The 288,358-nt window shown below is 43.7% G+C and overlaps 2 protein-coding genes across 10 annotated transcripts in view; one reads left to right on the forward strand and one right to left on the reverse strand.

Annotated features, from left to right (window-relative positions):
* The first annotated feature begins 1,677 nt into the window (after positions 1-1,677).
* rock2a (rho-associated, coiled-coil containing protein kinase 2a) lies at positions 1,678-222,540 on the forward strand. 7 transcript variants are annotated; one of them, XM_085996305.1, is made up of 34 exons: positions 1,683-2,163; positions 89,778-89,859; positions 90,692-90,792; positions 92,952-93,089; positions 98,511-98,771; positions 101,076-101,220; positions 108,457-108,595; positions 123,356-123,447; positions 127,861-128,020; positions 133,586-133,649; positions 135,842-135,930; positions 138,074-138,122; positions 143,541-143,676; positions 150,106-150,197; positions 153,443-153,689; positions 157,026-157,132; positions 157,527-157,686; positions 161,932-162,092; positions 162,408-162,592; positions 171,777-171,846; positions 172,821-172,924; positions 173,364-173,550; positions 175,402-175,495; positions 181,917-182,011; positions 187,314-187,505; positions 191,747-191,915; positions 195,144-195,365; positions 196,315-196,385; positions 199,916-200,004; positions 201,669-201,747; positions 201,890-202,157; positions 210,866-211,082; positions 215,588-215,645; positions 220,882-222,540. In XM_085996305.1, exons 1-33 carry the CDS (start codon positions 2,071-2,073, stop codon positions 215,625-215,627), a joined length of 4,398 nt encoding a protein of 1,465 aa, XP_085852431.1. In that variant the 5' UTR covers positions 1,683-2,070; the 3' UTR covers positions 215,628-215,645; positions 220,882-222,540. The 7 variants fall into 7 exon arrangements, with proteins under 7 accessions (XP_085852436.1, XP_085852434.1, XP_085852431.1 ...); XM_085996304.1 differs by lacking the exon at positions 215,588-215,645 and adding an exon at positions 216,194-216,304; XM_085996303.1 differs by lacking the exon at positions 215,588-215,645 and adding an exon at positions 216,194-216,289.
* A 34,467-nt stretch (positions 222,541-257,007) lies between these two features.
* Positions 257,008-288,358, reverse strand: part of slc66a3 (solute carrier family 66 member 3) — a 50,262-nt gene continuing 18,911 nt past the window's right edge. For 2 of the 3 annotated variants that reach the window (XM_085996311.1, XM_085996312.1), the window contains exons 2-7: positions 281,104-281,186; positions 278,580-278,649; positions 272,340-272,397; positions 261,574-261,694; positions 261,038-261,079; positions 257,008-257,797 (exon numbers count right to left, since the gene is read on the reverse strand). In XM_085996311.1, coding sequence (XP_085852437.1) covers positions 257,706-257,797; positions 261,038-261,079; positions 261,574-261,694; positions 272,340-272,397; positions 278,580-278,649; positions 281,104-281,186 — 466 coding nt within the window. In that variant the 3' untranslated portion in view covers positions 257,008-257,705. Of the gene's footprint in view, positions 257,798-261,037; positions 261,080-261,573; positions 261,695-262,261; positions 264,170-272,339; positions 272,398-278,579; positions 278,650-281,103; positions 281,187-288,358 lie in introns of those variants that run through there. The other variant, XR_015079466.1, reaches the window with a different exon arrangement.

Genomic DNA, 288,358 nt, shown 5'->3' on the forward strand with positions numbered 1-288,358 from the left:
AATTTGGCAGATGGAGTATAATGTGGGAAAAGGTGAGGTTATCCACTTTGGTAAGAATAGAAAAGCAAAATATTATTTAAATGGAGAGGGACTACAGAATGCTGCGGTACAGAAGGATCTGGGTGTCCTCGTACCGTGGCTGCAGTGTGTACCATCTACAAGATGCACTGCAGCAACTCGCCAAGGCTTCTTCGGCAGCACCTCCCAAACCCGCGACCCCTTCCACCTAGAAGGACAAGGGCAGCAGGCGCATGGGAACACCGCCACCTCCAGTTTCCCTCCGAGTCACTGACCATCCTGACTTGGAAATATATCGGCCATTCCTTCATCGCCGCTGGGTCAAAATCCTGGAACTCCCTCCCTAGTAGCACTGCGGGAGTACCTTCACCACACGGACTGCAACGGTTCAAGAAGGCAGCTCACCACCACCTTCTCGAGGACGATTAGGGATAGGCAATAAAAATGCCGGCCTTGCCAGCGATACCCACATCCCGTGAACTAATTAAAAAAAAAATCTTCTAAACTCTAGAGAATATAGGCCTAGCCTAGCAGGCTCGAGGGGCCAAATGGTCTACTCCTGCTCCTATTTCTTATGTTCTTGTGTGGACGCAAATTAGATTTCATCCTCAAATATATCACCAGCTGGGGGAAACATCCTCCCAACATCTACCCTGTAAAGAATTTTGTATGTTTCAGTGAGATCACCTCTCATTCTTCTAAACTCTAGGGAATATAGGCCTAGACTAGCAGGCTTGAAGGGTGGGGGGCGGCCCAAATGGCTGCTGATGTACCCAGCCCCGTGGAGACGTGCGCGCAAGCGCACACACACACACAGGCGTGAGCACGAGCACCAGCATGCACACGGACACACGCACACATGTATGAGCATGCACACATACACGAGCATGTGCACACAGACACGCGTGCGCGAGCACGCACACACATACACACATGAACACGTGCAGATGCACTTGCACGCACATGCATGCACACGCACATGAGCACGCACACCCGCACCAGCATGCACACACAGACACAGGCGTACGAGGACGAACACAGAGAGACACACACGCAGACGCGAGCACGAGCATGCACCTACACACACACAGATGGTGACATGCAGACGCGAGTACCGACGCACACAGATGGTGACACGCAGGCACGAGCACGCACATACACACAGAGACACGCGAGCACGTGCACACACGCAGATGCATGCACACACAGACACACGCATGAGCACGCACACCCGCATCAGCATGCACACACAGAGACACAGGCGCGCGAGCACGAGGACGAACACAGAGCGAGAGACACACGCAGACGCGAGCACGCACACAGAGACAGAGACACGCAGTCGCGAGCACGCACATACAGACAGAGACATGCGAGCACGAGCACGCACATACACAGAGACACGCAAGCGCGAGCAGATGCATGCACACACAGACACACGCATGAGCATGCACACACAGGCGCACGAGGACGAACACAGAGAGACACACACGCAGGCACGAGCACAGAGACAGACAGACACGCAGACGCGAGCACGAGCACGCACACAAAGACAGACAGAGACACGCAGGCACGAGCACGCAGGCACACACTCAGACAGAGACACGCGGGCGCGAGCACGCAGACACCCGCGCGATTCTCAAACTCTGGCCCGCTGCTCCCGTCAGCCTTCGGCGCGGCGAGGCGAATTCCGATGACGTAAAGCGGGTCCGGTGCGGAGTGGGAGCGGAGAGGCGGCGCGGGCTCGGGGCTGTGCGAGTGTTGTCGGTGCGGCCGGAGGGCGGGAGTAGGCGGCTGGAACCGGCGGGAGAGGCGAGGCGGCCGTTACCCGGGATAGGCGCGGCCGGGCCGGGGCGGGCGGAGTGAGGGCCATCCCGCTCCATCCTATGTCTCTGGTCAAGTTTCCCCTTCGCCCCTGTCTCCCCCAAGGCAGCTGTTGTAGGCCCAGGCTGCCGCGGCCTCTGAGGAGACGGCGATAGTCTCCCCGAGCCCCCACACAACTCGGCCCGCACCATTGCGGCGGGCGGACAGAAAGGATCGCGTTCACCCCCCGAGATGTCGGCGGCGGATAACCTGAAGACGCGGCTGAAGAAGCTGGAGGCGATGATCAGGGACCCCAAGTCGCCCATCAACGCGGAAAGTTTGTTGGTGAGTCCGAAGATGGGAAATGTTTTTCCTGCAGAACTTTTTTCCTTTCTCCCTCCCCTCACACAGCCCAGGCCTCCCTCCACACACAGGCCGTGTTTGTACAACTTACACAAAAAGCTGCAAGTTCTGGTGCTTTTTTTTTGTTGCAACGGCGCTAAGTGAACTTTTTGAGTTCATGATCTGAATGCTAAAAGCATCTTGAGATTGAATTCGTGCAGAATCTTGTGTTTTTTTTTACACTAAATGCTCGGATTGCACATCTGTCCATTGAAGTGGCAAAGCTTTCTTTGCTTTTGTTGTATTGTGGTCAACAGTTTTACTCTTTTTTCCCCATATAAGCGATGGCCCTTTTTGGCTAGCCCATGGCAGCATCATTCAGTTTTGGCTGATAAAATCTGTCACGGACAGTTGGTTTCGTCTTGTTGAATAGAAAAATCGGAACACTGCAATGAGATCATTTCATTTTTTTTAATACTTTGGCATACTTCATACTTTGGTAGATTCTGGTGGGTGCAGTAAACGTTTTCTGAAATTAAGCTTGGCACAGAATGGAAGTGTGACTCGTAGTTATGGAAATAAAGCATGGTGCCTGACATGTAGATTTTAAAGTACGTTTCAACATATTTAAGTAAGAGATCTAGTAGGAGTGGATAATTTCAAAAGAAAATTGTCCTGGTGAATTTTAATTTGGAGGTGACAACCATTAGTCAGTATTCTATAGGTCTGCATTTAAAGGCAGTAATCATATGGACGGGTTCAGGTGATGTAAATTGTAAGAACAAAGCTTCAGCGGTTTGTTGTCTAACCTTAAGTTTTATATCATTTTGTCCATACTAATCTACATAACTTTCATACATGTATCTTTTGCTATTACTTTTGGTGATCTAGGTTGGGGCCTTGACAGATGACAAGCTGCCATGTGAATGGAACTGCAGTGATACTGAGTTTAGATTTTGTTGCATGTTACAAGGGCATACCAGATATAAATACATATTTTAGAATTTTAATATCAACCTTTTGAAGTTTTTTTTACTCTATCCTTCGCAATACACTTTCTATACATCTGCAAAAGGTCCTTATTTAGTTGCACCCATGTGCACACTACCATTTTCACCTGTTTTGACTGCAGATCTGCAGCACTGACTATTAGAGTTCTAAATTGTTGCATTACTTCTGACCAAATGGATGCACTCAAGACACAAGTCTCAACTTCTTGTTGATTCAGATGAGCAGAATTTTATCTTGAATTTCATCCCTTGGCTCCTACACATGCTGTGGAACGGCTTGCCTGTTGCGCTGTGGTTCTGTAGATGCAAGAAAGTTTAAACTGCGCTCTTCAGCCTGAAAGGACTCCATTCTGATAACTTGTGTCAGAGAAGTTTAGAAAAAGTTTTTGTTTTACGCAAAGATGAATGTAAAAGATTTCAAAGGACTGTCTTTATTATTTGGATTTAATTATTTCAGTACTTCAAAGTTGTCCTCGCATAAAAGTACTTGAAAGTACTGGGGACTTGCAATGTTAACTCTGAAAGCTAGAAGAAAGCTGCTTGGCTAATATAGAGTGATGTAGATTATTATCTTTCCAAGTTGGGAGTATCAGCAATTTTTAAGTTGCGTATCAGTGGGACATAGCTTTGAAAGTGGCGTACTGTATATTGATTTTTGTTCAACTAAAAGTTCTCCTGGTCGGTCATAATAGGCCTTTTCTAAGTAAATTAGTAAGGAAGGGATTCAGAATACATTTACTGATCCCCATGGCCACCCTCTTTGGTCAAGGGAAATTCTAAACATGAAATTGTCAGGTTCTTTGCCATATGTTTCATTTTTTTTAATGTAGTGTACACTGGTGTAATGGGTTAGATGTTAAATAAGTATTATAAAAGCAACCGTTTGAGTGTTGGAGAGACTGCCTTTAACAATAGTTATAACATTTACAAAACACTGGCTTTAAAATTGCCACTATATCTAATAGTGAAAATCTTACTGTTGATAAGTCACAACATTTGAGCAAGTTTACAAGAAACTGTATTTTGGGAAACACAATCACAAAAGCTTTCTTCACTGGTTTACATTGGAGTGTTGATGTGCAGAAACTTGGGGAAATACGTGCAGGCTGATTTGTTTTCTGAATATATTAAAGTGTGGAGATTTTATAAAAGGTACATTGATTTATCTCCACAAGTGAGTTATGGTTCTACTTTTGAGATTGACCATAATGCAGAGATAGTTATCATATCTCGCTGTTGGCCATGACTTGTTCTATTTATATATCCGATTCAATATCTTCTTGCGCATGTAAGTGTGCCATAAGCAATATTGAAGTTATCAAAGAGGGGAGTTGAACAGTTCCTGATGAAATTTCACTTAATGAAAACTAATATTGCCCTGTTAATATTTGACTTAATTTAATTTGTCATCAAATAAAAATGTTCTGTTACAAATCGTAGCCTGATTTGAGATTTCAATGTTGTTTTCGCGCACACTTGCACTCTTTGTGTAGGATTAATTGTTTTCTGTGTTCGAGAATATATATTTAAATTTTGTACTTCATCACCTTGAATGGAATATTATAAGGATAAGTTGTTCTACTCCATTTGGCTATATGTAGTGCTTGTTGACTCTTTTGATAGGGGTCACCTATCTTGAAAGTGCCCGTAAACTCTAATTGAAGCTAAAATTGATGGCCATTACAGCCCCTGAAAGATAATATTTCAATCAATTGTCAGTTTAAAATTTATGTGCAAGTACTTATTCCGAGTCCATCTATAATAATTTTGTAATTCACAGTTCTATCAGCTGTGCATTTTTATCTTACTATAAAGTATTGATCACTTTTCTCTCACTTTGTGGACTCCTTGTCCTGTTCCATTTCTACCTGATTGGGGAAATTACCTATTTCCCAGCCTTTGTACTTCAGAGATACAGTGGAGAGACAAAGTTAAACTATCCCTCCTCGTTCTTCTCGACTTGTCTGCAGCCTTTGACACGGTTGACCACTCCATCCTTCTCCAACGCCTCTCCACCATCATCCAGCTGGGTGGGACTGCAGGCCTGGTTCCATTCTTATCTATCTAATCATAGCCAGAAAATCACCTGGATGGCTTCTCTTCCCACTCCCGCATCATTACCTCTGGGGTCGCCCAAGGATATATCCTTAGCCCCTTCCTATTTCTCATCTATATGCTGCCCCTTGGTAACATCATCCGAAAACACGGCGCCAGTTTCCACATGTATGATGACGACACCCAGCTCTACCTCCGCACCACTTCTCTCGACCCCTCCACGGTCTCTTAAATTGTCAGACTGCTTGTCCAACATCAGTTCTGAATGAGCAGAAATTTTCTCCAATTGAATATTGGTAAGACCGAAGTCATTGTCTTCGGTCCCCGCCACTAACTCCATTCCCTAGGCACCGACTCCATCCCTCTCCCTAGCATCTGTCTGAGGCTGAACCACACTGTTCGCAAACTTGGTGTCGTATTTGACCCTGAAATGAGCTTCTGATCTCACATCCGTGGCACAACTAAGACCGCCTACTTCCACCTCTGTAACATTGCCCGTCTCCGCCCCTGCCTGAGCTCATTTGCTGCTGGAACCCTCATCCATGCTTTTATTACCTCTAGACTTGACTATTCCAACGCACTCCTGGCTGGCCTCCCACATTCTACCCTACGTAAACTTGAGATCATCCAAATCTCGGCTGCCCATGTCCTAACTCGCACCAAGTCCCATTCACCCATCATCCCCTGTGCTCGCTGACCTACATTGGCTCCCGGTTAAGTAACACCTCGATTTCAAAATTCTCATCCTTGTTTTCAAATCCCTCCATGGCCTCACCCCTTCCTATCTCTGTAATCTCCTCCAGCCCCACAAACCAACCCCCCCTAGAGATATCTCTGTTCCTCTAATTCTGCCCGCTTGAGCATCCCTGATTATAATCGCTCAACCTTTGGTGGCCGTGCCTTCTGTTGCCGAGGCCCTAAGCTCTGGAATTCCCTGCCTAAACCTCTCTGCCTCGCTACCTCTCTCTCCTCCTTTAAGACGCTCCTTAAAACCCACCTCTTTGACCAAGCTTTTGGTCATCTGCCCTAATTTCTTATGTGGCTCGGTGTCAATTTTTTTGTCTTATAATACTCCTGTGAAGCGCCTTGTGATGTTTCACTATGTTAAAGGCGCTATATAAATACTAGTTGTTGTTGTCGTTGAGATGTGAGAGTAAGGATTGGGAAACCCTAACTTCCTGCGAGGAATCACCTCGACTCTGCCTAGCATTTACCCATGGTGGCATGACTAAGATCACTAACTGATATGGCAGTTACTGATGCATGAATCTTGACCGACCACTTCATGACGCAGTGCTTTGGAGACCCTGTGGTACCTTGCCACTGTTACTACTTTTATACTTTTCATAAATATTTTGCTGGGTAAATGTGCTAAGCTGCCTTGCAGAACTTTGAGGTAAAAGTGGGGAGTGTTTATCTGTGTGGCTCAGTCAGTATTAGTGGAACAGATTGGATGTTAATTCCATTCCCAGTGATGTTTCCAGTCATCAAATCTATGAAATAATTTTAGTTTGAAAAATGTGAAATTTGTAAGTCCTCAGTACTGTTTCATTGGGCTCCACGTTAAAGGAAGCATATTGAGGCTTTAGAGAGTGTACAACCAGATTCGCTAGGATGCTGCCTAGTATGAGGCAATACAAATAAGAAGAAAGATTTGGTCTTTTTTTGTTGGAACAATGCAGATTATGGAACGATATGATAGAAGTATTTAAAATTATGAAAGGATGGGACAGGGTTGTTAGAAGTGTCGGGTAGTTGAGAGGTCAAGAACGAGGGGCCATAACCACAAGATTAACAGTAACAGATTTTGTAAAAAATGCAGGAGCAGCTTCTTAACTCAAAGTTGTGAGGATATGGTATTCACTTCCAGGGTTAGTGGTTCAGGAAAAACTATGTCAACATTCAAGATTAGATTGGACAGCTGGATGAAGGCAATTAGAACTGTTTGCTTGTGTGGAGGGTAAACGCTGACACGGACTAGTCAAGCCGAATGGCCCGTTCCTGTGTTATCACTTCTGTATATGTAAAATTCTATCTATTTGTGTGTGTTTGTGTATATGTACACCATCATTTCAGGTGTAAGATACCTTTCCTGAGCTATTTTTACATATTTTAATTATGTTGGTTAACTTTACAGAAATGATTGTCAAAAATAAAGCTAAACCATTTTATGCAAATCAAGTCCATACCTACATGTTGAGTTCCAAAGACACACTACACAATATGCTTAATTGTCTTTACAACATGAATTTCCCGCAGTATCACTAGGAATATGTCAAACCTAGAGATTGCTTTAGCACACTCACTTTATCTGTGGGACCAATGTTTAAAAGACTGGTAGGATCCAACTCCTCTATTTGAGTTGTAAGGGCCTGGGGAAAATCAGCTTTATTGGTCAGTAAAGTGTCTCATAATAGGTTAGTGAGAAATAAAATCAGGCATACAGTATAAGTGGAAATGTAGCAGTACTGTTAGAAAGTTTGTTGATGGAAATGTTGGCTAGGCTCAGTGGTAGCACTCCCGAGACTTGAGCAGATTACTGTACCTAGATTGACACTTCAGTAAACTACTGAGGGAGTGCTACACTGTCGGAGGTGCCATCTTTTAGATAAGATGTTAAACCGAGGCCCTGTCTGTCGATGTGAAAGATCCCATGGCGTGAAAGAAGAGTAGGGGCGTTCTCCCCAGTGTCCTGGCCAAGTTATTCTTCAGAAATGTCACTAAAACATAATCTGGTCATTAATCACATTGCTATTTATGGCACCTTACTGTGTGCGATTTGGCTGCAATGTTTCCTACATTACACTGGTGACTACACTTCAAAAGTACTTTATTGGCTGTGAACCAATTTGGGATATTCTGAGGTTGGGAATGGCATATATAATTTTTTTTCTTCTTTCATAGGAAAGGGAGTTGGGGTGAATGGTTAGGCGAAGGGTTGGAAGTGGTGCCTCCCAGGTGGTCAGTGCTTTTGCTCTGTGTGTGTATTTTTCAATGATTTAGACTTGAATATAGGGAACACAACCTCTACATTTTCTAATGACACAAAAGTAGTAGGTTTGGCAAACAGTGCAGAGGACTGGAAAAACCTTCAGGAAGACACAGGCAAGTTAGCAGAATGGGCACACAGGTGGAAGATACAATTAGATTTGGACTATTTTTTGGTAATGCATATTGGGAGTAAAAACAAGGAATGGGCTTGGACACTCAGATGTTGAAGGGTTCAGATGAACAGAGAAGCTCAGGGTTGGAATACATAATTCCTTGAATGTATGAATGCAAGTAGATAAAACCATAAAGGACACTAACATTTGGGTTTTGCAAAAAGGGGCATAGAGTGCAAGCACAATGGTAAATTTGTACACTGGTTAGGCCACATTGTCGAAAGTACATTAAAGCCACAGAGAGCTTGCAGCACAGCTTTACCAGGGATAGGAAACTATACTTACAAAGAAAGACTTGATACTAGAGCAGAGAAGGCTAAGAGGAGATTTAAGGGAAGTTTTTAAAATGAAGAATTTTGACCGTGAACAGGGAAAGACTATTTCCTCTGGTTGGGAGTAAGTAACAACGGGTTATCAAATTAAAATTGTCACAGTGGCGAGAGATTAGGAGAAATTCCTTTACATAGAGGGTTGGAGTATGAAAAGCTTTATTCAAAGGGAGTAATTGATACAGAGACCATTGCATCTTTTAAGGAAAGATCAGATAAAAATATTTGAAGCAGATGATGATACAGGGCTATGGGGAGATAAAAGGATTAGTTTTGAATTCCTCTTCTATATACCCAGTGCAGACGTGATGGGTCGAATGGCCTCCTGTGCTGTAAACGTCTATGGTTATTTGGTCACGGTGATGCAAAAGTTGCACATGTGACTAATGCCAGCTAATTGGAAAAAGTATCATTTTATACATCAATAAAACTCACTAATGAACTCCCAGCTTTGCAAATCAACAAAATCTGTGTAAGTTGTGACTTGTGTACTAACTTATATATGGGGAGTAAAATGCGTTCAAGCTGTCTAATTCTATAGCGAATGCAAGTCTACATTACAAAACTGCCTATGATTTTATACTATTCTATACTAACCACTTAACCTTGTTTGCACTGCTAAATTGGAGCCTAACAAAGAAAAAAGGGCAGCACGGTGGCATAGTGGTTAGCACTGTTGCCTCACAGCGCCAGGGACCCGGGTTCGAATCCGGCCTCGGGCGACTGTCTGTGTGGAGTTTGCACATTCTCCCCGTGTTTGCGTGGGTTTTCTCTGGGTGCTCCGGTTTCCTCCCACAGTCCAAAGATGTGCAGGTTAGGTTGATTGGCCATGATAAAAAAAATGACCCTTAGTGTTAGGGGGGATTAAATACATGGGGTTATGGGGATAGGGCTTGGGTGGGATGGCTGTCGGTGTAGGGACTGGGTGCTAGGGTTTGGATGATCAGCCATGATCTCGTTGAATGGCGGAGCAGGCTCGAAGGGCCGAATGGCCTAATCCTGCTCCTATCTTCTATGTTTTTATGTTTCAGATGAATTGGCTCCCAATTGTGACTTATGAATGTTGCAATGTAGAGAGTTAATGAAATCCACTGTTTTGGGAGGGTTTGAATAGTTTGGGCTAGAAGAAGTGAAGTTGACTTTGCTTTCCTGTCGCTATAATTGTGATAGATGTAAAAGTAGAGTTTGATACCCAATAAAGGCTCGGCACTAGTCAAAAAGCAATTGATGCCATTTTCAGGGGACTTGCCTGCTCTGTGGCTTCTTCTTTATATTAGTATTTTTAAAAAGTTAAGGGACTGCTCCAGGTGGCACTGAGCCATAACAGCCCAGGTTTGATTCCTAGTTTTAGCTGTGTTATTTGAACTGGGTGATCGTAGAATTACAGCATCATAGAATGGTTGCAGCATTTGGCCTGTCGAGCCCGTGTGGGCTCTCTGCAGGAGCACCTCAGCTAGTCCCACTCCCCCACCCTTTCCCCGCAGCCCTGCAAATGTTTTACCTTCAGGTACTTATCAAATTCCCTTTTGAAAGCCATGATTGAATCTGCCTCCACCACCCTTTCAGGCAGTGCATTCCAGATCATAACCACTCGCTGTGTAAAAACGTTTTTCCTCATGTCGCCTTTGGTTCTTCTGCCAATCACCTTAAATCTGTGTCCTTTGGTTCTTGACCCTTCCACCAATGGGAACAGTTTCTCTCTATCTACTCTGTCTAGACCCCTCATGATTTTGAACACCTCTATCAGATCTCCTCTCAACCATCTCTGCTCTAAGGAGAACAACCCCAGCTTCTCCAGTCTATCCACGCAACTGAAGTCCCTCAGTTGGCACAGTTAACCTTGATGCACCTGGGTCACAGGAAAAAGTAGCAAGGATTCCTGCTTCTAATTGCTCAACGGTGATCGTTTTAGAAAATACAGTTCTATACATGTTTTTTGACCACAGAACTGGGCTTTGTTGTGGTGATCTACATGGTCAAATAATCTGGTGATGCTCATTGTCTAAGCGTGCATGAAGACTAGCTATTTAGGGAAGGCACAGAGGGTGATTGGTACCCGTAAAACTGTACCCCTGATTCAGGAGAGAACTGGAGAAAATTGAATGGAAAAAAAAAAGTTGAGGAAATAGTTGACAGAACAAATTAATGCATCTGTTCATTTACATGACCTGGGTTCTGATTATGCCTGAACTAATGGCATGAAAGTCTCTATAAGGGCCCTTAATGAAGTTAGTTTAGGCAGTTTCAATCCTGTTCCTAGTGGGTGCCTGCACAAAACACAGCATTGACATACACAGTTGTTTTTTAAAAGATGATTGCTTTATGCAGGTACTAAGATGACAAGGCAGTTATTTTTCTCACTCCTGTTTTAAAACCATCTTTTATACTTTGGGATGGTTTCCCAGCAACATGTGGTGGTGGTGGTGAAAAAACATGGCAACTGTCTGCATTCTGGCCACAATACAAAGGGTTCCAAAGGATGTGGCTTCTTTTGACATGGCTTTTCACACGTTTTTTCATGTGTTCACATACTCTGCCTACATGCTACATGTTGCTGTGTGCACTTTTCCCCTCTAACTTTTCCTTTTCTTCCCTCCACTCCCGAGGACACTGACTTGCACTGGGATTTGATTTCCCAGGTTGCAGCCTTTGGTACTGTACCCACCCCTCAAATGATCATTCTTCATGTATTGAACATATAGTGAGTCCTGCCTGGCAGGTAGCATCCTGATTTCAGCGATTGTCCCCACACACAAGTTTCCAGCAGATGTTGGTAGATAACATTTAATAGTGGGAATCATGACTGACTTTTTTTTCTCTAGATCAGGTCAGAGAAGTTAATTTCAGCGCCCCATTACTATCCCAGCTGAGAGAAGTTAATTTAGAACATTTAAAACACAGATGGAACCTAGCTCACTCCTAGTTTGTATGGCGAAGTTAGTGCATCAAGTCACTGGAGCTACAGTTTAATTTTTTTTGCTCACCCCTTCTATCAGCCTCATTAACAGTTATCACTGAAACGACTTGAAGGATAAGTTAGCTTATGCCGATGTTAATTTTTTTGCCATAAGTTTCAACTTGGAGCTTGATGATGTATATTTTTAGTGACAAATTAGCTGAATTTCCTTTTTTATTTAACGGTTCAGCTCCACAACTATATGAGTGAGTTATTTGGACCTTCTTGAGAATTTTATATCAATATCAATACAGCCCTTGCTGTGAACCAGGACCACCATGCTAAACTCTACAAATATGTGGGTCCTACAAAATCTGGTTAGATTTTTTAAAAACTTTACAATAACTCCAAAAAAGTAAAAGAAATTGAAGTCATCTTATTTTCTGAATCAGAACCTTACATTACAACATGGATTACAATTCAAAAGTACTTAATTGGCTGTGAAGCGCTTTAGGCATCTTGAGGTCGTGAAAGGTGCTGCATTAATGCAAGTTCTGTGTTTGTTGACTGTGTACTGTATATGCTCCTGAATAAGATCAGAAATTTCTGAGCTGAAGTATTAACTGGTTAGTTATATCCACAGCTGTCTGACCTGCTGAGTAGCATTTTCTGTTTTTGTTTCAGATTTCCAGCATCTGTAGGTTTTTACTTTTGTGAGAAATATATTTCATTATTTCGGGGTTCAAGTGGGGGTAGTTTAAAGTGAAGCAGGAGACCTACATTAGGTAAAAAGAGGAACAGGAGACTGGTGCTGCATAGAGTGGAAGTTGATTCCTGTACTTGTGATGCTGTGGGACACAACCACAGCACTGAACATAATCTGACCATCTTCCACTTTATTCGGTGCTGGTCTTCTGCTCCATCTTTTTATGGTTGTATATGGGTTACCTTATTGGTGACTATGGGCCTGAATTTGCTGAAAAGTTGCACCATAGTAATGGCACATCTGTGGCATACTCCATTATTATGCTGCAGAAATTCCTGGAAATTATGGTGTAAGTGACTTATACTATTACTTACGCCATGCCATAATTTGCTGGGACTTCTGCGGTGCCCCACAGAGACCTTCGCTGAAAAGGTTGAACAGCTAATTATTATAGCGCACCCCCCCCCCCCCCAACGTTAAAATCAGTGGCGGTTACGAATGTGCTGCATTTAAGTCTGTGCTCACGCCGCTTCCACTTACTGAAAGATAATGGTGCTCGAGACCTGGCAGCAATAAGATTTGTGTGTTTATTCAAAATGGTTGTTTCTGATGCCTCATAATCCACACTTAGTGCACACAAGATCAATCCGAATAGAATTCCCAGACCCATTCTCAGAAAATTCAAAGCACTAAGAGATGTTTGTGAGACTCCATAAGGCGCTACAGGAAACTGTGTGTTATCCGGAGGCTAAATGTCCGGCAAGCTCGAGCCACCGGCAAAAATCAGGAGCCGTTTTGTTAGGTTTATTTTCTTCTCGTGGCTTTTTTTTCAACAGTCAGGCTCTGCAAAGTCTCTCTGAAGCTATTGCTAAGCGACAGACGCTTCCAAGGTACAGCTGACTGTTTAGAAGCTGTTAGCAACAGGGTTTGTTGCCAGATACGGAGCTGCAAAGCTCCGTATGCTTCAACATTAGCGCTGGTGTGTCCGGCAGTTTTGAGGGAACGGCAACAGCTCGGTCCCGTCGGTGCCGGATAGCACAACGTTTCCTGTAAATAATTGTAAGTCTTTGGAGTTATACATTTTATAATCGACAGCCCCACATGTGTTTAAAATAGATAAGTAATAATGCAGGCTGTACATCCGGAGAACATAAAAACATACCTTTGGGGGAAAAAAAGCACATTGGATGCAATTAGAAACTGAAGTTGGCTCTTGCCCTTGTCCAATATGGAATGTGTTTGGAGCTTTCAGAATTGTGATTAAACATTGGCAATATATGGGAATTGGAAATCAGCTTTTGTCACTCGTCAGAAGCAACTGGCCGCTGTTGCGCTTGCTGTCAAACAGTTGAGCATTTTCTAGTTAAAATTTAAGTGGATTTTATGGCATCAGAATGTCATGTTATTTCAGCAAAAAGGTGCCCCGTGGATAACAATTCAAATATTTTATAACATGAACATTTTCTTGGTGCCATGTAAAATATTTACAGGTGAGAACGATAGCAATTCATGCATTTATACTACTGTTTCCTTTTGTAAAAAAAATTGATAAATAAATATATACATATATAGATTTGGCATGTGCGTGTGTAGCTAGGGGAAAAACTTCTTGGATATTCCTAAATGCCAGTCTCCTTAAGTGACTACAAAAGCGGACACAATTGGATCTGTATCGGACATTTGCTGCACCACTTCTGACATTCTCACTGTGGTGTATTTTAATCAGTTCTCCAGCAAATTGTGCTGTTAATTTGTCACTGGAGGATAGGGGAGTACAACCGCCTAACTTGTGGGGTTTGTCATCAGTATTGCGTTGCAGAGAATTCCGGGCCGTTGTATGCTATCACTGTTGTTTAAACAGTGTCAGCTTGACTTAGTTGATAACCATCTTGCCTGTGAGTCACATGGTGATGGGTTCAAGCTCCATATTGGACTTGAGCACGCTAGACCAACACTTCAGTACAGTACTGAGGGAATGCTACATTGTTGGAGGTGCTAGCTTTTGAATGAGATGTTAAATAGAGGCCCCATCTGCCATTCTGATTTTGTAGTATGCTCAGCAGAAGCGCGTGTATTGAGAAGTGGAGTTTCGGCTGAGGAAGCAAATGTTTCTACAATCGCAAAATACTGCGGATGCTGGAAATGTGAAATAACAACAGAGAATGCTGGAAACACCCAGCAGGCCGGGCAGCATCTGTGGAGAGAGAAACCGAGTCAACGTTTCAGGTCTGTGATGAAGGGTCACAATGCTGAGTGTTTCCAGCATTTTCTGTTGTTAAAGCAAATGTTCCCGTTCCACAATTTAAAAAAACAGGATTTGCATCTCTAGGTGTCTCTGTGGTACGCACTATTGTTTTGGTTAGGCTGGCAGTTGACTGGCTCCCAGACTTCAGCAAACGCTGCTTTTAACCAGCTTCTGGAATGCACGTTTTGTTTTTGAATCCTTTCTACCTCTTTTCACCCATCCCCACATTTCAAATGGAAGCAAGTGAAATTTGGTTTCTAGTTGTGTCTCATCTTCAACCTGGCTAATAATATTTTGAGGCATATGGCCTGTGTCTGTAAACATTTTTGGCAGTTGTTGGCGATCTTAATTATGCTTTATCTAATTTTCCCCCCATTTGCCTCAAAGTGCTGACTTGTGATCGGTTATACTTTCATGATGCTGGGATCCCTCTGGTAGTTTACCCAACCAGTTATTCTTGATGTGTAAACCTGGATTGTCAGTAGGCAATTTGACTGTCGGGATAGTATAACTGCGCTTGATCTTGCTACCCCCTGATGTCCACACAGGTTGGTATTTCACCAGATGTCACTACATACCAATCAGGAGCCTGCTTCTTGGACTCGATGTCTTTATGCCATTTGTAGTGCCCTCATCACCGTCACCGCTGGAATCGGCTAACTGAGCACGGATTAGGGTTCGAACTTTGGATCTTTCTGATCGATGTGGCTTAGTACCGCAGTCCATTTACCCACTGAGGTTCTTTTTTGTAAATGCTTCAATTTTTATTGGACAGTAGTAATGGTTGGGGATTCTCTGTACACGACCAGTGGTAGTAATGGCTGTAGAATAGTAGCACCAGGCTTGGAGAGCAAGTGCTATCGTAGGGGTGTAAGCAAATGTTTCATCTAATGGAGGAAAAAGTAGATTTTTAATAAATTATATATTTAGACAAAATCTACACTTAACAAGTTCACAATTTTCATCAGTAGTTACTTGCAAGTGACTGTTCTTTGAAGATACTGTCATAGAGTTTGAATTCAACGTTAAGGAAATATCGTCTAGTGTTTTTCTTTTTGCAACCTGCATTATCACTGGAGTTATTCATGTTACTGAAAAGATTTATGCACTACAGTAGTGAAGGCACATGTACACTACAGTGTTGTAGCAGATGACAGACACACAGGTCTCGCTCTCAGTTGCAGTAAGTGCCCTGACATTCAGAGAGTCAATGGCATCAGACTCTGGACAAATATGGCTCTGTGAATGTGCTGTCTGGTAAAGGCAGATGGTTTTATTAGAGTAAAACATGGAGAACAAACTTGCGTTGATGAGCTATTGCATGTGTTCAACCGAGGTTCTTGAGTCACTAACTGTGGTTGGAAACACATTGCATTTATTTGCACGGATATCATTTTTAGTAAGCTGTACTTGACGAGTATCAATGAGATGGAAAACATGCCAGTTGCATTCCAAGATGTAGAAATTGATTATACAAAGTATTTTCAACAGAGATGATTTCACAGCCATAACGTGTAATAACTGTAATTGCTAACATAGTGGCCCAACATTTGCGATCGGAGGCTTCTTGCGGGTGGACGCCGCCGACCTGTAACAATTCTACGCATTTACCTGGTGGCCCAGGAGATACGGAGCCTTGCGATCCTGGGCCTCTCCGGGTACGCGTGGGCAGAGCCCCACGTACCCCGGGGGCGCAGGCGGTTCGCAAGCGCCCCTGGAATCACGTGGGCTGGCCCAACCAATAAAAGAAGAGAATCCCCATTCATACTTATGGGGATTCTGTACGTACGGAACTCCCATAAGTATGAATGGGGATCACTTAAAAAATACACTAACACATGAAATAAATGTTTTTAAAAATTACATATTTAAAATGAATTAAAATGCCATTTAATTAAATATTTTAAACAAAAATTTAATTTTTAGAATTAAAAAAAATGTTTTAACGGAGCTAAAAATAAACTTAGCTTATTGGATAGGGTTTTTAGTGTATAAATGAGTGATAACATTCTATATTTCTATTTTTTAAAACTCTTATGCTGGTAAAAACAGGCCCTACGCAAAATACGGCCCAGTTTCTCAACCTCTGGTTCAAAATCAATTCAGTCAGTTTGTGCTGCTGAGACGGTCTGTTGTGCAGTGCAATGCAGCAGCGCTACAGAAACAAGGTCCTGACATAGTGTAAAAAGAAGTACATGGAGGTCACCGTCCCGAAATAGGATTTAAAAAAAACATGACAACCAGCTGTTTTTATTGCTCATAGCTGTTCTTGCAAGTTACTGTTGTGGGCTTCGATTTAATGCTGGGCAAACTGTCAGGTCCAGTTTCATCCTGTTGAACTTTACCCTCCGTCAGCTGATTAGCATGGCAGTGGAGAAATCTGCACCCAGATTACTTTGTCCTCTTTTGATTGCAAGAGCAATCAAGCACATTTCCTATTTCCTGGATCCCATGGGTAGTTCAAATGGTATTAGTAGGCAGAACAAAAGTTGTAACAGCAGTGGGAATCATGTATGCTATTGCAGGTGTTAACTCTGACCATAGTTCTTGGGTTGAGATGTTGAATGGAGATCCTGTCTGTCCATTCAGGTGAATGCACAAACTGGACCAAAGGGACTTATTTTCAAAACCTGTCTTGTGACCCTATTCACCTTACTGCATCTGCGGTATTTTGCTTTTGTATCCTATTCATCATCTCCTCGTCTGTCAAGGCATATGTACAAACTAATGCTCGTTAAAACAATTGCTTTACATTCAGTACCTCCTGTAACATGTATCCAGATATGCTATGTAATATTTGGAAGCTCTGCTTTAGTGAATTTACCAAAAGTTTAGTAGTTGGGCCAGACTAATGGCATAATTTAGGGACAGTTCTGTGGAGTGAGCGTTCTTTATATAGAAGATCTTTGTGGTTGTAGAATCAGGGTGAATGAATGAAGAAATAGTGCAAATTTAGTATCAATGACAACAATATTTTTGTGTAGGTGGAAATTGGTAGGAAACATAAAAATGAGAAAGCTGAGAGGTGCTGTTGGATTCTATCTCACAGCTGATTTGAATATCGTGCAATACTACACAAAAGCAAAATACTGCACATGCTGGAAATCTGCAACAAAAACAGAAAATGCTGCAAATACTCAGCAGGTCAGGCAGCATCTGTGGAGAGAGCGAGAGAAACAGAGTTAATGTTTCAGATCAATGACATTTCGTCAGAACAGCATTGTCTGTTTTAAATATCAGGCAAGTTCTGTTCTGGGTTAGCTTCTGTAAAATTGTAAGATCCGCTTTGTGCGAGTCTGGGTAGTTTAATGTTTTTCAGATACAGTAGTGCACAATGCAGGGCGGTCAAGTATGTGCTTGGTCAGACAACACTACAGTGGTCTGTTATGTGAACTTGTTCCTACTCCCTTTAAGATGTGATTTAACTAGTATGCTGGTGTTTTGAGATTACCCTCGACTTGACATTTAACTGGGTGGGCAGAATAGTGGTAGATGCTCATCATCATTTCACAGTTTCCTCGCATGAGTGGAAGATCCACGTGGTGGCAGTTCAGGACGCATTTAGCAGCTGAAGGTCTCCAGAGGTGCACTTGTTTGTCTCCCAGTCTCCAGACAACAATCAGCTCCTGTATTTCTGTTCAAGGACCTATAGGCAGTGTCAGCTTGGCAGTTGGATGGTTTCTCCTTGTCCTGGATATGGGGGTTTGCTGCAATTCCTCCATTTCTCAATATCTGACAGTTCAAAAGAGCAGTTTGCAAAAATTATACTGGTAATCCCTTGTTGGCCCTGGAACGAATCATTCTTGGACATCATGGCAATCTCCTGAAGCAGGTTTTCACTCCTGCGCAGGAGTGATGTCTTGCAGTTGGATAGCTTGAATCTTGTATCTAAACGCGGAGCGATCTAATAACAGCTTGCATTTATATAATGCCGTTAATGTTTCAAAATAGTGGGAGGGAGTAAGAAGTCATTGTTGAAGATGTTGGTTTTAACAATAATAACTTGCATTTACATAGAGCTTTTAATGAAAAGAACATCCTAAGGCACTTCACAAATACATCATAAAATCATAGAATGATACAGCATAGAAGGAGCTGTCCAATTAGTCCCACTTCCCTGCTTTTTCCCCATAGCCTTGCAAATTTTTTTCCCTTCGCGTATTAATCCAATTCCCTTTTGAAAGTTATTTTTGAATCTGCTTCCACCACTCTTTCAGGCAGTGCATTGCAGATCTTAAGAACTCGGTGCGTAAAAAAATGTTTTCCTCATGTCGCTGGTACCGGGTCAGGCAGGGACTGATTAGGATTGGTGGCCAATGGGTTGGTTCAAAAGATGGGTTTTTAGAACATTTTTAAAGGTGGAGAGGCAGAGACGGTTAGGGGTGGGATTCTAGAGACTAGTACTGAAGTGGCTGAAGCCTCTATTGCTAATGGTGGGTTGAAGGTTAGGGAAATGCAGTATTTGGTTGGTAAAGGGAGGCTGCAAAGGTAGTGTGGGACAAGGCCATATAGAGATTTAAAGATGAGGATTTAAAATTTAACATCTTGGGGGAACAGGGAGCAGGGGCAAGTAGCACTTAGTGCAGGACAGGAAATGTGTAGCAGAGCTTTGCACAAGATGGACTTAAACGAGGATGTTGGAGTAACTGAGTCGTGAGATGGTGAAGGCATGTATGAAGCTTTCCGAGGTGGGGTGGAGGTGAACACTTGTGGAGAGGGTAGTAAGCGGATTTTGACATGCAGATGATTTTGGGGTTGCAACTAAGCTTGTGGCTCAACAGGGTAGCTAACGGTTTGGTTGGGACTGAAACCGTGGTTGGGTGAATTGCAAGGAAGTAGAGTTTGTAATAGGGTTGAAGACGATGACCTTTATTTTTCTGATACTGAACTGGAGGAAGTTGTGAATGATGCAAGGCTCTTTTGAAGGAGGCTGGAGATGGAGCAAAACAGAAGTTTAGGGAGTGAATTCAAGTATGAAAGCTCTATCGTTTTGAGTGGCAGGAGGGAAAGCTCACATTAATCCAGGGATTTTAAGATCAGAGAGCGCAACAGGGCCATTGGACCGGAGGAGGTTGCAACAATACGGAGGAGTAAGCCGGACAGGGATTTGAAGATGGGGGTTTTAAAATCAGTGGGTGTCATCAAGGATTCTGGTGGGCGTATGGGATGGGATTTGGGTGATGGAACTCTGGATGAGTTGGAGTTTATGTGAAGCCCAGTGAAGAGGGTGTTGGAAATTGGTGACTGAAGGTGACAAAATACATTCTGTTTGAAGGACTGATAATTGAAATATGACTGGTTAGATCAGGATTCCCCCTTCCTTGGTGGTAGATATCTTGATTAGTTCTTCAGGGCATTCACTAATGGAGCTTACATCAGAACAACTAAAAGGTTTGTGCAGTGGTGTTCTACCAAGGCAGTTAGAACTACAGTATCTCACATTCCATGCATTCTGGAATATTCATCGGTTTTTGAAAATCGTGCTCCATTAAAACTCGTGGTGGCCATTTCAATCTCTCACTATCAATTTGGATCAATAGGAGATCATCTATTGGTGTTCTGTTTTATGCAAGTTGTTTGGAGATGGTGCCCAGTTAACCTTTTTTATTAGTTCTCAATTGGGACCCTAGATTTTCAGAAGCTAATATAAGTTTCCTTATGGCAAGTTGCATTATTAATAATGTTGACTTGCAGAGTAATTCCTTATTGTAGATATTTGTCTTGGTACTCTGACAAGGAAGTCTTCAGGACTCCTCTGGAGTTCTGAAAACGTGTTTTTATAGTTCACTTTTTAAAGAGAGAAACAAAGTACTCTTCCAGAACATTCCTTTCCCTATTAAATATCCTCATGCAAGGCCAAGGATGTACTGTATGTCCGTTTGTGAATTGCAGCAAGATTGTTTAATGACCTCAACACGAAAAGAAGCACCGTGACAATAGAATTTAGCAAAAAAAGCAGTGAGATTGGAATTTAGCTAAAGTAATTAATGTTTTGCATAGCCTGAATTTATCTAAAATCAACAGATTTAAACCATATTTGTGGATGTTCATAGCAATACAGCACTAATGTCTTCAACTTTGGCTTCTTTCAATTTGAAAAGCTTTTAAGTTATATTTGTTTCTTTCAAGATTCCGTATGCGCACCCAGACTAAAAATGACGATTAAACCTCTTTAAAGAAGGGGTATATATTGAAGGCTGTGCACATAAAATAAATGTAAAAAGGTTTGTGGAGATTTAGATGGGTTTTAGTGCTATGGGCCAGTGGGATTTCTTGTGATGAAAGCTAGTAAGAGCTCTGAAGATAAAATATCATGGAAGGTGGATGACTGAGAGAAGATTGGGAATAAACATACAAATATACTGAGAGACTGGCCTTAATATCGGAGATGGGAAGCATCAATAGCAAATTTAGCAGACAGAAATAAGCAAAATCTGAAAAGAAATAGAAAACACTAACGAGAGTGACAATGTCATTTTTACAGTTCACATTGGGGTGGTTTTTAAGTTTAAAAAAAAAAGTACTTTGTACATTTGTAATTCTGTTGATGACTGAGTGACCCATTGGGCAAGGATTGTTTGTTGAATAGTTAATGTTGCACATGAACTGTTTATGCTTTATAACTACTTTAGCAGATTTTGTATTTTTGATTTGAACAAGACCAATTGTGTTTTTCCCCTTTCTAGTTTTAGCTTGACCCATTTACTAATGCAGTTTAACGTGCAGCGATAAATACTAAACTGGGAGATTGTGTGCCGTTGTACTTAATCTTAATGAGTGCATAGGGCAGTCTGACTGTTAAAACCTATTGGACATAAGCTTATTCCCATTTTAAAAAAAAAACAATACATTTTCATGCTTTCCACAAATTGTTTGTTTATGTACACTGAAATCCTCTAATTATCACTTAATGGTTAGTTGTTTTGTGGGATGCCAGATCAATAATGAAGTAATCGTATCATTTTAGCTAGTTACACCCAGTTGATGTGATGCCTGATTAACAGGTGTGCGAATGAGTGACGCTTATGTCTGTTTAATATTTAGTGGTTGGTGAGCAAGAGCTCCAGCATTCAGAGAATTTTCTGGTCTCTCAATTTTAATTTTGGGCATTGATGTATCTTGGGTTAAACAGCAAAGGATTAATTAACTATTTTATAAACTCAATTTCTTAAAGCATTTATACAGTGTTGCAGAAAGGATTTTCCCTCTTCAAGGAGTTTTTTGGAAAATAAAGTCACTTGGGAATTTTGCTAAAATGTGAACCCATATTGTGTAGTTGAGCCGTAGTCGGGCTTAACAATAAACAACAGTTCAAGCATGATTAAAATATTTATTAGACATCTGAAATCAGTCCCAAAATGGCCAGTTTGAGGTAGGTTTTGTTTAAGCTTGCATCAGTTTCTTCATAATATTAGGAATAGTGTATTCAGTGAGCGCTTGGCATTGTAGCTAGGTTTTTGATTGAGTTAATGTTTTCTGCAGTATTAAAATGGAGCATTATAACACTTGCATGAGAGATGTGTTTAATATGAAATAAGTCCGATAATTAGGAAGCATTTTAGTGCTCGATTACAAGTACAAAAATCCCGTGACTATTTGAATTTTTGCCAATTGAATGTTCAGTGCTGTTTTATTGCCACTGAGCGTCGGAGAAAAGGCACAGGCGGAGGATGGTGTGGTCTACTGGATCAATAGCTGGAGCGTGGATGAGGAGGGATAATGCACCATGGTCATAATCACAGAGGATGCCATTTGTGACTTTGGTTTGGGCTGTTTCAGTGCTGTGGCAGGGATGGAAACCTGATATGGAAAATTTCAAACATGGGAGATGTGGGAAAGGTGGGCACAGATTTGAGAAAGAAAGAGCTTGCATTTATATAGCACCTTTTATGACTTTTGAGTGTCCCAAAATGCTTTCCAGCCAATTAAGTACTTTTTTTTGAAGTGCAGTCACTTGTAATGTAAGGAAACACAACAGCCAATTTGTGCACAGCAAGGTCCCACAAACAGGGCTGAGATCATTGCCAGGTAATCTGTTTGTGGTGTTGGTTGAGGGGTAACTATTGGCCACTGCACTGGGAGATCTCCCCTGATCATCTTCAGTGCCATGGGATCTTTAATGTTCACCTGAGATGGTAGACGGGGCTTCGGTTTAATGCTTCATCCGAAACCGCATCTCTGACAGTACAGTGTTCCCTCAGTAGTGCGCTGAAGTCTTCGCCTAGATTATGTGCTCAAGCCTCTGGAATGGGACTTTGACTCGCAACCTCCTGACTCAAGATGCGAGAGTGCAATCATTGACCCAAGCCTGACACAAGAAGCGAAGGCATTTTCAAGAACTTTGGAGATGAAAGGAAGGTTGGAGATGGGGTGGCAGTTTGCAAGGACAGAGGGGTCAAGGGTGTTTCTTTTTTGACTGTCTGGCATTACTGTCTACCTTGGTTTGGAAAACTGGGCTGGAGGCTGAGCAGGTTTCACAACAATGGGATGCTTCTGGCTTCCTGTTTTATTCAGCGGGGAGAGTGAATTATAAAAAGTATTCACAGTTGCACATTCATTTCAATAGGGCTTCATAAAGTATCCATTAAACATAAAAATTGGTGTTGATAACTAGGTCACATTTACTTAATTTGCACGAAATGTTTACCTGCAATTAGAGACTTTCTGTACTGATGCATACATTATACTTTCAAGATGATCATTTGATTAAAAGTACTCTAAAGATTCTTTCACTATAAATAACTTCAGTGGTGGGGTTTGACTCCTATTATTGCCCAATAAATGGCAGGTGGACAATTGCTGTCTTTTGGTATTAAATTGGCAACCTCACTCTGGCTGTTATGGAGTGGTGAGCGGAAATAATCGCACTGGAGCATCTGAAGTTGCTTTGAGGTGAGAGTTGAACTTCACTGGTAAGACAAAATCGAGGGAGGATTTGATGGTGTTATAGCTGCGTGGTAATTTGTGCTGAGTGACAAAATGGGATGAAAGAAAGAAAATGCATTTCAGTAACATCTTTCACATTCTCTGGGTGTCCCAAAGCACTTCCCAGTCAACTAATTACCTTTTTGAAGTGTATTCCGTTATGTCGGCAAATTTGCACACAGCAAGGTCCTACCAATAGCAACAAAATAAGCGACCAGCTGTTTTGGTGGTTATAGTTTGAAGAATAAATGTTGGCCGAACTACCCTGCCCCTCTCTGAGTTGTGCCATGGGATCTTTTACATTAACATGAACAGGCGTTAGTTTAATGTCTCATCTGAAAGACTGCACTTCCAGTAGTGCAGCACTCCCTCAGTACTGCACTGAAGTGTCAGTTTTGATTATGCTCAAATTCTGGCGTTGAGCTTGAACTCCTGAACTCCTGACCTTCTGACACCGTGACAGAAGTCTTACCACAGAGCCAAAAAGTATTATTCCCTGGTACTGACATCCCTTTCTTTGATGACCAAAAAAATTCACCAAAAAAGACTTTTTTTTTTTACATCCAGAATGAACAAAGAAGCTCACTTGGAGTCAGTGCATCAAAACAGAATTCCAAAGAAGGACCTTGAATAATCTTGTTGCTTTCCTAAAAGATTGTGATTTTCATTGTTAGTTTTTGTTGTCAAAATGACATCTCTATTCTAATTGAAACCAGGTTAATTGGTTGGCAGTAGTTATAGTTGCAGGTAAAATGTGTTTTAGTTCTTTGGTTAATTTATAAGGTATGGATGATGATGTGCTTTGCAGAATGGAACGCCTTCATAGTTTGTCATTACTTAGTCCCATCCAAGAAATCTGAAGCGTTCCCTCCCAGTTCTTAACATGTCTTGAAAGACTAATTGGTGCCTGCAGTAGTTTCTTAGTGGGGAAACCTCTAGTATTTATTATGTTCCAGAAATACATTTTGCTTTAATTTTAGGAGAATGCCATTTTATTAGCATCTGTTTTAATTCCTCTTAAATGGTGCCCAAGGCAGCGAAGGAATCCATGCTATAAAGCAATGCACCAGGCCACTGCTTAAGCAAAATATTGTAAATTTTCATGCCATCTATTTATGGTTGTTGCTACATGAGGTTTCTGAGGCAAATGCCCCAAAAATGCTTACGTAATTTAAGTTGAATTTTAAGAGAAAATACTTAAAGCATTTTTGTCAGTGTTGGCAAAGTTTCAGCTAAAGGGACTCTGGCAGTAGAAATAAATCTTAGGCTTCCAAAAATGGATGCTGTTGTCTTTGACCATAACTTGTTTTAGCTTGTGGAAAGCAGACACTGTAATATCTTGAAAGTTGATGTCAGCCCCAGAGCATATTGTCTATATGGAGTTATAATAATCAAAAGGAGAAGCGGTTCTGGCACTTTTTTCTTAAATTTCTACAAACGAATGTGAAAAACAATGAGTGGCACAAGCTGAAAATATTTCAAAAATGTCTGCTCCAGTTTTCTTGTAATTTATCAGCATAAAATCAGAATGAGGCACCAGCTGCATAACCTCAGCTTCATGGACGAAAAGTTATTTTGAAAGCTTGTGTATGACGAGGTTCTGAGAATAGCAACTTTATGGATCACGAACAGAATTTTTAACATACCGTCCTAAAATAAGGTTCAGCAGACTTGATGAAAAAAGATCTGTGGATATTGAGAGAGAATATTGAATTAATTTTCAGCTTGAAAAATATTTGGTTAAAACTTATTTTGGAATCACATTTTCATCTTTAATGAGAAATTAATGGCTGTACTATGTAGTTGTGAACACATTCTTACAGATCAAACATCTTAATCTACTCATACCTGGTGGGTGTGTGTATATAAGTAAATTTGTATTGATATTAAAATGTTTTTTAGGCTCTTAAGTAATTGCTATTTTCACAGAAGTAAAGAATATGTTGGCGAAGAGAATGTTCTATTTATATTGTGTATGTGATCAATTGGCATCATAATTTTGGGGAAAGGTAGACAAAAGAGTACTGTTGTAAAATAGATGGTTATTATGAATAACTGTCAAAGAAACAAAATTGATTGCCTCTTGTCCCTCCCCTTCCTCAGGCAGTGCCTCATAAATACAGCATTGTCCCCGCCCCCCCCCCCACAAACCACCCCTTGGCATCTCCACCCTGGTTCATTTTCTCAAGGCACATTAACAATACTACTAACTGGACTACGAAAGCACCTCTTTAGCAACATGCAGCATGGCACATAGCAATTAAAAATGTCATATCAGTAAGTCTGAATGTCAGAAACTTATTTTTCTGCTTTTATTTTTGGTCTTCCACACCATGTATTATTTTCTGGAAACCTGTTCCTGTATATCTGCTGTTTTTTGAGTCAGCACTATATGGAGTTGCAGTGTTGCTAATGGTGTAAACGTTCCTTTTACCTACAATTTCTTACAATTTTTTTGAATGTAATGATTTTAACTGACAAAAATAAATATTTCAATATTAAAAATAAATGGCCAAAACTTTTTTTTAGAAAGGTACATGACCGGAGAGCACTTGGGTTCAGATACACAAACCTTTACCAGTCAAAGGATAAAGTTGATAGAGTTCTTAAAAAAAAAAATAGGATCCTATATTTTTTTTTTTAGGACTCCAGAGTACAAAAGCAAAGAGATAATGCTAAACCTGTACCAATTATTGGCTAGGCCACAATTAGAATATTTCATCCAGATTTGGATGCTTTAGGAAAGAAATCTAGGCCATGCAGAGGCGCAGAAAAGATTTGCTCAGTATGATACCAGGGTGGGGGACTTTATTGAGTGAAATTGGAACTCTTTTCATCAGAACAAAGTTGATTTAAGATCTAAAATTATAATAGGCTTTAATAAAATAAAGCAGGACAACTGCTTCTGCTGGTCGGTGAGGAGGTAATCAGAGGGCGTAAATTTAAGATGATAACCTAAAGAACAAGAGAGAGATGGTAGGAGAAATTATATATATTTTTTTAAACGGAGGGTTGTTGGAATATAGACTGTCCTACCAGAAACAGTGGAAGCAAAATCCATAATAACTTTAAAAAAGGAAATTGCTAAATATTTGGATAAGAAAAAAATTCAGCGTATGTGGAAAGGGTAGGAGGGACAGGACGAAGTGGATAGATCTTTCAGAGAGCTGATACAGGCACAATGGGTCAAATGGCTGCCTTCTGTGCTATAAATTTCTGAAAACGATGGTTTTTGACTTGGAGGTAATGGTGCTCTTGGTGACAGAGTTTGCAGCGGAGGGAGCTGCTGTTGAAGTAACCTTGGTGAGTTGTTGCATTGCATCCTGTAGATCACATTGGGCCAGAGATTTGTGGTGTGTAATAACGGAGAACTAACCGCTTTTTTGTTATTACCCCTTTGAAACTGACCACAATTTAAGGATGTAGTGCATGTGCATCTAAATACGGAAATCCTGAAGTTGCAGTCAGTTGTTCACTGCTCTGAACACTAGCTGCACCTTGCCCCCCCCCCCCACCCAGCAATCAGTGAAACTGACAAAAACTCCGGTTTCTCCGCAGAAATATCGCTGTTAAGTACCCTATTAAATGTTAGGTCTTGTTGAATCAGGTGTAACTGGGGTTTGAACAGCGTATTGACTGCTAAACAAACGTTATGGCCCTGAAAAACGAACTTTAATTTTGTGGAGTGCCAAATTTCTCCATTATGATAATTACATTTTTTAAGAAACTTTAAAAAAAAGTTTTATATTTTTTAAAGTTTATTCATGATTATTTTGGGTTCTACCTTATTCCCCATGTCATGCTCGCTGTAACATTTTGAAAGTTGGGATAAAAGCAGGTTTTCATTTCCTGCTTCCCTGTCTGAGATTTCTGCAATGTGATTGGCTGCTTAGGCAGCTTGTTGACGTCACAGCAGATCGCGTTAGGGATTCCCCATTATACGGCACTGAAATCTCTTGCATGCTGAAAAAGGCAAACTTCTTGCCACAGATGTGGGCAGCTTTCTTCAGGGCCAGTGGTGAACACCTTTGCTTTGCCGCTGACTGTAAATTCCGGGCCATTGTGCCAGTGATGGAGCGGGTGGATATAACTCCAGTGGCAGAAGCACTGATAAAATGAATTGCTCTATACTGGATGGTGTCAAGTTTCTTGATTGTTGTTTTGCATGCAGCCATTCAGACGAGTTGTGAGTATTCTAATCACACTTCTGATTTTAGCCTTGTAGATAGTGGAGAGACTGAGGGATCGGAAGGTGAACAAGCCGTTGCACAGTACCCAGCCTTTCTCATGCTCTTGTAATTACGGTGTTGATATGGCTGATCCAGTTCAGCTTCTGGTCAATGGTGACCCCCTAAGATGTTGATGGTGGGAGATTTGGCAATGCTGATGCCTATGGAGAACCAGAAGATATAACTGAGCTTTCTCTTGTTGGAGATGGTCATTACCTGGGATTTACAAGGTGTGAATGTTACATGCTGCTTCTGAGCCTAAGTCTGGATGTTATCCAAGTCCTATTGTAGACTGCCATAGGCTGCTTCATCATCAGAGGAGTTGTGAATGGAGCTGAACACTTTGGAATCATCAGCAAACAGCTCCACTCCTGACCTTATGACAGAGGGAAGATCGTTGATGAAGTGGCTGGGCCTGAGGGGCTCCTGTGTGATGTCCTGGGACTGTGATGACTGGCTTCCAACAGCCACAGCCATCTTCATTGGCGTCCGGCATGACTCCAACCACTGGAATGTATTCCCTTTCATCCCCATTGACTTCAGTTTTGCTGGGGTTCCTTGGTGCCATGCTTTGTTGAATGCAGCCTTGATGTTGAGGGTAACTACTGAAATGGCTGGTGCTTGAAAATGAATGCTCTTTGATGACATGGAAATCCTTACCGCTCCGTCCTTCAGAATGAAGACGGTGGGAGAAGATTTGGAAATCTAAAAGGAAACAAAAAACAAAGTAGATAAAGAAAATCTGGAAAAAGTAGAGTAGGACAAACAAATGGAGAAGCTACTACAGTACTAGGAGAAAAACAAGGCTGTATGTCATGTGGGAGTTTAACCTCATTTTGTATTTTTTTTCTTGCATTTTCTTATGGGTGCAAACAAAGTGATGAGTGTTTTTCAGCTTTTATAATTTTACACCCTCCATGACTGAAGGTTTGAAAATTCTAATTGTTTACTTATTCTGATCTCTAAGCTTAAAGTAGCTGCACTGAGAGGCTAGGGCTGTGTTTGTGGGAGTGAAGCTGCAGATAACGTGTAATATTGTCATTGCAGCGTCTTGCTTGAATTGGCAAGTGGGAAGGAGGAGAAGCATATTTGTGCATACATTCCCAAAGTGCTTCGAAACAACTGTTTGTCAGAATATTAAGAGTGAGAACCCAAGAGAAAGCCCCAAGGCACACACTATGCAATCTGCTAAAGCAGTTAAGCAAACTTCTTGCTGATAATTCCCAAAACAACAAGTGTGTTTTTGGTGGTGTTTAAAAAGCCATCGCGAAGCTTTGTTGGTAGACAGCTGGTTAAGTGTATGTCATACAGGCGGTTATTTGAATTTCATACCCTGGATCGTTTTGTTCATTTTCTTGTGAGCAATATTTGTGCAACAGTTCAGGTTAGTTTGCTGCACTGAGGCTGTCGTATTTCCCATGAGTAGAAAATAATCATTCTAAAAGCATTAGCCTAACGAATAAACAAACCAAAAATGTTGCATTCTTTGGCCTGATGTTTCAAAATCAAATGCATAATACCCAGCTGTGTTTCAATATGATAAAGCAATAAATATATTTTATCGACACTATATCAGAGAAAATTGCCTATTTGTAAGATTTTCAACTACTCCTGGCAAGTCAAAATGACTGTTTTCTGAAGTGGTCATGTTTTCTTTGAATAACTTGATAATATATGTACAGAAAGGTAACAAAAAACAATCTGGCCAATCCATTAGATCAGAGGTTTTAAAATTGGGGGGGGGGGCCGGGCGGGGCGCCAAGCCAAGATAATCGGGAGGACAAGGAGGATGGGCTAGCTAAGAACAAGGGCCACGGATACAGCATGGCACAGCCAGAGGAGGTGTATTCTGGGGCGATTTCAGCACAATGCAGATGTTCGAATCCCTGCGGATTTCTGGAAGTGAACATTGTCCAAAGTCCACTTCTAGACTTAGTCGAGGATTTGGACGGTGGCTGATGGGTCTCATTGTGTGAGTATGACTATGTCAGGCCGTTTCTTCACCAGTCTGTGGGACAGCTCTTCCAACTTTGGCACAAGTCCCCAGATGTTAGTGAGGTGGACTTTGCAGGGTCGACTGGGCTGAGTGTGTCTTTGTCACGGCCTAATCTGGTTCCTAGGTTGCAACCGAGTGCTGTGTCTGGTTTTATTTTTTTCTGGCAGTTTGATGCAGCTGAGTGGCTTGCTAGGCCATGTCATAGAGCAGTTAAAAATCAACCACGTTCGTCTGGGATTGGAGCCACATATAGGCCAGACTGGGTAAGGACGGCGGATTTCCTTCCATAAAGGACATTAGTGAACCAGTAGGGTTTTTTTCGGCAATCAGACGGCTTCATGGTCACAAATGCTCAAACTGGCAAGGTGGGATTTGAACTGGTGTTTCCCGGATTCTTAGTCCAGGCCTTTGTATTAATCCTGTAATACAACCCCTAAGCTACCATACACGCTTTAGATTAAAAAACCTACTTTCGCTGCCTCCGGGATAGGCAAGTCCATGTTAATCACTGCGTGAAGGCATTATATTGTAACTATTCACTTTTGCTCGTTTAACTCTGAATCCATATCCCCTTGTCCGAGAGCTTGTGTTAATATTGAACATCTTTCTGGGATCTAGTTATTCTATTTCCTTGAAAGTGTTTACTGCTTCAATAAGGCCACCTTTTAAAATGCTTTTTTTCTGATGTATTTTTTCTATTACTCTGAGCACCTGACCCGTAAGAAAAGGCAATCACATTTATCAATGGTTGCCCTTTGTACTCTTTCCACGTACTACTTGAAATTCTAAGACTAAGAATTGAATTATGCAAGACAAAAATTCATCGTTGAATTCTAGTTATTTGGACAATAGACCGTGTTTAATTGCTTTCTTATTCAGAAGGTAACGTGTACTTGTTTTAGAAGCTATTGTAACTGCATCATTATTTACAATTTTAATTTTAAACCACAATTGTAATTTACAGTTAAATTATGGAATACCGTGATGTTGCGCTTGATTATAAAATGGTGGAGGGGGATAATTTAGAAGTGCGTTTAATTGCAGAAATCAAACCCAATATCTGCGGATTGAATCTGGTCTCAGCAAATTGGCTTGTGTCACAGTTTGTTATTCATGGGGGACAAAATAACCCCTGAATAGGACCCAGGTGAGCTGTCTTAATTTGTGTTTTGGGAAAAAGTTGCCTAATGGTTAATAGCTTCCCAGACAACCTATGTTGGGTTGGCGAGCCATTTCAATGTGGACAAAAAGCAAAATATTGCAGCTGTTGGAAACATGAAACAAAATGAGAAAACGCTGGAAACATTCAGCATGTCAGCCAGCATCTGTGGGGAGGATAAGAGTTGACATTTTGGGTACAAACGCTGAGGAAGGGTTTATACCCGAAACATTGACTCTTGTTCTCTCCGCAGATGCTGCCTGACCTGCTGAATGCTTCCAGTGTTTAGTGTTTTCTGATTGAGATGTGGGCTGGGTAGTTGTTTTGAACAAATCCCAATTGATGGTCAATTTGTTAGCAACTTCTGGCATTCAGGAAGACATCTAGCACCTTCGTGTTGACATACTCTTTTGTTCTTTGTGGACCAGCGAATAGAGGCTTATTAAGAAACGAACAGTCAGCTAGGAAGTGTCCTTTTAAAAGGGAGTTTGTATTCTTAAGTTCAGTGAAAAACCCACCAAAGTAGGCTGTCAAACAGAAGTTCAACTGATTGTAGCAAGTGACTTGCATCATACTTTGCATGTTTTACCTAGTGTGGAATAAAGCAGTTTACAAACCAACCCAAACAATGCCTCACCTGGTGTTAACTTAGTGCGCTTTTGTAGAGATTAAAGGAGTGCACTTATCGGGAGATTTTAGCAGGGATTACTTTCTGTGGAAAGTGCTTTCCTATTTTCCCTCTGGAGGTGGGGGGGGGGGGTGGGTGGTGGTGGTTGGGAGGCAGGACTGTTGACATTTTAACAAAAGTCACTAAATATATAATTTTCCTAATAATAGATACTAGACATAATTGGAACAAAATACCCTTCCCTTTTCTTCTGTTTCCACCGCCCCTCCCCCCATCCAGAATCTTTACTACTTCAGTTTAAGTGAGCACTATTCTCAAATATCCATAAGGGTTTCAAAAATATACTTAAAAAAAAACTATTGTTTCCCCTTCTCTTCTAAAGACATTGCCCTATGTTGGTGAACTGTTCCATAAGTGTCACCAGCCTTCCTGTACCTTTCTCAGGTGGGCATTCTTCAAACGTGAGTGTTGAAGGGCTTCAATCACATCCAACTTTGATTCTGTCCTCATTTGTGCATGTTTTCTGGTAGGGATCTCTGCTAAGTTTTTTTTTCCGCTCACGGGATCTGTGTGTCACTGGCAAGGCCAGCAATTATTGCCCATCCCCAGTTGCCCTTGAGAAGGTGGTGGTGAGCTGCCTTCTTGAGTCGCTGCAGTCCGTGTGGTGAAGGTGCTCCCACAGTGCTGTTAGGGAGGGAGTTCCAGGATTTTGACCCAGCGACGATGAAGGATCGGCGATATACTTCTAAGTCAGGATGGTGTGTGACTTGGAGGGGAACTGGGAGGAGGTGGTGTTCCCATGCGCCTGCTGCCCTTGTCCTTCTAGGTGGAAGAGGTCGCGGGTTTGGGAGGTGCTGTACTTGGGTGAAGTGTGTCGGTGAGTGTGGTGCAATGTGTTTGGGTGATGTGCCAGATATGGTTAAATAGCTGGCAGTGTATGCAATGCGTAGGATGTGGGTGTGAGGCTTGCAGCAGTGGTAAGTGTGTGAGGGTGAGGTGAAGCTATGAATCTGAGGTTTTAGTCGTGATTGACCAAGATTGTGTTGGTCGGTGAGTGATGGGGTGTGGTGCATTGAGCGGTGTGTGAGGCTATTGGTGCAGTTGGTGGTAGACAGCTTTTGAAGATGCATTCACTGACGTTGACCATTCGTGTGAGGCCATTGAACTTCTTTCAGCACTGGATCCAGGTCCTCTGGACAAGACTGCTGGCAGTGACCATTTTGGCTATCTGCTCCCACTGCCTTCTCTCTGTGTGTCGAGGGGGCCCCCTGCCCCCCTGGGAGTAGGGGGGGGGGAGTGGAGGACCTGTGCCCTCCTTTTTACCCCCTGCACTAAGGTTCTACTATTGCGCCCAAGAACCTTGGTGCCCTTGAAGAATACATCTAACCTTTTAAGAGGTGCAGGCTGCGTTTAAGATGTGGAGGCTAGCTTTAAATCGAGCTAGCCTTGCGCAAACTTGAGCCCCCTGCTGAGTGCTCAGCCACTCCGCAGCGAGCATAGCACTGGGCTGATCACCACAATCATGGTAATTAGCAGGTAGCACGAAGGTCGCATGCTGCCTGCATTACCTTGACCTGGCGCAGGCTAATCGTGCATTGCGATCCCCGTGCTCATTTTCGTGCCTAATCGAATTTTTAGCCCATAGTATTCAACCCTTGCCACAAACTCTCTGGACAGTGCCCAGTGACACCACTGTGTCAGCCAGTGACTTGGAGGTAGGCAGAACATAGGAACAGGAGTAGGCCATTGAGCCCCTCGAGCCTGTTCCGCCATTCAATGAGTTCATGGCTGATCTGTGACCTAACTTCATATACCCGCCTTTGGCCCATATCCTTTAATACCTTTGGCCCATATCCTTTAATACCTTTGGTAAACAAAGTTATCAATCTCTGATTTAAAGTTAACAATTGATTTAGCATCAATTGTTGTTTGCGGAAGAGTGTTCCAAACTTCTACCACATAGAAACATAGAAGATAGGAGCAGGAGTAGGCCATTCGGCCCCTCGAGCCTGCTCCGCCGTTCAATGAGATCATGGCTGATCATCCAAACTCAGTACCCTGTCCCTGCCTTCTCCCCATATCCCTTGATCCCTTTAGCCTTAAGAAATATATCTAACTCCTTTCATCGGGAACATCCTTCCTGCATCTGGTCTGTCTAGTCCTGTTAGAATTTTATAAGTTTCAATGAGATCCCCTCTCATTCTTCTAAACTCCGGCGAGTACAAGCCCAATCGACCCAATCTCTCTTCATACATCATTCCTGCCATCCCAAGTATCAGTCTGGTGAATCTTCGCGGCACTCCCTCCATGGCAAGAACATCCTTTCTCAGATAAGGCGACCAAAACTGCACACAATACTCAAAGGTGTGGTCTCACCAAGGCCCTGTACAACTGCAGCAAGACATCCTTGTTCCTGTACTCTAACCCTCTCGCTACGAAGGCCAACATACCATTTGCCGCCTTAACCACCTGCTGCACCTGCATGTTAATCTTCAGCGACTGGTGCTCAAGGACACCCAGGTCTCGTTGCACTTCCCCTTCTCCCAATCTATTGCTGTTCAGATAATAATCTGCCTTTCTGTTTTTGCCACCAAAGTGGATAACTTCACATTTATCCAAATTATACTACATGTGCCATGCATCTGCCCAATCACCCAACCTGTCCAAATCATACTGGAGTTTCTTGGCATCCTCCTCACAGCACACACGCCCACCCAGCTTTGTGTCGTCTGCAAACTTGGAGATATTACATCTAGTTCCCTGTCTAGATCATTAATATATATTGTGAATAGCTGGGGTCCTAGGACCGATCCCTGCGGTACCCCACTCGTCACTGCCTGCCACTCGGAAAAAGACCCATTTATTCCAACTCTTTGCTTCCTGCCTGCCAACCAGTTCTCTATCCAAGTCTGTACCTTGCCCCCAATCCCATGTGCCTTAACTTTACACGCTAATCTCTTATGCGGGACCTTATCGAAAGCCTTCTGAAAGTCCAAATACGCCACATCCACTGGTTCTCCCTTATCTATTCTACCAGTTACATCCTCAAAAAATTCCAGTGGATTAGTCGAGCACGATTTACCTTTTGTAAATCCATGTTGACTTTGTCCGATCCTGTCACTGTTTTCCAAGTGCTCTGCCATTGCATCTTTTATAATGGACATTTTCCCCACTACCGATGTCAGACTTACCGGTCTATCATTCCCCGTTTTCTCTCTGCCACCTTTTTTGAACAGTGGGGTTACATTAGCTACCCTCCAATCCATGGGGACTGTTCCAGAGTCTATAGCATTTTGGAAGATGACCAGCAATGCATCTACTATTTCTAGGGCCACTTCCTTAAGTACCCTAGGATGTAGATTATCGGGCCCTGGGGATTTATCGGCCTTCAATCCCGTCAATTTCCCTAACACCATTTCCCTACCAATATCGATTTCATTCAGTTCCTCCCTCTCATTAGACCCTATGTTCCCTGACATCTCTGGGAGGTTATTTGTGTCCTCCTTTGTGAAGACAGAACCAAAGTATGTATTTAATTGGTCAGCCATTTCTTTGTTCCCCATTATAAATTCCCCATTTGTGTGTCGAAGTGTTTCCTAATTACACTCTGGGACTTGCAGCAAACAAAGTCTGTTTACTCAGCAGAGTCTATTTAAAGAGTCTCTACGAACTACAGCAAACGGAATTCATGCCCGATACTACAATGATGTCTCCTGATTTTAAAAACAGGGTTATTCCGCAAAATGCATTGAGTGGAGGATAGTTACAAAATACAAATTATGTGCATAAAATCAATCCCAGTCACTTGCAGCTGTGTGATTGATCGGGGCAATTCCCCAATCTTCATTCTGACCAGGAATAATGGTGTCACTACAGTAGCCAACTCTGGACACTCGCCACCGACTCTGTCTCCCTGCCCAGCTATTATCTCAGGCTGAAGTACTTTTAGCAGTCTTTGTGTCCTGTTCAACTCTGAGCTGAGCTCTGACCCTATGTGCTTTCCATTATGAAGATTGCCTGTTTCTGCATAACATTGCCTTCTCGTCCTGATCTCTGCCCATCTGCCACTGAAACCCTCAGACTCGACTATCCCAAAGCTGTCCTGGCTGGCATCTCATCCTCAACCCTCTAAACTTAAGTTTATCCAAAAATCAGCTGCCCTCTCCTATTCCGCACTAGGTCCCCCTCACCTATCACCACTGTCCTTGCTGATCCAAGTTGTATTCCATTCCCCTAGCACCTTCAAATTAAAATTCTCATCCTCCTGTTTAAATTGCTTTGTGGCCTCGCCCCTCTCTCTAACTCCTTCCAGCCTTACATACCCCCCCTCCCCAGGGAATTTCTGTTTCTCAGATTCTGGAATTCCCTCCATAAACCCCTCCGCCTCTCCACGTCCCTCTTTTTAAGACCCTCCTCCAAACACTTTTTTTGGTCATGCCTCCTAATATCTCCATTTTTGTTTGATTACACCCCTGAGAAGTGCCTTGGGGCATTTTTCTACATTAAAGATGCTATATAAATGCAAGTTGTTGTGTATTTAGATTAGGTATTTGACAAAATAGCAAATGAAATAATTTAAACTTTGACGTCTTCGATGCAAAATCTGTGTTTAGGATTTTTTCCTTTGAATTAGTAATAGCACAAGACAGATTTTATGTAAGTAAGCATGAAGGTTTTGAAAATGTTATGGTGGACAGACTAACGTGAAATGAGAGATCCCATAAAAGTTAGAGAAGGAAATGACAGAAACGGGGTATTGTGGCTGTTAATTTGCATGATGCAAATCTTCGATCATGTTAAAGCCAGTTCTATGCTTCTCAACAATGGGGCTTAACATGCCATATTTTAATTTTCCTCATAATTTAATTGCCCATTGGAACACATCCAGGATTAGTCCATCCTATTATTGAAATGTGCCCAGAGATCTTCCTCCAGCCACCTTTGCCTGACTGTAACAGTGGATGTTTTGTTTAAAGATTGGGGAAAACTGAGCTCCTCTAAATACCTTTAATGTCACATAGTTGCTGCAGCACTTAAAAATAAGGCTGTGGAGTTGCAGGATATTGGATCCAGTAACTGGAATGTACATTGGGCCATGCTATGAACTGCTGGTCCAACAATATATACTAAAGGCCAATGACTTTCATTTTTAGATTCAAAGGCAATTAAGGCAGGTCGTATAAGAGGCTTTCTATATGTGGAAGCGTAATACATTGAGCATATATTTTTGGCTTTGGAATGCATTTCTTGTTCATTGGACCAGTTGCACTTCCCTACCACTATCGGTAAACATAGATTTTTGTCTTGCGTTCTATTAAATTTGAACAATTCTGTGGACTGTATGGAGCAAGATGAAGTGTTTTTCTTCCTTTTCTGTCTTCCCTCAAGATGTATATATTTCCAATATTAACTGACAACTGATGTAACTTAGAGTGACTGCATTTGAAATATTTTGAGATGTTGACAGATGGGGCTGGATTTTCATTCAGAAGTCGGGACTACAACTTTTGGGTTGTAGTCCTGCCTCCATCGAGATGCAGCCAATCCACGTGATTTTCACTGGATTGACCTTGTTGAGCCCGCCCAGCGGGCTCAGCAGGCCAATTAAGGGCCACCCGGCAACAGGTGACGTCACAGACTGAAATTTCATCTGTCAAGACGTGTTGACAGATGAGATATCAGTGTTTCACAGCTGTTTGAAGCTGTCAAACACTGACAGTCTTACTTCTAACCTGAGTCCTTCTACACAGACTCAGTTAGAAATCTCACTGGCACTGAAAGCTGCAGGCTGTCACTTTTGACAACTCGCGGCCATTCTGCTTCCTGTGCCGGCTGAATGATGGACTCCCGAAATCCAGAGGAAGGAAGACTGAAAAGGTAAGTACAGGTAATTTAAACTTCTTTACACACTTTAGACACACTTACCTTTGGACTCATGCACCCATCACTCACTTGAACACTGACATGTCGACCCCTCCAAGTCCTTCAACCCGACGGCCCGCCTCCTCTAACTTGGCGTGGTTTGGCGCCGTCGGGAATCCCACACGACAACCTTCAAAATAGGGATTAGGCTAAAAACTGCCTGTTAACTACCTGTTAACAGGCAGTTAATTGGCACTAATCCCTTCCCGCCTCGGGTCGGCGGGTCCCAGTGCGGGGCGGGTACCCGCCTCCTTTGAAACTTACATGGAGGCGGGTTTTGGACGGGATGGTGTCGGGACCCCCGAATTCGGGATTTTAGCCCCCAGCACGCCTAAAAACCCGCCTCACGGCACACTGAAAATCGACCCCATGATCTTTACAGAAAGTAAAGATCAAAGTTGGTTTAAGCCCAACTTGTTCTCTGTGACATATAATATGGGGAGCCTCCTGCAGTGTTTTCTGCCTTGGCTTTTTTAACATTTTGTGGCACATTACTTTTAAATGTCAAAATAGATAAGGGAGAACCAGTGGATGTGGTATATTTGGACTTTCAGAAGGCTTTCGATAAGGTCCCGCATAAGAGATTAGCGTGTAAAGTTAAGGCACATGGGATTGGGGACAAGGTATTGACTTGGATAGAAAACTGGTTGGCAGACAGAAAGCAAAGAGTTGGAATAAACGGGTCTTTTTCCGAGTGGCAGGCACTGACTAGTGGGGTACCGCAGGGATCAGTCCTTGGACCCCAGCTATTCACAATATATATTAATGATCTAGACGAGGGAACTAGATGTAATATCTCCAAATTTGCAGACGACACAAAGCTTGGTGGGCGTGTGTGCTGTGAGGAGGATGTCGAGAAACTCCAAGATGATTTGGACAGGTTGGGTGATTGGGCAGAAGCATGGCAGATGCAATATAACGTGGATAAATGTGAGGTTATCCACTTTGGTGGCAAAAACAGGAAGGCTGATTATCTGAATGGCAATAGATTGGGAGAAGGGGAAGTGCAACGAGACCTGGGTGTCCTTGTGCACCAGTCACTGAAGGTAAGCATGCAGGTGCAGCAGGCGGTTAAGAAGGCAAATGGTATGTTGGCCTTCGTAGCGAGAGGGTTTGAGTACAGGAGCAGGGATGTCTTGCTGCAGTTGTACAGGGCCTTGGTGAGATCACATCTTGAGTATTGTGTGCAGTTTTGGTCACCTTATCTGAGGAAGGATGTTCTTGCCATGGAAGGAGTTCAGCGAAGATTCACCAGGCTGATACCTGGGATGGCAGGAATGAAGTATGGGGAGAGATTGGGTCGATTGGGCTTATACTCACTGGAGTTTAGAAGAATGAGAGGGGATCTCATTGAAACTTATAAAATTCTGACAGGACTGGACAGACTAGATGCAGGAAGGATGTTCCCGATGGCCGGGGAGTCCAGAACCAGGGGTCACAGTCTAAGGATAAGGGGTAAGCCATTTAGGACAGAAATGAGGAGGAATTTCTTCACCCAGAGAGTGGTGAACCTGTGGAATTCTCTACCACACTAGGCTGTAGAGGCCAATTCATTAAATATACTCAAGAAGGAGTTGGATATATTTCTTGAGGCTAAAGGGATCAAGGGGTATGGGGAGAAAGCAGGGACAGGGTACTGAGTTTGGATGATCAGCCATGATCTCATTGAATGGCGGAGCAGGCTCGAGGGGCCGAATGGCCGACTCCTGCTCCTATCTTCTATGTTTCTATGAATGGCGGAGCAGGCTCGAGGGGCCGAATGGCCCACTCCTGCTCCTATCTTCTATGTTTCTGTGGTTTGACATTTTTTGTCTCCTGGGGAAGAAATTATGAATTGGAGTTCATATAACATTGCAAAGGAAGACTTATTATGAAATACTATTTTACTATCTGCTTTCACATAGACGTTTCACGGTAGTTTTAGCAAAAAATACTCCTTCTAGTCTTAACCGTCAGAAGAAATCTACACAATGACATGTAAATGTACTGGCGACGTACACTTGTACTGTTGCAGTGTAAATACCCCTCAGTAATGCTTCCTTCTTTCCTCCCATGCCCCATCTGTTTTAAAAATGGAAGTCCAGTGTTATCTGGTGATTGAGGCCGTTTTTAACTTTCCCTCTCCGTCTCACAATCACTCTTGAACTTTTTTTTCCCTCTCCAGCATGACCCATTTGCTTCTCAGCTCTACATCCAGTTATTTTACCGTGCTGCTCTTCCCTGTTTACCCAATCACAGTTTGACATGTTAGCGGGGCTATTCCTATTGGAGAATACTGTGCGTAAACATGGCTTTACATTGCAGCCACCTGATTGTTAGTGGCATCACTCCATTAATCATTCTTTGCTCAATTGTCCTATTGGCAGGTCAAAATCCTCGGTGCACTGCCAGTTTGACTGGATGTCTACAGTGGGAATAGTCCCCTAGCTTTTCTCCAGAAACATCATGAATAATATGCAACACAACCTGAAGGCTGTTTATTTGAAGACTTCAAGTCTCTTTTGCAGTTAATCTTGTATATAAATATTTTGCTCTGTCCGTCCAGCAACACAGCTGTAGGCTATGTGATGAATTGATTCTTTTGGTTTTTTATCTGCCATTCGATAGTATCAAATCTGCAGGGCACCTCGAGTTATTATGATGGCTTAACACTTCAAGAGCAGTTATCAGTGACTGCAGCCCATGTGGTATTTGGCACTGTTTTAGGGGTATCACAAGGTTGCCATTCAAGTGCTCTAGGAAAATGCTAACAGACCAGTGTTGAAGTATTGGTGTTTACTTTTTGTTTTGTATGTTGGTGTCACATGGTGCCACTTATTTTGATCGTGGTAGGCGCAAACAAATGTATAAAAATTAAGTACTTTGTTTCAGGACTTTTAGGTGTGCCGATACATTACAATTCAATTTTATTTGTCATATATGCAGCAGACGTGTGTACTGCACAATGAAATGTTGATTTTTACGAGTTGGAATAAATATGGCATAACAATGATAAAATACTAATAGAAATACAGTAATAATAAATAAAACAACAGTAATAAATAATAAATTATACGTTCATGAGTCTTATGGCCTGGGGGTAGAAGCTGTTTCAAAACCTGTTGGTACGAGACTGTATGCTTCGGTATCTCTTACCGGACGGGAGCAGGGCGAAGAGGTTGTGGCTGGGGTGGCTCGCGTCTTTAATGATTCTCAGGGCCTTCCCCCGGCACCTCTCAGGGTAGATATCCTGGACAGCAGGTAGTTTAATTCCATGATTGCATACTTGAAAGTGTGTTCTTTGTAATATTAAAAAAAACTTGCAGATAACTAACCATTGTTAGCAATTGTCATATAGTTGAGGTGTCAAGGTAGGTGGCATTCTGTTGAAAGTCTTCTGAAACTGAAATGTGTGCTTTACGGAGCAGTGATGCTGTACAAAGCTGTGATACTGGGATTTAACTGAATAATATAAGACAATATCCTAGTGTGCATGTAAGTTTGTGTATCTGTCTAGATCCTACCTATCACTCCGTCTATCACTGTGATCATATATCCAATCTATCACTCCATCTATCTCCAGTTTCTCTCCGATTTCCCCTCATGACCTCTCTCCTGCTCCCTCGACCTTATTCCCACCAAACTGCTGACCACCCAACTTCCTTTTCTGGCTCCCATGTTAGCTGATATTGTTAACAGTTCTCTCTCCTCGGGTACTGTCCCCCTCTCCCTCAAATTTGCCATCATCACCGCTCTACTCAAAAAAAACCAAACCTTGATCCCTCCGTCCTTGCAAATTACCGCCCCATCTCCAACCTCCCTTTCCTCTCCAGTCCTTGAACGTGTTATCGCTTCCCAAATCCGTGCTCATCTTTCCCGCAATTCCATGGTTGAATCCCTCCGATCAGGTTTCCGCCCCGCCACAGTACTGAAACGGCTCTCATCAAAGTCACAAATGACATCCTTTGTGACTGTGACAAAAATAAACTATCCCTCCTCGTCCTTCTTGACTTGTCTGCAGCCTTTGACACGGTTGACCATTCCATCCTTCACCAACGCCTCTCCACCATCGTCCAGCTAAGTGGGATTGCACTCGCCTGGTTCCATTCTTATCTATCTAATCATAACCAGAGAATCACCTGCAACGGCTTCTCTTCCAGCTCCCGCATCGTTACCTCTGGTGTCCCCCAAGGATATTTCCTTGGCCCCCTCTTATTTCTCATCTACATGTCGCCGAGGGGCAACATCATCTGAAAACACAGCGTCAGTTTCCACATATACGCTGTCGACACCCAGCTCTGCCTCACCACCACGTCTCTCGACCCCTCCACGGTCTCTAAATTGTCAGACTGCCTGTCTGACATACAGTTCTGGATGAGCAAAAATTTTCTCCAATTAAATATTGGGAAGACCGAAGCCATTGTTTTTGGTCGCTGTCACAAACCCCGTTCCCCCTCCCTAACATCCATTTGAGGCTGAACCACACTGTTCGCAACCTTGGTGTCATATTTGACCCTGAGATGAGCTTCCGACCACACATCCGCAGCATAACAAAGACCGCCTATTTCCACCTCCGTAACATCGCCTGTCTCCGCCCTTGCCTCAGCTCATCCGCTGCTGAAACCCTCATTGATGCCTTTGTTACCTCTAGACTTGACTATCCCAACGCACTCCTGGCTGGCCTTGCGTTTACGTAGGGTGGAATGTGGGAGGTCATCCAAAACTCGGCTGCCCGTGTCCTAACTCGCACCAAGTCCCGTTCGCCCATCACCCCTGTGCTCGCTGACCTACATTGACTCCCGGTTAAGCAACGCCTCGATTTCAAAATTCTCATCCTTGTTTTCAAATCTCTCCATGGCCTCGCCCCTCCCTATCTCTGTAATCTCCTTCAGCCCCACAACCCCCCGAGATATCTGCGCTCTAATTCTGCCCTCTTGAGCATCCCGGATTATAATCGCTCCACCATTGGTGGCCGTGCCTTCTGTTGCCTGGGCCCTAAGCTCTGGAATTCCCTGTCTAAACCTCTCCGCCTCGCTACCTCTCTTTCCTCCTTTAAGACGCTCCTTAAAACCTACCTCCTGCTCTAATTTATCCTTACGTGGATCGGTGTCAATTTTTTTTTCTTAAAATACTCGTGTGCAGCGCCTTGGGACGTTTTACTACGTTAAAGGCGCTATATAAATACAAGTTGTTGTGATATGGATGCCATTTTTGGAGTTTTTGGGTTGAATAGACTGATTAATAGTAAAAATAAGCAAGTGGAGTTTCTTTGATACTCGGAATTTTTCTGTTAGTCAGATAAATCTAACTTTTGCACCATGGCATTTTAATCCTAATGCGCAGTGAGCAATGATCCTAAGCATGCAATGAGGATAAAAATAAACCGAAAAGTTACTCTGGAAGCTGTCAGTACCAGAGTACACATTATCAAGAACATGTTGACATAACAAAATCGCCAAAGTGGGGCTCAGCAAAAAAAAATTGTTTGGGAACATTTGTTCTGAAGCATATGTACACTTTAATTTCCCCCCAAAAATCCAAACTAATCTAAAATGGATTTAATGCACTGATCAGAATACCTGTACCAACATTTCAACTGTACCTTCACAGAAAAAGTTGTTCTTCGAAAAAATATTTTTACCTGCCCTTTATTCAGAATGGAATGACTTTAGATAGTTGCTTAAAAAATATTCGGGTGCTGGGGAGCAAGCAGTAGAGTGGAATTAAAGTTAGTGGGCTCTTGTGAAGAAAAACATTGGTATAGATGTTGAGCCAAATACAGTACCCTGTTTCTCTGCTTATCTAAAGCTGTAAAATTTATTTGTGTATAAGATGGAAAGTATTATACGTATATTTTGACTGTGCGAATTGTTATGACCTGAAAGTGTGGTGGAAGCGGATTCAATAACTTTCAAAAGGGAATTGTATAAATACCATGGGGAAAACTTTGCAGGGCTATTGGGGAAAAGGCAGGGAGTGGGACTAATTGGATAGCTCTTTCAAAGGCACAGGCACGAGGGGCCAAATGGCCTCCTGTGCTGCAACAGTCTGTGATTCGATATTTTCAAAGTACGTGATCTTTCCAATCTGTTGGAAATGAACATTATGTTGATTGAAAACAGATAACACATTTTCAATGACAAAACATGTAATCTATGCTTAAAAAAGTGTGTTGTGTAATAATTATAGTCAAAAACTAAACAAACAAAACAAATTTGAAACTAATTCACCTTAAGTGAGCAGTAATTCAGCCTGTCCTCCTCGCACCCCCAGTTTGAGAACCTCCGCTCTAGAGGACAAATACTGAAAATAGCTGCTCAACTGATTAAATGTGGAGGCCAGAGAGCTTACAGATCATTTTATTGGAAAGACCACTAATGACAAACAAATATTGTCATTTTGTGTTTTTATGTATTGTAAACAGATTGTTGAAATATCAAATCTAATTGATATGGACATATCGATGTACTGGTCGCCATAGTGACGAATTCACCAGTCCAACCTGGAGTGATCGAAAATTACTATAGATATCAAAGTGGCAAAAGCTCGCAATTAATACAAAGATCAATACTCACTAACATTTTCCAGTAACCTTAAATACTTGCTGAACTTTGTCAGGTCTAGCTTTAACCGCAGCAGTGAGAAATCAAATATTTGTGTGATGTTTTTGTATCTGATGTGCTGCTGTTCAGCCTGCAAATCACTTGACCATGTTGAAATCAAGCCACACGGTACAATAACCAAGCACTGAATAACATTCCCATGAACGACTCTCCATTTCAGTGCTGAAGATATAAAGTCCTCACTTATGTGCCTTCTGAAGGAACAGTTGAGTTTACACTTTTTTTAAACTTCAGCGATGTTTTGTTTTTTGGGATGGCAATTTGCATAACCCGCCAGATAATCCTAATACTGACGACTGCATGCTTGTGCTAGCTTAACTGCTGTGTCTGCATTTTTATTAGTGTATTAAAGTGCAGCATTTTTTAAAATCCCTTTCCAGTTTTACCATTCTTTTCCTGAAAGTGTTAACTTCTGCTAGGATGTGGCTTCTTGTGGCCCTCGCATCCTGAATCATCGTGCCCAATTGACCATTATTCAACTGTGAACCTTGATAGTGAATGTGGGCTGGTTGTTGACTAAGGCTTCATAGCCGAGCATAATCTTATATTCTCTCGATGTCACTAAAATACTGGCAGTTCCACTGAAGGTTGCTGCATAGTGATCAGGAGCTGCAACTTTGGTTGTGTTTTCTCCCTGTCCTCCTCCCAACCCAGGAGTGCTGAAGCTATTGGGAGCAATCCTACTGCTACCCCAGCTAATTAGCAGTCAGAATCAGGAGAATTTATAATGGGGAACAAAGAAATGGCAGACCAATTAAATACATACGTTGGTTCTGTCTTCACAAAGGAGGACACAAATAACCTCCCAGAGATGTCAGGGAACATAGGGTCTGATGAGAGGGAGGAACTGAATGAAATCAGTATTTGTAGGGAAATGGTGTTAGGGAAATTGACGAGATTGAAGGCCGATAAACCCCCAGGGCCTGATAATCTATATCCTAAGGTACTTAAGGAAGTGGCCCGAGAAAAAGTAGATGCATTGTTGGTCATCTTCCAAAATTCTATAGACTCGAACAGTTCCCATGGATTGGAGGGTCGTTAATGTAACCCCACTATTTAAAAAAGGTGGTAGAGAGTAAGCCTGACATCGGTAGTGGGGAAGATGCTAAAGTCCATTATAAAAGATGTAATAGCAGAGCACTTGGAAAACAGTGACAGGATTGGACAAAGTCAACATGGATTTACAAAAGGTAAATCATGCTTGACTAATCTACTGGAACTTTTTGAGGATGTCACTGGTAGAATAGATAAGGGAGAACCAGTGGATGTGGTGTATTTGGACTTTCAGAGGCTTTCGATAAGGCCCAGCATAAGAGATTAGCGTGCAAAGTTAAAGCACACAGGATTGGGGGTAAAGTACTGACTTGGATAGAGAACTGGTTGGCAGACAGGATCTTTTTCCGAGTGGCAGGCAGTGACTAGTGGGGTACCACAGGGATCGGTGCTAGGACCCCAGTTATTCACAATATATATTAATGATCTAGACGAGGGAACTAGATGTAATATCTCCAAGTTTGCAGACGACACAAAGCTGGATGGGTGTGTGCTGTGAGGAGGATGCGGAAAAAATCCAGTATGATTTGGACAGGTTGGGTGATTGGGCAGATGCAGTATAATGTGGATAAATGTGAGGTTATCCACTTTGGTGACAAAAACAGGAAGACAGATTATTATCTGAATGGCAATAGATTGGGAGAAGGGGAAGTGCAACGAGACCTGGGTGTCCTTGTGCACCAGTCGCTGAAGGTAAGCATGCAGGTGCAGCAGGCGGTTAAGAAGGTGAATGGTATGTTGGCCTTCATAGCGAGAGGATTCGAGTACAGGAGCAAGGATGTCTTACTGCAGTTGTACAGAGCCTTGGTGAGACCACACCTTGAGTATTGTGTGCAGTTTTGGTTGCCTTATCTGAGGAAGGATGTTCTTGCCATGGAGAGAGTGCAGCAAAGATTCACCAGACTGATACCTGGGATGGCAGGAATGTTGTATGAAGAGAGATTGGGTCAATTGGGCTTGCATTTGCTGGAGTTTAGAAGAATGAGAGGGGATCTCATTGAAACTTATAAAATTCTAACAGGACTAGACAGACCAGATGCAGGAAGGATGTTCCCAAAGGCGGGGGAGTCCAGAACCAGGGGTCACAGTCTTAAGGATAAGGGGTAAGCCATTTTAAGACTGAGATGAGGAGGAATTTCTTCACCCAGAGAGTGGTGAACCTGTGGAATTCTCTACCACAGAAGGCAGTTGAGACCAATTAATTAGATATATTGAAGGAGTTAGATATATTTCTTAAGGCTAAAGGGATATGGGGAGAAAGCTGAATTTGGATGATCAGCCATGATCTCATTAAATGGCGGAACAGGCTCGAGGGGCCGAATGGCCTACTCCTGCTCCTATCTTCTATGTTTCTATGAGGCAGTCTGGAGATTGAACCTTCTTGGTTTATCTACCTCAGTTACTTACTAGACACACATGCTGAACTATTGAGAGGATTTTGTCGATATATTATGTTTGCTGCATGAACTAAATCTTGTATTTAAAAATAGCCTGTAAGTCTAAAAAGGAACGTTAAAGTACAATGCTGTACAGTTGCTGCAGTTTGTATTTAGAACAGATATTCATGGATGTAATAAAGCCTACTTGTTCAAACACTTTCATCTAGATCCATCTATTGTCAAGATATTCTGAGATTTACATAGCGCCTTTAACGTAGCAAAACATCCCAAGGTACTTAACGAGCTTTATCAATAAAAATGTTTTGCCACCGAGCCGCAGAAGGAGCTATCTGGACAGATGACCAAAAGCTTGGTCAAAGAGGTAGGTTTTGAGGAGCATCTTAAAGGAGGAGAGCGAGGTAGAGAGGCGGAGAGGTTTAGGGAGGGAATTCCAGAGCTTAGGGCCCAGGCAACTGCAGACGTGGCCGCTAGTGATGAAGCGATTAAAATCGGGGAATCGTAAGATGCCAGAATTGGAGGAGCGCAGAGATCTTGAAGGCTTGTAGGGTTGGAGGAGGCTACAGAGATGGGGAGGGGCGAGGGCATGGAGGGTTTTCAAAACAAGGATGAGGATTTTAAAATTGAGCTGTTGTTGGAACGGGAGCCAGCGTGGGTCAGCAAGCATGGGTGATGGGTAAGCGGGACTCAGTGAGAGGTAAGATTCAGGCAGATAAGAGTTTTGGATGAGCACAAGATTATATAGGGTGGAGGTTGGGAGGTCGGCCAGGAAAACATCGGAATAGTCAAGTCCAGAGATAACAAAAACATGGATGAGGGTTTCAGCAGCAGATGAGCTGAGGCTAGGTCTGAGTTGGGCGATGTTACCGAGGTGGAAGTAGGCAGTCTTCATTTAAGAAATCTGAGAGTTCTTTATTATTACTATGTAATAAAGTGCCTGGGTTAATGTTACATGCAGAATCAAGTATATGGTAGAAAAATTGATCAGTGTTGTGAGTTCTTAACAAAAGCAAGCTTGCAGTGCTAATCTTGATCCCTTCCTTTCTTCCCCACTCCAAGTTTCCCATTTAATTTGTTGTACAATTCCATTCTCCTTTGGCTATTTCAGGATGGATTTAAGTCATGCCAGCCTAAAGGCCTATTTACCTGCTGAAGATATTAACTGGATTGGGTGAAGTGTCTTATGTTTCAAGATTAGATAGGGGCGAGAGAGAGACACCAGGTGGCCTCTACATTGTGCAACCAAATATGGAGCGTGATTGTTTTTGTAGAACCAGCAGTGAGCAAGCTTGTGAAGTAAGGAATCTCCCTCCCTCCTTTACTGAGGATGGAGAAAAAGGATGGTGATTCATTTTCCATTGCTTGTTCAGAGCCAGACATCTCTGATAAAAGTCAGACCGTAGCATTTCAAAAATTAAAACTGCAAAAGTGTAAGATAGTTTAAGTTGTTAAGTCAGCAGAGCAGAAACAGAAATGAACTTGACGTTCTGGTGGGTCAACCAATTAATTGCTAATGCACTCCATCACAATGAAATGTAGATTTAATATTACAGTTATGGGTTATTGACCTGGTCAAAGCCTTCAACATTGTCAAACCACGACAACTATGGACTTGTGACTGGGCCTCTGAACAACTACTAAATACTCCCCAACACCCCAGCAGGCTTGAGGGAAGCAAATAAAATCCAAAGATGAAATACTTCTGAATTAATATTAACTTTGGCTTAGTGATGGCACTCTATACTTTGAATCAGAAGGTTGTTGGTTTAAGCACTTGAGCACATAATTCAGGCTGACAATTCAGTGCAGTACTGAGGGGGTACTGCACTGTTGGAGGTGCCATCTTTCAGATGAGACATTAAACTGAGGCCCTGTTTGTGTTCTCAGGTGGATGAAATGATCCCAAGCTTTATTTGAAGAAGAACAGGGGAGTTCTCTGTGTCCTAGCCAATAATTATCCCTCAACTAATGTCACTAAAAACAGGTTATCTGGCCATTTATCTCATTGCTGTTTGTGAGAACTTGCTGTGCTGGCTGACACGCTGCCCTACATTAGAACAGTGACTACACTTCAAAACTACTCATTGGTGAAGTGCTTTGGGACATCCGATGGTTGTGAAAGGCACTTTACAAATGCAAGTTTCTTTCTTTCTTGTGCAGTCTGTCTTAAGTTGATTGATCTCGTGCACGGCAGCAGTTCGGGTGTTAGTTAGCTTCAGCAGACCTTGGCTAAGGAGGGAAAAATCAGGCAAGGTTCCCATTCCTAATCATTATTCAATAACCCTTGTTTCAAAGTACTTGTATGAATATCAGATGAAAACATAATTTAGAATCACTTATTGCTTTGATGTCCTGTAGCTTGCTACTGCTCACTGTCTAGCTCACGCATGAAGAACAGCCATTTGGTTGAGTTGCCAGTGTACATTATGGGCTGTCTCCGAACACTCCTTAAGCATGCTCAGTGCAAAAGGCAGCTTTTCAACTCCATTTGCTTCTAAAAACAGGTCGGTTCCTCTTAACGAACCATTCAGGAGAGAAATTAGGAAACACTTCCTCCTGCAAAGGGTGGTAGAAGTGTGGAAAACCCCCACAAAAAGCAGTCGATGCAAGCTCAATTAATCATTTTAAATGTGAGATGAACAGATTTTTTTGCCATACTAGGGTATCAAAGGATCTGGAGCCAAGGCGGGTGGATGGAGTTGAGATACAGGTCGGCCACGATCTCATTGAATGGTGGAACGGGCTCGAGGGGCTGATTGGCTTCCTCCTGTTCCTATGTTCTAAAACTTAACCGTGTGAGTACGGTGATTGGGAAGTAGTGTGCCTCAGAGCTAACAATGTACTGTACCCTTTTACTCCTGACTTATACCAAAAACATTGTGGGATGTCCACTGCATGCTTCCAAGATCTCTGGGTGGGAAGACACCGTGCTGGCAGACCACATATATCGAGTTAAGTTACAAATTAGGAATACATTACTGAACTCGGATACTTTTTATGAGACCAAAATAATACCATATTTCAAGATTTTTATCATCCTTTTGAGCTCTTTTACCTGAGGCCTTTATGCAACTGCACATCTTGGTATTGATGGGTTTTGTCTTGCTACAGTGATCTAGATACCTGGCTGACCTGAGTTAACTGAAGAGCCTAGATTTAACTCCGATTACTCACATTTAACTGGTCAGCTAGCTTCTCACACCTCTGAACAGTGTTTTCTTCACTAAGCAAGTTTGCCCAGATCCTTTCCTAACAAGCAAGTAGGGAAATGTTGTGTTATATCTTCCAGGCAGATAGTGTAAACTACCATTTTCCTCTTTTCTCACCACCCACTGTGGTTTACTTCACTACTCAATTGAAAGCCCTGTCCTGTTTTTGTAAAACAAAGGTTCACCTCTTGATGGCTCAGGCATTGGGGATAATGACTGCATTAGAAAATGTTCATCCTTTGACACTAGTTTGCAGGAACCTACAAAATAAATTATCCCTTTTTTGCTCGATAAAGGAATGGCAACTTGGCTAGCCGAGTTCCAAGGTTTCTGAGTCCCAAAGATGTGTATTTCTCCCTCACTCCCCACCCCACCAACCTGCAGCCCATACTTGCCGCACATCAGTTTAAGTTTATGATTAATATGAAATGCTTCCAGATGGAGGTGTATACTCATCTTGCCTGCAGGCTCTCAAACTAAAATACAAAAGAAAACTTGGCAGAAATAGCAGCCTTTGGCCTTGCTACAGTTTGGGTGCAAGGATACAGGGGAGAGGCTATTTTTGTCGTGGCTATCGTTCCTGGAATCCAGGAACTGGTGCCTTCGGGAGAGGAGGAGAAGGGGGGGAAGTTGAGGTGGGGGGTAGAATTGTTCAGGTACTATCATGCACTGTTGTGCTTCACCAAAATTGTTATAATCCTACAGTGTCCTACCCTAAAGTTTTGAATGCACAATGAGAAATAAAATGTTGACAACTGCTTGATTTGTTGCCGAATGCTTTGGCAGCCTGATGGTGCCAAGACGTTGAACAAAATGATCAGGTCATAACAAGGTTGTATTTTATAGCTGTTAATATTAGTTCCATTGAACAGAAATGTGAATTAATCAAATAGCCATGAAATTGAAAGTAATTAACCTAATTTAAGATTTAGAATTTATGACCATTTCAAACTCAACACATGAAAATTGAAGCACATTATTCCTAGGATACAATCTTCTGTCCATTAAAGCTTTTTCTTAACAGTCACAGCTTAGGTCTCACATAAATGTGTTGGTTGGTTATGATCACAAAGAATATACCACAGGTATTTCCGTTCCCATTGAATATCAGCAGACATCAGAACAATTCGGAATAGGATTTTTTCTAAAATTGTGCTATACAAAACTAGTTTTGTGGAGTCTAAACTTTTTAATGCTTTCTTGTAAATTTAAAGGATTATTATTATTTATTATTATTGTTTTGCTTGCATAACTGAACTGTCATGATTAGTTTCTTTTAGCTAGGAACCACACTCCATTCTGATGAAGGTTTCAGCTCGGGTTGATATTGTAAGATGCTAAGATTTCTTTAAAAACACATTCACCTGTTGGATAGCAAAACCTTAATAAAATGCCTAACAAAATCCACCCTTTAGTAAAGAGAGATTTTTATTGAGTGCTCTAATATAGCTTTCAGATCTTTTATTTTCTGCTGTTACTACAGATGTGTCTTAGCTGTATTGATGTACTGATAAAAGGCATACAAGCAACGTGTGTAAAATGATGCAGGTTTTGAGAGAGTGAATTTATGTGGCAAGTCTCCGAACTATTGAATGGGCCTTCTCTCTGTCCTTCTGCGCTCTCTGGCCCTCTGGTTCCCCCCTCGCTATCCCTGTCCCCCCTGCCCCCCTCTCACCCATAGGGGATGGGGAATACAGCTACTCGGAGAGTTCCTGTGAATATGAAAAGCAGTGCAGGAAGTTACTATTTAAAAAGTCAAATGGTGGAGTAGGGATAGACTCCGATGTAACTACAGCCAGTGGGTGTGTTTGGAAGTGAATGGCATCAGTGGGGAGTAGGGGCTGGATTTTCGCTGGGAGTGGGGGGGAGGGTGTTCAGAGCTTAGGACTTGCTCAGTGGGGGAATAGATGGAATCAAATGTTGGTGTTGAGAGGGCGTGGACTAAACAAACTTATAGAGTGGGGAATGAGATTTGAAGGCCAGAAAATGACTCAGTGGGTTGGGCTACAATATATTGATCCGTGTCGGTTCTCCCATCTCGTTGGAAATATGTAGGTGAAGACCCATTAGCCTAAGTACTGCCAGGACAACAACTTAGGATGATTTTCCCTCAAAAATAATCTTTTGGATGGCTACTGCATATGCAAGGACATGGCCCAATATCGCTTCAGTTTTGTATTGGATTTACGTGCGAAAATAAATAAGATCTAAGCACCTCGAAGGAAAATCAAAGTCCGATCACGGGCTCCGTATTCCGCTGTTGTTGCTGTCATTTTTACACTACATTTCTGCCTTCTATCACTTCACATAATGTGGTTATTCACCATGCTGGAACATGTCCTGGTCCAATTCCATCAATATTTGCAGCAGAAGAACATCAACCACCTAGTGCTTGGATCTGACCACTGTTATTGGTCAGCGGACCTGTAAATAGACTGTTAGCTCTATGGGTATGTTTCGTTTTGGGGATGGGTGGGCAGTGGGGGGGGGGGAGCGGCATGAATCTACCCTCTCTTTCTGCCCTGCACTCCAAATTTGTTATATATCAAAGGAGATGCTTGGCTTCTTCCTGCATCAGCACTCCTACTGTTGGTTGATTAGCTTCCAGACAAAACAAAGGAGCAGCTCTGTGAAGGCTGTCCTGCCCTTCTCCAGAGCAGAGATCAAGAATTCAGTGAAGTGAGAGACTGACCCTGCATTCTACCACTCCACAGCACTGTGTTGGTGCTCGAATGCGTCGTATGCCTGTCACTCCTCCGATATCGTCACTGCAGATGCAGCCACCCCACTAATGTATGCACTGTGCAAAATGTTTTTTATATATGAATGGATCAAGATAATGGAGACATGCTAAGGAATGGTGGGGAAATTTACTGCCTCATGCACAAATGCAAGGAAAATAAAAATATTTATACGCCAATGGACAGCTGCTGTTGTTTTTTAAAAAAAAAGCTGTTCACAGATTGCAATACACCTTAACTATGTTATATAACCAAAACCTTTTCTCGGACAACTTCTGCGCAGTCACTTCTAGTAGAGGTCAGGATAGCGATAATGATACCAGTTATATCACCCCGTATGTTAAATGAACGTTCAGGAAAACCTTATTTTGAAGCTATGGTGTTTAGCAGAATTTATTCACTCCTTTCTCACCTCCACCCCTCAATAGATGAATATCCTGGTGTGTCCTAGAATTATAATTTGCATTAATATTAAATCCTCCCCCCCCTCCCTCCCCAAGCAGCTACACTCCACAAGCTACACTTCCATTGTGTGAAATGGACTACAAATAGAGGCCGCGATTTTGCCGGCGCTCAGAGGGCGGGTTTGGAGGTGGGTCAGAGGTTAAATTCATTTTGATTGACAGCGGGTTCCGATCCCGCCGTCAACCCACCTCCAAACTGCTTTCCCAAGTGTCGGATCCCCGATTTGCGACTGGACCCGACACCTAGCAGCGGGAAGTGGATTAAAGGCAATTACCTGCCTATTAACAGGTACTTGCCAGTTTTTAGCCTGTTTTTGGATTTTCCTGCTTCTGGGTTGGCTTTCCCGACGTCCGGACACCACGCCAGGTAAGTGTGGCGTGTTATGAGTCTGGTGGAATGATGACAGCTGCAGAAGTGGTGAGAAGGATCCAGTGTTGCACATGGTGAGTTTCAGAGCAAAGAAAATGTTGGTTACTGCATTTTTAATACATTTACAGGTTTCTTTAGCTTACAAGTTTTAAAATCCATTTCCCGTGCCACCTCATTGGGAGAACCTCTCTCACCAGTGACAGATTGCTTCTGTCACCTCACACGCAGCTGCCATCTATTCCAGCCTATGGAGGGAGTCACTGGAGAGCCTGGGTGCAAGAATTCACCTTTGTGCAGTGATTGTCAGTGTTTGCAGCACCTCAATGCTGTCAACCGCTGAGAAATCAACTGTCAAAATAAAATTGTGCGTGGTCCCTTTAAGGAAACCGACAGATAACGCGTCATCAAATGACGTCATCAGACCAGCTTCCTGTTATTTGGCCGGCAAGCCCGCAAGGCGGGCTAAACAAGGTCAATCAAGGGAAAGTCACGTCTGTGGAGCGGAAGCGGCTGGGGGCAGGACTGGAAGCCGGAAACCAGCTGACTCGCACTCAACCCGCCTCCATTAATAAAATCGCGGCCATAGTGCTTCATAGAATATTTGCTCATTGAGTCTTTATCCCTATAATCTTGTATCACATAATTAGATATACCCCAGTTCTCTTTAGATGAATGGAAGAGAAGTCCACTGCATATATTTAGCACCCTGAGGGAACATTCTCATCTTGCTCACCATATATGGCCAATTCCTAATGTCACCGTTTTATTGAAATAATCTATTCACTTCCACATCATCCTTCCCCCATTTTAAAGCTGGATGATTTTGCATCTACCTGAGCTCCAATCATCATTCTGTTATGGGAATATATAGTCTTCCCAGCAATTAATCTTAACACTTTTCATGAGAAGGCCTTTTTGGCTACCAATGTTGTGCAAAGAATGTCCAGGTCAGTAGACTAATGCAGAAGGATATACTGTAAATGCTTTCATGTTTCCAGTCATCGAGAGAATACCATCAGACCCGGAGACATTTGGCTGCTTCACTCATTACCTTGTCATTGCCAAAAGATGGGGTAATTTTGGCCCCTCGGGCAACAACTGAAACCTGTTACTCAAGTTGCATATAAATGTATTCTGTCATGTTGAAAGACTGCACATTTCAATATGTCTATTAGAAACAGCAACTTTTCATTCAAGCAGAGGGCAGTATGGTGAGGGACAGCTAAGTTGTGGGATAATGCCAAATTTCTTTTAAAGGGTCAGTTGTCTTAAAAAAAAATACCATGTATTTTTTGCTGGAGTTGATTTACTATGCATTTCGAGTGCATGTTGAAATTCATTGAAGAATTGACTCCTAATAATACACATATGAGTATTCAAATTTTCCCCACACAATGCAATTAAAGATCTTGCAATTGTACCATGATTTTTAAAATACCTCATTCCGCTTACTTTGTTTTCACTGCTCTATGTCTACCTTTAAGTTCCTTTCTTTTCCTTTTCTTCTCACCGTCCCATTTTATTCCCTGCCGTAGCTCCGTAATTGCATTTTTTCTGGCAGTTCTTTTGTGTTTTATCTCTTTCATTCTTGATTGCTTTCTCTGCTGTAAATGGTGCACATCACTGCAGGTCAACAGGCAACTGAGTTTATTTGACGATGTTCAGTTTTGAGGCAGCACTTTGGATCTTGAGGTTTAACAATAGCTGTTTAGCAGTCTGATGCACTTGGTAAAGAAACTGAAGGTTACCTCGATAGTACTTTCTGTCGATTGCAGAGATCTTCTCTTCAACCACGTGGAAAATAATTCCAACTGATCAGACAGAGTTCTGACACTTGACTAGATACGTAATGGCTAATGCATTTAATGAGGAGCACAGTCTACATAGTTGGTCACACTATTGGGGTGAGATGCTAGTGATTGGGCAAGAAACCACCTTTCAGCACCATAGGTTTGTGGAAAAATGTTTTGAAAAGGTTCACTTTTTTCGTGGAGTGAGGTGAACCGAGATTTCCATATTTTCTTTAGCTTCCAGAAAGCAGTTCAAGCAAGAGACCAAAAGTTCAACATCGCTTACAGAGGATGCCATTCTTAAGCCAAGATTTTTGAATTCCATCATGTCTTCAATGAATTGCCCATGAAGTACAAGGTTGGTATCTGTCTCTTCCAATCTATGGTTGCTCTCTGAATATAGCGGCATAATTTCAATCTCTCTCTCTCTCTCCCCTCTCTCTTTCTCTTTACCCTCTCTCTCTCTACCAGCTTTCTCTCTTGCTCTACTCTTTCTCAACCCCCTCTCTCTCTCTCTCTCTCTCTCTCTCTCTCTCTCTCTCTCTCTCTCTCATTTCCCCCCCCCCCCCCCCCCCCCCACCTCGCCTCTGCTTTACTTTCTCCCACCCTCACCAATCTGTTAATTGAAGTAGTCAAGGGGAGGAAGTGACTGGGAGAGAGTTTGCTGACGGGCAATTGTTCTCGTAACCAGTTGCAAACTTCATTCACTCTTGGATGGGCCAAGACAGGCAGAAAAGCAGCAGTTAAAAAGACTGCTCAATGAGGTTGTAAAGAAGCTGACCGGGAAAACTATAGTGTGGAGTGAAAAATCACAGGACTTATTGTTGCCGAGTTTATATCCCCTATCCACTAGGAACAGGAGTAGGCCATTCAGCCCCTGGAGTCGGCTCCATCTTTCAATTAGATCATGGCTGATCTGCACCTCAAGGGAATACAAGTCAAGTTTATGCAACCTGTCCTCATAATGTTACCCTCTAAGCCCCGGTGCCATTCTGGCGAATCTGTGCTACCCCACACCCCACCTCCAAGGCCAATACAGGAAACTCTCGATTTACCGGCACCTAAATAACCGGAAATCTCTGTTAACCGGCAAAATTCAGGAATAGGTTCAGGTAAGTTTTACTTCATATTAGTGGCCGTTCCTGGATCTGTGGCTGTGTAACCGGGGTTCCTGCACAACAGGGACGCTTGGTCTGTGGCTGGGGTTCCTGCACCTGTTGCTAAGCAACAGGGAAGCCTGGATTTGTTGCTGTGTACGGGGCTCTCGTACCTTTTACTATACCTCTCTGTAATCTGGACTTTTTGATAAACCGGCACCACGCCGGTCCCGTCAGTGCCGGATAATAAAGAGTTTCTTGTATATCATTTGAAGTGCAGTGTCCAACACTGAATGCAGTGCTCCGGATGGGGTCTGACCAAGGGTCTATACATCCAATCCAGAACTGCCTCCCCTTTGGATTCCAGCCCCCTTGAGGTAAAGGTCGACGTGCCGTTAGCCTTTTTGATTGCTTTTTGTACCTGTACCGGCTTTTAATGATTTGTGTATCTGGAGACTCAAATCTCTTCGGTCCTCTACAGTTTCTAGTTTCTCACCATTTAGAAAATACTCCGATTTATATTTCTTGGGCCCAAAGTGGATGACTTCGCACTTGCCCACATTGAACTCCATTTACTGTCGTTTTGCCCACTCGCCTAATCTGTTTATGTTCCTTTGCAACTTCCTGCTCCTATCTGCACTACTTCCTGTCTCTCCTAACTTAGTGCCATCTGCAAACTTGGATATACAACTCTATTCCTTCATCCAAGTCATTATTGAATATGGGCAGCACGGTGGCATAGTGGTTAGCACTGTTGCCTCACAGCGCCAGGGACCTGGGTTCGAATCCGGTCTCGGGTGACTGTCTGTGTGGAGTTTGCACATTCTCCCCGTGTTTGCGTGGGTTTCCTCCGGGTGCTCCGGTTTCCTCCCACAGTCCAAAGATGTGCGGGTTAGGTTGATTAGCTATGATAAATTGACCCTTAGTGTCAGGGGGATTAAATACGTGGGGTTACGGGGATAGGGTGGGATATGTGTTGGTGTAGGGGTTACGAGGATCGGGTGGGATATGTGTCGGTGCAGGCTCGATGGGCCGAAATGGCCTCTATCTGCACTGTGGGGTTTCTGTGATTTCTGTGAAAAGTTGAGGACCCAGAACCGATCCCCGGGGAACATTACTTGTCATATCCCACCAATCTGAGTACCTGCCCTTTACCCCCACTCTCTATCCCCTACCTCCCAACCAATTTCCAACCCAAGTCAAAAGGCTCCCTCCATTCCCGTGCACTGTCATTTTTGATCATTTCTTGTGTGGAACCGTATCAAATTCCTCCTGGATAACATCCATAGACAGTCCCTTATCTACCTTATTGGTGATCTCCTCAAAAAATTCAACGAGACAAAGTCAGCCTAGTACATTATAGTACAAGCCAAACTGTACTAAAAACCCAGTGGAAGTTTATTAGAATTAATTTAATGGCATTTGTGTTATTTTCAGTGAAGTGCACCTTTTTCAAAGGAAACAGTCTAGTTAAGTAACTTTTCAAGATTTATCTACTCTGAGCAGGGTACATAATAATGAAAATATATCCATTAATTTCATCTCGTTCCTGCACATGGCTGGGTATCCAACCATCATTTTGTTTTGTGTAAATTTTCTGTGTGAATTTGCAGCTTTGGAAAATGTAAGAATGTGATATTGGCCTCTGCTTTTTAAGCTCAGTTGATGTCAAGCCAAGATCATGCAGGTCTCACGGGAGCAACAAGAGTGCAAGACTTCGGATTGGGCCTTATTTCAGAAAAGCCCCGGATTAAGTTTATTAGCACTTACTTTTAGCTCCCCCTGGTTTTACATATTTGAATTACATTGCCTGGAGCTTGTAAAAGATTTTGCTGCTTTTTGTGGGTTAAATCCTAAATCCACCAATAACAGCATTGCAAACCAAACTTTGCAAAACTCCAGACGTGCAAAATTCGAACAAGAACCGTTGGAGCCAGCATAGGAGCAACCGGCATCGCAGGGAGAGTAGTGGGCCTGGGGCACTTGGAACTAGCACTACAAAGCAGAACATTGGCCCTCAGCACTCTGAACCAGTACAGTACCACAAGGTAGAGCTTGCGGTCTGAAGCACTATGAAGGAGTGTGGTGGGCCTGAAGACTGCACAATAGAGAGCATCCTGACAAACTGTATCACAGTATGGTATGGCAGCTGTAGCTACTATGACCGGAAAGCCCTGCAGCGGGTAGTCAAAACTGCCCAACGCATTACCGGCACCCGACTACCGACCATAGAGCACATATACCAGAAACGCTGTTTACGGAGGTCACGGCCTACCCACCCCAGCCACAGTCTGTTCGCCCTCCTGCCATCTGGGAGACGCTACAGATGCATTCGCAACCGTACGACCAGATTTAGGAACAGCTTCTTTCCCAGGCTGTCATCCTACTGAACTCCACAAATAAACTCTAAAGCCTGCACATCTGCCAATGCACTTTATTATGGTTATGTTTATGTTAATGTATTACAAGCCAAATGTATGTTGAATGTTTAAATGTCTTAATCTAAATGTACACTCTCGGGAGCCGCAAGCCTACATTTCGTTGTACTGCACTTGTGCACTAACAATGACAAAAGTTGATTTGATTTGATTTTGATTTGACTAGTTGAAGCTGGCACTGTGGGGGAGCGCAGCAGGCCTGGGCAGGAGGGAGGACGGGGGAAAGTATTCATGTAGAAGTAATAAGCCTTTAGTTTTTTTTAAAACACTATTACTTGTTGGTAAGTGTGGGTTTATCTGTTAAACTGATTTAGTGCAGGGGAAGACACCAGTCAGATCTATTTTCCTATTTGAAATCAAATTTACATTATTATTCCATAAATCAAAACTTGAAATTAAAGATTTTCTGCCCCCTTCTCTTGCGCCCCCCCCTCCAACCAGCAGTATATTTGCCTTTTCTAAACTGGGTATTATTTTGCTATTGACCAAGTTAGTTTTGATGCTGTATTCCCTAAACTGAATCTTGTACTTCCATAGCTAAATATATTATGCTATATTAACTTATGAATGCCGCAGAAAGTTTGTAAATATAATCATGTTTTTTACAGAACATTTTATGTGTATGTTACAGTGTGCATCACTTCTCATGTTCATTGTAGTGATTTTGTGTGGAAGAACCAGTTCTTGTTGGAATTTTATTGATTAGCTTTTATTCAGTGAATAAAATAGTGTGAAGCAGTGTGTGAGGCCATTGCAATCAACAACAACTTGTATTTATATAGTGCCCTTAAAACGTCCTGTATAGCACCTTGGGATGTTTTATCAGACAAAATTTGACACCGAGCCACATCAGGAGATATTTAGGACAGGTGACCAAAAGCCTGGTCAAAGAAGTAGATTTTAAGGAGTGTCTTGAAGGAGGAAAGATTGGTCGAGGTTTAGGCAGGGATGTAGGCGGGGTTTTAAATGAATTTTTTGCATCTGTGTTCACTATGGAGAAAGACGATGCAGACATAGAAATCGGGCAAGGGGACTGTGACATACTTGAACATATTAGCATCGAGAGGGAGGAGGTGCTAGCGGTTTTAGCGGGCCAAAAAGTGGATAAATCCCCAGGCCCGGACGAGATGTATCCCAGGCTGCTGTGGGAGGCAAGGGAGGAGATTGCAGGGGCTCTGACACTAATTTTCAGAACCTCTCTGGCCACAGGGGATGTACCAGAGGACTGGAGAACAGCTAACGTAGTACCATTATTCAAGAAGGGTAGCAGGGATAAACCAGGGAATTACAGGCCAGTGAGTCTAACATCTGTGGTGGGGAAATTATTGGAAAAAATTCTGAGGGACAAAGTTAATCTCCACTTGGAGAGGCAAGGATTAATCGGGGATAGTCAGCATAGCTTTGTCAAGGGTAAATCATGTCTAACAAATCTGATCGAATTTTTCGAGGGGGTGACTAGTGGGGTGGATGAGGGAAATGCTGTGGATGTGGTTTACATGGACTTCAGTAAAGCTTTTGACAAAGTCCCGCATAGGAGACTGGTCAAGAAGGTAAGAGCCCATGGGATCCAGGGTGCCTTGGCGCGTTGGATCCTAAACTGGCTGAGTGGCAGGAGGCAGAGGGTGATGGTCGAAGGTTGCTTTTGTGACTGGAAGCCTGTGTCCAGTGGGGTACCTCAGGGATCGGTGCTGGGTCCCTTATTGTTTGTGATCTACATAAATGATTTGGATGAGAATGTAAAAGGTATGATCAGTAAGTTCGCAGATGACACGAAAATTGGTGGGGTGGTAAATTGCGAGGAGGAAAGCCTCCGGCTACAGGACGATATAAACGGGTTGGTCAGATGGGCGGAAAAGTGGCAAATGGAATTTAACCCTGAAAAGTGCGAGGTGATGCATTTTGGACGGACAAATAAGGCAAGGGAATACACAATGAGTGGTAGGACCCTAGGAAGTACAGAGGGTCAGAGGGACCTTGGTGTACATGTACATAGATCCCTGAAGGCAGCGGAGCAGGTAGATAAGGTGGTTAAAAAGGCATATGGGATACTTGCCTTCATTAGCCGAGGCATAGAATATAAGAGCAGGGAGGTTATGATGGAGCTGTACAAAACGCTGGTGAGGCCACAGCTGGAGTACTGTGCAGTTCTGGTCGCCTCACTATAGGAAGGATGTGATTGCTTTGGAGAGGCTGCAGAGAAGATTCACCAGGATGTTACCTGGGATGGAGCGCCTCAGCTATGAAGAGAGGCTGGACAGGCTGGAGTTGTTTTCCTTGGAGCAGAGAAGGCTGAGGGGGGACCTGATTGAGGTGTACAAAATAATGAGGGGCATAGATAGGGTAGATAAAGAGGAACTTTTCCCCTTAGTGGGGGGGTCAATAACAAGGGGGCATAGATTCAGGGTAAGGGGCAGGAGGTTTAGAGGGGATTTGAGGAGGAACTTTTTCACCCAGAGGGTGGTTGGAATGTGGAACTCAATGCCTGAAAGGGTGGTGGAGGCAGGAACCCTCACAACATTCAAGAAGCATTTGGATGAGCACTTGAAATGCCATTGCATACAAGGCTACGGACCAAATGCTGGAAAATGGGATTAGACTGGACAGGGATGGATGGGCGGCGCAGACACGATGGGCCGAAGGGCCTCTTTCTGTGCTGTAAAACTCTATGACTCTATGACTCTAATTCTAGAGCTTAGGGCCTAGATGGCTAAAGGCACCTGAAGAGTTGAAATTTGTCAACTAACTGATGGAAGGACATCGTTTGACCATTGTGGAGGAGCCAACGCAGTCTGGTGATTCCTTTTTCATGTCCGGCTCTGTACGCAAGTTGAGTCTTTTCGAGGCCTTACAAGGCTGGAGGAGGTTGCCGAGGTAAGTCAGTTGAGGCCATGGAAGGATTTGAAGACAAGCAACCACTAAAACCCAACAGTTCTTTGCAGTCTTCAGCGCAAGACCATTTCCCAACAACTTTTTCTCAACTTGCTCCATAGCACTTGGATGAGGTACCAAAGGGATCCTGGTGACTATGGAACATGACACCCCAGCAGCAGTGCCTCAAGGGCTGAAGATGTTGTGGGGGCAGGAAGTTGATCATTTTTTTCTGGCCCTAAGCCTCATTTTTAACATCTCTAAGTTGACCACATGTCAAAATGTGGCAACTCTGTGATCATTAAATTTCCATGATACAGGAAACTCTCTTAACTGGCACCTAAAAAAAAAATAACCGGAAATCTCTGTTAACCGGCAAAATTCAGGAGTAGGTTCAGGTAAGTTTTACTTCATATTAGTAGCAGTTCCTGGATCGCTGGCTGTGTAACTGGGGTTCGTGCACTTGTTGCTAAGCAACAGGGATGCTTGATCTGTGGCCGGAGTTCCTGCACCTGTTGCTAAACAACAGGGAAGCCTGGATTTGTTGCTGTGTACGGGGCTCTCGTACCTTTTAACTATACCTCTCTGTAATCCGGACTTTTTGATAAACCGGCACCACGCCGGTCCCATTGGTGCTGGATAAAAAAGAGTTTCCTGTACTCTACCAGTTCAGAACTTAAGGTACTGCAAAGCTTTATATTCCAGTGGTTGCCTCTTTGAGCACTCTGTTGTTTATAATATAGACAAATTTAACAGCTCTTACCATTGTTTGTAATTTTCTGTCTTTGTTGCAGTGAGTGCTGTGGTGGACATTGGCTTTTGATAGCTGAATAATCAAATCAAATCAACTTTTTATTGTCATTGTTAGTGCACAAGTGCAGTACAACGAAATGTAGGCTTGCGGCTCCCGAGAGTGTACAATTTGGATTAGGACACTTAAACATTTCAACATACATTTGTACATATATATTAGCATAAATATGACCATAATAAAGTGCATCGGCAGATGTGCAGGCTTTAATTTAGAACTTAATTCTAAATAATATTGTTCCACAGGATTTGAGAAGCAAGATTTATGTGCATTAGGATTTATATTACCGGATATTATAGGGAATATGTCTTCTATTTTACATCTGTTGACTTTACAAGACTGACAGATATCCAAACAACAGTGTTTGCTTTTATGATTTATCAGTATTCCACAACCTCAGCAGATTTGTTTGTGGAACTCCGGATAGTCTATATAGTTTGCACAGCAAAGCTGTGTACTTTATTCCATGCCAGTGAGTATTCCAGTGGACAGCTCCTGTGATTGAATTATGTGATAAGATATGACACTGTAGTTGGTGCATGTTATTGCTGATTAAGGATAGGATGTGCTGCAATGGAGGGATTCAAATGTCCCAAATAATGAAAATGAAGCTTGAACCGTCTGAAGCAGCTATCTGAACTTGAGAAATTAGACTACAGTGTTGAACTCGCAGTTTAATCTGTTTTTCCTTCTAGTTTATATCGTTACATTTGTTTGAATAGTTTTCTGTTTTGAGCAGTGTTTTTGGCAGTATTGGACTTGTGTTCTTGATATGTATATAATAGATCCACAAATGGCAATTGATGCCTCCTTGTCTACTTGAAAGAAAGCTCACAAAGTTACCCTTCAGAAGTAGTTCGGAAAGGAATTTGATGGTTCCTTATCCAAAGAGAAATATTGAAATTCACATCGTATTACATAGTATTTACAGCACTGAAACAGGCCATTCTGCCCAACAGGTCCGTGCCGGTGTTTCTGCTCCACATGAGCCTCCTCCCACCCCTCTTCATCTAACCCCATCAACACATCTTTCTGTTTCTTTCTCTATCATGTACTTATCCAGCTTCCCCTTAAATACATCTATGCTATTTGCTTCAACTACTCCCTGTGGTAGCGAGTTCCACATTCTAACCACTCACTGGGTAAAGAAGTTTCTCCTGAATTCCCTATTGGATTTATTGGTGACTTTCTTACATTTATGACCCCTAGTTCTGGTCTCCTCTGCAAGTGGAAACATTTTCTCTACGACTACCCTATCAAGCGCTTCCATTATCTTAAAGACCTCTATCAGGTCACCTGTCCGCTTTCTCCTTTCTAGAGAAAAGAGCCCCCGCCTGTTCAATCTTTCTCGATGGGAGTAACTGCTTGGTTCTGAAGAGTGAGTAGCTGAGTGGAATTAGACTAAGGGGCTCATCTGGAGGAAAACACCAATGCACACCCGATGTTCCAAATGGCCTATTTCTGTGCCTGAGCTGTCTGATTTTAGAATAAAAGGTAAAACGGCGTAGCGGGTAAATGCACCGTGTGAGATACTGAAGTGCACAGTCCAGGAAAGTCTTGGGTCCTCTAAAGGAATCAAATCTAAATTTACGGCACCAAGGGATGTAACTGCATTCCGGTGTTAATTTTGTATGGAGGCATGTTCAAACAACGTATTTGGATGAGCATCGCAATATGTAGCTATAACTGTAATTGTAGTTGAACAGGATTGCTAATAATTTATGTGCGACATCTTGTGCCCCTTTTGTACCAACAAGTATGTCTCAGGATTTGCCTTCAGGAATATTTATGCAATCTGTGGTAAAATTCACGATGTCGAAACATGTTTTAAAATCCTTTGGTGAGTAATTGCTCTGTTAATCATTTTGGTATTGATGTATAACAGAAACACATTGCCCGATTTTCTGAAATTCGGGCATTTTTTTCTTGGTCTCGTTTTCTCCCTTTAGTGTCTTTGCCATCTAGTATCCTCCCCCTCCAGACTTGGTGGTTTGACTGCATTTCTCGATATCTACTGTCCAACCGATTCTATGATTAACAGTGCACGGCTTTCCCAAACTTGATTCTTCCCCCTGCCTTTTGCTGGTTCTTTCCAGTTCAAAGGTTTACTTCAGTTTGGTGCTTCATCTCAGAAATGCCTGTCTGTGAACTTGTACAACCAAGGCAGGCAAGCCTGAGCGTTGCAGCACTTGAAACTCTGTCTTAAATAATTAATTAGAAGCTTCTAACTATTTTGACAATTCCAGTGTTGAACGTGTCAAATGATGGGAAGGGAATATAAGCTCAATAGGTACAGTCGATAATGACTACTCATCTTGGGGTGGAGTTTGATACATCTGTGGGGGTAGCATTGTACAAATGACGCCAATTTAGTTTTTTGTCTTCAATCTTAATAAATTTGTAAAAGTGTCTTTTCTTAACTTGCCTGCCATAAAAAAAAAAATGGCCTTGTGTTATTGAATAAACCGTCTGTCATGGATAGAATAAGCGTGGCTCCTTGTCGTATGAATTTCAGTTTAAGTTTTGTCCCTAATCCTCATGGGCTGATTAGCCTGAATGTTTCTGGTTGAAAATATCTGAAGATAACAGTATAACTGGTAGCCTGCAAGCACGGAAAAGTGTAGGACCTCTGATGGGATGAAGCAGTCCACCATTAAAAGCACCTGAAGTGAAATTTTGCCCTGTGTGATTTGTTTGGAGATACCAATGGAGTGTGAAATACAATTTGAAGATGAGGCAATACTATGTCTGTGAGTAATAACATTTTACATTGTTACTTTATGTATATAGTGCTGCATTTTCTTTGTGTGCTTTTCTACTTTCAAATTGGTTCTTTTCTTTATTTTTCTGTTTCATCAATCACTTTCTACAAAACAAAAATCAGAAACATGGAAAATAAACTGATCCAGTGGGGTACGTGGGTGGAGTACAAATGACCACCAGCTTGGAAACTAGCAGTAGGGCATCTTGATCAATCTGCCCTGCCACCTTCACCGATTTGTGCACCTATACCCCCCAGGTCGCTCTGTTCATGTGTACCCTTTAGTTTATATTCCCTCTCCTCGTTCTTCCAACCAAAATGTATCACTCCGCACTTTCTGCATTAAATTTCATCTGCCACGTGTCCGCCCATTCCACCAGCCTGTCTATGTCTTCCTGAAGTCTGTCACTCTCCTCCTTCCTGTTCACTATACTTCCAAATTCTGTGTCATCTGCAAATTTTGAAATTGTGCCCTGTACACCCAACTCCAAGTCATCGAGGTGTTCTAAATCATGAAGGGTTTTTATAGAGTCAATAAAGAGAAACTGTTTGCAGTGGCTGAAGGACCAGTAACCAAAGGACACAGATTTAATGTCATTGGCAAAAGAACCAGAGTCGACAGGAGGAAAACATTTTTTACGCAGTGAGTCGTTATGATTTGGAATGCACTGTCTGAAAGGCTGGTGGGAGCAGATTTACTCGTAACTTTCAAAAGGGAATTGGATTAATACTTGAAAGGGAAACATTTCCAGGGCTCTGGGGACAGATCAGGAGAGTGGGACTAATTTGATAGCTCTTTCACAGAGCTGGCATAAGCACGATGGGCCGAATGGTCCCCTTCTGTGCTGTATGATTCTGTGTGTCCAGGCATACAGCCTCTTCTATAGCTTGACCTCTACCGTGGCTCCATAAGTGATACTGTGAGAGAGCCACAAGTATATTTTTAAAAGAAAGCATTTGATCAGTATTTTAGTCCTATAAACATTCGCACCTGCTTAGCCTTAATTATGTTAGGTGAGCCTTTTTAATGAAAACCTTGAATTTAATTTTGCAAGACAACCGTTCCATCCTTTTTTGATGAGAAATTTTCACATTACATTTCAGGTAATTTGGGCATTAAGTGTACGGAGATTACTTCAGAACGTCTGAAAAATTACACTTCACTACTTTGTTGCATTGTAACCAGGCATCATAGTGTATTGAGAGCAATATGCCACAGGTAAAAGGAAATGCAAGGCACTATGTTTTAATGTGCCTGTATGCTTTTTGTGATGCTGTTAATTCATCTCTTCAAATTGCTCCACTGCCACTACCTGTAGACCTGTAACTGACAGTAGTTCACCCAAGTGTAACATAGCTTGCTTAAAATGCTCTCTTGGCACACAAGTTTGCAATCATAAAATCTAGAATGATTCTGCTGGATGCTTTCAATTCAACTGGATGTAGCACAACATTTCACACATCTGCCAACAGTTTGCATTTATCTAGCACTGTTATTAATTTGGGACTTTCACAGGTCTTTACTTGGGTTCAGTGATGTCAATGTGGTTGGTGATTCTCACTGCAGTGATCCACTAGTGAGGCAGCAGGACCCAGGAATGTACAGGAAACTTTTTTTTATCCAGGACCGACGTGGTGCCGGTTCATCAAAAATTCCGGATAACCGAAAGCTATAGTGAAAGATACGGAGAGCTGAGAGCTCCGTATAAAGCAACAAACCCTGTTGCTTAGCAACAGGTTCAGAACAATGGCCACAAGTTCCAAGCGTCTCTGTAGCTTAGCAACAGCTGCAGCCACACCCTTGCACAGCAATAGATCGAGGAAGGCAAGTAATAAAAGTTACCTGAACTTACTCCTGAATTTTGCCGGTTAACCGAGATTTCCGATTATTTAGGTGCCGGTAAATCGAAAGTTTCCTGTAACAATGAAACTCCCTTGTGATTTGCACCAATCTCTGTGTTGTAAGCATGTGTACTCCTTTAATCTCTGAGTTGACACTCGGCGAGACATCAAAAAGAACCCAGAATACCGAATATGATATTCACTTGGTACATTCAGCCCAATTTCTGTTTGGTAACTGTTAGAAAATAATAAAGAGTGTGCATTCCAGTTACCCACTTCAGGGAATCTTGTGATAAATATAACTTCTCTTTCTGCTACCTGCCCTAACAAGTAAGTAAGAGGTTGCTCTAATGTCATAAGACCAGACATTACTAATGAATGGGCTGTTGTTTGAGAACTCTTAAACAATGGCCCTTCCTGCATTTAAAATACCACTCGACTGCCACTGGATTTAGATCTCAGCATGGGACTATCTGGAGCAGCTAAATACACTAGCCAAGCTTCTGCTTCATGGCTGCATATAGTGACATTCACACAAGTCCCAGCCAGAATTGAGACGTTTGGGGTAATTCCCCATTCCATCACGCCTAGAGACCTGCACAGTTGTAAATAACTGGAATAACAACAGGAAATGCTGGAAAAACTCAGCAGGCCAGGCAACATCCGTGGAGAGAAATTAGAGTTGACGTTTCGGGTCTAACCCTTCTTCAAAACCGGAAAGGAAATGAAATAGATCGAAAGGTAGGGCTGCGAGAGAACAAAAGAAGTGAATAGACATTAAGAGGTATTCAAAACGAGACGAGATGGTGATCGGACTAGTGGAGACAAAAGACGGCTCCGATTAGGTGTGAAATGCGCTGGCAGAATGGGAGACAGCTGCCATGTGGGAGAGAGAAAAAAAAGGAAAAGGTGTGGATAAAAAATATAAGTAAGAATGTAATAGTGGCCGAGGTTATGATCTGAAATTGTTGAACTCGATATTGAGTCCGGAAGGCTGTAAAGTGCCTAATCGGAAGATGAGGTGCTGTTCCTCGAGTTTACTTTGAGCTTCCGTGGAACAATACAAGAGGCCAAGGACGGTGAGGTCCAAGTGGGAATGGAGCGGTGAATTAAAATGAAAGGCGACCGGAAGCTCGGGGTCACCCGTACGGACTGAATGGAGGTGTTCCACAAAGCGGTCACCCAATCTGCGTTTGGTCTCCCCAATGTAGAGGAGACCGCATCGTGAGCAGCGAATACAGTATACTAGATTGCAAGAAGTACAAGTAAATCGCTGTTTCACCTGGAAGGGGTGTTTGGGGCCCTGGACAATGGGAAGGGGGGAGGTATAGGGGCAGGTGTTACATCTCCTGCGCTTGCACGGGAAGGTGCCAGGGGAAGGGGTGCTGGGGTGATAGAGGAGTGGACTAGGGTATCTCGGAGGGAGCGGTCCCTATGGAATGCTGGGAGGGGAGGGGAAGATGTGTTTGGTGGTGGGATCACTTTGGAGGTAGTGGAAATGGCGGAGGATGATCCGTTGAATGTGGAGGCTGGTGGGGTGAAAGGTGAGGACAAGGGGAACCCTATCATGGTTCCGGGAGGGAGGGGCAAGGGTGAGAGCAGAAGTGCGGGAGATAGAACGGACACGGTCGAGGGCCGTGTCAACCACGGTAGAGGGGAATCCTTGGTTGAGGAAAAAGGAAGACATGTCGGAAGCACTGGTGTGGAAGGTGGCGTCGTCGGAGCAGATGCGGCGGAGACAGAGAAACTGGGAGAATGGAGTAGAGTCCTTAAAGGAGGCGGGGTGGGAGGAAGTGTAGTCCAGGTAGCTGTGGGAGTCAGTGGGCTTGTAGTGAATATTGGTCAATAACCTATCCCCAGAGATGGAGACGGAGAAGTCGAGGAAGGGAAGGGAAGAGTCAGAGATGGACCATGTGAAGGTGAGGGAAGGGTGGAAATTGGAGGCAAAGTGAATGAAATTGTCAAGTTCAGGGCGAGAGCAGGAAACTGCACCGATACAGTCATCAATGTATCGGAAAAAGAGGTGAGGGAGGGGACCTGAGTAGGACTGGAACAAAGAGTGTTCCGCATATCCCACGAAAAGGCAGGCATAGCTAGGACCCATGCGGGTACCCAAAGCAACACCTTTGATTTGGAGGAAATGAGTGGAGTCAAAGGAGAAGTTGTTCAAGGTGAGAACAAGTTCAGCCAGGCGGAGGAGGGTGATGGTGGATGGAGACTGGTCGGGCCTCTGTTGAAGGAAGAAGCGGAGCGCCCTCAGGCCATCCTGGTGGGGGATGGAGGTTTAGAGGGATTGTACGTCCATGGTGAAAAGGAAGCGGTTGGGGCCAGGAAACTGGAAACTGTTAAAGTGGCGGAGGGCGTCCGAAGAGTCGCGGATGTAGGTGGGAAGAGACTGGACAAGGGGAGAAAAGATGGAGTCAAGATAGGAAGAGATAAGTTCTGTGGGGCAAGAACAGGCTGAAATGATGGGTCTACCAGGGCAGTCCTGTTTGTGGATCTTGGGAAGGAGGTAGAAGCGGGCTGTGCGGGGAACTATGAGGTTGGTGGCCGCGGGGGCGGGGGGAAGATCTCCAGAGGAGATGAGGTCAGTGACAGTCTTGGAAACGGTGGTTTGATGTTCGGTAGTGGGGTCATGGTCCAGGTGGAGGTAGGAGGAGGTGTCGGAGAGTTGGCGTTCAGCTTCCGTTAGGTAGAGGTCAGTTTGCCAAACAACAACAGCACTACCCTTAGCAGGTTTAATGACAATGTCAGGGTTGGATCTAAGAGAATGGAGTGCTGCAAGTTCAGTGGGAGGTAGGTTGGAGTGAGTGAGGGGAGCAGAGAAATGGAGACGGCCGATGTCACGGCGGCAGTTAGCGATGAAAAGATCTAGAGAGGGTAAGAGGCCGGGGGGAGGGGTCCAGGTAGAACGGGAATTCTGAAAGCGGGAGAAAGGGTCAGTCGTGTGGGGGGAAGACGCCTGGCCAGAGAAGTGGGCACGGAGACGAAGGCGGCGGAAAAAGAGCTCAACATCGTGCCGAGCTTGAAATTCATTGAGGTGGGGGCGTAAGGGGATGAAGCTCAGGCCTTTGCTGAGGTACTGGTATTGATTTTATGCACATAATTTGTATTATGTAACAATCATCCACTCGCTGCATCTTGCTGGAGATATAATCCTACTGTACTCGGGAGACTCTGTTGTAGTTTCGGTCATAAGTTCGGAGACTTTGTTTGCAAGTTCCGTCCCGCCTCCAACTCATTGGCTGACATAGTGGTGTCAATATTCACTCCGTTGCTTAAAACTCATTTTAAGAGCTTGTGACTGGATTAAATTCATGGACAAATTAGCCACAGAATGACGACTGCTCGTAATATAGAAAAATGTTTTTATTAACTTAGCACCATAATGTACTGAAATCCCATTGACATTATCGTAGTTCATTTTGAAATTAGAATGTTGATGGATTTCAGAATGCTGCTTTGGACCTCCCGTGGCTTTGCGCAGGACAAGTCACCTAAGATGTTGATATCATAAATGAGTCTTGTGATGCCTGGGCTGAGATTTGTGGCTGTTTTCTGCACTGTATTCAGAGTTTAAAAGCCATTGCCAAACTTCGTACCTTGCCATTAATTCCATCCCCTCCTTCGCCATTACCTCCAGTTTAATCAGACTATTCACAACCTCAACATCCTGTTCGGCCTTGAGCTGAGCTTCGACCCCAGACCCTCTTCAGAATAAAGACCGTCTACTTTCACCTCCAGTATCCTCATCCTCCGATCCTGCCTCCTCCTATCTGCTGCTGAAAGTCTCATCCATGTCGTTGTCACCTCCAGACTGGACTATTCCAATCCTCTCCTGGCCGGCCTCCCAGTCTCCACTGTCTGTAAACTTCAGCTCATCCAAAACTCTGTTGGCCAAATGCTATCCTGTACCAAATTCCGCTCACTCCTGCCTTTGCTAACATACATTGGTTTCCAGTCCACCAAAGCCTCGAATTTAAAATTCTCATCCTGGTATTCATGGCTTTGCCCTTCACTTAGTTTCTCCCGAAACCATTCCGGCTCTCTCCCTCCCTCTCTTTACCACCCTGCTTAAAACCCACTTCTTTGACCAACCTTTTGGTCACACCTCCTGATATCTCCTCCTTTAGCTCAGCGTCCATTTTTATCTAATTACACCTCTGTGAAGTGCTTTGTGATGTTTTTTTCTTGTTAAAGGCGCTATATAAATGCAAGTTGTTTGTGTATACTAATTTATCACCGTGATACTTGTACATTCTTTGTCACCCAGCTAAGCATCACTAATTGTGATTTTTGATGGGGTAAGTATCCTGAGTGTTGTGGGACTAAACTGTATCACTTCACCCTCTCTTTTTGCTCCCCTTCCCCCCCAAAAAAATGCAATATGGGATGGATTCTAATATTCCTCCTCATTTTCTCCCTTTCTCCCTTTCTCCTCTTCGCTCCTGCAGGGGTACAGTTCCACAGATAACAGGTACTCTTCGGTACCTGGCGCAAATGACCATTATTAATTTGTGAGATTATCAATTAAATGGTGCTTGCCTGCAGGTTGTTCTATTACAGGGGTATCAGAGGATCGCAATCTTGTGCTCGCCCAACATACAGGCACAGACGTACTTCGAATAGGGGGGGTCACTGAATAGCAATCAGGAGTGAGAATCCTGGCTAAAATTTTGCCTTCTGTGCCCCTGCCCCCGCTTTACTATCTCTGTCCATTTCCCCATTTGAACCAGGGAGGCAAGTTGTCGTTTCTCACCACTTTCCCAGTTGAGATTGGCTAACTCAGCGTGCACTATGGATCAAACATGGGATCTTGTTGGTTTTATATGGTAGCAGATTTCAGCATCCCAGTAACTATGACTTGAACGCATGTGAAGCAGGATGCTAAGATCAATGCACCAGAAATGCTTGTTGACCTGAAAATGGATGAACAGCTGGAGTGAATCATTACTGTTTTGTTGAATCTGATATTGTAATGAAGTGGAGGGGGTGGGGGCTACCTTTGGAAAAGAACACATTTGCTTTGTGTTCTAAAGCAAAGCTAGGTAAGAGAGACAATGGGCCAGAAATTAGGATTGGGGGCTTGCCGCGCGTGCAAGCCCCCGATGTGCACTCACCCGGCGCGCCGACAGCTGAAGCCCGGGCCTGCTTGGAATTCCTGTCACTGGCCCGGTTCAGATGTCGGCGCGATGTGCTTACCTGATCCAGCGGTGTAGTTAGTGCGATGTGCCGGCTGGGATCAGGTGAGCACTGTGCAGCCAATCAGGGGAGGGGAAACTTCATTCATGAGTTTGATAGTAAGAACTGTCAAACTCATGAAAAGTACGGGCGCCCAAAAGACTAGTTTAACTTTAATTAAAATTTAAAAAAACATCCCAATAATTAAATAAACTATAAATAACTTTAAAAAACTATTTTAAACAATTAATCAAATTTTTGAAAAAAATAATTTTTTAAGAAATCGGGTCTAAAAATAAACTTACCTTGCTGTAAAGTCCTTAAAAACAATAACGCTGTGGAAAAAATGTTATTTTAAATAATAGACCACTTACCTTCAAGAATCAAGTCCTTACGCCTCCTTTTTATATGTCTAAAAAGTTCAGGCCCTTACACACGGGCAAACCTGTCAAAAAGAAGGAAGTTCAACGTGTGCACGCAGAGTCCTGCGCGCACGCGTTGGACCTCTGAACCCCTTGGAGGAAATGCCGGTTTCCCGCGCATGCGCTGTGCATGCTGAAATCCGGCACTTCCAACGTGTGAGTACACTGTTGGGACCGGAATTACTGGCCCTATAAAATAACTGAAGAATGACTGTTTTAAGGGAGATAGAGTAGAAGTGTACTCCTACAACAAAAAGAAACAATGTACAGTAATGAGACGAACAATGGTAGCAGGTGTAACGCATCAAAAAGTAGTTGAGAATGCGAGTCATTGAAAAGTCGCATGAAGAAAATTGAAGACTATGAAAGTAGATTCTTGATAGCAGCACGAGGTAACAAATTGATTTTTTTAAGCGCCGTATGAAATAGTAAAGGCAGCATAGGTTCTTCAAGGGACATTTTATCCAGAAATATCTTTAAGGAACAAGAAGTGTTAAAGGAATGATTCACTGGACAGATTTGTGATCCAGTCAATCTTGCTTGGGATCCTGCAATAGCAGTCAGTGAAATACATTGTGAAGGAACTCAAAAGGAATAAATATGTCAGGATACACCTCAAGGAGATGGAGAATGAAAAGTTCATATTGTATATGGTCTGGAAGGACCAGAAGTGATGGATCAAGTGGCTTTTTCATTTTCTACATGTTTTGTTTTGTCTGATTCTTCTCCACGTGTTCCGTTTGCCTTCCAGATTTAGTGAAAGTAGTATGGTGACATGCTGATTCTTTGTTTGATTATTCAGAGAGCCACATTTCTGGGGCTACAGTATGTCTGTTAGTGAGACAGGTTTCTTCTGTTTGCCTTTACTTGTTTAGTCACTGCATATTTTTAGACAGCAAGATCATTTTCACTCAACAGTCAGTGCTATGCAAGATCTTTGCCAAGCAAAACTTTAAAAAGGTTACAGCCAGAAACAGCATTAAACTGTTACTTATGTCATCAATGTTGGCCACAAAACAGTCACAGTACTGTATGTAGAAATGAGATGATAAATGGCTTCCTTCTTTGGGCAAAAGTGAAATGATGCAAGAATTATTGATACTTTCCCTTCATCAAACAGTGGTTCTGATCCATTTGATAGGTTTTTTTTAATGTCCTCTCTGGACTCCGGACTCTTTCCAACCAAGGAAGGGAGTATCTTCCCGTCTCGATTAATGCTGCTGTGCTACACGCTGCTGTGGTACTGCTCCCAGAAAAGGGAAAAGAACAGTTCATTGAGTTGACTTCTGATTTTTCTTTTTTTTTTTCTCTTCTGCTTGCAAAGCAGTTGATGTGTGCCGTAAGAGCTAGATTAGATCAAGTACTTACTGTGCAACATAATGCAGACCAATGGCCTTTTTGTGGTGTAGCCTGTTGGCACATGCAACATGCTAGATCACCTTTCTTTTCTTTTTAAGCTTTTAAAATTTAATTTCCACTTTTATATTTCTGTTTGCTTTTGTTTGAATCCAGCCTTTTACTAATTGTAAAACAAAATATTTTGAACATAACAAAATGTTAGAAATACATAGATCCATCAGTGTTTTAAAGAAAAAAAACACTATATTGGACTGAGATCTTTTGTTAGAACCAAAAAAGGAAGACAGGAATACTAAGTCCAGGATTGCTGTTCTGCTAACTACTATTATATAACGTGTCAGCTGTGGCTCTGTGGGTAACACTCTCGCCTCTGAGTCAGTAGGTGTGGTTTCATGTCCCACTCCAAAGCCTTGAGCACATAAAGCTAGGCTGACGCTCCAGTGCAGTGCTGAGGAAGTGCTGCACTGTCGGAGGTGCCGTCTTTCGGATGAGACGTTAAACCGAGGCCCCATCTGCCCTCAGGTAGATGTAAAAGATCCCGCGGCACTATTTTGAAGAAGAGCAGGGGAGTTATCCCCGGTGTCCTGGGGCCAATATTTATCCCTCAAGCAACGTAACAAAATCATTATCACATTGCTGTTTGTGGGAGCTTGCTGTGTGCCATTGGCTGCAGCGTCTCCTACATTACAACAGTGACTACCTTCGAAAGTGGCTGTAAAGCGCTTTGGGACGTCCTGAGGTCGTGCAAGGCACTATATAAATGCAAGTCTGTCTTTCTTTTAGAGGTAGCTAATAGCCCAGAACCAGATTTTTTTTTTTTAAACTGGAAGAGGTGAAAATAGGAAATGATAATCCAAGTATACTACAGCAACTTGAATTTACATGGAGTGATTCACTACGTTAAGGGAACTAAGGCGCTACACAGTAACGTAATCGGACAAATATTGACACCAAGCCGAAGGAGATATTGGGACATGTGACCAAAAGCTTGATCAAAGAGTTAAGTTTTAAGGAGGGGCTTAAAGGAGGAGAGAGAGGCGGAGGTTTACGGAGAGAATTCCAGAGCTTGGGGCCTAGCTGGCTGAAGGCACAGCCGCCAGTGGTGGGGCAAAGGAAGTGGGGATGCACAAGATGCCAGAGTCAGAGGAACTCCGAGTTCTCAGCCGGTTGTAGGGCTGGAGGAGGTTCCACAAATAGGGAGGGATGAGGCCGTGGAAGGATTTGAACATGAGGATGAGAATTTTTAAATGGAGGTGTTGGTGGATCGGAAGTCAGTGTAGGTCAGTGAGCACAGGGGTAATGGGTAAACGATACTTGGTGCGAGTTAGGATAAGAGCAGTCGAGTTTAGCATGAGCTTAAGTTTATTTTGGTTGGAATATGGGAGAAGATCATTAGACTAGAAATACCCAGCAGTGTCCCACTGATGGCTTGTCTGAAATGGCAAATTTGCTGTTTGGCAAATCACAGACCGAAGCCCATCACTCTCCCCCCCCCTCTCCCCCACAATGAACAATGATTGCGCTCCATTTGAGCATACACTGCTCTCATGAGACAGGAACTGTAGTGTATGTATCTTGAAGAAGGAACTATATTCTGCAGCCCCTGTATACTGCAGTACCAGTAGTGACCACCCCGGTATATAAGCCTGTGTAGTAACTTTGTATAGTAGTTCCAGTTTTGTCTCCATTCAGTAAACCCCTGTTATAACCAACTCCTGCAGTCCGTGTCTCAATTACACACGGACGTTACAGGAACAGTCTGGTATCTGCCAAGATATAGTTGGAGATTTAGGGTTCTTCATTCACTGTCGTGCTCCAGAGTTTGAGCTGATTTGGTGGGCTATATTAACATTTTGGAGAGACTGGATCAAGCAAGTTGTGTAGATGAGGTGAAGCCTGAGTCTAATTGCAGTGGGGAGTGGTTGGAGTAAAAGAGGAAATGTCATTTTCTGGAGTCCATCAGTAATGGTGGAAGATTCCATTTGAAGCCAGATTGATTGCTTGCTGGGCCAAGTTTTAGTTAATTTTACTGAGTCTGTATAAATAGGGTATAATTTGGGTTAACACAGCAATAATATGGAGCTTTTGGATGAGTTTAATGATACTGAGATTGGTGTAATAAAGCTTGCATGATGTAGAGAAGCTATTGAAATCCCATTGGTGAAGATTGAGAAAAAATGTTAAACATTACATCCTTTAAACTACTGTTTGACAAATCTTTGAAAATGTTGTGGAAATAGAGATGGTGATGAAGTATTACATTGTTTATGTAGCCTGTCAAATAATTTTGTCTGGTACTATTTTTGGTTACGGAATGGACGTAGAGAGAACAAGTAGCAATAGAGAAAGGAAATGAGTAGTGAAAGCATTTAAATAGCATTTCCTGACCAAAATTTTAAAAAAATGCCAACCCAAGACACAGGATGAGTCATTTCCTGGATTACTGACCTATAACTTAAATTGCTTGATGCTTTCACAGCTCTTGTCTTGAAATCATAAGGGTCAAGTTAAAAATATTTCACTATTAGCAATGAATTTTGAGATGGGAGTATATTTGCAAATTGTGAGTAATTAAGCACTTTCTTCTCCTGCTTTACTCCCGGAGGCTTTCAGAGTCATTATTATTGGACTATTCAGAAATCTGATTGGAGAGATTTTAAATGGGGAGTTGCACGAAAGACAGAACAGATTTGGGAGGTGACAATGCATTCAAGAACTTTGAAGAGGAAAAGGAATTTGGCGATGCGGTGGTAGTTTGCAATAACGGGTTAAGGGTGGGATTTTTGAGGATGGGGCTGAGGACAGCACTTTTTGATTAAGAAGGGGAACAGTACCTCGAGAGGGAATCATTTATAACGTCGGCTAGCATGGGGCCAGGGAGGGAAGTTGGGTGGTCAACAGCTTCATAAGAATGGTATCAAGCGTGCAGAAAGTGTGTCTTGTGAACAGGATCGACTTGGTGAGAGCATCAGGGGTGATGGGAGAGAAACTAGACCGAGAAGTGGGTCCAAGGCTAAGGGTGGGCAGAGCCGGGGGAAGGTGAGAAAAGGGATGGAGGCGAAGCAGCAGAGGCAGCTGAAAAGATGTTCAGTCTTGTGACACAAGTTCATGAGCTTTTTGTTGGAGGTGAGGGCGGAGGGGACAGAAGAGGGGGGTTGAAGGAGGCCATTTGTAATGGAGAAAATAAGCTGGAGTTATCTTTGCTCTCTGAGTTGATCGGATCAGTGGATGATTTTGACAGAGGACTGAGAGACCCGATAGCACTTGAATTGGTCCAGTCAGATCTGTTGTTGATGCACAACTGGTTTAGTCATCCAAGTCTCCGCACTTGGATTTAAGGAAGCAAGGATAGCAGGGGAAGAGAGCATAAAGGTTTTACTGGGGACACAGGCATCAAGAATGGAATTGAGGGAGTGGTTGAGCAAATCAACAGCAGCAGACATATCATGGTGAATGGTAGGCCAAAGGGTAGGCAGTTGGGTGTTTGAAAGCGTAGTTGTAAATGACCTTGGAGAGTTTTGTGCCCCAAGAATGGATGCAGAAGCAAGTGTGGTTGAAAGAGGGTGGTGAGGAATAGAAGGAAGTTGTCCGAGATGGCATTGTCGGTGATCTGGACCCTGGGAATAGGTAAGTCCTGGGAGATGGCAAGATTGCGTGGTGGCCTTGAATATGGGTAGGAGCGTTTATATGGAGGGAGAGGTTTAGAGAGGACGGGAAAGCATTAAAATCACAGGAGAGAGTGACTGAAGAGTTGGAATGGAATGCCAATAAAACTGGAGGAATACATTCAGTATCAACATTGTTTTGGACTTGAGTTGAACCTCAGACAGACCTGACATGCCACTTGTAACTTTTTTTTATTTGTTTGGTTTCTTTGTCTATTAATGGTAGTTTTTAAACATGCTTTGGTAAAACCGAGTTATAATGCTGAAAACATTTCACTTGCACTGAGTTTTATTGCTTATCTGCTTAAAGATGTGTTGAACAGGTGGTTCTCGTTCAATTATATTACATTTCAGGCATATGTTTCCTCACAGAATTGGATGTGAATCACTGTTCCTTCATTGTTGCTGGGTCAATTTGCTGAAATTCCCTACTTCTCATCACAGTAGTGCCATCACAGGCAGCTGCAGTTCAAGAAGGTGGCCCATCCCCAGTGTTTCAAGGCAACTAGGGATGGGTGAAAATGTGACCTCGCCATCATTGCCCACATCCCAAGAACAAATCATTTTTTAAACATTCACGGTGCTCGCTGGATGGTGGAATGAGTGCAGAAAAAAGAGCACCGTTGAGAAAGACAACAGGATAGTGATACACTTCAAGAAGACATAGACAAGCTGGTGCAATGGGCGGACACGTGGCAGATGAAACTTAACACAGAAAAGTGCAAAATGATACATTTTGGTAGGAAGAACGAGGAGAGGCAATATAAACTAAAGGGTACAATTCTAAAGGGGGTGCAGGAACAGAGAGACCTGGGGGTATATGTGCACAAATTGTTGAAGGTGACAGGGCAGATTGAGAAAGTGGTTAAAAAAGCTTACGGGATCCTGGGCTTCATACATAGAGGCATAGAGTACAAAAGCAAGGAAGTTATGATGAACCTTTTATATAACACTAGTTTGTCCTCAACTGGAGTATTGTGTCCAATTCTGGGCACCTCGCCTTAGGAAGGATGGGAAGGCCTTAGAGAGGGTGCAGAAAAGATTTATGAGAATGATTCCAGGGATGAGGGACTTGCTACGTGGAAAGACTGGAGAAGCTGGGGTTATTCTCCTTGGAGCAGAGATGGTTGAGAGGAGATCTGATAGAGGTGTTCAAAATCATGAGGGGCCTAGACAGAGTAGATAGGGAGAAACTGTTCCTGTTGGCGGAAGGGTCGAGAACCCGAGGATTTAAGGTGATTGGCAGAAGAACCAAAGGCGACATGAGGAAAGACTATTTTACGCAGCGAGTGATTATGATCTGGAATGCACTGCCAGAAGGGGTGGTGGAGGCAGAATCAATCGTGGCTTTCAAAAGGGAGTTGGATAAGTACCTGAAGGAAGAGAAAAATTTTCAGGGGGAAAGGGCAGGGGAGTGGGACTCGCTGAAGTGCTCTTGCAGAGAGCTGGCATGGGCTCAACGGGCCAAACAGCCGCCTGCTTGTGCTACAACCATTCGATGATTCTGGAAGAAAGAGAGAGAAAGAGGGGACCATAAGAACAGGCGTGGGCTATTCAACCTCTCGAACCTCTTCAGCCAATCAATTCCATCATGGCTGATCTGTACCTCGTCCTTTGATCAATATCCCTCGATACCCTTACCTAACAAATCCATCGCTCTCGGTCTTGAACATTTCACTTGACCCAGCACCCACAGCCTTTTGGAGGAGAGTGCTAGCTTTCCACTATCCTTTGTGTGGGAAAGTGCTTCCTGATTTCAGTCCGAAATGGCCCCGCTGTAATTTGAAACTTATGCCCTCTTGTTCTAGATACCCCCACAAGACAAAATAGCTTCTCTGTATTTATTCTATCAAATTCTTTTATTATTTCAAACACAGATCCGAAATTAAATACTATAGTCATTGACTGAAGCCATATTTGTGTACCTCCTGGTAAATTGCCAATGGTAGAGGCATGAGGAAAAAGCATGTCAAATCTTTCCTATTTCGTACAAATTGCAACCTGTGAAGTCAGTACAGGGAAATAGTATAATTTCAAAACATAACATTGCTTTGCAATACAAACCCAAACAAAAATTGGCAATTACAGCTTATAAAGTCTTTAAAGATCTATTTATGTATGTTGTTGTGGCTGAAAATGTTCATGGAATTTTGTACAACTTCATTATTCCTGGGCTGCTGGTGTGGTTGTTGCCAATATCTATGAATGTAGACTTCCAAATTGTCCTCTGATGGATGCATACAATGTTGTTTGTTGAAGTTTTTACCTGCTTTAGGAAAACGATGCAGTTGTACATGTGCTAAATATATGGGACCCCAAATTCCTGGGCCATTCAGGGCACCTTTACATTGAGTGGAGTGAGAGGCTGAATTTGGGAATGGACACGATTTGAACGGGTCTCCAACCCTTTCACCAGAATAAAACCATCCGACGCCAGTGTGCTGCATGTTCCATGCCACTGTCGGAAGAGGAGGTGGGATGCTGGGATGACATCCCCTGCCAGAAATCTTGCCATGCCTCCTTCCTTCGGCTCACACGCCAAGTAAGCCCGCATGACGCAAGTGAACCGAACCTGCCAGGGTGACATCCTGACAGAATTGGGGCTACTATGCTGCTTTCTTCACAAAAATTGATCGCCGAGCGATGGATTGCCATTAGGCAAGTAGATATCACAAAATAGGTATTTTTTAAAAAACGACCCATCCTTCCTGGCCCCCTGTAAAGCAGGGACCGCTGTACGTGGTGTGTATAGACTCGAGGCTGAAGCAGACAGTCCAATAAGTTCTCACTGCTGCACTTAGAGCAGTGGAGTGAGCCTCTAGGAGTTTGAGGCCCACGGTGCTTTATAAAGATATTGCTAGCAAACCATACCAGAAAATGCTATTATCTTATCCATTTTTACTTCTACGTTTGTAATAAAGTTTGTGCTTCAGCAGACAATAGTTTTATTAAGGCTTCATGTCCAACTGAGTGCCAATAAACAATGCAAACTCAGATTCTTGGCATTCTAAAAAACTACAGTTTGAAATATATCTTGGCAAACCTGTTTTATGCTAGTGAAACCTGAATATATAGCAATTCATGCAGTTATTGTAAGCTTTTTTTGCATTTCCTTCAAATATTTCTGTTAACGGTGATGCTAGTTCCTGCCAGTAATTCCTACTTAGGCAAGAACTCTGGGAATCCAGTTAACTTCCTGTCCGTTTCTAAATTTGAGCCTGAACGATATCCTCCCCCTCAAAGTACTTTTCAGTTTAAAGGAATCTTGCTGCCCAGCATTATTTGAGCTGAAGAAGTCTGGCTGTAACAGTACTTTAGCTGTGATTTTCTTTTGAGGTCGCTGAAGAGTCAAACTTGAGATGTATACTGTTCAGACTGGAACAGTAGTGTCCTGTGTCTCTTAGTATAACAAGTTCTGTTTGAGAATGAAATTCTTTGCTGAATAACACTTCTGTTATATAGAATACTTCAGTTTAAACTTGGAAAATTAGAAATAGCAGTTCTTGTTTAACTTTTTACTACCAGAGTGCCAATTTAGGCAAAAAAATGACATTTGCTGTTTATAAAATCTCCAAAGTTAGTGCAACTGAATGTGATCAGTTGGTGAGCATGGTAGTGCAGCATGTCTGACCCCAATACACCATCCAAAAAGTTCTGAGATACCTCTGGGGAAGGGGCAAGTAGAGGCAGGGTTCTTGCTCCCTCTGCCCTTATGGGAAAATTAGAGGGAGGGTCAACTCTACCTGATTGAGTGTGTGCTTTAAAAAAAAAAAAATCCCTGATTTTCTCTCCTGAAGATGGGATACTGTTCCACACGCACCAATAGCTCTGCAATACCTCAGCCGAAAGACAATTCTTCATATGTTAGCATTAACGGTTCATGTCATCTCCAGCACACTTTCCAGCAATGGCCACTGGACAGTAGTTAGGAGCAGGAACACTAGCTGATTTGGTTTCTTTTCCCACCCCTCCCCAGCTCTGGGGTACTCAACACAATTGTAACCTCTTTACTGCCTGTCTGGCGAAGCTCAGCTAACTCGGGACATTTAACTTGGGATGATCTGGATCTGTATGACTCAGTACCACTCCAGGCAGTACCTTTTCTAACTGAGCCCACGGAAATGTTTCCAGTTTGTTTGACATTCTAAAGTTTCCAAACACTTTCATATTGTGGTTATGAGCAACACATCAAACTACTCATTCCTATGGACACCTAAAAATGGGCACATCACTATCTGTTAATATATTATGGCTCTGTGTTATATGTGTGGCTGTACTTTTTTTTTCCAGAAAATGCTGGGAATATTCAGCAGGTCAGGCAGCATCTGTGGAGAGAGAGAAAACAAGTTAACGTTTCAGGTTGATGACCCTTCGTCTGAACTGGAAAAAGTTAGAGATTTAACAGATTTTTAAGCAAGTGCAAGGGGCAGGGAAAGGGGGGCGGGCAGGAAAGAACAAAAGGAAAGGTCTGTGATAGGATGGAAGGCAGGAGAGATTAAAAGACAAAAGGGATGATGGTGCGGGGCAAAAGGAGATGGTAATAGGACAGGCTAAGAAACAAAAGATGTGTCTCGATGAAGTGTAAATGGGAATGGCAGAATCATCAACAGCTGTCGTGTGTGAAAAAAAAAAATCGGGGCCGAGGTTATGATGTGAAATTGTTGAACTCGATGTTGAGTCCAGAAGCCTGTAAAGTGCCTAATCGAAAGATGAGGTGCTGTTCCTCGAGCTTCGTTGGAACAATGCAAGAGGCCGAGGACGGTGAGATCAGAGTGGGAGTGGAGTGGGGAATTAAACTGATGGGTGACCGGAAGCTCGGGGTCACCCTTACGGACTGAATGGAGGTGTTCCGCAAAGCGGTCACCCAATCTGCGTTTGGTCTCCCCAGTGTAGAGGAGACCACATCGTGAGCAGCGAATACAGTATACTAAATTGCAAGAAGTACAAGTAAATCGCTGTTTCACCTGGAAGAGGTGTTTGGGGCCCTGGACAGTGGGAAAGGAGAAGGTAAAAGGGCAGGTGTTGCATCTCCTGTGCTTGCACAGGAAGGTGCTGTGGGAAGGGGTGTTGGAGGTGATTGAGGAGTGGACCAGGGTGTCGCGGAGGGAGCGGTCCTTTCGGAATGCTGAAAGGGGAGGGGACCATGTGTTTGGTTTGGTGGTGGGATCACGCTGGAGGTGGCGGAAATGGTGAAGGATAATACGTTGAATGTAGAGGCTGGTTGGGTGAAAGGTGAGGACGGGAAACCCTATTGTGGTTCTGGGAGGGAGGGGAAGGGGTGAGAGCAGAAGTGTGGGAAATAGAACGGACACAGTCATGGGCCGTGTCAACCACAATAGAGGGGAATCCTCGGTTGAGGAAAAAAGGACACGTTGGAAGTAGTAGTATGGAAGGTGGCATCATCCGAACAGACGTGGCGGAGACTGGGAGAATGGACTAGCGTCCTGACAGGAAGTGGGGTGGGAGGAAGTGTAGTCCAGGAGCTGTGGGAGTCAGTGGGCTTATAGTGAATGTTTGTCAATAGCCTATCCCCAGAAATGGAGACCGAAGTCGAGGAAGGGAAGAGTTGGAGATAGACCATGTGAAGGTGAGGGAAAGGTGGAAATTGGAAGCAAAGTGAATGACATTTTCTAGTTCAGGGCGAGAGCAGGAAACTGCACCGATACAGTCATCAATGTACCGGGAAAAAGAGGTGAGGGAGGACTGGAACAAAGAATGTTCCCCATACCCCACGAAAAGGCAGGCATAGCTAGGAACCATGCAGGTTCCCAGAGGAGATGAGGTCAGTGATAGTCTTGGAAATGGTGGCTTGATGTTCAGTAGTGGGGTCATGGTCCAGGGGGAGGTAGGAGGCATCAGAGTTGGCGTTCGCCCTCCACAAGGTTGAGTTCGGTTCGGTAAACAACAACAGCACCACCCTTGTCGGCAGGTTTAATGACGATGTTGGGGTTGGATCTGAGAGAACGGAGTGCTGCAAGTTCAGAGGGAGGTAGGTTTGTCGGAGTGAGGGAGGGGAGCAGAGAAATTGAGACGGCCGATGTCACACCGGCAGTTCGCAATGAAAAGACCTAGCGAGGGCAAGAGGCCAGAAGGAGGGGTCCAGGTAGAATGAGAATTCTGAAAATGGGAGAAAGGGTCAGCTGTGTCGGGGGGGGGGGGGAAGTCTCCTGGCCAAAGAAGCGGGCACGGAGACGAAGGCGATGGAAAAAGAGCCCTGTCGTGCAGAGCTCGAAATTTATTGAGGTGGGGGCGTAAGGGGGTGAAGCTCAGGACTTTGCTGAGGTTTGATCGTTCAAGGTCAGAGGGGATAGTGAAAACACGGCAGGGGGTGAGATTGGAACAAGGGATGAGGTCAGAGGAAAGTGAAGGGGAAGAAGGTTCCGCAGGGGCATTGGTGTCCAAGAGTTGTTGAAGCTTACAATCCTCGACACCTGAAAGGAAGAAAAAAAGTTTTTTGTTAAAGCGGCGGATGAGGCGAAGGATGAAATGGAATTGCGGACCAGGACAGCTTAGAGATAGTGAGTTGGTGCTGCTGAAGAGAGAGGTCAAGAGCGTGCCTATGGCGGCGAATAGCATTGAGCGTGGACCTCGGATGCGGTGAGAGCAGTGGTTCGAGGAATGCTGAATATCTCGGAGATATCTGTAATCCTGGGTGGGGAAGTAGGGAAGTTTTGATGCAACTTTACAGGGCGCTGGTGAGACCGTACCTGGAGTACTGCATACAGTTTTCATCTCCATATTTAAGGAAGGATATACTTGCATTGGAGGCAGTGCAGAGAAGGTTCACTAGGTTGATTCCTGGGATGAAGGGTTGAGCAGGTTGGGCCGATACTCATTGGAGTTTAGTAGAATGAGAGGTGATATTATTGAAACATACAAGATGCTGAGAGGATGTTTCCCCTCGTGGGGGAATCTAGAACGAGGGGGCACAGTCTCAGAATAAGGGGTCGCCCATTTAAGATGGAGATGAGGAGGAATTTCTTCTCTGAGGGTCGTGAATCTTTGGAATTCTCTAACCCGGAGAGCTGTGGAGGCGGAGTCATTGAATATATTCAAGGCGGAGATTGACAGACATTTGAACTACAGGGGAGTCGAGGGGTATGGGGAGAGAGCGGGAAAGTGGTGTTGCGGCCAAGATTGGATCAGCCATGATCTTATTGAATGGCGGAGCAGGCTCGCGGGGCCGATTGGCCGACTCCTGCTCCTGTTTCTTATATTCTTGGGTGAATCCAAAACAAGAAGGGTGGAATTTCAGTTGGAATCCACGTGGAATAAGTTGGAGCTGGAGACCGTTGCTGAGGAAAGATGTGGTTGTGAAAGTGAGTTTTGGTAGACACCTGATCCAAACACGAGAAGGGAAACAGAAAGCAATGAAGATGAACAAGGTAAAAGAGACAAAGGGAAATCTCGTCGGAGAGAAGAGCAGAACTTCTTCAAGGTGGGCATTCCTAGAAGAAAAGTGGCAGTGAATTAAACACTAATACAAAAGCAAAATACTGCGGACGCTGGAAATCTGAAATAAACAGAAAATGCTGGAAATACTCAGCAGGTCAGGCAGCATCTGTGGAGCGAGAAACAGAGTTTCCAGCATTTTCTGCTTTTATTTCAGATTTCCAGCATCTGCAGTACTGTATTTTGCTTTTGTACTTTTTTCCAGTTCTTCCACTCTGCCCTTTCCCTCCCCCTCCTGAAGGCGGTAACTCATTGGGATACAAGTGCAGACAATCATTCTGGACTTCCAGGCAATGTGTCACGTGGCTCTTTGACCACATGGGGCAGCTTAGCCAAGCCTGATCCTGTTTATACACACAAGGACATTTGTAAGGGAAATGGGAGCTCTACCTGCGGCCTAGCATGTGTGGCTCAGTGCACATGCTTGAGTAATTAGGAAAACACTATCCTATCTAATGTTACGTGGCATATGCCTGCTTGTCCACTGTATTAACTGGCATCTAAGCAACTCACATTCGTTGCTATTCAACCATCAACATTTTGTCATCTTCCCATAAACCTCAACATTCCTAAGGCAGTTCTGAGGTTGCATGATATATCAAGCTAAGAATTTAGTAATTTACTATTCCTGTCATCCTCTCCTGACTTGGTAAAAAATATGCTACGTTGTCCATAATAATGTAATTTAAGATGGTCAACAGCTAATTATAACTAAAGCACTATTGTGGGGCAAGATCAAGTATCAAAAAAAAATTGGAAGATGTATATATTTGCTAAGTTTTGATTTAATTTCAAATTACAAGTTTAATTTATCCATCACACAGGATAGCACAATATAGTCTGACAGTGCAGAGTTTTATAACTGGATCTATCTGCCTTTGTTTCAAAGTACAAAGCACTGCATGGAAACAGTGCTACGTGAAGCAGAAATTTACAAGACCACAAAGTAACTTTGTGTGTGTATTATAAAAGGAGGCAGGGAGTGAGTTCATTACTGTAATCTGATTAAGGGTTTCCAACCATTTTTATGAACTTTTATAGTTTGATATCATCTGAGGCTCTCTTTTAGATGGTAACTTACTATCTGACCTATGTTGTTCTCTATATGTGCAGTGTTTTGCTGCAACGAGCATCTTATTTTTTGAACCACGTGCAGTGGGATCTTCTGATGAGTTCCTGCAAATCCCAAAGCACTCTGCAGTGTGTCTTTTTATAATGGTGCCTAGCTTGCTTTTTACACTGGGGAAAAACTTCTCTTGCAACTTACAAATAAATCTAAACTTAGCAAGTTTCAGCATTTGGTGTTGTACGACAATAGAATGTTAGTTGTATTCAGTTAGTTGCCTTTTATACAGATATCTTATTTGTTTCATTGTTCACATTTTGTATTTTAATGCTGTTATAGTTTCTTTTCATTGTAAGCTGTAGAAGCATACAGCAGATGTAATGTTACTGCCTGTGTGAGCGCATGAACTTGGAGATGTTTTAGACATAATATAGTAATTCATGAAGTCTCCATTAATTTGCAGTTCAACAGATAATGTTTTGATTACTGCAGAGTTTTGTAATCTCCAGTTTTATGAAACAAGATTGGGAGATTGTGTTTCAGTGAAATCTACTGCATTGCTGAAGGTGTCACCTTTCAGATTAGATGTGTGGCCCTGTCTACTCGTTCAAGTGGATGTAAAAGATCCATGGCAGTATGTGGGGGGGGAAAGAGCAGGGGTTATCCCAGTGGCCAACATTCCTCTAAACCAACAGCAGCAAAAAGAGAGCAGCTGGTTATTCAATGTATTTGCTATTTGTATGACCTTGTGTGCAAATAGCAGCCGCATTTGCCTAGATAATGATATCAACACTTCATAAACTAATTCTTTGGCTAGGAAGTGCTTTATAATTATTCGCATCGTTACCTCTGGTGTCTCCCCCCCCCCCCCCAAAGGATCTATCCTTGGCCCCTCCTATTTCTCATCTACATGTTGCCTCTTGGTGACATCATCCGAAAACAGTGTCAGTTTCCACATGTACGCTGACGACACCCAGCTCTACCTCACCACCACTTCTCTCGACCCCTCCACGGTCTCTAAATTGTCAGACTGCTTGTCCGACATCCAGTTCTAGATGAGTAGAAATTTTCTCCAATTAAATATTGGGAAGACTGAAGCCATTGTTTTCGGTCCCTGCCACAAACTCCGTTCCCTAGCCACTGACTCCATCCCTCTCCCTAACATCTGTCTGAGGCTGAACCACACTGTTCACAACCTTGGTCTCATATTTGACCCTGAACTGAGATTCTGACCACATATCCGCAGCATAACTAAGACCGCCTCTTTCCACCTCCGTAACATCGCCCGTCTCCACCCTTGCCTCAGCTCATCCACTGCTGAAACCCTCAACCATGCCTTAGTTACCTCGAGACTTGACTATTCCAACACACTCCTGGCTGGCCTCCCACATTCCACCCTACGTAAACTTGAGGTCATCCAAAACTCGCCTGCCCGTGTCCTAACTCGCACCAAGTCCCGTTCGCCCATCACCCCTGTGCTCGCTGACCTACATTGGCTCCTGGTTAAGCAACACCTTGATTTCAAAAATCTCATCCTTGTTTTCAAATCCCTTCATGGCCTTACCGCTCCCTTCAGCCCCACAACCCCCTCTCTCTCTCTTTTCCCCCCCCCCCGACCCCGATAACTCTAATTCTGCCCTCTTGAACACCCCGATCATAATCGCGCCACCATTGTGGCCGTGCTTTTTGTTGCCTAGGCCCTAAGCTCTGGAATTCGGAATTCCCTGCCTAAACCTCTCCGCCTCGCTACCTCCCTTTCCTCCTTTAAGATGCTCCTTAAAACCTACCTTTTTGACCAAGCTTTTGGTCACCTGCCCTAATTTATCCTTATGTGGCTCGGTGTCAAATTTTTTGTCTTAAAATATTCCTGTGCAGCGCCGTGGGACGTTTTACGACGTTAAAGGTGCTATATCAATACAAGTTGTTTTGTTATTTATTATTTTATTATGATGATGCTGTCCTGATAAGGCACTATATAAATGCAAGCTCTTTCTGTTTTGTGGAAAGCTGCTCTCTGGCAGAATTTGACCATCCAAGGAGCAGCCTTTACCAGTCCTTCAGGCCCAATAATTTTCAAGAATTGAAATTGCCACGTTTCTAGGCTTTGGGGGGAAAAGGGGAAGAAGTTTAAGGAACAAAGGAAATGAGAGTGAAGGGAGGGCAAGAGTATATTTCTCCCTTTTTTACATCTCATTCTCCCTCTCCCTCTGCCTCTGTCTCTGTCTATCTCTCTCTCTCTGTCTCTCTCTCTCTCTCTCTCTCTGTCTATCTCTCTCTCTCTCTCTCTCTCTCTCTCTCTCTCTCTCTCTCTCTGTCTCTCTCTGTCTCTCTTTGTCTCTCTCTGTCTCTGTCTCTGTCTCTCTCTGTCTCTGTCTCTGTCTCTGTCTCTGTCTCTCTCTCTCTCTCTCTCTCTGTCTCTCTCTGTCTCTCTCTGTCTCTGTCTCTGTCTCTCTCTGTCTCTGTCTCTGTCTCTCTGTCTCTGTCTCTCTCTGTCTCTGTCTCTGTCTCTCTCTCTCTCTCTCTCTGTCTCTGTCTCTCTGTCTCTCTGTCTCTCTGTCTCTCTGTCTCTGTCTCTCTCTGTCTCTGTCTCTGTCTCTCTCTGTCTCTGTCTCTCTCTGTCTCTGTCTCTCTCTGTCTCTGTCTCTCTCTGTCTCTGTCTCTGTCTCTGTCTCTCTCTGTCTCTGTCTCTCTCTGTCTCTGTCTCTCTCTGTCTCTGTCTCTCTCTGTCTCTCTCTCTGTCTCTCTCTGTCTCTGTCTCTGTCTCTCTCTGTCTCTGTCTCTCTCTGTCTCTCTCTGTCTCTGTCTCTCTCTGTCTCTCTCTGTCTCTGTCTGTCTCTGTCTCTCTCTCTCTCTGTCTGTCTCTCCCTCCCCCCTCTTTACTTCCCTCCTTGCCCATCTTTGCGGGGGAGGTCAGTTGCTCTTCCTTTATCATCAGCTAACTCTGTATAGACTGGGGATCAAACCTGGAAACCTCATGGCCGGTAATGCTTTGCTGCTAACCGGACAAACACACTCAAGTATTGGAACATAGTTGAAATGGTTTTAGATATTGATGTGAACATGCTGCAAGACTACAATTTTATCCTATCTTTGAAAGTGCATCTGATAAATGTTCAAACTTCACAGAAGATAAATTGGTCGACATTTTGATCGATGTATTTCACTAATCTAACTGTCTCTCACCCCTTTTTGCTGTTCCCACCCTTTCCCATCGGCATTCACTTTATATGAACTGGTATGTGCAGAAATAAAATACTTAACCATGTCACATTTTCTCACAACAGCTTGTTGCTTTATATATGCTGTTACTTGTGTGGTTTATATTATTCATAGTACCTCGTTTGAAATGAAGGGATGTTATGGTAACATGTGCAAGAATTGTGAGTAAAATGTGCATCTAGAAACTTCACAGTTCTTCAGAATGGGCAGACCAAATTTGAGGATTGGTATTTCTGATTATGGGGCAAATTCAGTGATGCTATGCTCCAAGTGTGGTGCTCAAAGTGGGTGTAGATTAAAGACTGGTGTGCAGGCCAGCACACCTGATTTGCAGTATTCTGGATTTTTGGTCTGCACCAGCCTCAATGCTTCTGTTGAGTGGGGCCATCACTGGGAGCCTTACCTTGCTGAATTTACCTGTATGGGTCACGCAGTTGAAATTTACTATTTTATGTTTCCTTTCTTTTGAAATGGTTATTTCCCTTGTAATGTTACTTTTCACTTGTCCACATTGCCTGAGTAACACATTCAACGTTCTTTTTTCAGGATGGTCTCAATGCCCTGGTCCAGGATTTGGACTTCCCTGCTCTAAGGAAGAACAAAAACATTGAAAATTTCCTAAATAGGTGTAAGTTTAAAATCTTTTGCATATCTTCTTGACTAGGCTTTATCTCCATCGGCTGTTACTGTAAATGCAGTGCTGTCTAATTCAGTCATTTTGATGCAAAGCTTAATAAACTTTGTGGTAATTTGTTTTAAAAGTGCATAAATAAAGCCGTCTGCTGAAAATATAGGAGGGAGAGAGTATTTTTTAAAGAGAAAGTGATTAGCTGAACTATCCTATTGATGCATCGTATTTATAAATATGAGGTGGATACTGGCAGTGATTCAGAGGAAGGTGGTTTTGAGGAACATTGTGGCACTGTGGAGCAAGGGACTACCCAGGGGAGTGAGAGGCGGGTATAGTGCAAGAATAGGAATCTGGTAGTACTGTAATAGGAGATTATATGATCGGGGGAATATATGGTCTTTTGTGCATTTAACTAGGAGTCCCAAATAGAATGTGTCTCCTTGGTGCTTGGGTAAAAAAAAGTCACCAAATGGGTGGTGAAGCTTCTGGGAAGGGAAGGAGAGGAGCTAAAAGTCCTGATCCATATTGAAATCAATGCTGTAGATACCAGTATTTTTGAGGTCTTGTGGAGAGAGTTTAACAAGTTGGGCACTAGACTGAGAAACAGTATTTTAAGGGCCATCTCTGAATTGCTTCATGTGCCACTCTGCACTTCACTCGAACTGTCCTGTGCTTGTGCCAGCATGTTGTCCCAAATAGTTAACATGTTCTTAAATTGGCGCCCGTCAAGGTTTTACATTTGTAAGATCACCTGCAGATTTAAAATAACTTTTAATTGTGTTTTTCTCCCTCGCACCCCTCCCCCCCCCCCCCCCCCCCCCCAACCCAGATGACAAAATACTGGGGAAGGTTCGAGAAATGCAAATGAAAGCAGAGGACTACGAGGTTGTAAAAGTGATAGGACGAGGTGCATTCGGTGAAGTTCAACTGGTAAGGAATCTGCAGTTCTTTAGAGCAAATGAACCAAAGTAAACATTGTTTTCAGTATAAGTATCAGGGCAATAATCCTATATTTGAATTTGTTTTGTGCAATCCTCTTGGATATATGAGAATGCACTAAGTAATTTGCAAACCTTTCAAAACAAAACTAGAAAATTAGGTTTTTGTTCTATTTTTAGTACTCTTAAATCCATGGTTATTTATGTTCTAAAATGGTTTAGAAACTGCTCTGTTAAGTCCCAAGTTATTTCTTGTTTCATGAAGATTGCCGTCAGTATTTAGAAATGGATTGTTGTTGCACTCCCATTCACTTCGCTATCTCTTAAAGTCTGCATTCAATTTCAGATGATTGTGACCTCTCTATCTTCAAATGCAAAAATAACAAGATGCATATTGATTTTTGCCTTTATGACTCTGACCAGAATTAATAAGGAAGTGGTTGCATGAAGCTACAAATTGCAAAGAGTCTCTTTGGTGACAATTATGTGAAAAATTCACGGTAGAATAGTCTTGCATGAGCTGTAGATAGATTTGATCTTAATCTCCAGTTTACAGCTCTTAATCTCCAGTTTACAGCATATTTGTCTGCCTTCATATACTTCGCTCACTCATTGGGACAAGCCTTGACTGCTTAATGCTTTCTCTTCAAACTTTTCTGAGATTCATACGGTCAACGCTGTATTTTAGTGAATTGGGAAAGTAACAAATTATAAACTGCTGCACAGAAAGTGACAGTGTAATTTAGGATTGACTTGTAACCTGCATTTGGATGTTTACTTTTCAGTATAGAAACATTAGGCACACCTATTCTGATCACCAAATATTATGACTTGACAGTGCTTCTCTTGTGTGAGTCCATCATGATTGTAGTGCCTGCCTGTTGTTCTGTTTCCTCATAATAAAAGCATTTGCCTCTTTAAGACAGAGGGTAACAACTGAAATTTAGGTGGTTAGTGAATATAGTAGTTATGGAAAGAAAATGTTTACGATTTCAATTTTGTTTCTACAAAAGGGTTTCTGTGGATTTAAATAGAGTTGACCGCTGATGTGTAGATCAAAAAACATTTACAAACCACTTTGTTTATTTCCACAATATTGCTATAATGTATTCAAAGCAAAAGTAAGAAAACATCACTATCTAGAAACATGCACTGAATAAATTGATATTTGAGTATCACCATTTTAGATGAGACTTTTTCCATTGTGCAATTGCAGTTTATTTTGCAGAACGAATTTGGTATTCCAGGAATAATCCCTGGCACACTAGTGAGGTCAGGAGGTTGAACATGAAGTTGCTCGCTTACAACAACAATGTGTATTTCTATAGCACCTTGAACGTAGTAAAACATCCCGCGGTGTTTCACAGGAGCGATTATCAAACAACATTTGACACCGAGCCACATGAGATATTAGGGCAGGTGACCAAAAGCTTGGTCAAAGAGGTGGATTGTAAGGAGCGTATAGGAGAAAAGAGAGGTAGAGAGATTTAGGGAAGGAATTCCAGAGCTTAGGGCCTCAAAGTTGAAGGCACGGCCGCCAGTGGTTGAGCGATTAAAATCGGGGACACGCAAGAGGCCAGAATTGGAGAAGTGCAGATATCTCAGAGTTGTAGGGCTGGAGGAAGTTACAGAGATAGGGAGGGGCGAGGCCATGGAAGGATTTGAAAACAAGGAAGAGAATTTTAAAATCCAGGCGTTGCTTAACCTGGTGCTAGTGTAGATCAGCAAGCACAGGGGTGATGGGTGAACGGGACTTAGTGCGAGTTAGGACACGGGCAGCGGAGTTTAGAGACGGTGGAGAGGTCGGGAGAGGTCGAGAGAGGTGATGGTGAGGTAGAGCTGGGTGTCGTCAGCGTACATGTGGAACCTGATGCTGTGTTTTCGGTTGAGAAAAATGAGGGGGCCAAGGATAGATCCTTGGGGGACCCCCAGAGGTAACGGTGCGGGAGTGGGACGCGAAACCATTGCAGGTGATTCTCTGGCTATGACTGGATAGATAAGAATGGAACCAGGTGAGTGTAGTCCCAGCCAGCTGGATGATGAAAAGTTAAAATGCTCCAAAATAACACACTGCTGCAAAGGAGCCCACGTGTTTTGCATTTTATTGAAATATCAATCTAGAATAATAAATTAGCATTTATTTCCTAATAGGTTCGACACAAGGCCTCTCAAAAAGTATATGCAATGAAACTTTTAAGTAAGTTTGAAATGATCAAGCGATCTGATTCAGCTTTTTTCTGGGAGGAAAGAGATATCATGGCCTTTGCAAACAGTTCCTGGGTTGTCCAGGTAAGGATATTGTGAAATATTTATAAATTGCTCATTTAATAAAATAATTTCAGGTAATTTTTGACTGACTTTCTATCAATTAATCGCAGTATTAAAGAAACTATGAGGCTGAAACTTAATTTCCAGCACAATTGAGGTTTTGTGCTGCATTGCTGGTGCAAACTGGCAGCAGAGCAGTGCGTTCAGAATTTTCACCTAGTTTATTTGAATAAGGCTGGGGTGGGTCAGGGCCGTAAGTAGCGGGCATAAATGAAAGGAAACCCAATCTGGAGACTCGGAACAAAAATTTGTCTTTCTGTTCCTCTTGACTCTAGCTCTTGTGTGTCCCATTTTCACTTCACCCCATCATTGGTGGCTGTGCTTTCAGCCACCCAGATCACATGGTCTGGAATTCCATTCCTAAATCCCTATGCCTCTACCTCCTTCTCTTCCTTTAAGACCCTCTCTAAAACACACCTCCGTGTTGTCCAATAAAAATTGCTGACTCGTCACAGGTGTGGCGATGGCAATACCCTTTAAGCCACATGCACTCACTTTAGCAGAAGATACAGGTAAACTTACTTAACGTGTACATTTACTTAACAAATACCTTGCCACCATTCAGTGACCAAGGAAGTAGAGCACTCGCAATGATTAAAAAAAACACTCTGCTTTTTGGCTTCATGTTTTACCAATAAATGTGTTTGAGTGTTGAGATCATATGCCCAACATCAGTTTCTATTACTCCTCTTCATTTATTAATCAGAAATGCAATTAGCCGCACTTAGATTCCCAATTAGCCACATGTGGCTTGCATATTGGACAACACTGCTTTAGCAAAGAGCTGGCATAGCCACTCCTTATGCGATTTAAACTTCTATAGTATTAAAATACGTACATTTCGAAAGTGCCTTGTCTCAATATGCTTCATACAATTAGTTACAGAAAAGCTTTTTTATTTCCAAGTGCATTTAGAATTTCTATTTACACGAACTGAGCACAGACCTGATAGGTTATCATTAACTGATGAGGCATTGCTTAACATTTATATTGTTGTGTTTTGTATAATGCAACATCCTTTTGCTTTTCCTTTCTTTACTGGCAATAATGTACTTTACACTATCTCGAGTGTTACTTTTGAGTCGGCTGAATGATCTGTGGGATATGAAATAAACAAAGATCAAACTATGAGTACTGTATGGCTTCATTAATTTTCCTAAGAAAGGCCTTCAAGTGTTACTGTAAAGATATAGGCTGCAAAATTCGATGTTGTAGTGTCGGCCGTTCAGGCTGGTTTTGTTGAAAAAGTGACGGCTGCCTCGCTTCCGCCCGCTTCTGGCGCAGAACACTTTCTGGCCGGGATATCCGGGATCAAGTCATCCACCTGCAGTACCAGTGACCACAGCCCCAATTCCCCTTTCAACATTTGTCCCACACCTTACCTTACCTCTGTTCCAGACAATCACCGCGTCCTCTTGGCCACAATGCTGAAATAAAAGCGGCCACTAAGCAAACTTTTGAATCCAACTTTATCCATATATACGTCCAATGTTACATCAAAAAATCAACTAATCACCCTTGTGCACTCCCTTAGTGATTGTCTTGTGTGTACCTTTGCCTATCCTAGTGATGTCATGCAGTGCTACCCCAGTGGCTGCAGCATGGCTGGTGGAAGGCTTCTGACTTTCAGTGGGGGACACTGCTAATGGCCTTGCTGGTGGCTGGGAGTGTGAAATCAAGTGACGGTGTTTCTTCTTCTTCACTCTCCCATCCCTCTTCTTGGTCAACCACTGGCTGGGCAGACTAAATTTCTTGGGTGTCTGAAATGAGGAAGGTACAAGGGTAGGATTGTGGTGAGGGGAGGGCAGGAAAGCAAAGGGTGCATGCCTCGTGTTTGGTCGAGTTTGTTGGTAGGTGAGTGATTGATTGGGGGTGGAGTGGGGGGCAGAGGTCGTGCATTGAGCAGTATGTGAGGCTAGTGGTGCAGATCATAGATGATTTTGAAGATGTGTTCACTGACCTTGACCACTTGTCTGAGGTCATGAAACTTCTTTGGGCACTGGAGCCAGGCCCTTGGGCGGGGGGCGACACTGCTGGCAGTGACGGACTCGGCAATCTGGCCCCACATCCTCCTTTCTGGAGGTCAGCTGCGCAGCAGGTCCAGAGACCACGCAGCTTAAAGGGAACATTGGCGTCACTACAGCAACGCGACATTGGGCTTCCTGCTGAGCACACAGCCTGAAGCAGCATGTTTGTCGCTGGCTGTGTGTTAAATCATTAAATTAGCGGGCAGCACCAAATTAACACGCTGCCTGCGCTTTCTAAACGGGCGCGGGCAAATTTCGCCCCGCAGTGCTGCTGCTCGTTTTCAGGCCTTACCGAATTTTACCCCCAGACGCTCCCCGCCGCTTGTGCTCATGCGATTTGCTCCCTTTACATATTGGGCGATTTTATATGAAATTTAGTTAATGTTCCACATTTTTGTCTTTCCCAAACTATTAAATGCAATAAAATTCCATTGTGATTGCAAATTCACTTTCATATTTCAAGGCAAGCTTCAGTGCTTCAATAAGTCCCATTCCACTGAGAGTGGATTAAGTATACACGATAATTGCACTGAACATCTATTTCTGCTAGAAATAGCCAAAATGGTGTAAGTGGCAACTTTGTAGTTGACAATAATGGTAATGGAATATTGTTTGTGCTATTTGCCTGATTTAAATGGTTGCATGATTTAAATGTCGGCTGGTTTAAGTGGTGTGGACTGCAAATAAAACCAAAATGTAGTTACAAAGGACAGTTGTTTCAATCTAGAAAAATCCTCATTTTGAATTAATTTCCAGATCTCTAAAAGCTGTATTATAGGATGTAGCTTACCAGAAGTTATTCCTTTCAATGCCTTCCGTTATGACACCACACCACAGCATCATCCTATCAGATATGTGGTATTCTGGATACTATAATGAGCTGAGAGGAAGAAAGTATTTTGAAACAGTTTCCCCTTACAGATAATGGTGATGGTAATGGTTCAGATTAAGTTGCATTTGGGAATGTTGTACTTTTTAAAATTGCCTCAAAATGAATGTATACTTCACAGAATTGATGGCAAGTAATTTTTTGGTAACACTGAAGGAAAAGTACAAAATAATATACTGGTTTGTTAGACTGACTATGAAATTTCTGTCGCCAATTTCTTTGCTTGGTTGAACAAAGTCTAATTGTTAGTGACCAACAAACTTGTTCTTTCAAAGAATTGGAAATTCTGTACTTTAAATGGAGTTCCGCTTGTTCAAGTGATATGTTGAGATAAATTTTCTTTGGTGTGAGGTAACAAAGGGTTTAAGTTTAACCAGTATAGTTGTGCTGTCACTGGACTTTTCTGGTGCATCTAATTACAAATTGTGACCAAAAAATCCAGTAATAAATAGGTATCGTATCCCCTGATGTGGACTATAATTTCATGAGTCCCAATACTTGGGAGTTTTTTTTCCTCCACACACTCCTTTGCCCCTCTCAACCCAGTTTATTTAACTAAGTGAATCTAATGGATGCTGTGCAAAATTATTTGTCAGTGAGATTTTTTTTTTAATGTGTGGTTTCTTTTTCCCCCTTTCCAAAATTGCTTTCCCCCCCTTTCCTTCCTCTTTTGATTGGAGTGACTTATTCCATAGAAATTAACAGAACCCAAGGAGGCTATTTGGTCCCTTCTGTATGTGCTGGCCCTTTTCTAGACCACTCTAAAACTAATCCCACTGTCTCAGTTTCTCTCTCTCTCTATTTCAAATCTTTAGCTACTTTTCCCTTAAAAGATGGACTGGCCTCTGCTTCAACCACTCCCTGTAGTAAAGCATTCCGCGCTCTAACAGCCTTGTTCGTCTTCTAACCCCTCTTCACTCTCCTAAGTGTCGATTTTAAATTGATGAACCTGCTTCACTGCCCAACCAGCGGAAGCATTTCCCTTTCACTCAATCAGAACCATGGCTTCACAGGTGCCGGCAGTACTACAGCACCTTGTCCAAGTGGCTATTCTTCACGTTAACTCTAGACTCTAGCAAGTATCAACAGGCTATTCAACCATGGGGAACATTACAACTGCACCAAATCCTGTACTGGCCTGACAAAGAGCGCATTTGAACTGCTAGCAGTCCTGGTTGACCTCAGCTTAAATCACCTCAGTCATAGAGTCATAGAATTATACAGCACAGAAAGAGGCCCTTCGGCCCATCGTGTCTGCGCCGTCCATCCATCCCTGTCCAATCTAATCCCATTTTCCAGCATTTGGTCCATAGCCTTGTATGCAATGGCATTTCAAGTGCTCATCCAAATGCTTCTTGAATGTTGTGAGGGTTCCTGCCTCTACCACCCTTTCAGGCAGTGATTTCCAGACTCCAACCACCCTCTGGGTGAAAAAGTTCCTCCTCAAATCCCCTCTAAACCTCCTGCCCCTTACCCTGAATCTATGCCCCCTTGTTATTGACCCCCCTACTAAGGGGAAAAGTTCCTCTTTGTCTACCCTATCTATGCCCCTCATCATTTTGTACACCTCAATCAGGTCCCCCCACAGCCTTCTTTGCTCCAAGGAAAACAACCCCAGCCTGTTTAGTCTTTCTTCATAGCTGAGGCGCTCCATCCCAGGTAACATCCTGGTGAATCTTCTCTGCACCCTCTCCAAAGCAATCACATCCTTCCTATAGTGAGGCGACCAGAACTGCACACAATACTCCAGCTGTGGCCTTACCAGCGTTTTGTACAGCTCCATCATAACCTCCCTGCTCTTATATTCTATGCCTCGGCTAATGAAGGCAAGTATCCCATATGCCTTTTTAACCACCTTATCTACCTGTTCTGCTGCCTTCAGGGATCTATGTACATGTACACCAAGGTCCCTCTGACCCTCTGTACTTCCTAGGGTCCTACCACTCATTGTGTATTCCCTTGCCTTATTTGTCCGTCCAAAATGCATCACCTCGCACTTTTCAGGGTTAAATTCCATTTGCCACTTTTCCGCCCATCTGACCAACCCGTTTATATCGTCTTGTAGCCTGAGGCTTTCCTCCTCGCAATTTACCACCCCACCAATTTTCGTGTCATCTGCGAACTTACTGATCATACCTTTTACATTCTCATCCATGGATTGAACCAAACACTTTCTTGGCCTGTGTTATTAAACCACTTGCAGGACATGTATTTACTCACTGGCATCAGGGAGCTAATTTTACAGTTTCTAAATAGAAGTTTGAGGTATTAAATACAATTGAAAAATGATATCCAATTTCCTCATGGGAATAGGGTGTGGGTATGTATGATGGAGTATTTCAGGCCAAATGCTAAAAATAGTTCATACAGTTTTGTTTAGTAGCACTGCTGGTGAACAGAGTGTGCACAAATAATTTCCTATTAATAAAAAAAACATTGTTACAACTTTTGCTATTTTTCTTGCAGCTATTTTATGCCTTTCAAGATGACCGATACCTCTATATGGTAATGGAGTATATGCCTGGTGGTGACCTTGTAAACCTCATGAGTAATTACGATGTGCCTGAAAGATGGGCCAAGTTCTACACTGCTGAAGTAGTGCTCGCCTTGGATGGCATTCATTCAATGGGTTTTATACACAGAGACGTTAAGCCTGATAATATGCTGTTAGACAAATTTGGACACTTAAAGTTGGCAGATTTTGGCACCTGTATGAAAATGGATTCGGTAAGTTAACTACAATGAAAAGATATAAAGAGTGTTTTAACATAGTTTCTGGAAATACGCATTTTCTAACATAAACATGCTTTAAATTTTTTGCCATTGTGCACAGAAGATTTTTGTTTGTTGTACTACAGTCTTATTTTTGCCAGTGTATAATTTACTAATCAGCATGGTTTTCTAAAAATGTCCATATTTGAATAATTGTATGTAAAGCAGCATTCCTTTGTCTTGCTATTGGTTTGCAAAGAATATAAACTGTTTCATCTTTTGCTGATTTCAAAATGTAACTTCATTACTTTTCTTTAATTCCCATCTGCTAATTTCCACTTTTTCTTGAAGTTTCTATTTAATGTTGCTGGTTTCTGCTGTTAGGTTGTTGTCATGTATGGTGACATTTTATATTTGTACTTGACCTGTCATTCATGTTTCCATGTCCCTCAAAATTGGCAGGGTAACCAAAATTTCCATGCAGTAGCAGTCATTATGGAGAAACAACTGACTTATTTTGTAGTGCTTTTATTGCATAATTGTTCATTTGTCTTAACTTTGAGGGTTGTTGTATTATCATGGAATTAAACCCTGATGTTACCTTGGTGAGATGGCATCTTGAGTATTGTGTGCAGTTTTGGTCGCCTTATCTGAGGAAGGATGTTCTTGCCATGGAAGGAGTGCAGCGAAGATTCACCAGGCTGATACCTGGGATGGCAGGAATGACGTATGAGGAGAGATTGGGTCAATTGGGCTTGTACTCGCTGGAGTTTAGAAGAATGAGAGGGGATCTCATTGAAACTTATAAAATTCTGACAGGGCTGGACAGACTAGATGCAGGAAGGATGTTCCCGATGGCCAGGGAGTCCAGAACCAGGGGTCACAGTCTAAGGATAAGGGGTAGGCCATTTAGGACAGAGATGAGGAGGAATTTCTTCACCCAGAGAGTGGTGAACCTGTGGAATTCTCTACCACAGAAGGCAGTTGAGGCCAATACATTAAATATATTCAAGAAGGAGTTGGATATATTTCTTAAGGCTAAGGGGATCAAGGGGCATGGGGAGAAAGCAGGGACCGGGTACTGAATTTGGATGATCAGCCATGATCGCATTAAATGGCGGAGCAGGCTCGAGGGGCTGAATGGCCTACTCCTGCTCCTATCTTCTATGTTTCTATGTTATGCTTGGCTTTCAACAATACCAAAGCAAGAACTGTATTGTATATCATCTAATTCTGCATGAACGGTTAATTGGTTTTGTGGAAATCTAGACATCCAGTTATAGCTAACTTTTTGTTTAAATCTGGAGTTCTGATTTATTGATGCATGCTTTCGTTCCAGTCTTTGAATGTAGACGCAAATGATTGAATTGTGAGTTCTTTTTCTGAATATCTAATCAGCTCTTCTGGCGCCCTCTTTCTTCTGCGAAGTAAAAGACAATGCCCTTTGGCAATTGTATGTAGATAATTTCTCATTGCAAGTCATCGAAGTCATACATTTTGCTGGGGGGAAAAATGATTTCAAACAAATGTGGATAAACCATGTGACACAAGTTTGTTCATAAGTTATTCATAATTTGATAAATTGGCAACACAGTTTATTACACAGAAACACAGAAGATAGGAGCAGGAGTAGGCCATTTGGCCCCTCGAGCCTGATCTGCCATTTAATGAGATCCTGGCTGATCATCCAAATTCAGTACCCTGTCCCTGCTTTCTCCCCATATCCCTTGATCCCTTTAGCCTTAAGAAATATATCCAACTCCTTCTTGAATATATTTAATGAATTGGCCTCAACTGCCTTCTGTGGTAGAGAATTTCACAGGTTCACCACTCTCTGGGTGAAGAAATTCCTCCTCATCTCTGTCCTAAATGGCTTACCCCTTATCCTTAGACTGTGACCCCTGGTTCTGGACTCCCCGACCATCAGGAACATCCTTCCTGCATCTAGTCTGTCCAGTCCTGTCAGAATTTTATAAGTTTCAATGAGATCCCCTCTCATTCTTCTAACTCCAGCGAATATAAGCCCAATCGGCCCAATTGGTTGGTAAGTTATTGTAAACTTATGTCTTTTATTAGACAATTGCCGTATATCGGCTTCCAATTCTGTCAGACTACATTTTGCACTAAATCAAGAATGTTCATTAAATTGCAGATCTTCCAGAAAATGCAAAATGTTTGGGTCCCACGGACTGTATTGTAACGGTGACAGTGCATTAAAAAACTTACTTCAAAACATGATGTTACGGCTGCAGTGTTTGGATTAGCATTTTATTTTGTAAAGCATTTTCTTTTTCTTATTGCCATCTTCTAAATACACAGACTGGAATGGTTCGATGTGATACAGCAGTTGGGACTCCTGATTACATCTCTCCTGAGGTACTAAAATCGCAGGGAGGGGATGGTTATTATGGCCGGGAGTGCGATTGGTGGTCTGTGGGAGTTTTCCTGTATGAAATGCTGGTTGGTAAGTTTAGAAGCTTATATTAAATTTGTTAAATCTGCAATGAATGTAAACAGAAGGTGACAGTGGCTGAATATAGTGTTTTTTTTTTCTTCCTTTGCTTTTAATTTCTCATGGGTGGCAGATTTTAGTTAGTAGCAGTTAAATCAATCTCGCCTATTGATAAGCCAGTGGACAATGAATCAGTTGCAGCCACGAACATGGTGCATTGCTTCAATTAAATAACTGGAGAAAGGTTGCAGATTATCATTGACCTGATGCACCGGTGTTGTGCTATGGGTTTGCAGAATGCAGCGACTATGCCTGCAATTTTTCATCATGTAGTCAATCTCAAGTGGGCACTGTAGACCGAGATCTGTAAATATTATTGCTTAATAATCCTGGGGGAGTAGCATAACATCAGAGACCAAGCAACAAGTGATAAAATGCTGCATTCATTCCATAGAATCTACAGCATGGAAACAGGCCGTTCAGCTCCACGGGTCTATACTGGTTTATACTCCACACAAGCCTCCTCATACTTGAATTATCCCTTCCCATCCTGCCCCTGTATCCCTCTATTCTTTTCTTCTTGAATGCATCAAGCCTTCCCTTAAATGTGTGGATGCCATCTGCTTCGACCATTCCATGTGGCAGCAAGTTGGGTATTCTTACCACTGTCTTGTCTCAAGGAATTCCTGCTAACCTGCTGTATTTGATCTGTTGGAGGCTAGCTTATATTTATGCCTCCTTGCTCTGGATTTATCCACAAGTGTAAACAGTTTCTCTATGTCCATCCTACCATAAAAATAGGAGTAGGCCATTCACTCCTTGAGCCTGTTCCACCATTAAATTAGATTATGGCTGACCTCTACCTCAATTCCATTTATCTGCCATTGCTCCATATCCTCAGCTAATAAAAATCTATCGATCTCAGTCTTGAAAATTTCAATTGACCCAGCTTCCACAGCCTTTTGGGGCGAGAGTTCCCGATTTCTACTACCCTTTTATGTGAAAAAAGTGCTTCCTGACCTCGCTCCTAAATGGCCCAACTCTCATGCTAAGGCCTCCTGAGCAAATTGTTTCTCTGTATCTACCCTATCGAATGTCTTTATTTGAACACCTCAATTAGATCACCTCTCAACCTTCAAAGGGAATACAAATCAAGTTTATGCAACCTGTCCTCATAACTTAACCCTTTAAGGCCCCCCCCCCTCCCTGGAATCAAACCATTCTGGTGAATCTACGCTGTAGAACCGAAGCATCACTTCCTCACTTTTGTATTTCAACCCCCTTGCGATAAAGACCAACATTAGCCTTTTTAAACAAAATGTTTGTACCTGTGCACTAGCTTTCAGTGATTTGCATACCTGAACATCTAAATCAAGCCCCTTCATCATTTTAAAGACCTTTATTAGGTTTCCTCTTCCAGACAAAAAAGCTCCAGGCTGCTCAATCTTTCCCGATATTTGAATTTTCTCAATTCTGCTAACATCCTTGTCAATATTCTCTACACTTTTCCGTGCTTCAGTGTCATTTTTGTGGTATGGAGACCAGGATTGTGGTCTGTGGGCCGACCAATGTTCCATATAAATTTAACAGTACCTCGCAGCTTCCATGTTCTGTTCATCCAGAAATGAAGCCCATTTGCACTCTTTACGTCTTTATAAACTTGTGTTGCTACTTTCAGTGATTGATGTATCTGCAGTCCCAGATCTCTCTGCCCCCCCCCCCCAACCCACTTAGGCCACTTATTCCCTGGAAAATAAGAAACGATGTATTCCTCCTCCCCAAATGAACCACATCACACTTCGCCAGATTGAATTTCATTTGCCATTGATCCACCTACTCTGCAAGCCTGTATTTTGTTGCAGTCCTTCATATTAGCTATTCCTTCTCTTTCTCCCCTCTTCTCCCCCCCCCCCCCCCCCCCCAATCCCAATTTGGTATCATCTGCAAATGTCAACACCATATCTCTAATTCCTGAGTCCAAATCATTTATGTATAAGGTAATCAACAGTGGTCCCAGCAAGGATTGCTGAAAGTGGGGAAGGGCACCACGTCCCACTTTCAGCCAGTCTGAGTGACCCCCCTTAACTCCTACCCTTGTTTTGTCGACATCTTTCAATCTATTCTACCAGCTTGTCGCTGACTCCACTTTCCCTCACCTTTGTCCTGAGGCTCTTATGTGGCACCTTATTGAAGGCCTTCTGAAAGTCCACGTATACCACATCCACTGCAATGTCCTTGCCTACTCTTTCAGTTACTTCAAATAATTTAGTAAGGTTGGTTAAACACGATCTTCCTTTTAGAAATCCATGCTGACAATTTTTTATAATGCACCCCATCTCTAGATTCAGCATCTTTACTACCACTGCTCCGTAGTTCCCTGGATTTGTTCTATCTCTCTCTTTGAAGATGGGAATTACATTTGCTGTTTGTCAGTCCTCTGCCACTATTCCTTAATCTTTGGAGTTATAGGGATACTAGTGCCTGATATCTCCTCCTTGGTTTCTTTGAGTATCCACAGATGCAATCCATCTGGACCCTGGGTTTTGTCCTCAAGTTTGTCTAGTTTATCTTGTACTCCTTTCTTTCTGTCTTAACTGTTGTAATACCCCGCTTGACGACTTCTTCCCTTGTCATTTCCTCTTTGTTAGCCTCTTCAGTGAAAACTGAGGCAAGTATCTACTCAGTATCCCAGTCATTTCATTATTATCTCCTGTGAGTTTATCCTGCTCATTCCCTTTGTTGTTCTATCCCGATATGAATTCTCTTTTTGTTACTTATGTGGCTATAGAATACTTCAGTATTCCTTTTTCTATTCTTTCATGTTTCTTCTTTGCCTTCCTATTGACTCCTCTTCCCTTCTTTCCAAAGCTGCTCATATTCCCTTTGTCATCCTTTCCTTTATTGTTTAGGTACTTTACATAAGAACATAAAAAATAGGAGCAGGAGTCGGCCACTTGGCCCCTCGAGCCTGCTCCGCCATTCAATAAGATCATGGCTGATCTTGGGCTCAAAGCCACTTCCCCGCCCGCTCCCCATAACCCTTCACTCCCTTATCTTGCAAAAATCTGTCTTATCTCCACTTTAAATGTATTTAATGACCCAGCCTCCACGGCTCTCTGGGGCAGAGAATTCCACAAATTTACAACCCTTTGAGAAGAAATTCCTCCTCATCTCAGTTCTAAAAGGGCGACCCTTTATTCTGAAACTGCCCCCGAGTTCTAGATTTCCCCACGAGGGGAAACATCCTCTCTGCATCTACCTTGTTGAGCCCCCTCAGTATCTTATGTTTCAATAAGATCACCTCTCATTCTTCTAAACTCCAATGAGTATAGGCCCGACCTGCTCAACCTTTCCTCATAAGTCAACCCCCTCATCTCTGGAATTAACCTAGTGAATCGTCTCTGAACTGCCTCCAATGCAAGTATATCCTTCCTTAAGTAAGGAGACCAAAACTGTACACAGTACTCCAGGTGTGGTCTCACCAACACCCTGTACAGTTGTAGCAGGACTTCCCTGCTTTTATACTCCAACCCCCTTGAAATAAAGGCCAACATTCCATTTGTCTTTTTGATTACTTGCTGTACCTGCAGGCTAACTTTTTGTGTTCTGTGCACCAGGACCCCTAGGTCCCTCTGAACTGTAGCATTTTGTAATCTCTCTCCATTTAAATAATTTGTTTTTTTATTTTTCCTGCCAAAGTGGATAACCTTGCACTTTCCCCACATTATACTCCATCTGCCAAATGTTTGCCCACTCACCTAGCCTGTCTATATCCCTTTGCAGATTCTTTGAGTCCTCTGCACAACTTGCTTTCTCACCTATCTTTGTATCATCTGCAAACTTGGCTACATTACACTCGGTCCCTTCATCCAAGTCATTAATGTAGATTGTAAATAGTTGGGGCCCCAGCACTGATCCTTGTGGCACCCCACTAGTTACCGTTTGCCAACCAGAAAATAACCCATTTATCCCGACTCTCTGCTTTCTGTTAGTTAGCCAATTCTCTATCCATGCTAATATATTACCAGCGAACATCCCCACTTCTGACCTTATGATGGAGGAAAGGTCATTGACGATGCAGCTGAAGATGGTTGAGCCTCAGATGCTGCCCTGAGGAACTCCTGCAGCGATGTTCTAGGGCTCAGATGATTGACCTTCAACAACCAGAGCCATCTTCCTTTGTGCTAGGTATGACTCCAGCCACTGGAGAGTTTCTCCCCTGATCATCATTGGCTTTAGCTTTACTCGTGCTCCTTGGTGCCACACTGTGAAATGCTGCCTTGATATCGAGGGCAGTCGCTCCTCACCTCGGTAATTCAGATCTTTTGTCCATGTTTGGATCAAGGCTGTAATGAGGTCTGCGGTGGAGTGGTCCTGACAGGACCCAAACTGAGCATTGGTGAGCAGGTTACTGGTGAATAAGTGCCACTTAGTAGCACTGTTGATGACTCGCTCCATCGCTTTACTGATGATTGAGAGTACACTGACAGGACAGTAATTGGCCAGGTTGGATTTGTGGACAGGACATACCTGGGCAATTTTCCACATTGCTGGGTAGTTGCCAGTGTTGTCGCTTGCTGGAGCAGCTTGGGTCGTGGCGCAGCTACGTCTGGAACCTAGGCTTTCAGCAGTACAGCCGAGATGTTGTCGGGACCCATAGCCTTTGCTGTACCCAGTGCGCTCAGCCGTTTCTTGATGTAAGAGAAAGACTTACATTTCTATAGCGCCTTTCACGACCACCGGACGTCCCAAAGCGCTTTACAGCAAATGAAGTACTTTTTTTTTTTTAAAGTTAGTTGTTGTAATGTAGGATACGGGGCAGCCAATTTGCGCACAGCGAGCTCCCACAAACAGCATTGTGATAATGACCAGATAATCTGTTTTTGTTATGTTGGGTGAGGGATAAATACTGGCCAGGACACTGGGGATAACTCCCCTGCTCTTCTTCGAAATAATACCATGGGATCTTTTACGTCCACCTGAGCCTCGGTTTAGCGTCTCATCGAAAAGACGGCACCTCCGACAGTGCAGCACTCCCTCAGCACTGCACTGGATTGTCAGCCTAGACTTCTGTGCTCAAGTCTCGAGTGGGACTTGAACCCACAACCTTCTGACTCTGAGACGCAGGATATCACATGAAATGAATCAAATTGGCTGTAAGCTGCTATCTGTGATGGTGGAAACCCCGGGAGGAGGCGGTACTTCTGGCTGTAGATGGTTGGGAAAATTTCAGCCTTGTCTTTTGCATGCACGTGCATTGAGGATGGGGATGTTCATGGAGCTTCCTCCACCTGTTAGTTGCTTAATTGTCTAGCACCATTTGCAACTGGATGTGGCACGACTGCAGAGTTTTGACCTAATCTGTTGGTTGTGCAGTGGCTTAGTTCTGTTTTAGAGCATGCTGTTTAGCATGCATGTAGTCCTGTGTAATAGGTTGTTAAGTCATTTTCAGGTACGCTCCTGGCCTGCTCTTCTGCACTCCTCATTGTACCAGGGTTGGTCATCTGGCCTGATGGTGATGGAGGCGTGAGGGATATGCCGGGCCATGAGGTTACAGATTGTGGTGGAATACAGCGCCTTGTCGATGCCCAGTTTAGAGATGCTAGACCTGTTGTGAATCTATCCTGTAGCTGTCTAGTTTCCTCTCCGATCACTCTCTCTATACTGTGGTTGATGTCTCCTCTTGCATTGTTTTCATTAAATAATTCTCGTGACCCACTGTCATACTTCTTCACATCAATAATGTTTACTCATCACCCACCCCAGCCACTCTTGCTAATGATTGCAGTCCACATTCATCAGTTTCCTTCAGATTGCAAACCTTCAGTGCTCCCAGTATCCATCGTTCTCTTGGAAAAACGATGAATACTGGAATTCTGAAATCAAAACTAAAAATGCTGGCGATACACGGTAGGTCAGTCAGCGTCTGTCAAAAGAAAAGACAAGTTCTGGCATTTCAGGTGTGCCCTTCATTTTCAGCATTTTCTGTTTTTATTTCTCCATTTTTCTCGCAAGCCAAGGGCTGAATCACTAAATCTTGATCGCCATGGCCTTTAATGAAATAGTGAAAATCTTACTTACTTCAGAAACAGTTTCTTAATATCTCCGAAGTCTAACCAGCAGCTACAATCTCTTCCTTCTGAAAACCTTCGTCCTTCTTCACCTATGGACGTTTTTGGCCTCTATTTCTTCAGACCTGAATTGGAATTCCCAGAACTCTTCCATTTAAAAAGTTGACTCCAAGAAGCTGTTTCCTCTTTCATGTCAGATTTCTTTTTTCCAACAATTCTTCACTCTCTATGAAATACAATTCTAACCAAGACTGAAGTACTGCTTTCATATCTGGGAAGTCTCTTTCAGCACGCCTCTTTGCATTCCTGGTCAGAATGCAAGAAAAGGCGTGGTTGGTGATTTGTATCTTAACCCTAGCTGCCAGTCTTAATTAGTTAATTAATTAATCAATCAATCCGTTTCCATCTTGTCATAACAAACTTGTCATTCCCTATTTTATAACTGCTGCTATGATCAGATATATAATTTCCAAGTGATTAAAAAATGCATAAACTGAGAAATGTAGCATGATGATGTGCAACTGCACGATGAACATAACGTAAGAAATAGGAGCAGGAGTAGGCCAATCGGCCCCTCGAGCCTGCTCCGCCATTCAATAAGATCATGGCTGATCTGATCCTAACCGCCAATCTACTATCACAGAACCATCTCCTGAATCTAACAGAATTAGACACACGAAATAGGAGCAGGATCAGGCTACACGGCCCCTGGGCCCGCTCCGCTACCCACAGGGCCATGACCGATCCGAACCTAGACTCATGTCCAAATTCCTGCCCGCTCCCCGTAACCCTTTATTCCCTTTACTTCTAGGAAACTGTCTATTTCTGTTTTAAATTTATGTAATGATGTAGCTTCTACAGCTTTTTGGGGCAGCATATTCCATGGACCTACCACCCTCTGAGTGAAGTAGTTCCTCCTCACCTCACTTTTGAAAGAGCAGCCCCTTATTCTAAGACTATGCCCCCTAGTTCTAGTTTCGCCCATCATCGGGAACATCCTCCCCGCATCCACCCGATCCAACCCCTTCACAATCTTATGTTTCAATAATATGAGGGATTCAACATATTGCTATTACGCTTGAATTTTTTGCAGAGAGAAAGTTGCTATTGCACGAATATACAAAAAAGTCAAATTCCATTTATGTCGCATGAATTCCTCCTGTTCTTTCTTTACCAGGCGATACTCCATTTTATGCGGATTCCCTTGTGGGAACATACAGTAAAATCATGGATCACAAAAATTCGCTCAACTTTCCAGATGATGTTGAAATCTCCAAGCATGCCAAAGACCTTATCTGTGCCTTCTTGACTGACCGGTATTGTTCCTAAAATTTTAATAACATTTGTATGAGCAAATATTAGCAAGTTTAGAAGTGCAATCCTTAGTAAAAGGTACCATTTATTTCTGGGTTGAAGTATATATGATATATAAACTTGAGGCCTCTTGTCATAATGATTGATATTTTTCAGTTTAAAACAAATAATTAAAACAAAAACACCTGTCGTTGTAGATCGTGAACCCCCATTCATTTCCCTATGACATGTATAACTAAGTTTCTCTTCAGAATCTTTCCTCTGTTCATTGACCATCATTGCTCAAAGCTGAGGTGGTGGACTTTTCCATGATTCCTGCCAATGGTATGAATGCAATTGGTCAGCATGAGAAAAGCTTTTTGGTAGAGCTGGATAGACTAAATTAATGATCAGTTTAGCATGTTGGAAGACCATGACAAAGTAACAGATTGTCGTTGTCCATGTGAAGCTTCTGGAGATTTCAGTAAGTCTTTGAGATGCCTTCAATCTTTGGATTGCACTACCCCTGTAAGTTATAAACCATTTGTGATGTTTTGGTGAAATTATAATAGTGTTTTCAATTTAATTTAATGTCAAATTTGGGTTTAAATGCATCTATTTGCAAGTTACTGCGAATGTTTATCTGCAGTGAAAATGTTTACTTTAAATTTGGGAATTTCATTTTGGGTCCGCTTCAAGTCAGGAAGCTCATTGCATTATCAGCAGTCAAAGCAAAAGTATTGAGCTGGTCGTTGAGTACTGTGGAGGAAGGTCATTTTGGGAAAATACCCATGTGCCAGTTGCACATAAGCATAGACAAATTCTTGGATTTTTATCCTAAAAAAATCTTCACAACTAACAAATTTCCAGTGGTATTTATAGCTTAATTGCAAAATTTAATATATTTGATTTTCTTAACAACAACAACTTGTATTTGTACAGCGCCTTTTAATGTAGTAAAACATCCCAAGGTGCTTCACAGGAATATTATCAAACAAAATTTGACACCGAGCCACATAAGGAGATATTAGGGCAGATAGGTCAAAGATCTGTGTTTTAAGGAGCATCTTAAAGGAGGAAAGAGAGATAGAGGGGTTTAGGGAGGGAATTCCAGAGCTTCGGGCCATGGCAGCTGAAGGCACGGCTGGCAATGGTGGAGTGATTAAAATCGGGGATGCGCAAGAGGCCAGAATTGGAGGAGCGCAGAGATCTCTGAGGGTTGTAGAGCTGGAGGAGATTACAGAGATAGGGAGGGGCGAGGCCATGGAGGGATTCGAAAACAAGGATAAGAATTTTTAAATCTTGGCGTTGCTCAACCAGGGGTCAATGTAGGTCAGCGAGCACAGGGGTGATGGGTGAACAGGACTTGGTGCGAGGTAGGATATGGGCAGCAGAGTTTTTGGATGAGCTTAAGTATATGGAGGGTGGTATGTGGGAGGCTGGCCAGGAGTGCGTTGGAATAGTCAAGTCCAGAGGTAACAAATGCATGTATGAGAGTTTCGGCAGCGGATGAGTTGAGACGGGGCGGAGTCGGGCGATGTAACGGAGGTGGAAGTAGGCGGTCTTAGTGATGGTACGGATATGTGGTTGGAAGTTCATCTCGGGGTCAAATATGACACCGAAGTCTGGTTCAGCCTCAGACAGTTGCCCGGGAGAGGGATGAAGTCAGTGGCTAGGGAACGAAGTTTGTGGTGAGGCCCGAAGATAATGGCTTTAGTGTTCCCAATATTTAATTGGAGGAAATTTCTACTATGTCGGACAAGCAATCTGACAATTTAGAGACAATGGCGGGGTCGACAGAGGTGGTGGTGAGGTAGACTGGGTATCGTCAGCATACGTGTGGAACTTGACGTGTATTACTTTAAATAAACAGTAATTTTTAGCAATTCTTACTCAAAGCATTTAAATATTCGAAGTCTAAGCAAACTTTTAAAGGAACAGTATTTTGTCAAATCCTTTTAAGTATGTCCAGATCTGATGGGATAGTATTTTATAGACCTTCATTTTAAAATAAAATTTCAGCACTTAAAACCCAAAATGCATTGCTAAATGTTACAACTGTGACTTTTTGTATTAAAGAGGGGTTGAAGATCATATTGGGGCACAGCCCTTTCATAACCTTGTGGTTGCTTAGTGTTGACCTAAGTCTACACTGTAAACCGTACTTAACTTTCTTTTATTGTTCAAATATTTTTGCATATAGTAATGGTAAATGTTTATAGTCGTCACAGTAAATAGAGAAAGTATATTTATGAACTTTGTTTCTGCTCTGTTGCTTTACTTCAAATAATCAGCAGCAGTCTTTTAAAAAATAAAACTCTCAGTAAAGACTCATTACATTTCTGTTTTAAATTGAAAGCAAATGGAGAGTCTCGCTTTCCCTGCTTTCTTTTCAGAGGTCTGCTGTGAGGCCTCTGCCTGGGATGGAGGGCTGATAGTTTTCTCCTCTTCTGCTGCAGAAGTGAAACTGCTCTACAACCTGCAGCAGCCAGTAGTTTTATCTGCACTGAGGAGAGTGATCAATCTCTCTCAATGGGATTCACTGAATTGATTTCAGGGAGCAATGCTAATAGTACGCATGTTGTTGGGAGAAGTTTGATTCTTCTGCAAGTTCTTGCATAATTATCTTCAAACATAACTGTTGAGGCAGTGTACAGAGAGTTGCATCCTGCAAATAATTTAAACTGTACCTGGCCATTGGTGTACTTGTTGCTGATTTTGGGTATGGAAAACTAATTTTGTGCATCGGTTCTTTGCTTTGATGGGCACCAGAAACTAAGTCAACCTTTCCCCTTGAAAAGAATGCAGGTAAAGAAGAACTAATATGTGAACAGTTCTGGTAGGTCTAATTGTAGTTACAATTCATAAACTCCATAATGCTGATGATTCTTGTGTAAAATATTCTGCCAGTGTAATATTAGAACATTTAAATTATTAACAAGTCATCAGTACAGATCCTACATGACTTAAATGACTATTTATGATCATTTTTAAAGTAAGATTTCCTTATTTTCAGTTTTTGTATGTTCTCTGTTGAGCTGTGCTGATGATAACTATACTAAGGTTGGGTGGGGGGGTGGTGGGGAAGTATTTGAACATTCTTGACATAGTTATGTAAAAATGGGCCATTTGTTTGCACAGGCACATACAGGAAAGTGTTACAAGCCTGCAAGAGACATTATGAACAGTTAACGTTTGAGAACTCGGCTCTGGTCGAAAAGTGCATTTAGAAACTTGGGGGGAGAGGCTGGGCTCTGTAGCGCCCATTTTTTGAGCGCTGAGGCCTCCTAAAGTTTGAAAATGGCGTCCGCAATGTGCGCACACAATTCCGACATGAAGTGCACCGGACGCCATATTTGTAAAGGGCTTTGCACGCGCGCGCCTAACGACCGCCAGCAGCATGCAGAGCAGGCAGATCATGATGTCAATCAGTGTGCAACACGCCAGCGCTGCCATTTTCGAGCTCCACGCTCTAGCCTATGCCCTCTCTTAACCTCGCACAGCTGAACACAATGTTAAATGATATGAATGTCTCCCCACCAGTGCTACTTAAAGGGATCATGAACTATTTACAGGTTAGTTGCTGGACTATTTCTTCTGGCTGTTTGTGCAATTCTATGCATTTTGGGAGGTTTTCCATACTTGTCTAAAGTTTCAATAGTTTACAGGGAGTGGTCTGGCTGGTGCTGAAGTACTTTTTTTGGTGGTTTAAAGGTTTGTGCAGAAACCAGTTGCTTCCAGACTTGGATGGTCTAGTAGGCCTTCCTCTTGGAATTGAGCATGACTGGGAGAATGCAGAACAGGACAAGCTGCTAGAAGAGGGAGGGGGGAGAAGGGGTCTCAGCAGGAGGCCATATCCGCAGAGGGTTTTTTGGAGGGAATTCTCTTAGCTGAACTTAAGCGACAACCAATGCTTGAGATGTCTACGCTTCACTAAAGAGATCACGACTGAAGTTTGCCACTGCTGCATCCACAACTCCAACCTCAGAGCAGGGCCTGGACAGCATTGCCCAGTGGTTGTCAAGGTGACTGTGACTCTGAACGTTTGTTTGTCTGGCTCCTTCCAGGCTGCTTCTGGAGATATAAGCAACATCTCGCAGTTTGCAGTGCACTGCTGCATAAGGGAGGTCATTAAGGCTCTCTGTACAAAGAGAGACAGCTTCACCTCATTCCCTCTTGCCAGAGACAAGCAGGTGGGGCGAGCACAAGGGTTTGCTTGGATTCCAGGCTTCCCCATGGTGCAAGGTGTCATTGACTGCACGCTCGTTGCTTTGTGTGCGACTTATGTCAACTCTACCATTTTCTTGAACTGAAAAGGATTCCACTCGCTCACTATGCAGCCGGCGTGCGACCAAAGGCAGCGCATCATGCAGGTCAATCCATAGTTCTCCTGGAAGTAGTCACGATTCGTTCATTCTGTGGCAGTCCTCCGTGCCAGCTGTATATTAACCGCCACGGCAAATCAAAGGGTGGCTACTGGGCGACGAGGGTTATCCACTCATGACTTGGCTCATGACTTCAGTCTGGAACCCACTCACATGTGTACAGCAGACATATAATGAGAGCCAGGCTGCCACAAGGAATATTATAGAGCTTAAAATCAGTGGCCTCAAGCAACGCTTCTGCTGTCTGGACCGCTCTGGAGGAGCCCTGCAGTACTCAGCTGAGCGGGTCTCAAGATTTCTGGTGGTATGCTGCGTGCTGCACAACCTTGCCATTATGAAGGAACAGCACTTGCCACCACCTTTCAGGCATGGAGGAAGAGGAAGCGAGGCTGCACTGCAGACAGCCCCTTGTTGCCCGCTGAGCTCGCATGGCAACAGTCTGAGCTTGCATGGCAGCAGTCTGAGCTTGCACTACAGCACTCAGACTTTTGGTGGAAGCTGCTTGTGCTGCAATGGAAGCTGAGACATTAGCCATCAGATGCTGCATCATAGTTGGTTCCATATGTGTGCTGATGGGGGTGACCACCTGTTCCATGTTGGAAAGGATGGGCTCCAAGCTCTGCGCAAACCCTGTGCCAAGTTGGTGCCTACTCCTCCATGCTCCTTCACATTGAGTGCAGACTTCCTAATGCACCAAGCATTTGGCTGTGTACACCCATCAGCCTTCTTGTGTAGCCTGGCCCATCGACGTGCTCATCTGAGTCCTCTAGCAGAACTCGTGTGTGTGATCTCGCCCTCCGGTGAGCTGGCACTTGCGCTATCCTTTCCCCCGCCCTGGATCTTGCGCACTTGTGCCCAGTGTCTCACCACGTGCAGATCTCTCCTCTATCCTATCCTCTTAAAATACACGCAGTGTTGGTATCTGAGCTGGTGGCTGCGAGTGTGATCAAGTGACTGTCTCTGTTATTCTTTACTTTCTTCTTCCTCTTCCTCCATTGCCTGGGCAGGTCCCAGTTCTTGAGTATCTGAAATGAAAAAGGGACAAGGGTTGGATTGTGGTGATGGGAGAGGAGAAAGTAAGAAGTGCATGCTTGCACACTCTGCAGCTTCTCAGTCAGAAGAGATTGAGGGATGAGGGAAAAGGAGAATCGGGTATGTGGATGCCCTCATCAGTTGCTTCAGCCCCGCGACCTCAGTGATGCCTCTTCCCATGATGGACAGCACAGTCTCCTCCATGGGGATTAAAACATGCAGGCACGTTTGTCCCCCTCCAGTTAATTGCTGCTGCCTCCTGTTAAGTGTCAACTTCTCCTGCAAGAAATAGGGAAGTGTGTCAGTGAATGCCATGCAGTATGTTTGGGTAATGTGGCTGTCATGGTTGCATGGCTGCAAGTGTGTGTGAGCTGTGAGATGTGTGCGTGTGGCTTGCAACAGTGTTAACTGTGTGAGATTGAGGTAAAGCATAGGATTGGTAAGGTTGAGCCTGCTTGATGAATATTGTTGGTAGATGGTGTGGTAAACCACTGTTATTGTTGTTCACTGTTGTACCAATGCATGCCTCAGCATGTCTCTGCTGGCTCCGCCCCTGGCTCCACCCACAGGCCCAGGTATAAAGGTGATTGCCCTGCAGCCACCTGCCTTCTTGGAACCCAGTCAACCACGAGAGGCATGCTCTGTTCTTTGCTAATAAAAGCCTTTAGTTACTCTCCTAACTCTCCGTCTTTTATGAGTAATTGATAGCGCATCAATTTTATTAGCAAAAAACAAAATGTCGACAACAAATGCTGAGCAGCAGGAGCTGCTGCGAGCCCTCAGACCAACATGCCTGGACCTAGACCCCCCCAAGAATCGGGTTCGGCTACCAAATTCGCGCATTGGCTACGTTGCTTCGAGGCCTACCTGCAAGCCTCAACTGTGACCCTGGACGAAAACAAGCTGGAAATCCTGGCCTCAAAGGTGAGCCACCAAGTTTATACAATATTCCAGGACGCGACGACCTACGCGGCGGCTATCGATCTGCTAAAAGGGCAATACGCACGCCCGGTAAATACGGTCTATGCCAGGCACCTCTTAAGATCCCGCAGACAGCAGCCCGGGGAATCGGTGGAGGCCTTCCTACGGGCACTACGGATACTCGGCCGAGGCTGCGATTGCAAAGAAGTATCAGCCGCAGCACACACGGAGGGACTGATCCGAGATGCTTTCGTTGCGGGCCTAAGGTCCGACTACTCCCGGCAGAGACTGTTGGAAAAGGGAGAAATGGACCTGAGAGAGGCAGTGCCCCTCGCGCTCTCGCTCGACGCGGCCCACAGGAATATGGACGCCTTCTCCCCTAACCGCTCCGCAACGTGGACGCCACAACCTTGGGTCATGGGACCGCCACCTTCAACTGCTGCTGCAAAGTCCAAGGCACAGAAATGTTATTTTTGTGGCCAGGCAAAACACCCCAGAGCACGCTGCCCGGCGAGAAATGCTACCTGCTCCGGCTGCGGGAAGAAAGGACACCATGTCAGCGCCTGCAAAGGTAAAACCGCTAACGCCAGCAGCGCCGCGTGTGAACCGTGGGGGCAGCCATCTTGTCCGCCGTCTTGGGCTCCCCCAGCCGCGTGGGGATCGGGATCATGGGCGCCGCCATTTTGTCCGCCATCTTGGACGTCTCCAACTTCAACCACGGGGGACCCGGACTCAACCACCGCCTCATCTGACGACCACATCGACTCGCTCGACCATACGCTGGCCTCCGTGACGCTGGACCAATCTCTCCCTCATCAACTGTCCAGGTCCATGATGGACATTACGGTAAACGGCCGCGCCACTACCTGCCTTTTTGACAGCGGGAGCACGGAGAGCTTTATCCACCCCGACACGGTGCGCAGTTACTCTCTCCCGGTCCTGCCGACGCGCCATCGGATCTCTTTGGCTTCCAAAGCCCAGTCAGCGGACGTCGGTGGCTACTGTGTAGTGACCCTTTCAGTAAGGGGCACAGAATACAAAAATTTTAAACTCCTGGTCCTGCCCCACCTCTGTGCTGCCGTTCTACTGGGGTTGGATTTTCAGTGCCACCTTAAGAGTGTCACATTAGCGTATGACGGACCCCTCCCCCCACTCACAGTCTGCAGCCAGCAGCTTTTAAATCGCCCGCCGCGCACCATTTGCAGCCTCTCCACCCTTAAAGTCCTCCCCCCCCCCCCCCTCCTTGTTCGCTAACCTCACCCGCGACTGTAAGCCCATCGCTACCAAAAGCAGGCGTTACAGTGCCGGGGATAGGAGCTTCATTAAATCCGAGGTAGCGAGACTCCTGAAGGAAGGGATTATTGAAAGTAGCACCAGCCCGTGGCGAGCACAAGTGGTGGTAGTGAAGACTGGCGAAAAACAGCGCCTAGTTATTGACTACAGCCAGACGATCAATCGCTACACCCAGCTAGATGCATACCCACTCCCCCGCATATCTGACATGGTCAATCAGATAGCACAATACCGGGTGTTCTCGACGATTGATCTGAAGTCGGCATACCACCAGCTCCCCATCAGGGCTGAGGACCGCCAGTACACAGCTTTTGAAGCTGACGGTCGTCTCTACCACTTCCTCAGAGTTCCCTTCGGCGTCACCAACGGGGTTTCAGTCTTCCAACGGGAGATGGACCGGATGGTCGACCAGAACGCGCTCCAGGCCACTTTCCCCTATCTAGACAACGTCACCATCTGCGGCCGCGACCAGCAGGACCATGATGTTAATCTAGAGAAATTCCTCCGTACGGCCCAGCGGCTGAACCTAACATACAACAAGGACAAATGTATGTTTCGTACCAAGAGCCTTGCCATTCTTGGCTGTGTAGTGGAGAACGGAGTCATCGGCCCCGACCCCGACAGGATGCGCCCCCTTATGGAGCTCCCCCTCCCCCACTGCCAAAAAGCACTGAAGAGATGCCTAGGGTTTTTCTCGTACTATGCTCAGTGGGTGCCCAACTATGCGGACAAAGCCAGACCCCTCATCAAGTCCTCCTCCTTCCCCCTGGCAGCAGAGGCCTGTGCAGCCTTCACTCTCATAAAAAGAGATATTGCGAGGGCCACGATGCACGCAGTGGATGAGTCCATCACTTTCCAAGTGGAGAGCGATGCATCCGACTTTGCCCTAGCTGCAACCCTTAACCAGGCGGGGAGACCCGTGGCCTTTTTCTCAAGGACCCTCCAGGGCCCCGAGATTCGACACTCCTCTGTCGAAAAGGAGGCCCAGGCCATTGTGGAAGCTGTGCGACATTGGAGGCATTACCTGGCCGGAAAACGATTTACCCTGCTCACTGACCAGCGTTCAGTAGCTTTTATGTTTAATAATAAGCAGAGGGGCAAAATCAAGAACGACAAGATCTTGAGGTGGAGAATCAAACTCTCCACCTACAATTACGATATCTTGTACTGGCCCGGGAAACTCAATGAGCCCCCAGATGCCCTATCATGTGGTACATGCGCCAACGCGCAGGTCGATAGACTGAAGACCCTCCACAATGACCTCTGCCACCCGGGGGTCACCAGGTTTTTTCACCATCAAATCCCGTAACCTGCCCTACTCCATCGAGGAGGTCAGGACCATGACCAGGAACTGCCAAATCTGTGCCGAGTGCAAACCGCATTTTTATAGGCCAGACAGAGCAAGCCTGATCAAAGCCACGCGCCTCTTTGAACGGCCGAGCGTTGATTTTAAAGGGCCCCTCCCCTCCTCCGACCGCAATGTGTACTTCCTCAACATAATTGACGAGTACTCCCGTTTCCCGTTTGCCATCCCTTGCTCAGACGTGACCAGTACCACGGTCATTAAATGTCTGAATGACCTCTTCGCCTTGTTCGGTTCCCCTAGCTATATTCATAGCGACAGGGGCTCATCCTTTATGAGCGACGAACTTCGGCAGTACCTGCTCTCGAGAGGTATTGCTACAAGCAGGACCACCAGCTGCAACCCCCGGGGGAATGGCCAGGTGGAAAGGGAGAATGCGACGGTCTGGAAGGCAGTCCTTTTAAACTTGAAATCTAAGGGCCTTCCGACCTCTCGCTGGCAGGAAGTCCTCCCTGCGGCGCTCCATTCCATTCGGTCACTGCTCTGTACAGCCACCAATGCTACCCCTCACGAGAGAATGTTCTCCTTCCCCAGGAAGTCCACATCGGGGATCTCGTTACCGACATGGCTGACTTCTCCAGGACCCGTCCTACTGCGGAAGCACGTGAGGTCCCATAAGATGGACCCCCTGGTCGAGAGGGTGAGCCTCCTCCATGCCAATCCTCAGTATGCTTACGTGGTGTACCCGGACGGGCGGGAGAACACAGTCTCCATACGAGACCTCGCACCTTCGGGTGCTCCCGAAACACCTCCCTCGCCACCCACCACTACCCACGCCTACCCCCAGTACGCTTACGTAGCGTACCCGGACGGGCGGGAGGACACAGCCCCCACACGAGATCTCGCACCTTCGGGTGCCCCTGAAACACTACCATTGCCATCCACCACTACCCACAACCCAACCCCGCTAGACGGCATGCCGCAGCCCCAGGACCCGTCATTGACCACCCAACCACTCAATGAGACGCCAGATTCAACGTTGGATGCTGCACCATCACCGCCGCCACCACGACGATCAGGACGGCATACAAGGCCACCTGATAGACTTACTTACACGAACCTTTAGTACACTTCACCCCGCCGGACTCAATTTTAAACAAGGGGTGAATGTGGTAAACCACTGTTATTGTTGTTCACCGTTGTTGTTGTTGCACACTGTTGTACCTATGCATGCCTCTGCATGTCTCTGCTGGCTCCGCCCCTGGCTCCACCCACAGGCCCAGGTATAAAGGTGATTGCCCTGCAGCCCCCTGCCTTCTTGGAACCCAGTCAACCACGAGAGGCATGCTCTGTTCTTTGCTAATAAAAGCCTTTAGTTACTCTCCTAACTCTCCGTCTTTTATGAGTAATTGATAGCGCATCAGATGGGTGATGGGGGTGCAGTGAATTGAGCAGTGGTTACATGAGCAGTGGTGAATTGAGCCCCACGGCAAGAGAGCCCCAGGTGGGCAGAGGAAACGTTTCAAGGACACCCTCAAAACCTCCTTGGAAAAAGTGTAACATCCCCACTGACACCTGGGAATCCCTGGCCCAAGACTGCACAAACTGGAGGAGAAGCATCCAGGAAGGCGCCGAACACCTCGAGTCTCTTCGCCGGGAGCAAGCGGAAGCCAAGCACAGGCAGTGCAAGGAGCGCACGTCAACCCAAGTACCCCACCCACCGTCTGCCCCACCTGTGACAGAGACTGTAGGTCCCGCATTGGACTCATCAGTCACCTGCAAAATCATTTTTAATGTGGAAACAAGTCATCCTTGGTTCCGAGGGGCTGCTTAAGAAGAAGAAGGGTTAACGCTAGTGGTGTAGTTGGTAGGATATGGCATTTGAAGATAAACTCATTGACCTTGACAATTCGTGTGAGATCATTAAACTTCTTCCTGCACTGCATACAGGTTCGTGCAGCTATACCCCTGGCACTGGCACTACTTCTTCCAACTGCTTCCTGAACATGTGTCTGGAGGGCTTCAAGCCCCCCTGAGGATACAAGACATCTTGCCTCAGTTCCACCTCTTCCACCAAGATCTCCCGTGCAGTGTCTGGAAACCTTGGTACACGCGCTCTCCCATGGTCAGCCATTGCTGACTCTTCCACAGCACACTCCCAGCACCTATTCCAGCCACAATGTACCTCCCCTTCAAGAGGAGCAGGCTGGCTTTAAGTAGCGCTAAACACTCGTGATATCGGTGCCCCCTGCTGATGCATGCTGCCAATGAACAGCGTAGGGAGCGCTGGCTGTACGCCGCAATCATTCAGAACAGTAGGCAGCACAACTTTGAGGTCCTGCCTGCAGGGGGCGGGTTAATTGCGCATCGCGATCCCTGCATCCGTTTTCAGGGATTATCTAATTTAACCCCCTTTTATCTCGGGGTTTATAATTCTTAAACCGAATTTCAAACAATGTACAAAATATATGCCATTTTATCCTCTATACTATTCAGAATATTATGTGGTTTTAATTTTTACTTGATTTAAGAGAATAAATTAGGGTCATTGTCTCTCTTCCCACTCTGGTAAATTGATTGTGTATCAACACAACCTATTATGAACTTAAGATTGTAATTGTAATCAATCCGTGTGAAATGAGATACATGATCCAGGACTTAATGGAATATTGAAATACTGAGTTGAGTTACAATTAACGTTTGTTTTAAAGTTCCAGTAGTGGAATACTAACTGAATAATTCATATGAAAGTGCAATCAAAAATGTTGGACAAATTTTGATGGAGTAATTACTATAAATTGCCATAGTGTACACCAATACATTTGCCATTTTTCAATATTTCATGACTCCATTAAGTTTAATAGGGTAAACTCGTTTTTAATGTGGAAGCAAGTCATCCTCGGTTCCGAGGAACTGCCTAAGAAGAAGAATAGGGTAAAGGGACATATAGGTATGTTTTACTGACGTGAGCAGCTGGCATGGAACAAATCCATTTATAAAAAAAAAAAAAAAAAAAATTAGTTCAATTTATGATCAGCCTTTTATCTCCAATAATCTAACCGTCAGATTTTGGAATTGCACTGGGTCAATTTTGTAACCTGATTACATCAAAAAGGAATGGTAGATGTTATAAATGTACATCAGATTATTTTTGGGGTGTTTAAGCAGTAAAATTAATTTGGGGTGCTGGTGATTCATGTATATGTAAGTTTGCAAATTACAGGAAATGATAGTCAGCTGGTTGCCACGGTGCCCCCTTTACAATATAAAAATACCTGCAGCTCCATGCTCGATCTGAGAGCAGTCTCTTTTTTGGTTTATTTGCATGGCACACTAAAGGGACAAATTGCTGCTCAGGCACAATGACTTAACCATTCGAAGCAGAATCATTTAATGGCCCAAAATTTGCGGTCGGAGTCTTCCCGCAGGCGGATGCCTCCGACCTGTAAAAAATCTACAAATTTACCTGGTGGTCCGGGAGGTACGGAGACTCGTGCTCCTGGGCCTCTCCGGGCACCCGCGTATCCCAGGGGCGCAGGTGGTTCGCGAGAGCCCCCAGGACCACGTGGGCCGGGCCAACTAATGAAAGGGAATCCCCATTCATACTTATGGGAGTTTAGTACGATCACTTAAAAAATGCACGAACACATGAAATTTTTAAAAATGGAGACCAAATGTAGATGGGGTGATTGCTGGAACACCTCCGTTCAGTCCGCAAGTGTGACCCTGTGCTTCCGGTCGCCTGTCACTTTAATTCTCCTTCCCACTCCCGCTGTGACCTCTCTGCCCTCGGCCTCCTACACTGTTCCAATGAAGCTCAGTGGAAACTCGAGCAACAGCATCTCGTCTTTTGATTAGGCACTTTACAACCTTCCGGACTCATCATTCATTGAGTTGAACAATTTCAGACCATAACCACTGCTGCCATTTTTTTGGACAGTAGCTGCTGGTAATGATTCTACGATTGCCTTTTACACCTCCTCTGGACCCATCTTTTGTTTCTTTTCTCGTCCCATTCCCATCCCCTGTTGCCTTGCACCATCCTTTTTGTCAATTAATCACTCCTGTCTTCCACCCTATCACAGATCACCCTTTTCTCCTTCCCTGCCTCTGTACTCGCTTAAAATCAGTTACATCTGTAACATTTTCCAGTTCTGACGAAAAGTCATCAATTGAAGCGTTAACTGTGTTTCTTTCTTCACAGATGCTACCTGACCTGAGTATTTCCAACATGTTCTGTTTTTATTTCTTTCCCTCTCTATTTCTCTTTCTATACCTGATTTGACATTGAATTCACCCACTCTAATTCACCCTCCTTCTCAGTCCTTCCTGTGTTTATTTCACAATCCCGAAATAGCATTGGTTAAGGAGATGTGCTGTTGGTCCCAGCCTCCACCAAGTTCCCAGATGTCCTGTTATCAGCTCGCACTTCCAGCAACTCTAGGCAAAAGTTGTTTGAGCTGAAGGATGCAGGAAGAAGTCTAACTAACCGGGCAAGCTGTGCGATGCCCTGCTCCAGCAAAGTCTGGTCTGTTGGCATTAACGTTGTGGAAAGGCATCCTACTTCCCTCAGTGAGTTGAATAATTGTGGCCTATTACTGAACCAAATGTACCAAGTTTGATTCCTGGCTTGTGCTGAGTCGGTAGATCTGAGCCTGGCTCAAGATAAGGGAACTGTAATTGGCTTCAGCAGGGGAGGAGAAAACTTACCTGGGAGTCCTGTCGCTGATTCGTGTCCAATGACTCGTATCAAAGTGTTTGTGTGAAGATATTAGACAAGGACATGGTCATTTTAACTGTGATCTGTTTTCCACTAGCCTCCCCATGATACAGTAGTTGGATAATCTGTATTTAAGCTTGCAGATGAAAGTAGCTGCTTGAACCAAGCATTGCTAGGGTCCATGATACTCGAATACACCGAGGAAAAATAAACTTTTGAAGTGTTACTGCAAAATGCATTTTCTATATGTTAAGCAGGTACTGTATTACTGTTGATTGCATACAACTGGAAACCAAAAAGTTAAAAGTAATAGCATCTACAGAATGTTAACGAGATAACTTGCAGTCAAATGCATAAATTTGAGAGGTCGTGTGCAATTCAGATATCGTTTATAAAAAATTAAAAAAAATACTCGGGAGCACTTTCACCACGTGCAGATAGTTTCCTGTTTATACTGAATTTAGGACTGTGGAAATATTTGAAACAGCTGCTCACGTTACATCTACAAGTTGGCAATTCAGATTTTAAACCCATGGGACTGAATAAATTCCAGCAGACTTTTATGTAATTCTACATTCTAAAAAGGAATGCAGCCTTTTTTTAATGAGTATTTTGTAGCTAATTATCTAAGACTGGAACTGGTTTGATAATTAGCTACACAAATTTCTAAAAAGTGAGGTTTTTATTTTGCATGTAACTGCTTTGCAATGTAGAATGTCATGTTAAGTGTAGAAAGTAAATAATTAGAAGTGCAGAATTAAAGTGTTGTATCGTTTCCCATATGATACTGGTTTATATTTAATTCTCAATTTAAATATCTTCTCAGTAGTTGATGGTAATCCAAGATACTGCGATAGTTTGGCACCTTCTGCGGTTCTGGTAGCTTTTTTTTTGGCTGCGTTCAGCATCCCTCCCCCAATAAGGTTTTCAGTGTTTAAATGGGTCTGCTCCACACGTGGCAGAATGCAGCATTACGGCCATGTTGATACTTAACCAAAAAGCAGAAGCATTTAGCACGGACCAAAAAGCAATAAACCCCATTCACCAATGAGGATTTTTTTATTGAGTGGCAGCAACAACTTGATTTGTCTTGGTTTCTCTCATTACTCCAATTTATTGCAATGTTCAGGGAGGTGCGGTTGGGGAGAAATGGAGTGGAAGAAATCAAACGTCACCCTTTCTTCAAAAATGATCAATGGACATGGGACAACATTCGTGAGGGTAAGTACCTTATTGGTGTTGTTTATGATGTGGTTTATTTGAGGATATATTTGATGTTTAAATTGCAGAAATATAACTGAGTCAAAATATAGTCAAAATTGTCTTGAATAAATATCTTTTACTTTCCCCTTGAAAGCCTTTAATAGAAATTGAGAGCCATTGTAGGCAAGGTATTCATGAACTAAGGGTAGCAATTTGTTCAACACCACAATTTCTCGCTTCAGTGCAGTGATTTTCAAACCTCTGTGTTGAAGACCCCTACAAATATTGACACGCTCACAGACAGTCCTTGTCCTAATTTCTGAATGGCAGCAACAAGTATCCAAAGGAATACAGTAATATTATTGCAGAGAATTTTTTTATTTTTATACACCAACAGAAATAACATGCTGCGTAGTAAGACAACAAATACAGAACTACATAGAAATCGGATGAGACTGACAGAAGCCTGCTGGATTCCCTGGGAACACCTCAGAGATTACCGAGGTTTATTGATCCCGCTTTGAGGGTCCATGCTTTAATTAAAAAATGTTTTACTGCCTTTTAGCAATTCTGATAAAAATTGCATTTTGTACTTTATGCATCACAATCATAAACTATATTTTTATTACTTTATAACTTAAAAGTCCCAGAAAATTCAGACAATTGAACAAGAAGCAGACATTTTAGAGGAGCTGTTTTGCTCTTTGAAGTATTATATTTGATGAAATGCTGTTAGTATTTAGAAATAATTGCAATTTGTTATTTTCAGACTGCTTTGGAATATTATGTTGCTTGAAACTGCTTTCCTTAGTGAGAAATGTTCATTTAACTGGATCAAACTTGTCAGAAATCTGTTTCTAATTAAGTGTTAAAGCACTCAATGGTTGAGATTACAGCATAAATGTAGAAACACCAATACAAGACAGATGCATAAATGGACAACATGAGAATGCTAGTTATTGATGAGGCTTTGAGTGAAACAGCTGGAAATCAACTCCGTGCTGCAGGTTGCCAATAGTTTTTGCTTCAGTATTAATTTAAAATGCCAATGCTTCAGTACAATGCAGCTGGAGGAAAAGTTGACCTTATATATAATTAAAATAAATAAACTTGTGGTATAAAAGGTTTGGCATATCTGTCTTCTCCACATTGCTTTAGCTAAGAAGTTTATTGGCCTTTCACAGATCGAACAATCTGTCACTTGACTTTCGTATGAAGTTCAACACTAGCCTCCTGAATTATGAGAGGCAGGGAATAAATTAAATTGGGTGTGGAATAAGTAAAAGATTTTTTTATGTCACCTTATTTGTCAGCACTAACTTGCTCTTGTTCAGTGTGAAGTGATATGTGTTACAAATATTACTACAAAAGTGTCATCTATTGAATCGAGCACTTTCTGCTTTCTTCTGGATTCACATGTTATGCTGAGATTCGAAAACCTGTGCGTGTAGTGATTAAACCTACACCTGTTCTGAATAGAAGTACCACTTGGTGAGCATCTTTAGTGCAAAAAATAGTACACTTTCTTCAAATATAATTGCACATTCGCACCTGATAACAGTAGATGCTTGTGAGCAACAGTTTGGGGAATGAGTTGGTTGCTATTTGGGGAGGGGAAGCGAGGAAGATTTTATTTCAGTCTATTGTCAGTTTATATGGAAGATGTATGTATATGTGTTGGGTGTACCCTTGAAGTAGGTCATTTTTATTGTAGTGTTGACACAAATCTCTGAGTTGGATGGTTTATAGTGGAAAATGAATGATAGATTTCTGAATAAGTGTAATCTCAATTGCTGCTGCAAGTAGGCTTGATCAATTGAAGAGGCACTTAGCTCCACTATACAAGCAGTTTGCTTTGCGCTGAGCCTGGTTTGCACCAAATGGTTTAGTGGTCCAAGCATGTAATAATTGATGGTTAACATTTGAAGCCATTATTTACTTCAAGAGAAAGGGAAGCCCAGGGCGATGTACTTTATTAGAATCATAGAAATTACACCACTGCATTTGTGCTTCTTCAAAGTACACCTGTTTTTATCGAAGGAAGTGTTTGTGTCGGAAGAATTCTGATTAATCTAAAAAATATATATTTTTATTTAACTGGCATAAGGACTCTTTAAATAGGACATTCACCCTTAGTGAAGTAGCTATGAGTCCTGGAGCAGCTCCGCAGTAAGCAGTGAGGGTTCCAACTTCAAATCCACTTGAACTTCTCCAGAAGTGCAGGGCTTTGGGAAACCGCATTACAAGCTGCGGATGCAGATGATTATCAGCCCATAGGATAGCTTTGAGGATAGAGCAGCTCCCAGGCTGCTCTGAAGTCACAGCTTGCATTGTTTCCTATGAAGTCGCACCAGGACGATCCCTATAGGCAGCGTCCTCGGAGTGGCTGTACGTGGAGGGAGACCTGGCTCACCTGACTCGAGTGCTTTCACTTTCAGCAAAAACTACTCGCCACTAGATGTTTCTTCCCCATTAAACAAGGAATGAAACTTCATTAGGTGCCAAAGCCTGAAAATGTTAGCATTATGTAAAACAATGAAGGGGGAAAGATGTAACCATTAATGCACTTGTTGAATTCCAATCTGCAAAGAAACACGTCAAATTTTAAAGTGCTTAAACATAATTTTCAAACATTCAATGTGCACTGGAAGTAGATTCTGAGACAGAGGTGAATCAGAAACTGTTAAAAGGGTATCTGAGGGAAGACTCAGAAAAATGATATTTGCTAGCCTTTTATGAAATTTGAGGATAATGAAAAGTTCTTTCAAGTGTGCTTTTCTGTAAGTTATTTTAGTATTCCATTGGCTGTCCCGCACACCATCTGACCTATAGCAAATTTTTCAAAGTCTATAAGTGCTGTCTGTTCAGGAGCAGTATAAGGCTAGAATGTCATTGGCTGCCAAAAAATCAGTATGGGATTTGGCTGTGGCTATCCTGATGTGTAGGACAAGCGTTAGAACACTAAATGTAAAATAGCTTATAGCAGCTATGTTCAGATTGAGTTTTGCATTATTTTCCAGGTAGTAAAAGAGGATCCACAATTTTTTGTGAACTTCCCTTTAATAATAATGAGGAGAAAGTCTCAAACTGTCTGTTTCTGTCAGTTTTTGTTGGTCACCCATTCCTCCTCCAGACAGACTTGCAGGCAGTGGAGATGTAATGAAACAAATGGAGATGGTAATGTTAATGCTCTTTCCTCTGTCCTCATTGTATAAAATATAATAAATCAATAAATTCTGCTACTTCATGCGTGGTAGGAGCTTCTGACTTTTTTTGATTTTTGGATTGGGCTTCTGATTATTTCATGGATCTGTCCTATCTCACTCATTTTAGTTTCAGCCTACTTTAAATGGATGTGCAATTTCTCATTGCTTGATTATACAAATCTCCTTTATGAACACTTTGCCATTGTTGACAGCTCTCACGACTGTTATCAGTCAAGATATACTCCAGTTTTCATTGATGAATTTTGAAAGTTCTTAAGCGAATTGCACACTCGGCACTTCCTGGTGAATAATCACACCTAAATATTTGACAGTCTGTGGCCTAGATCAGATCTATGTGCCCCCAACTAATTGGGCGTGCAGTACTCAGGCTCAAGGAGCTTGAGAATCACTGAACCAGCAAATTAGAGTGAAGTTGTTTGATCAAACACCTCTTTTGGTTACATGGAACAGATCAATTTCACAAAATGTAGAACTCCTCCTGGACAAATAGTACACCTGTCTTTTTCAGAAGGATCTCCTTGGTTACTTCGGAAGACACCGACACACATTCCAAATTTAGTTCGCTTTTGGCTTCTTGCTTCATCCTGGCCAGCACATGACCACAATCCCTTTGGGTGTTCTTTAACTCTCACTTGCCATTGATTCCTGCCTCCTCCCAAAAACTACTCTCTGACCAGAAATGATTCACTTTTGCCTACATGTGATTTTGACATTTGATGTGATGTGATTGGGTAAAATTCTGATGACTTTATAATGTACTGTTATACACTGAATTGTATTAATGGGAAAAATGAAGAACTCCAATAAAAATTAAATATTTGCAAATCAGAGGAGAGGTGATTATTAAATTTGCTTACCTAAGGATTGTTTGATTAATTTCAGGTTTGGCAGAGTAAAAGAGAATTTAAAAATAAAAATGAAACTAGCTCCACAAATAAAATTTGAAGTGTGCAGCAGTTACATTTTTAAATGATCAAAGTGCTACGCCAATTAGCAGATTCCATTGTAGCACTAAAACAGGGCAATAATGTCCTATGTTTTACATTTAACAGATGTTGGACATTGCACTGCAATAACTGCCTTTAATTTATACGCAAGGCCTATAGCTTGTGAGTAGTATATGGTTCCTGAATCTGATTTAATGGAAAAGAAAAGAAGCGATAGCTAACGGCTCTGATTTTTCTCCTTCTGGTATGTGACACAGCTGCTGCCCCTGTCGTGCCTGAACTGAGCAGTGACATAGATACAAGTAACTTTGATGATATTGAAGATGATAAAGGAGAAGTGGAAACATTTCCAACCCCAAAAGCCTTTGCTGGGAACCAATTACCTTTCGTAGGATTCACTTATTTCAGAGACAGCCAGTAAGTATTTTGTTTTACACTTGTACCTTAAATGTAGTAGAGGTTTTATTTGATTGTGTGGATCCATTTAACTGTTTCGTTTTTGTTTTTAATTACATGGCTTCTCTAGCTTCAGTGGGTCCATTTAACATTTAGAAATTCTGGTAAAATTATTGTTAGGAATTTAAAATTCCATCTGTACTTGAGTTTGTGTTGCTGAAAGTTGCATGAAAACTTGGGTACCACGTTGCCTTGTACTTGCACAATGCAGCTCACTTAATCACCGACATCACAGGACTATCCGCGATATAGCACGAAAGGCAAGATTGAGTGGGTGTTTCTTTTACAATTGCACTTGGACATATTCCATAAATAGTGCCTGTGAAAGAGGATTAATACTGAAATTCAGACCGAGAAATTCAACTTAAGCCCGAAAATAGGCGGTGCCACCGCAGGCCATGGTTAACGGCCGCCCACAAACCAAGCGCAGGCAGCCTGGTATTTTGGTGCTGACTGCTGATTTAAATGAGCGGACTGCAGAAGCTCCCGTGCAACACGCTCTTTCTGGCGGTAACATCAGCAGGAGGCCAAAGGTCGCGTCTAAAGGCTCGGTGAGGCGTTCTCGGGCTGTCACCTATTAACAGTGAAAGACTGTGACATAGATGATAAATTGTTGCAGGAGAAATCAATTGAAATTTTTAAAAAAATTAAAAGGGAAACCGGAGCCTTTTGGTCACGAGTTTACTGGTGTAAATCGTGCAGGAGAGCTCAATTAAAATTTTAACAACAGACTTTTGAAGAACTCTTGGTGAGAATATGGTATTAAATTTTCCCTAATTCTTGGCCTTTTAAAAACAGGCTTCAAAAGTTTGTGTATTATTGTCAGTTCCTAAACTAGAAAACCCAAATTTGTAAAATTTAAGGAAATGCAACTTTGATTTTTCTCCTGAGATTCTTACAACTGTAATACAGTGTAGTTTATTGTAAAAGTATTTACCACTTGTAATGTTTGACTGACTGGGGGGAGATTTGATGCATCTCATTGGAAGCAGTTTTCACTCCAATTGCACAGTCTGAGCTCTCCATAGTTACCAGTTATCTCAGCAGCTGTTTACTGTCGAGTTTATAGCTCACCACCGCTTTCTCCCAGCTCTACGCGCTGCCAACGGCTGTACGCATGGGCGTGCTTTGGAGAGGGAGGTAAGAGGAGCGGCGACATCCAAAATCGACGAGCGTGCGTCAATTCGTCATTGCACGCCGATTGACGTCACGCTCCTGGTAATTAGAATACTTGCGGCGAGAGCAAGCAATGGCAGCACTGCCAGCCCGCCCAATATGGCGGCTGCTGCGTTCCGCACCGGAAGAGAGGCGGCTGCCATTTTTGCTTCAGATCTCTGGGCCTCAATCTCTAGCTTCACATAAGCTTTGCTCTTGTGGTTTATGACACTATCTGAACCTTTCAACCAAATTGTCGGGTTACAATCCTCCCAAGCATTCAGTACACCGTATATTTAATTTAACATGTTCAGTTAACCAGTGGGTATTTAAAGCTGCACTACAGCTAAAGTTGCAGTACAGCTACCAACATTTCTGTAGTACTCATAATCATAATAATCAACTTTATTGTCATTGTTAGTGCACAAGTGCAGTACAACGAAATGTAGGCTTGCGGCTCCCGAGAGTGTACATTTAGATTAAGACATTTAAACATTCAACATACATTTGGCTTGTAATACATTAACATAAACATAATAAAGTGCATTGGCAGATGTGCAGGCTTTAGAGTTTATTTGTGGAGTTCAGTAGGATGACAGCCCTGGGAAAGAAGCTGTTCCTAAATCTGGCCGTTCGGGTGCGAATGCATCTGTAGCGTCTCCCAGATGGCAGGGGGGCGAACAGACTGTGGCTGGGGTGGGTAGGGTCTTTGATGATGGTCCGTGACCTCCGTAAACAGCGTTTCTGGTATATGTTCTCTATGGTTGGTAGCCGGGTGCCGGTAATGCGTTGGGCAGTTTTGACTACCCGCTGCAGGGCTTTCCGGTCATTGGAGCTACAGCTGCCATACCATACTGTGATACAGTTCGTCAGGATGCTCTCTATTGTGCAGCGGTAAAAGTTAGAGAGGATCAGGGGTGACAGGTTACATCCCTTCAGCCTCCTTAGGAAGTATTGGCGCTGCTGGGCCTTCTTCACCAGAGAGGAGGTATTGAGGGACCAGGAGAGGTCTTCCGTGATGTGGACTCCGAGGAACTTAAAGCTGTCCACCCTTTCCACCACAGCCCCATGGATGTGGATGGGGGTGTGACTTCCGCCTTTAGACTTCCTGAAGTCCACAATGATTTCCTTGGTTTTCTTGATGTTCAGGGCCAGGTTGTTATCGGCGCACCACTTCACGAGATGCTGGACCTCCTCCCTTTAGGCTGACTCATCGTTGTTGGCGATCTGACCTACCACCATGTCGAGAGCAAAAATACACATTAATAGAAATGTCGATACCAAGTGGGTTAGGACAGGGAACAAAGGCGCAGTCAAAAAGGAGGCTTTCGAGGAGACCTCTGAACATCGGGAGTGAGTGGGCAAAGTGGACGGATTTTGGGAGGGAGTTCCAGAGGATGCGAGGAAAGTGTCTGAATGAACAGCCACAAATGGTGGAACAGTGGGTGTACGGATGAGAAGTGGACCGGTGTCCAAAGAACCGAGGGTGCTTGCACGGGCGTAGGGCTGGAGGAGGTTACAGAAATCGGGTGGGGCAAGGCCATGGTGGGATTTGAAGATGGGGACTAGGATCTTGTAGTCAGTCCATTGAGATACTGCAAGCCAGTGGAGCTTGGTACAGATGGCGGTGCGGGGCTTTGTGCAGGAAAGGATGAGGACTATGTTGCAGTTTGTGGAGGTTTCAACCAGTTTTGAAATGCTAAACATAAGATCACAATGATATTATTAACTAGTGCACTATTGACTGCTCTTAACAGCGTGGTGAGCGGGAGGCTTGGTTACACAACCCATTGATGTCACTAGTACCATAGCAAAATACTGCAGATGATGGAAATCCGAAATAACAACAGAAAATGCTGGAAAAACTCAGCCTCTTGCATTGTTCCACGGAAGCTCAACATAAACTCGAGGAACAGCACCTCATCTTCCGATTAGGCACTTTACAGCCTTCCGGACTCAATATCGAGTTTAACAATTTCAGATCATAACCTCGGCCCCCATTACATTTTTACTTATTATTTTTTATCCACACCTTTGTTTCGGCCCTTTTCCCCCCCCCCCCCTTTTTTTTCTCTCTCCCACATGGCAGCTGTCTCCCATTCTGCCAGCGCATTTCACACCTAATCTAGAGCCGTCTTTTGTCTCCACTAGTCCGATCACCATCTCGTCTGGTTTTGAATACCTCTTAATGTCTCTTCACTTCTTTTGTTCTCTCGCAGCCCTGCCTTTTGATCTATTTCATTTCCTTTCCAGTTTTGAAAAAGGGTTTTGACCCGAAACGTCGACTCTAATCTCTCTCCACGGATGTTGCCGGGCCTGCTGAGTTTTTCCAGCATTTTCTGTTGTTATTTCCATTGCTGTCACTGTTGATTTGAGGGGGATGGGGGGAAATAGTGGAAAGTAGACTTGGGTATGAACACACAGGCGTCTAGTGTTGATTACATTTCTATTGCTTTCATGAGATTATCTGCTTTTTTCAGTTATTAGAAGTTGAATCTGAGTGCTGGGGCTGTTTTATTTCAAATAAAATGTTTAAAAAGTAAACCTCTAACTGGGCTATGCACAGTACGGGCAGTGCTGGGCCACCTCTTCTAGGTGGCAAAACTTGCATTGTTGCAAGATAACCAGAATTATACTGCATGTCTTGTTTTAGTGTGACATGAAAAATAACACCATGAGTGACAACATTCATCAGTTAACATGGGCTGCTAGTTTTTTTTTCCCCAGAAGAAACGGAATTGTTTGTACATTGTGGTAATATTGATTGAGGTATGTTATACAGTCAGCAATTCTGTCGCTCACTCTGTTTCCCCTCTTTTTTTTGCCTGACTCTTTCTCCAATTCACCAACCAATGGGAAGTTTCTAAGAATTTTGAGCGCCTTGATTAGATTCCCCCTTCACCTTTCCTATGCCAGTGGAAGAGCCCGAAACTTTCGACCCTTTTTCCACAGCTGTAACATCTCCTTCATGGTAGAATTCTAATTGCTTTTACAAAAAAAATTAAATCAAAAATGTTATTGATGTCTTTATTTAAAGTGAATAGAAATCATAAACTAACTAAATTCCATTGCTCGTGGTATACGCGTTGTAACAAATCTAGTTGCATCATTCTAGAGTCTTGTTCTTTGGTATGGTAATTCTAGAGTGTACTGTTGAGGGGCGGGGGTGGGTGCGGTCCGTTGTATGTGCCTATTGCCGGCAGCACTCTAAATCAAAAGCTTCATTTATTGATAATTACAGGCTCCCCTTCAGACAAACTTTCTTTTTGTCCTCAAATTCCTCCCCTCCTTGCTAAGATATAGAATCATACAGCACAGAGGGAGTCCATTCTTTTTGAAAGAGCTCTCCAATTCGTCCCACTCCCCCGCTCTTACCCCGTGGCCCTGCAAATTTTTCCTTTTCATGTAATATATCCAATTCCCTTTTGAAAGTTATGATTGAATCTGCTTCCACCATCTTTTCAGGCGCCAGGCACCAGAACTCTCCAACCATTCACGAGTGAACTTTGACAGTGAATGTCAGCAGGTTATTTTGCCTGCAGTGACCATACACTTCCATCAAGCACCAATGGATAGCAGTTTTGATTGGATAATTGTCTCCCCCTCCCCCACCCATTATCCCAGGTTTGCTAAGACCAATTTTAACCTCCTTGTCATGGAGGGAGTGCAGCGAAGATTCACCAGACTGATACCTGGGATGGCAGGAATGACGTATGAGGAGAGATTGGGTCGATTGGGCTTGTACTCGCTGGAGTTTAGAAGAATGAGAGGGGATCTCATTGAAACTTATAAAATTCTAACGGGACTAGACAGACTAGATGCAGGAAGGATGTTCCCGATGGTCGGGGAGTCCAGAACCAGGGGTCACAGTCTAAGGATAAGGGGTAAGCCATTTAGGACAGAGATGAGGAGGAATTTCTTCACCCAGAGAGTGGTGAACCTGTGGAATTCTCTACCACACAAGGCAGTTGAGGCCAATTCATTAAATATATTCAAGAAGGAGTTAGATATATTTCTTAAGGCTAAAGGGATCAAGGGATATGGGGAGAAGGCAGGGACAGGGTACTGAATTTGGATGATCAGCCATGATCTTATTGAATGGCGGAGCAGGCTCGAGGGGCCGAATGGCCGACTCCTGCTCCTATCTTCTATGTTTCTACGTTAACGCATTTACCACTGCCCCAGCTGAGATCCTCTCACTCAACCCAGATTGAATCTGGAACATTCCTGCTCTGTATGACTCAGCTAATCACTGAATAAACTTGCTAAGCCAAGGCAGATCAAGAGAGCTTTAATTAAAAACATGAGTGCATTGGCATGACTGCAGAAGTTGTCAAATCTTGAATAGAAAAGTTGTGTTTTTCCCCCTAGGTTGCTAAGTGACTCGCCTGCGTCCTACAAAGAGAATGAGCCCAACTTACCCAGTAAAATTGAGGTGGGTGTAAACGTGGTTTACAGTTAACATGTAAAGCAGTGCTAAATGGTTTTTTGTTCAAATATTGATAGAATTTAATAGGCTTCCTATTTAAACCTAGTTTATTTTATACAACTTAAGTTGCATGTAGTAATTGCTTTTATTCAATGGTTTTTATTTTTTAAATTATGTTTAGTACTTCTGCTTGGCAGCAATTAGTAATAACGCTGCAAAGTATTTTAAATGAACACTACGGAGGGCTTTGTGAATGGTTAAGTAACTAGCTATGAAGAAAAGTGTTATTTGAACTATAAAGGCGAAGTGACGTCAGTGAAAATCTGCCTTCTCTAATATGTTAATTAATACTGTTGTTGAGTTCTCATTGAATTGAAATTAAATAGCAGAAGGCAAAGGCAATACAATATGGTTGATGCATCTTTAGGCTTGCATGAATACCCATTGATAGTACTGAAAACATCTTGTAAGTGGTAGAGGGAGCCAACACCCACCAGAACCCTTGTAAGAACCAATGAAAAAATGATGAGCATTAATGGCTTTTTGGGTAGGGTGGGGGAAGGGGGCGTGCAGGAGTATCTGTCTTTTTCTGTTAGATTATTGATTGTGTAAACATTGATGCCTACCTCCTTTTGCAGAAACTGGCTGGCAGGCGCTACAGTGTCATGCATTTACTAACCCAGCCTTTAACAGATTTGTAATGTTCAACTTCTTCATACTAATGGCTAGTAACTCCTCCAAGCCAGTTGCTCTGTTGATGCCTGGGGGAAGGGTGGGGGAAGAAATTTTAAAATCAGCAAAAATCGAAAATTGATTTAATTATTGGGTTTTTTTTCTTGCCAAATTTCTCCCCTCCTTTTCTGAAAGCGTTGGCTTGTGGGAATATAGTTCCATAAGCACCAGGCAACCTCCAGTACATCACTAAGTGGCCGTTGTTCCTTTGTCAGTCTTAACATTGAATATTGGTAGGGTTCCGACAGCAAGCGGTGGGGAGCGGGGTGCATGCATGTGGATCACCACTCAGCCCTATCCTTTCATCTGACACTCGTGTGCACTTTCATTGAGGGTCCCTGGACAGTGATTTTGAGGGGGAACCATGACACAATTTCCCTCCCTAACCCAGGAGCACGGAGATCAATTGTCGTGCCTCTACTGCCCTAGCAAGGATGAACTAACTCGGTACACTCCGGGGCTCAAGCCTGGATCCTGCTTCGTGAATCTTGACTCTTCACCAGTTGTTTAGGGAGGTAGTCTAAATTGAATCTATGTACTTTTAAAAAGTATATTTGGAAATGTTAGAAATTTTTCTTTTCAGTTAGAAATGAATGATCGCCTTGCATCTAATTTGTGGGGTAAGCATCAGGATTAAGTATGGTTTGCTGAAGGTCAGGGTTTTTTCTTGCTTTGTTTGAATATTAATCAGACCTTTTTATAAAAAATAAAAAAAAAAATTATTTCTAATCTAGATATTTAAATGAATATGTACCATCCAAAAAATGTAAACTGGCATTGGTCACATTGAAAATAAATGAATTGAGTTGATTTTGGTGTGTTCAAAGTTGTTATGTTGCACCAACTGAACACAATTCTTTTGTTTTAATAGACCAATAAATGACAGAACTTGATTTACTGAAACAGCTGATGCTAGGGTGAAAAATTACAAGTGATGGATTATGTCGGCCCAATATACTGGTGTTTTAAATTTTCTACAAACCATCTAGCTCTATTGTGTATCTTATTTATATCACACATATAGCAATTTTAAGTTCAGCAAAATTCAGAGAACACAATTGTTTTATTCTTCCTCATTCATCCAGCCTTACACGTACGATATAGGGGGGAAAAACCTGCAGCATTACTCTGTGTAGAGTAGTATGCTGCAGGTAAATGATGTATAATTGGTATGATAGATGATGGCTTAAAGTGTTGCCATTAAAAATTACAATGCAGTACAGGAGTGGATAATGTGATTTTTGAGATTCAACAAAAGAAGTGTCCTCTTAAGAAATACTCCACTGCAAATGAAGCAGTAATATTTAATCCTTGGTGTGGCATAAAGAAAACACTGGGAGCATTTAAAAAGTTTGCACTTACAGTATGTCCCTTTTTCCCATTATATACAGCTTGTGTGCAAGCTCATTGGAATGTTGTATATATGTTCATATTCTTGCTGATATTTCTTACATTTTTCATTGTAGTCTGCAAAACTACAGAAGAAGCTACACCAGCTTGAAGAACAATTGAACAATGAAATGCAAGCCAAAGATGAAATGGAACAAAAATATAGGTACGCAGCAACAAGGACAGAGTTTGATAACACTGTCTCATCCCCTTTTGGACTTGGCTTTGAAACCAGCTTACACCGATGGATTGAACGTCTCCTCTGTTTTTTGGCTGTTAAGGATAGTATGTAAAATGAATTTTGGTTGCTTTTAAGCATAACCACCCTTACTTGTCTAAAGGGTGATTGGTATGGAAGCTCGGAACATTTCACACTAGTGCAGTCAGTGTTGCTGTTCTGAGGCTGCGGTTAAAGCACATCATTGGGGCAGTGGAGAGAAAACTTTACTCTGAATCTAACCCATGCTGTGTGTGACTGGAGCATGCTTGCCACTGATAGCAGATTCCCCAAATTGTAAATGATTTAATGTCCCAGTGCTGGTGGTCATCACCTTGTTGAGCACGATTCACACACAAAATGTCCGGAATTATTTACTATTTCATTTTGCAAGAATTTTTTGTGTATGGGTTAGTTGCATATTGAAGAAATCCTGTCACTTTAAGAAAATCTATTATGATAAACCCTACCATGTATTGGATAGGATTTTTTTTTAAATTACATGTGTGAAATAGTGTTCCTGTAGTTGATGTGATTTCTATAGCCATGGCTGCGAATAATAGAGGAAGCGTTTGCATTTATAAAGCACCTCATCATGTCTTCAAGATATCCCAAAATGTTTCACGGCCAATGAATAACTGAATTACATAGTTATTTATATAGGTAAATGCGGCAGCCGCTTTGCACACAGCAAACGTGATGTCTGTCTAGTTCATCTTTTTTTTTTGGTGATGGCGAGCGAGCAATGCTGACCCAAACACTGGGAGATCTCGCTGCTCCTCTTCAAATAGTGCCATGGGATCTCTTGCACCTAACTGAACAAGCAAAGGGGTCTTTGGTTTAATGTCTCTTCTAAATGACGTTGCCTCTGACAATATAGCATCCCCTCAGTACGACACTGAAGTGGCCAGCCGAGTTTAAGTGCTCAGGTCCTAGATTTGGGTTTGAACCCAAATCCTTCTTACTTGCGTGAGTGTTCTTAACGGAGCCAAACTGCGTCTTAAGTTGAATGTTCTACTGTAGCAGATTAAATCAACATTGCATATGCACTTTTTAAACAAAAACAAAACTGACCACAGCATAACATTGACGAAATACAGAAATGTTTGGCTGGAACTACAACTAAGTCCAAATCACAACTGTTTAAGTTTGGTCTTGGCTCTATATTTTTTGGTGAAGGAACTAACAGCAGAGACTATTTGATCCAAATCCAAGCCCCGTTTTAGTTTTTAATCTTTCCTCCACTCCTCTTTCATTGGTTTTATCTTAAAATTCCCTTCTGCCTGTACAACCATATGGAAAATTTCCCAACCAAGAGCATGCACTTGAAAGTTTTGAAAGAAATTTCAAAATAAGAAAGGGCTCCTCTAACACTCAACTCAAATGCTCTTGATGGCACCGAGGCTTCTGCTCTTGAATCTTGGAGGTGCACAACAGCATTGTTGGTGGGAAGAGGGAATTGATCTCAAACAAACCTTCGCCACAAACTGTCTTTGAGGATTTTGTCTTGGTGTAAAGAGACCCGATGCCAGAATGATTCGGACTGAGACTGCCTTGATATAGTCGTCTTGTGCTAGTTTGGCTTGATGCCACATGGAGTGTAAATACAGCGTAGCGTCAAATGTGGTTTATGAAGTGCTGAAGGGCCCTTTTGGACTTCCTGGGCATTAGTTGAACCTAACTGACTTCAATTTAAACATTTAGACACCAGGGATTCTACCCTTTCTATTGTCTCAATATTTAAATCCCTAACTATTGGGAGAGAGCTCCACCATATATGCTTGCATCCAGGCAAGTATATGCAGAGCTCACTCTTCAACAGAAGAATTGAAGTTTCAGCCAGGCAAAGCAAACAATGTTCTGCTTATTATGATCTGAACTGCAGCTACTGGTCTGAGAGTGATAGCTGAAGTGTAAATGTACCCTTGGGTGCACTGGTATGGTATGTGCCCATTAAAATTAAAAACCTATTGATTCTAAAAGAAATTTCCCAGTGAAGGTAACCAGAAAAATGGAGTTGCCATTTTGTATTTCTATTTTGTTAAGCATTCTGCTTCAGGACTTGATATTTACCTGTTCTTTTCATTTGTAGAACAACGAGCAGTCGCCTGGAAAAGATATCCAAAGATTTGGAAGATGAGGTACAGCTCGTTTTTTTTGTATTCTGGTCCAGGTGCATTTTAATTTTAGTCTTAATTTAGATGAATTAGATTCAGTTATACAAACAGTGTTGGCTAATTTTTAAATTGTGCATTCTGCCTCTTCCATTTCTAATATTTTGTTTGGCAGGAAGGCCAGAGTAAAGTGCAAATATAGTAATTAAATATAGTAATCAACTCTCAAAGGAAGTGGATGATGTGAAGGTTACACTAAAAGAGGAGAGTGAAGTTATGGATAGGATCGTAATAGATAGCGAAAACGTACTAAAAAAAATCAGCATTACTGAAAGTTGGTAAGCCACCTGGTCCAGATGGAATGCATCCTAGGTTACTGAAAGAAGCAAAGGTAGAAATAGCAGAGGCATTGGTCACAATCTTTCAGTCCTCTTTGGATACAGGAGTAGTGTCGAAGGACTGGAGGGTTACTAATGTTATACCACTTTTCAAGAAAGGTGAGAGGGATAAACTAAAACTAGGCCAGTTAGCTGAACATCGGTGGTGGGGAAGTTATTGGAAACCATTATCAGGGACAAAATAAACTTTCATTTGGAAAGCCATGGGTTGATCAAGGATTTGTTAAAGGCAAATCGTGTCTGACTAACTTGATTGAAATATTTGATGAGGTAACCGAGAAGGTTGATCAAGGTAGTGCGGTAGATGTTTTATATGGACTTTCGGAAGGCATTTGACAAAGTGCCACACAGGTGGCTTATTAAGAAGATGGAAGCCCATGGAATTATGGGGAAAGTGACAATATGGATACAAAATTGTCTCAGTGACAGGAATCAAAGGGTGGTGTTGGATGAATGCTTTTCAGACTAGGAGGTGGTTTGCAGTGGTGTTGGTGTATTTGGACTTTCAGAAGACTTTCGATAAGGTCCCGCATAAGAGATTAGCGTGTAAAGTTAAGGCACATGGGATTGGGGGCAAGGTACTGACTTGGATAGAGAGCTGGTTGGCAGACAGAAAGCGAAGAGTTGGAATAAATGGATCTTTTTCCGAATGGCAGGCAGTGACTAGTGGGGTACTGCAGGGATCGTTCCTTGGACCCCAGCTATTCACAATATATATTAATGATCTAGACAAGGGAACTAGATGTAATATCTCCAAATTTGCAGACGACACAAAGCTGGGTGGGCGTGTGTGCTGTGAGGAGGATGCCGAATACCTCCAGGATGATTTGGACAGGTTGGGTGATTGGGCAGAAGCATGCCAGATGCACTATAATGTGGATAAATGTGAGGTTATCCACTTTGGTGGCAAAAACAGGAAGGCAGATTATTATCTGAATGGCAATAGATTGGGAGAAGTGGAAGTGCAACGAGACCTGGGTGTCCTTGTGCACCAGTCGCTGAAGGTAAGCATGCAGGTGCAGCAGGCGGTTAAGAAGGCAAATGGCATGTTGGCCTTCGTAGCAAGAGGGTTTGAGTACAGGAACAAGGATGTCTTGCTGCAGTTATACAGGGCCTTGGTGAGACCACACCTTGAGTATTGTGTGTAGTTTTGGTCGCCTTATCTGAGGAAGGATGTTCTTGCCATGGAAGGAGTTCAGCGAAGATTCACCAGGCTGATACCTGGGATGGCAGGAATGACGTATGAGGAGAGATTGGATCGATTGGGCTTGTACTCGCTGGAGTTTAGAGGAATGAGAGGGGATCTCATTGAAACTTATAAAATTCTAACAGGACTAGACAGACTAGATGCTGGAAGGATGTTCCCGATGGTCGGGGAGTCCAGAACCAGGGGTCACAGTCTAAGGATAAGGGGTAGGCCATTTAGGACAGAGATGAGGAGGAATTTCTTCACCCAGAGAGTGGTGAACCTGTGGAATTCTCTACCACAGAAGGCAGTAGAGGCCAATTCATTAAATATATTCAAGAAGGAGTTGGATATATTTCTCAAGGCTAAAGGGATCAAGGGATATGGGGAGAAGGCAGGGACAGGGTACTGAATTTGGATGATCAGCCATGATCTCATTGAATGGCGGAGCAGGCTCGAGGGGCCGAATGGCCTACTCCTGCTCCTATCTTCTATGTTTCCTCAAGGGGTCAGTTTTGGTTCCATTACAGTCCAATTTTTATAAACGACCTAGACTCGGGTGTAGGGAGCAGCATTATAAAGTTTGCAGATGATAGGAAACTTGGCAAAGTTGTAGACTTCAGGATGACATAGACCGGATGGTGAAATGGGCAGGAGCGTGGCAGATGGAGTTCAGTGCAGAGAAGTGTGAAGTGATGCACTTTGGGAGGATTAATGTGGAAAGACAGTATGTTATCAATGGCATGGTTTTGAAAAGTACAAATGAGCAGAGAGACCTTGGTGTCCATATACACAAATCCTTAAAGGTGGCAGGGCGAGTTGATAAGGTGGCTAAAAAAAATATGGGTTATTGGGTTTGTAAATAGACGCATACAATATCAAAGCGAAGCGAACATGCTCGAACTTTATAAATCACTGGTTAGGTCTGAGCTGGAGTATTGTGGACAATTCTGGGCCCCACCCTTCAGGAAAGAAGTAAAACCCTAGGAAAGGGGACAGAGGAGCTTTACCAGGGACAAGGAACATCAGTTCTGAGGAGAGGTTGGAAAAGTTCGGACTGTTCTCCTTGGAACAGGGCAGATTAAGAGGTGAGCTAATCGAGGTTTTCAAGTTGATCAGAGGTTTTGATAGGGTAGTAGAGAGAGAAAAGCTATTGCCTTTGGCGAGTGGGTCAGTAACCAGAGGCCATAGATTTAAAATCATTGGCTGAAGATCGAGAGGGGAGATGAGGAGAATTTTTTTCACGGTGTTGTCGGGATCTGGAACGCTGCACCTGAAAAGGTGAGGGAAGCTGATTCCATAAATAATTTTAAAAAGGGAGTTAGACAGATCCTTGAGGACGAGGAACTTGCAGCATTACGGACAAAAAGCGAGGATGTGCGACGAAGCATGACTGCCCTTTCGAAGAGCCAGCACGGACACGACGGGCCGAATGGCGGCCTCCTGTGCTGTACGTTTCTATGATTTCTGACTATGCAGTTTGGGAGATAAAGAATGCTAGAAATAAAAATTGGAACAATTAAATTTAATCCACGATTTGTGAAGCTACTCCAACATCCGCATAGACATTAGTAATGTTTGACAGAAATGTAAGTCTAATTTATCTAATTAAATAGATAGAAATTGCAAGAAATATTAAGTTTAGGGGAATATTTAATGGCAACAGGTTTGAATTAGGTCGCAAGAATTCATTATAATGGATAATTCAGTATACAACATTACCTATCAAGGGAAATGGGAGGTATATAAGACTTTTATTTGACTTGCCTTTGGTAGAAGGAAGAAAAAAGAAACCCACTCTTGCGTATAGTCTTTTGAATGTGTCCAAGTTTAACATTTCTAACGTACAAAACTCCGGAAGTTTTGCACACTTGGGATGAAGTATTAAAGCTCTAATCTGCAATGCCAGTGTGTGGCAGGGCTTAAGTTTACACGTGACTCCCTGCATCAACCTTTTGTAAAGGTTCTGGAAACACGACACCACTGAGTGATGGGACATGACTATACCTGTAATTCCCCATGCTGTGAGCTTTGTTTTTAATTATGCCGCTCCAGGCAATTACCAGTAGAGGCCAAGCACTGCACAACAGGAAAAGAGGGAATAAATAAACAATCTACAGCAAGCGGGTCAGCCTGAGCCAGTGGCCGGTGAGGCGGATGGAGTTGGTGGCGAGGTTATAGAGTTTGGGCGAGGGCTAAAAACAATAACTTTGATCTTCCCCGTGTTTAGTTGAAGGAAGTTGTGGCTCATCTAAGAGTGAATGTCAGACAAGTAGTAACAGCACAGCAGCTGTGGAGAGTTGTACACGTGGAAACCGACCCCATGTATGCAGATACCACCAAGGAGTAATATGTAAATGAGGAAGAGGGAACCATGATCCTTGGGGAACTCTGGAGATAATAGCGTCTCTTCCCACCCTGCACCATTCGCAGTGATGCTCTGGCTACTCTCAGACAGGTGAGAGTGCAACTGAACAAAGGCAGTCCCACTGAGCTGAGCACTGGAGGCGAGGTGTTGGGGCGGATGATATGGTCAACCATGTTGAAAGCTGCTGCGAAGATTGGGAGGGATAATGCAGTCACCATCGCAGGGAATGTCGTTCAGAACTTTGATTTGGCCTGTTGCCGTGCTGTGGGAAGAGAAGAAACCGGATTCGATTGATTCAGGAGAGAATTGTAGGAGAAGTAGGCATGGATCTGGAAGGCAACAATGCAAGGGCCTTGGAAGGAAAAGGAAGGTTATACAGTAGATGGGGCTGTAGTTAATGAGGACCGAATTGGTGAGGCGGGGGGGTTTTGAAGGTGGGGGGTGCTGACTTCAGTGCATGAGGAGAGGGATCCTGGAATAGCTTGTATGGGAGTCAAGAGGAGAAGGTTTAGTAGGAGGCCACAACTAGGAGAAGAACACGGGGCCAGTCCTGCTCCGGCACTCTTCCCAGTGCTGTGGCATTGGCAAAGGCATGGAAGTGGACTCGAGCCACTCTCCTATTCAGGAAAAATAAATGGTGGGGGGGAAATAAAAATGTGAGAAAATAGGTTAATGTTATATAAAGAAAAACTTAAATGCAGTTCACTGCTTATACTTTTAGATTCCGAGGTACTTCCTTTTAATTTAAGATTTTTTTTCTACAGTAACTCAAATAATTGGAATACGTTGTAGTTCTGGACCAGAAGTTTAAAGTAGAACCATCTTGTGCATACCAACCAAACTTGTAAAAGGAACAATTCTAAAGAAATAATTACAGTCTGCAGAGTAGCAACTATTACAGCATATATTTGCATTCTCTCAATACTTATTCCGGTTCATGGATGAGCCATGGGCGTCTAGGTCTTTATAGAGGTTTGCATGCCAGGAGCACATCATGGGGATTCGAGAGTTCATTTTAATGGATGGAAAATCGTGGGGTGCAAGTCTGACATCCCAATATGGGCTCCAGGCACTGGGAGTGCTGCGGATGAGTATTTAATCCCTAATTCCTGCAGTGAGTTTCCTTTCCATGTCCTTGTTTTGTGCTGCTCTGCTATATGCAGAGGGCAGTGCCACAGATTTTCTTTTTAAAATTATAAATAAATAAAATGCTGCAGTTTGGGAAGGAGAGAATTGTGGTTGAGATTTCACTGGATTTATCAACTTGTTCACTTTGTTACATGTTGTAGTGATTGTTTTTTCTACATTTTAAGTGATTATTACTAGAAAATTTAAATAAAATCAAAAATATAAATAACACGATAAATAATTCAGAAGTAAAATTGTTTTAAAATCGTGCCCTTTTAAAATTATATTTCCAATTTTAGAAAAGGGATGTACACTTGGCATATACACAAAAGATCCTGTTTACTAATTAAGCCTCTGAATTTTAGATAACTTGCAGGAAAGATGTAGAATCAGCATTAAGGCAGTTGGAACGAGAAAAAGCACTTCTTCAGCACAAGAATGCAGACTATCACCGTAAAGCTGAAATGGAAGCAGATAAAAAACGTGGCCTAGAAAATGAGGGTAAGGACCAATTATATTCATCTTGTATTTTAGATTGAACCGGACATTGCATCAGGAAAAACATTTAACAGAATAGAAACCAGCTGGTATCCAGCCCAACAGGTGTAACAAAAGCAAAATACTACAGATGCTGGAAATCTTTTATAAAAAAAATAATAATAATCAGAAAATGGTGGAAATGCTCAGCCGGTCAGGCAGCATCTGTGGAGCGAGAAACAGAGTTAACGTTTCAGGTCGACGGACCCTTCATCCGAACTAGAAAAAGTTCGAGATGTAACCGGTTTTTAGCAAGTACCAAGGTGGGGGTGGGAGTGGAGGGAAGGAAATAACAAAAGGAAAAGTCTGTGATAGGGTGGAAGGCAGGAGAAATGAAACAACAAAAGGGATGATGGTGCAAGGCAAAAAGGGGAGCTAATGGGACAATAAAAGAAAAAGAAAATGGGACTAGAGTAGATGAAAATGACAAAAGCAGAATCATTACCAGCACCTGCTGACCGAAGAATTGGGAGCAGTAGTTATGATCCGAAGTTGTTGAACTTGATGTTGTCGGCTGTAAAGTGCCGAATCGCAAGATGAGGTGCTGTTCCTCGAGCAGGTGATTTACTTGTACAACCTTCAATTTGGTATATTGTATTCGCTGCTGACGATGCGATCTCTTTACACTGGGGAGACCAAACCCAGATTTGGTGATCGCTTTGCCGAACACCTCTGTTCAGTCCGCAAGCATGACCCCGAGCTTCCGGTCATTTTATTTCTCCGCCCCACTCCCACTCTGACCTCGGCCCCCTGCACTGTTCTAAAGAAGCTCAATGGAAGCTCGAGGAACTTAAGAATTAGGAGCAGGAGTAGGCCATACGGACCCTCGAGCCTGCTCCACCATTCAATAAGAGCGTGGTTGGTCTTCGACCTCAACTCCACTTTCACGACCAATCCCCATTTCACTTGATTCCCCATGAGTCCCAAAATCTGTCGACCTCCGCCTTAAATACACTCAACGATTCAGCAGCCACAGCCCCCGGGGGCAGAGAATTCCAAAGATTCACAACCCTCTGAGTGAAGAAATTCCTCCTCATCGCAGTCTTAAATGGCCGACCCCTTATCCTGAGACTATGGCCCCTAGTTCTAGACACTCCAGCCAGGGGAAACAACCTCTCAGCATCTACCCTGTCAATCCCCCTCAGAATCTTGTATGTTTCAATGAGATCACCTCTCATTCTTCTAAACTCCAGAGAGTATAGGCCCATTCTACACAATCTCTCATCATAGGACAACCCATTCATCCCAGGAATCAATCTACTGAACCTTTGTTGCACCGCCTCTAAGGAGATAGGTCCTTCCTCGGATAAGGAGAGCAAAACTGCACCTCATCTTTCAATATATGCTAGAATGAGTTACGAGTTCAGATCTAGAGTCAAAGGGGGATTGGGGGAAGGGTTGGCCTGGTACAGAAAGAAGGAAAACAGTCGAGGTAGTTGATGGATTGTCCTTTACCTTGGTGACTAAGAAATCCATGTGCTCCTCAGTTATTGTTCATGAAGGTGGGAGGGACAAGGGAGGGGGGTTTAAGGAGACAGTTTGCCATCCAGGATGATCCTTGAGTAGTGGGTGGTTTTGGCAGAAGGGAGTGAGACCCAGTGGAGCTTAATGTGGTTAAGCCAGATCTCCATCTCTAGACTCCCCTTTCCAAAAGGGAGACCATAACAAATCAGAGGAGGGGGGAATGAACATAAGAATTAGGAATAGGTCATACGGCCCCTCAAGCCTGCACTGCTATTCAATAAGATCATGGCTAATCATCAACCTCAACTCCATTTTCCCGCCTGATCCCCATATCCCTTGATTCCTCTAGAGTCCAAAAATCTATCTGTCTCAGCCTTGCATATACTCAACGACTCAGCCTCCACAGCCCTCTGGGGCAGAGAATTCCAAAGATTCACAACCCTCTGAGTGAAGAAATTCCTCCTCATCTCAGTCTTAAATGGCCAACCCCTTATCCTGAGACTATGCCCCCTAGTTCCAGACTCTCCAGCCAGGGGAAATAATCTCTCAGCATCTACAGGAAACTTTGTGATATCCGGCACTGACGGGACTGGCGTGTTGCCGATCTATCAAAACTGTCGGACATACAAAGTTAATGTTGAAGCAGACGGAGGTTTTCATCTCCGTATCTGACAACAAACACTGTTGCTTAGCAACAGCTTCTAAAGAGTCGGCTGCAGCTGCAAGCGTCTGTAGCTGAAGCTGTTGCTATAGCTACAGACCTTGCAGTGGCTGACTGGGGAAAAAAAAAGAACGAGATCTAAAAAAACTTATAGAAAACGGCTCCTGATTTTTGCCGTTCGATCGAGTATTCCGGACATACAACCTCCGGATAAACCAAGGTTTCCTGTACTTTGTCAATTCTCCTCAGAATCTTGTATGTTTCAATGAGATCACCTCTCATTCTTCTAAACCCCAGAGAGTATCGGCCCAATCTACTCAATCTCTCCTCATAGGACAGTCCTCTCATCCCAGGAATCAATCTAGTGAACCTTCATTGCTCTGCCTCTGAGGCAAGTATATCCTTCCTTTGATAAGGAGACCAAAACTGTGTACAGTACTCCAGGTGTGGTCTCACCAAGGCCCTGCACAATTGTAGTGAGACTTCCTTACTCTTATACTCTAACCCCCTTGCAATAAAGACTAACATGCCATTTGCCTTCCTAATTGCTTGCTGTACCTACATCCTAACTCTTTGTGTTTCCTGCACGAGGACACCTAAATCTCTCCGAACACCAACATTTAATAGTTTCTCACCATTTAAAAAGTACTCTTTCTATTCTTCCTACCAAAGTGAACAACCTCACATTTCCCCACATTATACTCCATCTGCCACCTTATTGCCCACTCACTTAACCTCTCTATATCCCTTTGCAGGCTCTTTGTGTTCTCCTCACAACTTATTTTCCCACCTAGCTTTGTATCATCAGCAAACTTGGATACATTACACTCGGTCCCTTCATCTAAGCCAATAATATAGATTGTAAATAGCTGAGGCCCAACACTGATCCTTGCGACACCCCACTAGTTACAGCCTGCCAACCAGAAAATTACCTATTTATCCTGACTCTGTTTTGGAAGATCACAACCAATGCACCCACTATCTCTGCAGTCAGGGGCATAACATAGAACCTACAGCACAGAGAAAGTCCATTCGGCCGAATTGTCTATCCGGTGTATATAACACAGGTGCTCTGTTCCATCCGTAGCCCCCCTAAGTTCTGTGACCTAGGAGGAGGGTTGGCTCCTAAACAGCTCACAGACAGCTATCTGTCTCTTTCCTCCCCCCCCCCCCCCCCCCCCCCCGCCCCCTCCACAGTGTAACAGAGGTGAGAATAGCTACCCTTGACATCAGCAGTTGATTGTATGGCACTAAGAAGCCCTCGTAAAATCTAGTTCAGTGAGGGTCGGGGGAAAACCCTTCAGTGGCTAGAGCCATAGCTGAGACAAAAGAAGATGGCAGTGTCTGTTGGAAACCAGTCACTACAACCCAAGAATATTGCTACAGGAGTTGTTCAGGGAATTGTTCTTGGCCCAATCATCTTCAGTTGCTTCATCAATGACCTCGCTGCCATTATAATGCCACATGCAAGGCTTCTCGCTGACTATTCCATTTTTAAGCCCTCTGATATTGGGCTGACAAGTGGCAGGTAACATTCAGGTCACATAGTGTTAGGTAGTGGCCACCTCCAACAAAGAAAAGGCCCAACCACCTGCCCCTAGCCTTCAATGGCAGCATGATCGCTGAGCCCCACCTAACATTAACACCATTGACCAGTAGCAGAACTGGACCGGCCACATCAACATCATGGCTACTAAAACAGTGTAGAGGCTGGGTTCTCTGCAAAGTGGCTCACCTCCTGACCCCTCAAAGGTTCCCCACCATCTATGGAATGCTCACCATTTGCCTGGATGAGTCAGATACAAGTTTGCTCAGGAATATTGATACCATCCAGAACAGAGCAGTCCACTTGATTTTCACTCCTGCCACAGGATTCAGTATCAACCCCTCTGTCACTGGCGCACCATGGCTACAGTATATACTGCAGAATACACGATAGCAAATCACCAAGCTTACTTTGACAGCAGCTGTCAGCCCTGTGACCTCTACCACCAAGTGCAGCAAAATAATTGAAATACAGTCATCCACAAGATCCCTTCGAAGTCTCACACCATCCTGACTTGGATGTATACTGCCGTTTCTTCATCGTCGCTGTGTCAACATGCTGGAATTGCCTACCTAACACCATTGTGGGAGCAACATAACAATAAGGATTACCTTAACCACCACCTCAGAGCAAAATAATACCGCCATGCCATTGTCATCTACATCTCGAAAACAAATTTTAAAAAAAAACCTCTGCACCTCAGCTTTGTCCTCCCAAGAAAGAAAGACCTTGCATTTATAGAGAAAATAAGAACATGAGAATTAGGAGCAGGAATAGGCCATATGACCCCTCGAGCCTGCACTGCCGTTCAATAAGATCCACTTTCCTGCCTGATCCCCATATCCCATGATTCCCTTAGAGTACAAAAATCCATCAATCTCAGCCTTGAATATACTCAGCGCCTGAGCATCCACAGCCCTCTAGGGTGGAGAATTCCAAAGATCCAAGGCTTAAAGGGTTAAATTATGAGGACAGGTTGCATAAACTTGGCTTGTATTCCCTTGATGATTAGAAGGTTGAGGAGTGATCTAATCACGGTGTTGAAAATGATAAAAAAATTCAGTAGGTTAGATACAGAGAAACGATTTCCTCTGATGGTCATCACTTTAAAATTAGAGCCGAGCCATTGAGGAGTAAAATCAGGAAGCAGTGGAAATCTGGAGCTTGTTCCCCAAAAGGCTGTGGGTGCTGGGTCAATTAAAATTTTCAGAACTGAAATCGATAGATTTTTGATGGGTAAGGGTATTAAGGAAATGGAACAAAGGCGGGTAAATGGAGTTGTGATACAGATCAGTCATTATCTAATTGAATGGCGGAAGAGGCTCAAGGGGATGAATGGCCTGCTTCTGATCCTATATCCCTTGCTCGTCCTTGAATAGAGTCATGGGATCTTTTACATCCACCTGAGGAGGCAGTTGGGCCCTCAATTTAACGTCTCATTCGCAAGACAGCACCTTTGACAGTGCAGTTTTCCCTCAGTACTGAACTGAAATGTCAATTTAAACTTTGCTTAAGTATCTGGAGTGATACCTTCTGACTCAAAGGCAAGAGTGCTGTCATTGAGCCAAGCTCTTGATGGTAGAGTCTTGCTCTGTAGAACACTAGGCTTTCCGTATTCATGTTATTTGAGACTGGATTCATGAATAGGAGCATATAGGTGGCTGTTTTTGATTGTCAGCAACATTAGTAGCATGGTATGGCAATCATTTTGTGAACACTAGAGCTTTAACTTCCAACAATCTCAATAAACATATTTTAGAATCACAATTAATGTCTACCCTATCAGCCTTTGGTAAGGTGCACACTACCACATCCCAGCGAGGGAGATTTTCGGACAGTGCCACAGTACGTACAAGAGAGTACAGGAAACTTTGTTATATCCGGCACCGACGGGACCGAGCTGTTGCCGATCTATCAAAACTGCCGGACATACAAAGTTAATGTTGAAGCATACGGAGGTTTTCATCTCCGTATCTGACAACAAACACTGTTGCTTAGCAACAGCTTGTAAACAGTCAGCCCATACCTTGGAAGCGTCTCTCTAGCTTAGCAACAGCTTCAGAGACTTTCCAGAGCCCGATTGTGGAAAACAAAGCCACGAGAAGAAAAAAAACCTAACCAAACGGCTCCTGATTTCTGCCGGTAGATCGAGGTTTCCGGACATACAACCTCCGGATAAACCAAAGTTTCCTGTACCACCTTTGGCTTCTCAGTGCCAATACTCAGTTTAGCTATTGGAGTGTAATCGAATCTGTGGAAGATCTTCAGTTGAATTAACCCCATCTGTGCACTGCTCGCTGAAAATTCCCAAATTGTTGACCAGTTAAAGAGCATGAATTGATGTCCAGATTCCTTTCCTGAAGCTTTTGTTTACTGTCTTTTACCTTGTTGACTATCTTGTAAAGTGAGGTTTGTTAGTTTCTTGGGGTGTGAGGAGGGACATTCTCAAATTCTGAGGAATCCGGAAACACTCTACCGTAGAATGCAAGACCATACAGAATAGTTTGTAGAACAGCTTGAATTGCTGAAATTTCTGTTGGAACAATACAAAAAGCCCTCTTTCTATATTGGCACTTAAAATTAATGTATATTCGAAAGTTACATACTGGTGTTATACAGAAGAGCAAAATGTTTGTGTGTCCATCACTTGCTTTTCAGATGATTGTGTAGCTGGAATATATGTAATTTTATTAGGTACTTATAACAAAATTGTGCTTCACAGTTAATAGCCTGAAGGACCAACTTGAAGATCTGAAGAAAAGGAATCAGAACTCTCAAATCTCAAATGAGAAAATGGCTCAATTACAGAGACAGGTTAGTTGTACTACTTTTTTTGAAGTAATTTTGTGAAAGACAATGGAACTGAAGTACTTACACTGACTATTTGCAATACCTGTCTGAAGATGCATTGTTTGACCTATTTATGACTTAGTAAGGTTTCTGAACATCAGGAATTGGCAGCTAGACAGTTTCCATTTTTGTCCCCACTGGCACTTCTGGTGAATTATAACAAAATCTTATTGACTTACTTGAAGCAGAATTGTTTTTTTTGTTTCATTTCAATAAAGAAAATGGAACTTTAAAGGTTCTCATTGCCTATTTATTACTTCCCTGGGCTAAAATGCTCCTGCCAGCCTGTTCAGCTTTATTTATGCCACAACCAACGGATCAGGTCAAAGCTCTGCAGTTCTGCCACATCCAGTCATGAATGGTGGTGACAATGAAACAACTAACGGAAGGAGGAGGCTTCATGAACATCCTCAATGATGGCAGAGTCTAGCATGTGAGTGCATAAGACAAAGTTGAAGTGTTCGTAACCATCTTCAGCCAGAAGTGCTGCGTGGATGATCCTTCTCGGCCTCCTCCTGAGGTCCCCACCATCACAGAAGCCAGTCTTCAGCCATTTGATTCACTCCACATGACGGCAAGCAACAGCTGAGTGCACTGGACACAGCAAAGGCTACAGTCCCTGACAACATCCCGGCTATAGTGAAGAAGATCTGTGCTCCAGAACTAGCTAAGCTGTTCCAGTACAGCTACAACACTGGCATCTACTTGGCTGTGGAAAAATGCCCAGGTATGTCCTGTCCACAAAAAGCAGGATAAATCCAACCTGGCCAATTACTGCCCCACCAGCCTACTCCCAATCATCAGCACATTTGTCATCTGCAATCCTTTCAAGCAGCACTTACTCATCAATAACCTGCTAACCAATGCTCAGTTTGGGTTCCACCAGAACACCTTGGCTTCAATGTTCCCTCTAAGCTGCGCGCGGCCGCACAGCAATCGGGAAGATACCGCGCAAGCCACTCACAAGCTGTTCCCTCTAAAGTACTGTGCGTGCACAGCCACACAACAAATTTAAAGGTACCGTGCTCAAAAATCTTTTTTGTTAGAGGGACATTGCTTGGCTCCAGACCTAATTACAGCCTGAGTCCAAACAGGAGATGAATTCCAGAGGTGAGATGAGAGTGATTGTCCTTGAAATCAAGGTATGTGACCGCGTGTGGCACCAAGGAACCCTAGTAAAACTGAAGTCAACTGGGATCAGGGAGGAAACTCTTCAGTGGCTGGAGTCATACCTGGCAAAAAGGAAGATGGTTGTGGTCATTGGAGACCAATCATTTCAGCCCCAGGACATTGCTGCAAGAGTTCCTCAGGGCAACGTGTCAGGCTAAACTATCTTCAGTTGTTTGATCAGTGACCCTTGCTCCATCATTGCTGAGGATTGTATAGTGCTCGACTCCATTCGCAGTTCCTCAGATAATGAAGCAGCCCATGCTTGCTAGCAGCAAAAACTGGACAATATCTGCAGCATTAATTTTCATGAACAGATTTCCACTTGCTTGGCAAATTCCTCATTTTTTTAATGAGGAAATACCAACACAGTGTGGACTGTGCTGGCTAATTAAAATGTCAACTTCAAACATTACATTGACTTATTTATAAAAAATAAAAAAAATATGGCAGCTTTGAAGTTTGACATTTTACTTAACTAACAAAATCAACATGCCAGCAATCAGATGTCGTCTTGTTAAAAATGCTGAAAATAAAAATTCGCAGCGAGGTGTTTGGCAGCTACGTGCACAGGGCAAATTTGAATCTTGGTTTTTAGGATCAAGATTGTTCAATGGTGTTAGTTTCTTTTAAGTTTGGTCTCCCAAGTCATCTTTATTATTCTCTTTGCAACCTGTGCTATAATTTTTTTTGGTAGCAAATTTTCTCCTGTCCTCCTGAGGTGGTTGACTTCTTGCTAATGTGCAGTTTCTGATGCTGATTTCCCTCTGGTACCTTGTCCAAGTGATCATCTTTCACATATGAGCCTTGACAGTGAATGTTGGCACGTTATTTGAACTGAGTCAGCCGTTTTATGTTGTCTGAACACTCACATTGCAGTTTTAATTTGTGCATTTGGGGAAGGCTGACAAGGCGAGGGAATACACAATAAATGGTAGGACACTGCAGAGGATCAGAGGGACCTGGGAATGTATGTCCACCGATCCCTGAAGGTAGCAGGACAGGTAGGTAAGGTGGTTAAGAAGGCATACAGGATACTTGCCTTTATTAGCTGAGGCATAGAATACAAGAGCAGGAAGATTATGCTTGAACTGTATAAAACACTAGTTAGGCCGCAGCTAGAATACTGCGTGCAGTTCTGGTCACCACATTACAGGAAAGATGTGATTGCACGAGAGGGGGTACAGAGGAGATTTACGAGGATGTTGCTTGGGCTGGGGAATTTTAGCTACGAGAAAAGATTGGACAGTCTGGAGTTTTCTTTGGAACAGAGGAGGCTGAGGGGAGACATAATAGAGGTGTATAAAATTATGAGGGGCCTAGATAGAGTGGATAGGAAGGACCTATTTCCCTTAGTAGAGAGGTCAATAACCAGGGGGCATAGATTTAAAGTAATTGGTTGGAGGTTTAGGGGGGATTTGAGGAGAAATGTTTTTCACCCAGAGGGTGGTGGGGGTCTGGAACTCTCTGCCTGAAAGGGTGGTAGAGGCAGAAACCCTCATCACATTTAAAAAGTACTTGGATATGCACTTGAAGTGCCGTAACCTACAGGGCTACGGACCAAGTGCTGGAAATTAGGATTAGGGTGGAGAGCTCTTTGTCGGCCGACGTGGACACGATGGGCCGAATGGCCTCCTTCTGTGCTGTAAATTTCTATGATTGGGAAAATTTTGTTTGATTTGCAGATCAGTGTCTAAAAGCGAGCTCCATTTAATTTCACTTAACAACTATACCAATCTTCCACACCCTTGTAGATGGGAAAATCCATCGTAGAGCACCCTCTAGTGTCATCCTTTATTAAGCACTGTTGTACAATCCAACTCCTGAGTTTTACTTTAAAACTTTTCCTTTATAAATTTATGTATTCTCTGTGTATAATAAATATGTATAGCCAGATGAACTGTGACAACTGTTTTTACACAAGATATTTGGTATCCATTTCACCCCCACCCCAAACCAAGGTAGTGAGGTATGGAAGATGTATTCAGTTACAGGCTATATTTGATCATTTACTATGTATATTTTTTATCTATGAAAACTAGTTGGATGAAGCGAACGCCTTACTGAGGACTGAATCTGAGACGGCAGCGAGATTACGAAAGAACCAAACAGAATTATCAAAGCAATTAGGACAGCTGGAGACTAACAACAGAGAATTGCAAGACAAAAATGCTGCACTGGATAATGCCAAGCTCAAACTTGAAAAGGACTACATAAGTTTACAGTTAGCACTAGAAGCTGAACGAAGAGATCGCTCTCATGGTTCTGAGATTATCAGTGATTTACAAGGTATGATAAAAAAGTCAAAAAGCCAGCTTCAGTTACTATCTCTAATTCTTCTTCTTAAAAAATAACTTGGGAGAACTCTTACCAAATGAATCCTTTACCCCATAGATGACTGAGACAGGTGTGACTGTTACTTTTCTTTGGTTGTACAATGTGGCTGAAACTTGAAATTTCTTGTAGGGCACTTGGGACTTTCAACCGCGCATGTGGTAACCAAGATACAGGAAACTTTGCGCTATCCGGAGGTGAGCTATCCGGCAATCTGGAGCCACCGGCAAAAATCAGCAGCCGTTTTTTATTCGTTTTTTTTGTTTTTTTTGCTTTGTTTGAACAGTCAAGCTGTGCAAGGTCTGTAGCTATAGCAACAGCTTCAGCTACAGAGGCTTGCAGGCCACACCCGAGTGTTTAGAAGCTGTTGCTAAGCAGCAGTGTTTGTTGTCAAATACGGAGATAAGAATCTCCGTATCTCTCAACATTAACTCTGGAGAGTACGGCAGTTTTGAGGCAACGGCAGCAGCTCGGTCCCGTGGGTGCCGGATAGCACAAAGTTTCCTGTATCATCATGCTTAAAGTTAGAATTACATCACTATTCTGAAAGTACTGGACTTTAGCTTCCAGAATTTTGTTACATACATTTTGAATTATTACAAGGCATTCAATATAGAATGTTTGGTTTTCTTCCTCCCCAACTCTCTCTCTCCTCTCAAATCTACTCTTGTGGGGAAACAGTTTCACAGTTGCTAGCAGACTTCCAGGACATTTCCCAAGCATCCATTCTTCTGTGAAGCCAAGACAGTTGGTGAAGTTATTCTATAACTATTTCCATTCAAATAAATTAAATTTCTTAAAATTCTTGAGTCAAGTTAGAATCAGTGTCCCTTGAACACAAAACTGTTCAGAAATTCACAGCTCATATCACTTTGCATCTTCAAACTATGATAGAATATAATGTTTGATAGATGCCCTATCTGCCTTAAAGTTGGGTCACAATTCTTGTAGGGCTTTTTTCTACACCAGATGTCTAGCTGTCCTCTTGCCATAATCTATTTTGTTTTTATCCCAGGTTAACATTCCCCACAGACACATTTTGACTAACGCATCCGCTGTTTCAACCTACATCAGTTCCCTTTTTAGAAATGTCTATCATTTGCCATATTTATAGAAAGCTTTGCCCAGGTGAGACTAACAAAAGGATAAGTTTCTCAAGACATCCTTCGTTTGAATACTGAGTAAAGATGTTTAAATTTATTCCTCTCTGCAACTCTGCATGACATTATCTCCCATTCCTTGTTTGGAGGGATGAGCAGGTGACCTGGCCAGTGATTTGCAAGTATCAGTCTATAATCAGTTCTGAGTTCTATGGAAGTAGAGCAGGTCGATTCATCTTATCCTGTCTGGAAGTGGTTGGCTGCACTGTGCAGCACCTCGAGACAGCTGAGATCAGGACTCCACTGTACAGGAAACTTTCATTTAACCGGAGTTAAATGTCCGGAAAGCTCTATCCACTGGCAAAATTCAGGAGTCGGTTCAGATAAGTTTTTTTACTTCTCGTTGCTTTTTTTCTCCAGTCGTGGCTCTGCAAGGTCTAGCTGAAGCTGTTGCTTAGCTACAGAGACGCTTGCAAGCTACGCCGACTGTTTTGAAGCTGTTGCTAAGCAACAGGGTTTGTTGCTTCACACGGAGCTCAGAAGCTCCGTATGTTTTAACATTAGCGCTGGTTTCTCCGGCAGTTTTGATGGAATGGCAACAGCTCGGTCCCGTCAGTGCCGGATACCAGAAAGTTTCCTGTACATCAAATTCTAGCAAAGGACTTGTGTCCTGTCATTGTTTTGAGCAACAGTCGGGCAGCTTGGCTGTCTGCTGCACATATGTAGTCATAATAACAAAAACAATGTGCATTTATATAATGCCATTAATGTATAATGTAGAAAACCATTCCAAGGCTCTTCAGGAGCAGGAGCAGAAAAAAATGGATACTGAGCCAACAAAGAAAATACTGGGCGGAATGACCCAAATCTTGGTCAAAGAAGTAAGTTTTAAGGAGGGTCTTGAAGGAGGTCGCGAGATGGAGGGTTTTCGGGAGAAAATTCCAGAGGGTGGGCCTAAATGGCTGAGGGCATGGCCACCAATGGTAGGGCAAAGGGGAAGGATGCACAAGAGAGCACAGAGGAACGGAGAGTTCTACCCAATGCACAGTTGAAGGAGGTTGGAGATTGGGAGGGGTGAGAACATGAACGGATTTGAACGTGAGGATGAGAGTTTTAAATTGGAGGGGTCGGTTGACCGGAAGCCAGTGTAGGTCAGCAAAGACAGCAGTGATGGACAATGTTCCCTGTAATTTCTTTTGGCGCCGCGTGGCCCCTTTAAGAGGATGCACGACTCACTTGTGCATATGAGTTATAATAAATGACTAGGCAGAAGAGCGAACGAACTTGCCTTTATTTGACACATTGTCGCGTTCTCTGGATGTCTTTAAGTGCTTCACATCCAATGGACTAATTTTTCAAAATGTCATCATTATTATGTAGCAAGACATGGTGGCCAATCCGTGTAGCAGGGTGCTAAGAACTGCAAATGAGTTGAATGGCCAGTTAATCTCTTTCTCGTGGTGCTGGATGAGGGAGGTTGTTGACTGGGACAACAGAGAGCTCGCTGCCCTTCTTCAAAAGGTGTCACGGAATCGTTAACATCCATCCGAACCATCACAGCTAGCAGACCGGGCAGCACCACTGACACTCCCTCAGTACTACACTGGACGTCAGCCTAGGTTATATGCTCAAGCCCGAGAGTGGGGCTCGAACCCACAACCTTCTGATTTGGGGAAGAAAATTAATGCAAAACCTTCCACTGAACATTTTTTGTAAGTCATTGAAAAGCAATTTCCACTGCTTTGGCGGATCCTAGTTTAGAGGTTCACTTGTCTTTGCAAGGACTTTTAATCATAAAGTTGTCCACCACATTCAAATGGGGGGAAAAAATTCCCTAAGAAAGGTAGCAAGCTCAAAACTACAGGCACTGAATCAAGAGATCAAGAATAGCATAAATGCTCTTAAGTTGTGAAAAGACACTCGGAACAGAAATTGTTTTCATTAAAGGAAAAAATACACTGAGAAGGCACAATGCAGATCTTTAAAATGTTGAGCAACATTGGTAATACAGTTACAAGCAGGTTATTGAATTTATCCTTTTTAAACCGAGAAGCAGAGGATAAGGGTACAAAATTATCAAACCTGAAATGAGAATTTAGATTCGAAGCAATTATTGTTCCCTGGGGTACTTCTTTCATTTTGCTGGTGCATCAACATTTTATTAGATTTTACTAATCCGAGTTATTTACAGGTCGGATTTTGTCGCTTGGAGATGAACTGAAAAACAGTAAGAGCTCACTGGCTAAAACTGAAATGGAGAAAAGGCAGCTACAAGATAAACTAACTGACTTGGAAAAGGTGGGGCAGTTTTTCTTTTGGAATTAAATATCTTAATCCCAGACCTTTTTTTTTTTCAGGTGCATTCATTCCTTTTTAAGTAAAATTAACTGACCGAATTCTGCCCTGAGAATCACTATTTTTGCAGATACATGACTCTACAGCAACAGTCCATATAATAGTTCACTTAGATATTGACTTATCAGAAACCATTTGTATTTCTATAGTGCTTTTAACATAGATGTTTGAATAAGATATGTGCCACTGTTGTGCATGTGTATGCCAATATATATTGTATATGATTTTATCTGTTGCTCTTACCTGTGTAGTATTGCACTGTAGTAGTTTTCATTTGTACCTTTCATGAGCTTGTTTTCTGCATCATCCTGACTCTTTCTCTGTAATTTATATGCAGGAGAAGAATAACATGGAAATAGACATGACATACAAGCAGAAAGTATTACAGCAGCGTCTGGAGCAGGAAGAAGCCGAGCACAAAGCTACCAAGGCACGGCTAGCAGACAAAAATAAGATCTATGAGTCTATAGAAGAAGCAAAATCAGAAGCCATGAAAGGTTAGTTATAAAATTGCTAAGGGAAGTCACTTGTGTTTGAGGCAGTATAGTTGGCCCTAACCTTTTTGACGGGCAGATAAGAAGTACAGTCCTTTCTTTCTCCGATTGCTCCCACCTGAGATTTGAATTTCTCTGAGAAAATTGATGTCAGGATTTTTCAATCTGTGGGTGCCTTTGATTTTGAGTTTAGTTCTTCAGAGAGAACTAGCATGGATTTGTGAAATCATGCCTGACTAACCTGATTGAATTTTTTGAGGAGGTGGCTAAAGTAGTGGACAGGGGAATGTCTATGGATGTTATTTATATGGACTTCCAGAAGGCATTTGATAAATTCCCACATAAGAGACTGTTAAACTAAAGCAGAAGCCCACAGAATTGAGGGCAAGTTACTGACCTGGTTAGGAAATTGGCTGAGCGACAGGAGACAGAGAGTAGGGATAATGGGCAGGTACTCTAATTGGCAGGATGTTACTAGTGGTGTCCCGCAGGGATCTGTGTTGGGGCCTCAACTATTCACAGTATTTATTAACAACTTAGATGATGGGATAGAAAGTCATCTATCCAAATTGCCGATGACACAAAGATAGGCGGCATTGTGGGCAGTGTAGATGGAAGCATAAAATTACAAAGGGATATTGACAGATTAAGTGAATGGGCAAAACTGTGGCAAATGGATTTCAATGTAGGCAAATCTGAGGTCATCCACTTTGGACCTATAAAGGATCGAACAGGGTACTTTCTAAATGGTGAAAGGCTAAAAACAGTGGAGGTCCAAAGAGATTCAGGGGTGCAGGTACAGAGATCATCAAAATGTCATGAACAGATGCAGAAAATAATTTAAAAGGCTAATGGAATGCTGGCCTTTATATCTGGAGTACAAAGTGGTAGAAATTATGCTGTAGCTATACAGAGCCCTGGTTAGACCACACCCGGAGCAGTTCTGCGCACCACACGGTCGGAAGGATATATTGGCTTTGGAGGGAGTGCAGCGTAGGGTTATCAGAATGATACCTAAACTTCAAGGATTAAGTTACGAGGAGAGATTACACAAATTAGGGTTGTACTCCCATGAACTTAGAAGGTTAAGGGGGGTGATTTGATCAAAGTTTTGAAGATATTAAGGGAAACAGATAGGGTAGATAGAGAGAAACTATTTCCACTGGTTGGGAAGTCCAGGACTAGGGGGCATAGTCTAAAGATTAGAGCCAGACCTTTCAGGAGTGAAGTTAGGAAACACTTCTACATACAAAGGGAGGTAGAAGTTTGGAGCTCTCTTCATCAAACGGCAATTGATGCTAGATCAATTGTTAATTTTAAATTGGAGATCGATAGCTTTTTGTTAACTAAAGGTATTAAGGGATATGGGCCAAAGGCATGTATCTAAAGTTAGGTCGCAGATCAGCCATGATCTCATTGAATGGCGGAATAGGCTCGAGGGGCTGAATGGCCTCCTCCTGTTCCTATGTTCCTAGAATCTTGTAGCACTCATTTTGGCATAAGGTTCAGTCAGTTGTCTGCTCTGGTTTGGGCCTACTATGTCTCACCCAGCGCACTCTTCTCTACCTCAGAGCTGAAATTCTCCTGGAGTGGATATACCTGAGCTGCTGGCTTGAAGGATTAGAATGGGTGATGCAGCAGGCTTGAGGTGCGGGCTTGCTCAATGTGTCTGGGCTCTCACTTTGCTTCCTCTGGCACAGTTAGAGAAAGAGAAGAGAAACATATTTTTAAAAATACTATCCTTAGGAGAACCTTTCAGATCTAGCTTTCAGTAGAATGAATGATGTGGCATTGGGCTTCAGTGTGTGACTTGATGCCAATGCATGAGTGAATAGGAGAAGAAAACCAGAAGACCTCCTCTTCCCCATCCTCTGCTTACTTATCCCATGTGACTGTTCTCCCTATTATGCCCTTCTGCAAATGGAAAAAGGACCTGACTAATATTGATTGTCCAGAGGATATGCAGGAATACTCGTGTGTGTCAGTTGCATGCTCTGGTTTGGGCCTCCCATGTCTTGCTCAGTGCATTCTCCTCTACCTCAGCGCTGACATTTCCTGGGGTGGATGTACCTAAGCTCGTGCTTTGGAGGGTGAGAATGAATGAAGCCAGTCGTGGTGTGATTACATTATGCAGCTGCATTACATGTAAAGATTTGTTTCCTAGAAACACATTTACGGATGCAAGGAAAGGGACTCTTTACAGGGGTGGTTTGTTGCTGTGAATTCTACCCTGCTGTATAATGGGCATTCATTGTAAACATTCACAATTAGGTGTGCAGTAGAGCTAACTCGTTTTGCCAGGCATGCTAAGTAACACATCTTTAATATAAGGTTATGGTGGGTTATCCTACCTTCCCTAAGTTGATGACCTCGTTAAGCTCTGGCATGGTGCAGCCAGTTCTGATGAATGGTGCATTCTACCTTTACATTGGTGACCACCTCCTCCAGTGCATGCTGAGCAGTTCATCTGGGTCCTTGGCATCTTTCAGTCATGAAGGGAACCTCCCTCTTCTGCCGCAATTAATAATAAATTGATGATCCCCATCTCAAAAATAGGGTGTCCTATGGTTAGTATGACTGGAAGCAAATATAACGAAATCTTTTCTTCCTTACTCTTTCCACTGTGGACAAAGATAGACTGAACCTTTAAACTGCTGCACCAGGACATGAATTCCTACCGACAGACTGCTAATTAGGCTGTTTCTGGAAATAATGGTAGTGAATGAATTAATTGTGAATTGTCTGACCATTGTCCAATTGGAGGCTCAAGCTGACTACACTATCATATTTGTAAACGGGAATTTTTGCTCATTTAGGCATTTGGTTCATCTCAAAGCAACAATTAAGGTAAACCAGTTTCTCAATGAAGACTAGCAAACTGAACATTGGAGTGCATCTCTATCATAAAATCTTGCAAGACAGAACTTATCAAGAAAAGTTAAAGCTCTTGAATGAATATACTGTAAATCCTTTCCTAAGCATTATCACTGTCACCTGGAAAGTCAAAATAAGTCTCTTGATTCTGCATTTTGGGCCTGATCATCTTCAGAGCTCTCCTCCCCAGTTTCTCGAGTACTTTGGTATACCCTTATTTTCCTCCCTTTCTGCCTTGAAGCTATTTATTCTGGTGCATGTTTTGATATCTAGCTGTGTTTTTAGAGGTTTCCATGCTCCCTTCCCAACTGAGTAACTAAACAAGGCCTTATAAATGTCAGAATGGGGAAGTATTAACTGACCAAGGTCCGGCCTCGGGCGACTGTCTGTGTGGAGTTTGCACATTCTCCCCGTGTTTGCGTGGGTTTCCTCCGGGTGCTCCGGTTTCCTCCCACAGTCCAAAGATGTGCGGGTTAGGTTGATTGGCTATGATAAATTGACCCTTGGTGTTAGGGGGATTAAATACGTGGGGTTACGGGGATAAGGTGAGATATGTGTTGGTGTAGGGGTTACGGGGATCGGGTGGGATATGTGTCGGTGCAGGCTCGATGGGCCGAAATGGCCTCTATCTGCACTGTGGGGTTTCTGTGAAGGTGGCTGCACGTGGTGCTAAGTATTTGATGGGACAGTGTCTCACATTAACCTCCCCCAGCAACCCGCCCCCATTCCTCCCCAAGTTAGTCAATGGGAAATCCTACTTGCATGTCAAAATGTGAACTTCTAGAAATAATGAGGAAGATTGTACCACAGTAGGTAATCTTTGGCAGTAAACAAGGGTGGAATGTACAGGTACACGAGCCTAACACCATTTTGACACCACGCAATTTACCTGATGTGTTCTCTCTTAAACTTTTATGCAAGCTTGAATGTTTGCAGTGGCTGTAGCTGTAACTTGATCTCTCTTTGAAAATAGTTAAACCATTGTTACAGTAATTGCAGCATTCCATTTGTAGCTTTGTCTTGTACACATCTTGCAAGTAATTTTTTTCCTCCTTTATTTATGTCCTTCAACACATATGCCATATACCAGTCCCCACCCAAAGGGAAGCAACAAATTCTGTTGCCACGTTTTCACCAGTTTTATTCTTAAACCAGCCACTAAGATAGTGTAAGTTGACTTGATCTCAGTTTCTTTCCTCTTTTCCTTCGGAGAAGTGATGCTGCATCCCACTGTAGGACAGCTTTGTTGAAACCTTGGAACTCTGGACGGGGAATTGTTTTCTCAGATCCCATGTCCTGCCACTGCATGGGCTACATGAATGTCGTGTATTTAACTTGTTCTAATGACTTTCTTTGAAATTGCTTTTCTAACAGAGATGGAAAAGAAGTTACAGGAAGAGAGAAGTTCAAAGCAAAAAGTTGAAAACCGTCTACTAGAAGCTGAAAAGCAGCGTTCAATGTTAGACTGCGATATTAAACAAGCACAGCAAAAAATAGAAGAATTGCTCGGGCAGAAGGAGAAATTAACTGAGGAGGTGAGTGTCGCTACCGAATGGTGCTGAACAACGGAGGTGATTCAATTTGTTTAACATGAACCTGTACAGTCAGTGCTGGAATCACAGCATGCACAGATTTTCTCATTAATACACTCATTCTAATATCAACTTTGTATAAATATTTTGAGAGTGTTTGATTCTGCCATATGGGTAACTAATGTGATTCTGCTGAACGCGAGTTAAATCATCCACTGAATAGTTTGGAAGTGGTGGAAATCATAAATGATTGCTTTGTACTCGAGTGTTGGTTCTGCAAGTGTGGTACAAAATCTATGGTAACATTTTCTTTTGCAGGTTAAAAACTTGTCGTTGAAGATAGAACAGGAGACGCAAAAGCGTAGTTTAACTCAAAATGACTTGAAGATGCAGACACAACAAGTCAATTCATTGAAAATGTCAGAGAAGCAGCTGAAGCAGGAGATAAATCACATGCTGGAGTCTAAACTGAGCCTGGAAAAGCAGATAGGAGAGCTGCGAAAGTATGTCTTACCTTCAGCAATGCGTTTTTTTTCTCTCTATATATTCCATGCAAATAGCAAAGACTTTGGTTGGGAAACCAGCAATGTAACAGGCTACAAAGCTCCCAGCTTTTCAGGTTTGAGTTGGACAACAAGTAGCTGTCAACTGCCACAAGTACAGAAGATGCAGATCAACAAACCATATCTGTGAGGTATTGACGGTTGTGTCCCATCACCTGATAATGTTATACATTACCAGTCTGTCCTTCCACCTCTGGATCTGCAAGTGATGAGTACAGTAATTGAATCTGTCACTTTGCTGCACACTGCTGGAAACATTAGGAGACACTACAGACGGGCTAGGATGGTGTTGTTTTCTTAGCTCACCTAAGCGGTGACACAACAACAACTTGTATTTATATAGCACCCTTTAACGTAGTAAAACGTCCCAAGGTGCTGCACAGGAGTATTTTAAGAAAAAATTTGACACCGCGCCACATAAGGATAAATTAGGGCAGGTGACCAAAAGCTTGGTCAAAGGGGTAGGTTTTAAGGAGCATCTTAAAGGAGGAAAGAGAGGTAGCGAGGCGGAGAGGTTTAAGCAAGGAATTCCAGAGCTTCGGGCCTAGGCAACCGAAGGCACGGCCACCAATGGTTGAGCGATTGTAATCAGGGATGCTTGAGGGCTAAATTAGAAGAGGGCAGATACCCCTGGGGTGAGGGGGGCTGTTGTGGGGCTGAAGGAGATTAGAGATAGGAAGGGGTAAGGCCATGGAGGGATTTGAAAACATGGATGAGAATTTTGAAATCGAGGCGCTGCTTAACCAGGAGCCAATGTAGGTCAGCGAGCACTGGAGATTGGTGAACGGGACTTGGTGCGAGTTAGGACATGGGCAGCTGAATTTTGGATGACCTCAAGTTTACGGAGGGTGGAATGTGGGAAGCCAGCCAGGAGTGCGTTGGAATAGTCAAGTCTAGAGGTAACAAAGGCATGGATGAGGGTTTCAGCAGCGGATGAGCTGAGGCAAGGGTGGAGACGGGCAATGTTACAGAGGTGGAAATAGACTGTCTTTGTTATGCTGCAGTTATGTGGTCGGAAGCTCATTTCAGGGTCAAATATGACACCAAGGTTGCGAACAGTGCGGTTCAGCCTCAGACAGATGTTAGGGAGAGGGGTGGAGTCGGTGGCTAGGGAACGGAGTTTGTGGCGGGGACCGAAAACAATGACTTCGGTCTTCTCCACATTTAATTGAAGAAAATTTTTGCTCATCCAGAACTGTATGTCAAACATGCAGTCTGACAATTTAGAGACTGTGGAGGGGTCGAGAGAAGAGGTAGTGAGGTAGAGCTGGGTGTCGTCAGCGTACATGTGGAAACTGACTGTTTTCGGATGATGTCACCAAGGGGCAACATGTAGATGAGAAATAGGAGGGGGCCAAGGATAGATCCTTGGGGGACACCAGAGGTAACGATGCGGGAGTGGGAAGAGAAGCCGTTGCAGGTGATTTTCTGGCTACGATTAGATAGATAAGAATGGAACCAGGCGAGTGCAGTCCCACCCAGCTGGACAACGGTGGAGAGGTGTTGGAGAAGGATGGAGTGGTCAACCCTGCCAAAGGCTGCAGACAAGTCAAGAAGGACGAGGAGGGATAGTTTACCTTTGTCACAGTCACAAAGGATGTCATTTGTGACTTTGATGAGAGCCGTTTCAGTACTATGGCAGGGGCGGAAACCTGATTGGAGGGATTCAAACATGGAGTTGCAAGAAAGATGGGCATGGATTTGGGAGGTGACAACACGTTCAAGGACTTTGGGGAGGAAATAGTTTGCAAGGATGATGGGATCAAGGGTTTGTTTTTTGAGTAGGGGGGTGATGATGGCAGATTTGAGGGAGTCGGGGACAGTACCCGAGGAGAGAGAACCATTAACAAAATCAGCTAACATGGGGGCCAGAAAAGGAAGTTGGGTGGTCAGCAGTTTGGTGGGAATAGGGTCGAGGGAGTAGGAGGTGGGTCTCCTGGACAAGATGAGCGCAGAGAGGTCATGAGGGGAGATCGGAGAAAACCTGAGAAAGATGAGCGTTCAGGGCTAGAGCACGGGGGAACCTTAGATGAAGTTTGGCCCAGTGGGCTAGGGGAAGGAAGGGAAGTGGCAGAAGCAGCTGAACGGATGGTCTTAATCTTAGATACAAAGAAATCCATGAGCTCCTCACACTTGTTATCAGAGGTAAGGGTAGAGGAGCCAGGGGTGAGGGGTTTAAGAAGACAGTTAGTAGTAGAGAATAGGAGCTGGGGTTTATCTTTGCATTCCAGAATGATTCTGCAATTTTGGCAGACGAGAGCAGGATCCAATAATGCTTTATGTGGCCCAGTCAGACCTGGCGGTGATTGGTTAAACCAGTTGTCCGCCATATCCGTTCAAGTCTGCGTCCTTTGGACCTAAGGGAGTGAAGATGAGAGCCGTACCAGGTGGAACGGCCAGGGTTAGAGAGGGTAATTGTTTTGTAGGGACCAGGGCATCAAAGGTGATGGTGAGGGTGTGGTTGAGCAGGTCGGTAGCAGCAGAAATGTTATGGTGAATGGAGGGCCAAAGGCTGGACAGTTGGGATTTCATAAGTGCAGTTGTAAGAGAGTTGGGAGAGTTTTCTTTACAGGGGCGGACACAGAAGGAAATAGGGTTGGGGTGGGGAGGTGGAAGGGGGATGTGGGTGGAGAGCGATACGAGGAAATGATCCGAGATGGCCTTATCTGCAATTGACAGAATGGGAGTATCCAGGCCACGAGAGATGGCAAGGTCAAGGGGGTGGCTGTGAATATGGGTTGGGGAGTTCACATGGAGGGAGAAATTAAGGGAGGATCGGAGGCAAGTGAACTCAGGAGAGAGCGCATAATGAATTGAGATGGAAGTTCAAATCACCGAGGATGAGAAGTCGTTCGGTGCTGAGGGAGGAGAACAGTGAAGATATCTCAGTACAGGAAACTTCGCGATATCTGGCACCGACAGGACCGAGCTGCTGCCGATCTATCAACTTCCGGATAGACCAGCGCTAATGTTGAAGGATACGGAGGTTTTCATCTCCGTATCTGACAACAAACACTGTTGCTTAGCAACAGCTTGTAAACACTCGGCCCCTACCTTGGAAGCATCTCTGAAGCTGTTGCTAAGCTACAGAGACGCTTTCCAGAGCCTAACTGTTTAAAAAAAAAAAAAAAAATGCTAGGAGAAGAAAAAAAAACCTAACCAAAACGGCTGCTGATTTCTGCCGTTAGATCGAGGTTTCCGGACATACAACCCCCGGATAAACCAAAGTTTCCTGTAATAACATTTTATGGCACTTGGGTGGACGGCAGAGAATGAGAATTTTAAATGAGGTGAGAGGGGTGGAATAAGGTGAGATGTCGAAGGAATAGGGGGACAGACCAAGGTGTGATTTGGTGATGAGAGCCACACCGCCACCACGGCAGTCTGAGCGGGGCAAGTGGTGGAAGGCATAGCCAGGTGGGGAGGCTTCATTTATGGGTACGGTGTCATCACCCCTCAACCAAGTTTCCGTCAAGGCCATGATGTCGATGCAGTCATCCACGATAAGCTCCTGGATGGCAAGGGCCTTGTTTGCAAGTGAACAGACATTCTGGAGTGGGATGCGGAGAGGGTCGGTGATGGCTGCCCTACTGCCAGCATCCACAGGGTCAGCTCTGGGGGGATTAAGTTGGATGGGGAGGAGATTGGCAAGATTTACCCCCAGTGAGTGCGCAGGGCCGGAAAGTCCGCGAGAGAGTAGGATGGGACAGTTGGGGTTGCTGCTTGTTAGGCAACAGCGACGAGTGCCTCGATGGGCCCTTCGTAAGACGCCAAGAGTGGCACAGAGGGAAGCTGTGGGCTTATCTCGGGAATCGAGTCTGGGACGGCGGCAGGAGAGTAGGAAGGTCGAAGAGTAATGAAGGATTGGAGTAGGGATTTGGGAGGGCAGTGTATCCAAGAGAGGAGAGATGAAAGGAGGCATGATGACAGGAGAGTGCGGTCAGGGAGGGATAGAGAGACAAGGAAAACGGGGGGAAAGGTAGAATGGCTCGTGTCCGGAGCGGCAGCCGAAGTGCGCAGGCGAATGGACACGGGAAAAGCTCAGGTACATAGGCCTGTTTAAATGTCATAATTAATGGAATACATATTTCCTGGTAGCGGGGAATAGGTTGGGGACAATAGTATGGAGACCAGGGTCAAAGTCCGAGGTCCCATGGAAGGACAAGCCGACGTAAGCAGGATGGAGCCGGCACGGAGCATCGACGGACCGCTGTCCAAAGCAGGCGAGTGATGTCCAGAAGCTATTTGAAGGGTAGAGAGTTCGAGGATGGAGATTGTTGCTGTAGGAATGAGAGTCGGTAGCAATGCAGAAAGATGATGGCTAAATTGACACAAGTTGGAGGTCACCGTCGATCAAAGCGGCAGAGGAAAAAGTAAAACCACAAGCCAGCGACCAGCAAAGCTGAAAACCGGTAGAACGAGTCACCGGACAGCAAGTGGAGTAGCAGCTGCTGGCGAGAAGCCAGCAGAGCTGAAACTCCAGTAGAACCAGTTCAGCAGAGACCGTTTAAAGGTCAAAAATCTTTTTGCAGCAGAGATAGAGACACAGCAGGTAAGTCTTGCACTGTAATCCAGTGCAGAAACGTAGTGTAATCCAATGTAGTTCAAAGCAGAAACGTAGTCTAGATGTCTAGAGAAGTCCAGGAGATTGGAGACCAATTTGACAAAAGAATTCCGCAGCTTCAGACTTGAAGTGCCTGAAAAGCAGAGCAGCGCCACGGCCGCTGAGTCCAACCGTGTAGGCAGCGTGAGGAATCCAGTGATAGCGCTCAAGTTTCAGCTGGGTTCCAGCAGTTGAAGGAGCTCAGACGCCAGGGGATAGGCAGTGGACTCTGCAGGGGGAGCTTTAAACTTGTAGTTTGGCCTGAAATGTCTTCGCTATCGGAGGCAGGGTATCTTGAGCAATTGAAGAGAGGAGATTGGGGGAAGAAAGGGCAGCGGATGGCAATGGATGACCACGGATACAGCTGAAGAGGAGAGCAGGTCCGAGAGGGACTGCCAGCCCAGGAGTCATCTTGGGGGGGAAAAAACCCATCTCGACACACATGGGATACAGCCATGCTACTTTCAGCCAAATTCTTTTTTAAGAAAAACAATGTTGTCAGATTTTTGGGGAACCATAATGTTCTACGAAGATTATCAGTAAGGCGTGCAACTACTTCATTCTAGAAATGACAGGGTGGAAAGTATGGAAAAAGCTCTGAATCTAAGAGGGAAAAATTGAGTTGCGCCCCCTTTGGGGCGCTAACTTCGCTGGGGCGCTACTGGAAGCGCCCCACCTCCCTCTTGGGGCGCTGCGAGGGAATATCACGGCGCAACATGCCACACGCTGCAGCATGCTGTGCCGCGGTACTGCAGACCTTCCTCTCCTCCTTCAAGGGGAGGGGCCTTGCGCAGTGCGACCTGGGGCCCCGGGGATCGGAGTGCCAGCACTCCGTGCTGGGGGACTGGTCAGGAGGCCAGGGACGGCAGAGGGGGCAGGCGCTGGCAGGCGGCCAGCAACAAAAATGGCCGCCCAGCACCTCCTCTTTAATTAACGCTGCCCCGGCTGCAGGTAGGCCCCCCTGACCCCGTCGGAAATAGCATCCGGCGGTAAGTCATGGGGCGCTACCGAAGATCGCGAGCGGGGTGCTGCGCATGGCGATGATGCCATTGCCGGCGGAGCAGCGCCGTGGGTCACTAATGGTTGCTGCTGCCGCTAACCTCCTGCTGAATTTCGCAGGAGGTGTTGGCGGCGCCGCGCCCAGGCACTAGTTGCTTTGGGCGCTAACTGGAGGCGCAAAGCAGCCAAATTTTTAGGCCTAAGAAACTAACCTGTTTATTCTTAACACAAAAATGCTTGGTGGGAATTTTGCCAAACCTCCTAAGTGCATCAGGCACAATTCTTTCCTCAAAAATGAGTTCCTTTAAACCACTCATGCATTGTTTAAATCCCAGTAAGAAGTGTTGTCTTATAACTAATTCCCTGTCATCCTCTGGGGTTCTTTTTGAACAGTCAGTTTGGAGCCAATGAACTGTGTTCCTGTAAATATTCTGCACTTGAACTTAAGTTGTTATCTCAGTGACTGCACTCTTCATTCTTTATCTTCAACATCATTTGCAATATGCTATCTGGGTGCTACTGAAAGAAATTATTAATGCTCTGACATTTTTGGATTGACATTAAGCATCTTTTGTAATTATATAATTCTACACTTGGGCATCTGCCTTTAGCCAATTTGCATCATGAGCTAATTAATGAAAGATTAGATTTGTTTTTAGCTATGATGCTTTTACTATTTTGTCTACTCTGGGAAATCTACTACAACTAAATTAACTGTATAATACTTTCAGATTATTTGCTTGTTCATCATTAGTATAATAAAGTTGATTCATATCTTCAACTTTAATCGTGGTCTAATGTGATGCTCTTCTGCTTAACTGAGGTACGTATGACCCTACGTAAACTTGAGGTCATCCAAGATTCGGCTGCCCGTGTCCTAACTCGCACCAAGTCCCGTTCACCAATCTCCCCTGTGCTCGCTGACCTACATTGGCTCCCGGTTAAGCAGCGCCTCGATTTCAAAATTCTCATCCTTGTTTTCAAATCCCTCCATGGCCTCGCCCCTCCCTATCTCTGTAACGTCCTCCAGCCCCACAACCACCCCCGAGATATCTGCGCTCCTCTAATTCTGCCCTCTTGAGCATCCCTAATGATAATCGCTCAACCATTGATCTCTGTAACGTCCTCCAGCCCCACAACCACCCCCGAGATATCTGCGCTCCTCTAATTCTGCCCTCTTGAGCATCCCTAATGATAATCACTCAACCATTGATCTCTGTAACCTCCTCCAGCCCCACAACCACCCCCGAGATATCTGCGCTCCTCTAATTCTGCCCTCTTGAGCATCCCTAATGATAATCGCTCAACCATTGATCTCTGTAACCTCCTCCAGCCCCACAACCACCCCCGAGATATCTGCGCTCCTCTAATTCTGCCCTCTTGAGCATCCCTAATGATAATCACTCAACCATTGATCTCTGTAACCTCCTCCAGCCCCACAACCACCCCCGAGATATCTGCGCTCCTCTAATTCTGCCCTCTTGAGCATCCCTGATTATAATCGCTCAACCATTGGTGGCTGTGCCTTCTGTTGCCTGAGCCCTAAGCTCTGGAATTCTCTGCCTCACTGCCTCTCTTTCCTCCTTTAAGACGCTCCTTAAAACCTACCTCTTTGACCAAGCTTTTGGTCACCTGACCTAATTTAGCCCTTTTGTGGCTGTGTCGAATTTTTTGTCTTATAATACTCCTGTGCAGCGTCTTGGGACGTTTTACTACGTTAAAGGTGCTATCTAAATACAAGTTGTTGTATAAAGGCTAGTACTTAACAGCAATGAGCAAACAGGGTTTCTTGTTCATTGGTTTAGCCAGATGCAGTATCTGGGTTTATATTCTCAAGGCAAGGATGAACACTCTTAAAGGTATGGGAGCTGAAAGGTGTAAACCACCGAAAAATGAAGCAAAGGATCTTTTCTCTTATACAGGAAACTTTGTTATATCCGGCACCGACAGATCGGCAACAGCTCGGTCCCATCAGAACTGCCGGACAAACCAGTGCTAATGTTGAAGCATACGGAGATTTGCAGCTCAGCATCTGGCAACAAACACTGTTGCTTAGCAACAGCTTCTAAACAGTCCGCCGTACCTTAGAAGCATTTCTGTAGCTTAGCAACAGCTTCAGAGAGACTTTGCAGAGCCTGACTGTTGGAAAAAAAAAGCCACGAGAAGAAAAAAAACCTAACAAAACGGCTCCTGATTTCTGCTGGTAGATTGAGGTTTCCGGACATACAACCTCCGGATAAACCAAAGTTTCCTGTACTAATTCTTAACAATTTCTCTCTCCCAGTTTTCTTCATAAAATTGCTTTTATGGACTCTGAATTTCAACTATTCCAATGTGTGCTACTTTTGCAGTTGCACCTTGACCCTTGTGCTGTTCAGTCATTCCTGTACAAACTTGGTTGATCTGAACATTCTCTTCATTTTGTTCCATTTCAGCATCCAAAGCAGTTAGGTCACCCCGTGGGCCTGATTCATTTATGGATCACTCGAAATTGTTGCCTTGCATACTCGAGTTACCTCCTTATGTATAAGATCTAATTCTGATATGTATTTGCTTGCAGTTAATTTGCCAACTTTTGTATATTTGAATCTGGAGGTGGGGGAAATAAAACTTGAAAACCAGGCCAATGTAACACTAATACCACACCCTGTGCCTAGTGTATGCGGAGATTAAACAGATGGGAAACGAATGTTAGCTTACCTACTATAGATCTCATTGTTTGCTTAAAAAGTTTAAAGTCCACCTACAAAGATCCTGCCTACTGCTCTCCCTTGATTATCCTTCTACCTAAAGCCGCTTTGCACAGCTTATATTTCTTTTATAGTTGAGGTTAAAAAAAATACGGGTGTGGTTCAGAATGATAGCTTGTAAATAACAGAGTGAAGGAAGCTCTTCAATGGTGTGAAGTTACTTTAAAAATCAGTGTCCCTCCGTGTTTCTTTCCTGTGAGATGACAGCAGTTCCTGTTTGTGAGATTGACCTTACCTGTGGTAGGTAATGTAACACTTGTAAATATCTTCTGGCTGAAAGACAGTAGTTTTTCTTTTATTTAATATATTTACACAGATGGGGAAGGCAGGCCTATAGTCTGGCTGTCCCACCTTCTCCCTCCAGTGAACACACATCCTGAACACAATCACATTTTGGCAAAAACCTTTTGAACTTTGGGCATATACTTGAGTACTGTGCATCAATGTCAAAATTAAAGGTCTGATTGCCAAACTTTAATTGATATGCTGACTTTCATATGTTTAATCTCCTGCAAATACCCATTGCACGATGATTGAATCTGTGTTTCCAGTGTTCCTGTGGTAAAAGTGTATTTAGCTTAAAAGAAAACTCGATCAAGCCCCAGAAAGCACAGAAAATCAGTGGGTTCTTTGTGACTCAGGTTGCAGGTTTTTTTAAATTGCCAACTAAATTTACAAGCGGTAGAAAAATAAGGTAATCTCTAGCGGATATTTTCGTAATTCTTCGATTTGTGAAGTAATTCTTCTCTCTAATTTTTGTCCACTGTTGTAGAGAGCGCCAGGATGCTGATGGTCAGATGAAAGAGCTTCAAGACCAGCTGGAGGCAGAACAGTATTTTTCAGTATGTTCTCCACTTTTGAGTTCACAGTGCAGAAAGCTTGACATTAAATAAGGTTCTAAGATTTTGCTATGTGAAAGTTTTAATTTTAAATCATTTGCTTTGCCCTACTTCTAAAAGTATGGCTAACAGATGAAAAGGTACAAATGAGGAAGCTACTCTTGTTTGCAATTAGCCTTGCAAAAGAACAGCTGCAACTATTGTCTGAGCAGAAGGAAAAAGAATCTTAACTACCAGAATCTTAACTACCAGAAATCCATGAAATTTTAAACTTTGGGCAAATATTAAATTGCAAATGAGAAAATAAACAAATTGAGCCTACAGCCTATTATTAGTGGTAGGTGTGTGTGAATATTTATTTAATACTGTGATACCGTTTTGTCTCAAAATATTGATGACCAATTTAACATGAATGAAAAAGGATTTTTGAGTTTATCTTATCCCCTCCATGCTTAGCTTATAATTTCAATTAATTATATCAAACGTTAAAGGTAAACAAAACCTTTATTTGGTCAACTTCTTCTAATTTATATACTAAAGTGCATATAGAGGCTTTATTTTGTGAAGATCATTTAACTTACTGGGAAATATTTGCGTTCATAGTTAAACAATGAAAGAGGAAACAAATATGAGTAGAGAATGGACTTCTAAATTCCAGTGCTGTCTAATTAAAAGAAAAATATCTGAACCACAGGAATTTTGGATGTTTGGGTATTTTGGATGTTGAAATCTCAAATTTTGAAATAATGCTGTGTCAGAAAGGGAGGAGACAAATTGAAGATGAAGAATTGTTAAGAGAGAACTCCAATGTATTTCCAATGAGCATGGCTTTATGTTACTGGTCGTTCTTATTAAACTTTTGTTGTACTTGTGTCACATAATGACAGAAGTACAATTATTGAAGAATGTCGAATACTGGTTTATTTTACCTGTAAATTATAGCCTGTTTGTTTTTCTGCTGCTTTTAAATTCTAAAGACTTTGTACAAGACTCAAGTAAGGGAGTTGAAGGAAGAATGTGAGGAGAAAAGCAAGCTTTGTAAGGATTTGCAGCAAAAAGTGCAGGAGCTGCAGGATGAAAGGTGGGAACTCCAGCTCACTGGAACAAGCTTGTTTATTTTACTTTGAAATACAATCAAAAAATGTACCTCCATTGAACTTTTAGCATTTGTATAGTATTTCTCAATCTTCAATAGAAAGAGTTCCAAACTTACTCAAAGTCCTGACTTGTTATATATTTATCACAGATAATTTGGGTGGAAGAATAAATGACAAGGAAATAAAATGTAGGCAATATAAACTGAAGCTTATATTTTGTGGAAAGAGGATTGCTTATCTATGAAAATAGAAGCCTAGTTTTTAAATAGTCTGTACTACTGTCTTGTTTGCTGGAGTCATATTTGGAGACACGTCCTAAATTGCTAAGAATGGAGGTCCAATTGTGTTGTGTTGTTGCTTTGTGTGAGTATCTAACTTGCAAAAAAATAATGTGCTGATTGAACTGATTTTCATTCGGTGCAGAGATTCTTTGGCAGCACAGCTTGAGATTACACTAACAAAGGCAGATTCCGAGCAGCTTGCACGCTCAATTGCAGAGGAACAGTATTCTGACCTGGAGAAAGAAAAAATTATGAAGGAGCTGGAAATTAAAGAGATGATGGCGAGGCACAAGCAGGAGCTGGCTGAAAAGGATGCTACTATTGCATCTGTGAGTTAACCTTTACTAATTAAATTTTTATCATGCATAATAATCAAAAGATGTGAATAGAAGAGTTGAAAATAAACATCACAAATGGTAATACTGAAATGTTCTTGTTTTACCCAAAGCACCACCTCAATGTATTCAAAAATGAAGTGCATCTTGTGCATTGTAGATGATAAGTGCCACCAAACAGGGACGAGGCATTTCGGCTCTGATATTTACAGGGAGGTGTTGCGGGGGAGGGGAGCGGCAGTTTAGCGATCGGGAAATGCAGACAAACGGGTTTCCCTCGGGTCTTGCTGAATTTAATAGCAGGGCCTGATTACCATTTTTGGAGCTGTTTCTTGACCGCAGCCAGCCAGATTGAGAGGCAGGCTGGCTGGCTGTGAGCAGGTAGGCCTTCGGCACCAGGCCGCAGCTGGGGAACGTAGTGGAGGAAGTGAGAGATCGTGGGGGAGAGGGTGGGGCATCGATGGGGGCCCCGGAGAAATTGGGAGTCGGGGACATCGATTGGGGTGGGGGACCCAGAGAGATTGTGGGGGGGCCAAGCGATCAGGGATCGAGGGGGCATCGATGGGGTGGCCAAAGAAATCAGGTGAGGGGAGATGATTATGGGGGCCCGGAGACATGGTGGGAAGATCGCGGGGGGCCCATGGAGGAGATCGGTGGAGGGGGTGTGGAGGTGTTGAGATTGTAGGAATGGAGGATATTGGATCGGTGGGATCGCTGGGGAGGTTAATAAGGTAGCTTGGTGGGCCCGGGGGTGGGGGCGAAGCACCCCAGCTCCTCCTGGCCCACAAGCAGTGCTATAAAGGCACTTAATTGTTCCACGGCTCCCTTCAGCTGCCGGGTTTCCCGAGGCTCGGGAAAACCCGGCCAGCCAGTGTTAAAGCTGGAAGAGTGATAAAATCTTTGGCACATGGCCTTATTAAAATATTTAAATGAGTGACCTTCCTGAGAGCGGGTTGTTTCCCCCCCCCCCCCCCCCCGCCATTAGAACCGGAAGTGGGCGGGTTCGAGGTGGGTTGGGTTCAGGTTTGAATTTTTTTTAACCTTTTTTTAACTTCCCACTCGACCCAAACCCACCCGTTGTTGGGAGTTTCAGAATACCCCTTTGTCTCTGTTGTAATCCACAACTTCTCGAATGCACATTTAGATCAGCATCTCTGTTTGTCTAAAGCACTCATTTCCAATTATATTTGTGGAGTTGGAGTGGTTCTGGGTACAAGTGAAAATCTGAGCTGGTGGGTTGGTGAGGTGAAATAATTTTTGCCAAAATTTTAGATCACCAAGGGATGTGAGGGTACAGATTAGAGTTTTAAAATTATTTTGAAAAGTTTAAAATGTTTTTCTGTGATACACTTAAAGTATTATTTATCGCACTGTCTACTGAAAGCTTTGGTGTATAAAGAACAAAGTGACTTGCAATATAGCCACAATACAAATTGCACATATTATAGCCACATCGCAGAATCAAGAAAGTCTCTGGCATTCATTAGAAACGAATGCAGTACCATTTTATTTCAAGATATAAAAGAATTTCTCAATGTAAGAAATGCAACACGACCAGAGAATTTAAAACAAAGTTGCCACAAAATTGTTGTTTTTTTTGGAGCGGTGTCAAGTGCCTAACATACATAGAGGAATCTGCAACAAGAATTTCTTCCATTTGAGGAAGCAAGATTGTACTGACTTTGAGCACAATTGGCTTAGATAAAGCTGATCAATTGGAGACTGCTATACTGTGTGCACTTTGAAACTATTACACAACTGTCAAGATAAAGCAAGTTTAAGAAATGTATACATTTGTATAATTTGGAAATGGTTTCGATTTAAATATTTTAATTTGCTATTTAGTTGGAGGAGACGAATCGAACACTGACTGCTGATGTAGCGAATCTTGCGAGTGAGAAGGAGGAACTGAACAACAAAGTGAAGGAGCTTCAGGACCGTGAGTACAAACTAAAATTGAAAATAAAACATAGATGTGTCACAGTTCCTTTGTGCACTCTCAACCCACTTTTCAGTGAACTATTCAATTTGACATATTAGAGGGAAAACTTACATTTTTATAGTACCTTATATCCTACAGGACATCCTAAAACACTTAACAACCAACAAATTACTTTTTGAAATGTAGTCACTTATGTAAGCAAAAGCGACAATTTCACCGAGAGGCAATAATGGTGCCCGATGTCGGAAAGGTTTTGATTTCATGCACATTATAAACGATTTAGCAAGATATTTATCCTGCATGCAGTACCTGAGGTGCTGTCTTTCAGATGAGACATTAAACCGATGTCCCGTCTGCCCTCTCAGGTGGACATAAATGGTCCCATGGTACTATTCCGAAGAAAAGCAGGGGCGTTCTCTCCTTTGTCCTGGCCAATATTTGTCCCTTAACCGACACCTAAAAACAGAACTACAATAAGGGCACAGCAGTTATCATGGGTGACTTTAATCTACATATAGATTGGGCTAACCAAATTAGTAACAATACCCTGGAGGAGGAATTCCTAGGGTGTATACAGGATGGTTTTCTGGACCAATATGTCGAGGAACCAACTAGAGATCAGGCCATCTTAGACTGGGTATTATGTAATGAGAAATTATTAATTAGCAATCTTGTTGTGCGAGGCCCCTTGGGGAGGAGCGATCATAATATGATAGAATTCTTCATTAAGATGGAGAGTGAAGTAGTTGACTCAGAGACTGTGGTCCTGAATTTAAATAAAGGAAACTACGATGGTATGAGGCGCGAATTGGCTAGGATGGATTGGGGAATGTTACTTAAAGGGTTGACAGTGGATAGGCAATGGCAAACATTTAAAGATCGCATGGATGAACTACAGAATTTGTTCATCCCAGTTTGGCATAAAAATAAAACAAAAAAGGTGATTCAACCATGGCTAACAGGAAATTAGGGATAGCATAAGATCCAAGGAGAGGACATACAAATTCGCCAGAAAAAGCAGCAAACCTGAGGATTGGGAGCAGTTTAGGATTCAGCAAAGGAGGACAACGGTATTAATTAAGAGGAGGAAAATAGAGTATGAGAGTAAGCTTTCAGGAAACATAAAAACTGACTGTAAAAGCTTCTATAGATATGTGAAGAGAAAAAGATTGGTGAAGTCAAGCATAGGTCCCTTGCTGTCAGAATAAGGGGAATTTATAATGGGGAACAAAGAAATGGCAGACCAATTAAATACATACTTTGGTTCTGCCTTCACAAAGGAGGATACAAATAACCTCCCAGAGATGTCGGGGAACATAGGGTCTAATGAGAGGGAGGAATGGAATGAAATCAGTATTTGTAGAGAAATGGTGTTGGGGAAATTGACGGGATTGAAGGCCGATCAATCCCCATGGTCTGATAATCTACATTCTAGGGTACTTAAGGAAGTGGCCCTAGAAATAGTAGATGCATTGCTGGTCATCTTCCAAAATTCTATAGACTCTGGAACAGTTCCCATGGATTGGAGGGTAGCTAATGTAACCCCACTATTTAAAAAAGGTGGTAGAGAGAAAACGGGGAATTATAGCCTGACATTGGTAGCGGGGAAAATGCTAGAGTCCATTATAAAAGATGTAACAGCAGAGCACTTGGAAAACAGTGACAGGATCGGACAAAGTCAACATGGATTTACAATGGGTAAATCATGCTTGACTAATCGACTGGAATTTTTTTGAAGATGTGACTGGTAGAATAGATAAGAGAGAACCAGTGGATGTGGTGTATTTGGACTTTCAGAGGCTTTCGATAAGGTCCCGCATAAGAGATTAGCATGCAAAGTTAAAGCACATGGGATTGGGGGTAATGTACTGACTTGGATAGAGAACTGGTTGGCAGACAGGAAGCAAAGAGTTGGAATAAACTGGTCTTTTTCCCGAGTGGTAGGCAGTGACTAGTGGGATACCGCAGGGATCGGTCCTAGGACCCCAGCTATTCACAATATATATTAATGACCTAGACGAGGGAACTAGATGTAATATCTCCAAGTTTGCAGACGACACAAAGCTGGGTGGGCGTGTGTGCTGTGAGGAGGATGCAGAGAAACTCCAGTATGATTTGGATAGGTTGGGTGATTGGACAGATGCATGGCAGATGCAGTATAATGTGGTGGATAAATGCGAGCTTATCCACTTTGGTGGCAAAAACAGGAAGGCAGATTATTATCTGAACGGCTATAGATTGGGAAAAGGGGAAGTGCAACGAGACCTGGGTGTCCTTGTGCACCAGTCGCTGAAGGTAAGCATGCAGGTGCAGCAGGTGGCTAAGAAGGCAAATGGTATGTTGGCCTTCATAGCGAGAAGATTAGAGTACAGGAGCAAGGATGTCTTGCTGCAGTTGTACAGGGCCTTGGTGAGACCACACTTTAAGTACTGTGTGCAGTTTTGGTCGCCTTATCTGAGGAAGGATGTTCTTGCCATGAAGGGAGTGCAGCGAAGATTCACCAGACTGATGCCTGGGATGGCAGGAATGACGTATGAAGAGAGATTGGGTCGATTAGGCTTATATTCACTGGAGTTTAGAAGAATGAGAGGGGATCTCATTGAAACTTATAAAATTCTAACAGGACTAGACAAACAGGGGGGGGGAGGAGCTAAACACGATCAAAATCACTAAGGAAGTGGTACTCGGTAAAATAATGGGACTCAAGGCGGATAAATCACCTGGACCTGATGGCTTACATCCTAGGGTCTTGAGGGAAGTGGCGGTAGGGATTGTGGATGCATTGGTAATAATTTTCCAAAACTCCCTGGACTCAGCAAAGGTCCCGGCAGACTGGAAAACTGCTAATGTAACGCCCTTATTTAAAAAGGGCAGTAGACAGAAGGCTGGAAACTATAGACCGGTTAGCCTAACATCTGTGGTAGGTAAAATATTGGAGTCCATTATTAAGGAGACAGTAACAGGACATTTGGATAATCATAATTTAATAGGACAAAGTCAGCATGGTTTTATGAAGGGGAAGTCATGTTTGACAAATTTGTTGGAGTTCTTTAAGGAAGTAACATATAGGGTGGATAAAGGGGAACCAGTGGACGTAGTGTATTTAGACTTCCAAAAGGCATTTGACAAGGTGCCGCACAAAAGATTATTGCTTAAGATAAAAAATCACGGGATTGGGGGTAATATTCTGGCATGGATAGAGGATTGGCTATCTAACAGAAGGCAGAGAGTTGGGATAAATGGTTCATTCTCAGACTGGCAATCAGTAACTAGTGGTGTTCCACAGGGGTCAGTGCTGGGTCCCCAACTCTTTACAATCTATATTAACGATTTGGAGGAGGGGACCGAGTGTAACATATCAAAGTTTGCAGATGATACTAAGATGGGGGGGAAAGTAGTGAGTGAGGAGGACATAAAAAACCTGCAAGGGGACATAGACAGGCTAAGTAAGTGGGCAGAGATTTGGCAGATGGAATACAATACTGGAAAGTGTGAGGTTATGCACTTTGGCAGGAAAAATCGTAGAGCAAGCTATTATCTTAATGGCAAGAAACTGGAAAGTACTGAAGTACAAAGGGATCTGGGGGTCCTGGTGCACGAAACTCAAAAGGTTAGTATGCAGGTGCAGCAAGTGATTAAGAAGGCCAATGGAATGTTGGCTTTCATTGCTAGGGGGATAGAATATAAAAATAGGGAGGTATTGCTTCAGTTGTACAAGGTATTGGTGAGACTGCACCTGGAATACTGGATAGTTTTGGTGTCCATACTTAAGAAAAGACATACTTGCTCTCGAATCAGTACAAAGAAGGTTCACTCGGTTAATCCCAGGGATGAGGGGATGGACATATGAGGAGAGGTTGAGTAGATTGGGACTCTACTCATTGGAGTTCAGAAGAATGAGAGGCGATCTTATTGAAACATATAAGATTGTGAAGGGGTTGGATCGGGTGGATGCGGTGAGGATGTTCCTGATGATGGGTGAAACTAGAACTAGGGGGCATAGTCTTAGAATAAGGGGCTGCTCTTTCAAAACTGAGATGAGGAGGAACTACTTCACTCAGAGGGTGGTAGGTCCATGGAATATGCTGCCCCAAAAAGCTGTAGAAGCTACATCATTACATAAATTTAAAACAGAAATAGACAGTTTCCTAGAAGTCAAGGGTTATGGGGAGCAGGCAGGAATTTGGACATGAGTCTAGGTTCGGATCGGTCATGGCCCTGTGGGTAGCGGAGCGGGCTCAGGGGCCGTGTAGCCTGATCCAGCTCCTATTTCGTGTGTCTAATTCTGTTAGATTCAGGAGATGGTTCTGTGATAGTAGATTGGCGGTTAGGATCAGATCAGCCATGATCTTATTGAATGGCGGAGCAGGCTCAAGGGGCCGATTGGCCTACTCCTGCTCCTATTTCTTATGTTCTTATGTAGATGCAGGAAGGATGTTCCCGATGGCAGGGGATTCCAGAACCAGGGGTCACAGTCTAAGGATAAGGGGTAAGCCATTTAGGACTGAGATGAGGAATTTCTTCACCCAGAGAGTGGTGAACCTGTGGAATTCTCTACCACAGAAGGCAGTGGAGGCCAATTCATTAAATATATTCAAGAAGGAGTTAGATATATTTCTTAAGGCTAAAGGGATCAAGGGATATGGGGAGAAAGCAGGGACAGGGTACTGAATTTGGATGATCAGCCATGATCTCATTGAATGGCGGAGCAGGCTCGAGGAGCCGAATGGCCTACTCCTGCTCCTATCTTCTATGTTTCTATTACCTGGTCATTATCTCATTGCTGTTTGTGGGGCCTGGCTGCCGCATCTCTTACATTACAACAGCAACGACTCTTCAAAAGTACTTCATTGGCTGTAAAGTGCTTTGGTATGTCCTGAGGTTGTGAAAGGCGCCATATCACAGAAATCACAGAAACCCCACAGTGCAGATAGAGGCCATTTCGGCCCATCGAGCCTGCACCGACAGATATCCCACCCGCTCCCTGTAACCCCTACACCAACACATATCCCACCCTATCCTCGTAACCCCACATATTTAATCCCCCTAACACTAAGGGTCAATTTATCATAGCCAATCAACCTAACCCGCACATTTTTGGACTGTGGGAGGAAACCGGAGCACCCGGAGGAAACCCACGCAAACACGGGGAGAATGTGCAAACTCCACACAGACAGTCACCCGAGGCCGGATTTGAACCCGGGTCCCTGGTGCTGTGAGGCAACAGTGCTAACCACTATGCCACTGATGCAAGCCTTTTTTTTCTTTTACTGACAACAATATCAAGCCTTATACTTTAATCCTTTGTGTGCAAATCTGCTAGTTATTGCCCTTCCTACTTACATCAAACCTCGCCCAAATTGTCGTTCCTACGCTACATGCAAATCTGATTACACCATTCATGCAATTGTCGTATCTGGTCACAACTATTGCTCCTACATTTGCCAGGAAGAAATTGGGCTGAAGGTAGCACTACAATTTCTTTCCAGTGTAGCTGGAAGCAGCTGAGCGCCAATGAAGCGGCGAGTTTAGAATGCTTATGCATAGCTTAGACAATCTCTTCAAGCAATTTTTGAAAGTATGTATGGACCAGTAATTGGTGTGTCATAAATTGTAATTTGAAATTTTAAAATATTACTTGAAAAATCACATTAAAGGTTAAAACTGTATATAGTTTTAAAATTGCTGAATTCTGTTCATCGCTCCTCTTAAACTGCATGGAAAACATTTCCTGAGGTACAGTTGAAGTATACTATTGTAGGAATCGTCGCATTCCTAACTAATAACTGAGGTCAACTCAGGAGATCAATCAAACAGGTCTTTAATGTAAGACTAAACGAGTTCAAACAGTTTGTTGAGATTGATACAGGAGAACCACGAGAACAGGTCTTAACAAGATGGAGATTCCACGAGGACTGCCTGGGCAGTCACGTGGTTTGCGACGTGACGTCATCGCGTTTGCCCGCGTTTTCCCGTGCTCTTAAAGGGGCCACGCCCCGTACATACAAACACTATATACAAAACACAGTAATGTCTAACACAATGGTACAGGCTTAGGCTGGTGTTAGAACATCGTTAGAGGGAATTATATACAGTTGCCCAGAGTCACTCAGTGGCTCCGCCACACTATCTCAATTTGAAGTGTAGAAGTGTTTTATTTCTCAAGTTGCAATGCATATATTATCGAAAGTTGCTGCAAGCTATTTTTACACAAAAATATTTAATAAGATGTGTAGCACCTCCTCCAGGGAAGCCATTTAAAAATCTACCTGCCAAATTGAAATCTCATACGTTGTTGGTCTGCTTATGCATCAATTGTCATGATTTAGTTTGGTATTTTGTGCCAAATAAATCTGTGAAGGCCTGGTGCACAAACTCGGCATGTTAGAATCTCAAAGGGTTTTGTGTTTTGTTTCAGAGGTTCACAAGCTGAAAGAAGAGGATGAGAATATAATCAGTATAAAAATACAATTTGACAAACAGCTGTTGAATGAGAGGACACTCAAAACACAGGTAACACAATGGAATCATATCTTAATTGTCAACAGTGGATTCCTGGCATGTCACTGTAGTGCATCCAAGAAGCACATACTTAATTTTGTTCAAACAATATTTTTAACTGGGCACTGGCTTTTTCTGGCAATAAAATTGTGTGGCCGTTGGCACTATTCATGGGAATTCTTAATTTGGCCTTATTGCTGTGGTCCACTGGCATGATATCTGAACATTTCCCTAGGTTTTTTTTCTTAATATGGACCCGTCAAAAATTACTGCTGCTGCAACCTTCAATCTCAGGAATTCTAATTCATGCCCACCCTGTATTTTTTTTCTCTTTATTGCACTCTGCATGGCACTCTTGAACCAGCCACTAGGAAGTGCGCAAGGAACATTCTCATCTGCTTTTGGAAGAGCCTTGCTTTCTTTTTAAGTACTTTGGCCCACTTATTTTTGTTGGAAAGAGTAACTTGCCTCTGTTTATCCTTCCTTGGAAGAAGGGTCCTTTCCTTTGCACGGCTGAGATGAGTTTGCCTTGTGGTGAATTTTAGCAGCAAAGCCACACCTTTTGTGCTCTGTCATGCAACTTGCTGGTTTCCCTGTATATTGTGCAGTCAAGTTATCTTTGACCAGCCTTTATTTTTCATAGGAACAAGGAGGAGAATGGAACTAGGGAAGGTAAACTGGGAAAAAATTGACGGGCAAAGAGATAGAAAAGCAGTGGAAAATATTTAAAACAGTGAGCAATAGAGTTCAGGAGAAATATATTCCTCTTCTTTTTTTAAAAAAAAACTAGCCAATAATGAAACACCATGGGTGAATAAAGACATGAGGGTAAAATTGAAACTGAAAAAAAAGGCATACTTGGTAGGTACTTAGACAATAAATGAGAGGATGACAAAGGGGAATACAAAGAGGTTGGGAAAGAAGTTTTTTTTTTAAACTAGGAAAGCAGAGAGGAATTGCAAAACTAAATTATCAAGGAATATAAAAAGAAATAATAGACACATAAATAACAGAAGAAAAATCAGGATAGGGGTTGGGCCAATGTGCCCTTTAATTTGTTTTGAGTGCGTGGCCCCACCGAGCATGTGTGGTTTTTCCTATTTAAAAGCTGGTGAGCCGGCTGCGCGGGAGCTGCAGAGCGTTGTGCGGCCACGCAGCCGTGCAGCTTAAAGGGAACATTGGATAGGGCCACTGAGGGATGAACAAGATAAACTCACAGGTAATGACAGTGAATTGCAGAAATATTGAATAGTATTTACCAGGGAGACTAACAAGGTGAGCATGACATTAGAAGATCAATTGTTATTTTTAAATCTGAGATTGATAGATTTTTGTTAACCAAAAGTGTTAAGGAATATGGGACAACAGCGGGTATATGGAGTTCGGTCACAGATCGGCCATGATCTCATTGAATGGCGGAACAGGCTTGAGGGGCTCAGTGGCCTCCTCCTGTTCCTTTGTTCCTAGAAGAAGAGAGCAAAAATGATACAAAGGCATTTAAGATAGAAAGGGGTGAGATAATTAATAAACTAATAAAACTTGAGAGGATAAAACCCCTGATCCGGATGAAAGAGATAGCAGAGGCACTATTGAATATTTCTAAAAATTCATTAGAAAAGGGAATAGTGCCAGACGACTGTCGGAAAGCTAATGTGATTCTTATATTTAAAAAGGGAGATAGACCATGTCCAGGGAACTATTGACCAGTTGACTTAACATCGGTGGTTGGAAAGATTATAGAATCTTTACCCAAGGATGTAACTGAAAAACATCTAGAAACTGAAAATATAATAAAAGTAGTCCACGCCGTTTTCAAAAGCGAATCAGAAGTACAATTTCAAAATTTGCGGACGACACCAAATTGTGGGGTGTCGTTAATGTAAAGGAAGAATGAGACAAAATACAAGAGGACATTAATAAACTTACAGAATGTAATTGGCAAATGAATTTCAATATAGATAAGTGTGAGGTGGTGCATTTTGGTCTGAAGAATAAAGAGGTAACATACTGCTTGGATAATGAGTCTAAATTAGGTAGAGAAGAAAAGGGATCTTGGAGTACACATTCACAAATCAAAGTATATAGAGGCACTGGAGAAGGTGCAAAAAGATTCACAAAGGTGATTCCAGAACTGAGAGGATTTACTTATCAGGAAAGGCTGAACAGGCTGGGGGCTCTTTTCTCTAGAAAAGAGAAGGCTGAGGGGTGACCTGATGGAGGTCTTTAAGATATGAAAGGGTTTGATAGAGTAATCGTGGAGAAAATGTTTACACTTGTAGGGAATCCAGAGTTAGAGGTCATAAATATAAGATAGTCACTAATAAATACAATATGGAATTCGGGATAATTTCTTTACCCAAAGAGTGGTAAGAATGTGGAACTTGCTACCACAAAGAGTAGTTAAGGCAAATAACATGGATGCAATTAAGGGGAAGCTAGATAAGCACGTGAAGGAGAAAGGAAAAAGAGGATACGCTAATAGGATTAGATGAAGAGAGATGGGAGGAGGCATAAACACCGGCATCGACCAGTTGCCTGTTTCTGTGCTGTTGACTCGATGTACCCTATCATATCCTTTAATAATCTTAAAACACCTCAATTATACCCACCTCCCATCACCTTTAGGCCTAGAAATTCGGTGGGCTGCGCCACCAGTTAGCACCCAAAGAGGGCACTTATTGGGTTTAGCGCCACTGGCCACGCCTCCCGCGAAATTTAGCGGGGCGCTAATGACAGCATTAGCCGGTAACGCTGCGCCGTCATCGGTGTGCGCAGCGCCCCGCTACCGCCCCGATCGCCAAATTTGGTAGCGCCCCCTGCTGTAACTGCGACCGGTTCAGGGGGGCCTACCTGCGGCGGTAGAGGCGCTGAGGTGCGGGATGCCCATTTTTTTTGCTGGCTGCCTGCCAGCACCTCTTCGCGCAGCCGTCCCCGGCCTCCTGAGCCCCCCCCCCCCCCCCCCCCGGCGTTGTGCCGGCTGTCTCCCAAGAGCCCGGCACTACTCCTCGGTGCCGGGCTCTTTTGCCGGCACTCGCGATCTCAGATCGCGCTGCAGCAGGCCCCTCCCCTTTAAGAAGGGGAGGAAGGGCTGCAGTGCCGCAGCGTGTGGCGCTGCGGCACATTGCGCTGCAATTTTCAGTTGCAGCACCCCAAGACGGATGCGGGGCGCCTCGAGTAGCGCCGCGCTTCCGTTTGGGGCGCTCAAACTGAATTTCCGGCGGGCGCTCGCGACTCCTTCCGGGGCGGTACTTCCGGCGCCCTGGCGAGACTGGCGCCCCAAAACGGGGTGCCACCGAATTTCTAGGCCGTAGTCTACTATACTGGAGGGAATACAAGCCTAGTCTATGCAACCTGTCCTCATAATTTAGCCCGATTAGCCCCGGTGTCGCTCTGGTGAATCTGCGTTGCACCCCCTCCAAGACCAATATCTCCTTCCTGCGGTGCGGTGTCCAGAGCTCAATGCAGTTCTCTAGATACGGTCTAACCAGAGCTCAACCTTTTGTATTCCAGCCCTCTTGAGATGAAGGCTTAACATTTCATTCGCCTTTTAAATTATTTTTTGTACCTGTCAACTAAGTTTTTGCTGATTTCTGTACATGGACCCCTAAATATCTCTGCTCCTCCACAGTTCTGAGCTCTTCGCCATTTAGAAAATACTCTGATCTATCTTTCTTGGGTCCAAAGTGGATGACCTCCCCAAGTTGAACTTTATCTGTCACAGTTTTGCCCACTTACTTAATCTATCAATGTCCCTTTGCAACTTTCTGCTCCCATCTACACTACTTACTGTACCACCCAGCTTAATGTCATCAGCAAACTTGGATATATGGCTCTCTATTCCTTCATCAAAGTCATTGATAAATCTCGTGAAAAGCTGAGGCCCCAGTACAGATCCCTGGAGGACGCCACCAGTCACAGGCTGCCACTTGGAGTACGTACCCATTATCTCTACTTTCTGCCTCCCATCTCCAAACCAATTCCCTATCCATGTCTAAAGGTTGCCTCCATTTCCACGCGCTTCCATTTTTCCTGTCTCTAGTGTGGAAGCCCATATAAATGACATCAATAGACACTCCTTTATTTACCACATTAGTGACCTCCTTAAAAAATTCAACTAGGTTAGTTAGACATGACTTGCACTTTACAAATCCATGCTGGCTCTCTAATCAGTTCATATTTGTCCAGCTGCTTAGTCACTCTGTCCCAATAACAGATTCTAGTAACTTCCCCACAACAAACGGTAGACTAATGGGTCTATAATTTCCTGTTTTTTCTCTCCTACTCTTCTTAAATAATGGAGTGATATTGGTAATTTTCCAATCCAAGAGGACAATTCCCAAATCAGAGAGTTTTGGAAGATGATGACAAAAGCATCTACAATTTCCTCACCACCTTCTTTTAACTCCCTGGGGTGGAAACCATCAGATCCTGGAGATTTGCCTATCTTTAATTTCACTATTTTCTCCATTACCATTTTTTTACTTGTATTAAATCTAGTAAAATTCTGACCCTTGATTTATTTTTAACTTTCCTAGTTCTCTGGTACTTTATCCTCTTCCTGTACTGTGAAGACCGATGCAAAATAATTATTTAGCAAGTCTGCCATTTCCTTATTTTCAATTACAATATCGCCTGCATCTGTCTTTAAGCTGCCCACATTACCCTTAGCCACCCTTGTTCTCTTAATATACTTGTAAAAACTTTGTGTTGTCTTTGATATCCCTCAAGTTTTTTCTTGTATTCCCTTTTTGCAGCTCATACTACTTTCTTTGTATCCCTTTGCTGTTCTTTATATATCTCTCAGTCCACTAAATCTCGACTATTCTTAGCATTTGCATAAGCCTTTTCTTTTAGTTTTATACGATCTGTCACCTCTTTTGTTGACCAAGGTTGTTTAATTCCACAAGTAGAGCTCTTGCCCTATAGGGGTATGTACAGGTCTTATTTTGTATTAAATACTTATTTGAACATAAGTATTGTTGTGTGTTTCAAAAAATAACTAAATAAATATCTGATTTGGACCGGAATTGAAGATTATAAAGCTAATGACTGAGTCAATCGTAAGAAGTATAGAACACCGTGGTTCCTTTTCTGATCATGTAAATGTCCTGCTAAACAATGTCATTAGATAAAGTTGAATAATGTAGGTTACAACGTTGGTTAAATATTTAGGAATTTTATTCAATAACTGGGCCACGGGGAGAAATTCTTCCAGGATCTTCTGAAAGCTGTACACTGGGTGGAGTCCACAGTGGGGCAAATCATTCATTGTTGAAGAATGGAAATATCAAAATTATTCTGTTTTATCATTTAGGCAGTCAATAAACTAGCTGAGATTATGAATCGTAAGGACATGAAGAGGGACCATGGCAGACGTGGAACCGACACTGACGTTCGTAAAAAAGAAAAAGAAAATCGAAAACTACAATTGGAGCTAAGGTCAGAGCGGGAAAAGTTAACACAAATGATGATCAAATACCAGAGAGAGCTCAATGAAATGCAAGCGGTAAGATGATGCATGAAGTTTGCCATACAGGCAAAGAGAGAATTTTTTGCTACTCAAGAACCCAATTGTTCAAAATGTTTGTCTTGAGGTGAAATGTACAGGTTCTGTCCATATTGTTCTGTCGCAGTACTTGGATTCCTGATACTGTTGATTTAGTCATAATGACTTATAATAATAATGTCAGTAGTGCAAAATTCCACTCATTGGACTTAATTCTACAGGTACAGTCCAAAATATGGAAAAATGGACTAGGCCAGGCTAGTAGGAATTTTAAACCTTTAAATGGGGACAGTTTGCTCTATATCTGTCCTGATTTGTTATTTTCTTTTAACGGATTTGAAGATTTAAAAAATAACATTGAAGAGCTAGCTTTCCCAGTGTGCTCTTGTAGCTTTCATCAAATTGTAATTTTCAAATCCCTAAAGCATTTCTGAAATGGATGTGCGTTTTAGAAAAATAATTCACTAATTTAGTTGGCATAATTGTGTGTGTTTAATGTTCTTTCAATGTAGTTGTGTTCACTGCCAATACTTTTAGGTTTTTTGTTGAAATGATGATTATAAAATCGAAAAACAATTTGTATACTGAGTGAAAACAGTACTTGCATAACAGGAACTCGGCTAGAGTAGGACTGAGGGGGAAGGAGGAGCACAGTGGATTCATTGAAATTTAAGTCGCTAAGAATATAAACTTAACTAAGTTAACTAACATTTATACTGAGAATGGCAGCTCAGGAAGGAACAGTGAAGCATAGTTCCTGCAGGATATGAAAGTTTTGAGTAGCAGATGTTAACTCGAGCAAATAAGTGTGCTAGAAGTGAGATTACTTGAAGTCAAGATCTCTGAACTTGAGCTGGAGTTGGACACAGTCAGACATATCAGGGGTGGAGGGGGGAGTGAGAGAGGTTTCTGGAGGAAGAGCTTGAGGGTAGTCAACCCGCTGAGAGATGGGGACCTGGCAGTGGTAGAAGAAGGAGTGGTGACTATCCACAAGTCAGGAAAAGCGAGGAGTAACAGCCTCGAGCAGGAACTTCAAGAGCAAATTGGCCTCTCCCAACATCTTTGAAACACTGGCTTCCTGTGAGGAGGCTGAGGACCTGGGCAGGACCATCAAATAGATTGTAATAGCACCAAAAAAAATGTGATGGCTTGCGGAAGGTCGGGGGCGGGGTGAGAATTATCGATTCAGTTAGGAATGCAGTAATAATAGACTCAGTAGTTAGATAGGTGGACACTTATCTTTTGCAATCCAGATTGAGAGTCACAGATGCTTTATTGCCTCCAATGCACTAGGGTAAGGGACATTTTGGAAAGATTAGAAAAGATTATGTAAGAGGAGGGAGAACAGCCAATCTTTTTGCTTCACGCGGGAGGCAGTGATGCAGTAAAGGAAAGGACTGAAGTCCTAAAAAAGTACTTTAGGAGATTGGGATGCCGGTTTGGGGGCAGGACTTTGAGGATGGTAATCTTCAAATTACTGCTCCAGCCATGCACTAGAATTTAGAAAAGGTCTCGCATGCAGAAGGCATAAAAGTAATATCAAATTGACTCGTTCTAAGCAAGTTAAAGACTGGGATAAAGGAATGAGCTGCTATAATATTTTTAGGAGGGACCGAATAGGTGAAGGAGGAGTGGGAATGTTGGTGAAGGAGGGAAATACATGCTGTAGAGAGGATTGGTGTACACAGAGTTTCGGACTGAGTCAGTATAGTTACAGATCAAAGATTAAAACATGGATTGTTATGTTTGTGGGGTTGTACTATTGACCCTTAATTCTGGAAGCAAAGTAGAAGAGGAGATCTGTAGACAGATCAGGGAGATGAGTAGGATTAATAAAATTATTGTTCTAGGAGATTTTAATTACTCATGTTTGGACAGCGGGATTAAACGGAGAAAAGGGAATGTGTGCAGGAATCCTTCCTCTAGCTATATGTTCATACGTCTACATTTAGGCATTGCTGGATCTAGTTACGAGTAACTAAGTAGATGAATTAAATGTGGATGACCACCGTGAGAGTATTTACCATAACATAAGATTTAATCTCCTGATGTAAACTGAAAACAACAGTACAAAAACAAAGGATTGGAATAGGGCAGAATTTAGAAAGGTGAGCGGGGTGAGGTGAGGTGGAAAGAGAAATTGGCACACAGGACTGGAGATTAACAATTGGTTACTTTTTAAAAGGAGATTTCAAATTGCAGATTAAATATACAGCATTTTTTTTTTTTAAAAACACGACTTCCAAGTTTCAGAATTGTGTGGATAAATAGAGCTTAGAAATGAATTAAAATGGAAGAAAAGGGCATTTGCAGCCTATAGTACAATAAAAAATGAGAGAATATGAAAAAATAAGGAAAGAATTTAGGAAAACAAGAAGGGAGAATGAGGAGAAAATTTCAAATATTAAGAATAGTGAAGTATTCTATAAATATTATTGGTGAAAAGAAAATTGTTCAATATGAGGTGGGCCCCGGAGGATAAGTGGAAATTGAAAGGGTACTTAACAAGTCCAGGAAACTTTCGATTAACCGGCCCCATAATAACTGGAATGCTCTATCCACTGGCAAAATTCAGGAGTCGGTTCAGGTAACTTTTTTTACTTTGTTACTTTTTTTTACTCCATTTGTTGCTGTGCAAGGGTGTAGCTGAAGCTGTTGCTAAGCTACAGAGACGCTTGCAACTTGTGCCAATTGTTTTGAAGCTGTTGCAGGGTTTGTTGCTTTATACGGAGCTCTGAGCTCCGTATGTTTTACGATAGCGTTCGGTTTTCCGGAATTGTTGATGAACCGGCACCACGTCGGTCCCGTCCGTGCCGGATACCAGAAAGTTTCCTGTACTTTGCTTGAGTGTTTACAAAATAGGATATTGGGGAGCTTGGTGTCCATATTTTTCTTTAGACTCTGTGAAGCGCCTTAGGACATTTTTTCTGCATTAAAGGTGCTATATAAATGCAAGTTGTTGTAAAAGGAAGGACTCCGAGTGGGAGATAAGGGCAGTTGCTCTCGGTGGCTGGAAGTGGTGGGTAGCAGTGTCCCACAGAGTTCTGTTCGGGAACGTTTTCTGTTCACTGTCTATATCAATGATTGGGATATAGAGCTGGAGAGCATGGGATCCAAATTTGTAAACCGTACTAAAATAGGAGGAATAGCAAATAAATCTGAGGACCAAATTAAGCTGCAGGGGGATATTGATACGATGATGAAATGGGAAATCAAGAGGCAGATGCAATTCAATGTGAGATTGTACTTTAAAAAATATATATATTTATGGGGGGAAAGATGGACGGTGTGGAAGAGCAGAGGGATTGGGGGTTCAGGCTCACAACTTAAAAGCAGCACCAGTGGATAAGGATAAGTGGACTTTAATGATTGAAGCAGTGGCCATATCAACATTTAAGAATAGGTGTTGAAGAGGATGGAATAAAGGGATATGGCACACGGGATTAGGGCTACTATTCATGTGAAGGATTAACACTAACCTGCACCTGTTGAGCCGAATGGCTTCTTTCCATGTTATAATTCTATGCATATTGGATAAATAATTGAAGCAGAGGTACATACAGGGCCCTGGGGAGAGAGTTAAGGGCATTGGGATTAGATTTGGATTGCTCCAGCTAAGATCCAGCACAGATACATTGGGCTGAATGGCGACTTCCTGTGCTGAGCAGTTCTATGGTTCTGTGCCCATTCTACTACCATACAAGGCTAGAATTTCATTAGTGTGCAAGCTGACCTTATTTCTTTGGCAGTTTATGGTATGAGATGAGAGTTTGAAGCATGCAACTCTTTTTTCTCCATGAAACTGGTAAGATCTGCAAAATTGAGGGCTGAAGGCATTCTTAGAAATTAAAAAGTAAATAAAAATGATCTGGGGAAATGGAAAGTTTCATTAATATTGAAATGGATATTTGATTATATTTTTATAACTCTACAGTTGTACTTGCGTTTTTTAAGGATTAGCTGGTATAGAATCGTAGAATCAGAAATGTATGGCACAGAAGAAGCCATTCGGCTCATCATGTCTGTACTGGCCACAAAAGAGCTCTCCAGCCTAATCCCACTGTCCAGCTCTTGGTCCGGAGCCCTGTAGGTTACAGCACTTCAAGTGTATATCCAAGTATTTTTTAAATGTGATGAGGGTTTCTGCCTCTACCACCCTTTCAGGCACTGAGTTCCCGACCCCCACCACCCTAATGTATCAATGGGTAGAATTCACCTACACAACATTAATCTCCCAACAGCAAATTGCAGATGAAAGCCAGGTGCGAATTGAGCTGCAGATGGCACTAGACAGCAAAGACAGCGATATTGAACAACTTCGTTCTCAGCTGCAATTAATACACGTGGGACTAGACACGACTAGTATTGGCAGTGGGCCTGGTGATGCAGAAGCAGATGATGGATTTCCTGGTATGTATGTTTTTCTCAAAGTAAAAAGACTTATTGTTTTTGGGTACTTAAAATAATTACTGTTCATAGTTTGAATAATTGTTCCATTAAAATATAACCAATGTCTTGGTGAATGTTAATTTTGCATAATTCCCGTTATTCGGCTATGTATATGAAGTATGTGGCCTTTGGGAAGAAAATTATAGTCAAGAAAGATTGACACATGTTTAATGTATTTTGGATATTTTACACTTTTCTAATCAGTTTCTGGTTACTCTTCTAACATTGTTTTGAATCCAAGAGATCAGTGGTATTTTTGAGTTTCTGTTTTTCTACCTTATAATATTTGATTAAACCTTGCTTGGATCCTAACTTGCTAATAGTGTCGAAGTCAGGACCTTGATGCACTGGGGAGGATTCAAAGAAGAGCAATAAGAATGATACTCGGAGTTGGGGCTCTAAGTTATGCAGTAGGGCTTATAGAACTGAGCGCTTTTCACTGGAGAAAAATAGGTTCAAATGATGCGGAAGGCACGAAATGCTGAGCGGTACAGATAATGTTGATGTGAACTGGCTAATTTGTCTTTGAGTGAGAGTGCAAAACTAGAGGGCATAGGTTCAAAGTGAATGAGATTGAAGAAAGATGTGTTAGGCATTTTTCTTTGCTATAAAATAGTGGATATGCAGAACAGACTCCTTAAAAAAAAAACACATTTGATGTGTCAATTAATTGTCTTCCAAAGGTAAAGAATAACTATCTGGTTGGGTATAGGACTAGGTATTATGGGGATAGGTGACTGGCTGTTTCAAAGTATGGTAATTACTAAGGCAGGAGAAGACCTTTGATCCAACTCGCCTGTCCATTCATCCCTTCCTTGCTTTAACTGCCAAGATAGTATTAATCTCTCCATAAGTTGTCTACGCTACCAATGTGTTGATGCTATTAGTAAAAAAATCAATTGAGAATAAAAATCCATAAGCACAGTATTTTGTTAAAAAAACAAATAGCTGCTTAGTTGATGGTATGTATTGTCTCCGAGTGGCAATTTTGCTTGGAATAGACTGGGACTCAATAGTTCCTGTGATACCGGGTTTCAGGGATTGGATATGTTCAATATTCAGAGCAGCAGGCCTGGATTAAATAGTGTAACTCTGGGGATGGGTGAACTATTCCAGAGTTTTGCTTTATCTTTTGAGAGTAAACTAGCAAGAGACATAAAAACCGATTGTAAAAGCTTCTATAAGTATGGGAAAAGGAAGAGATTAGCAAAAGTAAACGTGGGTCCCTTACAAGCAGACAGGAGAAATTATAATGGGGAGTAAGGAATTGGCAGAGACATTAAACAAATATTTTGTATCTGTCTTCACGGAAGAAGACACAAAAAACATTCTGGAAATATTGGGGAACCAAGGGTCTAGTGAGAATGAGGAATTTTAAGAAATTAGTATTAGTAAAGAAATAGTACTGGAGAAATTAATTGGACTGAAAGCCGAAAAATCCCCATGGCCTGCATCCTAGGGTTTAAAAGAGGTGGCTACAGAGGTAGTGGATGCATTGGTTTGATCTTCCAGAATTCCCTAGATTCTAGAACTGTTCCAAGAAAGGAGGGAGAGAGAAAACGGGGAACTATAGACCAGTTAGCCTAACATCAGTAATAGGGAAAATGCTAGAATCTATTTTTAGGGATGTGGTGACAGGGCACTTAGAAAATCATAATATGATTGGGCAGAGTCAACATGGTTTTATGAAAGGGAAATCATGTTTAACAAATTTATTAGTTTTTTGAGGATGTAATTAGTAGGGTAGATGAAGGGGATCCACTGGATGTAGTGTATTTGGATTTTCAGAAAGCATTCGATAAGGTGCCACACAAGAGGTTTTTACAGAAAATTAGTTCTCATGGGATTGGGGGCAATATATTAGCATGGATTGAGGATTGGTTAACACACAGAAAACAGAGAGTGGGAATAAACGGATCATTTTCGGGTTGGCAGGCTGTAACTAGTGGGGTACCGCAAGGATCAGTGCTTGGGCCTCAGCTATTCACAATCTACATCAATGATTTGGATGAGGGGACTGAGTGTAATGTATCCAAGTTTGCTGACGATACAAAGCTGGGTGGGAATGTAAGTTGTGAGGAGGATGCAAAGAGGCTTCAAGGGGATATAGACAGGCTAAGTGAGTGGGCAAGAACATGGCAAATGGAATATAATGTGGAGAAATGTGAAGTTATCCACTTTGGTAGGAAAAATAGAAAAGCAGAATATTTTTTAAATGGTGAGAGATTGGGAAATGTTGGTGTTCAGAGGGACCTGGGTGTCCTTGTACACAAATCACTGAAAGCTAACGTGTAGGTACAGCAAGCAATTAGGAAAGCAAATGGTATGTTGGCCTTTATTACAAGAGGATTTGAGTATAAGAGTAAAGATGTCTTACTGCAATTATATAGGGCCCTGGTGAGACCACACCTGGAGTATTGTGTACAGTTTTGGTCTCCTTATCTAAGGAAGAATATACTTGCCATAGAGGGAGTGCAATGTAGGTTCAGCAGACTGGTTCCTGGGATGGGGGGATTGTCCTATGTCGAGAGATTGAGTAGACTAGGCCTACATTCCTTAGAATTTAGGATAATGAGAGGTGATCTCATTGAAACATAAAATTCTTACAGGGCTTGACAGGGTAGATGCAGGGAGGATGTTTCCCCTGGCTGGGGAGTCTAGAACCAGGGGTCACAGTCTCAGGATAAGGGGTCGGCCATTTAGGACTGAGATGAGGAGAAATTTCTTCACTCAGAGGGTGGTGAATCTTTGGAATTCTCTACCCCAGAGGGCTGTGGAGGCTCAGTCGTTGAGTATATTCAAGACAGAGATCGATAGATTTTTGAATATTAAGGGAATCAAGGGACATCGGAATATTGCAGGAAGATGGAGTTGAGGTAGAAGATCAGCCATGATCTTATTGAATGGCGGAGCAGGCTCGAAGGACCCTATGGCTGATTCCTGCTCCTAATTCTTATGTCCCTATGTGTTGTTGTAGTTTGAAATATAGCTGTGTTTCATCCAGCTACAAAAACACCTTCTACAAGCTTAAAAAAAAATCGTGTACAGTTAACTTCGTTTTGCTCCTCTTCTACCCGATTATTTCTGTTTAGTTTAGTTTTTCATTTTCTAATCCTTTCTACACTAACTTAAGCTATGAAAAATAAACATCTTTACTTTTCTACTTGTCTGTTGCCTTGGTTTTCTCAGTTCGTATCACTCAGTCCCACACTACGGAGTCCATGTCTTTTAGCTACAAGCGCTCTTCCACCTCTGTCACCATTGCCACTAAGCCCTCTTATTCTCACCTCCTTGATTCTGATTCTGAGTCTGACTCAGACGAAGACACAGAGTCCTTTGTTCGCACACAGTCTGACCCTGACTCTGAGCCTGAACCTGATCCTGAACTTGAACCTGAACCTGATTCTGCAGGTGACGTACTGCATGCAACTGAGTACCATTTGCTTTTTTTAAACTCAGTTATTAGAGTTTGCTTAACAGTCTTGATAAATGCAAAGATTGAGATGCCAAAATGTTGTTTGAAGGAGAATATAACTGCATGCAGGAGGATACAGAAGCAAAGAATGAAGAAAATGGCGTTTAAAAAAGTGTTGCAAAAGCTCCATTTTACCTTTTATAAAAAGCTATCTCTTAACCTTTTTTAATGGCATTGACCTACTTGTAGGAACTTAATTTTAATCAATACATTCATCCAAAGAGCCAGTGAAAGTGCTGAAGTGTAACCTTGTTAACTTTTAATTAAATTCTTGGCAAGGCTGATCTCCCTAACCCCTCGAGTGTTGATTATGTGGCTTTTGTTCTGGCTTGCAATGCAAATTCTAGGTTCAAGCTTGTTTTATCTTGTTTAGAGTAGTTAATATTAAAAGGATCCAGTTATTTGGACAAGTTGCAATTTAAGAACTTGTCAAATTTTAATTATTTTATCTTTAGTAAGTTTTGGGTATTTATGTGGCACTTTCTTTGAGTGCATAAGAGTTTTGTAGTAATAAATGGTGAGGAGGCTCACCAGCTTAGTTTAAAATGAGGATTGAAATTAAAATGGAGTGTTCTGCAGGTTTGGTTTCTGAATTTCTTCAGTTTAAGACTGACGCACAAATTGATGCTCCACTGAAGTATGAAGATGTGCTTCTCGTCTGGCAGCAGTTTTCAAGCCTGTATGGTTCGCAATAACCTGATAGCTGTGAACCATAAAGTAAAAAATGAATAGTTAGCTTAGATTTTTATATTCAGAAAACTTACAAAATATGGTACCGGTTGTCAGGACTGCCAGGGAACAAAGTGCAGATGCTTTGTTTCCTGGATGCAAGAATTTTTGGTCAACTGCCATTGTGTTTTTTTAAATTGCATTTCCATTTTTTAGAATCCAGATTGGAAGGTTGGCTTTCCTTGCCGATGAGGAACAACACAAAGAAATACCTATGGCGAAAACAGGTATGTTTGTTCCTTCCAAAGAAATTCCCCTTTAATGATTATCTGGATTAGCAATCATCAGCTCGATTAAAGTATGTTGTTTGAAACTTAGCTTTGGGATATATACTGGTAGATCTCTGTAGGTTTTGGTGATGTGTGCAGTGGGACAGCCAGTTATATCTGTCTTTTATGGCTCACAGTCAAAGGTGGTTAGCAGAATGGGAGAATGATATAACTGCACATGGCTTTGGATGTTTTGATGAATGATCTCTGTAATCGCCTGCTAAATTCTGTTAACAAGATTTGGTTGATTTGTAGACATCAAAATCAAAATTTCTGTATAATTACCTATGCGGAAAAATCTTTGGATAAAGTTTTTTTTGTAAATACAGATTTTAGTCATTTTGGTTTGTAGAATTTCTGTAGCGCATATTAAAGATTTAACTAGGGTTGCTACTCATCCCCATCTTCAGTCCCTCAAGTCCAAGTGGCGTGGACTTGAACGTATCCAATGCACAACTGGTTTAGCCATCAATCACCAAATCTGGCTGGACCACATCAAGTGTTACCAGGCCTCAATGTCCAATGCCAAAACTGCTCACTACTCCAGTATAATGCTGGAGAGCAAAGATCATCCCCGAGTTTGTTTCTTCACCATCAGCCATCTCCTTAAACTGCTCTCCTTCCCCCTCCACCCTCACCCCCAACAAGTGCAAGGAGCTCATGGACTTCTTTGTCATTAAGGTTGAGGCCATTTGTTCAGCTGCCTCTGCTGCTTCCCTTCTTCACCTTATCCACTATCAAACCTCTTCCTCCCCTCCCTAGCCTTGATCCCGTGTCCTTCTCCAGTTTCTCTCCTATCTCCCCTCATGCCCACTCTGAGCTCGTCTCGTCCATAAAACCCATTCCTGCTCCCTTGACCCCATTCCCACTATTGACTGACTGATACTACTTAAACTGCTGACCACTCACGTTCCCTTCTTCGCCCCCATACTAGCTGACATTGTAAATGGTTGCCTCTCCTCGGGTACTGACCCTCTCCCTTTCAAAACCGCTGCCCTCGCACCATCCTCAGAAAAACCACCCTAGACCTCTGTGTCTTTGCAAACTGTCATCCTATTTCCAACCTTCCTTTCCTCTTCAAAGCCCTTGAATGTGTTGTCACCTCCCAAATCTGTGCCCATTTTTACAGCACTCCCAGGTTTGAATCTCTCCAATCTCAGGTTTCTGCCCCGCCACAGCACTGAAACAGCACTATTCCAAAGTCACAAGTGACATCGTCTGTGATCGTAGTGCATTTTTCCTCCTCGTCCTCTGCTTTTTTTGCAGCCTTTGACACAGCCGGCCCTTGCTTAGTTCCAATCTTACCTACCTGATCGTAGCCAAAGCATCTCCAGAAATCACTTCTCTTTCCATCCCCACACCATTGCTTCTGGAGTCCCCTAAGGATATATCCTTGGCCCCTTTCTCTTCCTGATTTACATGCTGCCCCTTGGCAACATCATCTGAAGACATGGGGTTAAAGGGATATTTACTAGTCCTAGCCCCATTAACTGTTCTAAAATGAGAAAAAATGCTATTATTAACAGAGAATCTTACTTTTAAATCTTAACTTCGCTACAGTATTACAGTTCTTAAAGTTCTCTATACAGGATATATCCATCAATATCAAATACCTTTGATCCCCGAGGTACAAAGAGTGGTAGACTACAGAGCCGCCTCTGAAGCCGAGAATCGCTTTGCCCAATTAAAGCTAATCTGTTATCCCATTTGAGAGTTCAATATTTATACCCTTTTCCAGTAGTATTTCCCTTAAGGTTTTCTGCTGATGCAAGCTAATTACTTCTAGTCATTTTTCTGCTGACCTCTGCATCTCTTACTGCCACCTCAGCCAGAACCTTGTCTCATCTCTAGGTGTTCTAAGTTTACCATATAAAAATGGTGTGGCGGCAGGTGTTCCTTACTTTGTCATTTTTACGAGGGCAGACATTCCTTATCTTATGTGCTTTACGAAGTGTAAATTAGAGCACCTTATCCAGGGTGAACCATTGTTTTTTTTCCCGAAAGGTCAGCCTGTCGGAGCCCTTCACCTTCTGATTCAATAAGGTTATTTATTCAGGGTCAACAACTGTCTTGCCTCAATAGCCAGAATGCTTTCATAGCTATTTCATCGTTCGGTTTCTAAATTTCCAAACCCAGTTGGTCATGTTTTAATAAGGCTAGAAGTCTTTCATAAGATGGTGTCTTTTTCTGAATCGGTTCTAAGGCTTATTCCTTCACAGGGTCAGCTTCCACATGGTTGCTATCCCCTTTCTCGACTCCTCCAACTGCTTCTGTGCCACATCCAGTCTTGGATGAGTTGTAATTTACCCCAGTTAAATGTTGGAAAGACTAAAGTTGTCATCTCCATTTCCCACTATAAACTCCATACATTTGCCATCAATTTCATTCCCCTCCCCTGCCCATTACCTTGGGTTGAATCAAACTGTTCACAGCCTCTACACTCTCTTTGATCTCGAGCTGAGCTTCTGACCCCATATCCTCCCCATCGCAGAGACTGCCTACTTCCACCTCTGTAATATCGTTCACCTTCTGCCCGTGCCTGAGCCAAACTGCTGTTGAAACTCTTATCCTTGCCTCTGTCAGCTCCATACTATATTTCAATGCTCTGCTGGCTGGCTTCCCATCTTCCATGCTCTATAAACTTCAGCTCATCCAAAATTCTGCTGCCGATATCCTATCCTGCATGGAGTCCTGCTCACCCATCACTACTGTCCTTGCTGACCTACATTGACTTCGAGACCCCCAAAGCCTTAAATTTAAATTTCTCATTCTCATGTTTAAATCCCTTCATGGCCATTCCCATCCCTATCTCTGTAATCCCCTCCGACACTAACCAGAACTCTGTGTTGCTCTGACTCTGGCCTCTTGTACATCCTTCTCTCTTCACCCAAAAGCCTGTGAATACTGGATGGATTGAAATGTTCAGGATAGAGATTGATAGAGTTTTGTTAGGTAATGATAGTAAGGAATATGGAGCAATGGTGGATCAATGGAGTTGAGGTACAGGTCAGCCATGATTTCGTAGAATGGGTGAACAGGCTCGAGGGGTTGAATGGCCTACTCCTCTTCCTATGTTTCCCCCTTCCGATCGCTCCACCATTGGTGGCCGGGCCTTCAGATGTTTAGGCTCTATGCTCTGGAATTCTACACCCAAACCTGTCTGCCCCACTCCTCCTTAAAACACACTTCTTTGACCAAGCCACCCTCCTAATATAGTTCGGCGTCCATTTTTGTCTGTTGATGCCTCTGTGAAGCAACTTTGAAACATTTTTCTACACTTAAAGCTGCTCTATAAATGCAAGCTGTTGTGTGATATAACTGTTCATGTGATGAGTCCTAATAGAGGGACGGTACAGAAATTTTTTGGTTTCGGTATCTGAATTTAAAAAGAAATCATTTCACAAAGTTTTAACAAAAAACAGTTCAAGACTTGTCTCTGTTAGTTTAGTTTGCTCTGAAGCAAGTATATCTTTTCTTCTGTTTTACAGTATGTAGTTGTGAGCAGCAAGAAGATCCTATTTTATGACAGTGAGCAGGACAAAGAATTGTCTAATCCTTCTATGGTGTTGGATATAGAGTAAGTAACTACAATTATTCATATAAAAAATGAGTATTAAGGGAGTAGTTGATGCAGCAAGTTATAACGGTCCTGCAGGTAAAGTGAGTTTGGGTTGTGCAAACCCACCTGCTATTTGGCACTAAATTGGAGGTCTCATTCTGTTACAAGCATAGCAGGTATGAGAAACAGAAAAGCGAATGGAGGAGGGAGTACTCTTCTAAGCATGTGCACTCCCTACACCATTAGTGTTTCCATTTTCCGTATGATGTGTCTTTGTTACTGAATGAGTTTGCCAATTTAGTCCAGTTAATCAAAGGTTTTCTGTGTTTGGCCTGTACCATACCTGGAGTGTCAGATGCTGACAATTAGTGCCCAAAGTGGCAAGTGCTTTACCTTCCTTTGTACTGGCCTCCTTAACCTTTATATTTATTTTCTGTGTTAACCTCTTACTCTTGAGTACGGAGGCAGTTGTTACAAAACCTTTATCATGCTTATAAAATCATGCTGTCTTTTGTGGCCTCTGAAAGTCATTCATTAGTTTCCCACATCAATAACAAATTAAAATTATTTTAAACATTCAAAGCAGAATACATTTAAGGAGCCATGACACTACCTCATGGAACTGTTGGATATGAATGTAATTGTCTTCTGAGAGCCCTGTAAAATTCATCCATTAGTTTTAGTAAGGTGCCCAAGTTATACTGAGATGCCATATTGAACAATATTATATAAGTGGTGTTATAATAGAATTGTCAGTGTCCAGATGGTGTGATCTCACTTCATCGATGTTTCATCTGTAAGTTTGCTGTCCCATTCACTTTTAATTTCAGTTCACTCGCACATCTAGGAGACATTCTCAAATGCCTGCCAGAAACCTTCAACAGTTTGTAAAGCCTCTGATCTACACTTTCAATTAATCTTGGAATCTTTCATTGCTTTATATTCAATGTCCTCCTGTGGTGTGAACGGGATTGCAGACAGCAACTGAAAACTCAATAAAATGCACTTCTTAAAATAAAGTGCCGTGCAATTTTGGTAATTAATATTTGAGACTGTTATGTACAGATGTTTTAGCATCTAACTTTACCTTGAGCAAGGATAAATGCTATGATGAAACTTCAGAGCTACACTGCCTTCATTATTTTCTCATGATGATCCTTGTTTTCACTTTAGTATGAATGATGAAGTCGTTACAAACTGTCAATCTTAGCAGAAGCATCAAAAATTATTTAAATGAACAGCTACCTGTACTTTCAAAATGAAAACTGGATAGAAATAATATTTATCTGCTGTTCAAAAATGTCCTTATGTTTTTCCCCATAGTATAAAAATGTACCTGCACAGAGGGATCAATTATCTTTTCATGTTATAGTAGCACATTATCAATCCATATCTGCTTATCCTCTAGTTTCCCATGGTTAGATGCAGTGATGGAAGCTTAGTGAGCAAATCTTGCCTTTTTCACCTTTGCTGTCATGTAACATCATAGGGCAAACAGGGTGACGTGTTTAGGAAGATTAATAAATAGAGAAGGGGTGCTGGTCTGGTACAGCAATAAGTGGCTTTCACTTTCTCTTGATTCGTTTTTAAGTGGGTACGTTTTAAAATTGATTTTGGAAATGTGCTAGAATCAAAACAGTATGTCTGAGATTTTGCATTTTAATATTGCTGCTTTTTCATAGCAAACTTTTCCACGTTCGGCCAGTTACACAGGGTGATGTATATAGAGCGGATGCCAAAGAGATTCCCAGAATATTTCAGGTAAGTGGAACTTTTCTACATCTGCCTTTGAAACCCAGTGAAGAGCTGTTGTTTATACATAATCTTAAAACATTTTAATTATGATCAATTTTAAGTTTTCAAACTGACTGGCATTAAAATGTGTCTGTTGTATGCTTTATAGATCCTTTATGCTAATGAGGGAGAGAGTAGAAAGGAGCAAGAGTTTCCTGTGGAACCTCCTGCCTTGGGAGAGAAGTCGAGCTACATTCCTCACAAAGGTCATGAATTTATACCAACGCTCTACCATTTCCCAACCAACTGTGAGGCCTGTCCCAAGCCATTGTGGCACATGTTTAAACCCCCACCAGCTCTGGAGTGTCGCCGTTGCCATATCAAATGCCACAAAGATCACATGGATAAGAAAGAGGACCTTATAGCACCATGTAAAGGTAGGTATCAACACATGTCCCCATTTTATATTATGCAGAATATTGTGCAAAGTATGATGTATTAGCAGTTTGTTTACATCTTGAAACATAAAGTTCCACCTGTAATAAAATTCAGCAAAAATTGCAGATTGCAAATAATTTGGAAGTGTGTTTGGAAAATTGCTTTTTGTAATTATGCAGTATTCTCCTTTAATGTGTGTTTGTAATTAAATTTGTTTCTAATTGCATTTCTTTGCCCCAAAAGGTATTGAGTATTAAGATTTGGATTCTCTTCCCAACATTCTTTAGCCTTGGTCATCACAAAAGACAACTGTTATGGCTGATCAAAACATAACTCTCGAGTGTAGTGAATGGGATATAACAATCTACTTTTTTCACCACCTGCTTTATATTAAAAATAGTACATGTTGCCCACAGGTATACTTCTAATCTCTGATTGTTTGAAAAACACCAGACTAACAAGCCATTAAAACATTGAAACATACAAGATTCTGAAGGGGATTGACAGGGTAGATGCTGAGGGGATGTTTCCCCTGGCTGGAGTGCCTAGAACTAGGGGCATAGTCTCGGGATAAGGGGTCGGCCATTTAAGACTGAGATGAGGAGGAATTTCTTCACTCAGAGGTTTGTGAATCTTTGGAATTCTCTGCCCCAGAGGGCTGTGAATGCTGAGTCTTTGAGTATATTTAAGACTGAGTGCGAGAGATTTTTGGACTCACGGGGAATCAAGGGATACGGAGATGGGGCGGGAAAGTGGAGTTGAGGTCAAAGATTAGCCATGATCTTGTTGAATGGCGGAGCAGGCTTGAGGGGCCATATGGCCTACTCCTGCTCTTAATGTCTTATGTTCTTAAACAAATACTTTGGCCGCGATTTTGCCGGTGTTCAGAGGCGGGCCAGCCATTAAATTTGAAATGATTGACGGCAGGTTGGGAACCCGCCACCATGTAAGTTTCCAAAGTGTCGGGTCTGTGATTTCAGAACAGACCCGACACCAAGCGGCAGGTGAGGCATTTAAGATAGTTAACTGCTTGTTAACTACTATTTTGCCAGCCTTTTTCTATTTTCCCACATTTTCAATGGGGTTCCCGTCGTTCGGAGATCACATCAGGTAAGTAGATTGGGTACTCTGTGTCTCCCCATTGCTGTGAATAGGTGACAAGTGCAAAAGTTGTATGAAAGCTACCATTTCACAGCTGGTCATTTTGCAATGTCAGAAGCTTGAGCCTTCAGGACTTGGAAGACCCTTTTCAGCTGTCTGCAGTTAGGAAGTGTTTGGAGTAAACTCTCTATCCACTGTCACCTCCTTGGAGTAAGCTCTCTCACCTTTGATAGATCACTTCTATCGTCTCAACTTCAGCTGCCATGTATTCCAGCAACATCCGTGCCCTTAAAATCTCACCTTGGTTCTCTGAATCCCACCACGATCAGCCCCAACACCAACATCACCAACCTTCTCCACAATCTCCTGATGCTGCACAGGCATCAGCACCCCGACCACATTGCTGCCTGGGATGCCAGCGATGGCCTCACCATGTCCAGATTTGCTTCACTTAACACTGTACACCCTGGCTGCCACATGATGTGCCAGGTTGGCACCACCCCACATCAGCCCCATAAAGCATCACTACAATGTCCAAACCAATCCTTTCATCAACATTGGTGGTGGGGGGTGCGTTATGTCTCACCATTCACTGCAACTCACTGAGCCACTTTCAAAGGTGCACACACATCTTTCCAAGAACGCAAAGTATTCAAAATAAAGATTTCAATGTTTGACAGCACATTACCAGAAACTTCACATGACCATTGGATAAACCACCCAAGTGCCCTACCCTTCTGTGTTGTTGGTATGTTTGCAGTCGGTTGAGGGTGAGTGTGAGGGGTGGCTAGTGAGATGGGGTAGTGATAATGTAGATAGAGAGGGATGGGTGGAGGTGCAAGGTAAGTTGGTGTGAGTCAGGATGTGCAGGAGTAGGGTAGGGAAGGCAGAGTGATGGGGATGTGATGAGTGGCACAGCAGGATGAGGTTGAGTGTGGCTTTGCAGTAATGTTTCGTGATCTACTGAGATCATTGAAAGGTTTGCGCCAGTGCAGCCTGGTCCTCCAGATGACATCCCCTCTTGTGCAATGTGCAACCAGGCTGCGTGGTCTCCTGGGGAGGTCTCTTCCGCCCATTGGAAGGGAAGAGAATCTCCCTGCGTGCTGTGACTCCCTCCATAAGCATATGGAGGGATTCATGCTGGAGCCTGGGTGTAGCCGTGCACCTCCGTGCAGTGTTTGCAGCACCTCAGTGCTGCAGAACACTGACAGCATAACTGTCAAAATGAATGTGGCCATGCTCCCTTTAAGGAAACCGACTGATGACGTGTCATCAAATGACATCATCAGACCCGCTTCCCTTTAATTGGCCGGCAACCCTGTTAACGGAAAATCCTTTTGGCAGCGGCTGCAGTCAAGAGTGGGACCGGAACCCACCAACCAGCTCTCCTGCCGTGAACCCGCCTCCACTGGGAAAATCCAACCCTTTGTGTCTGTCTTCACGGAAAAAGACGCAAAAAACTTCCTGGAAATAGTGGAGAACCAAGGGTCTAGCGAGAATGGGGAACTGAAAGAAATTAGTTTTAGTAAAAAAATAGTGCTGGAGAAATTAATGGGACTGAAAGCCGATAAATCCCCTGGACCTGATGGCCTACATCCTAGGGTTTTGAAAGAGGTGACTATAGAGATAGTGGATGCATTGGTTGTCATTTTCTAAAATTCCATAGATTCTAGAACGGTTCGTGCGGATTGGAAGGTAGCAAATGTAACCCCACTATTTAAGAAAGGAGGGAGAGAGAAAATGGGGAACTACAGACCAGTTAAACTGACATCAATAGTAGGGAAAATGCTAGAATCTATTATTAAGGACATAGTGACAGGGCTTAGAAAACTTAGAAAAATAATAATAGGATTGGGCAGAGTCAACATGGATTTATGAAAGGGAAATCGTATTTGACAAATCTGTTGGAGTTTTTTGAGGTTATAACTAGCAGAATAGATAAGGGGGAACCAATGGATGTGGAGTATTTAAATTTTCAGAAGGCATTTGATAAGGTGCCACACAAGAGGTTATTAAACAAAATTAGGGCTCATGGGATTGGGGGTAATTACTAGCATGGATTGAGGATTGGTTAATGTACAGAAAACCGAGTAGGAATAAACGGGTCATTTTCGGGTTGGCAGGCTGTAACCAGTGGGGTACCACAAGGATCAGTGCTTGGGGCTCAGCTATTCACAATCTACATCAAAATTTGGATGAGGGGACCAAATGTAATACTGTATATCCAAATTTGCTGATGATACAAAGCTGGGTGGGAATGTAAGTTGTGAGGAGGATGCAAAGAGGCTTCAAGGGGATATAGACAGGCTAAGTGAGTGGGCAAGAACATGGCAAGTGGAATATAATGTTTAGAAATGTGAAGTTATCCACTTTGGCAGGAAAAATAGAAAAGCAGAGTATTTTTTAAATGGTGAGAGGTTGGGAAAAGTTGGTGTTCAGAGGGACCTGGGTGTCCTTGTACACGAATCACTGAAAGTTAACATGCAGGTACAGCAAGCAATTAGGAAAGCAAATGGTATGTTGGCCTTTATTACAAGAGGATTTGAGTATAAGAGTAAAGACATCTTACTGCAAATATATAGGGCCCTGGTGAGACCACACCCGGAGTACTGTGTACAGTTTTGGTCTCCTTACCTGAGGAAGGATATACTTGCCATAGAGGGAGTGCAATGAAGGTTCACCAGACTGATTCCTGGGATGGGGGGATTGTCCTATGAGGCGAGATTGAGTAGACTAGGCCTATATTCTCTAGAGTTTAGAAAGAGAGGTGATCTCATTGAAACATATAAAATTCTTAAGGGGCTTGACAGGGTAGATGCAGGGAGGATGTTTCCCCTGACTAGGGAGTCTAGAACCAGGGGTCACAGTCTCAGAATAAGGGGTCGGCCATTTAGGACTGAGATGAGGAGAAATTTCTTCACTCAGGGTGGTGAATCTTTGGCATTCGCTATCCCAGAGGGCTGTGGAGGCTCAGTCATTGAGTATATTCAAGGCAGAGATCGATAGATTTTTGAATATTAAGGGAATCAAGGGATATGGGGATAGTGCAGGAAAGTGGAGTTGAGGTAGAAGATCAGCCATGATATTGAATGGCGGAGCAGGCTTGAGGGGCCGAATGGCCGACTACTGCTCCTAATTCTTATGTAATACTTTGTGATAAGATACAAAATTATACAGAAGCAAAAAATCAGCAACACAGCACTTAACTCTCTCGCAATAAAAGTGTTACAAATTTCCTAGAATCCCTTTCAATGTCCTTATAACTGCGTCTATGAAATTATTGGGCACTTCTTGCTGCATCTAGACACTGCATGTCTTCGTGACTTAGACATGCAGTGAATAACAAAATATTCGGGCTGCCGCTTAAATATATCGCACACCTCTGAATTAAAGAGTCTTTTCCTTACTAAGCAAATTTCTTAGAAACTCCAGATCTTTTTTTAACAGGCAGGTGAACTGAGTTTTATAGAATTGTATATTCCAGGTATTTGAACTGTTGCCTCCTTCCCTCATTCTGCTTGATAACCAGATTTGTTTTTCTGGTTTGTTTTTCCCATAAACGGCCTGACTGGCATACCAAATGATTGTTGTTTTTAAAAAGATAGCTGGCACTGATGACAAATTGCAAGATGTGGACTAATTACAGATACAAGGCTATGAGCACAGGTAATTGACAGCCTGGTAAAGACTGGCTAACAGCTCCACCTCCCACCCCCCCCCCCCCCCCCCCCCGGACACACACACGGCACATTTTCTGATGGTAATAGCTAACTAGACACAATAGATTCATGGAACTTGTGCATTTGCTTTGCTTACAGGCTGTCAAACCAAAAGAACAAAGAAAAACTTAATCAAAATAGGCTTCTGTTTTTTTTTTAAAAAAACAAGATGCCTCGGTCTTGCTACAATTTAAATGAAAAGCTGTAAGATAGAAATTCTATAATTTGAACTAGGTCTGTTCCCCATTTCCATCACAAAGAGAATTTTAAATGGCATGTCACATAATGCATGACTTATTTCACAAGTGAAGAAGTTCTACAAGTGGCAACTTCATTGCCTGCTTTTGACGTCTTCATTTAAATACAGGATAAGTTAGCCCTCCTGTATGCATCAATGCATACATGCACAGTATGGTTAGTGTGAGCCCAATAGACCAGGAAGGTCCCTGTTAATGATCCTATGTATAGGCTACGTTAGCTCACCTCAGCTGATCTAACAGTTGGATACAATTAGCCAAAGTGTCTCTGCTGGAGAGGTGAAAACAGTCCTGCTGATTCATACTATTCAGGGCTTCCTGAATAATAACAAAAGGTAAGAAAGAACTTGCATTTATATAGTGCCTTTCACAACTTCAGGAGGTCCCAAAGTGTTTGAGTTTTACAGTACTTTGGAAGTGCAGTCACTGTGGTAATGTAGGAAATGCAGCATCCATTTTGTGCACATCAAGGTCCCTCAAACAGCTGCGATTATGACCAGTGATGATCTGTTTTAGTGATGTTGGTTGAGGGCGATATATTGGCCAGGGCACCGGGGAGAATTGGCCTGCTGTTCTTCGAATAGTGCAGTGCCATGGGATCTGTTGTAAGAATGTCTGGGAATTAGGGATTGAGCACTGCTGCGATGATCCCTAGAGTTGAATAACTCACCAGCACTTACTGTCCAGAATCACACTTCAAGATGACAGTTGGTTGAGGTACTGCCTGTGGACCCAAATCCTGGTTTGAATCAACATCAGTATAGTGGGGAAGAGGGTAGAAATTTGAAGGTAAAACTAGAGGAGAAAGAAAGAAGTTCATTGTTTATTCCCTGTACAGAAAGGAGTGGTAATGTTTAAAATCCAGTTCTGTCACCAGATAATTCAAATGCATCAGACCCAGTGTGCTGTAGTGAAAATGGTTTAGTGACCCGCTTCCAGCTTTAGTGTTGTAGTTGCTACGGAACCTGCTTTTACTGGAAGGCGATCAGTCCTGTGCGCATATGTTACAAAGTTAGAGGAAGCCAGTAGAAGTAATATTGGGGGCGGAAGGCAACAATCCAGCAACCACACATTGTTATAATTACCAAAGACCGATGTGTCTACATTGTAGCGCAGCATGGAATTGTGACTGAAACCACACGGTACATTAAAATATTTGTTTCCTCGATCTTTTACGCTGGGTATTTGTTTTATGCCACGATTACATATGTCTCTGGACACACATGCACATGAAATTCCACCCCAAAATTAGGCAAAATCCGAATGTTCCATTCTGATTGTCTCACATACAAATGTTCCCATTTTTGAAAAGGACTCTTATGCAATGCCCACAATTACTCCATTGTATCCGAACTCGCACCAAGTCCCATTCACTCCTCGTGCCTGTTCCTGCTGACCTACATTGACTTCAGACTCAGCAATGCCTAATTTTAAAACTCCTCTTAAAAACATCCCTCTTTAACAGAGCTTTTGGATCGGTGTCAATTTTAGTTTGATAACGCTCCTGTGAAGCACATTGGGATGTTTTACTACAGTGAAGGCGCTATATAAATACAAGTAGTTGTTTGGTCAAAAATAAACAATTAAAAGCTGACGAGTTTTCCCTTTTTTTTACATTCTCCATTCCTTTACAAATTTCCACACATAATTGACAGGAATATATTCATCAAAATTAAAAAGAAAATTAACCTAATGGAACACAGCATCAGCAACATTTTGTATTTTATTCATAGCAAACGATTAAAATGTGAACAATTTTTAAAAAATTTATACTATGACCTCTTCATCTTCCATTGTTGCTGCTGGTGCTCCCATGCATAACACCAACTCCGTGTTCCTCTATCTAATTCCATCTTAAATAAAGTTTACAATTTAAGAATGTATTAGTTTACACACATTCATCACCACAATTTTAAATGACTCATGGGGGGAGAAATTGGGTGAGTAGCGCCACCTGTTCGCGCCTAAAGAGGCAGTCAGTGGCTGTAGCGCCACTGGCTGCGCCTCCCGCGATATTCGGGAGGGGCGCTAATGGTGGCGTTAGCCTGTTGCGCTGCGCCGCCACCGATGACGTCATCGGTGTGCGCAGCGCCCCATTCGCGATATTTGGTAGCGAACGTCGCAGTTGCGCTGTTCGCTACCCGCACCCGGTTCACGGGGCCTTACTGTGCCGGCGGCCGCCTGCCAGCACCTCCGTCCCCGGCCTCCTAACCTCCCCCCTGTGGCATTGCCGGCTGTTTCCCGAGAGCCCGGCACTTCTCCTTGGTGCCGGGCTCATTTGCCGGCACTCACGATCGGGGATCGCGCTGTTGCAGGCACCTCCCCCTTAACAGTGGGAGGAAGGCCTGCAGTACCGCAGCGTGCCGTGCCGCAGCGTGTGGCGCTGCGGCACATTGCGCTGCGATAATCAGTTTCAGCGCCTTAAGAGGGACGCGGAGCGCCTCGAGCCTCGCCCCGTGTCCCTCGAGGGGCACTGAAACTGAATTTATGGCGATCGGTATTACTCCGATCGCTGCGCTCAGGCGACTTTTGCGCCCCAACCCAATTTCTAGGCCATGAAGTTCAATTGCATTTTAAAACTGATGCTTTCTGCAATAAGCTGCATTTGACGTTAATCTACCCCTGCTACCCTTATGCTCATAAGGGAAGTACTGTATGAGAATTGGGTAAGTATTGTAACAGTACATTTATGGATAAAATCATTTTAAAATCAGTAATGTTTTCAGAAGCATGTTTTGTGGAAAAGTTCCTGATAACACTGATTTGTATTCCAAGGTTTCCTTCTTTCTCTGTTCAAGTTCTCATTCATTCTCTGTCTCCCACTCCTCTTTTCTCTTGTGTCTCTCTGTCATACTATCTACCTCCCTCTCTCTTCCTTTTTCTCTTTTTCTTTTTTCCTTTCTCTCATCTTCTTTCCCGTCAATCGTCTGCACAAGCACATGCATTTGCTCACTCCTTGTCTCTGTGTCTCCCACCTTCACTCGCCCTCCCTCGCTGTCTGTCTCTTTATTCTGAGAAAGGTCTTCGATGTGAAACGTTAACTCCATTTCTCTCTCCACAGATGCTGCCTGGCCTGCTGAGTATTTCCGGCATGTTCTGTTTCTATTTCAGATTTCCAGCATCCACAATATTTTGCTTTAGTCTCTTTTATTCTGTTGGCTTCTCAATTTCTCTCTTATGCTCACCCTGTGTTTCCCTCCCACTCTCTCTCGCTCTGTATGTCTAATTCACTATCTGTGGGCCTGTCTCTCTCACTCTTGTACGTGCATTTCCTCTCTCTCAAGTGCCTGTGCACTTGCTACCTTCCTCCCTCTCTCTCTCTTTGCCTCTGCGCTCTCTTTCTCAATGCCTCTGCGCGCTCTACCTCTCGCGCCCGCGCGCTGCCTCTCGCACCCGCGCTCTCTGGCATGCCCTCTCGCTTTCTATCTTTTTCTATTCCCCAGCTGTCTTCACCCTGGCATTCAACATACACTATAGACGTTACTGAATAATGATCTGCAGCAAAAGCTTGATTGATTTTTCTTTCTCCTATGCTTTGAACAGTTGCGGTACCCTACTGAGAGAGGCTAACTCGGCATTTATATTTGATTAACACTGAAGATCATTAAGCTAGCTCTTTTTCCCTTGCAGTGAATTATGATGTTTCATCGGCAAAAGATCTGCTGTTACTCGCTAATTCAACAGAAGAACAACAGAAATGGGTGAGTCGACTGGTGAAAAAGATTCCAAAGAAACCTCCTGCACATGATCCCAACTTCCACAGATCTTCGCCTAGGTCCTCAATGCGTGTTCCACCTAACCAATCCATGAGGCGGCCGAGCCGACAGCTTCCCCCAACCAAGCCCAGGTAAAATATTATTGATCTGTTAATTTTAAGCCTATTTCTTATACATCAGTGGTGATTTTGTACTGAAATGTATCATAAGCTAATGCAGCCCTGTCTTTAAAAAGTTACATTCACTATCCTGCTGTTAACAGCGTGTTCTTGTAACATTTAGAAAACTGAACGTTATCTGCAGTTTCCAAATATGTGTGCTTTTCAGGTTTAAAAATGTGTGTCCCCACAATTATCTAAATTAAAAACAAATTAGTCCAGCTCTTGATTTTATAACCATTTTTAAATGTTGTCGCTTTGCCTCAATTGCCAGGTAGTGGTTATATTATTGGACCAGCAACCCAAAGGTCCCGAGATCAAATCCCACGGCAAGGTGTGAAGTTGAATTCAATAAATCTGGTAATTAGTGGACTAGCAACAGAAAAACACGAGTGTCCAAGCTGCCGATTGTCATCGAAACCCAGCTGCTTTATTAATGTCTTTCAGGGAAAGGAACCTTCCGCCCCTACCTGCTCTGGCCTACATGGGACCCCAGTCCCACACTGCGCAATTATCTCTTAATGCCCTCATGGCAACAGAGATGGGCAATAAATGTTGGCTTGCCAGTGCTGCCCACATCCAAGGAACAAATGTATATTTTTTTTTTTTAACTACATTCGAACAGCTCTTCCTCTTGGGCTTCTCTCCTCACCACCCCCATTTGCCTTTTAAATCATTTTTTAAATTCAAAGGTATTCTTCATTTCGGCGCACACAAGGTCCATCTTTGTCTGAATTTTACAGTCTTTTAACATCCATCCAGTTTGCTCTTATTCTGCAGCTAATATATCCCTGTATTGAAGCCAGATCTTCTCTTGTCAACAACCTGGTTACTTATTCTGTCCCTATCTCTCTCCTCTCTCCCCCCCCCTGCCCCCCACCCTACTGCTGAAGCCAACATCATAGAACCCTATCATCTCAAGTATGTCCCCTCTTTTCCATTTTGTATTCTTCGGTTTAACCAATTTCTACCTTTCCATTTCCACAGAGCACCCCCATGTAAGATTGGTTTGGTCAGCCCCGACTAGAGTTTCTGAAAACTAGTATACTCCTGTGCTGTTCGTTGTAAAGGCTATCCTTTATTCCATTTACATTCCCATATGCTAATTGATGCCCCATTGAAAGTGCTATCTTACTTTTCTAGAATTGCAATACTGTTTGATTTGCCAATAGTAATGCTGCCAATAATTTGTCCTACTGTTGGCCATTTAAAAACCCTTTGTTGATGTGGCCTTCATGTTGTGTAGTGCAACAATGTCATTGTGAAATGAAGGACACAATTTACATTACACCAGTACAGCAAACCAGTTTAACTCCTCCCCCCATAATTCTGTTTCTCATTGAAATGTCCCAACAATTTGGATAAAAATTGTGGAGTCATACAGCTTTAAACTGCAAATCATCATTTTTAAATGTAAGAATTTGCTTTGACCTATGGAGTAGGAGACCCAAATTTGAATCTTGGTCTTAACTTGCAATTGCATTCTTCACAAGAGGGAGAGCAAACAGGCGTTTAGGTTTGGCAGAATTCAATCCCTTCATGCATCACTCAGTTGTTCCTTCTGTGGTGAGCAGCATTCACAACATCTTGGAGAAATCTGCAAGCTCGGTTATGCTACCTGAGCAGGAAGAATAGCCACGTCTAACTTTTAACCGAGACGGCGGGTGGCACACTAAAGTGCTGCACTGTGGAGTGACACCTGCAGGTTCTGACCTTTTGGTATCCCACGAGCAAACTTTCAGTTGGTCTGTGTTATAAATCTCATCATCATCAAGAAACTACTCATGAAATAACGCTGCACGGCCAGCTGGTGGCGCCGTCCAAGGAGTATAAATACTCGGGCGTGGGCCCAGCTTTCCAGGGACATTTTGTAAGACAAGGAACTAGTGAAGTACAACTAGACCTCCATGTTCTGAAACAAGTTGATTAAAGCCTTGCTTTATACTCAAACCAAGTGTGTAGTGAGTTTTATTATGTCAGTCACCATGGGAAAACACGGGCAGGAAGTGAAGCACTTCCTTGGAGGAAGGGTGGTCAAATTCACACATGCCACACTTTCCTTGATTTCCCAAGTGAACAGGAAAATTCCCACTCCCTTGGTCAGAAAATAATTCATGGCATGGGGGAACCTAAAAAGGGTGGAAAAATAACTTCGAGAGAGGGGTTAAATGGTGCTTTTTTTTGAGAGAGAGAGAGGGGCAGCCAGGAAATAAAAGTAACGTCATTGGAATTGTAAACTTTTTTATTAAGGAACTGCATTAAAAAATGTGTTTGTTTGCACCCTTAATTTTATCTGATTTCCTCCTTTGGAGTAACTATTTGCTATCCAGATGGCTGGTGTTTCTAAACTATTACCTTTTTAACCATCAAGCTGTCAGTTTACTCTTACACTCCTATCTATTGCTAGCTAAGAACTGACAAAATGTAACAGTGGGAAGGAGGCATTGTTGGGACTTAAAGTTGCAACCACTTTGTTGGGAGGCAGGTGCTACATCGCCTGTGTTTCTGGATTGCCATTTGAGTGTTTCTATAAAGAAATGAGGGTTGCTGTGATGCTGCTTGGACCTTCAGAACAGCAAACCACAACTGCAATTTTTGCATATTTCTATAGCATTCTTCATTACTTTAGTGTACAGTGAACCATTTTACTAATGCTCCACATTTTGAAGTGTGATTGCAGCACTTTTCAAAAATTTGTCAGTTTATCCAATCCCTCTCCTGATACATCAACCCCCTTGCCGGGATATATTTTCCGGGTATCCTCCTGGACCCTACTCAAGTAGCCATTACAGTATTAATGTGTGAGCCTTAACCGTGATTGGCAGCAGGGAGCATCACAGCACAGTCTGAGCCCGTTCTCGTGTGGCGTCCACTTCCACCAGGAGTTGGTCTGTAGTGATGAGGAGCAGAAGCTTTGACTGATTTTCCGCTGCTTAATCCAGGCCAGTGAGACCACTTGTACTGCAAATTACAAAGAGATATTGATAGATTAAGCGAATGGACAAAACTGTGGCACATTCTAAATGGTGAAAAGCTAAAAACAGTGGAGGTCCAAAGAGACTTGGGGGGTCCAGGTACATCGATCATTAAAATGTCATCAACAGGTACAGAAAATAATCAAAAAGGCTAATGGAATGCTGTCCTTTATATCTAGAGGACTAGAATACAAGTGGGTAGAAGTTGTGCTGCAGCTGTACAAAGCCCTGGTTAGACCACACCTGGAGCACTGTGAGCAGTTCTGGGCACCACACCTTAGGAAGGATATATTGGCCTTGGAGGGAGTGCAGCGTAGGTTTACCAGAATGATACCTGGACTCCAAGGATTAAATTACGAGGAGAGATTACACAAACTGAAGTTGTATTCTCTGGAATTTAGAAGGTTAAGGAGTGATTTGATTGAAGTTTTCAAGATATTAGGGGGAACAGATAGGGTAGATAGAGAAAAACTATTTCTGCTGGTTGGTGAGTCTAGGACTAGGGGACATAGTCTAAAAATTAGAGCCAGACCTTTTTGATCGCCTTATCTGAGGAAGGATGTTCTTGCAATGGAGGGAGTGCAGCGAAGATTCACCAGACTGATACCTGGGATGGCAGGAATGACGTATGAAGAGAGATTGGGTCGATTGGGCTTGTACTCGCTGGAGTTTAGAAGAATGAGAGGGGATCTCATTGAAACTTATAAAATTCTAAGGACTAGATGCAGGAAGGATGTTCCTGATGGCGGGGAGTCCAGAACCAGGGGTCACAAGCTAAGGATAAGGGGTAAGCCATTTAGGACAGAGATGAGGAGGAATTTCTTCACCCAGAGAGTGGTGAACCTGTGGAATTCTCTATCACAGAAGGCAGTTGAGGCCAATTCATTAAATATACTCAAGAAGGAGTTAGATATATTTCTTAAGGCTAAAGGGATCAAGGGATATGGGGAGAAAGCAGGGACAGGGTACTGAATTTGGATGATCAGCCATGATCTCATTAAATGGTGGAGCAGGCTCGAGGGGCCGAATGGCCGACTCCTGCTCCTATCTTCTATGTTTAAATTAGGAAACTCTTCTTCACACAACGGGTGGTAGAAGTTTGGAGCTCTCTATCAAACGGCAATTGACGCTAGATCAATTGTTAATTTTAAATCGGAGATTGATAGATTTTTGTTAACCAAAGGTTTTAAGGGATATGGGGCAAAGGCAGGTATATGGAGTTAGGTCGCAGATCAGCCATGATCTCATTGAATGGCTTGAAGGGCTAAATGGCCTACTCCTGTCCCTATGTTCCTATCTAATGCTGATAGTCATGAAATCAGCGAACTTGACACAGACCAGTGACTGAAAGTGGCACCTTCACTGTCTGTCTGGTTCTACTGCTGATTTGATAAACTTGCTAAGCCACGGGGAGCCATCCAGGTGCTTTCATATTATGTTCTTAATACCTCTCTTACATGTAAATATTTGCTTCCATTTCCATCTTTGTTGCTATTCTTGTAGCTCTGACTCTGGCCCCATTCTTCGAATCATCCTACATTGACACATTTTAATAGCACCAGTAAGTTGTAGAGGGTCATGTTCATTCTGCTTAGCATGTAGTCGACACTAATTTTAAGAGTTTTGTCTTTACCACACTTTGTCCTGCATGATATTTTTGCATCTGCACCTTCTTTGTAATCTGCATGCAAACTGAAATGATTATACTTTGAGTTCCCAATTCATGCTTTGAACTGCAGTATCAGCCCTGTTTAGATCTTAAGTCACCAGATCATACACCTACTAAAATTGTTGTGTGTTCACTCAGCTCTTACATTTGTATAATAAACATAAGTAACACTGCAAATAACTTCAACCGTGTCATTTCTTCCGCGTTTGATGGAAAAATACATGACAGGTACTGTTTCTGATTTATTTCTGCCTCTTGAAGGCAGTGACTCAGTTCCACGGGCAGCTTTCTGATACCTCATCTAATTGCCATTTTCCATATGTGGGTCTAGACAGTGGAGTTGTACAACTGCGGGGGGGGCGGGGGGGAGGGAGTTATTCATTGTAAAGAAATGTAAAATATGAACACTGAATTGATGTGCATTCCCTGAACTGTTACAGATTGCTTGATATGGCCTTTAAAGACTGGGACTGGCCGTTTGATGATGATGATGATGATGTGTTTGATTTTTGAAGAAGTTGTTTTACCTGAATGGGGTAACCTATCTGCAGGTGCTGGGTTTGAAGTCTGCAGTGATGTTTCAGTGAAGCATGGTTTGGCTTGTGCACTACCAACACTTTCAATGAAAGCAGCAGTTAGGAGAACATGGTATTGTAGCAGCAGACTGTGATTGCGAAAATCGAGACGGTATTTTAACCATACACATGCTCGACGGGTCCATTGTATTTTTGGTCCCTACAGGCAGTGCAGTCTGATAATTCAGTGCCTGGTTTTCACCAATAAACCAGTGATGGGAATGTTTTATTCTAATAGTTTTCAAAACTAATTCAGCAGAAAATAGTGTGATGGGGGAAAAAAAAGACATTTTAAAAGTCGTGTTGTATTAAGTTTTGTTTTTTGACACGCCGATTCTACTGCTTGATTAGAGATTCTCCAAAACAAAAAAAGTAAGGTGTTCTCTTTTATTTACAGTTAATAATAAAAATAAATAAACAATCTATGGATAATCTACAGTGAAATACCACCAAGAGTTAAATATATTGCAGTTTTTTTATTGATGAAATGACTGAATTATTTCTAGAGGATAGAATCAATCTGCGTTTTCTTTGGATCTGTGGTGACTTTTGTGACCTTGTTTTTAAAAAATATATATATGCTGTTTGCTCAGTTTTCTGACTGTGTGGAAATTGTAACAAGCTATTGTTGATCAACATCCTTACTCCAGTTGGTTGGAGTGCAGGGAACAACTTTCACCATAGACGAGAGGCACAGATGGAGGATTTCTTGTAACTTTGCCCACCAGTTCTGTCATAGATTCTGAAATTATAAGCTGAGAGGTTCAGCTCATTAAGATATCAAATGTACTTTAAAGTTCTGCAACTGTTACTCATTAATTTGAAATTTCCAAAAGACTGAATTTAACAGAAAAAGTGGAAGATCTTCAGAATGAAATATTTGGAGATTTCCCAGGGTGCGCTCAGGAAATTCTTCCTTTATGTGACCAGGGCATGGTAAACTAAAATATTTGGTGTGACCACAGTAATTCTTGCAGCTTATCCGTGAACCTTTGGTATAATTACTTGCAACATAATTGACTATTTGGTAGGAAGAATGTGCCACAAGAAGAGTGAAAGATGATTGGCCACTTGAAGCAGTATTGGGCAGACTCTGCTAAAGTCAGCCCAGCACTGTAACCCAGCCATTCGAGAATGTTCAGAGATTGAACGAAGTAGCAATTATCTTAGCCCCGAGCCCTCTAGATGTTAAACAAAAAAACAATATTTTCTTTTATGCTGTATATTTGTATAGAGATTTTATGCATACTTAACAGAAATATTTAATTGGCTTTTTAATTAAATCTTCTCGATTAATTTAGTTTGAGAGAATGTATTTGTCAGTCTGGATGTGCGCGTGATGCTTACCTGCTCTCAGTATTGGTCATGTATCTGCCACTGGTACATACAGCACGCATGTCTGTGTGTTTTAGTACAAGCATGCAAATTATAGTATCTAGTGTGTTTTGTTTTCACTGCATGTACTTCTATCTGTCAATTTGCATAGTTTTTAAGACAATATAAGGGGAGATTCTTTAAGTTTACAAAAGCATCATGCTACAGATTTCAGAGAGAGGTCTCACCCTCTGGACATTAATAAAACTGCAGATGTAATTATGAATTTAAGAAAGACTTGCATTTCTATAGCACCTTTCATGACCACCGGATGTCCCGAAGCGCTTTACAGCCAATGAAGTACTTTTTGGAGTGTAGTCACTGTTGTAATGTAGGAAACGTGGCAGCCAATTTGCGCACAGCAAGCTCTCACAAACAGCAATGTGATAATGACCAGATAATCTGTTTTTGTTATGTTGATTGAGGGATAAATATTGGCCAGGACACCAGGGAGAACTCCCCTGCTCCTCTTCGAAATAGTGCCATGGGATCTTTTACGTCCACCTGAGAGAGCAGACGGGGCCTCGGTTTAACGTCTCATCCGAAAGACGGCACCTCCGACAGTGCGGCACTCCCTCAGCACTGCCCCTACGACAGTGCAGCACTCCCTCAGTACTGCCCCTCCGACAGTGCAGCAATCCCTCAGTACTGCCCCTCCGACAGTGCAGCGCTCCCTCAGTACTGCCCCTCCGACAGTGCCACGCTCCCTCAGTACTGCCCCTCCGACAGTGCCACGCTCCCTCAGTACTGCCCCTCCGACAGTGCGGCGCTCCCTCAGTACCGCCCCTCCGACAGTGCGGCGCTCCCTCAGTACCGCTCCACCGACAGTGCGGCGCTCCCTCAGTACCGCTCCACCGACAGTGCGGCGCTCCCTCAGTACCGCTCCACCGACAGTGCGGCGCTCCCTCAGTACCGCTCCACCGACAGTGCGGCGCTCCCTCAGTACCGCCCCTCCGACAGTGCGGCGCTCCCTCAGTACCGCCCCTCCGACAGTGCGGCGCTCCCTCAGTACCGCCCCTCCGACAGTGCGGCGCTCCCTCAGTACCGCCCCTCCGACAGTGCGGCGCTCCCTCAGTACCGCCCCTCCGACAGTGCGGCACTCTCTCAGTACCGCCCCTCCGACAGTGCGGCACTCCCTCAGTACCGCCCCTCCGACAGTGCGGCACTCCCTCAGTACCGCCCCTCCGACAGTGCGGCACTCCCTCAGTACCGCCCCTCCGACAGTGCGGCACTCCCTCAGTACCGCCCCTCCGACAGTGCGGCACTCCCTCAGTACCGCCCCTCCGACAGTGCGGCACTCCCTCAGTACCGCCCCTCCGACAGTGCGGCACTCCCTCAGTACCGCCCCTCCGACAGTGCGGCACTCCCTCAGTACCGCCCCTCCGACAGTGCGGCACTCTCTCAGTACCGCCCCTCCGACAGTGCGGCACTCCCTCAGTACTGCCCCTCCGACAGTGCGGCACTCCCTCAGTACTGCCCCTCCGACAGTGCGGCACTCCCTCAGTACTGCCCCTCCGACAGTGCGGCACTCCCTCAGTACTGCCCCTCCGACAGTGCGGCACTCCCTCAGTACTGCACTGGAGTGTCAGCCTGGATTTTTTGTGCTCTGGTCTCTGGAGTGGATTTAGCTGATTTTTAATACTGGAATTAAGCCAAAAGTATTAACTCTTGTATTTTGGCAACCCACTAAATGTAAAAGCATTTGCTGAATCAGAATGCATTACTGTATTAATATCTTGTATTAATAGACTCTACTCATTATATGGCTGAAGCAACTGGTCTTTCGCTATAATTTTCATGCTATTTTAGGGTGCAGTTATTACTATCTCTTACGCATTGATGTAAAATGCAAGTTCCCTTCCCAAGGGGAGGTTTTGCACCAATTTGAGTTTGTACCTAGTTTGTGAAATAGACTGTCAAAAGCTTTGAAATACAAAATAGATGAGCTGTATAAGCTCAGATCATCTTTACAGATTTTATAAACTCGTTTATTAATTTCCCTGTTCTTTTTCCCCCTTCAAATCTCCCACCTTACACAACTGTCCCATCTAAGAAGACAAGTTAATGGAACTGATGCCACACTCCTGACCATGTCCTATAAAGCCAAATACTAAGAGTCGTGCAAAAGTAGCTTGCTGGGTGGGAGATTGCCACCTTCTGGCACAGTGCATTGGCAGTTTCCTGGCTAAACTGGACTCTTAAATGGCGCTCCTAGACAGGTGACTTTGCTAATTTAACCTGGTTTAAACTTAGTTATTTGGAAGCCTGTACTTGTAACCTTGTCAGTAGTCAGCAGGAGGATATCTTCGTTGCCTTGATATGTTCCTCATTTGGTCACTAGCTGATGGCAAGTTATTTAAAACACATGCTTATCTAGCTTGACTATAAATTGAGAACCACAATTAATTTTCATAATTAAATCGATCTGAATGACCTAAACATAAACACAAGATAACAAAAAATATCCATGGTATGTGAAGAATCATGTAACTTTTCTTTATATTATGATGGATTACTACTTTTATGGAAAGTGTGAATTACTAATTTGTGCAAAATTGTGTATCTTCGAACGTTCTGTTCCGATAACTTTGAGGAGGTTGTGCAGAACTTGGCAAATCTAAATGAAATTCTGATGGATTCCTCATAAAAGTACAACGTTCAAGGTTCTTGATTTGTCAAAGTTGTTACGCTCGTGTGGAGCATAAACACTCGCATGGACTTGGGCCGAATGCCATGTTTCTGTGCGGTAAATACTATGCAAATGTGCTGTAAATAATATGCAAGACTAGGTGAAGAAAGCTCCCCTGTATTGTCTTAGATTATACCTCAGCCATGCTTCATGCCTTTTATGTTCAATTGTCAATATTATGTTTCTTCGACAACGTTTTGACAGTAATAATAGGTGTGAAATCAGCATTTTCATCTTTTCACCAAGATTTTAATAAGTGACAAATATTGGCCAAGTATGTTGTGATGGAATAAAAGTATGCTACCAGCATGATGATGTATTTTAAACTGCATTTCCTTATTAAGTGGATCTGCTATTTTTGTCCTCCTGACAACATTCAACATAGAATAGACACTAACTCGAATAGCAGTTAGTTATAGGTGCTAGGTGCTTTTGATGTTCTAGTTCTGGGTTAAAGGCATGTTTTAATTCCATTTTGTTTCTTTTTCAGCTAACTGTCTTCTGGGGAATGCAGTCATTCAATTCAAGATGATGGGTTTCCTTCCTAAACAATAAAAGACTGTGTGTAATATCGTTTTTGACATCCAAACAAGAGTGCACAAAATGCTGCAGTTTATTTTATATAAAAAAGAGCTAAACATGACTCTACGTATCAAAAGTATCACAATGGTTTACAGCACTTTGCAGCAATGTAGAATTCTAAACCTGGGAGCAGTATTGGTCTGCTGCAGTCCCAGACAGCAATAGAAGTTGATGTAAAGATGCCCCCCAGGTTGCTTTTTAAGCCTGATCTACACAAAGCTCTCTTGGATGTGATACTACTTGGCAACCAAGTGAAATAAACACTAGATTGGTTGGGACACAGGATGGGGGAAACGTGCCACTGTCCGATAGACTGAAGTGTTGTTGAGAAGAATGACGAATTTGTTAGGTGGTTACATCAGAATAAGAAACCAAATGTACCAGATGGTCATGTGAAAGTATGTTGTGTTGGAACAGCCCAAGGGAGCTTTGACATTTCAGAGAGTCAGTCATACTTTTTCAGTTTTATGCAGAGTAGTAATTAGTCAAAGGAAACCGTCAGTTGTCTTGGCACAAAGTACATCATATGGTATGTATAAAGAACAAGCTTTTGTTATCACAGTTGCATCTATGCACTTGTATAAAGCCATAGAGTTTAACAGATTTGCTTATGAGCATATTATAGGAAGCTGCATCTGAAAGGAATGTGGGAAACTACAGCCCTTCGGATTGAGGAAATTTTGGAGAATGTTAACAGTCATAAATACACACTTTATAATGGGCAACCCGTGATTTTCATTTCAAATATAAATAACGCCTTAATTTAACATTTTTCTAAATGTTTGCCCATCCTGTTAAATTGAAGTTTACTGATGACTGTTGTAATGGAAATTAAATGAAAGTTTATTGTTAAGAAAAATAGTGCACTATTTTTACACGTAACCATTTGCATTTGCATTGGCCAATTTTGAATGTGTTTCTATAAAATTATTGAAGAAAATATTTCAAGTATGGAATCTTAAAAAAAACTAGCTAATGTACAACTGTTACTACCCAAACTGAGAATTATACAAAGGAATGACATGGTATTGGCCCATTCAATTATATTACTGTAATAGCAAATCTATGGAATTTGTAATCCTTTAGACTCACTAAGTGCTATGAAACCTTATTTGCCTTGGTTTGTGTACCAGTCTAGATGTTTTATTTTCATTATTATTTCTAAAGAGGAGCATCTGTGTCTGTTATTTTTACTACATTCTCACAGCACATATATCAAGATTTTCACAAACTCTAAAATGATTTAACTAAAGTCATACTGTAGATGTATTTTAAAGTTTGTATAGAGTTCTCTAACACTGTAGCTGTAGTATAGACTCTAGTACGGTTGCAGTAGTTTGTTATGAGGACTCTGATGTGTAGCTGGGAAGCTGAGGCCTTGCAAATGGGGCACTCATACAGATATATTATTTTACATGCCATCTTACAAAAATACATAATTTATATTGGCTTGGCCATTTTGTATTTATAAAGGCTATCATCTTGAAATGCATGTTTTATACAACTACAGTATGCTAAAGATAATGTAAAACATATTTGACAATAAAACCATTATGTAGCCTTCCAATTTTTTTGTGTTTTGCATAGTCATTAATTTGGTTTCGCCCACTCTCTTGTATACATGCGCATTGACATAAAGTATAAAGCCTTTAATGCTGTTTTGGGGGATTTTTTTTTGTTCACGTGAACGAAATCTAATCTTGATTTAACGCTTCTGCTTCAAGAATTTTTTAGTAAACCTATCGCTTTAAGAAAGCATTGCATCATCCTATCTTGCAGTTGCCCTGTCCTTTCATATGGTTTTTCTGTGTTGACTGTCTTCATTCCCCACCTCCCCCATCTTTTGTATTAGTTGTGTTTGTTCTGCAATTGACAACATTTCTTTGCAGCATCCTAACAGTTTTCAGCTTCCTGGTAAAAATTGAGAGTCAATTCCTGTTGAAGCAGTTGGGTTTGAATGACTTGAGGTTCTATGTTTATGATTTGTGAAATTTCATTAAACTATTAAAATTCCAAATGCGAATCAAGTGGAAGAAATCTATTCTGAATTGTACGAGCAGCTCAGTAAGTTGTGCAACATAGCCATGGGGCTTCAAGTTCTCAGCAGATACTTGGCAGTGTAACCATGCTACAGTCAATTTTTTTCTGCCAATTTCTTCTCCCACAAATCTTTCAATTGGATTAACTCCCTTGTTGGTGTATAGTTCCACGGGCGAGCTCTGGTACTTCACCGAAGTGGCTATTACTCGGGTAATAGCACTGATGGTGAATGTCGGCAGGTTATTTGACTAGAAGGAGACATCATAGCTGAGCCCAGTCCTGGCCACGCCCAGTGTCCAGTTACACAAGCACACGCATGCAGCTGGGATCCCTGGATAGGGAGAAGGAGCATGACTGATTTTCCCCTGCCTAACCCAGGGGCATAATGTAAGGTTTAGCTCCACTAGCACTACCGTGGCTGAGATAGGCTAACGCAGCATAAAGTGGGACAGGAGATCTTTCTGGTCTGTGTGGCTCAGCTAGTTACTGGACTAACTCGGCCATTAGTGGAGTAGCATGCTATCGTTCTAAAGATTCCGTGATGCTTGTACTGTGTGTTATGTGTTGGTATTTGTTCATAGATGCCAGTTGATCCCAGACAAAATTTTAGGAAAGAAAAGTGGAATTGAGTAAACCTCAGCAATTAACGTTTCTGACTTTGCCTACTAATAAATTGAGTCTCAGGCTTATCCCAAGGCCCAGGCTTTTAACTTAGTAAAATTTCATGTCGAACTTATTTACTGTTGCTCAATTTATTTCAATTTTCAGTTATAACTTTTAAATGTTTAGAATTATTTCAATTTAAATTTTTGGTGTGGAATTATAATTACTTCTGTATTTGTTGAGCAATGTGATTCTCAGATCTTTTGGGGAGGGTTTAAACTAATTTGGCAGGGGACCAGGATGTAACATTGGAAAGGGGAAATAAAGTGCTCAAAGGATTAGGAGAGGCAGAGAGCACTAAAGTAAGAAATCGTAAGGTATTAAGTAGGTGTGGGGTCAAACTAAGAGAGAATACAGGATGGTCTAAGATAAGTTTACAGTGTATGTATGTGAACGCACAAAGTGTAGTAAACAAGGTAAATGAGCTGCAGGCATAAATAGCCACATGGCAAATATGATGTTGTGACAATAACAGATCTGGCTCAAAAATGGGCAGGATTGGGTATTAAATATGCCTGGTTTATAAGGTGTTCAGGAAAGATGTAGGAAGTCACACAACAGCAGGTTATAGTCCAACAGCTTTATTTGAAATCACAAGCTTTCGGAGCGCTGCTCCTTCGTCAGGTGAAGTGAAGAGAAGCATACAGGCACAGCATATATAGTCAGAGAAAACTGCCAGATGATGACAGGTAATCTTTCTAACTGCCCTTTATCACACCTCGGCAGAGAGATAATCACAGCAATCAAAGGTGTGAATGGTGTCCAAACAGGTCAGTCAGGAAAACATTACATCAAAGAACAATGAGGTGGGGTCACAAGGGGTCAAATGTTGCAGATGCTGGGGTCTGTATGAAAAACAGAAAAAAACCAAAAAACTTTGCTGGAAATCACAGCAGGTCTGGCCGCATCTGTGCAGAGAGAACAAGCCAACGACGACTCGAGTCTGCGAATACACAGGATCTGCTCAGACGAGGAGGAACGCGATGGACACCTACAGACGCTGAAAGACGCCCTCGTAAGAACGGGATATGACGCTCGACTCATTGATCGACAGTTCCGACGGGCCACAGCGAAAAATCGCATAGACCTCAGAAGACAAACACGGGATATAACCAACAGTACCTTTCGTCGTCCAGTACTTCCCCGGAGCGGAGAAACTACGCCATGTTCTCCGCAGCCTTCAACATGTCATCGACGACGACGAACACCTCGCTAAGGCCATCCCCACGCCTCCACTACTCGCCTTCAAACAGCCGCCTAACCTCAAACAGACCATCGTTCGCAGCAAATTACCCAGCTTTCAGGAGAACAGCGACCACGCCACCACACAACCCTGCCACGGCAACCTCTGCAAGACATGCCAGATCATCAACACAGATACCATCATCACACATGAGGACACCACCCACCAGGTACATGGTACATACTCATGTGACTCGGCCAACGTTGTCTACCTCATACGTTGCAGGAAAGGATGCCCCGGAGCATGGTACATCGGCGAGACCATGCAGACACTGCGACAACGGATGAACGGACACCGCACAACAATCACCAGGCAGGAGTGTTCCCTCCCAGTCGGGGAACACTTCAGCAGTCGAGGACATTCAGCCTCCGACCTTCGGGTAAGCATTCTCCAAGGCGGCCTTCGAGACACACAACAACACAAAATTGTCGAGCAGAAACTGATAGCCAAGTTCCGCACTCATGAGGACGGCCTCAATCGGGATCTTGGGCTCATGTCACGCTACATGTAACCCCACCTGATGTAGAGTCATCCAGACTCGAGTCGTCGTTGGCTTGTTCTCTCTGCACAGATGCGGCCGGGCCTGCTGTGATTTCCAGCAAAGTTTTTTGGTTTTTTTCTGTTTTTCATACAGACCCCAGCACCTGCAACATTTGACCCCTTGTGACCCCACCTCATTGTTCTTTGATGTAATGTTTTCCTGACTGACCTGTTTGGACACCATTCACACCTTTGATTGCTGTGATTATCTCTCTGCCGAGGTGTGATAAATGGCAGTTAGATAGATTACCTGTAAACATCTGACATTATTCTCTGACTATATAAGCTGTGCCTGTATGCTTCTCTTCACTTCACCTGACGAAGGAGCAGCGCTCCGAAAGCTTGTGATTTCAAATAAAGCTGTTGGACTATAACCTGGTGTTGTGTGACTTCCTACATTTGTCCACCCCAGTCCAACACCGGCATCTCCACATTCAGGAAAGATAGGAGATTGTGTGGCAGTATTGGTTAAGGAGAATGTTACATTGCTGAAGAGGGGTCAAGTACAGAATCTATATGGCTAGAGTTAAGAAATAATAGAGGTTACTTCTAGGTGTATTCTAGAGACCATCAAATAGTGGGAAAGATATGGAGGAGCAAATTTGCAAAGAAATTAGCGATGCAAGAACTATAGAGTAGTATTAATGGGGGACTTCCAACTATCCTAATATAGACTGGGCCCCAGAGACCAGGTAAGGCGTTCCAGTCTCTGAACTCGGCGGGAAGGAGAGAGGCAAAAAGTAATCCAAGTGTGACGTCACCAGAAAGCGGGTAAGTGATTGGTTGGTGAGTATTTCTCCCTTTTAAGCTTAAATCTCTTTGGTTTATAGTTTCTACGGTGTGATATACACCATCTAGAATCGGGGCAGAGGATATTTAAGAATAATATTAATAAATTTAATTAATTACATAGAATGGGAGATCAGGCGATGTGTTGCTGCAATATGTGGGAGCTGGTGAACACCATTGATGCTCACGGTGATCACATTTGCAGTAAGTGTTGGCTGCTCGAGGAACTCCGGCTCCGTGTTGAAGAGCTGGAGACCGAGCTTCAAACACTGAGACACATCAGGGAGGGGGAGAGTTACCTGGACTCTGTGTATCACGAGGTAGTCACACCAATTAGATTAATTAATTCAGATGTAGTCCGTGGCCAGGGTCAGGATGGTGTGACTAGAAGTGAGGCAGGTACGGGGATCCAGGAGGTAGTGTTGGAGGAGCCGCAGCCCTTGCACTTGTCCAACAGGTTCGAGGCTCTTACTCCCTGTGGGGACAGGAGCAGGGACTGCAGGGAGGATGAGCAACCTGGCCACAGCACCGTGGAGCAGGGGGCCATTCAAGTGGGGGGAGTTAAAAGAAATGTTGTAGTGGTAGGGGATAGTATCGTTAGGGGGATAGATAGAGTTCTTTGCAGCCGAGAGCGAGAGTCCCGAAGGCTGTTGCCTGCCCGGTGCCAGGGTTAAGGACATCTCCTCTGGACTGGAGAGAAACTTGGAGTGGGAGGGGGAGGATCCAGTTGTCGTGGTCCATGTTGGTACCAACGACATAGATAGGACAAGGAAGGAGGTTCTGCTGAGGGAGTTTGAGCAGCTAGGGGCCAAATTAAAAAGCAGAACCACAAGGGTAATAATATCTGGATTGTTACCTGAGCCACGAGCGAATTTGGCTAGGACAAATAAAATTAGAGAGTTAAATGCGTGGCTCAAAGACTGGTGTGGGAGAAATGGGTTTTGCTTCCTGGGACACTGGCACCAGTACTGGGGCAGGAGGGAGCTGTTCCGTTGGGACGGGCTTCACTTGGCCAGTGCTGGGACTAGAGTCCTGGCGGATCATATAACTAGGGCTGCAGAGAGGGCTTTAAACTAACTAGTGGGGGGGAGGTTCCTAGAGAGCAAATAATAAAAATGACAACAGAGAAGGTAATAGACTTAGGTAGCAGTGGGGAAATTAAAAACCAGAGCGTGTCAGGAAGGGGCACAAGGTATGGAGTAAAAGGTAAAGTAATAAAAAGGGCAAAAGCAGGAACTAAGTGTCACAAAACATCTTTGAAAGTTCTCTATCTGCACGTAGCATTCGTAACAAAATAGATGAGTTAATGGCACAAATAACTACATATGGGTATGATCTTGTGGCCATTACAGAAACATGGCTGCAGGGTGACAATGCCTGGGAATTAAACATACCAGGCTATTTAACGATCAGGAAGGACAGGCAGGAAGGAAGGGGAGGTGGGGTGGCTATGTTAATAAAGGAAGGAATCACTGTAATACAGAGAAATGATATTGGGTCAAAAGATCAGGATAATGAAACAGTTTGGGTGGAGGTAAGGAATAATAAGGGGAAAAAAACACTAGTGGGCGTAGTCTATAGGCCTCCGAACAGTGGTAACTCTGTTGGACGGAGTATCAATCAGGAAATAGTTGAGGCTTGTAATAAGGGAACATCTATAATTATGGGGGATTTCAACTATCATATTAATTGGACAAATCAAATTGGGCAGAGCAGCCTTGAGGATGAGTTCATTGAGTGTATTAGGGATGGGTTTCTTGAGCAGTATGTAACTGAACCGACCAGGGGGCAAGCAACCTTAGATCTGGTCCTGTGTAACGAGACAGGATTAATTAAAAATGTCCTAGTAAAGGATCCCCTTGGAATGAGTGACCATAACATGGTTGAATTCCATATTCAATTAGAGGGTGAGAAGGTTGGATATCAAACAAGCGTGCTAAGCTTGAATAAAGGAGACTATGAAGGGGGGCACGGTGGCATAGTGGTTAGCACTGTTGCCTCACAGCGCCAGGGACCCGGGTTCGAATCTGGCCTCGGGCAACTGTCTGTGGAGTTTCCACATTCTCCCTGTGTCTGCGTGGGCTTCCTCCGGGTGCTCCGGTTTCCTCCCACAGTCCAAAGATGTGCGGGTTAGGTTGATTTGGCTATGATAAATTGACCCTTAGTGTTAGGGGATTAAATACGTGGGGTTACGGGGATAGGGTGGGATATGTGCCGGTGCAGGCTCGATGGGTCGAAATGGCCTCTATCTGCACTGTGGGGATTCTGTGATGAGAGCGGAATTGAGTAGAGTGGATTGGGAAAATAGATTAAAGGGTCAGACGATACATGATCAGTGATGTACATTCAAGGAGTTATTTTACAACTTCCAAAAAAAATATATTCCACTGAGAAGAAAAGGGTGTAAAAGAAAAGACAGCCATCCGTGGCTAAGTAAAGAAATTAAGGATAGTATTCGACTAAAAACAAGGGCATATAAGGTAGCCAAATCTAGTGGGAGGATAGTGGATTGGGAAAACTTTAAAAGACAGCAAAAAATAACAAAAAGATTGATTAAGAAAGGGAAGATAGATTATGAAAGTAAATTAGCAAAAAATATAAAAACAGATAGTAAGAGTTTTTATAGTTATATAAAAAGAAAAAGGGTGGCTAAAGTAAATGTTGGTCCCTTAGAGGATGAGACCGGGAAATTAATGGTGGGAAATATGGAGATGGCAAAAACACTGAATGAATATTTTACATCAGTCTTTACAGTAGAAGACACTAAGAATATCCCAACACTGGACAAACAGGGGGCTAAAGGGGGGGAGGAGCTAAACACGATCAAAATCACTAAGGAAGTGGTACTCGGTAAAATAATGGGACTCAAGGCGGATAAATCACCTGGACCTGATGGCTTACATCCTAGGGTCTTGAGGGAAGTGGCGGTAGGGATTGTGGATGCATTGGTAATAATTTTCCCAAACTCCCTGGACTCGGCAAAGGTCCCGGCAGACTGGAAAACTGCTAATGTAACACCCTTATTTAAAAAGGGCAGTAGACAGAAGGCTGGAAACTATAGACCGGTTAGTCTAACATCTGTGGTAGGTAAAATTTTGGAGTCCATTATTAAGGAGACAGTAACAGGACATTTGGATAATCATAATTTAATAGGACAAAGTCAGCATGGTTTTATGAAGGGGAAGTCATGTTTGACAAATTTGCTGGAGTTCTTTGAGGAAGTAACGTGTAGGGTGGATAAAGGGGAACCAGTGGACGTAGTGTATTTAGACTTCCAAAAGGCATTTGACAAGGTGCCACACAAAAGATTATTGCTTAAGATAAAAAATCACGGGATTGGGGGTAATATTCTGGCATGGATAGAGGATTGGCTATCTAACAGAAGGCAGAGAGTTGGGATAAATGGTTCATTCTCAGACTGGCAATCAGTAACTAGTGGTGTTCCGCAGGGGTCAGTGCTGGGTCCCCAACTCTTTACAATCTATATTAACGATTTGGAGGAGGGGACCGAGTGTAACATATCAAAGTTTGCAGATGATACTAAGATGGGAGGGAAAGTAGTGAGTGAGGAGGACATAAAAAACCTGCAAGGGGACATCGATAGGCTAAGTAAGTGGGCAGAGATTTGGCAGATGGAATACAATACTGGAAAGTGTGAGGTTATGCACTTTGGCAGGAAAAATCGTAGAGCAAGTTATTATCTTAATGGCAAGAAACTGGAAAGTACTGAAGTACAAAGGGATCTGGGGGTCCTGGTGCACGAAACTCAAAAGGTTAGTATGCAGGTGCAGCAAGTGATTAAGAAGGCCAATGGAATGTTGGCTTTCATTGCTAGGGGGATAGAATATAAAAATAGGGAGGTATTGCTTCAGTTGTACAAGGTATTGGTGAGGCCGCACCTGGAATACTGCGTACAGTTTTGGTGTCCATACTTAAGAAAGGACATACTTGCTCTCGAGTCAGTACAAAGAAGGTTCACTCGGTTAATCCCGGGGATGAGGGGATGGACATATGAGGAGAGGTTGAGTAGATTGGGACTCTACTCATTGGAGTTCAGAAGAATGAGAGGCGATCTTATTGAAACATATAAGATTGTGAAGGGGTCGGATCGGGTGGATGCGGGGAAGATGTTCCCGATGATGGGTGAAACTAGAACTAGGGGGCATAGTCTTAGAATAAGGGGCTGCTCTTTCAAAACTGAGATGAGGAGGAACGAACTACTTCACTCAGAGGGTGGTAGGTCCATGGAATATGCTGCCCCAAAAAGCTGTAGAAGCTACATCATTACATAAATTTAAAACAGAAATAGACAGTTTCCTAGAAGTAAAGGGAATTAAGGGTTACGGGGAGCGGGCAGGAATTTGGACATGAGTCTAGGTTCGGATCGGTCATGGCCCTGTGGGTAGCGGAGCGGCCCCAGGGGCCGTGTAGCCTGATCCTGCTCCTATTTCGTGTGTCTAATTCTGTTAGATTCAGGAGATGGTTCCGTGATAGTGGATTGGCGGTTAGGATCAGATCAGCCATGATCTTATTGAATGGCGGAGCAGGCTCGAGAGGCCGATTGGCCTACTCCTGCTCCTATTTCTTATGTTCTTATGGGATCATAATGGTGCAAAGGGCAGAGAAGGGGAAGAATTTCTGAAGTGTGTTCAGGAGAACTTTCTTGATCAGTATGTTTCCTGGCGAGGAAGGAGGCATTGCTGGATCTGGTTCTGGGGAATGAGGTAGGGCAAATGGAGCAAGTGTCAGTTGGTGAACATTTAGTGAACAGTGATCATAGTATCATAAGGTTTAGAAAAAGACAGGGAGCAATCTAGAGTAAAACTGTTTAACTGGGGGAAAGCCAATTTCAGTGGGATGAGAACGGATCTGGCCCGGGTAAACTGGAACCAAAGATTGGCAGGCAAAACTGCAATTCAACAATGGGCTGCCTTTAAAGAGGAAATAGTTCAGGTACAGTTGAGGTACATTCCCACTAGGGGGAAAGGCAGGGCAACTAAAGTCAGGGCTCCCTGGATGACTAAACAGATGGAGAATATAATGAAGCAGAAAAAGAGCACGTATGACAGATGTCAGGTTGCAAATACATCTGAGAAGCAGGCTATATATAGAAAGGTCAGAGGAGAAGTGAAAAAGCAAATAAGGCAAAGAGAGGGTATGAGAATAGAATGGCAGCCAACATAAAAGGTAATCCAAAAGCCTTCTATAGGCATATAAATAGTAAAAGGGTAGTAAGAGGAGGGGTGGGGTGGGGCCAATTAGGGACCAAAAAGGAGACCTATGCATGGAGGCAGAGGGTATGGCTGAGGTACTAAACGAGTACTTTGCATCTGTCGTCACCAAGGAAGAGGATGCTACCATAGACATAGTGAAAGAGGAGATAGTGGAGACACTTGATAAGATAAAAATTGATGAAGTATTCGAAAGGCTGGCTGTATTTAAAGTAGATAAATCACCAGGAGTGGATAGGATGCATCCTAGGATGCTGAGGGAATTGAGGGCGGAAATCGCGGAGGTACTGGCCATTATATTCCAATCCTCCATAGATACAAGGGTGGTACTAGTGAACTGGAGAATTGTAAATGTTGCACCATTGCTCAAAAAAGGGTGTAAAGATAAACCCAGCAACTACAGGCCAGTCAGTTCCTCGGTAGTGGGGAAGCAATAATTAGGGACAAAATTAACAGTCACTTGGATAGATGTGGATTAATTAAGGAAAGCCAGCAAGGATTTGTTAAAGGCAAATCGTGTTTAACTAACTTGATTGAGTTTTTTGATGAGGTAACAGAGAGGGTTGATGAGGGTAATGCGGTTGATGTGGTGTACATGGATTTCCAAAAGGCGTTTGATAAAGTGCCACATAATAAGGCTTGCCAGCAAAGTTGAAGCCCATGGAATAAAAGGGACAGTGGCAGCATGGATACGAAATTGGCTGAGTGACAGGAAACAGAGTAGTGGTGAATGGTTTTTCGGACTGGAGGAAGCTATACAGTGGTGTTCCCTGGGGTCGGTTCTAGGACCACTGCTTTTCTTGATGTATATTAATGACTTGGACGTGGGTGTACAGGGCACAATTTCAAAATTTGCAGCTGACACAAAACTTGAAAGTGTCGTGAACAGTGAGGAGGAGAGTGATAGACTTCAGGAAGACATCGACAGGCTGGTGAAATGGGCGGACACGTGGCAGATTAAATTTAATGCAGAAAAGTGTGAAGTGATACATTTTGGTAGAAAGAATGAGAGGACAGGACATATAAATTAAATGGTACAATTCTAAAGTGGGTGCACAAACAGCGAGACCTGGGGGTATGTGTGCACAAATCGTTGAAGGTGGCAGGGCAGGTTGAGAAGGCAGTTAAGAAGGCTTATGGGACCCTGGGCTTCATAAATAGAGGTATAGAGTGCAAAAGTGTGGAAATTGTGATAGAATCATAGAATGGTTACAGCACAGAAGGCGGCCATTCAGCCCGTCGAGCCCGTGCCGACTCTCAGCCAGTCCCACTCCCTCGCCCTTTCCCTGTAGCCCTGCAAAAAATTTTCCTTCAGATATTTATCTTTCAAAAGGGAGCTGGATAAGATTAAGTCCGCCTCCACCACCCTTCCGCCAATGAGAACAGTTTCTCTCTATCTACTCTGTCCAGACCCCTCATGATTTTGAACACCTCTATCAAATCTCCTCTCAACCTTCTCTGCTCCAAGGAGAACAACCCCAGCTTCTCCAGTCTATCCACGTAACTGAAGTCCTTCATCCCTGGAACCATTCTTAAATGTTTCTGCCCCCTCTTTAAGACCTTCCCATCCTTCCTAAGGCGAGGTGCCCAGAATTGGACACCGTACTCCAGTTGGGGCCGAACCAGGGTTTTATACAGATACTTCATAATTTCCACACATTTGGGTGCAGAAAAGATTTACGAGAATGATTCCAGAAATGAGGGACTTCAGTTACGTTGATAGACTGGAGAAGCTGGGGTTGTTCTCCTTGGAGCAGAGGAGATTTGATAGAGGTGTTCGAAATCATGAGGGGTCTGGACAGAGTAGATAGAGAGAAACTGTTTCCATTGGCAGAAGGGTCAGGAATCAGAGGACACAGATTTAAGGTGATTAGCAAAAGGACCAAAGGCGACATAAGAAAAAACTTTTTTAATGCAGTGAGTGATTAAGATCTGGAATGCACTGCCTGAAAGGGTGGTGGAGGCGGACTCAACCTTATCTTTCAAAAGGGAGTTGGATAAGCATCTGAAGGAAAAAAAATTGCAGGGCTACGGGGAAAGGGCTAGCTGAGAGTCGGCATGGGCTCCTCGGATTGAATGGCTTTCTTCTGTGCTGTAACCATTCTGTGATTCTAAGCTAACCAAGAGGTGTCATCAGTCAGAAAGGAAATAGGATCATTGATGCAGACTGGTGCTAGTACACCAGGGTTACTTGCTAATAGAGGGTCTTTTCTATCACTGTCCATGAGAGGCAAAGGGCTTACCCCATTTCCCCTAACTGTGGCCTGTAAGTTTGCACTTCAGTCTACACTTGCTGGCCTTGGACTGGTTGTATAATATAACAGCAACTTTCAGCTGTAACGTATGTGACATCTATGATTGTGTCTTACAAGCCATTTTTTGTAATTATTGATGGAATCCTCAGTGTTATGGGGCGTGGCATTTTAAATATCTGTTAAACTATCCTGGGATCTCTGTAAAGACTATTGACGTACACTTCGTTTTAGAATACACTGAAATTGTGTGTTTGTTTTCCTTTTAATATCTTCACATTAATAGTATATTTCTTTTTTATGCACTGTATCATGCTACTCTTTAAATCTACTCTGCCCTTGCAAACTACCGTCCATTTCCAACCTCCCTTTCCTCTCAAGTCCTTGAACGTGCTGTTGCCTCCCAAATACATGCCCATCTTTCCCAGAACTCCATGTTTAACTCCCTGCAATTGGGTTTCCTCTGCTGCCACAGTACCGAAACAGCTCTCTTGCCATAGTCACAAATGGCATTCTCTGTGACTGACTGTAGTAAACTATCCCTCCTCATCCTTCTACAGCCTTTGACACAGTTGACACATCATCCTCCTCCAATGCCTTTCCTCTGTCGTCCAGCTGGGTGGCACTGTACTCTCCTGGTTCCACTCTTTATCTATCCAGTCATAGCCAGAGAATCACCTGCAATGGCAACTCTTCCTACTCCCGCACCATTACCTCTAGTGTCCCCCCAAGGATCTATCCTTCGCCCCCTCCTAATTCTCATCTACTTGCTGCCCCTCAGCAACATCAACCGAAAACACGAGGTCAGGTTCCACATGTATGCGGATGATACCCAGCTCTACCTCGCCGCCACCTCTCTTGACCCCTCGTCTCCTAAATTTGTCAGACTGCTTGTCCAACATCCAGGACTGGATGAGTAGAAAGTTCCTCCAACTAACTATTGGGAAGACCGAAGCCATTGTCTTCGGTCCCTGCCACAAACTCAGTTCCCCAGCCACTTGACTCCATCCCTCTCCTTGGCAATTGTCTGAGACTGAGCCAGATGAAGGAACGGCGATATACTTCCAAGTCTGGATGGTGTGTAACTTGGAGGTGGTGGTGTTCCCATGCGCCTGCTGCCCTTGTCTTTGAGTGGTAAAGGTTGTAGGTTTGGGAGGTGCTGCCAAAGAAGCCTTGGTGAGTTGTTGCAGTGCATCTTGTAGATGGTACACATTGCAGCCATGGTGCGCCGGTGGTGGAGGGAATTAATGTTTAAGGTGGTGGATGGGGTGCCAATCAAGCGGCTGCTTTGTCTTGGATGGTGTCAAGCTTCTTGAGTGTTATTGCAGCTGCACTCATCCAGGCCAGTGGAGAGTATTCCATCACACTCCTGACTTGTGCCTTGTAGATGGTGGAAAGGCTTTGGAGAGTCAGGAGGTGAGTCACTCTCCGCAGAATACATAACCTCTGACCTGCTCTTGTTGCCACAGTATTTATGTGGCTGGTCCAGTTAAGTTTCTGGTCAATGGTGACCCCCCAGGACGTTGATGGTGGGGAATTTGGTGATGGTAATGCCGTTGAATGTCATGGGGTGGTGGTAAGACTCTCACTTGGAGATAGTCATTGCCTGGCACTTGTGTGGCGTGAATGTTACCTGCCACTTATCAGCCCAAGCCTGAACGTCGTTCAGATCTTGTTGCATGTAGGCATGGACTGCCTAGGACACTACCCTGTGGAACTACTGCAGTGATGTCCTGGGCCTGTGATGATTGAGCTCCAACCACCACAACCAGCATCCGACCACATATCCATACTGTTAGATCCGTGATTCTGAGGGTATGCTGTTTTTCAATAACCACACGGATGCTGTAACTTAACAAACAAGTATTTACTTGAGGAGGGTAGTCTCAAGACTGAGGGTACAGAGGCATGCGCAAAGCTTATATATAGGTGTGGTCACTGCCGGTACTACAGTATACAGGAGCTGTAAAAGTAGTTCTGTCTTAAAGGCACATACACTACAATTCCTCCCCTTTTAGATTAGTAGTACCCCTAATATTCAAATAACAATTAACATTTCAACATGTACATTAAACAACAAAAGTCCATTTATAGATTCAATCTTTGGGGCGGCTTCCTGACCCTTTCGGGCTAGCGCCTTTCCTGAGGTTCTTGTTCTTGGTGCAGAGGCGATTCTGACCCCTTTTCATCGGGTAGTTCATCAGGTTCCACTGCTACTGGTTCTGAGGTAGATGCTACCGGTATGTCGGGTTCATCCCCAGGTACTCGAGACATGGGGTTGACGCGTTCCTGTGACGCTAAGATCTGAACGACGTGGCGTCTCACAATGTTCTCCCCGACACCCACTGTGTACATTAATGGCCCCTGCCTTGTGCATATCGTTCCGGGTTGCCATTTCTCTGTTCGGTAGTCACGGGCCAAGACTGGTTGCCCTACATTGAAGCTCCTTGTCGGCTTCTCATTGATGTGCTGGAATTGTTTGTCCTCAACATTTCTTCGCACATTTGGTCTGAGCAAGTCCAGACGAGATCTCAACCTTCGGTTAAAGAACATCATGGCTGGGGTCTGGTTGGTAACTGCATGTGTCGTGATTCGGTAGGCTAATAAATTGTCCATCTTATGCTGTAATGGAATTTCACCATCGCACATGGCCTTTATCGCCTTCTTAAAGGTTTGTACGAACCTCTCAGCCAATCCATTTGTGGCTGGATGATATGGAGCGGATGTGTAATGCCTTACCCCATTCCTTCTCATAAATTTTTGAAATTCTTCGGGCACAAACTGTGGTCCATTATCAGAGCAAACCTGCTCTGGCAAACCGTTTCTGGCAAATATGGTCCGTAGGACTGCAATCATTTTCTCTGTAGTGGTTGAAGACATTTTTATCACCTCAGGCCACTTTGAGCATCCACTGCTATTAAGAACATTGAGTCCATGAATGGACCAGCGAAATCAATATGCACCCGTTGCCATGGAGAGGAGGGCCACTCCCATGGGTGTAGAGGGGCATGTGGTGGTGCATTTTGGACCTTCTGGCATCCTAAGCAGCTCTTAGTTAGGTTTTCGATTTGTTGATTGATTCCCGGCCACCACACAAGTCCTAGCAAGGCTTTTCATTTTCACTCCCCCCAGATGACCTTCATGTAGCTCATTTAGCACTCTCTCCCTTAACTTGGGTGGAATCACCACTCTGGATCCACACATCACTGTCCCCTGGCATACTGACAGCTGTTCTCTTCTGGATGCGAATGCTGGCAACAGTGAGTCGCCATGTGTTGGCCATCCCCTCACCGTCAAATCATATACCCGAGACAGCGTCGGATCATTGCGGGTCTCCTTCTCTATATCCGCGTTCGTTACTGGCAATCGTTCAATTATTGACGAATAAAATATCTCGATAGGGTCCACTGCTGGTGCTTCCTCCACAGTAGGCAGTGGCAGGCGCGATAGCCCATCAGCGTTCCCATGCTGTTTCGTGCCTTTATATTCTATTTCATATTGATTCACCCCTAGAAACAGGGAACATCTTTGTAACCGTTGTGCAGTCATCGCTGGAACAGCCTTCTTAGGATTAAAGATGGAGACAAGTGGTTGGTGGTCAGTCAGCAAGGTGAACTTCTGCCCATGCAGATAGTGGTTGAATTTTTTTACTCCCCATACTAGGCTGAGGGCCTCCCTGTCAATCTGGGCGTAGTTGCGCTCGGCTGAGGTTAGTGACCGAGACACAAAAGCTACTGGCCTCTCCAACCCGTCTGGGAATTTGTGCAACAGCACCGCTCCAATACCATAGGGTGATGCATCACATGCCAAACGAATTGGTAGTGCTGGGTTGAAATGGGCCAACACCTCTTTTGATGTGATCAATTCTTTACACTTCTGGAAAGCTCATCTACGTTCGTCATCCCACTTCCATGGCACCCCTGTTTGCAGTAGGGTGTTCAGTGGGTGTAATACCGTGGACAAATTTGGTAAGAACTTGTGGTAGTAGTTTACCAGCCCAAGGAACGACCTCCGTTGTGACACATTTTCCGGTGCTGGAGCCTTGACTACTGCCTCAATCTTTTCAGGGGACTTATGTAAACCCTCTTCATCGATGACGTGGCCACAATACGAGATCTGTTTCTGGAAAAACTCGCACTTGTGGCGATTAGCTCGTAGCCCATACTCCTTTAATCTGGTGAGCACCTTCTCCAAGTTGGCGAGGTGATCACCGTCATTTTTGCCCGTGACCAAGATGTCGTCCAAATAACACTGGGTCCCTGGAATCCCTTGCAGGACTTGATCCATCGCCCTTTGCCAGATAGCCAGAGCCAAGGCTACTCCGAACAGCAGCCGGTTGTATTGATAGAGACCTTTATGAGTGTTAATCGTAAGGTATTGTTTCAAAGCTTCTTCTACCTCCATTTGCAAGTACACCTGGGCTAGATCAATTTTGGTGAAGCGTTTACCTCCAGATAGCGAGGCGAAAATATCCTCAATTCGTGGAAGCGGATATTGTACCGTGTGAAGGACTGGGTTCACTGTCACCTTAAAATCCCCACAGATGCGGGCCTTCTTTGGTTCCCCAGGCGTATTACTCAACGACCTCTTCATTACAGGAACGATGGGTGCAGCCCACTCGCTCCAGTCCACTTTAGACAGTACTCCTGAACGTTCCAACCCTTCCAGCTCTGCTTCAACAGCTGGTCTGATCGCATAAGGCACTGGTCTGGCCTTAAGAAACTTTGGGCTTGCATTTTCCTCTATTTTAATCGTTGCTGTTATGCCTTTTAGTGTTCCTAGTCCCTCCTGGAACACTACTTTTGCATCAGTTAGCATTTTTGACAGTCGTCCAGGTGTGACGTCGTCATCCTTTTTGGCCTCAACCTTCAGTGCCTGTATGGAATGCCAATCTAATTGTATCTTCTGGATCCATTCACGTCCTAGCAGTGGTGGTCCTCCATCTGGCAATACATATATATCCATTTTAGGTGTTTCCTGGCCTTTGTATATCACTTTCACCCTTATTTTTCCTTTGGGGTAGACTTTTTGCCCCGTATACGTCTTCAAGACAATCTCTGTAGCTTTCAAGGGTATATGTGAAAATAGCCGCTTGTAGTCCCTTTGGTTTATGACTGTTAGGGCTGATCCTGTGTCCAATTCCATTTTCACTTGGACTCCGTCTATCTTGAGTGTGACCCAGATAGTCTGGTGATCCTCCATTTCGGTTACCTTATGTAGTTTCAGACAACCCAGCTCCTTGCTTCCGGAGTCTATGTCACTTTTCTGTTCGTCTGAACCACTGTCCATCACCTGGTGTACCTTTTTGTACTTCTCCTGTGGAGATTTCTTACTGTTGGTTTTCTTCCCAGACCTGCAGACTCTTGCTGTGTGTCCTGCTTTCCCACACTGTCTGCACACTTGGTCCTTGAACCAACAATCCTTCTGGTCATGTGTTGTTCTGCCGCAGCGATCGCACTTCCCTGTTCCATAGGACATTTCATTGGTGCCATATTCTTGCGGTCTCCGTTGTATCTCTGCAGCGCCCCTTGCGGCTGCTTCGTGTGATACTGCCATACTGAAAGCTTTGTCCAGCGTAAGATCCTTTTCTGGTAGAAGCCGTTTCTGGGTTCCTTCACTTTGTAGCCCACACACAAACTTGTCCCTTAACGTATCTGCTACTCCCGCTCCAAACTGGCAGTGTTTCGATAGTTTGCGCAGTTCCGTTAGGTACTCGGCATTGCTTTCATCTTTGTGTTGGTTCCTTTTATGGAACTTAAATCGTTCTGCTATCAGCAGCGGTGTGGGGTTTAAGTGGTCCTGTAGGATTTCTACTATGCTTTTGAAATTCTTGTTCACCGGCTTCTCTGGGGTTATTAGATTTTGCAGTAACCCATAAGTTTTTGCACCCATGGAATTTAACAGAACCAGTGCTTTATTAGCATCTGGCACTTCATTCGCCCTGCAGTACACCTCAATACGTTCCACATATGTCGCCCAATCTTCGACTTCATTGTCAAACGTAGAGATACTGCCACTCTTCGGCATCCCTGGGTGTGAGTTAACTGTCAAAAATGGCGTCTCCCGCGCTTCCCCTTCTTCTCCGCTGGCACAAAATGGCGTCTCCCGCGCTTTCCTTCCTGACCGCGCTTGCCCTTCTTCTCCGCCGCGGCTTCTAAAAATGGCATCTCCCATGCTCTTCCTTCTTCTCCGCGGCTCAATGGCGTCTCCCGCGCTCTCCCTTCTTCTCCCCGTGGACCCTGTTCAGCCCGTGAGCCCTGGCTGTGCTCTGCATGTTCTTCTTTTTATTTATTTTTTTATTCGACGCCGCTCGGTCTTGAACCCAGCTGTTTCTTTACCCTCTCTCTCTCCGGTTTGTTTTCTTTTTCTCGACGCCGCTCGGTGCTCAACCCCCGGCTGCGCCCTGCACGCTTCACCCTCTGTCTTACCCCGTCGACGCTGCTCGGCTTTCTCTCCGCCGTCGGTCGGCTCCAGCCGCCACTGCCCGGGAAGGGTCTGCACTGGACCTGTCGTCAGTCTCTTGGTGATCGTCGTGGCTGTGGAACCAAGCCCGTTCTCCACAGCCTCCCCTGCGATGTTCACTCTCTGCCTGACGACTGGGCGGTTGCTCGTGGTCGACGCCCGTGTTCCTGGCCTCGACTTTTTTTCTCTTTTTTTAGTTGCAGGTAGATTCGAATCGACACTCGTCGCCACTGTTAGATCCGTGATTCTGAGGGTATGCTGTTTTTCAATAACCACACGGATGCTGTAACTTAACAAACAGGTATTTACTGGAGGAGGGTAGTCTCAAGACTGGGGGTACAGAGGCAGGTGCAAAGCTTATATACAGGTGTGGTCACTGCCGGTACTGCAGTATACAGGAGCTGTAAAAGTAGTTCTGTCTTAAAGGCACATACACTACACATACCATCACTAAAACCGCCTATTTCCACCTCTAGCATTGCTCTTGCTTCAGCTCATCTGCTGAAACCTTGATGCCTTTGTTGCCTCTAGACTTGACACTGCTCTCCGGGCTGGCCTCCCACTTCCACTCTCTAAACTTCAGCTCATCCAAAACTCTGCTACCTGTATCCTAACTTGCACCATGTCCCGTTCACCAATCACCCCTGTGCTCGCTGACCTACATTGACTCCCAGTTAAGCAACGCCTCGATTTAAAAATTCTCATCCTTGTTTTCAAATCCCTCCATGGCCTCGCCCCTCCCTATCTCTGTAACCTCCTCCAGCTCTACAACCCTCCGAGATATCTGTGCTCTTCCAATTCTGGCCTCTTGCGCATCCATGATTTTAATCGCTCCACCATTGCCGGCCGTGCCTTTAGCTGCCGAGGCCCTAAGCTCTGGAATTCCCTCCCTAAACACCTCTACCTCTCTTTCCTCCTTTTAAGACGCTCCTTAAAACCTACCTCTTTGACTAAGCGTTTGGTCACCTGCCCTAATAGCTCCTTATGTGGCTCGGTGTCAAATTTTGATAACACTCCTGTGAAGCGCCTTGGGACGTTTTACTATGTTAAAGGTGCTATATAAATGAAATTCTGCACATACGTTGCATCAAAAGCACAGACACACTTAACACCCACAGAAATCTGCACAGTAACGCACATTGGTGTAAAATAAATGTTGCAACTAATTAAGTCATTACATAGTCTGTGCCTGTTACGTAAACATTCTTGATTATTCACTGTTGAGATGCAAGTGGGCAGTGGATAGGACAGCAGCAACTTGGGAAAGAGGGTGTCAATTGCTGCCATAGTTCATGTGTTGCCAGCACTTCATCTCCTTCAAGGGCAGATGTTGTCGCTGCTTGTACTGGTGCCCGCTGATTATCAGTGCAGTACATGCTCATGTCTCAAGCAGCTGCCATGTTGTGCAGTATGCAGCAGACTTTCGCAGTTTTGTGGACCACCTCTTGCAAACATACAATCCAAGTACCTGAAGTTCTGCTTGCTGCTCGATTGGCACCCTAGGCTGGGCTTGGACTTCAGTTTACTGCACGTCAGCCCTCGTGTATGTTTGTGCAGAGATGTTTTAAGCCACGACTGCATGGGTAATCTGTATCTTTCAGCAGTCGGGCATTGAACACCTCACTTGGACGAGATTGATCACATTAAGACTGGTGCAGAATGTAGGAATTCACAGCAAAGCGGTGAGTAATGTGCATAATCCTAAATCAGTGGTCACATATTAAGGGAATGAAAGAAAGCCCTTTTGATTTTTGTATGTCATTGCATTGCTGAATGGAGCTCGAATTGCCACATGGTGATAATTATATTTTAAACATTAGATAAAACCCACAAAATGTAGAAGCCTTTCCCTTTGTGATGTACATGATGCTCGGCCAAAGCTAATATATTAATGGAACTGGCCAAACTGTGCTTTGTGACCTTGCAGACTGAATGGCATCGCGCCCCTGTGAAATTCCCTATTGTGGCCTGGAAGCCACATTAAAATTGAGTGTGGTTGTTACCTCGATTGTTACAGGGAGGACAATGCTGACTAGAGACTGCGTTGCAGCTTGTCTTCAGGAGATAGCACAGGTCAGTAACCACCTGCCTGGATAGACTAAGCCTGGAAATGCACTGTTAAGGACTGAGCTTCTTCACCTGTGTTTGCAGCCCTGGGAGTATTTGGTGCACCTGATCAAGAGCCTGCCATGCAGCCTTCGCGTCTGCTGTGCCCTCCGTCTCCTGCCGCTCAACCAAGGTAGCATTGGGCGCCATTAGAACATTTATTGTACTCAACGAAAAACAGCATCAATCATTTTTAGGTGCTGCTCATGAGTCTTTAGCTAGCTTTATTAAACAGAGAATTATAAAATATGACCAGAACATCAGTACTGTACTAATAACTTACTTTCACAGGACTGATAGCACCTCAAAGGCCAGGTGCTGCACCGAGCACTTTTTTGTTGGTTTTCTGCATTTGACGTCACCCATCATGGGTGCCTGGCAATGCAGATCAAACCCCACTACAAAGAGTCTTAAGTTTCATCTGCAAGAGCTGGTTGTTTGCGAAAGGACAGAACTTCGTGATAATACGTCAAGATAGTGCCTGCAGGTGTAACTTTGATCAAACAAGATATGACTGATTATGGCTATGAATGTTATCTCTTTTTTTCCAACAATAAAAAGTAATAGCCACCTAATTTCTTTTGTTGAACATTTCATCTTGTAAGTCTCAAGAAAATCTATTCTACTGATTAAAAGAAAATCTCCATTTAAGAAATCAAACTGTGACTGAGCGTATGCTGAAGACTGTGCGAAATATATGAATAGAGTTTTTGCTTGTTGATGCAACTTGAATATGTGGCCAGTTCAGCATTGTAGGAGCTAGTGCAAGACAGATTGACCTTGAAAATTCACAATTTTGCTGGCATGCTCCTGTCTCGATGGCTGCAGCCTGGATTTGCTCGGGCCGAGCCGTGCACTTAAGTATCCAAGTGGCTTAATGGAGTTGGCACCTCTGTCCGCCCCAAGCTAGGTCATTTTTGGAAGTGGGGGGGGGGGCAGTAGTAGGAACCCCATATATTGGGTATTCCCTCAACATGGGCCTCGGTGCGGGGGGACCCGGCATATAGTTGGCAGGAATACGCCTGATCAAATGAGGTGTACTTCTCCTTTAATCAGCGGTTGTGAGGTTCACTTGGCATCCAGGCTGGGATCAGGCCCTGGACACTCCTCTTCCCTACCCCCCACCCCCCGCCAAAGAAGAAAGCAAATTGTTATGCCCTTGCCTGCCATAATGTGCTTTACTGTTGGAAAGTAAATATTGCTTTGATGCTAAAGAAAAATACTGCGGATGCTGGAAATCTGAAATAAAATCAGAATGCTGGAAATACTCAGCAGGTCAGGCAGCATCTGTGGAGAGAAAGAGTTAACGTTTCAGGCCGATGACCTTTCGTCAGAACTGGCTGTTCAGGGCATCGACCTGAAACGTTAACTCTGTTTCTGTCTCCACAGATGCTGCCTGACCTGCTGAGTATTTCCAGCATTTTCTGTTTTTATTGCTCTGATGATATTCACTGTATTCAGTTGTCGAATTTTCCGCCTCTTTTCAGTACCACCACCTTTTTAAACTTAAATTTATTCTGCCATTTTTCTCTCTTACTTGTGGGCTCGTTGTCATGTCGTTACACCTTCCCTCGCCACTGTTCCACGCAGATTCTGGCTCGAGAGTTGAAGTCCCGCAGATCTTTAGGTCTGCATGGCTCTGGTAGTAGAGGGCAGATGCTCCATTGGTGGAGGAGCCTCTCTGCAGTCACAGTCGGTAGTATCAGTTTGGCTGTGTCCCCACTCCCGCACGAGGGCTCTGTAGTGGCCGACACCAATCCTGAGGCGAATGGAGATACAGCCAAGTAGGCCCAGTCTCACTGGCTCCTGTTGGAAGAGATTCCTCTGGATCAAAAGATAGCTTGTGTGGCTTTGTCTGCAGATCCTTTGACCAAGCATCTAGTCTACAACTGTGGGGATTACATTCCAAGGGCTGGACAGCAGGTAAACCGCTCCTGGATTTGAGCCTCTCAGTTGCTGGCTCGTGTTGAAAAAGTGTAGGATGGGGATCACTTGTCTGCTTTGACCCCTCCATGCTTATTGAAACTCGTTGCCTTATTAAAGGTGGGGCAATGCCAGCCAGCAGGTAAAGATCATCCACCTTCATAGGTTTCAGGCAGCCAGAAATAGCTCTGCAGGCTGCGTTGAGGACTGGCACCACCATCTTGGCATGCGAGGAGCGTTCCCAGACTGGACAGGCATATTCAGCTGCTGAATAGCACAGGGCAAGGGCAGTAGTTTGTATGGTCCTTGGTCAGTTCCCCATTTAGAGTTGGCCAACCTCCTTAAGATGTTGCTTCTGGCTCCCACCTTTGCTTTGATGGGCTACACCCAGCTTGTGGGCGGTCTTGTACTGTGTACCTTTGCCCATAAAGAATAAGGTTGAGATTGTTCAAATTAATTTCACTTGGGATCCTTATACTGAGCACAGACAGGAGAGTTGCCCTCCCATTCCAGACAGATTCAAACCCAGGTCACAGGTGAAAGAACAAGGTGCTGACCCCTCGTATGAGATTTCTGTCCATTCATGGTCAATGGGAGGAAACCTGGTCTTGTATTTTCTCACATTGGACTGTCTCTTACTCATTAGTATGTAGAGGATAAGTTGGTTTGGAGAATGAAGAACACTGGATTTCTGACTATTCCTGAAACTGAATCGGTTTGTGGTATAAATGGAGTACTTAATGTTTAGTTATTGAATAATGAATTTATCCCACAATGGAGGGAGAAAATGAGAGGACGCACTTAAAAACCAATTTAAAAATGTAAAAGATTAGCCACAAAACCAAACACGTGTGTGTCTAAAAACAGGACAATATAACTAAGGGTCTAAATACATTTCTGTTAAGGATCATTAAAGTTATTTATTGCTGATTTTAAAACCTGTTTTTCATGTTCTATTTTTAGTGTCAAAATCGGAAGAGAGAAATTCAGTTTGTATTGGGAGCTTTGCTTTTTGACTTTACCTGCTGATGGTTCCTGTTCAGATTAAAGGAGCAAACTATCCAACTGGCCATGAAAAAAGTCTTAGATTTTTGTAATTCCATTCAATGTTTGCAGGCTACCCCCCAAAAAAAGTTAGTACAAAGGCCAAGGAGAGATTGATGGCTCACTTAGCCCCATTTGTAACATTTCCTTAATCTGGGCCCTTATTCATTACATATTATGTTCCTGCAACATAGGCAAGCAACTTTGGTGATTCTGCACCTCCTTGCATCTGGTTGTTGGAGTTAAGCAAATTTATCAGCCTGTAATTTGCGGTCAGCGGTGAAGCAATGGCGGTCGTCGCTGGCCCTGAAGAAAGCTGCTCATAAAGATCTTGTGATCTCTGTGGCAAAGTTGGGCTTTTTCGACGTGCACTTGAGATCAGTGTAGTGTAGTGGGACTTCCATAGCACGAGCTGCTGTGATGTCAACAAGCTGTCTAAGCAGCCAATCACAATGCAGAATTCTCAGACCGGGAACAAGGAAGTGAAGCTCCTTTTACGATAGCAAAATACTGCAGATGCTGGAAATCCGAAATAACAACAGAAAATGCTGGAAAAACTCAGCAGGCCAGGCAACATCCGTGGAGAGAAATTAGAGTCGACGTTTCAGGTGTAACCCTTTTTCAAAACTGGAAAGGAAATAAAATAGATCGAAGGCAGGGCTGCGATAGAACAAAAGAAGTAAAAGAGACATTAAGAGGTATTCAAAACCAGACGAGATGTCTTCCTTGTTCCGCAACCGAGGATTCCCCTCTACCGTGGTTGACACGGCCCTCGACTGTGTCCGTTCTATCTCCCGCACTTCTGCCCTCACCCCTAGTACAAGTAAAACGCTGTTTCACCTGGAAGGGGAGTTTGGGGCCCTGGACAGTGGGAAGGTATAGGGGCAGGTGTTGCATCTCCTGCGCTTGCACGGGAAGGTGCCAGGCGAAGGGGAAGGGCTGTTGGGGGTGATAGTGGACTAGGGTGTCTCGGAGGGAGCGGTCCCTACAGAATGCTGAAAGGGGAGGGGAAGATGCGTTTGGTGGTGGGATCACTTTGGAGGTAGCGGAAATGGCAGAGGATGATCCGTTGAATGTGGAGGCTGATGGGGTGAATGGTGAGGACAAGGGGAACCCTATCGTGGTTCTGGGAGGGAGGGGCAGGGGTGAGGGCAGAAGTGCGGGAGATAGAACGGACACGGTCGAGGGCCGTGTCAACCACGGTAGAGGGGAATCCTCGGTTGCGGAAAAAGGAAGACATCTCGTCTGATTTTTAATACCTCTTAATGTCTCTCTTACTTCTTTTGTTCTATCGCAGCCCTGCCTTCGATCTATTTTATTTCCTTTCCAGTTTTGAAAAAGGGTTTCAACCCGAAACGTTGACTCTAATTTCTCTCCACGGATGTTGCCTGGCCTGCTGAGTTTTTCCAGCATTTTCTGTTGTTATTTTGAAGCTCCTTTTACTTGACTTTAAAAATGTTGGAGAGCAAAACAAAGATTGGGGCTCTCACATGGGGAAAAGGTAAAGCTGAAATAAATATGAACAAACTCTTTAACAAACTTTAAAAAAAATTATATTTATGTAATTTTTATTATGGAGAAATTTGACACTCTACAAAATTTAGTTTTTCAGGGCCACAATGTTTGTTTAGCAGTCAATACACTCATAACTCCAGTTACACCTAACCCAACATGCGCTGAACCCTGAAGTGACCAGTTTCAAAGGGGTAATAACGGTGAATGCTGTTCGTTCGCTGTTATTACCCACTGCAAATTCTGGGCCAATGTGTTTGAAGTCCCGAATAACATCAATCGTTACTAACCATGCAGCAGTTAGATTTTGTTATCAATAACGATCCAGGTGATTTTTATTTTCTATTTTCAACTTGCCATAATAGAGCAGTGTTTATTATCTGTAGAGAAAATCGAGCCACCATTTCTTTTGTTTGCAAAATTGGACCCAGAAGTGTGTACATACTGACTTCACAAGTGCAATGTGTGTGCATCTTTGGACCTGATTTTAGGTAAGAAAACAACAGGGAAGTTGAGGGTTCTTTGGCAAATTTGGGAGGCGATTAAGTTTTACCAATTCACAACCCAAAAAAAACCTGGAGAATTATGGTAAATTATTTTTTTTTAATAAGTTTTCTTTACAGTATGCTTTTGGAAAGGCAGTAAAAGACCAGTGAAAATGTTTAAGTATACATACTATACCAGCTCTGCCTCCCAAAATACTTTACATTATTACAAAAAGATAAAGATGGACCATAAACACTTAACAGTATAATGGAGAAACCTGTCTTTCACTGGTATTTGGGGATGGAAGACTCAGCACACTTTTAGGGCATCATAGTCTGACCAGTGAGCCTGGCTCTAAGCATTGCATTTTAATCAGAGGTAGATCTGCATCAGCCGCTGAAAGGAGTTGAAAATGTGGAAGTGTATCTTTCAAAGGCTTCAGTCCACAAACATGACCTTACCTCCCACACTACATAAAGGGACAAGATGCACGGAAGTGAAAGGAATTTCTCAATGCACTTAATGGGGGCGTTTTTAACCCTTCTCGCTCAGCGGAAACCTGACGGGTGGGCAGTTAAAATCGCCCCGGCTCTTACCTGTCCGAAAGCCACCATCATCATAACATACGCAATTTTAATCTGCTGTCCTAAGCAGGCTGCAAGGACATGCGCCCGGAGCCAATGGGGTACTTCTATACTTATGCATACTGTGGCTTGATGACATCATTGAGACCCGACTGTAATTGTAACTTGGGCCTGAGCGGGGAATCCACCTGGAGTTAAAGTCGGTGACAATGACTCAACCAGGCAACAGTGGTAATTTCTTCTCAACACTGGCAAAATAAATTGTGATTTAAAAATAAAGGACGATTAGGATAACCTATGAAGCAGGAGTAAAGCTAGAATAGTAAATGGTGAGAGTTGTGATCATCACAGCCAGTTCAGCAAAATGTAGGACACGGAGGCAGGTGGTATTAAGGGAGGATGAGGTTCACAATGGTTAGTTCTGGTCATAATGTTACATTTATGTAAAAATGGGGCTTTGTCACATGAAAATATTACATTGTATAAGTGAATTTTCATACAATAATACAAACCAATACAGATGTTTAAGTTCCATATTTACTAGTTACTGCATTTCTATTGTCTAAATATACAAAACTGTTACAAATGGGGCAAAGTACAAAAGCAGGCTCCCACATCCTTCAGTGAATGTGCATTCTCTATTTCTTATCTGCAATCTGTGTAAAAGCTTAGAGCCATTTACTGGGAGGCAAGCATGATATTACATTAAAAATTTTCTTTTGTGAATTTTGTCCAACTCACATTTTAACCTAGTATTAGAAAAAAAAACTTTAAAATAGTTTTCGTAAGGCCACTGCCCAATATGTATAGCTACACCTGTGGAAACACAGTGGAGTGCTGCTTATCTGAACTAACTGGTGAGCCAGTATATATCCTGCATGTACAATGTTCATCCTAAGCCAAATATCAAATGCAGGGCTACAGTAGAATGAATGCACAGTTAGCTGCATTGTTCATTTATGATATTCGGAATTAATGGACAGCCAGATCTCTGAATTATTCACTTATCCAAACCGGGATATCCCCTAAATGGTGTCCACTGTGTTTGTATTTCTCTTTGATCCTATTGAGTCAACTTTAGCTGCCGAGGGATAGAGAAATTGAGGAATGTTCATGGTTCTGTTTTCCTGTGAAAAGTTCGTACACACGTCACACCACGCTCAATGTATGGCTCACACCAACCGGGGGCTTCACTTAATATGGAACATAATTGAAAACTGCAAAACAATTTTGCTGCTACAACCAATTAAATACTGAGAGAAGTTATTAACTATTTGAAAACCTGAACATATTTATTACAGAAATGTAGAACTGCAAATAATTTACTTTTCTGGGGACTTTTTTTATTGGGAAGAAAGATGTGATTCCTGACCTTGTGCTGCAGGTGACTGGCACAGAAGAAAACTTTCTATTAAATATGAGAGCCTCACTAAATTTAGAATTTGGGGGAGTGAAACATTTTATTTAAATAAAGTGAAATACAAAAATTTAAATATGAATTAACCATCAAAAAGTTGAAACTTTTAAAATGATTAGGTGTGAACTTTAACTTAAGTCGCCCTACAGTTAAAATAAATTCTTCTTCAAAAATAATTCTAAAACTAGCTGCCTTAAAAATATTCCACCTTTATTAACTGAATCTCTAATAATTGGTCAGATCACGTTGATGCCCAGGGGATATTACAAGTGCTGTATCCCCTGACTGCATTGTGATTTCATGCTTAAAGCACAAGAGATTTTGTGCTACATCTTGTGTGGAAAATAATCTGGATTTTGTTATACTTTAATGTCATTAATATTTTATTATGTCAAATAATATGGAGGAGCTGACGCAATGACTAAGCATTACTTGTTACATTACTGCACCGTCCCTTGTAGTTCGATCTGCTGAGTATATACTTTGTATGAGTGTAAATAAACTGAGTTAACTTTCCATACAATTACGTTTTGATTTCTTTACAGTTTGTGTTTACTTCCTTTCCATTGTTTTTCTCCTCCCGATTCCCCTTCTCTATTTCTTTCTTACACGAGTCTCTTCCGATACCCAAAGTAAGTTTGTTTCTGTGAAGTTATTACACATACCAGGCACATAATGCTCATACTGCAAACTGCTGACACCTCCCATTTTTGTGACCCTTGGCAGGGGGGGTCTGACGTTTGTAAATTCTCCCTGATTCTGGATTCTGCCACCAACCTCACCTGAAATGTCTGCTTAATCCTGAAGTTCTGGAACACTACTGGGAGTTGGTGCTGTTCTACCATCCCCTACAAAGGTACCCTGGCATCCTGTACCTACAGTCATCATAGGTGCCACTGTCACTGGCCGGATAGCTAACAGCACATAAGAATTGACACAGGCAGGATTGACAATCTTCTTTAGAAATCATGGCCCCGACATTAACTCTGAGGTGGGGAGGGAGCGAAGCGTCGTTTTGCGGTCTTGAAACCCAGAAGAGCATTTTTTGTCTCTGTTTCCTGGCCGCGGCCCCAGATTGAGAGGTGGGTAGGCCTTCGGCACCGGGCCACAGGTGCAGAGTGAAGAGGAGGGAGGGAGGTCAGAGAGAGAAAGAGAGCGAGGGAGGTCAGACTGAGAAAAACCTTGACAATGTACAGACTTAGTGAACATAGCCTGGCGATCGAAAAAGGTAGACACAGGCAGACCCAGCTACCAAGAGAGGACAGGATATGCTCTCACTGCAGTCAGGGAGTGGTGGAGACAGAGATGCACTTCCTCACAGCTTGTAGAAAATATCAGGGCATAAGGGAGAATTTCTACCCAAAATTCACAAAAATATGCCCGGAATTCAGAAATTTGAATGACGACCAAAAACTCCCATACCTACTAGGGGAAGAGAGAAATTGTGTAACACTAGCGGCACACTATGTTACAGCTTGCCATAAACAGAGGGACAACCACTAAATATAAGAAAAGAGTATATATAAATTATATGAAAGTATATTTATATACTCAGGGATATATCTGTTTATACACTGTATGGATAGATCTGTATTTTTGCGTACAAACATGAATGTTTTTCGATGCTTTGGCAACATAAGATGTAACTTGTCATGCCAATAAAGCGATTTGAATTGAATTGAATTGAAATTGAGAGAGCGAGGGAGGGAGGTCAGAGAGAGAGAGAGCGAGGGAGGGAGGTCAGAGCGAGAGAGAGCGAGGGAGGGAGGTCAGAGCGAGAGAGAGCGAGGGAGGGAGGTCAGAGAGAGAGAGAGCGAGGGAGGTCAGAGAGAGAGAGAGAGAGAGAGAGAGCGAGGGAGGTCAGAGAGAGAGAGAGAGAGAGAGCGAGGGAGGTCAGTCAGAGAGCGAGGGAGGTCAGTCAGAGAGAGAGAGAGCGAGGGAGGTCAGAGAGAGAGCGAGGGAGGTCAGAGAGAGAGCGAGGGAGGTCAGAGAGAGTGCGAGGGAGGTCAGAGAGAGAGAGAGGGAGGTCAGAGAGAGAGAGGGAGGTCAGAGAGAGAGAGGGAGGTCAGGGAGAGAGAGAGGTCAGAGAGAGAGAGAGAGCGAGGGAGGTCAGAGAGAGAGAGAGCGAGGGAGGTCAGAGAGAGAGAGAGGGAGGTCAGAGAGAGAGAGAGAGAGGGAGGTCAGAGAGAGAGAGCGAGGGAGGAGAGAGAGAGCGAGGGAGGTCAGAGAGAGAGAGAGCGAGGGAGGTCAGAGAGAGATCAGAGAGAGAGCGAGGTCAGAGAGAGATCAGAGAGAGCGAGGGAGGTCAGAGAGAGAGAGAGAGAGAGCGAGGGAGGTCAGAGAGAGAGCGAGGGAGGTCAGAGAGAGGGAGGTCAGAGAGAGAGAGAGAGAGAGAGCGAGGGAGGTCAGAGAGAGAGAGAGAGCGAGGGAGGTCAGAGAGAGAGCGAGCGAGGGAGGTCAGAGAGAGAGAGAGCGAGGGAGGTCAGAGAGAGAGGTCAGAGAGAGATCAGAGAGCGAGGGAGGGAGGTCAGAGCGAGAGAGAGCGAGGGAGGGAGGTCAGAGCGAGAGAGAGCGAGGGAGGGAGGTCAGAGAGAGAGAGAGCGAGAGAGAGCGAGGGAGGTCCGAGAGAGAGAGAGAGCGAGGGAGGTCAGAGAGAGAGAGAGCGAGGGAGGTCAGAGAGAGAGAGAGGGAGGTCAGAGAGAGAGAGAGAGAGCGAGGGAGGTCAGAGAGAGAGAGAGCGAGGGAGGTCAGAGAGAGATCAGAGAGAGAGCGAGGTCAGAGAGAGATCAGAGAGAGCGAGGGAGGTCAGAGAGAGAGAGAGAGAGAGCGAGGGAGGTCAGTCAGAGAGAGAGAGAGCGAGGGAGGTCAGTCAGAGAGAGAGAGAGCGAGGGAGGTCAGAGAGAGAGAGAGGGAGGCCAGAGAGAGAGCGAGGGAGGTCAGAGAGAGGGAGGTCAGAGAGAGAGAGAGAGAGAGAGAGCGAGGGAGGTCAGAGAGAGAGAGAGAGCGAGGGAGGTCAGAGAGAGAGCGAGCGAGGGAGGTCAGAGAGAGAGAGAGCGAGGGAGGTCAGAGAGAGATCAGAGAGCGAGGGAGGGAGGTCAGAGCGAGAGAGAGGGAGGGAGGTCAGAGCGAGAGAGAGCGAGGGAGGGAGGTCAGAGAGAGAGAGAGCGAGGGAGGTCAGAGAGAGAGAGAGAGCTCCGAGAGAGAGAGAGCGAGGGAGGTCAGTCAGAGAGAGAGAGAGCGAGGGAGGTCAGTCAGAGAGAGAGAGAGCGAGGGAGGTCAGAGAGAGAGAGAGGGAGGTCAGAGAGAGAGAGGGAGGTCAGAGAGAGAGCGAGGGAGGTCAGAGAGAGAGAGAGAGAGAGCGAGGGAGGTCAGAGAGAGAGCGAGCGAGGGAGGTCAGAGAGAGAGAGAGGTCAGAGAGAGAGCGAGGGAGGTCAGAGAGAGAGCGAGGTCAGAGAGAGATCAGAGAGAGAGCGAGGGAGGTCAGTCAGAGAGAGAGAGAGAGCGAGGGAGGTCAGTCAGAGAGAGAGAGAGAGCGAGGGAGGTCAGAGAGAGAGCGAGGGAGGTCAGAGAGAGAGAGAGGGAGGCCAGAGAGAGAGCGAGGGAGGTCAGAGAGAGGGAGGTCAGAGAGAGAGAGAGAGAGCGAGGGAGGTCAGAGAGAGAGAGAGAGCGAGGGAGGTCAGAGAGAGAGCGAGCGAGGGAGGTCAGAGAGAGAGAGAGCGAGGGAGGTCAGAGAGAGAGAGCGAGGGAGGTCAGAGAGAGCGAGGTCAGAGAGAGATCAGAGAGCGAGGGAGGGAGGTCAGAGCGAGAGAGAGCGAGGGAGAGCGAGGGAGGTCAGAGAGAGAGAGAGAGAGAGCTCCGAGAGAGAGCGAGGGAGGTCAGTCAGAGAGAGAGAGAGCGAGGGAGGTCAGAGAGAGAGAGAGCGAGAGAGAGCGAGGGAGGTCAGAGAGAGAGAGCTCCGAGAGAGAGCGAGGGAGGTCAGTCAGAGAGAGAGAGAGCGAGGGAGGTCAGAGAGAGAGAGAGGGAGGTCAGAGAGAGAGAGGGAGGTCAGAGAGAGAGAGAGAGAGAGCGAGGGAGGTCAGAGAGAGAGAGAGAGCGAGGGAGGTCAGAGAGAGAGCGAGCGAGGGAGGTCAGAGAGAGAGAGAGGTCAGAGAGAGAGCGAGGGAGGTCAGAGAGAGAGAGGGAGGTCAGAGAGAGATCAGAGAGAGAGCGAGGTCAGAGAGAGAGCGAGGGAGGTCAGAGAGAGAGAGAGAGCGAGGGAGGTCAGTCAGAGAGAGAGAGAGCGAGGGAGGTCAGTCAGAGAGAGAGAGAGCGAGGGAGGTCAGAGAGAGAGCGAGGGAGGTCAGAGAGAGTGCGAGGGAGGTCAGAGAGAGAGAGAGGGAGGCCAGAGAGAGAGCGGTCAGAGAGAGAGAGAGAGCGAGCGAGGGAGGTCAGAGAGAGATCAGAGAGCGAGCGAGGGAGGTCAGAGAGAGAGCGAGGGAGGTCAGAGACAGAGAGAGAGCGAGGGAGGTCAGAGAGAGAGAGAGAGGGAGGCCAGAGAGACAGAGAGAGAGCGAGGGAGGTCAGAGAGAGAGAGCGAGGGAGGTCAGAGAGAGAGAGAGCGAGGGAGGTCAGAGAGAGAGAGAGCGAGGGAGGTCAGAGAGAGAGCGAGGGAGGGAGGTCAGAGAGAGAGAGAGCGAGGGAGGTCAGAGAGAGAGAGAGCGAGGGAGGTCAGAGAGCGAGGGAGGTCAGAGAGAGAGCGAGGGAGGTCAGAGAGAGAGAGAGCGCGAGGGAGGTCAGAGCGAGAGCGAGGGAGGTCAGAGCGAGGGAGGTCAGAGAGAGACCACGAGGGAGGTCAGAGAGAGAGAGAGAGAGAGAGAGAGCGAGGGAGGTCAGAGAGAGAGAGAGAGCGAGGGAGGTCAGAGAGAGAGCGAGGGAGGTCAGAGAGAGAGCGAGGGAGGTCAGAGAGAGAGCGAGTGAGGTCAGAGAGAGAGAGCGAGGGAGGTCAGAGAGAGAGAGAGCGAGGGAGGTCAGAGAGAGAGAGAGCGCGAGGGAGGTCAGAGAGAGAGAGAGAGCGAGGGAGGTCAGTGAGAGTGAGAGAGAGAGCGAGGGAGGTCAGAGCGAGGGAGGTCAGAGAGAGAGAGAGAGGTCAGAGAGCGAGAGCGCGAGCGGTCAGAGAGCGAGCGAGGGAGGTCAGAGAGAGAGAGCGCAGAGAGAGAGCGAGGGAGGTCAGAGAGAGTGAGAGAGCGAGGGAGGTCAGAGAGAGAGAGAGAGAGGTCAGAGAGCGAGAGCGCGAGCGGTCAGAGAGCGAGCGAGGGAGGTCAGAGAGAGAGAGAGCGAGGGAGGTCAGAGAGCGAGAGAGCGAGGGAGGTCAGAGAGAGAGAGAGGTCAGTGAGAGAGAGAGAGCGAGGGAGGTCAGAGAGAGTGAGAGAGCGAGGGAGGTCAGAGAGAGAGAGAGAGAGGTCAGAGAGCGAGAGCGCGAGCGGTCAGAGAGCGAGCGAGGGAGGTCAGAGAGAGAGAGAGCGAGGGAGGTCAGAGAGCGAGAGCGCGAGGGAGGTCAGAGAGAGAGAGAGCGCGAGGGAGGTCAGAGAGAGAGAGAGCGAGGGAGGTCGGAGAGAGGGCGAGGGAGGTCAGAGCGAGAGAGGTCAGGGAGAGAGAGAGAGCGAGGGAGGTCAGAGAGAGCGCGAGGGAGGTCAGAGAGAGCGCGAGGGAGGTCAGAGAGAGAGAGCGCGAGGGAGGTCAGAGAGAGAGCGAGGGAGGTCGGAGAGAGGGCGAGGGAGGTCGGAGAGAGGGCGAGGGAGGTCGGAGAGAGGGCGAGGGAGGTCGGAGAGAGAGAGGGCGAGGGAGGTCGGAGAGAGAGAGGGCGAGGGAGGTCGGAGAGGGGGCGAGGGAGGTCGGAGAGAGGGCGAGGGAGGTCGGAGAGAGAGAGGGCGAGGGAGGTCGGAGAGAGGGCGAGGGAGGTCGGAGGGCGAGAGGGCGAGGGAGGTCGGAGAGAGGGCGAGGGAGGTCGGAGGGCGAGGGAGGTCGGAGGGCGAGGGAGGTTGGCGGGGGGGAGAGGGAGAGGCCAGAGGGCAGATTGGAGGTGTGGCAGGGGGAGACTCTTAAGGCCAGTGGGGAGATCAAGAGTCGGGGGGGAGGGAGGTGGAATGCCCTGTCTTTTAAACAAAATATATGAGGGAGAACTTATAGCACTGTGCTCTTTCGAATCCATGCACTTTCTTTTGCATCTAAGAACTAATTTTCTTAGGATGTAAATGAACGTTTCAACTAGTTGCTCAGGGTAGTTTAAAAAAAAAAGCTAATTTTCTGGTTCAATGCCACCTAATTTCATGTATTGGACCCACTTACTCCAGAATCTCAAAACAGCCCTCTCACCAGGAAGAAACAACCAAAGTGGTGAGGAATCTGCTCCATTTGTATATTTTGTGGTGTTGTCCTTTAAGAGTTTTGTATTTGCAGGAGGTCAGGTCCAGCATGAGTTTCGAACCCAACCAACCCACTTTATTATGTCTTTGGATCGTTCGATGAGGTCCCATTAGTTTCCAAAATGGGATATTTAATCAACTTCCTGTTGATTGTTGCTTTCCAGTCCCTGATGCACAAGGGTACCCTGCTCCATCAGAGTTTGCTTCTTTGTTGTTTCCTCTGCGATCTATCCTTCCATAACCATGATGTCTGTACATACATCTGCTTCCGCTGCCTGTTCCCTCTTCTTGGACCGTTCCTTCAAAGGCCTAAAGATCATGCAGTCCTAGCCATCATCACCCCTGCCGCTATTGGGCTGCTTATTGAGACTCACCACCACATCTCTGTGTCTTAGATCTTTGAGCATTTCTCATGATTGACCCAATTTTGCCTTGGATCAGGGGTGTTCAAGCTTCAGCCTATATTCCATGTAAGCAACAGGCTTATGATACAGGCAAAAGATAAGCATCACACACACTGCTGTTGGATGCAAGTCTCTGCTTCCTTGCATGTGGCCAATTCTGGCACAGCTCACAGTATAAACAAAGGGAATGAATATCCTCGGATTCTCCCGCTGCACCACCATAACTTTGCCGGAATACGGCAGCACCAGCACAGGGAGCAGCCCTGTGGAATTTTACCCCCAAGGTGACTTGACAACCAAACCAGTATTGTGCTCCTTATTAATTACAGCAGGCACCTCAAAGCACTGGAGAGATACCACCAACGCTGCCGCTGCAAGATCCTGCAAATCCATTGGCAGGATAGGCGCACCAATGTCCGTGTTCTTGCTCAGGCCAACATCCCCAGCATCGAAGCTCTGACCACGCTCGATCAGCTCCGATGGACGGGTCACACTGTCCGCATGCCCGATACGAGACTCCCAAAACAAGCGCTCTACTCGGAGCTCCGGCACGGCAAGAGAGCCCCAGGTGGGCAGAGGAAACGCTTCAAGGACACCCTCAAAGCCTCCTTGAAAAAGTGCAACATCCCCACCGACACCTGGGAATCCCTGGCCCAAGACCGCACAAAGTGGAGGAGAAGCATCCGGGAAGGCGCCGAACACCTCGAGTCTCTTCGCCAGGAGCAAGCGGAAGCCAAGCGCAGGCAGCGCACGTCAACCCAAGCATCCCACCCACCCGCCCCTTCAACCACCATCTGCCCCACCTGTGACAGAGACTGTAGGTCCCGCATTGGACTCATCAGCCACCTGAGACTCATTTTTAATGTGGAAGCAAGTCATCCTTGTTTCCGAAGGACTGCCTAAGAAGAAGAATTATTAAGAGCTCATACAAGGAAAATAACAGCATAAATTTAATTTTAGTAGCTTTAGTGAAGTACAAAGGTGAATATAGTAATCCTTGAATTCAGTTTTTTTTACTGTAATTGCTTATATGGAGTTCTGGGGCTTCGTAGTAAACAACTATGATCCACAGACAAAAGGTTTTGACACCCCTGCCTTAGAGGTTTGTCTGTTGCAAACCTGTACTTGTGTTTATTACTGTTAAAATGTTGCTATTCTGCTGTTTCTGATATAATAAGGGCCTTTATATATTTTTTGTTTTGCTTATGGGTGTAGCTATTCTTGTGCAATATTCAAATAGTTGACGAGGGTTTATCCTCATCCACTTCCTGTTGGCTACAGTAAATTGCTGAGTGGCATCTATTGAGGACTAATAGACTTGAACTGAGTAAAGAGATGCCCTGCCATAGACTTGAACTGAATAAAGAAATGCCCTGCCATGTACTTTAATCAGTTTCTGTCCTTGACTTGTTCCAGAATAGTCTGTCAGTAAAACACTGCGCTAAAGGTATGTATATACATTTCTTGAGTACTTCCAAAATTCCCTCTGCATATTTGGATTGATTGTCTTTGCATCATGTTACAATAGAACAAGGACTAAAGTGTTGCTGGGCGATTGCCACCAATGCCAGATTTTTGCTTCGATGCAGAAGCCCAGTTGTGTAATGCTGGCCAGGGCACTGCTCCTCACCAGGTTTATTCCTTTTTCTTTCCAGCCTTCCTGTAGTAGATGATGGTAGTCAAAACCCAAATATTCAACACACATATCACCACATAGCGGACAAGCACTGGAAAGGAAATTAGAACTATTATATAAGATGTGCATTTTTATTTAGAATTTTTACTGACCCATGCATAAAAATCAAGTCATTTGCTTTTACTGTAGAAGTTTGTAATTATCAAAAACATTGCATCTTAATTTGCATTTATTTATGAACATACGAATTAGGAGCAGGAGTCGGCCCCTCGAGCCTGCTCTGCCATTCAATAAGATCACGGCTGATCTGATTACTCCACATTCCCGCCGACCCCTGCTAACCTTTCACCCCCCCCCTCTTGCTCACCAAGAATCGATCTACCTCTGCCTTAAAAATATTCAAAGACTCTGCTTCCACCGCCCTCTGAGGAAGAGAGTTCCAAAGACTCACGAACCTCAGAGAAAAAAATTCTCCTCGTCTTAAATGGGCGACCTCTTATTTTTAAACAGTGACCCCTAGTTCTAGTTAAAGTACACAGAAGCATTTCATAGGGGCCTTCTTGAGTCCAGTGGGGTCAGTCACTCCCATAAGCGGTCAGAGCGTTACTTTTATGGGAGTTGATTCGCTCTGCCCCTATATCTACTTGCATAATAGTATCGGCCCAGGAACGTAACCATATCATCCCTTTGTGAGCTGCACCGGATACTCATGTCTTTTGCATGACTCCCTCTTCAGGCTTCCTGAAAGCAAGCCAAGCAAACACTTAGTGAGAGGAGGCCAGATACAAATCAATAAGCTGCTTTATTTCCACAGATCCTGACCACTTCCCCTAATCAGCGGAGAGCAGAAGGGCTGCTCATCAAAGTTGCTTCCGCTCTCCCTCCCTCTGAAGCTAACTTCATGCAAAGCTTAAAAGGAAGGGGCCTTCTCGGGCCTTGCAGTGTGAATGTTGGCTGGGCGACCCTGGGACGGGATTACAACTCATCTGTTGATTTAATCGTCCCTGGTAAATCGTATGAATGACTGGTTGTAATACAAATGCCCGCAGCCTTTTTAAACCTGTGTGAATCCACCTTGTTTTAAAACTCAAAACCTAAACACCGCTTTCTGCAGAGAAAGAAATCCCAAAATGTGACACTCAGCTATCTAGAATTTAAGGTTCAATATAAGGCATTGGGGGGGAGCAGCTGCTGAGTGTGGTTATTTGCTGATCTCCCATGGTATTCATGGCCCATAAGTAGGAAGGACAAAGTAGGGCTAATGATTTAGAGTGCAGGTATAAGATCAATATTAAGGACAGGTACAGAAGGGTGTTTGTACATTGTTTCCTCTTTGAAGGACAGGTAGACTATCCTTTATCCGCACTTCCGAAAACCGAAAACCTCTTAAAAACCGAAAGTTTTTTTGTGGAGCGTAAGGCGTGCGCACGACATGACCCGAGTGGCGCCAAACATGACAGGAGTGGTCCGGGAGCTCTGCCTTTCCCTGTGAGCAGGGCAGAGGGTCACAGAGTTCCCTCCTGGGTAGGAGATTGCAGGCCGAGCCGGGCAGCCCGTCCGATAGTCTTTTTTCTTTCTCCCCCCGACCTGATTTGTGGGCCAGCTTAGTGTAGGAGTCAGCCGATATCCGGCTTTCCCACAACTGGCGGCGGCAGTCGAGCCCCAGCCCCCCGCTAAGTCAAGGAATTCAGATACGGAGCAGGGGGAGCTGGAAATCTCGATCTAACGGCAGAACTCAGCAGCCGTTTTGTTAGGTTTTTTTACTTCCCCTAGCATTTTTTTTTTAAACAGTCAGGCTGTGGAAAGAGTCTCTGTAGCTTAGCAGCAGCTTCAGAGAAGCTTCCAAGGCAGGGCCCGAGAGTTTACAAGCTGTTGCTAAGCAACAGTGTTTGTTGTCAGATACGGAGATGAAAACCTTCTGAAATTCGAAAAATTCCGAAAACCGAAACACAGCTGGTCCCAAGGTTTTCGGATAAAGGATAGTCTACCTGTATCTTGATTTTGACTGCAAGGTGTTGCTTAAATAAAAAGATGAAGTTTCTTTTAAAGCCTTTTATCAAACAAGCAAAAGCACATTAAAGAGGACCCAGGAAACTGCAAGGCAAGTCGAAGAGACGAACTCCACCAACAACTGATATCCAGGCTCCTGGTGGCAGCCCATTAACTTAATTTATGAAGATTATACCCACAGTTCTTGGACTAATGAGGAGGAGTTTCATACCTCTCACTATGAGGGAACGGTTGATTACCAGGGTAGGAAGCAGCAATGGGATTTGCAGTGGGAATCCACTGGCCAAAACAATTGTAAGGGAGTGGCAGCCATTTGATAGAAGCTCTGGGATCATTGTGCAGGAATGTCTACCCACCAGATAGCATACAAGCATCCCTCTCTGCTCTGGCAGGCTTTGGGCTTCCATTGACAACTCTGCCCAGCTGCATTACAGATTGGGAACTCAGCAGAATGGAAGAATTGAACCCGTGAGCCAATGCTGTATAGAATTACATACTGGTGCTCCAACAAAGGGGCTACTCACTTGTATGCTGAATAAATAGAAAGTGTCCTTTTGGTAGACCAGTTGGGGGAATAGTTATTGTGGTTGTGATATTGCTCAATGTGGTTAGTTATTTTTAGGAGTCACCTTCACTCATCTGGGAATTGATGCCCTTTATGCACAGCATAGAAATGGGAGAAATTGGTATGGTAGTGGTTATGTTACTGGACCAGTAATCCAGAAACCTGGACTAAAGAGCCAGAGACTCGAGTTCAATTCAGTTAAATAAATCTGGAATAAAAAGCCAGCATCAGTAATGGTGACCATGAAACTACCGGATTGTCATCATAACCCATCTGGTTCACTAATGTCCTTTAGGGAAGGAAATCTGCTGCCCTTACCCGGTCTGGCCTGTATGTGACTCCAGACCCACAGCAATGTGGTTGACTCTTAACTGCCCTCTGACATGGCCCAGCGAGTCACTCAGTTATATTCAGGAAGGCGGCTCACCACCACCTTCTTGAGGGCAATTAGGGATGGGCAATAAACGTCGGCCTTGCTGGCGACGCCCACATCCCGTGAATGAATGAATTTTTTTAATCCTGTATCACAAATGTCTTAAAGGATTATTCCCTCTTCGGATGATTCTGGTCTTGGGTCATTTATGCTCAGTTTTAGTGGCATAGGAAAGATACTTTCATTCAAAAAATAAGATAACTCTACAAGCTAGTTACTTTTTTGGTGAAAGTAACTCTTTTATTGCCAAAACATTAATATGTTGAAAATTAGAAATTTACAGTTAGGACTGCTTGGTAATGATATATGTAGAATCTATTTACCTGCAGTGTCCTGGGTGGTCATCAGTGTAGTGAAGATTCTTGCTGTACAAGAATAATAACATTAAGATTAGTGGAACAATTCAAAGATTAATGATTGCATCAATTGCGGCAGATAACCCACAGCTGATTATTGTAGTATAATACAGGCATCGTGTCTTAAAAGTTTCAACATTCAGCAGCAGCACCTTCCTGCCAACAGAGTGCTGTCTTCCAATGTTCTCTTGGCTGACCTCCCAGTCGCCACCCTTCAGCCATCCAGAATTCTGCTGCATGTATCCTCATTAACCTTCGTTAGCTCCTGACCACCTCATATTTAAAATTCTCATCGTCATGTTTAAATCCCTCCGTGGCCTCGTCCCTCCATATCTCGAACATCCTTCAGGTTTTACTGTTGAGTTTTACCTTTATTTCAACTTTAATAATTCTGTATTAGGCGATGTGCCACCCCCTTTCTGATGTCTCCAAGAAACAGGGTATTGTCAAGCTTTTTAAAAAAAAATTAAATGCAATGAGATTTAGTTCAAAGTCACACTTACTGCATGTGGTGTAGATTGCTAAGCTCCACGTCAGGGCACTAATTTGATTCGAGTCACGTGTGTTCCACAAAGACTGAAGCTGAGCGTATTTACTTAATGCACTGATACACGTAGACAGATTCTACAACAAAAAGAAGACTTGTGTTAATCACAGAGATTTAATCAAAGTGGTCAATCAATCCCCAGGCACTTTATTTGCTCAAAGCAAATCTGAACCTGACACAGTCGTGTATTCGATTTTTTTTTTTACAAAACAGTTTTTTCTTGTTTATTCCACATGCACGTGCATGCACACACATCCATTTCAGGCCAAGGAGGCATGCAGAATATCTCTGGCAATGGTATTCTTAGTCCAACTATGAGAAAGAACAAAAATGGTCCCAGATGACTAACTCAATGATTTTCTCCAACTGTTTAACCAATTTTTGGTACAATATGTTCGACCAATGAAATGCCTTTATTGTTGCTGGTTCTCTAAATTGGAGACGTTAGATATTTTGTAACAGCATTTACTTGATAGCGACAGTGATGTTGCACTGATCTCAACCAAACTCTGACAATAAGGGCAATCATACTGGAAAACACATTCAGGAGCTTGCAAGGTTATTTAGTCAATTTTGCGAATGAGTTGAAATACAACAGCTCTTAAAAACTTAGTTTAAAACTCAAGAAAGAAGAAAGTACTTGCATTTATATAGCGCCTTTCACGACCTCAGGATGTCCCAAAGCTCTCTACAGCCCATGAAGTACTTTTGAAGTGCAGTCACTGTTGTAATGTAGGAAACGCGCACAGCAAGGTCCCACGAACAGCAATGAGGTAATGGCCAAATAATCTGGGTTTTGTTTAAAGTGATGTTGGTTGAGGGATAGATATTGGCCAGGACACCGGGGAGAACTCCCCTGCTCTTCTTCGAAATAGTGCCATGGGATCTTTTACATCCGCCGGAGAGGTGGACGGGGCCTCGGTTTAACGTCTCATCCGAAAGACGGCACCTCTGACAATGCAGCACTCCCTTAGCACTGCACTGGAGTGTTAGCTTAGATTATCTGCTCAAGTTTCTGGACTGGGATTTGAACCCACAACCTTCTGATTCAGAGGCGAGAGTGCTACCACTGAGCCAAGTCTGACACCTTAAAAGCAGCTACAGTTGATCTCACTCCACATCCCTAGGGATTCCCCATTGTTGAAAACCATCTTGCTAAGGTTGAAGCCTGACATCGCCACTTGTATTCCACTTCTGCGCTTCCCCCATCTTCCAATGTCCACATCACCTTTCTAGGCTTCATGTGCAGAGAATAGTAAACAAAAACACAACGAGAAAAAGTTAAGACAAGAAGAATAGAATAAAACAGCAAGGAAGGAAAAAAGAAATGAAGACATAGATTGTAAAATAAAAGGGTGGTGGGATAGTCAATTTCTAAATACTATCTGTTAACTTGTGTTTTCTAATTTCCCATTTTAACTGCTGCCAAAAGACTCGCATTGTAGTTGATGTTTTATTAACAATGAGCCTAAACAAGATCTTTTTCTGTAGTTAAAATACATGAAGCTACTTGGAATAAAAATGCGTTTTATATAGCTTTGCACCTATAATGAAATAATTAAAATCATAAAGACTTGCATTTCTAGTTCACTTCCCATTAAAGTACGTGAGAATGGCAGCCCAGAACACAGGCGAGTCTGTCACCACTTCCCACCCTGGCATGTTAAAGAGGGTCGAAGGGAAAATTACATTTTAGATATAAAACTACTGTTATTTTCATTCAATATTTCCAATTTGCAAAACTAAAAATTAAACAAAAACATCCATCCGCCGTGTCAGGTTTGGAATTAATCACCAAGACCGACTTGATGGAGGCAGCTTGTGTGGGTGATTTTCGATGTCGCTTCATCCAATTGCTCTTTTGCGAGAGCACAAAAAGGGCCATTAATCATAAACTGTTGCATCAACTTCTTGCGATCACAGCAATTGTAACATTTCTAAATTTTTGTCCCGTCCACATTTGTACCTTTTCTGTGCTACGTACTCAACACAATTTATAGTTTACATTAATGCAGCGTTACATGAAATGAGAAACTGCATGGTCAAAAAATGACAGCATAGAGCCAAGACTGACTGTTGTTAATGAAAGGAGCCCAGTTAGCCCAGTGCTAACCTTACACAAATTAGGATATTTACTTTTAATATCAGGTAGCATTGCATACTATTACCATAGAAAATAATAGCAAAACAGATGCCTTACAAAAGTGCCTCCGACAGTCCCTGGGATCACAATAAAAGCAGGAGAAATTTCACTGAGGAACCGCTAATTCGCAGATTTTAGTTCAGCCCAATTTTTCGCTTTGACAACCTTAGTTCAGAAAACGTTGATATATTTTTTTTATAAAAGGGGCAGGACTTCAGACAGCAGCTGGTTTGCTCTACAGGCAGGAGAATTGGTGAGAAAAATCCGTCGAGCTGTGTGTGGATCGATGCAAGAGGCTGAGGTGCGATCGCGGATATTTACTGATATTAATGTAGCATACTCCGAGCGACGGGCGGCCCCTGTGGATCCTTCCGTGCAGGAGGGAAGAGAAAAGCAGTAAAGTAGACATCTGCAGAGAGAAAGGATTTGGAAACTTAGGATAAACTTCAAAGCTGTGAGGCCCTCCGATGGATTGCTCACTGGTACCAGTAATGAGGTTATGTGAGAGGCCTGTGTTCCTGCTACACCATATCCAGTTAGCAGTATAAATTTGGTGTCAAATTTGTAATGCACCACCGCTCAATCCATAACCAACACACCTAAACTGTTGTCAGTGCAGAATGGTTTTAATTACGTAAGAACATAAGAATTAGGAGCAGGAGTTGGCCATTCGGCCCCTCGAGCCTGCTCCGTCATTCAATAAGATCATGGCTGATCTTCTACCTCATCTCCACCTTCCTGCACTATCCCCATATCCCCTTGATTCCCTTAATATTCTAAAATCTATCGATCTCTGTCTTGAATATACTCAATGACTGAGCCTCCACAGCCCTCTGGGGCAGAGAATTCCAAAGACTCACCACCCTCTGAGTGAAGACATTTCTCCCCATCTCAGTCCTAAATGGCCGACCCCTTATTCTGGGACTATGACCCCTGGTTCTAGACTCCCCAGCCAGGGGAAACATCCTCCCTGCATCTACCCTGTCAAGCCCTGTAAGAATTTTGTATGTTTCAATGAGATCACCTCTCATTCTTCTAAACTCTGGAGAATATAGGCCTAGTCTACTCAATCTCTCCTCACAATCCCCCCATCCCAGGAACCAGTCTGGTGAACCTTCGTTGCACTCCCTCTATGGCAAATTATTCAGTTTTACTTGTATTACAGAAATTCTGGTTTTTACATTCTATTCAGTTTTTATTAAATAAAATTCATACGGGAGGCACAATAAAATTGAAAGTGTTTAGATTTTTATTTCACAGCAGCTTCAAGCTATTGCTCAAGAAGCCACTCTTCCCACTGACACTTGTTTTATTCAACTTTTCCAAACAAAACTGGCCACACATACAAAATGTTCTTTCTGCAACAGTCTGACCTGCAGGGCAAACTTTGATATCTAGAACAATCAATAAAGGACTGCATTCTACCAGATCTTTTTTTCCCCATCTGATATCTTGACGGACCAGGCCAGACAACAAGCAGCACTGCCCTTGTTGTGCTCTCTCACAATCAACCAGTCTCAGCACAACCACCACCACCACTGTAAGTTTCCTCTTAATTCCCTATTGGATTTCTTGGTGACTATCTTATATTGACGGCCTGTAGTTATGCTCTTCCCCACAAGTGGAAACATTCTCTCTGTATCCACTGATCAACATTTTTCATAATTTTGAAGACCTCTATTAGGTCACCCCTCAGCCCTTCTTTTTTCAAGAGAAAAGAGACCCAGCCTGTTCATCCTTTCCTGTTACGTATACCCTCGCATTTCTGGTATCATCCTTGTAAATCTTCTCTGCACCCTCTCCAGTGTCTCTATATCCTTTTTATAATATGGCGACCAGAACTGTACGCAGTACTCCAAGTGTGGTCTAACCAAGGTTCGATACAGGTTTAGCATAACTTCCCTACTTTTCAATTCTATCCCTCTGGAAATAAACCCTAGTGCTTGGTTTGCATTTTTTTTATATGGCCTTGCTAACCTGTGTCGCAACTTTTAGTGATTTGTGTATTTGTACTCCTAGATCCCTTTGTTCCTCTACCCCACCTAGACTCGCACCCTCCAAGTGATAAGTGACCTCCCTATTCTTCCCATCAAAATGTAGTTTTTGTTTCATTTCAGATTTCTCCCACATTTTAGTTTAGCTTACAAAAATCACTCAGAAGAACCCTATTGATGTTTTCTAATAAAGCACTGAGGTACATAACAGAGGAATTGCAATATACAAATGGAGAACAGGCTCAAGCACTATACATACTCGGTTTAGAAAAATTACTTCAATATTCTACCCTCCCCCACCATCAAAAGCACCAAGTTATGCGAAGTTAGTCACAGGTCTATTAACTCTCCAATATCTCATCCAACTGATCCCTCTTCACACGCGAGCCTGAACAGTGGCCGCAGACTGACGGCTGAACCTAATCCAGTCCTCATCCCCCGTCAACAACAACTTGCTTTTACAGATTGGCGTTAATGTAGAAAGGCACTTCACAGGAAGTGTAAGAAAAGCAGATGTTAAGCAAGGAGGAGGAGAGATTAAGAGGGGGAGACCAGCAGAGGTGTATTTTAGGAAGGATCTGAAAAGGAGAAAGGAGAGATGGAGGAGTTCAGGAAGGGAATTCCAGAGAGTGAGAGCTAGCGGCTGAAGGCACGGCCGCCCATGGCAGGGGTGCAGACTGACTACACACATTCTCCAGCAGCAGTCACTGCACTGTAACCTGGAAAGTGGACTCATCTTTTCCCCCTCTCGTCAGCCTAGGGACAGGGAGGCTGATTTTTGTACATCTACTACCTCCTTGTCTTAGATTAACTAGCTTAGCAAAGACCAATGGAGAGCAATTTGGACCTTCCTGCTTGGTAAACACGCCAGACAGTGCAGTTACCTACTCATCCAGGCAGGGCAAGACGGCACAATGTTCCTTTAATATTTGTGCTACACACACACTCTGTGACTTATCATATTACAGGCACAAGTCAGCAAGCCTGTAAGCAAAGTACAGCTCTATATGTAATGGGCCTAATTAATAAGGATAGAGAGAGATAGATAGAGAAGGACACCGGGTATGGTTCCCCTGCTCTTCTTCAAAAATAGTGCCATGGGATCTTTTACGTCCACCTGAGAGAGTAGACGGGGCCTCGGTTTAACGTCGCATCTGAAAGACGGCACCTCCGACAGTACAGCACTCCCTCAGCATTGCACTGGGAGTGTCAGCCTAGCTTTATGTGCTCAAGTCCCTGGAGTGGGGACTGTGAACCCACAACCTTCTGACTCAGAGGCGACCCACTGAGCCACAACTGACACTCACAGAATGCCAAACTCTCTCAGAATTTTAATGTTGATTAACGGTTTCCATTGCAGTGAAACCTGTTATACAGAGTGAGTTATAGTACAAATACAGACGTAAACCTGGAGACCCTTACTGGAATAAGGGGTATATTTTCCCTCTTTATAAAGTTAAAGGGAAATTATTTTACTAAGCTCTCGTTGGATTGTCATGTTTAGTACAGTAAAAGATTTTTCTTTATCTTTACACAAAGGAAGATATACCCTGAAGTCGCTAAGGGGAAGATATTCTAAGGTCAATTCTCAAATTCCCCATGTTATGAACCATTCTCTGGCCATGAAAACAGGGTGGTCTTGTCTTAGTTTCCTACTGAGGTCGCTATGTGGACATGTGTGAGAATGGCTCGGTGACCCTGCCTCTAAACTGCCCCATTATCTGTTATGGAACACACAGCAGCAAGTTCCCATTCCGTCTGTCTCATGTGGGAACAGGAACATCAATTTCTATTCGTTTATATTCCTAGCACAACAGTCAAATGCCATCAGGCTTACAGCCACATGAAAAACTAGTGATTAATAGGACCAAAAAAACCTTGTGTTATCGAGACAAATGACTACCCTCTCAAAAATATCAGTTTAGTTATTGACGTAAGAAAACTACTAGGCACTTGGTCTAAGCGTTAAACAAAGCTTTAATCAACTGTTTTACAACATGGAGGTCTAGTTGTGTCCTTCACTAGTTCCTGTTGAGAATGTCCTGCGCAAGCTGGGCCCCTGCCCGAGTATTTATACTCTCCCTGGACAGCGCCACCCATAGGCTGCTCAGTATTATTTCACAAGTCTTTCTTTCATGAATGACTGATTCATCATGAGCTATCTATTCGAATAATAAAGAAGAACTTGCATTGATATAGCACCTTTCACTCCCTCAGGACATCCCAAAGCACTTCACAGGCGATGAAGTACTTTTGAAGTGTAGTCACTGTTGCAATGTTGGAAACACAGCAGCCAATTTGCACACAGCAAGCTCCCACAAACAGCGATGAATTAAAGGACCAGATAGTCTGTTTTTAGTGCTGTTGGTTTAGGGATAAATGTCGACCAAGACATCGGGAGAACATATGCTGCTCTTTGAAAAGTACCTTGGGATCTTTTACTCCCACCCGAGAGGCAAAATGGGGGCTGGGTTTAGTGTCTCTTCTGAATGATGGCACCTCTCGCAGTGCACGGGTACGTCTGCCTGGATTAGGAGCTAAAATCTCTGAATGAGGCCTGAACCCACAACCAAGTAGCTTGGTAACAAGAGGTTGTGAACAGAGACACGGCAATAGTGGATATAAATTTCTATGCTGGAAAAATAGTTGGAGTTTAAAAAAAAATTAAGTCTTTTAAAATGCAAAGATACCTTGTAAAACGAACAGTTTCAATAAGAAAGCACTACAATGGAGTAGTATTGTTTATTAGCGATGGGCAATAAATGCTGGCCTCACTAGCGACGCCCACATCCCAGGAACAAATAAATTAAAAAAAGTTACAGATTTAAAACTGCAGAAGAGTTTAAACAAGGTAGCGAATGGAGCAACAACTGCAAAGCTTCGCCATAGCACTGAACACCAACAAAAGCACAAGTACAATAACATATCTGGTGAGAACAGCTCAATATTCCTCTGCTATTAGGTCCTCCTTGTTACTAAGGAGTGCCAAGTTCCCCGTTTTCAAGACTCGCCTATTGCCTCTTTATTTCCACATTCTCTCCGCCCCCACCGACGTTATCCACTGTTTCAATCTTTTTTTTAAATTCGTTCACAGGATGTGGGCGTCGCTGGCGAGGCCGGCATTTATTGCCCATCCCTAGTTGCCCGAGAAGGTGGTGGTGAGCCGCCTTCTTGAACTGCTCCAGTCCGTGTGGTGAAGGTACTCCCACAGTGCTGTTAGGGAGGGAGTTCCAGGATTTTGACCCAGCGACGATGAAGGAACGGCCGATATATTTCCAAGTCAGGATGTTGTGTGACTGGGAGGGGAACTGGGAGGTGGTGGTGTTCCCATGCGCCTGCTGCCTTTGTCCTTCTAGGTGGAAGAGGTCGCGGGTTTGGGAGGTGCTGCCGACGAAGCCTTGGTGAGTTGCTGCAGGGCATCTTGTAGATGGCAAGACCTTGTAAAAAATCTTATTACTAATCTCCCCAAAAAAATCTCATTTGATATTGGCTGTATTTTGAGGGGAAAGAAAGAAAGGAGAACATTCTGACTAAAAATGCAGAACAATTAAAATTGTAATTATTACTGTAAAAATATACCTAATAAAGAGTGGGACTGTAGCTTCCTGGTGAAGAACAGAAGCTTGGCAATCACTGGAACTGTTATAACTGAGTGAAAACAATCTACAAGGTTGAATTTCCATGGGAACACCCCACTCCCACCCCCGAGTAAATTTTACCCCAAGGTTTTCAAAAGGTCTTTTCCTTCCTAGGAATTCACTCTATTCATTTTTACCGCAGCTATCATAAATCCAGCCATGGACCAAATATTTTCAGTGTATCCACAAACTCTTCAAACAAGAGAATGGAGCAACAGCTGTAAAGCTTCGCCACAGTGCTGAACGGCAACAAAGCACGAGTACAGCAACATGTTTGGTGAGGACCGCTCAATCTCCCTCCGCTATTAGCTCCTCCCTGTTACTAAGGAGTGCCAAACTCTCCATCATCTTTGGTCTCCCAGACAAACGGTGCTGATTCTGCCCTTTCTAGAGAGCAGAACTCAAGATCTCCACAAACATTGGCAGCTGTTACACAGCACAAAGACTGAGATTTGTTCTGCATTTCCTAAACTTCCCAAACGTGAGGCATCAAGAGATGGTCAAACAGAAACGTTAAACTTTCAACAACAAAAATCTCTTTTTAAGGGATTCTCACTCTTTAAAAAAGTGTTAAAGAATCAGTCTTCATTATGACAGCTGCTCGCTATCCGATGTCGCACGTGGGACGCAGATAGGGCAATTTAGATACTTTATTTTGAAATTTCTAGTCATTATCAGTAGCCTCTACTACAAAGACAGACGCACGTTTATACAACACCTTTCACAACCACAAGACGTCCCAAAGTGCTTAACTGGCAATTAAGTACTTTTGTACTTAATTAGTGTAAATCACTGTTGTAATGTAGGAAACGCGGCAGCCAATTTGCGCACAGCAAGCTCCCACAAACAGCAGTGAGATAAAGACCAGATAATCTGTTTTTTTTGTTATGTTGGTTGAGGGATCAATATTGGCCAGGACACCGGGGATAACGCCCCTGCTTTTCTTCAAAATAGTGCCGTGGGATCTCTTAGCTCATGTTGGGCCAGTTCCCTGCCGGGCTTTTTGCAACATATTGCCGGTACTCTTTTCTCCTTCTCCATAATCTCAAACCAAAAAGGCAATGGCTCGTATTTTCCATATATTCTGGAAAAATCTACGCCCTTACCCGAGGGCTCCCGGGACGCACACGCTTCCGCTGCTGGGCCTCTCCAAACTGCCGGTGTGCAGGGCCCACGTATCCCAGGGGCGCAGGTAGTTCGCAGCGTCCCTGGGATCACGTGGGCCATGGGGAGCCAATCACAGGAGGGAATCTCCCTTCATACACTTGACAGGAAGACCTGTCAAATATATGAATGGAGATCACCCCAAAAACATAGAAAAACTTTAAATACATTTTTTTTTTCCAATCACATTTTTAAAATGACTTGAAATTACAATAAATTAAATTTTTTGACAGGGCTAAAAATAAACATACCTTTTTTAAAAAGTATTTTTAAATGATAAATCAGTGAAAAAATATATATTTTTTAACTTTTTTGAACTCTTATCCTGGTAAAAGCCGGCATTACGCTTTTACCAGGATAAGAATTGTAAGGGTTTCTGCGGGCAGAGGGTCTCCAAAAAGCGGAACACTCCCCCCGCAGAGGCCCTTCTCCCAGGCAACCGGAGGATCAGTCAAGAGCTTTCTTCACAGATCGGAAATGCCGGTTTCCAGCACATGCGCTGTGCATTCCTGAAACCGGCATTTCCGATGTCCCTACGGGTGTGTACACAGCCCGTACCCACCCGTAGGCATCGGAATATCTGGGCCAATAAATACAGTTCTGCCTTCAGGAATAATAATGGTATTACACTAGAAATTCTGCATTAAATTTGAACATGTAGCAGCATAAGCCCCACGCAAGAATTACAATACGGAGCCGCAGAATCGCCGTTTGGTTTGGCTGCACTGCCACCACCGAGATCCACACACGCAAATAATCTGCCGATGCAACAAGGTTGTCAAAACCAGGGGGGCAACACTGAAACCAACAATGCACTCGGGATCAAAACTACCCAGCGATTTCCTGAGTCCTTCGGCTGGATGAATCAGAGCAGTGCGAACAACGCGTGCGGCCAGATTATACTCGAGCCACGCACGAGGAGCTGTCGCTTCCTCCAAAATCCCAGGACGCGAACAACTGCATGTGTCTGCACGGTGCAACACGTTCACGTGCGCACAGAGCCACTCCAAGTTTCAGAAGAACAGTGAGGCGTTACCTGGTGCCAGCATTCAATGTTAATCAAGACCATTATGCACCAGTGTCGATAGGTCGTGACCTGTCACTTCTATATATCTGCAGCCAAGCAACTTACCTATTCCTGGCAGGTTTCCTTAAAACAAGATTACATGGTTTGAAAAAATAATTATTGAAGGTGACTCGCCATGGATTTAAAAAAAAAATATTACTTAAACAAAGCATTGTATTAGAAATGAACACATATATACCCAATCCAGTATATTCCCTCTGCTCATAGAGAATCTCTTCACAAGTGGCAGCCCCGTATCATACCAGATGCCTTCAATTCCTTCAATTCACAACCAAACCGCTGAAATGATATTCCAGCTGAGTGCCAGGCAGATAAAATGGGCATTCAAGCTGTGCTCCAATTCAATCTTACCCCCATTCAGCCAGTTACAAGTACAACTGGCCGTCATCACAGCATTTCTACAGGCTAAACTAGCTACAAGCTAAACTAGCTACAGGCTAAACTACTTTGTTCTTCTAGCTGGAAGACATGTAATGACAAAAACAAGCTTATAGGAAAGCCAAAGAAATTCGGTACCCAAAAAGGTCAGTTGTCCCTCGCCATTAGTATTACAAATGAGATCGCTTGGGTTCTGGTGCACTAGTCAGTCCATTACTACATGTGGCAGACTCCGACTGTTGTCTGTTCATCAGCAGCATGTTACAGGTTAAGGTAAAACATCATCCACAAATACAAGTTGCTTAATGGAATACTTACCATAGCCAAGTCTATAATTAACTTATGGATTGTTAAGAGACGCCAACCAATGACAAATCTGAATGCCGTTAAGGTAGAAACTAAAAACAGAATGCAAGTCAAATATATTTTGCATGCAAGAAAATTACAGTGAAAATTATTTGACCATCTCTAAACAACAAAAGCACTTTTTTTTTCCAAACACAATAGGTTTAGTCATGCTTAACAGCATCATTCTTTTACAATACTTTGAATTAAATCTTTCAGTTATGTGCATTTGTATTTCTTTAGTACTCAATTATATTGCCCTTACTTTCTATGACATTCCATACTAAAGGTGATATTGTGCTTTCTAAAGTTATGGAAGCTGCTTATTAACTCTCAAATTATCAGCTTGAACGTAACGGACTAATTCATGATTGCAGATATTCCACGCTTATCTTTTGAACTCTTGTCTTAACTATTTTGATGAGTCGTCTGTCATTGTCTTGGACATCTTCTTTGACATCCCTTTAAGATGTTTGCAGGCGATACAAAAATTGGCCGTGTGGTAGATACTGAAGAAGGAAGCTGTGGACCGCAGGAAGGTATCAATGGACTGGTCAGGTGGGCAGAACAGTGGCAAATGGAATTCAATCTGGAGAAGTGTGAGGTAATAGTGGTTAGCACTGTTGCCTCACAGCGCCAGGGACCCGGGTTCGAATCCGGCCTCGGGTGACTGTCTGTGTGGAGTTTGCACATTCTCCCCGTGTTTGCGTGGGTTTCCTCCGGGTGCTCCGGTTTCCTCCCACAGTCCAAAGATGTGCGGGTTAGGTTGATTGGCTATGATAAATTGACCCTTAGTGTTAGGGGGATTAAATACGTGGGGTTACGGGGATAGGGTGGGATATGTGTTGGTGTAGGGGTTACGGGGATCGGGTGGGATATGTGTCGGTGCAGGCTCGATGGGCCGAAATGGCCTCTATCTGCACTGTGAGGTTTCTGTGATTCTGTGAATGCATTTGGGGAGGGCTAACAAGGAATGGGAATACACATTAAATGGTAGGACACTGAAGTGCAGAGGATCAGAGGGACCTTGGAGTGCATGTCCACAGATCCCTGACGGTAGCAGGACAGGTAGATAAGGTGATTAAGAAGGCATACGGGATACTTGCCTTTATTAGCCGAGGCATAGAGTATAAGAGCAGGGAGGTTATGCTTGAACTGTATAAAACACTAGTTAGGCCACAGCTAGAATACTGCGTGCTGTTCTGGTCACCACATTACAGGAAAGATGTGATTGCACTAGAAGGGGTGTAGAGGAGATTTACGAGGATGTTACCTGGACAGGAGAATTTTAGCTATGAGGAAAGATTGGATAGGCTGGGGTTGTTTTCTTTGGAATAGAGGAGGCTGAGGGGAGACCTAATTGAGGTGTATACAATTATGAGGGGCCTAGATAGAGTGGATAGGAAGGATCTATTTCCCTTAGCAGAGAGGTCAATAACCAGGGGGCAGAGATTTAAAGTAATTGGTCGGAGGTTTAGAGGGGATTTGAGAAGAAATGTTTTCACCCAGAGGGTGGTGGGGGTCTGGAACTCACTGCCTGAAAGGGTGGGAGAGGCAGAAACCCTTGTCACATTTAAAAAGTACTTGGATATGCACTTGAAGTGCCGTAACCTACAGGGCTACGGACCAAGTGTGGAAAGTGGGGTTAGGCTTGGCGGCTCTTTGTCGACCGGCACGGACAGGATGGGCGGAATGGCCTCCTTCTGTGCTGTAAATCTCTATGACAGGGTCGGGCACATGTACTTCTGAACAAGTTATCACCAGGAATCTGATGGGTAGATTTTTTTTCAATTAATTCTCGGGATGCGGGTGTCACCGGCGAGGCCGGCATACATCGCCCATCGCCCATCCCCAAGGCCTCTTCAGAAGGTAGTTAAATGGTGTGGGGCTGGATTTACGTACAGGCCAATCGGGTAAGGATGGTGGGTTTCCTTTCCTAAAAGACATTAATGAACCAGTTGAGTTTTTACAGTACAACATCATTATGGCCACCTTTACTGGTACCAGCATTTTATTTCTGGATTTTTTTGCTTTTTAAAAACTGAATTCAAATTCACAAACTGCCATGGTGGGATTTGAACTCTCGTTCTCGGGATTATTAGTTACGGAGTTACTCATCCAGTAGCATAACCACAACACCACTGTACCGTTCAGCCTCCCCATTTGCTAAAACCAAGGTACTGCTTTGTGGAAAAACAAAATTTGTGCGCCAACCACAAATCAATAAAGCACGACTCCAATCACGAACTGAATACTCCTCTCGTGTTGGAGGAGCAGCTCGTCTCGTTCATTGCTGGACAGAACACAAGTGAAGGCTCGTTGTCCGACAGCCAGTCCACCTCTAACCGTTAGATTATGACAAAGAAAGAGCATAGAAACTTTCTCATACTCTTTTATTAATACAGGTACACTATCCCTTATCCGAAAGCCTTGGGACCAGCTGAGTTTCGGTTTTCGGAATTTTTCGGATTTCAGAAGGTATTTTATAAGACTGGGAAATTTGTCGGGGGTGGGGGTCGGCGGGGGTGTCGGGGTCGGCGGGGGTGTCGGGGGTCGGGGGGAGGAGAAAAGAATATCGGACAGGCCACTGCAGCTGTCGGACGGGCCGCTGTATTGTTGGGTTCACTCTCCCGGTACCTCCTTCACACTGCCCGGCTCAGCCTGCAATCTCCTACCCAGGAGGGAACTCTGTGACCCTCTGCCCTGCTCAGCGTAAGTCGTGCGCCACTCTGGTCATGTCGTGCGCACGACTTACGCTGAACGAAAAAACTTTCGGTTTTTAGAGGTTTTCGGAAGTTCGGATAAAGGATAGTCTGCCTGTACTATGAACTTCCCACTCTTCTTCCTCCAAATGCTTTGCCCTACTTTCTTATCCCTCTTTCCTATATCCCCACTGTTCTGACTCAGTTCTGAACCATTGTGCAGATTTTCCAGATTATGGAACTCCTTACCTGAGCATGGAATGCTCATACTAACATTTTGTATAGTAACTGAAGGTATCCAGCACATGCTAAAAATTTCAATTGGAGCAACGTATAGTTAAAATGATCAGAGGCAGTCCAATAGCCTCCTCTCCAAAATTTTTGAGTAACATTACTGTTATTGCAACATGATTATGGCCCTGAATTTCCGACCCCCACAGGTGCGCACCTGGTGTGTACGCGCCCGTAGGGGCCGCGCAAGTTCCGGGTTTAGGCAGGCGAAGCGCACGCGCTGAAACCCGGAACTTGTGATCTGTCAAGAATTCTCTTGGCAGATCCAACACATGCCCAAGAAATGGGTCTCTGCGGGTGGGGAGTTGTGCTATTTGCTCAACTTCCGCCCGCTGAAAGGCCGTGGAATTCTTACGCCTGGTGAAAGCAGACATAAGGCCGGCTTTTACCAGTTTAAGAGTTTTTTAAAAATAAAAAAAATAAGATTTTATCACTCACTTACAAATTAAAAACCCCGTCCAATAAGGTAAGGTTGTATTAAGCCCTGTTAAAACATATTAATTTTTTTTCCAAAAATTACATTTTTGTTTAACATATATAAAATTAATTAAAATATAAAATTAAATATGTAATGGTTTTCCTTTATTTATTTCAGTGTGTTGGTGCATTTTTGCAGTCATTCCCATTCATACATTTGACAGTTCTGTGCGTACGGAATTGTCAAATGTATGAATGGGGATTCCCTTCTTTCATTGGTTCGCCTGGCCCACGTGATCCTGGGGACGATTGCGAACCGCCTGCGCCCCCGGGATACGCGGGCCTCTGCGCGTCTCCAAGAGGAGAGGCCCAGGATCGGAAGCCTACAGGACCAGCAGGTAAATTCGTAGAATTTTTTCTGATCGGAGGTATTCGCCTGCAAGCAGCCTCCGATCGGAAGTTCAGGGATTGTCACATTTATGCACTAATAGTAATATTTCCATAAAAAGAAAACATCGAACAAACTGGCATTTATAAAACACCTTTCACATCCTCAGGACTCCCCAGAGCGTTTAACAGCCAATAAAATAGCCCTGAAGTACAGTTACTGTTGTTTTGTAGGCAAATGCAGCAGTCAATTTTCACACAGCAAGATCCCACAAACAGCAAATAAGGTCAATGACAAGTTTATATGTTTTGGTGGTTTTAGTTGAAGTATGAACTCATCTGGTGTTAGCCAATTCTTCTCCGAATAGCACCATGGGAACTTTCACGTCCACCTGAATGGCAGACAGGGACTCATTGGACAGACAGCACCTCCGACAATGCGGCACTCACTCAGTACTCCACTCAAAGGTCAGCCTGAATCATTGTGTTCAAGTGGGGTTTAAACCCACGAACCTCTGTATCAAAGGCACGAGACGCTATGGACAGGATTTTCATTGGGCCGTGGAGGCGGGATTGGAGGTGTGTGGGGGGTTAAAATCCCGAAATCGGGGGTCCCGACCCCATCCTGCACCCAACCCGCCTCCATGCCAGTTTCAAAGGAGGCGGGTACCCGCCCCGCACTGGGACCCGCCTCCCTGAGGCAAGAAGGGGATTAGTGCCAATTAACTGCCTGTTAACAGGCAGTTTTTAGCCTAATCCCTATTTTTAATGTTGAAGTGTGGGATTCCCGAAGGCTCCAAACCACGCCAAGTTAGAGGAGGCGGACCGTCGGGATGAAGGGCTTGGAGGGGTCGAGATGTCCAGTGTTCAGGTGAGTGATGGGTGCATGAGTGCAAAGGTAAGTGTGTTTGGTGTGTGTAAAGTGTTTAAAGAAGTTTAATTACCTTTACTTACCTTTACAGCCTTCCTTCCTTCAGGTCTCGGGAGTCCCTCATCTCACCGGCACAGAAAGCAGAATGGCTGCGAGCTGTCAAAAGTTGCAGCATTCAGCTTTCTGTTCCGGAGAGATCTCCAAATCAGCCTGAGAGGAAGGAATTAACCTGGAGTACAGATTGTCAGTGTTTGACAGCTTCAAACAGCTCGAAACGCTGATATTTCATCTGTCAAAAGGTCTTGATAGATGAAATGTCAATCTGTGACGTCACCTGTTGCCGGGTGGCCCTTAATTGGCCTGCTGAGCCCGCTGGGCGAGCTCAACAAGGTCAATCAAGTCAAAATCACATGGGTTGGCTAGAACCCGATGGAGGCGGGACTACAACCCCGAAAGTTGCAGTCCCGCCTCCTACCCGGCTCCTCAATGAAAATCCAGCCCTTATTCTCCAGACCAATTTCTAAAGAGCGAATTTCTGTTACAACTAAACAGTTATTGTGCTATTCGGCTCTGGAAGGGTCAAAACCTTCCCTCCCTCTAGTTGCTCTTCCCACTCTACAAGTATAATTTCCAGTACATCTAGCTATGGCTTAACTTCCTGGTGCAGGAAATAATGCTGTCGCTTATTTTGTTGCAGTAACTGACTGAAGAAGGAAATGGATTTTTGACACAAACTACAGTTGCATCTCAATCATCCCCACTTGCTGCTATCAGTCGCCGTAATATCTTAGTCCTGTAAATATGGCACAATAGGAATTTAGGAATATGTTGCAAGGTTGTAGCATATTCAGGAATTCAAATATCAAACTGCAAGAGCAAACCTTCAGAGGGTGAGTGAATACTCACCCAAACCCCGAGATATGCAATAATCAACGTACTTTTTTTGTGATGCTAATATTACTTTCTCCCTTTTCCCTCAGTTCAGTCTTCATGCACAATTACGGCCAATGGTGCTCAGGCTCGTCTACGCCCAGCCCTCCTGATGCCACTCTGAGACTGGCCATGAGGAGGTGCACAAGAGTAGTCCAGAGGTGACATTCACTTCGATCTTTCACTGGCCTCTGCTCACAGCAACCTTGCTTGGGGTCAGAATGAAGTATATAGGAGATTACAGGCAAGACGCTATGTCCCACCTAATCCTGGCACTAAATTTCAATCGACCAAAGCAGGGTGCCCACCCACCTGCTGTCCCACTTATGTACGATAGCAAAATACTGCGGATGCTGGAAATCCGAAATAACAACAGAAAACGCTGGAAAAACGTTAACTCTGTTTCTCTCTCCACAGATGCTGCCTGGCCGCTGAGTTTTTCCAGCGTTTTCTGTTGTCCCACTTATATACCTGTTTTCTTTTTAAAATCATACACAACACAATTAGTGGATTTACCAGCAGGTAAAATGATTCACAAAACCAACGCTACAATTAATTTTTTTAAAAGGTGAGTTGCAAAATGATCCCTTATTTAGAATTAAATTTCAAGGATACAGTAATGCGTAGGGTAAAGATGTCCCAATGTTTCCATTGTAAAAGAGAACACACATCAAGAGAATAACATCTGCAAAAATAAAGGACAGCAGCGTTAGTGATATACGCTACAAACATGACACAGGTGCACAATTGGCTTTCTTCACAGAAGTTAATCGAATCGTGAGTTAAAATTTTGATTCCCATGAATCCAACCGACAAGAAGCAGACCGATACCTGGGATGGCCGGAATGACGTATGAGGAGAGATTGGGTCGATTGGGCTTATACTCGCTGGAGTTTAGAAGAATGAGAGGGGATCTCATTGAAACTTATAAAATTCGAACAGGACTAGACAGACTAGATGCAGGAAGGATGTTCCCGATGGCGGGGGAGTCCAGAACCAGGGGTCACAGTCTAAGGATAAGGGGTAAGCCATTTAGGACAGAGATGAGGAGGAATTTCTTCACCCAGAGAGTGGTGAACCTGTGGAATTCTCTACCACAGAAGGCAGTTGAAGCCAATTCATTAAATATATTCAAGAAGGAGTTAGATATATTTCTTAAGGCTAAAGGGATCAAGGGATATGGGGAGAAGGCAGGGACAGGGTACTGAATTTGGATGATCAGCCATGATCTCATTAAATGGCGGAGCAGGCTCGAGGGGCCGAACGGCCTACTCCTGCTCCTATCTTCTATGTTTCTATGTAAAAATCTCAATTCTGGTCAAAGGGCCCCACCTGGAACATTAACCATTTTTTAATCTTTCAGATGCTGACTGGCCTGCTGTCCATTTCTAGTATTTTCTACAGGCATGAACATTTTTTTTTAAATCTCTGCTAGATTTGTTGCATTTGTGCTATTACAATATTGTACTGCCTTTCAGCCACTAAACATTGGTAACGTGCTAACAGAACTTCTAAAGAGATAATGGGCCGTATTTTGCGACCCCCCATGGGTGCGTGTGAGGTGCGTACGTGCCCGTAGGGACCGCGCAAGCTTCGGGTTTAGGCGCGCGCTGAAACCCGGCACTCGCGACCTATCAAGAATCTTCTCGACAGATCCTCTGCATCCCCGGGGAGAGTCGCGCTATTTGCCCAACTTCCGCCCGCTGAACGCCTGTGAAGTTCTTACACCTGGGAAGAACAGGCGTAAGGCCTGCTTTTACCAGCATAAGAGTTTTAAAAAATAGAAAAATAAAATTTTATCACTCACTGATACATTAAAAACCCTGTCCAATAAGGTAAGTTTATTTTTAGCTCCGTTAAAATATATTAAAAAATTCAAAAAATTAAATGTTTAAAATATTTAATTGAATGCCATTTTAATTAATTTTATATATGTAATTAAAAAAAAATTATTTAATGTATTTTTTAAGTGATCCCCATTCATACTTATGGGGATTCTGTACGTACGGAACTCCTATAGGTATGAATGGGGATTCTCTTCTTTTATTGGTTGGGCCAGTCCACGTGATTCCAGGGGCGCTTGCGAACCGCCTGCGCCCTCGGAGTACGTGGGGCTCTGCCCGCACGGACCCGGAGAGGCCCAGGATCACAAGGCTCCGTATCTCCCGGGCCACCAGGTAAATGCGTAGAATTTTTACAGGTTGGAGGCGTCCACCCGCGAGAAGCCTCCGATCGCAAATGTTGGGCCACTATGTAGGAGCTAAGGGATTTACAGGAAACGCTTTTTTATCCGGGACCGGCGTGGTGCCGGTTGATCAAAAAGTCCGGATTACAGAGGGGTATACTTACCAAGGTACGAGAGCCCCGTACACGGCCACAGGTGCAGGAGCCCCGGTTACACAGCACTTGTGCAGGAACCCCGGTTACACGGCCACAGGTGCAGGAACCCCGGTTACACAGCACTTGTGCAGGAGTCCCGGTTACACGGCCACTACTACTGTATATAGTAAAACTTACCTGAACCGGTTAAGAGAGATTTCCTGTATTTGGCTTTTTAAGTACATTTTGGATCACATCTTGAAGATCATAAGATTATGTATTATATATATTTAACCATTAAAAAAGTTTTCCCGATTTCCTCCCAAGTTGCGAGCTCCTTTTAGGACATGACAGCCCAGACGCTGGCAAGCATCCGGTAGCTCATTAATGGAGCCCAATCCATGCACATCCATACAGGTACACTGTGCAGCAGGGGGTCACTGGACAGTGGTTAGTCACAGGACGTTAGGAGATTCCTTTTCTTTCTCTATCCCAGAACACTGAAGTTAATCGAAGCACCCCAAACACGGTACAGCTCACTCAGCATAGGCCAAGGAGCCCGACAGCCTGTAGAGATTAGTGGTACACTGCCTACTGCACTTATGCACTAATCATAGAAATGAGAGTCGAGAGGGCTGCCATTTAACCCGCCAGCTCTCCGAGGGTGCGAACTTTTCAACTGGGGCCATCTCCTCTTATCCCAGAATCCACCGGGAGGGATCCTATTTTAACTTTTACTCAAAGACAACAGCAGGACAGTTCCTTCCTCTTCCCTCCCACCTTGGTTTGTCATTCTAGTAGCTTTCAAATAATTGGTTACCTTGTGCAATTAGGATTGGATACTCCAAGTAGGTGGTCAGTGGGTATTCATAGTACGTCTGGTAAGTCAGGAACACCAGAAACCTGAAATAGATCAAATCATTTGTTCTGAAGTCAGTCAATTTGTACAGTTTGAAAGCCTGAAATCTTCTCCATACCAAGGACGGAGACACTCAGATTATTCAGCGATTAGGAGCAACTTAACCAAAAAAATGGCCTGACTCGGAGACAGGAAGACAGCCCCAGGTCCAAACCTTATTTGAAAATAAACACGTTTATTTCTGAACAGCAACCAAACTCTTCTTTCTTAAATGGAAAGTTGTTTTCTTTTTTCTCCCCCTCCCACCCTCCCCCCGTTTTAATTCTTAAATATAGAAAACAAGTTTAACGGATTCAGCTTTAGTGGTTTGTTTACCAACTTTCCTTGTAGTTTCAGTTTACTAAATCCTCTCAATTAAATTGCAATAGTTGCCAGGACTGATGACACCAAATTAGTACCGTGTGTTTGATAATGAAGAAGAAAGCTGCGGACCGCAGGAAGAGATCAATGGACTAGTCAGGTGGGCAGAACAGTGGCAAATGGAATTCAATCTGGAGAAGTGTGAGGTAATACATTTGGGGAGGGCTAACAAGGCAAGGGAATACACAATAAATGGTAGGACACTGAGTAGTGTAGAGGGACCTTGGAGTGCATGTCCACAGATCCCTGAAGGTAGCAGGACAGGTAGATAAGGTGGTTAAGAAGGCATACGGGATACTTTCCTTTATTAACCGAGGCATAGACTATAAGAGCAGGGAGGTTATGCTTGAACTGTATAAAACACTAGTTAGGCCGCAGCTAGAGTACTGCGTACAGTTCTGGTCACCACATTACAGGAAGGATGTGATTGCACTAGAGAGGGTGCAGAGGAGATTTACGAGGATGTTGCCTGGGCTGGGGAATTTTAGCTATGAGGAAAGATTGGATAGGCTGGGGTTGTTTGCTTTGGAACAGAGGAGGCCGAGAGGAGTACGAGGTGTATGAAATCATGAGGGGCCTAGATAGAGTGGATAGGAAGGACCTACTTCCCTTAGCAGAAGGGTCAATAACCAGGGGACATAGATTTAAAGTAATTGGTCGAAGGTTTAGAGGGGATTTGAGGAAAAAAAATTTCACCCAGGGTGTGGTGGGGGTCTGGAACTCACTGCCTGAAAGGGTGGTAGAGGCAGAGACCCTCATCACATTTAAAAAGTACTTGGACGTGCACTTGAAGTGCCGTAACCTACAGGGCTACGGACCAAGAGCTGGAAAGTGGGATTCGGGTGGAGAGCTCTTTGTCGACCGGCACAGACACGATGGGCCGAATGGCCTCCTTCTGTGGTATAAATTTCTATGATACAGTTTGTCATATCTGGGGCCAGAATTCAAATCCTGCCCAGACTGACAGGGTGAAAATCTCTTTCTGCCAGATGACTACAGTTTGGACAGCCTTAAATCATTTCTCAGTGAGCGCAGATCAACATTAATCAGCACACATTTCAGTATTAATTGGCAGAAAAATGCAATTTTATTGGAGCGGCCATAGGATGGCTGGAGTGATAAAATGAAAAAAAAAATACATTTCTGTAGTGTATGTACCTTTAAGAGAGAACTACTTTTACAGCTCCTGTATACTGTAGTACCGGCAGTGACCACACCTGTATATAAGCCTTGAGCATGCCTCTGTACCCCCAGTCTTGAGACTACCCTACTCCAGTAAACACCTGTTGATTGTTAAGTTACAGCATCCGTGTAGTTATTTGAAAACATCATACTCTCAGAATCACGGATCTAACAGTGGCAACGAGTGTCGATTCGAATCTACCTGCAACTCTGCATTTCCCTTCAAGAATTCGCTCCGGGAGGGCGGTGGAAGAAAGTCGAGGCCAGAAGCACGGGCGTCGACCACGAGCAACCGCCCAGTCGTCCGGCAGAGAGTGAACATCGCAGGGGAGGCTGTGGAGAGCCGGGCTTGGTTCCCCAGCCACGACGATCCAGCAACAGACTGACAACAGGTACAGCGCAGACCCTTCCCGGACAGCGGCGGCTGGAGGCGACCGACGGCAGAGAAAAAGCCGAGCAGCGTCGACGGGGTAAGAGAAAGGGTGAAGCGCACAGGGCGCAGCCGGGGGTTGAAAACCAAGCGGCGTCGAGGAAAAAACAAAACGGAGATAAAGAGGGTAAAGCAGCAGCCAGGGCTCAAGGGCTGAACAGTGTCCGCGGGGAGAAGAAGGGAGAGCGCGGGAGACGCCATTGAGCCGCGGAGAAGGAAGAGCGCGGGAGACGCCATTTTTAGAAGCCGCAGCGGAGAAGAAGGGCGAGCACGGGAAGAAAGGGAAGCGCGGGAGACACCATTTTGTCCCTGCGGAGAAGAAGGGAGAGCGCGGGAGACGCCATTGTTGACAGTTAAATCACACCCAGGGATGCCGAAGAGTAGCAGTATCTCTACGTTCGACAATGAAGTCGAAGATTGGGCGACATATGTGGAACGTATTGAGGTGTACTGCAGGGCGAATGAAGTGCCAGATGCTAGGAAAGCACTGGTTTTGTTAAATTCCATGGGTGCAAAAACTTATGGCTTACTGCGAAACCTGATAACCCCAGAGAAGCCCGTGAATAAGAATTTTGAAAGCATAGTAGAAATCCTACAGGACCACTTAAACCCCACACCGCTGCTGATAGCAGAAAGATTTAAGTTCCACAAAAGGAACCAGCATAAAGACGAAAGTAATGCTGAGTACTTAGCGGAACTGCGCACGCTATCGAAACACTGCCAGTTTGGAGTGGGACTAGCAGATATGTTAAGGGACAAGTTTGTGTGTGGGCTTCAAAGTGAAGGAACCCAGAAACGGCTTCTATCAGAAAAGGATCTTGCGCTGGACAAGGCTTTCAGCATGGCAATATCACACAAAGCAGCCACAAGGGGCGCTGCAGAGATACAACGGAGACCACAAGAATATGGCACCAATGAAATGTCATATGGAACAGGGAAGTGTTATCGCTGCGGCAGAACAACACACGACCAGAAGGATTGTTGATTCAAGGACCAAGTGTGCAGACAGTGTGGAAAAGCAGGACACATAGCAAGAGTCTGCAGGTCAGGGAAGAAAACCAACAGCAAGAAATCTCCACAGGAGAAGTAAAAAAAGGTACATAAGGTGATGGACAGTAGTTCAGACGAACAGAAAAGTGATACAGACTCCGGAAGCAAGGAGCTGGGTTGTCTGAAACTACATAAGGTAACCAAAATGGAGGATCACCAGACTATCTGGGTCACACTCTAGATAGATGGAGTCCAAGTGAAAATGGAATTGGACACAGGATCAGCCCTAACAGTCATAAACCAAAGGGACTACAAGCGGCTATTTTCACACATACCCTTGAAAGCTACAGAGATTGTCTTGAAGACGTACACGGGGCAAAAAGTCTACCCCAAAGGAAAAATAAGGGTGAAAGTGATATACAAAGGCCAGGAAATACCTAAAATGGACCTATATGTATTGCCAGATGGAGGACCACCACTACTAGGACGTGAATGGATCCGGAAGATACAATTAGATTGGCATTCCATACAGGCACTGAAGGTTGAGGCCAAAAAGGATGACGACGTCACACCTGGACGACTGTTAAAAATGCTAACTGACGCAAAAGAAGTGTTCCAGGAAGGACTCGGAACACTAAAAGGCATAACAGCAACGATTAAAATAGAGGAAAATGCAAGCCCAAAGTTTCTTAAGGCCAGACCAGTGCCTTATGCGATCAGACCAGCCGTCGAAGCAGAGCTGGAAGGGTTGGAATGTTCAGGAGTACTGTCCAAAGTAGACTGGAGCGAGTGGGCTACACCCATCGTTCCTGTAATGAAGAGGTCGTTGAGTAATACGCCTGGGGAACCAAAGAAGGTCCGCATCTGTGGGGATTTTAAGGTGACAGTGAACCCAGTCCTTCACACGGTACAATATCCGCTTCCACGAATTGAGGATATTTTCGCCTCGCTATCTGGAGGTAAACGCTTCACCAAAATTGATCTAGCCCAGGCGTACTTGCAAATGGAGGTAGAAGAAGCCTCGAAACAATACCTCACGATCAACACTCATAAAGGTCTCTACCAATACAACCGGCTGGTGTTCGGGGTAGCATCGGCTCCGGCTATTTGGCAAAGGGCGATGGATCAAGTCCTGCAAGGGGTTCCAGCGACCCAGTATTATTTGGACGACATCCTGGTCATGGGCGAAAATGACAGTGATCACCTCGCCAACCTGCAGAAGGTGCTCACTAGATTAAAGGAATATGGGCTACAAGCTAATCGCCACAAGTGCGAGTTTTTCCAGAAGCAGATCTCATATTGTGGCCACGTTATCGATGAAGAGGGGTTACATAAGTCCCCTGAAAAGATTGAGGCAGTAGTCAAGGCTTCAGCACCGGAAAATGTGTCACAACTGAGGTCGTTCCTCGGGCTGGTAAACTACTACCATAAGTTCTTGCCAAATTTGTCTACGGTATTACACCCACTGAACACCCTACTGCAAACAGGGGTACCATGGAAGTGGAATGACGAACGTAAACGAGCTTTCCAGAAGTGCAAAGAATTGATCACATCAAAAGAGGTGTTGGCCCATTTCAACCCAGCACTACCAATTCGTTTGGCATGTGATGCATCACCCTATGGTATTGGAGCGGTGCTGTCGCACAAATTCCCAGACGGGTTGGAGAGGCCAGTAGCCTTTGCGTCTCGGTCACTAACCTCAGCCGAGCGCAACTACGCCCAGATTGACAGGGAGGCCCTCAGCCTAGTATGGGGAGTAAAAAAATTCAACCACTATCTGCATGGGCAGAAGTTCACCTTGCTGACTGACCACCAACCACTTGTCTCCATCTTTAATCCAAAGAAGGGCGTTCCGGTGATGACTGCACAACGGTTACAAAGATGGTCCCTGTTTCTAGGGGCGAACCAATATGAAATAGAATATAAAGGCACGAAACAGCATGGAAACGCTGATGGGCTATCACGCTTGCCACTGCCTACTGTGGAGGAAGCACCAGCAGTGGACCCTATCGAGATATTTTATTCGTCAATAATTGAATGATTGCCAGTAACTAACACGGATATAGAGAAGGAGACCCGCAATGATCCGACACTGTCTCGGGTATATGATTTGACGGTGAGGGGATGGCCAACACATGGCGACTCACTGTTGCCAGCATTCTCATCCAGAAGAGAACTGTCAGTATGCCAGGGGACAGTGATGTGTGGATCCCGAGTGGTGATTCCACCCAAGTTAAGGGAGAGAGTGCTAAATGAGCTTCATGAAGGTCATCTGGGAGGGGTGAAAATGAAAAGCCTTGCTAGGGCTTATGTGTGGTGGCCGGGGATCGATCAACAAATCGAGGACCTAACCAAGAGTTGCTCAGGATGCCAGAAGGTCCAAAATGCACCACCACATGCCCCTCTACACCCATGGGAGTGGCCCTCCTCTCCATGGCAACGGGTGCATATTGATTTTGCTGGTCCATTCATGGACTCAATGTTCTTAATAGCAGTGGATGCTCACTTGAAATGGCCTGAGGTGATAAAAATGTCCTCAACCACTACAGAGAAAATGATTGCAGTCCTACAGACCATATTTGCCAGGAACGGCTTGCCAGAGCAGATTTGCTCTGATAATGGACCACAGTTTGTGTCCGAAGAGTTTCGGAAATTTATGAGAAGGAATGGAGTAAGGCATTACACATCCGCCCCGTATCATCCAGCCACAAATGGATTGGCTGAGAGGTTCGTACAAACCTTTAAAAAGGCGATAAAGGCCATGTGCGACGATGAAATTCCACTACAGCATAAGGTGGACAATTTCCTAATAGCCTACAGAAATGCGACACATGCAGTTACCAACCAGACCCCGGCCATGATGTGCTTTAACCGAAGGTTGAGATCTCGTCTGGATTTGCTCAGACCAAATGTGCGAAGAAATGTTGAGGATAAACAATTCCAGCACATCAATGAGAAGCCGACAAGGAGCTTCAATGTAGGACAACCGGTCTTGGCCCGTGACTACCGAACAGAGAAATGGCAACCTGGAACGATATGCACAAGGCAGGGGCCATTAATGTACACAGTGGATGTCGGGGAGAACATTGTGAGACGCCACGTCGATCAGATCTTAGCGTCACAGGAACGAGTCAACCCCATGTCTCGAGTACCTGGGGATGAACCCGACATACCGGTAGCATCTACCTCAGAACCAGTAGCAGTGGAAACTGATGAACTAACCGACGAAAAGGGGCCAGAATCGCCTCCGCACCAAGAACAAGAACCTCAGTAAAGGCGCTATCCAGAAAGGGTCAGGAAGCCGCCCCAAAGACTGAATCTATAAATGGACTATTTTTGTTTAATGTGCATGTTAAAGTGTTAATTGTTATTTGAAAATTATGGGTACTGCTAATCTAAAAGGGGAGGAATTGTAGTGTATGTACCTTTAAGAGAGAACTACTTTTACAGCTCCTGTATACTGTAGTACCGGCAGTGCCCACACCTGTATATAAGCCTTGAGCATGCCTCTGTACCCCCAGTCTTGAGACTACCCTACTCCAGTAAACACCTGTTGATTGTTAAGTTACAGCATCCGTGTAGTTATTTGAAAACATCATACTCTCAGAATCACGGATCTAACAATTTCAACCCCCAACCCCCTTTCCTCTTCAGAGTCCTTGAACATGTTGTCGCCTCACAAATCCGTGCCCATTTTTCCCGCAACTCCATGTTTGAATCCCTCCAATCAGCTTTCCGCCCTTGCCACTGTACCGAAACGGGTCTCATCAAAGTCACAAGTGACATCCTACATGACTGTGACAAAGGTCAACTATCCCTCCTCATCTTTCTCGACCTGTCTGCAGCCTTTGGCTGGGTTGACCACTCCATCCTCCTCCAAAGCCTCTCCACTGTCGTCCAGCTGGGTGGGACTGCACTCGACAGGTTCCATTCTTATCTATCCAGTTGTAGCCAGAGAATCACCTGCAACGGCTTCTCTTCCCGCTCCTGCATCGTTACCCCTAGTGTCCCCAAGGATCTATCCTCGGCCCCTCCTATTTCTCATCTACATGTTGCCCCTTGGCGACATCATCCGAAAACACAACTTCAGTTTCCACATGTACGCTGACGACACCCAGCTCTACCTCACCACCTCTTCTCACCCCTCCACTGTCTCTAAATTGTCAGACTGCTTGTCCAACATCCGGTCCTGGA

Source organism: Somniosus microcephalus, chromosome 9 (genome assembly GCF_052327205.1).
Source record: "Somniosus microcephalus isolate GS21.2 chromosome 9, FLI_Smic_1.0, whole genome shotgun sequence".
Taxonomy (NCBI): domain Eukaryota; kingdom Metazoa; phylum Chordata; class Chondrichthyes; order Squaliformes; family Somniosidae; genus Somniosus; species Somniosus microcephalus.

Bases quoted from the DNA above. Each gene is read 5' to 3' on its own strand.
- rock2a (XM_085996304.1), top strand. From the start codon at position 2,071: ATGTCGGCGGCGGATAACCTGAAGACGCGGCTGAAGAAGCTGGAGGCG. The intron at 108,596-123,355 runs GTATTGTTCCTA...TGCAATGTTCAG, and splicing joins TGTGCCTTCTTGACTGACCG to GGAGGTGCGGTTGGGGAGAA. The intron at 182,012-187,313 runs GTAACACAATGG...TTTATCATTTAG, and splicing joins AGAGGACACTCAAAACACAG to GCAGTCAATAAACTAGCTGA.